A 288,358-nucleotide genomic window follows, 5' to 3' on the forward strand; every position below is an offset into this window, starting at 1 on the left:
ATGCTTGTAGGATGTAGGTTCCAAAGAAACAATATAAGCGTTTAGTACAACATGCTAAATTACGAAAGATGACGAAACACAAGCGAAAATCGGTATGTCGAGATGATAATAAACTCTACACAATGTACAAAATAGTTTATGATGGTCAAGGTAAAACTCAGGGATTCAATGCTCCATAAAATTGCACTATTGGTCAAAGAAATATAGTCAAATGAAGTCAAATGAAGACACCCGAGCGAGGCATCATTGAGAATAAGAACAGATATATCAAAATGGTCACAGCAAGTAACTATACATAAGATTGTAAAAAATTGGCTTTTAGATTTTGCTTAAAGGAACTTAGAGAACTTGATTGCAGCCGAACAGAATCTAACTCATTCCAGAAAGAAGGACCGGTAGAAGTAATTGTCTTAAGGGCTAGAACTGTACGAACGGGAGAAAAGTGATATGATCCACTTTGTCTTGTAGGGTAATTATGAATTTCACTGTTTTTAACAAACATTGAGGAAAATAAACTAGGAAGATCGCCAATGCTCAACTTATACATAAAAATTCCAACGTGATACAAATACAAATCAGAAACTTTTAGTAATTTACTGGAAACAAACAATTCATCTGTATGATCCAAAAAATGTGCACGATTTATAATCCGCAAGGCCTTTTTCTGAATAAAAAATAACGAATCTATTTTAGTCTTAGAGCAATTACCCCAGGCCAATATTCCGTAATTTAAGTAAGGTAATAATAGAGTTGAATAGAGGGAATGCAATATTGGCTTGGGGAAGAGGTACTTCAATTTGTGAACAACTCCAACGTTTTTACACAACAACTTACATAAATAATCAACATGAACCTTCCAAGAAAGATTACTATCAATATAAATACCTAAAAATTTTGTTGAATCTATTTGATTTAACTGCAAACCATTCACTAATACTGAACCTGGAAGAAACTTTATTGTATTACTAAAAACCATATAATTAGTCTCGTTTATATTGAGCGATAATATATTCGCCTGTATCCATTCAAATACCAGTTGCAGTTCGTTATTCACAGAATCAAGCAACACATAAGGATCTGAGTGAGAATAAAAAAGACTTGTGTCATCCGCAAACAGAAGAAAAGACAGCAGAGAGGATGAGTTGCGGAAGTCATTAATATAAAGAATAAATAAAAGAGGACCTAAGAGGGAGCCCTGTGGAACGCCACAGCAAATCGAACCTATTTCTGAGTCGTGGTTATTCACAGTAACAAACTGAGTTCTTTCGGTAAGATAACTTCTGAACCACTCCAAGGCCTTTCCACGAATGCCGTAATGATTTAATTTGTACAAAAGTATTTCGTGGTCTATTGTGTCAAAGGCCTTGGAGTAGTCCAGAAACAAGCCGACTGTATGCGACTTTGAGTCTATAGCTTTCGCAACTTTCTCTACAAATAATAATATAGCATGAGTGGTTGCATGTTTTTTCCGGAATCCGAATTGATTATCAGCTAAAATATCACATTCATTTAAGAATTTAAGTAAACGATTATAAACCACCTTCTCAAGTATTTTAGAAAAAGAAGACAGTAATGATATTGGTCGATAATTTCCCAACTCATCCTCTCTACCCTTCTTATAGATTGGTAAAACTTTGGCAATTTTCATTTGAGCGGGCACAATGCCGGTAAGTAAAGACAAATTCAAAATGTGGACTAATGGTGAAAGAATTTCATTTATAATACATTTTATGAGATGATTAGAAAATCCATCGTGACCTGCACTCTTCTTGGGGGAAAGAGAATTGATAATGTCTAAGACCTCTGCTTCAAATACAGGGAGAAAAAATAAAGACTGAGGATTGGAATTTAGTAGGTATGAGTGGAAAGGTCTGTGTGCAGACGAAATGTTGCGTGCCAAATTTGGACCAATGTTAACAAAAAAAGAATTAAATGCTTCCGCAATTTCTCCATCATCTGTTATATTATTGCCTTCATAGACAATCTTATCAATTACACTTTTATTTTCATGTTTATGAATTACATTATTAATTATACACCAAGTAGATTTTACATCTGACTTATGCTGTTCAAACAAAGAACAAAAATAATCCTTTTTCGCTTTACGTAACAGGGATGTAAGGGTATTTCGATACTTGATGTACTTTGATTTATTCAAAGCTGTGTTATGTGATTTATATCTGTAAAACAGAGTATTTTTCTTGTTTATGGATCTAAGTAAAGCTTTAGTTATCCAAGGTGATCGTGGAACTGTTTTATAATTTCCTCTTTGATTTCTCAATGGAAAATGTGAGTGAAATAAGGGTAACAAAGTGTTCATAAATCTATCATACGCATCATTCGGGTCAATGGAATCAAAAACTTCATTCCATTCCATTGAGGATAAACTATGTTTAAACAGCTGAATATTATAATCAGAAAATATTCTTGTTTGCGATGAATTATTACACATCTTTTGTTTCTGTGATTCAGGTATAACAGGATTAGTAGAAACTATAACGGGAAAATGATCTGATATGTCTGTTACAATACATTGATCACCATAAGTGTGATTGTTTGAGAATACATTATCAATCAGTGTTGCGGAAGCTCCACATAATCTTGTTGGCTTGGTGATACAAGGAGTGAAAAAGGATGATACCATGGTATTTAGAAAATCACGTGTTTGTGGCTTTTCATAATCGAGTAAGTCTAAATTAAAGTCGCCCATTATATAACTGTGTTTGTTGCGGAGATAGGGCGAATCTAAAATAAATTCAAGGATTGACATAAAATCAGAATGATTACAGTTCGGTGGCTTATAAATTTCTCCTATTAATACATTCTTACCGTCTGGCATACTTATATCAATAAAAATACTTTCAATTGAATCCGACATGTAATTCAACTGGGTTACCATTTCAAATTTTAAATCATTCTTCACATAAAATGCCACACCTCCACCCCTTTTACAAACTCTATTATTTGTGACCAGTGTATAACCGTCTAATTGTACTAGAGAAGTGAAATTTTTGGTCATCCAGGTTTCACACAACCCCAATACTGAGAGTTTTACATTCAAAGTATCAAGAAAAAAGTTTAATTGATCAATGTTTTTAATCAAACTCCTTATGTTATGGTGCAAAACTGAAAAAGTATAATACTCCGTTTTAAAAGACTTCAGCTTTGCTACATGTTGCGGTAATATATAACTAGATGTTCTTGGTTTCTGGTGAGGAAAAATATCATGGTTATCATGAATAAAATCAAAATCAGGCATATCAGCATTAAGAGTTTCGATATCTTCGATTCCATTACATACATTCGCTAACATTTTGTAACCGGCATACCTGAGAAAGATGACAAGATGATATAACATTGGTTGGAATCACCCCCAGAGTTTCTAAAGAATACAACAACATAGGACATTTCAGTTTGGTCAACCAATTCGTAACAATGTGAAATACATGTAAAGCCACACGATCTGTCGCACGGGTGACTTGGCTGCAATAAAGCCATATATAGTATCGTGCAATCGACAATACACGTACCATCAGAGGAGGTATGACATAAATACAATAAACTTTCAATGAACTGTTTGCTTGATTTCAGCAGAAATAGGCTCAGTATAAGGACTAAGAAAGCTGTAAATAAATGTGACATCATAGAGAAGGCGAGGGCAAGAGAATTAAGGAACCATCTGTCTGGTATGACCGATGGAAAGCAATGAAATTGAACTTGGGGGAAAGTGAAAAGGAGTCCCACCTCCATCCAATTCATGAATAACAGGACGACAACAAATATGTGAACGAAAAGCACCTGATTTCTTGAGAGCGGAAGATTCATGGATACATATTGTGTTTCAATGCATAATACATAACAAGATGCATGATGCGTCGCACGGGAGACTAGGGAATACCAAATCTGAAGTACAATGATCTCGACAAGACGTGATACATATAAGAAAGCATGAGAAGAATGTGGCATTTGACTTTTGGTGAACTGAATTCTCGGTTTACATAGAAACAGACTCTGTGATGTGTATGCAATGGCTATGAATAAATGGAACATTAAGATGAGGCGAAAGGCTACAGAATTATGGAACGGTAAACGCACATCTGGTGTGACTGAAATAATGACGTAAAAAGAACTACAGGACTAGAGTTGGGCTGGAATGGAATCCCACCACCACCAAGTTCATTAACATGGCACCAAACAACATGCCAGAGAAATGCACTAGATTCGCTTGTTCTATATAATGCGTATAGGCGTGTTCTCATATGAAGAAAAAAAAAATTGTCGTAATGAGTTTTATATAGAAATTCGGGAGGATTTATCCGAATAAAAACACATCATTCAAACAAGAAATTTCTCTCATAAAGTGCCTATTAGATGCCGGCAGAGAGAGAGAGAGGAAAAAAAGAATGATATCACAAAACAACCAAAATTAATGAGCAAACAGGTTTATGTTATATAAGGCAGCATTACACAATGATCAGGAGAGTTAATCTCTGTATGTTTCCCATTTCCTCGTACCTTTCTCCTTGCAAAACAAGACTACGTCGGTGCCGACGACGGCTATCTTCGTTGACAGGTTTTTATCCTTGCGAAGTTTGAACGCAGTGTTGGCGAGCTTGCTCCGTTTGGCTTTTAGGGCTGGGGGGAGGTCAGATCGGACAGTGATCCTCTTTCCGGTGCTAGGCGCGTTTACACCCGCCTTTACATGTTTCATGTAAATGCTAAGTATACATAGGTATACTAATTTGAGCTCCAATGTGGGAACACATTTCTGAAAGCCATTATGGAGACACTTTGCTCATTTTATGAGCTTCCACATGTGGGGACTATTATTTTCATGATGGTATTCTTTTGTCGGATGAGCTTCCGTGTGGACATATTTTTCATTGGTCTCTCTCAGTGTCTCTATTATGGAGACCATGCATGGATGCATTATGTACTGGTATAGGGATGAATAATGACATTGTTTGACTTGTTAATGATATTGTGTGATCTGATGGTCAGCTGCCACTGACTGGGAAATTTTATTTCCAGTAATACCCAATTCCCTGTTTTGTTTTGTTTTGTTTTGTTTTGTTTTGTTTTGTTTTCTGCCATTAAAACAAATACAACTGAATTTGAGCAACTTTGTCGCATGACAAGCAATACAATATCGGTAAGGCCCGTAACATTCAGTCGTTCATCCAATAACAAAATAGATGGCGTAAATTTACATTACAAAAGGAACACATAACACGGATAAACAACAATTGCTACCTTGACTCGCTATAGTTGTGCTGCAAAATACACAGTTACTTGAAAATTGATGGTGTTTCGTCTGGCGTTTTTGTTTTGGGGTGTTTTTTTTTTTTCTTCTTTTTTTTTTGGGGGGGGGGGAGAGACGACCTTAGGATTTTGGAGAATCATCACGAGGATGTGCACACGTGAGCATACTCTCATAGTTGTGGCCACATACAACTCAGACGGTCTAAAGGGTTTTTATGTCATTTTGGGCTTGTTCCAATGAATACAGTATCTTTAAAAGGATCAAAATCATGCCGAAACATAATTACTGCGGATTACTTTTAATTTACTATGGTTATTTTGTTCATAGTTCATAGTTCATTTTTGGAAAGGAAATCGTAACTCTGTTTGTACAAGTGAATTGCTACTGTTAACTATACTCTTCAATGTATTTAAAATGTTTTGACTCTGATGCCCAAGAATGGGAATCGTTGAGTACGATAGGAAACTTTCAAACTTTAAAATTTTCAAATTTCCAGGAGGATTTGAGGATATCATAATCACGAGTCCTTGGAATATAGTAAGCCTATAGGTGCCTGGAAAAACCAGGCAGATAAAGTTGTGCGGGACTTAAAGAGACCGCTCAATAATGCATGAATGGTACCAAACCCGCCAGACAGCGCAAGGGGTGTGTAAGACCAAGGCGGTATTTCCTTTGTTAGGCCCCACTCACATAATGCTCTGCGTCCGGCGTTACGTCCAAAAAAAGTCATTTTTTCTGCGGACTCCCGCGGATCCTTTGCCGTCACCAGAAAATTTGTACAAAACATACGGGGAAAAATGCGGGCGATACGGACAGATACGACCAGATGCGAATACTTGCGTCCACTTGCGGATATTCTTACGAATTGGCACATAATAGTTCTGAACACTTGCGGAGAGTTGCGGATATTTTCGGATAGTTACGGATAGTTACAGATTGTTATAAATAATTATGAACAATATGGTTTTCTCTGACGATCCCTGCTAAGTCAGTGTATTATGACAGCAAGGTTATCACATATTGGGCTGTCTTATATTATACACTGTGGAAAACTGAAATTGAATTACGTACAAGTTGTGAAAAAAAATCGTATTCCTTTAATTTGCTTTACAGTAATAAAAGATATGTGAAATTTTGAACTTGAAGATTGAATTTTATTTGTGCAACTCAAATATGAATAAACATCATAAATGTAAAGAATACATAACATAATTATACCACAAATAGAATACAGTAAAGATCGATAAGTTAAACATTAGAGTAAGAAAATATTACTTGCAGTCATGGAATAGACAAACTGTGGTTACGCTGTCGTTGTGCAGCGATATTCATGACTTACTGGGTTATGCTAAGGAGATTTTTATAATAAAGCAATGCTTAATAAATTTCCAGAAAAGAAAGAAATTAGGACTTTCAAACACCCCTCCCACACCCAAATACAATATATATATATATATATATATATATATATTATATATATGCAATACATATTCAATGGAGCGTAAAGTGGGTAAGATTATAGAGAAATACTAAATTCGTTCTCATTTTATATAGTTTTTCGCTGTCCCACACCTTCCCCGGCAAGAAAAGTGAATAAAATGTTGTCACCCCATCCCCTACTCAAAATATTGCCTTTTTCGAAAAATATACATTCAAAGAGTGCAAGAAAAAAAGTTCAGCACCAAGGGTCAACCGATGTCATGTGTATATGGGTGCCACCTAAAATGACCATTTGTGGGAGAAATTTCAAAATTAATTTTGACCATGCGGTTCTGCCTCTCCACCACTCCGACTATCCTTCCTTACTATGCATAATTTACATATGTTTCTTAGCATTTCATGACAAATGCGATGACGATCGCGATCAAAGCTGCAAACATTAACCATTTGAGGTAGAACGAACTCTGGGAGGATTTTAATGTCGTCACAGCGTCAGGACGCACTGTCGACAGGGTCAAAGAGTGGTAGCTGTCATTTTCCAGTCGCAGAAGCTCTTCCCTAGCCTTGGGTGTGGCCCCGGGACCTACCAGTCGGTAGCTTGGGGGATAGACCCAGCCGATGTAGTAGTGGTAGGCGAGTTTAGGATCCGTCAACAAGAGTTTGAGCAGGCTGGGACGAGTTCCAATCATCCCGGCGATTTCGTCCATGTACTTAGGTGGATCGGGCTTGGAGGAGGAAGAAAGACGGAACAAAAATGACGACAAAGTGGTAAAAATATTATGTTGCAAACCGTGATTGACCCTTTTACACTACCATCATAACAGAATTCAAGCATACCTTCCTTTAAAAAAATAAAGAATAAAAGATACTGTAATGAACGCAAAAAGAATCATAATTAAGTATAAGAAAGAAAGATTGAAACATAGAAAACTAATACAAGTGGTGTTGAAGCTTTTTCTTTTTAAGATGGCAAACTCAGTTGACTCTGATCAGAAATTGACTTCAAGTGTTCAAGCGGTGGGGTGACGAAAATTTGCTCTCGAATATTCATTATGTCGAAATGTTAGTACGATAGGAACGTTTTACCACTGGATGCGCAAGGGTCTAATCCTTGCTGATTTCAAGTGATATAAAAGGGCTCTCCTCGCAAAATCGCGAGGATTATGACAGCGTTCATTCAGGGAGGTGAGAGCTGGTTCATTCAAGCGCATGACACAATGTGCAGGGTTGATATCGTTTATTGACTACTACCAGTCACCTGCATGGGGCGAACCACAAGGGGTCGTCAGCATCATTCGCCCGTTTTCTTGTGTGGGTAGGTAAAGGGACAACTTCATCGGGTTATAGCACCCTGCTCTTTGCGATGCATTAATGCAGTGGGAACTTTAACGTGCGTGAGTCGTGGCCAACTAACACGCGGGACCTCCATAGAATGTCCTATCCGACGGACAGTTTTTTTTTTTTTTTTTTTGCCTGAGGGGACTTAGTTCTTTTCACAATGTCATTGCTCAGTGAGACCCTGGAATCGAACCTGATACCCCTGGATCTGGAAGCAGATACGCTACCGACTGAGCCATATTATCGCCCTATTATGACAGCAAAACGACATACAATTAGATAGGAACTTCGCGACTGCGCGATAACCCTTCACAAAGTTTGTTTGTTTGTTTGTTTATTTTCCATCTGAGAAGATGGCTGGATAGCCCATATTCAGCTATACGTTAAGCTGGTCTTCCGTGGGGTCCAGTTGAATGTGAGGTGGGACCACTTCACCGGGTTAAACACCTTTCTCTTTGCGATGAATAAATGAAGCGGGATCTTTTACGTGCATGAGTTGTTACTCTCTCATACACGGGATCTCCGTTTTATGCTATCCGAGGGACAGAGTGTTTTGCCTCTTGATAGAGGGGACGGTATGGTTACACACAACATTGCTCAGTCCAGATTCGGGTTCGAACCCGGGCTGCGTGATCGTAAGGTAGACGCGCTACCGACTGAGCCAACTCACCGCCCTAACAAAGTATTTTTTTCTAAAGATAATCATCTTGACAGCCAGAAGAAAGAGACCCAAGATCTAACGAAAAAAAAGTAGAATATGATGGACTTAGGCTTCACCAAGAAAAAAAAAACAACACGCCTCCAATCGTAAAAGCAATTAGAAGCAATATCTTGACATCCAAACTCAACTGGATTTGTTCGCTCTTCAGGTAGGGGTTATGACCCATGGCTGGTTCCTCTGCCCGGTCATTTGTAGGGATGGCTGGGGGGGGGGGGGGAGGGGGACGTCGGACACCCCTCCCCCCTAAAAACGCACACACCAACACACACACACACACTCACTCGCACCGTCTGCAGTAATGAAGGACCAGTGACAACGAAAGCAGCTACCCAAGTACCATGGGCAGAGCCAAGACTATAAGAGGGGAAATAGACCTTGCGACTATTTCTCAACAGGTATCGGTGACAAAGGTCGCTTTAGGTTCAGCACAGACTGTTGTCGGAGGTCGTTTCCTGCTTAAGAAAAATATTCCAGTGATTTTTTGCCCAAAGACCATGATGAAACCAAGTGCAGCGAGGACTGATGAGTGATATCTTGACGACCCACTGCTACAGGCCTATAGCTGGAAGCCAAAAAAGTAGACACTCTCAAAGTTCTGCACGCTACTATTGATCTCTTGTCCAGTACATATGGTTTATCATTCATTCTGGATAACAGAAAAAATGGCGCTATCATTGTTTTTTTTTATTTGTTTGATGGGGGGGGGGGCTCCATTTAACAGATCAGAATTTCGACTCACACCGCTAAAAAGGAAAATTGATGACATGGACGCATGGAGGTCCATAATCTGTCAAGCCTTGTATCCGCGACATCAGCTAAAGTTAAAGGGAAGGTGGTATCTGCAGCACCAACATCTCAGTAGGGTCTTTTGCAATACAGGCATTGTATAAGGGGGGAGGGGTTCCTCAGAACACACAAAGGACATGATCGATTACATGAGCCTACCTGATGATAGTGGCAAGGGTTGGGGCTCACAAACTTCCACTCCAGAACGGCAGAGAAGGCGGGATGGTCAAAAAATTTATCATCAAGAGAAGCTAAAAATGAAATAAATTATCTGGAGATGCTAGACGGAGGTCGGGGACTCATAAGCTTCTGTTAGGACCCAGACTAAGCAAATTTCTCAGCTTTCCCAAACTATCTCTCTAATGCCAGGTCCAGGATCCTAGGAAGTAGAGATGCATTCACTTTGATTAGGGCCCTTGAAGTTCTACGCCTTTCCACCTTCTGTCGGAAGAGAAATGCGCTGTGTCAACACACCCTTGGATATATGTCGATACTTTGAGGGCATTATCAACTTCAGATCATCCAATCCACAATACAGTTTCATATAGGTTACAGGGAAAACGTTGACTATTTTCAATGTGTAACCACAGTTCACAAAATGTTATATTGGCAATTGACACACAAATTTTGTTTTTTATTCGCTCTAACCTCTGGTCAGTGAGTGCAAAGATTTTCTTACTTAGCCCTCGGTAAAATGAGAGTATCTAAAACTTATGCGAAAACGATCGCAGTTGCCGATTTGCTAAAACACAGTTTATCTGGGAATACTGGTGTTGAATTAACACTGACAGCCTTTCCCTGACGACAAACCTGTAAACCTACTCTGAAGAAGAGTGAGAAAAGACTACATTATTTGTCACTTATAAGAAGCTCATAGGAGGACATCAACACACACCATCGCTCTATGGCTTAAAGCAGTGTTGAAAGCTACTGGTATATCAACACTGACCTTTAAAAAAGCGCATTCTACGAGGTTAAAGCATCCAGCACAACCTACCTGCCTCCTCCTCCCCCCTTCTCATAAAAGTTTTAAATAGGTCATTGCTCGGCGAGTTACTGTATCTCAATGTAGTCACCAACATGACTAACTTTCATGGAGATAACACGAGTTTTCATAATACAAAATTTCTCTCATCTTCCATAATGACAAATTTTACGTCGAATGATCTTTTTTTTAATTTAGATTTTTATAAAGATGGTGCAGTTGTGCTCTGTGAAGGTGTAGCTGATGGCTATAAGATGCGCCCGGAAGAGTCATGCTATAATGATGACTTCAATTTTGATTACCTAGGAGACATTCTACTTTGAGGAGAGAAAAGACAAAATGAAGGGAAAAAGCTTACCACGAAGCAGTTCCGCGGGCCGAAAGCAGTTACGATGCTTTCTCTTACGCAGTCAATCTCCCTCTTCATGGATTTCATGTCCGGCAAACGGGCCTGCTTCTTGAGCACGCTCACTGCGAGTCTCGCCTGCATCTCGCTCATGATGTTCTGCCCCATGGTGTCGGGGACGGCCATACCAGTGAATTGCAGTGTGCAGGGCGACAGTTCTATCGGAACGACGTGCTTGAATAGGGTAAGCGGTCCCACGTCTGCTGAAAGACCTTTATAGAAGGGTAATGACAAAACAAACTTTGGTGTTGTTGTTTTTTTCTAACCATGAACGTTAGTTCGTCAACGCTAGTACTATGAGAAAATGTTAGCATAATCATGATGATATGGAGAATATGCGGTATTATGGGAAAATATATTTGTTTGATCTAGCTTTCTCCCCCCCCCCCCCCAAAAAAAAAAAAATAAGATGAAATTTGAAAAAACATGAATGCTACAATCACATCCTCCAAAATCGGCCAGTTTGGCCACCGGGCGTCAAATTTTTAGCCAGTTTCGGCCAGGTACCGACCGGCAACCGATCGAGCACCACTGATTTTTAGACATCACCCGGAGTGAAAATTTTTGTGACAACCGCCCTGCCCGAATTCACAAAGGTGGATTAATCTGAAATACGCGTGTAAAAGCGTACTTTTGACATGGGCGTATCAAAACTGGACGCAGAAAAAAAAAAATGAATAAACCATGATCTAATTTCTAAGCCACCTTCGTGAATTCAGGCCATAATGTTTGCTTCTCTCCACTTACCTGGGATGAGGTCAAAGCGGAGAAAGGGATACTTCACATCGTAGCCGGTGGCGAAAATGATGACGTCAATGTCTTCTACTGCCGAACCATCGTTTAGGATGACCGTTGATCCTTCCACTCTTTGAATGCCGCTCCTCACTCTGACGTCGCCGTTCATGATTTTGTCGCTTAAGCCGGCGTTGATCATCGGCAGCTTCAACGCAGCTGGGTTGGGGCACTGGAGGCCCAGTGCCATGTGGTCGGTGGCTTCTTCCAGAACTGACTGCATCCTCTTGGCTCTGTAGCTATCGGGAAGGAGTTCGTGCCATCTTCGGTTGAGTTGGTAATTCCACGGTCGCCTTCGAATGGTCAAGGGCCATAACCAGGCCCCCCGTCGCATGCTGAGGTAAACCTGGAAGGCAATGCATACAAGACATGCAAAATATATACATGTGTGTGTTTGTGTGTGTGTGTGTGTGTGTGTGCGTGTATGTCTGTGTGACTGTGTGTATGTTTGTGGTTGTAATACGAAGGTGCTCGTCCCTTTCTCTTATTGGTTTTTGGTAGTTTTTTTTTTTTTTCAAGTTTGTTAGCCTATGGGGGAACTTGTTGCTCTTGCACCATGGGAATCCTGATGACCTCTCAATAACTATTGACATGGTATGTACGGTTTCTGTTTTCAAGCATTTTACAACATCGTCAAAAATATAATGTGACTGAAAAAAACAACATTCATATCATCTTACCTGAGAGGCATAAGGACTCACGACGGTTGCAAGATCCGCGGCAGAAATACTTCCGCCTGAAAGAAATGAAAGAAATGAAAGCGATAACTGTGACGATCCTAAGGTCACAAAACATGTTATCCAAAGCGGCATCAAAAGCGAATTTTTAAAATGCTTTTTGATACTTACACATTTAGCGATGTTTAGGAAAGAACAGCTTTTCACCAAGCAATGTTTAATGTTATTAATACACCAGCTTAAACCAAGACATTAAACAAAATCATTGGTAGTAGTAAGATTTTTTTTTTTTTGGGGGGGGGGGGTGGGGGGTTCATTTTATTTCTAGCCAAGATTTCATCCTTTTTAATTCGAAGCCAAATATGACTTGTGTGTGTGAGTGGGGGGGGGGGGGGGGGAGTGGGAACTACAGGGCCACAACATCAAATTGTTGTTTGCTCATATCTTTTACTTATTTCAGCGTGACTTGAATTCTATGAATTGTGTTTCTACATGGCTAATCATACTAATGATTATAGAATTATTTGACAAGGACGTCACTAACTGTAGAATTAAAACAAACAGACAAAAATTATTGTCTCAAGAGGCAGACCTACTAGGCAAAGGAATCACTGCGTGGAAGAATGATATCGTCTGGGTTCTCCGGAGTCCAACGCAAGGACCATTATTGAAATTTGCTTATAATTTATCCCTTCTTTTCTCTTGTTTGTACGTTGATAATAGCTAGCTTAATTGGTTTCTATTTCCACGACTCAGTGATCCAGTCTTCGGGATCATTGACCAGTGGTTACGTATTCACTCCAATCAGTGTTGCAAATAATTGTGAATTTTGATGAGAATGCAAATAATTGTGATTTATATATATATATATATATATATATATATATATACTGTAGCATAGGCGTAGCCAGGATTTTTTAGAGGGGGGTGTTTAACCCTATTAAGCCCAAGCTATTTTGACCCCTCGCAGGCCCGCAGGGGGGGGGGGCACATTGTGCCCCCGTGCCCCCCCCCCCCCCGCCCCCGTGCCCCCCCCCCCTTTATAACTTTTTTATTATTTGATGTATCATTGTCATATTTGGCACATGGGTAGAGTAACTCATACTCTACACGACTGTACATTTGAATTTTCTCAAGGTCACCCATGGAGGGCGCTAGTTTCCAAAATATAAAGAAATACATAAGAAATGTGCTAAAAACATGATTTTTCTGCATAATTTCTTTATCCCCATTATATATGTCTTATCATAGACCAATCATTTTCATATTTGTCACAAGTGATAAACAAGTGGAGTCTTATTATTTGTTATGGTTGAAATTTCGCAAGGTCACCACATGGGGGCGCTATTCGTGTCAACATAATAATACATTATGAGACCTGAGATGAAATGTTTGGGATGGGTACATGTACAGTTATGACATTTCATGTTTGTATAATAGTGGAATTTCAAGATTACAAATTGAAAATATGAAGAACTAATGATGTTAGAGGCATAGCTTGGGTGAGGGAATCAAAATATCACAAAATAGAAGGGCAATCTTTAGAAAGTATTATTGTTTTCAATTATCTCTATTATATCTATTGTTTTATGCCTTTGTCACATAAAAACACAGGAAATAATAAGAAAAACTTTCCAGGACCATAATTACTTCAAATTTTACTCGTTCAACAAATTTCAGCCAAGATGCAAAATCTGACTGACATGGTTGTCAGTTTATGGTTGGGGGGGGGGGGCATAGTGTGCCCCCCCCCCCCCCCCCTGGCACCGGGCGTCTTTTATATTTTTTCGTAATAAGACGCACGGTGTCAATTCGTTGTGCGCTCGATGGCTGTAGAGAGCACGCGCATCATCCATTTACGGGGAGTGAATCCGTGGCCCAAACACAGCCCAGACGCAGCAGAAGTTTCTCATGCAGTAGCCTAAAATTGCTACGTCGTGTCTGTGGGCTCCCAAATCCGTATGCTTTTGCCAACGTACGTTGAACAAGAATGTGTGTGTGTCAACGGCGTAAATCCGTGCTGAGGAGTGTGTGTGTGTGTGTGTGGGGGGGGGGTGATCGGCGATAGTCACCATCACCACGATTACAAGCCCATAACCGGACGGGTGCAGCCAGTGACGTACCGTGGCGGGTTGGTCAAGACAGGGGGAGGCACCTCGTGGAAAAGTGATTTTGAGGGTGTGTATGCATGCTTTTGCGTGCGTGCGTGTGTATGTGTGTGTGCGCGTATGTGCGTGTGCTGTCAGTCTGGAAACTGTAATGGGGACTGCAATACATAACGGAATATGATACATTCCACTGCGCAGTCATTTTTTTTTCCCTTATGGATTATGGAATGACGGTGTGAAACGACAAATTACTGGCAGCAACATCAGGAAAATTACATAACAATTGAAATGAATGCGAGCGAGCGGAGCGAGCGAGGTTGAAAATTTTGACATTTTACAGTCCCCAAACTGCCGTTTGTAGCTATATTTTTTCGCTTTGGAAATTAAGTGGGCGCACCGGACGCAACTGCTGGCAATTACTGGCAACGACATCAGGAGAATGACATAACGAGTATAATATGCGAGCGAGCGAAGCGAGCGATCTTGAAAATTTTGACATTTTACAGTCCCCAAACTGCCGGTTGTAGCGATATTTTTGTCGCTTTGGAAATTAAGGGGGCGCACCGGGCGCAACTGCTGGCAATTACTGGCAGCGACATCAGGAGAATGACATAACGATTATATGCGAGCGAGCGAAGCGAGCGAGCTTGAAAATTTCAACATTTTACAGTCCCAAAACTGCCGGTTGTAGCTATATTTTTTCGCTTTGGAAATTAAGGGGGCGCAACGGGCGCAACTGCTGGTAATTACTGAGCTTTACTGGCAGCAACATCGGGAGAATGGCATCACAATTAATGCGAGCGAGCGGAGCGAGCGAGCATGAAAAATTTGACATTTTACTGTCCCAAAACTGCCGTTTGTGTAGCTATATTTTTTCGCTCTGGAAATTAGGGGGCGCTCCGGACGCAACTGCTGGCAATTACTGCCAGCGACATCAGGAGAATGACATAACGATTATTATGCGAGCGAGCGAAGCGAGCGATCTTGAAAATTTTGACGTTTTACATGCAGTCCCAAAACTGCCGGTTGTAGCTATATTTTTTCGCTTTGGAAATTAAGGGGGGGGGGGCACCGGGTGCAACTGCTGGCAATTACTGGCAGCAACATGAGGAGAATAACATAAAGATTATAATATGCGAGCGAGCGCAGCTAGTGAGCCTGCAAATTTTGACATTTTACAGTCCCAAAACTGCCGTTTGTGTAGCTGTATTTTTTCACTTTGGAAATTAAGGGGAGGAGGGCGCACCGGGCGCAACTGCTGGCAATTACTGGTACCAACATCAGCAGAATGGCATAGCGATTAAATGCGAGTGAGCTTGAAAATTTTGATATTTTGCAGTCCCAAAACTGCCGTTTGTAGCTATACTTTTTTGGCTTTGGAAATTAAGGGGGATGCAACGGGCGCAACTGCTGTCAATAACTGGCAGTGACATCAGGAGAATAGCATAACAACTAAATGTGAGCGAGTGGAGCGAGTGAGCTTGAAAATTTTGACATTTTTCAGTCTCAAAACTGCCGTTTGTAGCTATACTTTATAATAAGGGGGCGCACCGGGCGCAACTACTGACAATTTACTGGCAGCAACATCAGGAGAATGGCATAGCGATTAAATGCGATCGAGCGGACCGAGTGAGCTTGAAAATTTTGACATTAATTTTTTGCACTCCAAAAACTGCCTTTTGTAGCTATATTTTTACGCTTTGGAAATTGAGAGGGTAGTCAATGGTGTCGGTTTATGTTCATGATTTGGGGAGGTATGACCAGCGAGGGGACGTCAAAGTGACCAAATGGGGGAAGGATATCCAAAACCTGCACTTTTGAACATCCTCTAATATTATTGTTTGTGTTTGTGTGTGTGTGTGTTTTATATACATGAAAAAGTTAGGAAATAGCCCAGGTCAAGTCTTATTATTGGCAATGCAAGGCATTTTGATATAGACTAGTATGTAAAGCAACACTGCAAAATCATTAATGATCTAGCTTTGATATAATAAACGAAGCGTAAGGTACAAAGGTGTACATTCTACATCAAATTGCGCAACGTTACAGCGACTCGTTTTGCCGTTCGGATGTTCTGAGTACACTGCACACATCCTGCTTATATTCAGAATGCCAACCAGGAATCATGCTGAATCGCAATATTTTGTCGGCTCCGGACTTTTTGCACAATGTTTCACGTTATATACCTCTTAGTAGAGCAGATAAGCTGAAAATTTGTGCAAAATTTGACTAAAGCATGAAACTTTCACCAGTGTTAGTAAATGTTATAAGATTCATTTTAAGATCGGGAGGTAAGTCTGAATTGACCTCTGATGACCTCCAAAGGTCAATGACCTCAAAATTTGATAAAAATTGATATTTTGCGTCATTGATTAATGTTAAATATGGTAATGATGTACTAAAAACTCATTTTTGTTACAGTGGAATTGTATTCATGTTCCATAGAACCCTGACAGGTTTCTACCTTTGACCTCTGATGACCTCAAAATTTGATAAAAAATTGATATTTTGCGTCATTGATTAATGTTAAATATGGTAATGATGTACTAAAAACTCATTTTTGTTACAGTGGAATTGTCTTCATGTTCCATAGATTCTTGAGAGGTTTCTACCTTTGACCTCTAATGATCTCCAGAGGTCAATGACCTCAAATTATCAGAATTTTGATATTTGGTGCAATTTGTGATGATAAACATAAGGATGTCCTAAAAATTCATTTGTGTTACAACTGAATCGTTTTCCTATTCCTCAGATCAAGGGAAATTATTTACACGTCTCTGCCTTTGACCTCTGAGGACTGTGACAGGTCAATGACCTCAAAATATCAAAATATTGATATTTGATATACAGTGTATATTCAATGGTTAACTGTATACCTGGTGTGCAATCATGCATTATGCTATTAGCATTTATGCTACAGTAGAAGTGTCTTCTCATTCCACAGAACATTGGTCATTACCCTCTGTATATCCAACTTTGACCTCTAAGGACAATGTGAGGTCAGACTTTTAGAATATCACTAAAAATTTGTGTAGGATTGCAAATATTGATGTTTGGCTTCAATGGTTCAATCCTAAATGTTTAATCATGTACAAATCACGCCTTGACGTTATAATCAAAGTATGTATCCACATTCCACAAAGCATGGTTCATAGGATTGTGAGCGGTCAATTACTTCAGAAATGAAGCTTACGTGTCTTCAGTGATGGCAGTGACCTCAAATATCATATTTATGTTTTGGTTAGTTATGCAGACTAGCTTGCATGAAATTATGTGCAACATTATCCAGTTTGCACTGCACAAAATTTGTACGCTTAAACATGGAAGGTGGGGAGAGGAGTACCATATTTTGGGTTGATGCTTAATAGTTTGTGAACAGGCATGTGGCAAAGTCCCTTGACCTGGATGAAAGGGTGACAGATGCTAACCAGAAAACAACAGGCCCACCTCATCAGATGTACGTCACGAGTCAAACAACCCGAGTCGTACAGTCCATGAGTTACGCAGCCCACGAGTCATACATCCCGTGACCTAAACACTAGATGAACAAGGTCAATGAGCTCGACATCAAATTTAATATAATAGGCCCACAAGCTGTGCGGTCCGCGAGCTCGACACTCGAGGAAAACAAGGCCACGAAATTAATATACATTGTATGTACTATATTCAGTTGAGGTCTTTGTGAACCTCCCCCTCCCCCGATGTGTCGGACTCTTATGGGCCTGGTTTGCCTAAGTATCAAGCTCATGGGCAATGCTACCTAGTTTCGGGCCTGTGTTGGTCAGTGTCAAGCTCGTGGGCTGTATGGTTTCAGTGAATGACTCATGGTCCTGGAGCATACAGTGACGTCATGGACCATCTGGAAAGCGACATACTGTGAGGCATAACATGCATTCCACATGGAGCAACCCTGTGTCTTGCAACTTGCTATAAGTCATCCAATTAAGTTTGGGTCATTACGTCAGGAAATTTTGGGCATTTTTTCAATGACCTGTTTCGGAACCTCAATTCCAAATAGGAGTGGAACTACTATTTATTCTACTTGTCTTCTTTATGCTCGATACTCCTTAACACTTGGGCCTGGCCAAGAGTTGTGCCCCCATGCCCAAATATTGGTTGTTTCCACTAATGGCCGCCATCCGGTTTGCATCCAATGTGTGAATCAGGGTACGCTGGCAGCGGGTAATATCACCTGCATGATCCGGTTAAGACTCTCTGCCAGCAAGTGATGATTCAGTGTAAGCTGCTGAAATTGGTCTAGATCTATACCCTCGATCTCTTTCAAGACAGGGCAGCATCTGCGTCTTCAGTGAAGCACGCGATTGAGCCTACGTACATTGCACGGATCGGCACACAGATCTCCTCCACGACTAAAATTGATAGACATCCTGAGGTCAGACCAGCGTTCTTATAGGTGCACAGCCACTGTATGCGATCATCAGAGTCTTACAATGGCAATATCTAAACAGTTTGGATGAAGGCAAGCTTGTCTCTATGATGAGTGCATTGCACATAGAGTACAAGATGCACGAGATGATTAGAAAGCTTCTTTTTGACTCGCGGGATAGGCTACAATCCTTTCTCAGGCAGAGGTATGGAAAGACAGAGGCAGAGGCAAAGGCAGAGGCATGGAAAAAATCAAAATACATGTTTACGTATTTTACGTGGAATCAGTTCCTGTCTGTTGTCTTGGAAGAAATGCATTAATCTTGCAATGTTGTTGTTTATTATTTTCCCTCTCCATCACGAGTATATATAGGACGTGTTGATCAAAGTTTTTGTGATGTCGGAAAATGCGAGGCTGTATTGCAGGTGGCCTATTGCAGGTGGCCTTCAATTTGTTTTTCACAGCATATTGGCATGTTTAACAGACTGTAACTCACCAAGATGCCTCTTGAAATGTTTTGAAAAACTTCTGCTTGATTTTACATGAGCGGATGATTATCAGTTGTCTTTCTGCTTTTTCATCTTGTGTGAAACAAAGTATTGTTTCTCTTCAAAAGATAGCGTGCAAATTAATCTGCACTTACTGTTGGTGCTCTATCGGCCCTATAAGACATTCAAACCCACCTTCAGCCTAGATTGCTAGACATCCGTAGGCGTTGTGGTGTCGAGCGGGATCTGAACATCTCCCATGAAGCGAGACTTCTCTTTTTTTTTTCTTTTCCCCACCAACAATGTGAAACAAAGATATCCGTAGGCGTTGTGGTAGGCCTATGCAGACGTGGTAGAGCGAGACTTCTCTTCTCTTTTCTTTTCTTTTCCCCACTAACAAACAAGTTTAGCAGGAAACATAGAAGCATTCGCACATACTGTTTACATTTCCCATCACATGCTTTTAACATCGGAATTTTCATGTACACATTTTGCCTGGAAAAGAATTACCATGATCTTTTCAACACAATACATGTTCAAAAGAAGCCATTTGGTTCATATATAATTTACTCCACAGATCGAGTGATTTATAGGGGCCTACTTATCACTGTCCACGTACTCGAACAGTTTTCGCTAAAGATACAAGTATGTTCACAAGACTGCAAACGGTAGAATGATTTGCCCCTTAACATATCAGACTACTACATCTCTTGAAATGTCTTCAAACGTAAATGAAAGTCATTCCTCTTAAATGATTACTCTCGGTCGACGAATGAGGTCCTCGTCTGCATGTCATTGTTGATCTCGTCAGTGTGACTGGGCCGTCCGTTGAGCGGTCTGCCGTCACGCTGTCAGTATTCCCTTCGTCACCATCACTCTCCACTTTGTATCAGTCTGACAGGGCGCTTCAACATCTCCGATGACACCAGTTGACTATTTGGAGTTTGTAATAGCACTCCAAATTGGCGTAAACCAAAGTTTTGTCTTATCGTGACTCATAGTTTTTCCTAATGTCCTGCTGCTCGCCGGTTCAGTCATGACAGTCAGATCCTCATCACATTCACAGCGTAGGTCGATGGTGCATTCAGCGTCGTTAAAGATTAGTTGGTTGACTTGGGGGGCATGATGTACCAAGAAAGGGGAACTCCTGACTTTATCTCTGTAGTCTCCAACTATTCTCAAAGTTCCTCAAAATTCCAAAATACTCTGCAGCCTTTGCTTCACTACATAGTGTCAAGCCGCTCCCACTGTGCTTGCCACTCTAACTGATTTCTTGGCTGAGACATGCTTTTTTATAACTATAATTTGCTAACAAACTTCCTTTCCCTAAAGCATTTCATTGGCTCAATCTTATATTGGGGTGTGGCGTTCACTAGAAATTAATTCCTTACTGGTCGATTGTTCATTTTGCTCCTCCTATTCGTTTCTGTGAAAACTCAACTTTCTATGATTCATCTCAATTTCTGATTAACTCGCCCACTCTCTTTTAGTTTCTTCATTCACTTGTTCTCTGTTACCACTGGTAAATACTTTATTGTTTCTTGGTTATCAAAATGATAAACCAAATGAATATTAGTGTCCTTAGGCTATGGCAACCAACGTCATCGTTGTTCTGGGTCATTACCCCTGAATTTGTCTTTGGAGTTTCTGTTTGACCCACTCCACTAAACAATAAATGCTAAAATAGAGGGATAAATTCTGGCAGGAGGGCCACCTTCCAGCTCAGAGGGTCATTTATGTTTGGGGATCAGAGGGCAAAAACACGTCATCACGTCATTCCCCGTAATTTGGCGCGGGGCTTTGGGGATGGAGAGTGCTGACCACTAGCGGGGAAAGTAGCCAACATCAAACTCATAAATTCCTATGACCATAGAATTTTCTTGGAAGAGGTGGTTTTGACCAAAGAAAAAAAAAAGAAAGGAAATAGCTGGAAGGAATATAAACGGTTTCGTAAACTCCAAGAAGGGGAAAAGACTGAGTATATAATGACCTCACAGGGTGTCTAGGAAAACGACTGCAGTGTTCTGTTTTCTTTTACTCTCTATCCTATTCTATTCTATTCTATTTTATTCTTTATTATAAACATGTGCTAGTAGCCATCTGGGCTACAATTGTGTTTGTTTTGTACATCCTCTAAAGGTCACCAGAGGTCAAAGGTAGAGACCTATCTGTGCTCTTTGGAATGTGAAGACAATTTCTTGTTAAACAGGTATGCTTGTTTTGTACATCTTAACCATGTTTATCATTAACTAATGACACTACAGATCAAGATTATATTTTGAGGTCATTGACCTCTAAAAGGTCACCAGAGGTCAGAGTTAGAAACCTGTCTTTGCTCTTTGGAATATGAAGACAGTTTCATTGCAAAACAGATATGCTTGTTTTCCACATCTTAACCATGTTTATCATTAACTTATAACATCACAGATCAATATTATGGTATTTTGAGGTCATTGACCTCTAAAGGTCATCAGAGGTCAAAGGTAGACACTTGTCAATGCCCTGTGGAATCAGAAGATTTGTAGTACAAATGCTTATTTAGTGCAGCGTAACCAAGATCTAAGCCTATCATTCACAAATGCCTCCAAACATCAATATTCTGATATTTAAAGTTCATTGACCTCTGGAGGTCATCAGAGGTCAAATCAGACTTACCTCCCGATCTTAAAATGAATCTTATGATATGTACTAACACTGGTGAAAGTTTCATACTTTAGTCAAATTTTGCACAATTCTCATGATTTTGAGGGTTTAACCGCTCTACTATCTTTAATTACGGTTAAAAGAAATCTTAGAAAAATATCTTATTTCTTGATCCCCCTTTCATGTCGATTTCAAAAGCAGTTTAGTAACCCTTGAATTACCATTTTGGTAAGTTTTTTATTCTTTTTTTACGAGCGGATGCGGGGGGGGGGGGGGAAGCTTGGCGCCCCCCCCCCCCACACACACACACTTAACAGGGATCGAATGTACCACTGTTTTGCATGAAATATAAAGTATGAGGGAAGTGGCAGCAAAAATATGAAGACTTTTTGTTTTTGTTTTGTTTTGTTTTTCTTTTGCTTGTCAGCCGACTTTTGGTGGAAAATCAGACCTTGAAAGAACGAGGAGTTTTTGCTGTTGTTTCTCTTATCTTTTGATTTTCTTTCTTCTTGACTGACAAGTGATTTTGACCCCCCCCCCCCTCCCTTTAAAAAAGTAGCATAGCCCTGAATAATGCCCAAATATATTCAATGAAATGGTAATATGGATCTCCATTTCTTTGTATGTAATAACGTACCGGTATTATCTTCCTGTAGGTATTGTATTTTTCTATTTTCTTGATTTAAGTCAATAAAGCAATCATCCCAGAGGCATCGTTCTGTAATGATGGTGGGTGGGGGAGGGACTTGGAGTTGGAATATCTGTGCGAGGGAGCGGAGCGACCGAATGGGGGAGGGTGTGGGAGGGGGATACCCCCCTCTCAGACGAGGAAGATTTTGCATTTTCAGACCTGAAATTAAGCGATTTGGTGCACACTTTTGGTGAAATTTTGGATTTACATGTTTACAATGTAGGCCTATAGGGCTATACTATTTGACGTTGTCAACGTCTGGGTCATACCTTATGTCGATATTACTGTCTTTGCGAGCGAGCGAAGCGAGCGAGCGCTTGAGAAAATTATGTTTACATTATCCTACAAGACTATTCAGCTCTGTTACCTGTCTGGAGGCGGGCGTACGAACATTATGCAATATGCCAAAATTGATGCAATCACATTTCTGCTTCCTCCATTTCTTCCCTCAAATTTCGGGGGGGGGGGGTGATTGTACAGGCCATCCCCCCTCCTCCATTTCAGGGGGGGGGGAATATATCCCCCCCCCCCATCCCCCGGGATTTACGCCCATGGTGTGTGGGGGGGGGGCAATGCACGGTGCAATGTGCGTCCCTCAAGAACATACATGCACCCCCCGGTAATATTGGAGGTGTTCAAAAAGGGGCATTAAATGCAAATAATTTGATATTAAATGATTTTAGACATTAAGTGTAAAACCTTAGTCGCAACCTAGTTGAATCATTACAAAAAAATCTTTCATTGCAACAACTTCCCATTTTCGTCTTGCACAGATGCACTGCGTTGGCGAATAAGATATTCCCACACCAGACACTACAGAATAGAACTAACTTAGGTCTGCTGATACTGGCACGTCATGACAGGGCTATTAGGAGTGTCGATCGTGAAAAAATTAGGAACTTTTAGTTTTGTGCGCCTCCGCCAACAACAAAAAAAGGAAGAAAAGAATAAAACCCGGATATGAATGGGTCTAATAATTATATTATCAAAACTCATTCAAATTATTGCATATCGCTTCAGAATTTGTGGTCAAATCATGAGACAGAGTAATGGTAGCTTAACTTTGGAGGAATAAAAATTATTCACTTTCCGGAAATGGAAGTGGCAGCTAAAGGCTTTTGTTTTTATATTAGTGTTAATAGTCTGGATCCCCCCCCCCCCCACACACACACACAAATTAGCTTAAATTAACTTCAATTATTAAGAACAAAAAATCAAAATTTGAGGCAGTGCATTGTGTAGCGTTTTTTCTCACTTTATTTTGGGAAAATAAGGAAGTTGATAATTTGGCAAAAAGCCGAAAGGTTCAGCTCCCCTCCCCTCCGCCGGGGAAATTGTGCTCGTATAACCAATGTTACTACTAGTAATAAATGTATGAAGCATCAGTATAGTTAAGACTTAAGACCCCAATTTCATGAATTACTTTTACAAAAGATAATGGAGAGGGGAAGACCGGATAGATCGCCGTTTTTGGTGTAACGCCTGCCATGCATAATTATGGAAAAGGGTGCAAAACAGCATTGGATAAGTAACCGACGCATTTTGTGTATAAACAAATGGGAGAACCTGACCCAGATCACACCCGTGTAGCCAGGGGGACGATGGGTGTGGTCGCCCCCAAAACGTAAAAAAAAAAAAGGAAAAGAAAAAACATGAAGAAAAAAAGGAGTAAAAAAGACAAGAAGGTGAGGAAAAGAAAGAAGAGAAGAAGTAGAAACGTCGATGCTTCGATAATACACAAAGCGCGTCACAGAATCGGTATAGCATGCATTGCACACACATAATAATTATGCATCATACACAATTTACGGTACCGCGTACGGTGATACCGGTAAAACGGTGAACATTATGCGCAATGTATCTTCGCGATTCGGCCAGAAAGCAAAGCAGGGAAGAGAGAGAGAGAGAGAAAGAAAATGAACACAAAAGAAAGGAAAGGCGGAATTCAAAACGGAAATAAAAGCGGTAAAGACAGCTTTTGTTTCATTTTTAACATCTAAACATTGTTGAAGAGGGGTGTTGAACAGCTCAAACACCTCCCTTTTGCCCAAGGGAGGTGTTTGAACACCTCAAACACCCCCATTTCGGCAAAGGGGGGTGTTTGAACACCCAAAACACCCCCCCCCCCCCCTCGCTACGCCCTTGTACTGTATACAACGTATGTATTGCGAGTTCGATTTTCTGAGTGGCCCACATGTCTACAAGCTTGTCTGACACGCAGGCCTCTCTTTTCCAATGACACAATTATTTTGAGCATTAGTTTCACAAGTATGTGTATATTTCAACTATTATTGTTGTATACATTGTGTTTTTTCCCCTTGAACTTGTATCAACCAAAATGTGATATTGGAAATAAAATCTCATTTGAATTGAATTGAATTGAATTGAAATTAAATTTTTATTAGAATCTTGCGTCACGTATGCAGGCTCAACTATCGATCCCACCGTCCTCCAAGAGGATATTTATATTAACTAAACCCTAGCTCTTCCAATACACTAGTTACAGTTTAAACCTGCCAGTGCATCGGGTAACTATGCTGCTTAGGAGTCAATTTAGAAAGGTGATGCCTCCGGGGATGATCTCGAGGAAACCTGAGGTTGAATATTTTTTTTCAATCAAAACAGAAAAAAAAAAAAAACTATATCCTACGTTGTTTATATACCGTAATTGCAAAATATAAATAAATAAATGAAAATAACCGAAACAACCACACTGAAAAATGATGTGAAACGTAAAAAATAAAAACATTAAAATTACTTTTTTCGAACTGATCCTGTGCTCTAGCAGACAGGATTAGGGAAGGGGGGTTCAAGGACCCCCATCTCACCCCTTTCTTCTCGTAGTTAGGAGTTTCTTCCTTTGAAAAATGTACCCGATATTCTTTAAAGTGAACTCACATATACAGGGACATTATAGGACCTACTACCTGTTGGAGTGAGCAGGAAAATGTATAGTTTCATTGCAGTGAATGTAGTGTGTGTGAGCATTTGCCTCCAGCAGCCCGGAAGGTTTTTGCCCTATATAGAGCTCTTTGACAATCACATAAACGTGGTAGAAAAGGAAGTCATAATTATAGTAAAAATGCTCAGACATTACTACTATTATCGTTCCAATCATCAACATTTTCATCTTACCTACAACAAGGACCCTCTTGTTTTTAAAGTCTTCTCCTTTAACGAACTGACAACTGTGGATGATTGTGCCGGGGAACCCTTCCACACCCGGTATCTCCGGGGTCCATCCGTTGGAGTAGATCCCTGTTGAAACCACGACTCCATCAAAGGTCTCGGTTGTTTCGGCGCCAGACTCGCTGCGCACAGTGACCAGCCAGCGCCCCGTCTCTGAGAAGTCTTTCGTGGGCTGGACATCAACAACCTCGGTGTTGAAACGTATGTGTTTTCTGAGCTTGAAATGGTCAGCGTAACCACGATAATATGCCAACAAGTCAGGCGCCTGCAACAAAACGCATTTACATGTATAAAGTGCACAAGAGACTGCAAACCTCTTTCAACAAATAGCAAATCACTCTTAATAGATTATTTGCATCGTGGTGAATATCAAGTTTTAACGAAAAGATTCCACGCGCTACTTGAAAAGCAAAGTAGCTAATATCGGAAGTTTTCTTTTTTTTTTTCTTGTTATTAAAAGCGAGTAAACCACTTTTTACTAGTAATCATTATACATTTATATGAGAACACTCTTGTACGTGAAAACTACCCATATCCGTCATGGTCTTTCCTTGAATATGTTTACTTCGGCCGCAGTTCAAAGTTCTCATTACAGGAAGTCAGTTTTTTTTTTTATTATTCAGAAAGCGAAATACAGTTGCATGCACTATCTTGAGTGAAGAAAAACGAACTGATGATTGTAATATAAATGCAGGATTGTAATTCTAGGTGTTACAAAAAACATTTCCCACTTTTGACGCTTAATAGCTCGAAAACTTTATTTGAGATAAAACTGTCATTGATATGAGTAACAGCTGAATAGTGTGCAATTTAGATGAAGGTGGCTTGAATATGAAACCTATATCAGTTCCTTGAAATCCATGATTAATTTCAAAGTTAGGTTCCAGATTTTTATCAAATTTTAACCCTCTGCACAAAATCTGAACTCTACACAGGAACTAATGGTGTGTATGTGAGTGTGTACTTACAATGACCCTGAACAATGCACCTGAATTTCACCTGTTCAGAGCTCTGCTCCAAGGCACGCATGATTGCTTTATAATCATTCATGATGGACTGCCCTGGACACTGCTAGCCTGAATTCCTAGCAAAGAGTGTAATGCATGCACATGAAAAAAGTAAGCACATGTTTCCATGTGCTTGCATATACCACATTTAAGAATGAAAAAAACTAGCTGTGATAGTGGAATTCCTCATGAATGAATAATGGAGCATTCAAATCCTGGCCATTGTCCGGGACCATTGTCTGCATGGGTGTCAACTACACACCTAGTCCCATACACACCAATTGACTTCTGCACAAAGTAAAAGTTTGTACAGAGGGTTAAAAATAGAGCAAAATCTGAAACCTAGCTGAAAAATTTATGTTAATCTAATAAAACTGAATTATGCTGTCATTTTAAAATTGCCTCCAACAAAATTGTACACTATTTAGCGATTGCTCATATTAATGTCAGTGTTATGTTGATAAATAGTTTTTGAACTATTAAGAAGCAAAAGTGGGAAATATTTTTTTAACACCTATAAATGACGGATTATTCAGAAATATGATTTTACCGAGCAGCTAGTCTCGTTTTTCAGAGAGATTATTGTGTTGTGTGATGCTTAAAGACTGGACCATACCCTAATGAATGGAGGCAGTGTGTTGTCGAAGGCATAATCCGAGTACGCCATCATCTCCTTGGAGACATTGGTATGCAAGCCGAAGTACACGGCACCCGGACCCTTTGGGTCTGGGCGAGGCTCCTCGGACTCGGCGAACAGCCAGATTCCACCTAGATATGGACGAAGAGACGGACAAAGGGGATTATAGAAACTGTACGAAATAAACACTTCGGAGTGTTGTCAATTACTGCCTTCTTCAGGTGCAAGTTTCTTCACTTTGTCTCCCTCTACAAATTAAATTTGTTAAGATCGCAACTGTTGTAGATGACAGGTTCGAGTCCAACTGGTTCCTTTTTCCGACATGTTTGTTAATTTACAGATCAGCAGTTGCGATCTTAACAAATTTAATTTGTAGAAGGAGACAAAGTGAAGAAACTTGCACCTGAACCTTCACCCCTCTGAATGATATCTTTCTTTCTTTCATTTAATTATCTTCTTGTTGATTGTGTTCACGTTGTTGGTAGTGGTGTTGCTTCCGTACCTACTACATTTTATCTGAAGAGCTTGCTTCGAAAAGGCGCTAAATCCATCATTTTTCAATGGGTTTAGCGACTTTTGGAATCAAGCTCTTCATTTGAGTTTGTAAAACGAGAGAGGCGATCACAATACATCTGTATATTCAACTGTAATTATTTGTATATTTGGCGCCATGTGCGTTGCTTTCCATCGCACGGAAAATCCCTGCTTGGTTATTATTCTTTAATATAACAATAATGTCCTTTCAGAATCATACTGTGGTTTTCGCGCAAAAAAAAAAAAAATAACTACTGACATGGTCTTTGCTCTGAGACAGCTCCAGAAGAAGTGCGAAGAACAAGACAAAGAACTCTGCATTGCAACCGTTGACCCTTCCAGAGAATTTGACACCATGAGCGGGAGAGGTCATCGGCAAATTCTGTAACGCCTTGGTTCACCCCCCCCCCCCAAAAAAAAAGAGAGTACTGTACCTCAATGTGGTTATCCAACTGCGTGAAACCAACAAGGCCGGGTCATGTGATTTCGGAAATGATCTCTCCGAACCTTCCCAATTGACAATGCCGTAAAGGAAGGCTGCTTTCTTGTTCAAACCCTCTTCACACTCTTCGGCAGTATGGTACTCAAACAAGCCTTGGTAGATCTAAACGACAAAGATGCCGTTTACATCCGGTACTGCAGGGCTTGCAGTCTATCCAATCTGAGGCGTCTGCGAGCTCACATCTAAATAAGTGGGTATCTTTTTTTGTGAGCTACTCTATGCAGAAGATACCAACCACTCTTGTTGATCGCTCAGAGGCAGCTCTCCAGCGCATAACGCCTGCTTCGCAGTTGCTGTCAGAACATTCATTCTTGAAGTCAACAGGAAGGCATCGAAAATTCTCTATCAGCCAGCTCCTCACCTGGAACTCCACCCCCCCCCCCCCCCACCACCACCACCACCACTACATCACCGTCGCGCACATTTACGAACTCAAAACATTTGATCACTTTGTCTACCTCGGCAGCACCATTACGTCCGATGCAAGGCTAGACAAGGAAATAGACAACAGATTTGTCAAGGCAAACAACGCCTTTGGTAGATTATGCAAAAGAGTGTTGAACGACTACCTGAAGAAAGAGACCAATATCAGCTTGTACAGAGTAGTTGTCATACCCACTCTTTTGTACGACTCCGAGTGATGGGCCTCTGCTAGCATCAGTCCTGTGTCGACTCTTTGAACGCTTAATCCACAAGTGTTGTCTTTGCTATGTCTCAGGAATAGAGGACCATCCCCTTCCTAAAGTATTGATGAATGGTACTCCAGTACCGGTACATAAGCTCTCTACTGGACACCGAGACAGAGGTGTAGGTCACCTACCTGGGTAGAGACACATGGAATGCTTTAAGAAATACCTTTGTCTGCTACATTAACCGTCGACAATGGGCTGCAATCACCTCTGACCGTTCCTGGTATGGCGTCTCAACAGGGAACGTTCCCTACACGACGGGAAGACCGATGGGACACGGAAGCCATCAGCTGTGACGGTCCGCGCACTCGGACTCCCGTCCTCATCAGTTTCGCTTTTCTGTGTGGACGCAATCGCTGATAGACCAGTTCGGAATTCCACTTTGCGCATGAGCAGAAAAAGGTCATTTGTGACAACATGCATTTTGGAGGACTCCTAGAATATGAATTCCATAAATCGTTACGTCGGGCAAGCTTATACATTATGTCGCTTTGAAAACGAGTGAAGTGCCTAGCCAACTGAGAAAAAAAAAAGAAAGGTCATTTGTACCAATGTGTACATGAGCTAATTACGAACTGGCTTATTGGCTGGCTGCAGAAAGGCAGCTCAATCGTGCCCAACATCGGGACCGGCCGGCGGACCGTTTTCGTTTTCCCTAAGACTACGACCTCTTGTACCCAAAGATGTTCTTTTGCGAAGCCATGTCAACCACCATGGCCATACCATGCAATGCTGTGCTAGTTTCAAGTTCAAGTGTCAATTTATTTCATGTTTCTCATATAGGGTTATTACATCAAAAGTAATAGTGCAAATTCAGACCTATGCTGCATAATACTACACTATTTATAGTCAATTCTATTCAATAAATAAACTTGAATACAAGGTAATGACTGAAAACATACGTCATGTTTTCACTGAAACAAACTAAATGAAACTAGTGATGCAGCAAGATTAACAGAGAATTAACAGAAAATTGAAGTACAATTGCATATTTTTTTATGAAACTTGCAATCACAATCAGTTAATTCTTATGTAAACATACATGTGTGTGTGTGTGTGTGTGTGTGTGTGTGTGTGTGTGTGTAGTAAACCTGCCCAACAACTTAAAGACCTAATAAAATGCGTGCAAAATGTTTTAATATGCAAAAGAAATGTAAATATATGTCATGATTATCAATGTAAATATGTTTTCAGTGTCGTTCCGGTTTTTATCGCTTCTAGAAACTCCCCCAAATATCACATAATTTTGGAGGACCTCGTTGCAGTTTTTGCGAAAAAAGTACGTCACGTGACCAACACCCCTGAACCGATTGATGACGTATAAGCACGAAGTTGTGCTCAGTTAGCAGACGCCGCTCAGCACTAGCACACCGTACTAGCTTGGTACACGCGCGTACACGTAGCTAGCCCCGCCAAATGCGCCAGGCCCGGGCCCGGGATGTGCGTTCCCCCGGTCGACCCACTGACTGTCGACATGTACGCATACTAGTAGTATAGTAAGGGTACTAGGTCTCGCGCAGGGACCTAATGATCGCGCATAGCGTAACTGCGTATAGCAAGCGATATTACGCGTAGGACTAAGCGCAAAATTTGCCGATACGCCCATGGAATAAACATACCTGACTTACCGCTCAACATGAGAAGGGAGCAGGTAAGAAATTTTGATTTCCAACAAATTTTCCACTAAATTTCCAATTTTTTACCTTGTACAAACCTGTTCTAAGGATGTTGTAGCCACAGAACTCTTTAGCAAGTCCTTTTTTTTTCATCAAAACACGTATACTGTGTTGAGAATATATCTCTCTTATAAAATCCGGAGGCATATGGACAAATATTGATTTTCCTTAAAATTAGAATGATTTTTCCAGCCCAACCCCATCTTCGAAACTGTACTTTACGTGTATTACTATAGGCACTTCCGGGTTCAGTCTTCTGGTAGTCGACCTCTTTGAAAATGGCGGCGGGTCGCTCAATTGGCCCCGCTTCTGTATGCGAGCGCGCGCTCTAATACATATATACAACCTCTTTGGCCTAGGCCTATAAACAGGCGAGTCGCGGTAGTATTTAGTAGTTAGTATGGTAGCCCTAAAAATATCGACCACCCTTCTTGAAACCGACCGCGTATACATTGGCGCACAGAACGCTTAGTAGGGCCTACGCACTTCACTGCGCGCAGAGCACATAAATGGATTGGCTTTGACCGTTGATGAGGATGGTGTGGGAAAACGCGAAAATTCACTGTTCTTTAATGGTTTTAATCAAGGACAAAATTTCGAATGATAATATAATATGATAACATAATATACGTCACTTAGAAACATCAGACACACAACACACACTCCCACACACACCCACAACAAACACACACACACTCACAACAAACACACACATACGCACACACGTACACACCAAACCACTTTTTTTTTTCAATTCCAACACACATACACACACACAACACACACAGCGTGTTTTGTGTGTGCGTGTGCGTGTGTTGGAATTTGAAAAAAAAAAGTGGTTTGGTGTGTACATGTGTGTGCATGTGTGTGGGTGTGTGTTTGCTGTGGGTGTGTGTGGGAATGTGCGTTGTATGTGTGTGGTAGTGTGTGTTGTATGTGTGTCTGATGTTTCTAAGTGACATATTAATATTATATTGTGTGAAATCAGTACTCCCATACCAAAGAGTATACACTGTACCTTTCTGCAATCTTTTATGTAGTATGAATGCATGAATGCCTGTTTGGCAATTTTGGCTTCATGTTTAAGGCACATATTTGACACATTAGAGCAAGTCCTTTTTTCATCAAAACACGTATACTGTGTTGAGAATATATCTCTCTTATAAAATCCGGAGGCATATTGACAAATATTGATTTTCCTTAAAATTAGAATGATTTTTTTCCAACCCAACCCCATCTTTGAAATTGTACTTTACGTTTACCATCCTATAGGCACTTCCGGGTTCAGGCTTCTGGTAGTCGACCTCTTTGAAAATGGCGGCGGGTCGTTCAATAATAAATTGGCCCCGCTTCTGTATGCGAGCGCGCGCTCTATTACATATAGAACCTCTTTGAGTAGGCCCCACTCATAGAGCTCTATACAGCTCTATGGCCCCACCGCAGTGCGCGTGCACCCGTGCGTTTATAGCAAGCAAGGGTAGTCCTAGGCAGTGCCAACTCATAACTAGTTGAACGCCATGTCGTTACCCAGCGTATAGTGCGCTTATGGTTTTAGCGTGTGCGCTTTGATGGGGTTAGCGCAGGCGTCCCAAAGGCGCAAGGCACTGTGTTGCTTGACTTTTTTTTTTTTTTTATAGAGAGAGAGAGAGAGAAAGGGTGTAGGTTGGGGGAGGGACATTCATTCATTCCATCCATGTTGAACAAAGTCAACAATCAATCATTTTTAAACATTCAAATAGACACAAGCACACAGGTATATAAACAATAGGGAAGCTGTTTAAAGGACATAATTCCTGAATATAAAATAATAAAAGAAGAATTCACAGTATGTCGTGTCGTAAACTTTCACTAGACTGTATAGGCCCCTATGCTATATTGTATATTTAGCAAGTTGTCCAGGGAACAAGAATATTGTATAACAAAATAATACAATGTATATATATATATATATATATATATATATATATTTACAATTCTAGCTGTGGACTGTGCACAGACGATAGACGAATTTCACAGTTTTACTGTTTCGCACATAAATAACCATCAATTACGATCTTATTTAGTACCATAAACTGACATGAAGGCCTACTAGTATAAGTAGGCCCTAATTCAAGAGGAATACACCTATATGTACAATGTATATACAACATGAAACGTCATCGACAAGTGCATAATGGTATGTAAAATGATCTCAAATTGTTTAAAAATAATTTCATAAAAAGACCTGTAATTGAACAATGAACAAGCACAAGTACCTGGATAAATCATGAGGGATATTCTCAGTGACATCCGTACCAAACATAAACTATGATCAGGACCATTGAATGGATATGAAATGAGTTTTTAAAAATGAAAATATCCAAATGGCGACCGGTATACCTCCGTCATATTACATTGTTCTTAGCAGATGTAGAGTACGCCTTGACGTGACAGTTTCACACAATGATCTATATAGGCAGAACAATTTGTCACAAAATTTAATGCGTCGAGTGTTTGCTTTCCTTGAACTAGGTTTAAATGGATGAGTTTTATTTAAAAGAGTAAGTATTAAGGAATTTGAGCATTTTTTACTCGTAAGTTGACCAATCTATTTTCATGGCAATACTTTAAGCGGTTATTTTACAAATCTGCGGAAATTACTGGCATTTTAGTATTTTCACTTGACCTTTGACCATCATGGCCAAAATCTTTCCCTATGCATCATTGTGTAGTAATGGCGGCATGCAAATACCGCGTTTGGTTTTAAGTTTGTGCATTGGGTATAATCTCCAAAGTACGGATGAACTGGGTAATAATATTTCAACAATAGATAGAATTTTAATATGTCCTGACATCGATCCTTGACCTTTGCCACCTCCCATGACCCCCAACCCCACCCCCCCCCCCCAAAAAAAAAAGAAAAAAAAATCACAACTTGAGAGAATCACGCTCGGGCAGTAAGTTTCGTCTGGAAATACATGTACTCACCTTCAGAAATTATTGTATACAGATATGGGGGAAATGGCAGTATTTTAAGATTTTAACCATTATGATTTTGACCGTTCACTTTGAGCATGTTTACACAAATGTTATATGCTAAAAAAAAAAAAAAAAAAAAACTTCGTCCACTCCCACATGCACACACCAAATCAATCATGTCAAGTTTCATGGCCAACGGTTTCAATAAAATTGATTACGAATGAAGGACAGACAAATGCCTCAGGCGATACTTCGTACGTTTATATAAGTATAGCGGTGACACTCTACAATCTTAATGTGAATCAAAACTTGGATAGTCTGAAAGACACCGCGAGGAATCCAAAGAAAAAGAAATCATATAGTTTTCCCGTCACACTCTAATTTCCCACTTCTTTCCTTCGTTTTGGATCTGTCGGAAAGCGGAGCATCATTACACTTGAGCCAGGTCGGTTTAATAGCGCAACGCCATGCTGCGCACGAAAGGCATGACGAATTTTCAGTTTATCGCAGTAAGATATCAAAATATCTTTCGTATACTTCAATAAAATAGACAACGGCAACTTCTTGGGCCCGTTGCATAAAACTCCAACCGGATTTTTTTCCGATTGAAATCACAAAATTCTGGTTGGAAACTCCCAACCAGAGTTTTTATGCAACGGATTTTACATTCTTATGTTAGCAACCTTAAAAAATTCAGGTTGGGCAAATCCTAACCTGAATTTTTTAAGGTTGCTAAAAAAGTTTTATGCAACGGGACCAAGGACACTGCACCGTTACTGATATTGGGGATGTTCAAAAGGCAAGCAATATTAACGCGTAGCTGCGCATGTTGAACAATGGGCACTGCGTATGAACTCTGCTCACGCCCGCGTGATTGACTTTGGTAACGACATGGCGCCTGTAGATCACGGGACCAGCTTTTGACCAATCACAGGCTTCAAAACACATAAGCCGAAAACCGAGTTGGCCAGACTCTCTTAATATACGGCACTGGTCCTAGGGTTAGGGTTAAGGGTAGGTTTAGGTAGGGTTGTATTTATGGTTAAATTGGCCGTTAAAGTAGTCGAGGGACATAATTATTATTAGGAAGTCCTTTTCGCCGCATTCACGATCGAGTATTATATACTGTGGAAGGAAGCCCCACCGCCGTGCTTATCTACCGATGAACGCCACACGGTGGGGCTGAATTCACGAGTATACATAAACAGGCGAGTCGCCGTAGTATTAGTACAGACACGCAGCGGTGGGGCCTATTTCACGAGCTTGCCTACAAATCTGTGTAAGCTTAGCGTTGTCCGAGTGCGAAGTATCCTTTTCTCGCCACAGTCTTCATGGTCTTACAGTGAAAATAATGGATATTCAAGCGTACCACAGTTGCAATCTGTATTATTGGCAGTAGGAAATCCGATACAATTCATTAAATATTCATTTGTCCAAAGGCTTAGCCAATGACAATAGTGCAGCGCAGCGCTCGCTATGCGCTCGCTAGCTCGCTCCCCCGCCAGCGCTAGCCGCCGGCCGGTACCGGTGCTGTCAATTTCAATTTTCAATTTCAACTTTATTTTCACCTCCATCAAAATGAACAAAGAAATTTATTTACATTGCATATACACGGGATATTTGTGATATAGAACAAAATTTGAAAAGGTACATAAGAAAATTATGAAAATGAAAAGTAGATGTGATTACATCTTTGTTAAATACATAAAGCGTATAATACAAGTCAACTAAGGATGAGGATGGAAGTGGAGGGTCCCACTAAGAAGCAAAGCTTGTACGATATGGGACCCTCAGAAAAATACACAAAACATCAATATAAAACACAATAAACGAACCGATGTCAACTGACATCAAAATGATTGGGAAGAGGAAAAAGAGAGAAAAGGAAAGGAAAACAAGAGGAAAAAAGAGGAAAAAAAGGGAGAAAAAAGAGGGAACTACAGCATGTGCCATCGTGGACGCAAGCAATCTGGATTTCATAATGTAAAATAAGTGATAAAATACAAGCTGGATTGAATGTAATGCAAAACATTTTTTATACGTAGTTATGTTGGTAAGAATGCAGGAGAAAAAAAAAACACATCGTTATATTTAGAACACAAACAGGGACATAGTTTAATAGAAGGACTTATGTAAAAAAGAATGATGACTTGACTGAGATGATAAAGGGAAACTAAATCTGTTGGATGTTATAAAGTTTCAATAAAAATGATTTTAATTTATTCTTAAAGGAATTCAGAGATTGAGCTGTAGTAATGTTACTGGGAAGTGAATTCCAGTACTTTGGCCCGTCGTAAATAAATGTGTTTTGAGCCAACAAAGTTCTCAGAAATGGCAAATGGAAATCATTTGATCGCCGTGTTGGATAATTATGAATGGATTGATTTCTTTGAAACATTGTTTCAAATATATTTGGGAGATTATTTTTATTATAATTATACATAAATTGTCCTAGATTGAACAAATACAAATCATTAATTTTCAATATTTTATGCTCATAAAATAGTGGGTCAGTATGGGACAAAAATGCAGTATGACATATAACACGGAGTGATTTCTTTTGCAATAAAAGTAATTTATCTAAGAATGTTTTATATGTATTTCCCCACGCGAGAATACCGTAACTTAAATATGGCAATATTAAGGATGAATATAATACGAGCAGGGACGACAAAGGAAAACAAAACTTAAGCTTATTAATTATACCAATATTACGTGAAATAATTTTACATATACTGTCAATATGAAATTTCCAGGACAGCTTATTGTCAACTGTTACTCCAAGAAATTTTATATGGGAAACATTTTCGAGTGGAGTACCATCTAAAACAATATCAACAGGTAATGCCTCAGTAGAATTGCTAAAAAGCATATATTTAGTTTTTTGAAGATTAAGAGATAACTTATTTGCTTTTATCCACTGGGCAACATTTTCTAATTCTAAATCTATTGTATTAACAAGGATAAAAAGATTATTGTGTGAAAAAAATAGATTTGAGTCGTCTGCAAAAAGAATAAAAGAAAGAACATCTGATGATCTACAAAAATCATTTATGTAAACAGTAAACAACAGTGGACCTAATAAACTTCCCTGTGGCACCCCACATTTAATATTTAATATTTGTGAATTACAACCATTTAAAGAAACATATTGTTTCCTGTTCATGAGGTAGCTCCTGAACCACTCCAAGGCCTTCCCACGCACTCCATAATGGTGTAATTTGTTAAGTAAAATATCATGATTGATGGTGCCGAAGGCCTTGGAGAAGTCCAGGAACAAACCTATCAAATGAGAAGATTCATCGATAGCATGTGCCACTTTTTCTATAAAACTCAATAATGCATGTGTGGTGCTATGTTTCTCCCTAAATCCAAACTGAGAATTCGTAAATATATTATTAAATTTAAAGAAATTAATAGTTCTTTTATAAATAATTTTTTCAAGAATTTTTGACAATGCACTTAACAAAGAAATTGGTCGGTAATTATTTACATCTAATTTGTCACCTTTTTTAAACAAGGGGATGACTTTTGCTATTTTCATACTTTCGGGGAAGGTGCCATTAAAAAGGGATAGATTAAATATATGAGCTAAGGGATCCGCAATTGACGATATTACCCCCTTTAAAAGAAAATTGCTGATGTCATCGTGTCCAGCACTTTTTTTGGAACTGAAATCAGAGACAATATTAATTATCTCCTGAGTGTATGTTGGATTAAAAAATATTGAACTAGAATTTGGGGGACCCAAAAATTCGGAAAAATGTTTTGTGGAGGGAGGAATATTACTTGCCAGGCTTTCCCCAATTGAAGAAAAATGGTTATTCAAAATATCACAAATTTGTTGAGAATCTTCAACAATTTCACCATCAAATCTAATTTTTGTAATATTTGACTTAACATTAATATATTCATGGCTTGCTTTAAAACTTTCCATGTATTTTGCATATCATGCCTGTAAAATTGTAACTGATTAGTATAATATTTTTTCTTTTCTATTCGTATAATTTTCGTCAAAGTATTTTTGTAACTAGTGTATTTCAACTTTGATTGCTCAGTACGTTTCATTTTAAATCTGTAATATAAATTATTCTTTCTATTTATTGAACGCAGGAGTGATTTTGAAATCCATGGGAGCCTGGGTATTTTTTTGTAATTAGCTGATTTTTCTCTACGTTTTGGAATACAAATGTCCAAATGTTGGATAAAAATCTTCATAAAATATTCATAAGACAAATTAACATCATCTGTATCAAAGATACAGGACCAGTCTGCGGTGTCTAAGCTAGCACCTAGCCTAGCTATACTTTCATGAGTAATTCTTCGTTTAAATATATTGTTGTTTTTATTATTAACTGTTTCATTTAAAGAAAAACCAGTCGAGATGGGGAAATGATCGGTGATATCTGAGAGTACTACAAAAGAATCAGGAGGAGGAAGAATGTTACAAAAAATGTTATCAATTAAAGAAACAGATTCATTAACTATACGTGTGGGTTTAGATATTAAGGGTAAAAAAGAGGCAGACAAAAATATTTCCAAAAAATCTTGCGACATATTGTTCTGTTTTAGTAAATCTATATTGAAATCACCCATTATAAAACAATTTTTATTGATAAAAAGTGGGTTTTTAACCAGATCCGAAAAATAATCTAAAAATGATTTAGTATTCGCGTTTGGTGGTCTATATACTACACCTATGATTATATTTTTGCTGCCTGGAACTGTGATTTCAATAAATAAAGACTCAAAAAAATCAGTCATACTGGTGAACTCATCGCGGACTACATAATCATAATTTTGTTTAACATATATGGCAACGCCTCCACCTACCCTATTTTGTCTGTTATTAACCACTAAATCGTACCCGTCGAGAGCGAAGGGAAGACTGGAGTCATGAGAGAGCCAGGTTTCGGTTAAACCTACCGCCGAGATATTATGCATGATGGGACTATTTAAAAATAACCTCAATTCTTCAAAATGCTTATTAATACTTCTAATATTAAAATGTAAAAGAGAAAAAGTAGTACTATCATATTCCTTGACAACATTGGTAAATTGGGATTGAGTAAGATATTCAGAAGACGGACTTTGCAATTGGTTCTCTGTGTCAAAATCATAATCTAATTCTTGCGGCGATGAATTAAAACTGTCAGAAACATAATTATCAAAAAATTGTCATTTTGATTGATATTTGATTCGTTTTGTTCAAAAGAAGGTCCTGCCAAATCAAAAAAGTCATCATCATTAATTGAATTGAATGCTGTGTCTATAGAATTGCGTATTAAAGGGTGAGCGTGTTGTCCGTTGCTCGAGTCCACGAGGGCACCTGTAGAGGGCAGTAGAGAACAATTTGACTGTGGAGATTGTTGCAATATTGCAGTTACACATTTTATCGTTGTCTCTTAATATAACGTTGTCTACAAAGGAAAATAGGATCGTCCTATACATAACATTAATACAATCTAAGTAGGCACAAACATAAAGAGAACAGTTTGTCATAAGCATGAATACTAATATTCAAAATAAGTTATAATAAAACTGCGTTAATTGTTCTTTATCCGATCAATAGAAGGAACACATGTATGTAATACGTATTGTGTTATGACAGAAGAGAAGACATCTCAAGTCTCATAGGAACCGCCAACCGCCACTATATAGGGCAAATACTAGGTTGCCAAGGGCAACTCTAGGAAGGAAATCCTTACCCGAAGAATCAATTTTACAAGAAATGAGAAAAAAAAATAACCGTTTTTATCATTAATTCTATACGGATTCCTCCTCTCCCATAACTGCAGCGCAAAAGATCACCCATCCCTATGCCCCAAAAAGACCAACACGCTGGGACCGCCGACGGCCAGTATATTATATAGGGCAAATACATGGTTGCCAAGGGCAACTCTGTAGCGAACAAGGCACACACCAAATTCGAGCAAGTTACAAGTTGACATAAATTGTAATGAACTGTATTAAACTGTGCAGCCGGTCCACTGCGTGAGTGGAGAAGAATACAATACTCGGCTGATACTGTCAGTTCTGATGGCACCCGTTGGCAGATGCCATCCTGGACAAAAAGAACATGTAGGGCAAGTACACGGTTGCCAAGGGCAACTCTATAGCGAACAAAGCACACACCAAATTCGAACAAGTTACAAATTGACATAGTATGTTGTAATAAATTGTATTAAACTGTGCAGCCGGTCCACTGCGTGAGTGGAGAAGAATACAATACTCGGCTGATACTGTCGGCACCCGTTGGCAGATGCCACCCTGAACAAGAAGAACAAACTCAACAATTCACCCTGGATAACTACACAACCTGTATAAGATGCTTAAGCGTGTTTCAATATTGATAATGAAATTTAGCTTGTGTACGTTGACTGCTAAAAGGTTGAGTAATTTGGGAGCATACCTAGAAATTCAAAACATCAGCTGATTGAGTTCTGAATTGGTATGCCAATTAATCAGAAAAATATTTCGACCAAGAGAGAGTGAGAGAGAAAAAAAACACCCAAACACATTTTATTAAGTTATTGTCGTTATCGTAAAGGGTATATATCAACAACAACAACAAAGTATTAATTGCAGTCAGTTTTAGTCAATATTGAAAAAAAAAAATTGCATAAGTTATGGCATAGACGTGGATTTAGTTGCGATGGATCATAACCCCGTGCAGGCTCTAAACGCAATAAAATGCCGAAAATCATAACAACATATTTATCACATGGATTATGAGACAAACATAGATTTGGTTACAACGAACCCTTACCCCGTGCAGGCTCTAGATTACAATAAAGTGACCTGACAACCATCATGCCTGCCGGGTACAGATCTCAAACAGCTACAATCTAAAGGAGCCCATGCCCGAGGAATCCATTTGGAGAGAACAGGGGAGAGAACCAGCAATGGGCTTGAAAACAAGGAATGTCTACGAATAAACCGTGTTTATCATTCATTCTTATACAGATTTCTCCTCTCCCACAGCTGCAAAGCAATAGATCTCCTCATCCCTATGCCAAAACAAGATCCACACGCTGGGACCGCCATTGTATTATATAGGACAAGTAACAGTTGCAAAGCGCAAGGCACACATCGAATTCGAACAAGAGACAGGTTAACATAATCATTGTACTGTAATACACTGTATATACGGCCGGTCCACTGCGTGAGTGGAGAAGAGTATAACATTCGGCTGTTACTGTATGCAGTTCAGATGGCACCCGTTTGTAGATGCCATCCTGAACAAAAAACAAAAAACAAAAAAAAAAGAAAAAAAAGAAAGAAAGAAAAAAAAAGGAACAGACTGTACAAGTCACCCTGGGTAACCATACACCACCTGCATCAAATGCTTAAGCGTGTTGCATTAATGATAATGAAATGTAACTTGCATACGTTTACTAATAAATAAATTTGAGTAATTTGGGAGCATACCTCTCATTTAAAAAAAAAAAAAAAAAAAAAAAAAAAAAAAAACATCAGTTGTTGGAGTTCTGACTGAGAATGCTAATTAATCAGAAAAAATATATCGACCAAAAGAGAGAGAGAAAAAAAAAATCCCAAACTCATTTTTTATTTATTATTATTACATCATGAAGGTATTTATCAACAACAACAACAAAACATTGATTGCAGGTAGGTTTAGTAAATATTTAGAATCATAACAACTCGCATGTATTGTGATGTGAACGTGGATTTGGTTGCATGGACCATAACCCCTTGCAGACTCAAATCACAATAAAATACCGAAAATCATAACAGCGTATTTATCACATAAATTATGGTATGAACACAGATTTGGTTACAATAAACCATTACCCTGTGCAGGCTCTTGATTACAAAAAGTGACCTGACAATCATCATGCCTGCCGGGTACAGATCTCAAACAGCTACTCCCAGTCTAAGGGAGCCCATGCCCGAGGAATCAATTTGGAGAGAGCCAGCAATGGGCTTGAACACAAGGAATATCTATAAATAAACCATTTTTGTCATTCAATATTTTACGGATTTCTCTTCTCCCATAGCTGCAGCGCAAACGATGACCCCGTCCCTAGTATGCCCCAACAAGATCCACACGCTGGGCAAGTACACGGTTGCCAGGGGCAACTCTAAAGCGCAAGGCACACGCCAAATTCGAACAAGATGAGGGTTAACATAGGGCCTACTGAATTGTAATACACTGTACAGCCGGTCCAATGCGTAAGTGGAGAAGAATATAGCATTCGGCTGATGCTGTATGCAGTTCAGATGGCACCCGTTGCAGATGCCATCCTGAACAATAAAGAGGACACTGTACAATTCACCCTGGGTAACCATACACAACCTGCATCAAATGCTTAAGCGTGTTGCATTAATGATAATGGAATGTAACTTGCATACGTTTACTGCTAAAAAAATGAGTAATTTGGGAGCATACCTCTAATTTTAAAAAACATCAGTTGTTGGAGTTTTGACTGAGAATGCCAATTAATCAGAAAAATATTTCGACCAGAAGAGAAAGAGAAAAAAAAAAATCCCAAAACTCATGTTTTATTTGTTATTATTACATCATAAAGGGTATTTATCAACAACAACAACAAAACATTGATTGCAGGTAGGTTTAGTAAATATTTAAAATCATAACAACTCGCATGTATTGTAATGTGTACGTGGATTAGGTTGCATGGACCATAACCCCTTGCAGACTCAAATCACAATAAAATACCGAAAATCATAACAGCGTATTTATCACATAAATTATGGTATGAACACAGATTTGGTTACAATAAACCATTACCCTGTGCAGGCTCTTGATTACAAAAAGTGACCTGACAATCATCATGCCTGCCGGGTACAGATCTCAAACAGCTACAGTCTAGGGGAGCCCATACCCGAGGAATCAATTTGGAGAGAACCAGCAATGGGCTTGAACACAAGGGATATCTATAAATAAACCATTTTTATCATTTATTATTTTACGGATTTCTCTTCTCCCATAGCTGCAGGGCAAAAGATCACCCCGTCCCTAGTATGCCCCAACAAGATCCACACGCTGGGACCGCCAATAGTTACTACATAGGGCAAGTACACGGTTGCCAAGGGCACCTCTAAAGCGCAAGGCACACGCCAAATTCGAACGAAATGCAGGTTAACAGAATTATGTAGGGCCTATTGTCACACCAATTGTATTATAATACACTGTGCAGCCTGTCCACTGCGTGAGTGGAGAAAAATATAACATTTGGCTGATGTCAATTAATCAGAAAAAAAAAACTATATCTCAACAAAAGGATATAACTTACTATCATTATATCATAAGGGTATTTATCAACAACAACAAAAAAAAAAAAACTGTAATTGCAGGTGGGTTTGATGAATATTGAGAATCATAACAAATATCTCTCACATGGATAATGCGGTAGGCGTGGATTTGGTTGTCACGGACCATATCCCGTGCTGGATCTAATCGCAATAAAATTCCGGCAATCATATCAATATATTTATCACATACACTATGATATAACCATAAATTTGACTACAATGAATCCTAATCCCGTGCAGGCTCTAGATTACAATAAATTGATCTGACAACCATCATGCCTGCAGGGTACAGATCTCAGGCAGCTACAGCGTAAGGGAATCCTTGCCCGAGGAATCAATTTGGAAAGAACCAGCAACGGGCTTGTTCACAAGGAACATCTATGAATAAACCATTTTTATCATTTATACGGATTTCTCCTGTTCCATAACTACGGAGCAAAAGATCACCCCATCCCTATGCCCCAAGAAGGCCAACACCCTGGGACCGCCAACCATCACTATATGGTGCAAGTACACGGTTGCCAAGGAAAACTCTATAGCGAACAAAGCACACACCAAATTCCAACAAAATACAGGTTAACATATTATAAATACATTGTACAGACAGCCGGTCCACTGCATGAGTGGAGAAGAATATAACACTCGGCTGATACTGTATTCAGTTCAGATGGCACCCTTTGTAGATGCCATTCTGAATAGAAAAAAAAAAAAAAAAAAAAAAAACAGACTGGACAATTCACCCTAGTTGACTAAACAATCTGCGTAAAATGCTTAAGCGTTTTGCATTAATGATAATGAAGTGTGTATAGCTTGCGTACGTTGACTGCTAAAAGGTTGGGTAATTTGGGAGCATACTAATAGCTCTATTTTCAAAACATCGGCTGTTAAGGTTCTGAATTGAGCTACCAATTGATTGAAATATATATGTGTATACATATATATATATATATGTATTTATCACTTCATACATTTAGATTTGGTTGGGATGGATCATGACATCGTGCAGACTCTAATCACAATGAAGTGACTTGACAACCGTCGCTGCGCTGCGCTAGGCTGGTCGGACAATCGATATCGACGACTCCGATCTTTGACGTCATCACAATTTAGAAGTGATAGTGCGCCGCATGCGGCGAAAGTATAGAAAGTTTTCCAAAACCGAGGAAATTGCATCCATTATGTTAACAAAATCATATACAACAAAATTCAGAACAGTAAAAGACCCCGCACGACCACAAAATTGTCATGTTTAACAATAAACGCTAACAGTATGTTTGAACACATAAATTGAACCAAACAATATGCTCACTAAACAATGTTTGAGCACTCTTCAAACCATGCTCATTGCTCACTCAATAATATGCTGTAATGATCAACATTAATTTTATCTTTGGCTCAACTGCTGATAACACGGCCAGTTAGATTTAAAACGTCATCTACGGAAGAGCATTTCAAGCTCAGCACTAATATAACCATTTTGCACTTCTCATCAATGTTCTCAAAACTACCATTAAAGGTAGAGATTGAATCATTTGGAGCATTTTAATCAATGAATCACTGTTAACAACCATGGTAAAACATTTTGTCTCGGGTTTGGGTTGGGTAGTCACTTGCTGGGCGATCGTAACTCGTCCCAGCATGCAATGTGCCTTTGATGTGTATTTGATGCCTTTGATGCGCCCGAGCATCCACCGACTCAGGTGATGGTCAATGCTGCTATCGGCGCACTGAAGGAGCGGAATGGATCATCGATTCAGGCCATTAAGAAATACATCGCAGCCAACAACTATTTATGTCGTATCACTATACTTAAAGTGTGTTGTTAAACTTAGATTATCCAGACGAGATAAGTGATTTTAATTCAAAGAGATTATTTGCGTTACCTTTTGCCCTATCTATGACAGTGTTAGTGCTATCTTGGGTTGAGTTATTGATATTTGCTTTCCGTATAAACGGGGTTTTTCACTCAATTGTAGTTGTTTTATAGTCTTGGGAGACAAGAAGAGTTGTAAAAATTTATTGATGAATAAACATTTGAATTAAATTCCTTCAAGAACTTGCCATCTGTGTGCCAGTTTGCATGAACTTACAATACTTTTTTAAAAAGGGAAAGAAATTATAATTTTCCTTTCTTCTGTCCTATCTCTTCTTATACACCGTTGTTTTGTAATGTCGTTGTGCTTTCTTCCTTGTATGATGTCGCGTCTTTTGTGATGTCTGAATGCATCTTTGTGGTTTTTCTTTTCTCCTTTTTACTTGGTGGGCAAGTGTCATAATGATGTACGCGTGTATGTATGTACCATTGTTCGGGGGGTCACCATAATAAGGTACACAGGGTTTAGCAAGTTGTAAAATTGTTAGCTTAATCTGAATGTGTATTTCTTGTACTTCAAGATTACTGTTTGAAGTGAATAGGAACAATACATGGAATGAGAGGAGATTAAGAGACAAGGGTATAAGATAAATATGCATGTACATAACGTATAGAAACGTACGAACATACCCTTGCACCAATGACAATGTTGCTCAGATAAATCAAAGTGACTACTTATTTGAATACAAAATTGTTGAATGTGAAACATAAAAGCTGATATATATATATATATAAACATATTGCAGCCAATGATAAATAATCGCCATGGAATTCAATGAAGAAACTGAAAGCTTCAACTCGACCCCAAACCCCAGCCTCTTAACCCAATGGCATACAAGTCTTCAAAACACCACCAACTGACATTGCGATTCATGCTCATGACAACGCTCTGAATATACTGCACTATTTACAAACGCACGGGAAAATACATTATAATTGGGGGGTTTTTTTCCCCTTGCGGCTCCGACCCCATGGCCAAAGTCCCTCCCCACACCCAGTTTGAGTGAATTCATATACCTAACAATCTCCAAAGCTTTAAAAAAAAAATTGATCTGACTCCTAACATTGAACCCAGATCCCATGACCCCCTCTCCAAAAAAAAAAAACACACACACACATACACACTATCGAGCAAACTATTGAAACTCCATTAAAAAAAATATGCCGAGCTACCGCAGAAGAATAAAGAAGAAAACACACGAAATGTCATCATCTCTAAACAAATACTCGAAACTCAACCTTTGACCCCATGCTCCATACGAAAATACTCATATACACCAGATTAAAGAAAAAAATCCGTCACACAATACAAATAAAAAAAATAGAAAAACTTACAAAAACAAACACAACCTCAACCCTTAGCTGCAAACTTGGGCCTATATGCACCAGAAATTTGTATACGTTATACCATTTTTCTTTTAGATATCTCAAACTGTTAAAAATCATACTGTCTATAAAGTTGATTATGGGAAGCATTTTACAGGCGGATATAAATACATCATATGCAAATATACATGAATATATCTACCGTAACTCAATTTCGTACACAAGATCAAGATGAAAACGCCAACAAAATATAATGAATGTCGCTTTAAAAATAATATCATGTACATGGATTCAGTGGCATATACGACACCGACATTTCAGGTGCATCCAGTGGCGTATCTAGGGGGGGGGGGGCAAGGGGGCACGTGCCCCGGGCGCCACTCCTTGGGGGCGCAAAAAACGAAAAAAAAAAAAAACGAAGAAGAAAAAAAAAAGAAAAAAGAAAAGAAGAAGAAGAAGAAGAAGGAAAAAAAAAAAAACTCGCCCGGAAAAAAAGGGGGGGGGGAGGGGAGGAGGGAGAATGGTGGGGGCGGGGCAGAAAACCAAATCAAACAAGATAAAAACAAAACATGATGATGACGCGGACAAAATGACAATGTCTATTGTGTTCACACATGTCATTTTATATTTAGCAGGCAAAGTGTTTCACAGAGCAGCGGCTGCAATTTATTTCGTTCTGAAGCGATGGCCAATTGGATCAATAGAAGGCGCCAACGGTTTCGAACATACGGGGGGGGGCGCACAAAAAATCAAACAAGTTAAGAACAAAACGTAGTGATGACGCGGAAATACAGGTGTATACAAATTTCTGCTCACTCTATAAGGCCGTAACTATATCTTGATTAGAATTGTAAGATTTAATAAGCAAAAAATGACAAGAATTCCATGTTTTGTAAGCTGAAATACAAACAATTTCGGCTCGCTCGCTGCGGTCGCTTGCCAAAATTTATCCAAAAAAGAAAGAAAAAAGATTAGAACAAAACGTGACGATGACGCGGACAAAATGACAATGTCTTTTTTGTTCACACATGTTATTTTATACTCAGCAGGAAAAATGTTACACGGAGCAGTGGCTGCAATTTCATTCGTTCTGAAGCGATCGCCGATTGGATCAAAAGAGGACGCCAACGGCTTCGAACGGGGGGGGGGCGCAAATAAAATCAAACAATATAAGAACAAAACGTAATGATGACGCGGAAATACACAAATTTCGGCTCATGTGCTTTCTCGTACTAATTTAGAGTATTGTTATCTATAAGGTCGTCACTATATCTTGATTAGAATTGTAAGATTTGATAAGCAAAAAATGATAAGAATTCCATGTTTTGTAAGCTGAAATACAAACAATTTCGGCTCGCTCGCTGCGCTCGCTCGCCAAAGTTTATCCAAAAAAAAAAAGAAAAAAAAGAAGAACAAAACGTGATAATGATGCGGAAATAAACAAATTTCGGCTCACTCGCGTGTACTAATTTAGAGTATTTTTTTCATGTCCTCAGTTTGTTGGTATAAATCGTTATCTATCAGGCAGTCACGATCTTGATTATAATGCATGCAAATCCATAATACATTTTACACGCTTGAAGACGAGTTACTGTATTTCTCTTTCCAGAAAAAAAAAAAGTAAGATTTGATAGGCAAAAAATGACAAGAATTTGCATTTCTTGTAAGCTGAAATACAAAAATTTTCGGCTCGCTCGCTACGCTCGCTCGCCAAAATTCATCAAAATTCATTACATTTAAATCACCCTCAATAAGACCCCTTTTAAGTGCTTGAAAAAGCATATCATGTGGACTTTGTTTAAAGTAGCTGCCGGGATGGAGTTGGGGTTGAACACTTTTTCAGAAATTAGGGGAGCAATTTTCGCGCTTGCCCCGGGCGCCGTTTTCCCTAGATACGCCACTGGGTGCATCGGCAAGATGGGAATGCAAAAGTGCAGTAAAGTGACTGCACCATGTTGAAGGAGACATACATAGTCAGGACTGAGTTTCTGAGGTCAAAAGGTAGAGTATACCACAGCCCTGGGGAACTCGTGTCTCGCACTAAAATGCAGACCATCTTTACATGCAAAGAGATGCTTGAACCTCGGGTCATCCAAACGACATGGGTTCACCGCCACAAGGGGGCCCACGACAGTCCACTGTTGTGAATATACCCTTTATAGCAATGAAAACCAGGGTAAAATAATTCCATCTTGACTTGAGAGATTTCAGACTTTGAAGACGTTGCTCGTATGACAATTTGACCTCGACTATAATTCAACGCAAGACGCTCGTTGAATCCAAATATTCATTCATTCATTCATTCATTCATTCATTCATTCATTATTCATTCATTTTGTATGAATATCTGTTTAACAAAGTCTGTTTCAATAATGAAAAAGAGAAAATAAAAGTATGAAAAGTGTAAACCAAGGCTCGCACGGGTATATGAATAGTTACTCAAGAGGGCATCAGACCATATCTTACCGATATCATGCTTCTTCTCGTAACATACCGCCTCAAGCCCTTCTTCCAGGCATATCTTCAGAGAAACAAGGCCCGAGGCCCCAGCTCCAATTACAGCGACCCGTCGCATTCTGATAAACTTCGACAAATGTTCCCAAGTCACAAACTGCGAAGGTTTTAGACGCGAGCCTTATCACTTTACGCACTCATGAACGTATTCATGCGCATTATCAGCCCGCGTCTGTCTCACCGAGACAAAAAGTGCAATTAAGTTAGTGAATAAATGTATTTTGAATATTTCTCTTGGGGGTACAGGGATTTGAGTAACAGACACGAAGTTGTGGATTTAACCCGGTAATCCGAGCTAAAGATATTGATCAGTTGGTGGAACTACTTTTTTATGAGAGGATCGATGAATGAACACGCAGCTTGGTGCGTGACTCGGGATTGTGCATGATCACTTCGTGCTCTGCGCAGTGATGCAAACTCAGATGGGATTTAGTGCGAAGTGTTCATGTCGGCATGTCGTGTGAGAGAGAAACTAATGTCTGACGTCACATATTCCTTGGTCTCCTTGTTGTTGTTTTTTTTTTCGTGATTGACTGAAGGTAAAATTTGAAAAGACTGAGAAAATGAGTAAAGTCAAGTAGCGCACTGCGGAGTCTAGCTGGTTGAAATTGAAGCTGAAATATTTAGATCCAAACCTTTCTTTAAAGAAAAAGTGGGGAAAAGGTTATGCATCGTGCCCTTTAAAAAAAAAATAATTTGCCCCAGACAATTGTTATAAATATATATATATATATATATATATATATATATATATATATATCTGTAGTTTTTACAGAAAAAAAATATGCAGATTTGTTCTGTTTTAACTAAATACAGCAATTTTGATGTGGTCTTTACACTTACATCGCAAAAATACTTCATCTTTGCTTGTAAAACTGAGTAAAACCAGAAACCTGTGATTTTAAGTCAAAATTTACTTCGACGTGACAATGCAGAAACTGATGTTTTTTTACCAACTTTGGTTTTTTATATCTTGTTTTTGATTGAATAGAAACTAACATTTTTTATGCTCATAATTGCACATGATCAATAAGTAGCATTTTTACAGAATTCCGTTTTCCAGCGTTGCTGTCTTAATTGATTTGAATTGAAATAGTGTAGAAATGCTCTATTTTATGTGAGTCATTTTGGACGCATTTCTGCAGTCTTATACTCTTTTACTATTAATAATCGTGCATAATATCTCACACAGGTTTTATGTGAACTGTATAATTAAGACTAAAAAAGGACTTGTAAAATATTGTGGTTTAAGCCTTTGGTGGTCGGGGTTGATTATTTTTATTACTAAGTGTGGAGCGGTAGGAACTGCCAATGGAGAAAGAGAAAAGGGGGATAGGGAGAGAGAGAAAAGGACGCGATTTTGCAGGAAATATTCACGGTATACCTCCAATACATCTTCATTTTTTTTTTTTTGTTCCTCTTCAGTTTATTCGAGCAATTCAACCACCCAACTGATGGTGGATGGTGGTGTCCTGGGGTCCTACATTGGCTCTTTTATAATAACAAGGTAAAACATAAATAAGCTCTTTTACAATAACAACGTAAAACATGAATAATGTTTTACCTTTCAACATGATGTGAAACGCTTTCCAGTATATTACTGCTGCTAGTCCGGGTTACATAGCGACGTGTAATAATAATCTTATGAATAACAGTTCCTAAATGTATGTTCATGCAGTCTGCATGCAGTCTTTCTAAAGTAGATTTTTTAGAGACTGTCCTTCAATCAGATTTCGTTTAATTTTACATTACTTTTTTTTTCACAGTGCAATGTCTCCGTAGAGGAGCTTGTATGATGATAATAATAATAAAAAAAAGGAAATAAGATGAAGTAAAGGATGGGTCTCTTGCCATTGTCCACCATCAGGATGCAACGTACCGCTCATGAGCTATAGACACTAAATAAAACAAAAGTGTATATATAGCTCATGGGACGAATAATGTTCAAGACTGTTCCATAACATTCTACACGATTACAATCATGTACAATTCTTTTCTCGATGTTTTTCAAGTCAAGGGCAAATACTCTTCCTGATGCAGGATACCACTTTTGTGAAGGTCAGTGAGGGTGAACCCTGATCATCCTGTTTCTGATACGGCATTAGCTATGGCCTTTTGCAAAGGCAGCTTACAATGGACTCGCACACAGCGATCGAATCGGACCTCGCGCGTATGGCAAGCCAATTTGATTTGTGAGAAGATTTTCTGATATCACGAATTCCATTTCGTGATATCAAAAATTCGAATTTCTGATGTCACAAATTCAATTTTTGATATCACAAATACCCATTGGTTTATCACGTAAAACAAATTTTTGATATCACGAAATCGAATTAGTGATATCACAAATTCAGTTCGAGACATGACGAATTCACATTTTTGATATCAAGAAATACATTTTGTGATATCACTAATTCCTATTTGTGATATCATTAATTAACATGGAATTTCAGCACTTATCTTTCGCAAAAAAAAAAAATCATTTGATTTCGAGCGTTAGTTTTGCGTAGGAAACAACTGTGAATTCGCACGTTAGTTGAGCGCAGAAATACACAGGGAATTTGAGCATTAGTTTTGCGCTAAATTTCAACAGAGAATTCGAGCGTTAGTTGAGCGCAGAAATACTCGGGGAATTCGAGCGTTAGTTTTGTGCAGAAAAGCAACTATGATTTCGAGCGTTAGTTGAGCGCAGAAATACAAAGGGAATTCGAGCTTTAGTTCAGTGCAGAAAACCAATAGGAATTCGAGCTTTAGTACAGTGCAAAACACCAATGTGACTTCGAGCGTTAGTTGAATGCAGAAATACACGGGGAATTCGAGCGTTAGTTTTGCGCTAGAATTCAATTGTGAATTAAAGAGTTAGTTTAGCGCAGAAGTACAAAGGGAATTCGAGCATTAGTTTTGCGCTGAAATTCAACTGTGAATTCGAGCGTTAGTTGAACGCAGAAATACACAGCTAGGGAATTCGAGCGTTAGTTTCGCGCAGAAATTCCGATGGAATTTCAGGTTTTATCTTTACATAGAATATAACGATAGTTCAAGAAAAAAAAAAACCAAAATGAAGAGTTTTGGCAACCCGTGTTTCATGTTATAAATTCCGTTATTGATGTGTTGTCAATTACTTCAAAGTCCCATGAATAGCTTGCTTCCAAAAGGCGCTAAATCCATTGAAAAGTGATGGATTTAGCGCCTTTAAAAGCAAGCTCTTCATATTCTCCTTTTTTTTTTTCCTCTCATTTCTCGCCACTGATTTGGAAGAGACTTGTTGACTTACAACTTTTGTTTGCGTTTCTCTGAACTCTGTGAAAGATACTCTCTTTTATCCCGGCCTCCCCTGTAACTCCTCCAAGTTAATAACAGAAATTTCTCATTGCGCATGACAAAATTGAAGTCCTTTGTACCACTACTTTCTTCTCACTACAAATTCTAACTGTTTGTTTACCATGCATACTGCTGCACCAAACTACTCAGAAGATCTGGATATCTTCACTCCTCTTGCTCTGGTCTGAAGACTTTTGGACTTGTGCATTCCAGATTTGTTCTCCCCGGTTTTGGTTCTTGGATAAACTTGCCTATAACAGACTTTAAATTATTATACACTTTAAATTATTTTACAAAATCATAAACATATTGAGGCAGGCAAACTGTATACTCAACCTTATTGGTCTTAATGGATACACCCCTTCGTTCTTGAGGAGTGATTTTTGAGGAGTGAGAAAATGTATTTAGGAGAAACACGTTGCGTTATCACATCAGCCGACACACCTGGTGGACATTTGGCAGGTTCACGACTCCCTCACCGCACCCTGCATGAGTCACAGTCTCGCTATCTTGTTCTCCGCTGCTCACATACACCAGGGAGGTGGAAAGAGACCTCCCTGGATACACAGACCAGAGGGGTGATTGCCCTCGGTCGGTCCTCCGCATTAAAAACGCGTGGTATACTTTTATAAAACACATACACATACAACCGCACATTATCATCGATTTGGTGGAAGAGTCTTACTGTAAGGGGGACTACCACATGAAAAATGTATCATAATTAACAATAACGAAGTAATAGACGACAATTTGAGGACCAGAACGATGAATTAAAATGTAGGCCCTGTGAACATAGTATCATTGAATTCATATGTAGCAAAACAATTGATTTGTATCAATAATTCATCGAATATATAATATACCTTGATGATCATTCAGGGAATGGTGGATGTGTAAGTCTCTCATATATCTATTTGTATTTTGAACATTGTTTTACAAAAGTTAGCAGTAGTATACATTCCATCTGAATATAATCTCAAAACTAATGTACCAATTCCCTGTGTATTTCTGCGCTAAACAAACGCTCCAATTCACAGTTGAATTCCAGCGCAAAACTAACGCTCGAATCCCCTTTGCAATTCTGCGCTAAACTACTAGTAATGCTCGAATTCACAGCGATACTCTGCACTGAACTGACGCTCGAACTCCCTGTGTATTTCAGCGCTCAACTAACGCTCGAATTCACAGTTGAATTTCAACGCAAAACTATAACGCTCGAATTCACTTTGTATTTCTGCGCTAAACTAATGCTCGAATTCACAGCGATTTTCTGCACTGAACTGACGCTCGAACTCCCTCTGCATTTCAGCGCTCAACTAACGCTCGAATTCACTTTGTATTTCTGCGCTAAACTAATGCTCGAATTCACAGCGATTTTCTGCACTGAACTAAACGCTCGAATTCACAGTTGAATTTCAGCGCAAAACTAACGCCCGAATTCCGTGTGAATTACTGATATCACATATTCGAATTTGTGATATCAATAATTCAATTTGTGATATCACAAAATGGAATTTGTGATATCAGAAATTCGCATTTTTTGATATCTCAAATAAGAATTCTTGATATCACAAATTTATTTCGTGATATCACAAATTCGAATTTGTGATATCAAAAATTCACTTTGCGATATCACGAATTACCATTGGTTTTTCACTTGAAACCTATTTTGATAACAAGAATTCGAATTTCTGATATCACAAATTCATTCAGTGATATCACTAATTGAATTTTTGATATCACTAATTGAATTTTTGATATCACGAATTCGAATTTCTGATATCACAAATTGAATTTGTGATATCAAGAATGGATTTTGTGATATCACAAATTCGATTTCTTGATATCACAAATTAAGTTCATGTGCTACTAACCTGGAATTTGTGATATCACAAATTTAATTCTTGATATCACAAATTGAATTCTTGATATCACAAATTGAATTCTTGATATCACAAATTTGATTTTTGATATCACAAAATGGAATTCGTGATATCAGAAAATAACTTTAAATGTGAAAAAGGCTTGCCATACGCGCGCTGTGTGCGAGTCCACTGCTCTCTGTGTGCGTGTCCTCAAATTATAGCGAGCTGCCTTTGCAAAAGGCTACATTTATATAATATTGACTGGCCTCGAGGGAGATACCAGAAAATATTCTTTCAGTGCGGACAATATTTATCTGGTATCTCCCTCAAGGCCAGTCAATATCATAATTATTACCTATCCCCTAGGTAAATTAAGAAAATATGTGAATACGGCTATACACTATGATATAGATCAAGCCACATTTGACTACCTGTAGATTATCAACACGTCGAATAATTGAAATATTGTTCATCAATGTATATCATTCAACTCCAACTTCAAAGATACATATGTAGTTGTAACAGGCGAACTTCAAACATCTGAACGTTTTTACACTTTATTTTTACTTCTGTTTAAATTTGGAGAGTTGTAAAACTGATGGTCACTCTGCAATTATTGAGCACAAATGGACTAGTCATTGTTTGACGCGTAGTGCTGCTGTAAGTGGTCGACCTTTAATGAGTTGATTTATCAGCGTTCTTCTGCGGTGCGTGTAACCGACACCCAGCGACGGAATGTTTACATTTAAAACAGGGAGGTGCATTGGGTGGGGAGAGAGATCCCACTCTTTCTCTTCCCACCTCCTGTGTAAAGTGAATGGCGAATACCGGAAGATTGCACTGTTTGCTCACATTGTTTTGTGTACGGTACGGTGTGTGTAACCGACACGCAGCGACGTGGCGAATATCGGCAGAGGCGAACGTAAAGGGGAAGACTACTAACTGATCAGTGGGAATGCTAGATGTTCCAGTCCTTTTGGGATTCATTTAAGAGTACATTATATATCTATCGTTATGTGAAAATTATTGGCTTCAGTATGGTCTCATATTCAAGTAATGTGCAGTTCAATGTTTTTAGGTGAGTGTCCCTGGTCAGCGACGGGATGATTGTTAACGGCCAAAATTTCGAAACACACACCACTACCATAGCTTACCGCACAGCAGCGAGTCCACGTAAAAGTATAGTGTACTTGCGCGTCTTCTGTACCTCAACTCTTGGACTGTATTTTGCTCGACTCGCTGGCAGGCGGCTCAGTGGTCGCTATAGTATATCCGCTTCGGCATGTGACAATGCCCGACAATGTGACAATACAGAGCTGTACTATACAGTGTCTTTAGATGGACTGTCGGGCGGCTTATAGCTATACTACTGCAATACTTGCGTGATTTTAATCACGTAGTACAGAGCTACCAAGTCTCACGCATTCTGCGTGAGACTCAAGCATTTAGGGTCCGTCTCACGATCTCACGCATGGCACCCATTTTTCTCACGCATTGGGTGAAATCTGCAACTTGGGCCTATTAACAATAAGCATAGCTCAAAGGATTAAAGTGATAGTTGCAACTGAAGGTGTATTTCCCTTAAATGTCTTTCAAAATAAGTAAAAAATAGTCACTTAAATTGCTCCTGTAAAAAGCTCCGTACTAACCCCTCCCACACCCTTGCTCGTGAGCACATGCGCGCGCCGAGACATTGAGTCGTGAAAATCTCACTCATAAAAATTTTTCGAACTTGGCATCCCTGGTAGTATAGCAGATGTCTAAAGTGCTAGTGCCTCGCGAGCGAACGGTACGAGGGTCTCGGGCGGTCTCGTGTTCCTACGCTCGTACCTGCCGCTGTGCGATGAAAGTCCTTACCCCGTTTACCGTAATCATGTACAAATGCACACCATGCACACCCAGTGGCGGATCCAGAGGGGGGCGCAACCGGCGCACGCCCCCCCCCCCCCTTTATTTTTCGTAAAAAACAAAAGAAATAAAAAGAAAAACAATGAAATGAAACCCGGAAGTGGCACCAGAAACATTAGTCACGCCCCCCCTTTACAGAATTCCTGGATCCGCCCCTGACACCTACCATTTCCTTCCTTAATTTGTCAATGAAAACTTCTTGTGGCTATCAGAAATGTCAAGATGGACCATATCTGACGGTTTCATGAAATTTCATTGTCAATTACAGAAGAAAAGTAGCTACTGATTTTGACTCAAAAGTACGCCGATCGACGGCTGTGTCACGTCAGTGTAGCATGATGGATGATCGATTATGTGGAAGAGCGATATAACGATGATAATCGATTGTTGTAGTCTGTGATACAGCCGCTTCTACTACGTCGGCTCGACAGTAAAATGTGGAAGAAAGTAAGTGATCTTGATGCGTCTGCTTTTTATCGTTTTAGTTAATTTTCTCCTGCGTGTGACTGTGTATCTGTCAACATTGTTTGCTGTACAAAACAGTAAAAGACATATGAAAAAATGGGAATTATCCATCATGAATATTGCACAACAAATGGATTTTTACTACAAAACAAAAGCAAATACTGGGGTTGCAGTTTTTGTATATATATATATGATTAAAAAATGAAATGGAAAAATAAATACTATCATGAAAACAATTACTTTCTAATTTCCCTAAGATGAAGTTATCAATTAAAAACATATTACCATTTTAATTTCAATATTCTGTTTCCATAGGAAATGTACACAAAATCACAAAATTGTGCCCGTTTTGGGGTGACATACCGTTACAATAATGGGCGTGACTTCGCAAAAGTATACGCGGATGTTGCAAATTTGGTCTCAAAAGTTGTGCGAGACTTGACCAAACAAAGTCAAGAAGCCTCGCGACAGATTTATAGCGCGAAACTTTGGGGGGGGGGTGGCGGATCGCCCCCCCCCCCCCCCCGTCCTTATGTCTGTATGTAATATACATGTGCTTACATGTAGGGCCTACATAGTAGGGTACCTAAGGGGGGGGGGTCACCATGCACCCCTCAGGACTCCTCAAAACTTACTTGACTTTGTTTTGTTCAAGTCTCACGCAACTTTTGAGACCAAATTTGCAACTTCCCCGCATACTTTTGCGAAGTCACGCCCATTTTTGTAACGGAATGTCGTCCCAAAACGGGCACAATTTTGTGCTTTTGTGTACATTTCCTATGGAAAACAGGTGCTCTGTCATGAAAGTCATGAAAACCTGATTATTTTTACAATTAATCACTTTCATTGATTAGTTTTGTGCTAATTATGGTAGAAAAGTGATCAGTGACAATTTCCAATAGAAAAACAAAGAAAAAACAAAAGTTGAAAAACAAGGAAATACATAAGAAATTATGAAAAACAATAGAATACATTAAATTTCACCTAGAACAGCCACTTTTCGTTCCTGTTAACATCTTGATTATGTTTTGGTATGTCATGAGGATCCTGAAAATGTAATTTTCGAGGAGTCCTGGGGGGGGGGGGGGGTGCACGGTGACCCCCCCGTAGGTACCCGACTAAGAGTAGGATAATAGTGCTCCTTGATATAATGATGTGTACATAGGCCGTGAGGTAAAAGAAATTTCATTTCAATTCAATTCAATTCGATTTTATTGTCCATTTCTGGAAATTTGTTTTGTTAGCATGATACAAGTTACATCGATACACAGAGCACACGTTTAACATGGATACATAGACATGATAAACACACAAGAGATATACAGCAATACAATGTCAATGTCATTGTCAGAAATACATAACATTAAAGAAATATTAATCTGTATAAATCAACGTTGTGTTGGGTGTGGTGTGCGTTAACATACACAAGTGTGTAGATATGTATCAGATTTATAATAACTATATAAAACTTTTAAACAATATAAATTGATACATCTTTACGTCTAAATAAGTGATTGTATATATAAAAATCTCGAAGGCTATTTACGTGCGTGTGTGTGCGAGTATGTGTATACGTGTGTGAACGTACAAAAATATAAGTCTATGTTTTTTGACAAAACCGTATAAATTACATCCATACGATTGTTCTTTTGTTTTTGTTTTACAACATGCAGCTAAGGTACTGTATAACATAGTAATTTGCTAGTCAACTGTTAGGATGGCGTTAACACTGTCTGTGAAGGATTAGCGTATAGGATCGCATTTGTATAACATCAAACATCTACGGTTTAAAGATGTTAAAAGCAATGACAGTATTCAGTGAAACATTGTGCCAACATCCATGTGACGTTTACATGAATGGTTAGTCCAGCGTGGCACGACATAATTATGTGCATGTATAAGGTTGAGCCAACATTGGTTCGAAACCAAGATGTTGACTCCACTAGGAATTAATGACCTACACATCAGTGTTCAAAAATTCATTCTGCCCCCTCCCCCGCAGAAAAGTGGTGTTTTGATGTGCTTGTCACTTAATTTATGAAGAGTATTTTGATAATTTTCTCCTTCGTAGGCATTTGTAAAGATATCATTGAGAAATTTATTTGAAATGTATTTTCCATGATGTTTTGATGAAGTAATAGAACTGATGTCACAGAGGTTATTTGTAAAATATTTGGAGTGATTACTATAGAGGGTGAATTTAAAATGTAATACAAACATGTATTTTAAAGGTCCTGTTTACCGTTGAGAACAGTGATTTAAAAAATGTTCAAGATATCACTTTTGATGCATATTATGTGCTGGTCATTTCGTTGTATCACAAAACATCCCACCATATAAAACGTTTTCAATGAAGCATGAAATATAAGGAGATATCACTATTTTTCTCACTAAACCATAACTGTAGACGGTTTAATCTGGAAAATTTTTTTATTATAACTATTGTACACATTTTGTATATCTAAAAATACACAACATCGATGATAATGGTTCAAGTTTGTTTCTATCCCTAACGCACATTTAAGAACTATTTTGAAGCACCAATGCTGGGTTTTTGTTTCATATACAAAAGGTAAATGATGCCTTTACGTTAGAATATGAAATTTTGCATACATATACTTTCTTTTCTATTCTCTTGTATAGGAAGTCGCTGGAAACGTCATAGATTGCCTGAGTTTCTTGATCGATTATAATTTGTTGAAAATTAGAATGATACCTTTCTTAAGAAAGTTTTCCTCAAACTTTAACCAATATTATTTTCTTATTTGCCAAGATTTTTTTTTATTTTTTTTTTTAAGAAGTTGTCTTTAGTTTGGACTTCCCCTTACTTTAGGTTTCAAACATAGACCTGTAAATTCATCTATTTCAAGGTTTGACGTTATATCTCAGATCAGCAAAAGTTGTCGATTTCTGCAGCCTGGATGCATTAGGATGCGTGCAGAAAGTGCACAGAAATTGATTAGGAAAAACATATAGCACTAATACTAAAGTAGTCATATGAGCGGTTGAATTGGCAGAAAGGGATGGAACAAACTTTATGAACATCCCAGCTAGCAGACGGAGGTCAAAAAGACGTCTCAATTTGGTCGCAACTACATGGTCAAAGTTGTCGCAAGTCTGAAAATGACCAGAAAATGACGTGATTTCAACGTCTCTTTGAAACGAATTTATCACGTCATGTTATGGACCTCCTGATGTGTAAACGTCAGTTTTCCGACATATATATTACCCAATATTGGCGACATATTGATGACGTAACATTTTACGTCAATTTTGCGACGTAATTTTTACGTCATACACACGTATTAATGACGCAATCTACGTTGGTTTGCAACGTATTCATAACGTTATCTAAATGACGTCTTAATACCGTAATATATACTTTGTTTTACAACACATTTATGACGTCATATGCGCGACGTATTAACGTGAAACTTTCTTCAGTTTTGCGATGTATTTATGACGTCATATTAGCGACGAACTAAAGACGTAAAATTCAAGTCAATCTTGTGACGTATTATTCACGTCGTATTTACGACGCATAAGTGAAGTAAAATTTACGTTGCTTTGCAACGTATTTATCACGTCATATTAATGACGTATTATAACGTGAAATTTAGGCTACATTGTTTTGGGACGTATTTATAACGTTATATTAGCGACATATGAACGTTATGTTCACGTCAGTTTTGCGACGTCTTTGTGACGTCATATAGTTAAGACTACAAATTATAGAGTTTTATAGTTATATCAGTTTGCTTTGCAACGTGTTTATCACGTCATATCAATGACGTATTATAACGTTAAATTTACGTTGTTTTGCGACATATCTATAACGTTGCATTAGCGACATATCAACGTTATGTTCACGTCAATTTTGCGACGTCTTTATGATGTCATTTTATTAGGCCTACGAATAGAGTTTTATAGAGTTATATCGGTTTGCTTTGCAACGTATTTATCACGTCATAGTAATGACGTATTATAACGTTAAACTTACGTTGTTTTGCGACGTATGTATGACGTTATATTAACGACATATGAACGTTATGTTCACGTCAGTTTTGCGACGTCTTTAAGACGTCATATAATTAGGCCTACGAATTATAGTTTTGTAGAGTTATATCAGTTTGTTTTGCAACGTATTCATCACGTCATATTAATGACGTATTATGACGTTAAATTGACGTTGTTTTGCGACGTATTTATGACGTTATATTAGCGACATATTAACGTTATGTTTACGTAAGTTTTTCGACGTCTTTATGACGTCATATAATTAGGCCTACGAATTATAGTTTTGTAGAGTTATATCAGTTTGTTTTGCAACATATTTATCACGTCATATTAATGACGTATTATGACGTTAAATTTACGTTGTTTTGCGACTTATTTATGACGTTATATTAGCGACATATTAACGTTATGTTTACGTAAGTTTTTCGACGTCTTTATGACGTCATATAATTAGGCCTACTAATTATAGAGTTTTATAGAGTTACAGCAGTTTGCTTTGCGACATACTGTCGTCAGAATGATGACATTTTCTCGTCATTACTGTCGTCAGAAAGACGTCGAAACTGTCAACAATAAGACGAATTTTTGTTCAAATGGAAGATATAAAAATGACGTCATTATTTAGACTTCAGAAAGGCGCAATAATTGTCGTTTGTTTAACGTAAATAAGCAAAGAAAGCAGACATCATTTAGACGTCTTAAACTGACGCCAGAAAGTCGTATTTCTGCTCAAATGGATGACGTCTAAAAGACGACATATTTGTGACGTCTTTTAGACGTCTGGGTTGTTATACGAAGACGTCATAAAGACGTGTAAATTACTAATTTAAAGACGAGACTGACGTCAAAAAAGTCTTTTAGATGAAAATAAACAAAAATACTGGACGTCATATAAACGTTTCAAACTGACGTCAATATGTCGTATTTTTGCTCTATGGAAGTTGTCCAAAAGACGTCATTGGTGGTCATATAAGAGTCGTCTTAATGACGTGTAAATCACAATTCTAAAGACAAGATGTACGTCAGAACGTCATGAGCACGTCGTTTACACGTCAATTCATGACTTTTTAACGTATATTGGAAAAGAAAACAAGGAGTACATCTGAAAGACGCCTTTTCTTCAAGAACAAGGGAAATGGACGTGATTTTGACGTCATTTTGAAGTCGTGGCCAGTTGGTTTATCAGTATATCAGTTTAAGATCTAATAAAGCGCTTGTGAGCACCTCAAGGTACAATCATGATAAAAATCTAACCTACCCTACTCCTGCAAATGTCCTAAGCTTTATATCTACGTCTACCACCTATTCATAAATAGTTGCTAGCACTGTTGTATCACGTTTAAGGGGGAAAATTTGTAATGCTTTATGACATGGTTACTAAACTAGGTCACAGCAGGCTCAATCTTGAAGTATATGAATATGTGTTCATAAAACACGCTGAAGTTTGAATAACAAACATTTTTAAACAATAGAGTGCACAATTTCTGACACTTTTATGATTATGACCAGAATGTTTACCTTTTCAGACGTGAACAACGACCAGCTGTGACCTCGCTTTCATTTTCTCTCAGAATAACTCTTGCTTACGTTTTTTACGTTAGCATACACGAAACTTTGCAAGTAACGATATACTGCACACCTACCACACCCACACAAACACATAAACACACAAACACACAACACACATTGCACGCACTCGCACATACACACAAAGACACACACACAAAGTGCATGGCAGGTGCAATCATTGCACTTTCAGGCGCCCGCCCTCGAGTTTTCGGTGCAAAGAAAACACACACACACACATTGCAACATTGCTGATAGATTCCGTACTTTTGTCCAGGCTTGGTATGGAGCTATATAGGACACCATAATATGATGGCTATCATCGTTTAAACGTATAGTGATATATCAGTTTCCTATAAATGCATATTATAAAAACGCGTAAGTAGCGTCTGTGACTCAGAACAGATGCTTGATGTTCCAACTTAATGAAAAGACCCTAAATTTGGCTAATATCGGGTAGATTAATTTTCTTTTGGTTATCCTTCACCATTAGAATAAATGAAATTAATTTGTGCCAAATAACAACACATTATAAAACGATCGTTTCGAGTCGCTTCCACAAATGTGTATTACTCATAAACTCATGAACCCACCTGGGAATCTAATACCAGTTAATGCCAGGTGATTGTTTATATCGATCATGAAGTTTCATAAAAAGTTACGAGTATAACAAGAACTCGAGTTTTGGAGCTCGCTCGGTAACCAGCTAACACGTGTGAATGCGGCTAGTGCTCTTACAAACAAACAAATCAGTGTTTTAATATTCAATCATTTATCTTCATCATTTAATTGAATCGACTTACAATAAGGGTGCTAGGCCATGTGGGCATTGAAGGGAGGGATCGAGTAGGAATATATTGATAGTCGCAATGCTTATTTAGACCAGGGAGGTAGACTGATGATAATGATGAAGCTGAAAATATACAAGAGATTTCGTGAAGTTGTTGATGGATTGGTGACATGAAAAAAAAAAGTATTGATAGTGCAATATGGTGGAGGATAGATTGCTTGTGGTAATATTGAATTATGTATACGATGGTAATACGAGTAGCAATCATGGTGATGATGATGATAAGATGATATCCAGTTGTGAAATGATAGTAATGATGTTTATGGTCGATCCCACAGAACTCTTTTCTGTGATCGATCCCTCAGTTTTATAATCTGATTGAAGCAATGATGGTAGTGATAACCCAAAAGAGCAATCCGTATGGATTGAGTGAACGCAGCAACATTAGTGAAAGTTTGAGGAAAATCCTACAATCGATGCAAAAATGATTCATTTTTATAGTTTTGGTGTTGTAATCACTGGATAAGGAGACTACTAGAGTCCATGACGTCATGTGTGGACAACAATGTAAAGAAAACATGAAGAGAATTCCACAAAGAAATCATTTTTCATGAAAATTACACATTCCATTAACTTAATTGATACTGACATAAGTTACGTTAAAGGCGTAATCATTCCCCCTACTTTCTCAGGGGCGGATCCAGGGAGGACCGCAACCGGCGCACGCCCCCCCCCTTTATTTTTTGTTGAAACAAAAGAAATAAAAAGAAAAAAATGGGGGGAGGGGTGCGTGCGCCCCCCCCCCCCCTTTAATTTTGTAAACACGCCCCCTCTTTACGGAATTCCTGGATCCGCCCCTGTTTCTGAAAGCGGTTTTTATAGTCAAATGTTCTCTCATTACGCAAGAAAAGTGAAAACATGCTTTTATGATTTTCTTTATATTTTCTTTATGTTGTTGTCCACACATGATTTCATGAACTCAAGTATCCCCTTATCCAGTTGTACCAACATCAAAGCGTTAAAAATGCATAACTTTTGCATCTTTTACAATTGTGCGATTTTCCTTTAACTGTCACTGATGTGCTTTACTAATGTTGCTGCTTTCACTCAATCCACATTTCTCTTTGGGTTTGGGTTTCCTTCACTGATGGTCGTTTTGATAGAGGTAACGAGGTATTTGATGAGGAGAACTATAGGGTTTGCAATGATAAAGTGAACATCAAAAAATATAGACCTATATAATAATATTTATATTGAGATCAATTTAAACCGTACGTGATATTAGAATTTTAAATGAAAATGAGTTGCTGTTTGCTTTATAAATGCTGTTTCAAAATGCCTTTATAAAGCTGATTGAATTAATATAATATAGAGATTTTATTGCTCGAAATCGATGATTACTCTCCCCCAGCTTCTCTTCCCTCCACCATCTTCGTCTTGGATGTTAGTGCATGAGAATTTAATCATATAATAATAATTGATCTACATGAACCTGAACTAAAAAGGAGCCTACTACGCCTTTCTGAATCATTTTTTTTTTTTCAAAGCGCAATCATCGTGAGGTTGGAGAAGTATAAATCCAAATTAACCAAGTAGTGTATTCATGTTACCCAATTAGACATAATGCCCCCTTCGAATCTGATTCTGCGTGGCTTAATAGCAATTGCTGCAGTTGTACGCCTATATTTATAGGCCTATATAATACTTATATCATAATTCATTCCAAGCTTAGATTTCCAATTTACTTTTGCAAGATATTGATGAAAACCCTGAGTTTGCATCTTAACAACAATTATTGTACTCCATGACTGAATTTCTCTTTTCTAATGTTTTCATCGAAACGCTCAGCGCTTAGAAACATTGTAATAAGCGCTTTATAATTATATTTCTTGCGAGACAAAGGAAAAGTGTCAGCAGACGGCGAACAAAACCACAGGAATACCAGGTAGTGTAAGCAGACGGCAAAGTAGCCTTTTGTCAAGGCCCTCTCGCTGTATGGTGAAGAGAGCCCAGCTGAGTGGGGTTGCGCGAGGGCCTTTTGAGATCTGCTTCGCATCCTTTTGTTAGCCCTTTGAATTACCGACTTTTGCTCCCCGATTTCGGGAGCAAAAGTCGACCGACCAATCAGCGTGTCTGTCTGCTCGAACCCGATTTGAATAGAGCGAATGCACGCCGCTGCCGCAGACCTCACAGAACTCTACACACAGAGTGTGTAGAGTTCCGTGGCAGACCTCCTCGGGTGGTCAGTGATGCATGCGAACAGGCATGACAACACCAAGGCTGCATGAGGATGCGGGGAGCGCGCCATTCCATTGGTTGACCGGAAGCCATTAGAATGAGTATTCAGAAGGGTTCACGTGTCATGAATAATAATGTGTGAAGCAGATCTCAAAAGGCCCTCGCGCTGGCGCGCTCGGCTGGGCTCGCTTCGCTCGCCCATTACAGCGAGAGGACCTTGACAAAAGGCTAACGGCAAAGCAGAACGCAATGCCGATGGCGAAGTGGAAACACGCACACACACACACAACACACACACAACACACACACACACACACACACACACGCACCTTCTCACATTCTAATCTGATTCTGTAGTTAGCAGACGACCATGGTACTGTATACAAGAAAGCAACACAATTATCGCAACCATTACCAACTAGTACACTGATAGTCTTTGCTCAAGTGCCACAATTGGCAATTTCGACGCGTTAGGGTTACGGAAAAAAAAAATCGCCAGCGGGTTGCTCTAAAAATCGAAGAATTTAGCCGATCGGAAGGCCTCACATTTTTCTTCCGCAGAATTAATAATTAGCAGTTTTCCTGGTCAAAATTTTCAGGAGAGTTAGCTTACAATACCTCTAACATAATTACAGTCCTAGGCATGGTTTTCGAGATGATTTGAAACAACCTGATGCACCTTTCCACTTGGTATTTTTCCCCTGCAAAATATCAACTGCAATTGCCTCGCAAAACTACCTCGTATAGGTAATAATAGCTGTTGTAGTTTGCCTCATTGTTGCGAAGAGGAAGGACTGTATGTTAAAGAACTATTTTAACCGCATTCTGTCAAACTTTGATAAAGTTTAAAAGGGTTCGTATCAGTGAATATTCTTATTTGCATAATATTATTTGATTTAGATGTATAGATGACTTATTTCCCTGTCAAGCGTTTTTTGTCTCTGTTTGACTCTCCTTTCTATTCTTTTTCTCTCTGAGCTTATAATCCTTGTTTTTTTAATTCTCAATATTTCCTTTCATTTCTTCCTTCTATTTTATACCGAATTCCATAACAGAGCTGAACTTATCCACTGGGAAGTAAATCCTTACAAGACAAGTGCAATCAAGTGACAACAGAACTGTTCACTGGAATTAATGATGTCGAGGACGTAAGCACTGGACTTGATTTGAACTCGGGTCCTCCGATCGAAAGGCTGGAGTCATATCCATTGCGCCTTCACAAATAACGATCATGAATACCATTACTAAACGGACCATCTATATCAGAAAAGTGGGATCATTCACGGCATGGTGTGTTGGCTTAGTGAGTAGAGCGGCTGCCCTCACAATCGGGAGGTCGTGGGTTCAAACCCCGGCCGCGTCATACCAAAAGACGTTAAAAGATGGGAGTTGCTGCTACCTTGTTTGCCGTTCAACAGTTGAAAAGGTTAGAGCAACGTCGATCTGGCGCTGCTCAGTGGCTGCCGGGCCCACGATCAATTGGGCAAAAAGAATTTTCATTCTTGGACAATAAAATTTGGAGTTTATGGTATTGAAGTCCACAACCCTTTAACGACTCTTTCAATAACAACATACAGTTTTATTGGCATGTAGTTTAAAGTTCATGTACCCCATTTATACCCATGAAGATAAGATTACTTTCATAAACCAGTATACTGTATATAGAGAGAGTATGGTAATTCAAATCTCTCTTTAGAATAATAAAACTGATAAAAACTTATAAAACGTCTCTATGATAGACGAAAAATAAATACTATAGATTTATGTTGAACCCCTGCGGTTAAAATAAAAAAAGAAAAAAAAAACTCAACCGTTATTCTCGGTTCAAAAAGGGAGTGTATTCTTGAGTGACATGGGGTTAGGTTTTCATTTCTCATGAAAAAGAAAACTCAGAGGGTGTATTACTGTATAATTTCATACACGATGTTGGGAGATGTTTTCGTCAATTGTCCAAAATTTTGTGAAGTTTGCAAAAAGGGATATTCGACCTTTTATGTGCTTTGTGAAAGTCCACTTTCGACCAGTTGACGTTGAAGGTCCCTTTCGTCTAAACTTGTTGTGCAAGTCTAGCTTTGGATTAGCAAGTATTTAGCACACGTGTATATATATATAATATATATCTATATATATATATATATATATATATATATATACACATATATCTTTTTTTTTTTTATCGAGACTCTTGTCGTTTAGTTCTTGCGATCACCGTGATAGGTTCCAAGAACTTCTTGAGTTAACCTCAAACGAGGGTAAAACACTTACTGAACCTGAGTTTTGTCTGCTCCTACTTCTTCTTCTACTGTTAATGAATAAGTTGTTAGCGTCCCTCTTGCGAAGTGTTACTATAGCTCCATGGTCTTATCCAAAAATGAGACCTTCCTTTGTAGATGTAAGCCATTGGCTCTTCATCACCCATAGCATGGGGCACCTACGCTGTGGTAATAGATGCTGTCATCGAAACTATTGGAGCATTCAATGCAATACAGTTCTGTTATACAGCACAGCATGGTTACAGTGTAGCATCATGGTGCGTGTGATATACCTTTATGGTGAGCATTCGGTGCCTTCCATTTTTGATGAATGAGCTCCCAGGCAAAGACCGACCGGTGAAGTTCTCAAAAGAAATGGCTAAATGTTACCGCCATGGCATGCATGGTCTTCAACGGACTGAATTAGACATCAGCCCATTCCCCGCTTTTGATAGATATTCTGACGGACGAGAAGGGGGATCTTAATGTTCAACAGGATGGGATAATGTGACAGTTAAAATTACTTTTTTAAGGTAATTTGGAAATTTCTTATCTTACCAGCTATCATTTCCTTTTTAGTCCTGGAAAATGTTAAAGAATTGAACAAGCACGGGACCAATCGTTGTGATTTGAATTACTGCTTTTAAAGACAGACCATGATGGAGAACTGAAATGGAATGCCACACGTTCACGACAACGAAATTAGAAAAGTCGACAAAGTGCCATTATGAGCTGAGGTTCTTTTGTTTGTATACTGGAAAATTACCGTTTGAACTGAATGACTTCTTATATAGAACGATTGACTAAGAGTCAGAAACTACTGTGTATTAGCATTGTTATCGAATTAGGAAATCAGCCGCATTGGTCCTTCTTCTCTTTAATCTATTTGAAAGAATAATTAAACGCAACTTACCGCGAAGTCAAACGACTTAGTGGTTAAAATGAGCAAGCCGACTATATGCACATACTTACAAGTTTGTTCATGTCAATTGCTGTGATAAGTATGTTGCTCAGCATCTAAAGGCCCTTTCACACCTTTCCGGGCTAGCCTTTCGTGTGATTTGAGGAGAACAAATCCTTTTTACCCGCAGTCATGTTTACCTAGGCCCTGTCACACCTTTCCGGGCAAATTACGCGGGCTTGCTACATGTGGGCATACCGGGCAATTTCTGAGGGCGGACAAGGATTTGAAGGAGTTTTGCTTGTGCCTTACTTGCTGGACGCGTGCTACTTAAGTTCTACTTGCGGGTATTCTGTGTGACCTGCTTGTCAGGCGCGTGGGGGCTATCAACTCAGTGAAGGAATTCCTCTGAAGGAATATCTAATTGGCAGAGGTCCCAGAGAATGTAATAATCCTCGCCGCAGCTGGCTCTCAACTAACCAGCAGAAAGGTAGTAACTGACCCTCAACATGCACGCTGGTTAACTGCCTGTGACTTGCGGCAGCTACGGGCCTCCTACTGGTGCTCTGCGTGGACCTCTGCTGGCAATCCCCGCGAGTCACCCGGAAAAAGTTTTGAGCTTGCCCAAAACTTGGCTGGTAAATCGGACATGCGTGCACAATTACGGGCACCTACGTGCTAGGTACTGTCACTGTGCAGGTCATCTGCGGGGACCACTGGACAGCAAAAATTGTTCCCCACAAGGCTTGCCCGGAAAGGTGTGACGGGCCCTTGAGCAAACTCAAACTTGTTCCAGGTGAGTCGCGGGGATTGCCCGTAGATGTCCATGCGGAACACCAGTAGAAGGACCGAAGCAATAGCATCTCACAGGCAACTCCCACTCAACTAGTCCATAACTAGAACGTGAGTAGCACACGTTCAGCAGGCAATACGCAAGTGAAACTTGCCCAAATCCTTTTCCGCCCGCAAAAAAAAAAAAATAAATAAATAAATAAATAAATAAAAATACCCTGCGTGCTGGAAGATCTATACACGCAACAAGCCCGCGTAGCTTGCCGGAAAGGTGTGACAGAGCCCTAAACATGTTATGCATATTTCTAATTTTAAACAATACATGTAATGACATCCTTTTTAGAGATGATTATTCAAATTGCTTGACTATGTTATTTTGGGGCAGACGTTCCTGTTGAAACACATACAAGCATACATAGCCCGCTAGGCCTACTTTTGACATTCTGCAACATAGGATCATCTTATTTGAAGTAGAGCTAACAGACTCACAACGCACTGTGCTAGTGGGGGGGGGGGGGGGTTGTGTGTCCTAGCAACCGTTGTTTAGGAATGCAATGTATTTACAAGTATTTGTATTTTGTATGGTGGCTATTTACTGGGGTTAGGTGGAAATCAGTGTAGTGTGTACACATAATATTTAGGAATAGGTCCTCGTACGAGGTCACCCTGAGTCTTTTTGTACGCAAGCTGCATTGGGTTCAAAGCACTTGTTTCCATACAGTTGTGATGGCTAGAACTTTTCCATGATCGGTTTTGAATGTGGAATGTTCCGCTAGAGGGCTTCAAAATGACATTGTGATCGGAGTCCTCACGAAGACTTTTGGGAACTGAAGATGACAGACGGGTGGAAAGTTGAGAAGAAGGATATCCCTCCGCGTCACCTGTTGACAGGTTAAAAGATCACTACAATAATTTTATGTACCGCGTTATACGGAGAGCTGTATTGGAGAGCTGTATCGAAAATGTTGTTTTTTCATTTTCGAAGCAGGAGCACGAATATGTCATTACCAGAGTTCCATCACGGAATTATTTAAATAAAATCTGACTATACACAAACAACTGTAGGTCTCAAGACACGCTGTCACTGCTGTAAACGGTAAAGGGAGCTCTTATAGGAGAATACATTCGAATAGCTTCTGGTCCTTTTGAAAAATTTTTGTATGCCGTAATGCGGTGCGAAGAATACAACAACTATTGGCTGCCATTATGTGTGTCAAAAAGTATTCAAGAAGAAAATGTGCGAATTAGCTCTGAATTGAAAGGCAGAATGGTCTCAGTGCAAATACACACGGTCACAGGGAGTATTTGGGGAGATAAGTCGAGCATTCTGAATATATACTCAAGAGAACAGAGCAATTACATAGTACAAAGTACGCCAGATAGCAGCGGGTATAGGAAAACATACACAGATCAGTACCCAGGGGACGAATTTTCATTGGAAGTGACCAGAAAATATAAAGAAAATTAGACATGATTTCATTTTTCTACCATAATGAGCACTTGACCGCTTTCAGAAAGTTGGGGGAATAATTACTGCCCTTAACATAATGTCAGTATCAGGTTCATGGAATGTGTAATCATAGCGAGCTGCCTTTGCAAAAGGTTATCACTTTCCTGTTTGCTTTTAAGCATTCAATGCCTCTAATCTAACAAAGTTGAGTACCTATGTAAGATCAACGAAAGAGTAATGGTAAACACTATATTAGATAAGAGTATATAGGCAAGGAAACATATACAGACAATACCAGAGGAAGGATTTCCATGAGAAGAGACCAAAAAACTATAGTGCATGTTACGTAAGTTTAAGAAAAAGAAAATAAACAGCTGCGGTGAGCACTAATGTACAAAAAAAAAATAAGAATGGCATCAATTGCGTAAGGGAATTTTGTTGTTCAACATTCTTTATTGTATCAATGTTGTATCAATAAACAATGTAACATGAAAGGCCTAGGTTGTCTCCTGGGTTAAACAGGAGGCACAAGGCAAAGACAAAGGACAAAAATACATCTTACATTGTAAAAAACACACTCAACAAGTACAATTACATACTTACAAACAAATTGACCAAAAATACATTTATACACAAACAAATTAAAATATACAATACTATATTCTCTATATAATAATCATGATTCATACGAGGTTTGTCATAAAAGTTCCTGGACTGGTGTCATAACAGACTTATTTCAAACCCAAACTTCAAACTAAGAGGTTTCACCTTCAAAGTAATCTATCTGGAGTATGTTACTGTGATCTAAGCTCTCTACAGCTATCAGATTTTTTTTCTACATAATCTTATATACACATCCTCTGTTTCAGATCGTTCAGCAATGAGCACAGAGCAACGAGCACACTTGAAGTCTCTGGTGCGGTTGGAAAAACTCCGTCAGAAGCACTGAGATTGCTTCAGCAAGAGTACGGAGATGAGACGATGTCACACAAAAGTTTTTGAGTGATGCAAGAGGTTTTAAGACGGACGAGAGGGTGTGGAAGATGACCCCGGGAGCAGAAGGCCCTCAACGACCAGGACTGAGGTGATGACTGGTAATGACTCTCCCCAGCAAGTCTGGCTTGATTTCAAGTTTCAAGGCGCTCGATGATGTCCTGGCAAAGCTGCATGCGTCGATTCTTCTGGTCATCACTCGGGAGTTTTGGCACCATCTTTGCGCAGATTTTCCGCATGTCTAGATCTTCATGCCAAGCTCATTTGCCGTCATTCAAACAGTCAACTGACGATCACTATCTGCCTGACGCCCTCAATGTTGACCTCAGTCCTGGTCGTTGAGGGCCTTCCACTCCTGTGGGGGTCATCTTCCACGTTTTCTAATCCTTCTTTAAACCTCTTGCAACACTCAAAAGCACTGTGTGCATGACTTCATATCACCTCCGTAGACTTGCTGCAGCACTTTCAGTGCTTCTGACAGAGTTCCCCAACCCTACTCGAAACTTCAAGTTTGTTCACTGCTCTGTGCTCATTGCTGAACGACGTGAAACAGAGGATGTGTATATGAAATTGTGTAGAAAAAAAAAATCTGATGGCTGTAGAGAGCTAAGATCACAGTTACATACTCAAGATAGATTACTTTGAATGTGAAACTTTTCTGACACACCTCGTACCAATAACTTTATGCACATTTTCATTGTAAAAGGGTTTAAGCGCCATTTATTATATAAAAGTGAGTCCGTCATCAGACAGACCAAAATAAAACCTTTCTCGTGATACCTTGACTTGATACTAAATGAGGAATATTCTTGAAGTTATGATTAAAAACATCCAATATTTTCTTATTATTTTCTTTGTTTTAGAAGCTTTAATCTCACATATCTCATTCCTACATGAACGGAGGTAACTCGTTTTGTTATCAAACTCTTCATTATCATGATATAATTATATACATATACATAATATACATATTACAAAAACAAAAACAGAAACAAACAAAAACAGAGGAGAGAAATCAGAGTGCACCATCTACAGAGGAATCACGCTGCTTTCCATCGCGGGCAAAATCCTTTCTCGAATTCTTCTCAATAGACTAACGCCTAGTGTCGCAGAAAGTGTTCTCCCAGAATCACAGTGTGGTTTTCGCGCAAACAGAGGAACTGTTGACATGGTCTTTGCCCTCAGACAGCTTCAGAAAAAGTGCAGGGAACAAAACAAGGGACTTTCAATTACCTTTGTCTAACTAAAGCCTTTGACACAGTGAGTAGGAAAGGACTCTGGCAAATTCTGGAGCGCCTTGGTTGTCTCCCGAAATTCCTCAATAATATGATTATCCAACTGCATGAAAACCAGCAAGGCCGGGTTAGATATAACAGTGATTTCTCCGAACCCTTCCCAATTGACAGCGGCGTAAAGCAAGGCTGCGTTCTTGCACCAACCCTGTTTACCATCTTCAGTATGATGCTCAAACAAGCCATGGAAGAGTTCAATAACGGAGATGCTGTTTACATCCGGTACCGCACAGATGGCTATTCAATCTGAGACGTCTGCAAGCTCCCACCAAGACGCATGAGCTACTCGTCCGTGAGCTACTCTTCGCAGATGATGGCGCTCTTGTTGCTCATTCAGAGTCTGCTCTCCAGCGCTTAACGTCCTGCTTCGCAGTTACTGCTAAAGCATTTGGCCTCGAAGTAAGCCTAAAGAAAACCGAGGTTCTTCATCAGCTCCTCGACAGGACTACCAGTCTCCCCACATCAGCATATAGGGCAAACAGAACTCAAAACAGTTGATCAACTTACTTACCTCGGCAGCACCATCACTTCCAGCGCAAGGGTCGACAAAGAAATAGATAACAGACTTGCTAAGGCAAGCAACGCCTTTGGTAGACTGCACGACAGAGTCTGGAAAAACAAACACCTGAAGAAACAGACAAAGATCAACGTGTATACAGCCGTTGTCATTCCAACTCTCCTGTACGGCTCCAAGTCATGGGCCCTCTACCGGCACCACATACGCCTTCTTGAGCGCTTCCACCAGCGATGCCTCCGCTTCATCTTAAACATCCACTGGAGTGACTTTGTCACCAACATCAAAGTTCTTGAGCTGGCAGAGACTACTAGCATCGAAGCCACACTGATGAAAACTCAACTGCGCTGGGCTGGCCATGTGTCGAGAATGGAAGACCATCGCCTTCCGAAGGTTATGCTGTACGGTGAGCTCTCTTCTGGACACCGAGGCAGAGGTGGACCCAGGAAGAGATACAAGGACTGCTTGAAGAGCATCTTGAGCACCTGCAACATCGATCACCCACGGTGGGCTGCTATCGCCTCTGATCGCACATCTTGGCGCCTTACTGTTCGACGAGCAACAGCCGCCTTTGAGGATGATCGCAGGGCCCACCTCAATAGAAAAAGACAACAGAGGAAAAACCCAACGCCCAACACCAACCAACCAATTTTCCCGTGCAACCGCTGCAACCGTGCCTGTCTGTCCCGCATCGGACTCATCAGTCACTATCGAGCCTGCAGCAGACGTGGACTTCTTAAATCTTCGTTCGCGAAGCTAAGCCATACATATATATATATATATATATATATATATATATATATATGACACAATAGAAGCGCCTAGACAAAACCCTACAGACCATGGAGTCACTGTATAGTAGCTCGATGAATAGACATATGGGTCATAAGTTCGCTGTTATCATTCAATGGCATGTTTGGTTCATTTCACGGTATGCAGTACATGTGCACTAAGTTTGTAATTTGGTACATTTACGCTCAGGCAAGTCTAATGCATTCTATGCAAAACCTTACATTGCCCCTTGAAATGGTTTGCCTTTCAAACTTCAATATTTATGAATTAGGACCATTTACACTGATCTTTTTTTCAGCCTATCATTTCTTTGTTCAATATGTACCCGGTAGGCCAATATCTTTTGATATCCTGTTTTTCGTGGAAATCTATTTCCAAAAGTTTTTTTGTTCTTTTTAAGTGTTCTTCATCACTGCTTTCTCACTCTTAATTTATAGATGAGGAATCATTTGATTTTTCACATTGTGAACGCCAGGATTCGTTCAAACCAGAAGCGAATGTTTTCGAAAATGGGAGAGGGGAGCGAAAAAAGAAAGAAAGCATATCCATAATTGAATCTTCGGGTCTTGCCTATAGCGGGGAAGTGCGGGTAGAAGGCGCGGCGTCGGGGTGGTTTTGTGTGTGTGTGTGTGTGTGTGTGTGTTTTATATATATATATATTTTTATATATATATATATATATATATATATATATATATATATATATATATATATTTAAGATTATACATATATATATTTGTATATGATTATCATAAAAAATGAAAGAGAGTAAGTAGATGATCCAGGTGTATACATACAAGATGGAAATGATCGAAGTAAGAAAATGGAAACACAATGGCGCTTCAAGAGAAACATAATTCAATATCTTTATAAGTATACTTTGTGACAGTTTGTGGAGAACAAAAAGAATGAATTACCATTGCAGCTTTCAAGAAATTTGTAATTCCATTCAACTTGGAGCTGTTATACAGTTCAGTGGACCACAAATTATATCAACCACGATCCCTTTGGTTCGAGGCTCCTTGGTTACAACGGTCTCGGTTGTGCCACCAGGCATGAGACACGGTGATATCCCCATGGCCTACATAGTCATTCGAAACGGATTCATCCCGGTCGGTTTCCCATTATTTGGATTACGTACAGGCATTCCAAGCTTAGCTTAGCTTAATAAGTCTGCTTGCATTCAGAGAATGCAGATGAGTTTCTTATCTCCTTTTTCTAACTTTTTTTTTCTGCCTTTCTTGAGCGTATGCAAACATCTCGATTCCTCCCCCCTCCCCCTTCAACTTCAATGCGACAATGATATTTTCTCTATTCATATTTTGTATCTGCGTGATAAATGTATATTGTTTCATTCACTGTATTTTATAACTTGTTTTGTGTACTCATGTACGTAGTCCATTCCACGTGCTCCGCGTGTGATGTTTAAGAAAGTATAACATAGCCATATTAAAATGCAGGACCCCCTGAAAATCAGTTTGTACAACTGAATAGGCTAACTCTGCATTACGAAGGAATTATCGGTAAACCATTTTATGCACCTATATGAGAAGCACCGCAGGTATCGGCAGAGAGTAGGCATTATTATTATCATCAGAGCGGTATGATGGCACTACCGTTAAAGAGATGATATAGTTTTGCTTGAGATAGGGATTCAGATTTCAACATTTTGTGAGATGATTAGAAACCACTTATATGAAATATTAAAGAGCATACAATTCTACGAGGAGATAAAAGTTGATTCCATGAAAATCGGTTTTGAAATGGCTGAGTCATCCAAAATCAACGGAAAACAAAGATTACGAGGTCCTAGTTAAAGATGGGACCTACCTTTTGTTGAACCTTTGGTTTTTGTTTTTCTTTCTACTAGAATATCTCAGCGATTTTAAAACCGATTTTCATCGAATTTTATGCTCTTTCATATTTCATATGAGCGGTTTCTAATTATCTCGCAAAAAGCTGAAATCTGAATCTCCATTTCAACCAAAAATATACCATCCCTTTAATGTGCTACGATGACACAATAGAGGCGCCTAGACAAAACCCTACAGACCATGGAGCCACTGTATAGTAGCTCGATGAATAGACACTGGGTCATAAGTTCGCTGTTATCATTCAATGGCATGCTGTTTGGTTCATTTCACGGTATGCAGTACATGTGCACTAAGTTTGTAATTTGGTACATTTACGCTCAGGCAAGTCTAATGCATTCTATGCAAAACCTTACATTGCCCCTTGAAATGGTTTGCCTTTCAAACTTCAATATTTATGAATTAGGACCATTTACACTGATCTTTTTTTCAGCCTATCATTTCTTTGTTCAATATGTACCCGGTAGGCCAATATCTTTTTGATATCCTGTTTTTCGTGGAAATCTATTTCCAATTTTTTTTTTTGTTCTTTTTAAGTGGTCTTCATCACTGCTTTCTCACTCTTAATTTATAGATGAGGAATCATTTTGATTTTTCACATTGTGAACGCCAGGATTCGTTCAAACCAGAAGCGAATGTTTTCGAAAATGGGAGAGGGGAGCGAAAAAAGAAAGAAAGCATATCCATAATTGAATCTTCGCGTCTTGCCTATAGCGGGGAAGTGCGGGTAGAAGGCGCGGCGTCGGGGTGGTTTTGTGTGTGTGTGTGTGTTTGTGTGTTTATTTGTTTGTTGTTGGTTTGTTTGTTTGTTTGTTGTTGTTTTTTTTTTGGGGGGGGGGGAGGGTGGGGACTCTACGTATAAGTTGTTTCGGGCCATTTTGTGCAAAATGTACACGGAACCTGAAAATCGGATTCTAGGACAACTACCCCTTGTAAATGGGAAGTTTTTGTTTGTTTTTTGTCCGTCGGCCAGTGGGACCGGGCCTTGAGGATTAGAACTTCGCGCGTTTGGCTTCATGCTCCCAAATATCCTACAATCTTGCACAAATTGTGTACGTGCCCATTACGAGCAGGTTACGAACGTCTTATGAAGGCTATGAGTCGCTCGTATGAACGCCGTACAGATCTTTTCTTACGAATGCCGTAAGAGTCTTCTGTGAACAACTTAAGGCGTTCATACGACAAGCTCAAGAATTTAAGGTTTCTAGAATGGTCTCGCATCCCTACGAAATCTACAAAAAAATGCGTGGTTCCTACGTTATTCTCACGACGTTCGTTCGGCGCCCTTTTCGTACGATGTGGAAAGAAAACTTGGACAAGACCATTGACCAAAATGCTAACTTACGAACATTTAAGAGAGGTCTACGAACGCTGGTTTCGCGCGGCCTTCAGAAGAAGATCTTATGAAATGGTCTAAAAATCGTTCTGACGGCGTTCGCGCAGTTCTTAAAGGGTTTCGTGACCGAGCCTTTAGCAATACAAAACTGATCTCTTCATTGCACGCTTTGTGTACTAGAACCAACACATGAACTACAATCATCATCATTATTATAAACAATACTGTACGACGAAATGATAACATTTTGTCGACGAAATGATCAATTTGTTAACGAAATGACAGATTTCTTAACGAAATAGTAAGCCATGGAACACTTGGCGCCCCATATAAAACTACGGTCTTAGTCCATGGTTTAAACCATAGACAATAATAATGCCTTTTTGGCACGAATTCACCAAGGTGGTACAATATTATTGTACCACCTTCGTGAATTCGTGCCAAAAAGGCACATCGTACGCACGCTTGCAAAGCACAAGGCTCTCGTGGTTCTCATCGCGCTCATGTCATACCCTCATCCCTTGTACTCAAACAATCTTTTGTTATCGTATCAATGCAACGACAGAATAATGGATAACCTAGCTTACCTTTCGCTTTGTTCATTATACAATACACGCTTATACATTTTTAGCTTTTCTTCAAGCTGTCGTCATCTCGGGCTGGTTGCTTATTTCATGACAGCCATTGATCTAGCTGCATTTAAATCCCATCAATACATTCCATCATAACTCACTAATATCACCGGTTATTCCCCCATCCTGAAAAGATCTAATTCACATTCTGTTATTAGATTGTTAATAATGATTAATCTTATCTATGTTTGAAACCAGCTTTTGTTTTCAGAGAAAAACAAGAAACTGTACACAATAGGAGTGTTTTGGTAATCACGGAAACAGGTTGTGTAACTTTCCTTCCAATAGCCTGATTTTAATGAAACTTCTGTAATCGTGTGACTTGGGTGCACAATAGTCAACACCGCGTGACTCAATCAAGACTAGCCTCGTTGTGGTGGAGAATTGCAAGGGCAGGGTTGAACCACTGACCTGTAGGATGAACGCTCTGTAGAACAATGTCAAACAAAAGAGTTGGGTAGTGTCAAACGCAAATTCCTTCGCGCTTGCGCCGGAACTACTGTCAGAACACTAACATGAGGTGCTCTGTTGCCTCGCTGTTAGTGTAAGATAAGGAGCACGGTGTGGAACAAACATAATCCACATGATATATACTTAAAGGCTAACTTGTACGTGGAGTTTTCCTGTAAAAAATGCTTTCTAATTACATCTCTTTAACGTGTACGCTAGATGTCTCATTTTGAGACTAAAATGACAAACAACAGGGAGCGGTGGAAGACCTTATTTCGCAGCTTTAGATTTTCACGACGCAGACATTCAGAGAAAAAAAAATGTTCTGCGCATACGCAAATTTGCTTCTGAAAATCGACCTCGCGTCGTCTGAGTTTGCACAGTCAGTTCTGGGCCCTTTTTACGTCCGCTCAATTCACGACGCAGAGAGCTGCTTGATGCAATGATCTTATGGGGCGTCATTTTATTTTGTGTAGCTTGCGTCCTCGCGTAATCTGAAGACACTTTGCAACACGACGTAGGGAGAGAGGAGAATGGCCTACGCAATCGTCGTCTGAAACGTCCGAGCCGCAAATCGGAGGCTCCCTTTTCATTCATCCCTGACGCGCTTCCCAGGAAAATTGAACTTTAGAGTGTGTTCAAGTCTTCCTCCCTAACGCTGCAGTGGCCTCCGGGGCATTAAAATAATTTTCAAGTCGGTTCATCGGCCCTGGTTTGGCCACCGTGAGGGGCGGATTACACCTCTTTTAAAGAAACAGATATTTACAATTATAGACACACGATCATCGCATGATAATTATATGAATAATGGGTTGCAGTCGCAGTGCAACGTTGCGATATGACGAGCGGGTGTATGAACAAACAATAAAGGATGTGGCAGTACATGCACTGTGGTACAGTGAGGAGGCTTTGGACGTAACAAGCATGATGCCGATAATTGATGACGATATACAGTTGACTCTTTAACAGACTAGGTTACCTTTGTGTGGGTGAATGAGTCTATGATTAGTTACACCATCGACTCTGCTACAGGTGCCATGTACACCCTGATTTAGGAGGGTTGATTTGGTTTGGGATGATAACAGGGATTGTACAATAAGGGCTGGAACATTCTGTTTTCTTTTTCTTTAAATGATTACACTTGTGAATGATTAACATAAGATCGAGTAGATTTGTACATTGCACCACTGGAATGATATGTCTATCCTTGATGGTAATTGTTTCGGATAAAAGCGTTCAGATATACAAAAACGCATAATAATATTGCAGGTAGTGCGTCGAATTAAAAATCTACCACGCCAGCTAACCCTTACTTGAAGAGCGCCATCTGTCGTTTTAACACGCAATGCGATGCTAAAATGTATTTGAGTTTGATGTGCCAAATTCTTAGCTTCTTTCCACTTGCGTAGTAAAGCTGCTGTCGGGAAGTGTAATACATACCCATGTCATCTTGGCATCTTGATCTACAGCATGCACTATTTACCCTTCTAATGATCACAAACCTCATTCTCTTCTCATCATTCTCTTCTCATCAACGACCTGGCGGAATGCCTTAATGAGTGTAAGGTGTCTCTGTGTGCTGACGACACCTGTATATACATTGCACATAAGAATGCTGAATCTGTGGCCGATACTCTCAACAAGGATTTGGACGCAGTAAATCGCTGGCTTAAAGAGAATAAACTTGTACTCAATGTAGATAAATGTGAATGTTTATTGCTTGGTACCAAAAAACGACTAAAAAGTATAAAGCATTTTAATGTGCATATTGAATCATGAAATTAAGCGAGTAACACATATTACATAATTATCTTGGTGTTATCATTGATGAACATCTAAATTGGGAACAGCATATTGGAAAAATATCAAAGAAAATAATAAGTAGAATATAGTTATTGAAACGGATACGACCTTATATAACACAACAGACAGCATTGATATATTATAAGAGTATTGTACAAGGAATATTTGACTACTGTGATGTAGTGTGGTCAAATTGCAGTAAAATGATGATTTATAAATTGCAAAGATTACAAAATCGGGCACTGCGCAACGGCGTAGCCAGGATTTGATCTTAGGGGGGGGGGGGGGGCGGTTAGTCTGCAAGGGAGCGAAGCGACGGAGCCCGAGCGAGCGGAGCGGGGGGGGGGGGTGGGAGGGGGATGTCCCCCCCCCCCCTCCCACAAGAAGAACTTTTTGCATTTTGATGTTGTAAATGGTGCGATTTGATGCATGTTTTTGCGCGTGTTATCGAATATATTGAAACAGTCCCACTTGTTTAAGGTACCAATATAATTTCATGTCGATTATCATTGAACAATATGGTATCATTTAATTAAATGTCTTGTATTAATTCTTACACTGAATATCATGAACGCGACTGAACCCGAGCGAGCGGAGCGAGCGAGGGAAGGGGGGGGGGGAGGGTGTGGAAGGGGGGTGTCCCCCTCCAACGGTGAGAACTTTTTGCATTTTGATGTTGTAAATGGTGCAATTTGATGCATGTTTTTGCGTACTTTATCGACTTGAAACAGTCCCATTTGTTTAAGGTAGCAATATATTTTGATATAGATTATTATTGAACAATTTCCCTATTAATGGTATGATTTAAATACACTTCTTGTATTAATTCTTTTCACTGAATATCATGAAAGCGACTGAACCCGAGAGAGCGGAGCGAGCGAGGGGGAGGGGAGGGTGTGGGAGGGGGTGTCCCCCTCCCACGGTGAGATCTTTTTGCATTTTGATGTTGCAAATGGTGCAAATTGATGCGTGTTTTCGCATGTTTTAACGAGTCGAAACAGTCCCACTTGTTTAAGGTGGCAGTATATTCTAGTGTAGATTATTATTGCACAATTTGCCAATTAAAATGGTATCATTAAAATAAACTTTTTGTATTAATTCTTGCTCTTAATATCATGAACGCGACTGAGCCCGAGCGAGCGGAGCGAGCGAGGGGGAAGGGGAGGGTGTGGGAGGGAGGTGTCCCCCCTCCAACGGTGAGAACTTTTTGCATTTTGATGTTGCAAATGGTGCAATTTGATGCATGTTTTTGCGTGTTTTATCGACTTGAAACAGTCCCATTTGTTTAAGGTAGCAATATATTTTCATGTCGATTATTATTGAACATTATGGCTATGAAATCGTTTTATTTAAATAAACGTCTTGTATTAATTCTTGCACTGAATGTCATGAACGCTGTCTGTTCAGCAATCAAACAGAAAAAGCATGCACACGAGGGGCATTTCCCTCCTAAACGAAGGTGATTTTGCATTTTCAGACCTTAAATTCAGCGATCTGGTGCAAATTTTTGGTGCAATACTTTTTCATCGAAGTGTTAAAATCACGGAATTTAGCTCTTATTCCGAATGTGCATCATCTGTGTGTATTATGTACAAAGTCTAGTGAGGAAGAGCTTAGGGGAAGGGGGATTCCCCCTCCCGCTCGGCGGAGCTTTTGGGTTTTAAGAATTGAAATAAAGCGATCTAGAGCACACTTTTTGTGGAAAATTCGGAAATTGTCATTCCCAAAAATGTACTAGTTCTAAAGTGGGTAACAAGCAATGGAATGGTGGCAAGATACCTCTCCCATATTCAAGGGAGCCTTTTTTTTTTCAGTTTTAAGCTTTTAGAACTGAAATTCAACAATCTGGCGTACACTTTTGTTGGAATATCTGGAAATTTTTCAATCAGAAGAGAAGTGTAGCAAGTCTGTGGAAGGAGATTCTATATAATTTTCAGATTGCAGTTAAACGTTTTGGTGCACACATTTTGTGTTATATTCGGAAAACTGTTTATGTTCAAAGTGTAGCCACACTCTACATGCATGGGGGAGGGAGGGGCGGGCGAGCAGGAAGAAGGCGTGGGCGAGTGTTATCTCCACCCTTCCCGTACGATGGAGCTTTTGCCTTTTTATGCCTCCGCCACGAAGTGGTGCCGGAGGCATTATGTTTTCGGGTTGTCCGTCCGTCCGTACGTACGTCCGTACGTACGTCCGTACGTACGTCCGTACGTCCGTACGTCTGTACGTCCGTACGTCCGTACGTCCGTCCGCTTTCGTTTACGCGATAACTTGAGTAATATTTACTGGAATTTTACCAAACTTGGTCCAAGTATGAAGTATGATGGGGCAACGATTTGATAAGATTTTGGGTGAAATCGGCTAAAGGTCAAAGGTCAAAGGTCAAGGTCAAATCATGAAATTGTATCCGTTTACGCGATAACTCAAGACTGTATGGAGCAAATTTCACCAAACTTTGTTGGAGGATGATGTATGATGGGACAATTACTTGATTAGTTTTTCAGTGAAATCGGACAGAGGTCAAAGGTCAAAGATCAAGGTCAAATCCTAAAATTTATCTGTTTATGTGATAACTCAAAACTGGATGAAGCAACTTTCACCAAACTTGGTCCAAGGATGATGTATGATGGGACAATTAGTTGAGTAGATTCTAGTGACATTGACAAGAGGTCAAAGGTCAAAAGGTCAAGGTCAAATGCTAAAAATGTTGCTATTTCCCCCATATCTATGCAATGCCCGCAGTTATTTTCTTGAAACTTAGTGTAGACATGTACTACTGCGTAAGGATTCTCCAGAGAGAGTTTCATGTCATAAGGTCAAAGGTCAAAAGGTCAAAGGTTAGGTGAAAATGTTGCAATATCACTTTTCTCGCAGATGGTTCAATGTATCTTCATGGAACATGGTACATATGCATGTACTGACTGGCAGGGATTATCTAGGGAATTTAGGGGTCATGGGTCAATAGTCAGGGGTTCAAAGGTCAAGGTCAACTCCTCAAAATGTTACTACTGTATTTCCCTCATACATGTATACTAGTATATGCAATGATTGCATTATTAGTTTTAAAAGTGTTTAATATATGTACATGTATTACTTGATGGAGATTCTCTTGGAAATTTCCAGCCAGAAGGTCAAAGGTTAAGGGTCAAAGGTCAGGTTTAAATGAAAAAAAAAATATTTTGTACTGTAATTACACTCTTTCTTCATACCTTGAAAATTATACTCAATGCATTATAAACTTATAATAAGGTCAGTCAGAAGTCAAGTAAAAATTTTCAATTCCCCAAATATGTGTACCTGCACTCTTTAATAGACAATTATAGCAAACCCAGTTCGTGGAAAGTGAACATTCAAGATATTTCTGACAAACCTGTTATTTCGATATTTTGCCAGTTATGTGAAACTGTCATCACACATTGTCAAGACATTGTACTATACACCTATTGGGAGAATCATGCATTATGGCGGAGGCATCAGTCGCTGTAGCGACATTTCTAGTTTAAGGTTGAAATAGAGATATCTCGTATACGCATATTTGATGAAATATATGGGAAATCATTAAAAAATGATGTGGGGGGGGGGGGGCTTAGGGAGGAAAGGGTCGATAAAAAGGGGAAATTCCCCTTGTACACGAGGGAACATTGAGTTTTCGGAATATAAGTGATAAGTCATGTGCACTCAGAATTTTTCATAATTTTTTGTAAATCTAAAAAGTGTACTAAGGCTAGGGAAAGAGGCACAGAGGGGGAGGGTCTGGGAGGGGGGTATCCCCCTCCCAAGCACGAGAGATTTTGCATATTTTGAACTGAAATTCAACGATCTGGTGCACACTTTGAGTGAAATATTCAAAAAATTATGATCTTATTTGATGAAAGGTTGAAAAGGAGACCCGCTTCATGTGCATGCATACAGTATACACGCATTTTTTTTTTCCGCCTCGCAAATCCCCGGTCCAAATCTTAGGGGGGGGGGGGGCGACCGCCCCCATCGCCCCCCCCCCCCCCCCCCCCCCCGGCTACGCCAGTGGCACTGCGTACCGTTCTGAAAGTTAATTGGAGGTTTTCAACACAATTGATTTATGATCAGTTAAGTATTTCTACTATTAGAATAAGACAGAAACACAGAATGTTACATGCAATGCAGAAAATTGCTCATGGGGTTTACCCCCAAAGTCTGTGTGAGTTGTTTTCATTTAAATATACAAATTATATTTTCAGATGCAATATGTTAAAATTTGAGTTATGTAGATTTTCAACTAATTTCAAACGTAGGAGTTTACAGTACAGGGGATGTAAAGTGTGGAATGATCTCCCAGATAATATCAAGATTATGAGTTTTAATAATTTCAGGTCTCATTTGAAACAGCAGCAGTTGTAGTTTGATATCCAGTGCATTATATATCATATTACATCATATCAATTATCATAACGTATCCTATTATGTTACGCGATGAGTACTATTGACATTTGTTTTATATCAATCTCTTGTCAATGTCTGTATTTTTTTTTATTCATATGCTGTTATATGTAGATATACTTTTCTTTTTCTTCGTGATTTTTTTTCTCTCTTTTTTTGTTCTTATTTCAATCATTGCTATACGCTGTTACTGAATCTATGTTTCATTCTGTTATATTGTATACATGCACGGACTTGCAGAATAACATGGCTCAGCAAGTTTCCTTCTTATTACCGCGGTGCTGAAATAAAATGAAAATGAAATGAACAATGAACCTGTAAATAAAGTGCACAGGCTCGAGCAAGATCACAACGTGGTACCAAATGTAACACAGATCTGTTAATAGTAGTTCCCTCACTGCAGTTCATCAGACTGTCTGTAAGAATGTATATTATATGTTGAAGTTTGTGGAGAAAGATATGTATGGCCATATACAGTATATATACACACACACACATTCACATTACATATATATATATATATATATATATATATATATATATATATATATATATATATATATATATATATATATATTACCAGGTGTCCCAAAAAAAGCGGAACGGTGGATTTTCAGTACCTTGCGTTCTAAAAGTGATATATTTTTTGACTTTATTAGAAAGAGCATCTTCCGCAGACCATGATACCAACATCATTAAATTTGGTTCAGTACTCTTTATTCTACGCCAATTTCTGTAAATGCAGTCATTTTCAATTTTTTGCGACTTATGAGATAATAATTTGGGCGCGACACGCGTTCCATACGGTGAATTGTGTAAGCTCGTTGATCCATGTCAACAAAAGATAACGCTTTCATATTGGGAGCGTGCACACAGACACACACACACATTGTTTTTTTCCTGGCCCGTGACTAATGTGAAAGCTGTATCTTTTGTTGACATGGATCACCGAGCTTACACAATATTCACCGTATGGATCGCGTGTCGCACTCAAATTATTATGTCATAAGTCGCAAAAATCCGGCGAAATTTGGCAATGACTGCATTTTCAGAAATTGACGTAGAATAAAAAGTACTGAACCAAATTTGATGATTTTGGTATCATAGTCTTTTGCTGAAGATGCTCTTTCTAATGATGTCAAAAGATATATAACTTTTAGACCGCAAGGTACTGAAAATCCACCGTTCCGCTTTTTTTGGGACACCCGGTATATATATATATATATATATATATATATATATATATATATATATGTGTTTATATATATATATATATATATACATATATATATATGTCACACATACAACACGTATGATCGCACTCAGCTGCAACAGAGTAAGTTTCGTCTTTTATTGTATTTAGTAATATTATGTTTGTTTGTTACTTGGTATTTGTTAAAAATATTTTGTATTATATTATTGTATAAGTTATTATTATGTTTAAGTATATTTTTTGAATTTACAGAATTTGTATGATTAAGGTTAGTTGAGTTTAGTTTGATTTTACATCGTGATTACTTTGGGTTGAATTGTCATTGCAGATTCTGATGAAGGGCAATCAGCCTGAAAGCTTAATAAAAGGGGTTGCAACTATATACATTGCAGCTACGTCTCCCATGCAAGATCTGTTGGCATATATATATATATATATATATATATATATATATATATATATATATATATCATTATTATTATTAACATACATATTTACACAGATGTGTTTACATTTGAATATACATTGTATTACAGTATTAAGTTTTGCATAATCTTTTGCTCCCTTTGTGGTAAAAGTATTCTGACAATGCCATCAGGTTCTTTGGTAGGAATAGAGAACTTTTTTCATTCTTCATGTCTCAATTTTTATGTTTTATAAACATTTTCAAACTTTTCTGAAAATAGAAACATCTATAAAATGAATGTGTACACAAAATTAGTGAATTGTTATTGATATCTGCGCCAAGTTACTAATAAGGAAGTTAAAAGTACTTTGTGTCAACTCGCTTTTAATACTTGATGCATTCTTGATACTTGCACTTCTGTCTGTGCAGCTTCAAAGTCATTATTGATCTCACTTTCACTTTCTTGACTTTCTCTGTCTCACCATTCTCTTCATTAGTTATTATTTGACATAATTCTAATCAAGTTTTAGCCTCTTTACATACTCAGAGACACAGACACACAGACGGCACAAATTCAAGTAGATACAATACTATATATTTCTTACATTGTATATACGTTATACAAGCATAAGCAATCAAATACTTGTTTATCAATATTTATTGAGCACAGCAAGTAACTTAGAACCTATAGGTAGCATCTCCTGTAGTCAGAAATAAACGAGTCATGCACAACACACAATCATCTCATTAATATAAAAAATATAGATATATTTAAGCAAAGATGCTTGTTTTATCTAATTTTCAAGCATAAATGTAGTAAATGCAAGATGTGGGCAGTGAAGGTAGCTATTATATCATCTTATCGGTTTACTCCTCCAATATAGTCATGAAATTATAAAGGAGCTGGAAGAAAATATACTAAAACACTGAGCTTTTTTTTGTTGCAAATATTGGGACTGCTCATTTGTTGAATCTTAACTTGCTATAAATGACAACATTCTGGCACTTTTACATCGATATTAAACGTTCTGAAAGACGAGCATGCACATTGCATTTTCCCTCATATTCTTAAATAGATACAAAAATAAATGTATGTTAGTAACATGTATTTGTCTCTATAAATTCAAACTTGCAATAACTGGCAATATGCTGGCACTTTACTTTCAGTTCACACTAAAAGTTATGAAAGACATACATGTTACACCTTTTTTTCCCTCATCTTAAAAAGCGAACAAACAAATGCACATCAATATTTGTCATTTCAGTCAATTTGATCAAGTCATCAGAAAACGAGTACAGTGCACTTCCGTTATAACATGTGATTATAACGAAATTCCGGTTACAACGAAGTAAAAAAATTCAGGCTGCAACATTATCCACTCTATGTATTTTTATTGTTTATTTGTTTGGTTATAATGAAATTTTGATGTAACGAAAGAAAACCAACAGTCCCGAGGACTTCGTTATGACAGAAGTCCACTGTATGATTATACTGAAAAATTGCACATACAGAGTAACACACATGCAAGAAATGCAAACATAATGTGACATTCACATTCTTCTTGATTGATATGCAATGGGATTCAAAGTAGAGAATTTGACTAATGGTACATATAAAAAGATATATCCTAAGTATATGTATTACAAAGTAGTACGCACGGTAACAATGACATGTTTCATCCAATTTGCATACAATATACCCGTCATATAGTTGCAACCATATGCCCTGCATGATCTACATTGTATGAAGACATTACAGAACTTTGACATTTCTTATCAACCTTCCTATTCCATGTTCCCTCCTCTTTTTAATGAAACTTCCACAATTCTGTTTATTTGATTTTACTCTGCTCAGCTAGGTAACCTTCAGCACCAAGTGGCATTGCATCTGATACCTACTATGGTCAGTGGCAAGACTAAAATGTAAAAGAAGTTTCAGACAATTAATGGTCCAAGGAGATGAGATTCTAGCTGGTATGATTAGAATGCTATTGACATATGCTTGTGCATATAACATAATATTCCTGGTATAATTTCTTCTACTTCATGTATTACAATCATTTTTTTTTCTGTCACAAATGAAGTCAGATGATAAAAATCATTGGCAAATTTGTAGAATATCTTGAATTCACCACTCAAATTAAGCACATTCTGTCTACACATGCATGCATCTCTGATTATGATGATGATCTAGCAAGCTGCATCCAACTCAGAAGGTATTTGGTCATGTATGCAAGACTCTGGGCTCCCAAAGGAAGCACTCTAACACTGAGCTGTTAATCCTGAAACATTTGAGGGGTGCTCCAAGAAATGGGTGCATCTTTTCTGGAGTCGTTTGGGTACATGAAGATTGATGGAAAAGATTTAGATTGGGTACATCACGAATGACAGAAACGGTTTAGATTGGGTACATCAAGAATGATGGAAACAGTACAAATTGGGTACATCAAGAATGACGGAAACGGTCAAGATTGTGTAACAGGCAGAAATGTCCATTCTTTGTTGCATTTAACCTTTTTCCCTTTTCCCCTTTTCCAATTTATGTGGAATAGGCCACCCCAGATTATTTAGATTAGTTTCTCACAGTCCACAGCATACAGGAGGAACTACTGTTCCACCCCACTATGCTGGCCTTTTCCCTTACTCTTCCCTTAATACTCTACCCTTCCCTTACTCATGAATTTTGTTTGTTCCTCCTTCCCCCATTTCCTGTACAGGCAATCTGTAAACCTTAGCCCTTGTCTCTCTACCACTCAGCCTCTCTCTCTCTCCCTCTGCGCTTCATAATTCCCCTCCCATTGGTCAGTTGGTCAAAGGCAGTCCCCATGAAGTGGACACATTGCAGTTTTGCACTCCACATCTTTTGGGCAGAGGAGCAAGCTCTTTCTCTCCCTGTCATGATAATACTTAAAGTTTGTCATCAGAAAATCATTGTGTTCCAAAGTTCTGTGAATTCTGCAGAGAGGATTCAGTTCATGGATCAGTGAAAGTCTTTGCTAGCTGTTTGAGAGCCTTCCCATGAGGGTTTGGCAAAGTTGGGAAGTATGATGGCTGTTTAGCCACGGTTCTAATACTAGGATTAAAAGAACATCTCAATGCAACTTATCGACTCAAGAGTCCTTTTTCTGTTTCACTTTTCTCTTTCATAGCCACTTCCATCAAAATCCCTTTCTACGAAAGAGACATAAAGACCATGGACCTGGAGATGAATAATTCCTTAATTGACGACTTAAGTGACATATGTGTATCTTACCTGCCTGCCAGTTACACAAAGAAGTGTACACGAGTGGGGAAAAATTACAGTCTACAGTTCCTTTAAAAAAAGTGATATTCCTGTAAAGACCTCTGTCTTGACTTAATCTTTGCATGTAAATTCAACTATCTAACTACCAATACAGGTCCTATCCTGTAAATTTTCTGAAAATTCATTCGTAACTTCTCACCTTACAATGTAGATTGCTAACAGATCCCCTCACCCCCCCCCCCCCGAAAAAAACAAACAAATGCAACAACAAAACAACAACAAAACAAAACAAAAATGCTGACAAGAATGCAACCTCCTAGGTGGAGGTAATAATAATTATGATACTCTACACTTCGGAAGCGTCATCCTTCTCGGTCTCCCACGCTCCAGTAAAGGCTGGAAAAGAGTGCCACGCCCTCCACCAGACTGAGATGCATCTGTTTCTACACCTGTCGGATGCACCTGAGGGGTGGATGTTTCGTCATCTGATGACAAGGACTCATGTTCTTCAGGTGGCAAGAGTTTCTGTTGAGTTTAAGAAAGTGATTTTGTTTCTCATCAGTAGGCCTCCATTGTTTCATCTGGTTTCAGAAGTGTACTAATATGATACATTCTATTTTATTCATTTTTATCTATTCATTCTCCACTCATGGGAAGAATTGCCCTTTCAGTCACAATTAAGGCTGATTTTCCAAGGGGTCCTTGTAATTTTTACTTTGACTATGTCAGTCTATCATTCTTTAGCAGAGTTAAATTGTAATTATAATGACTATGATGAAAGTAGTTATAATACCAATGACAATAATAGCGTGGTGATCATGACAATAATAAACAATAAGAAGAAAAAGAAGACAAAGATTTAAAAAAAAGTAGACAAAGAAGTAAAGAAAATAAGAAACTTTAAACATAATATACTGGTATTAACATTACATGAGGCCAGGCTCAGTTACGTCGCTCATAAAGCAGTTGACCTTTCAACCTATGCCAAGCCATGTCAAGTTACATGTCCTCTAAACTTCATGCAAGCCTATATCTGAAGCCTGGACAAAGTGTGTGGGTTGATATTGGTTCATCAGAGTTCAATCAAATTTGTGGGCCTAACCATACAAAGGCATAACTTTAACACACTTACACATACACACAAACCTCACTGTTAGAACAGGCAGACATTCAACCCAAGAAATCTCAAGTTAAACTATAATACTGTTGATGAATATCCACCTGCAAATTAAAAAACAGGAAGTGAATTCACATTGTCAGTGGCGGATCCAGGGAAGACCGCACCGGGCGCACGCCCCCCCCCCCCTTTATTTTTTGTTGAAACAAAAGAAATAAAAGGGAAAAAATGGGGGACGGGTGCATGCGCCCCCCTTTAATTTTGTAAACGCGGCCCCTCTTTATGGAATTCCTGGATCAGCTCCTGATTGTGGCAATGATGCAAAAGCAATGACAATTTAAAATACTCGCCTGCAACAAAACCTGTGTTTCCTGATCATATCTGTGTTGAAAGGGTCGTCCATTGATGGTGATGTCTGTAAGCTGCAGAAATGTTACCACAGACAATTAATTCTTTGAGTTCATGAGAACACATCTGCAAATAATTTGTTATTATCACAGAATTCAACTTTACTATAACAGCAATGTAACTGCTCCCAAGTACAGCATCACTCTAGGCCTATATACTGTACAGCAGGAAAAATATGGAAATAGCAATCAGCGTGATTATGAATGAACTATTTCAAAACTTAAGTATTTTATTTAACCAATCTAAATTCTGTGAACAAATTTTGATTGAATGTCTCCTAATTTCAGTTGTTTAATGCAGCTTAACCCTAATCCCACTGGGTTTTTTGAGGGACTTGAAACCACCGGGGGTACTAAAGTAGAGGCCAATGTAATCTACACGACTGTATAGTTAGATTTTTCCAGTTTTAACTTATGTACGTATTTTACACTAATTAATTTATGATAATTTATGCAAAAATAATTTTTTGTTTATAAATAAAAAAAATAAAGCTCCAAGACTTCTAATTTTTGGTGAACATATTCTTTTCAATATCCTCAACAATAATATTGAAGCAAAAATTCGGCTTCATAATTACTTCTTGTGTATTTATTGTTTATTGAATTTCTTATGTATTGACGGGTTTTTTTCCTCAAAATTTGTCGCAGAAACTTTTTAAAACATAATCAGGCTAAAATAAATCACTATAAGCCATTGAAAGTAAAAATATCTATTTTTATATGAATTAACTGCAAGAACACAAAAGTGTTCCAAACTTTTTTCAACTAAATACACACCTATTACTGAAAACAGTTGATGTATACATGTTTTGTTTGCATAAGACAACACAACATATGTATTTTACAAAAAATAATGCCTCCGGCACCACTTCGTGGCGGAGGCATAAAAAAAAAAAAGAATACAGAAAAGCAACCTACCTGTGGTGACGGTGGCATAGACACTGCAGCTGCATAGAAGACTTTGGGTAAGTTATTGCACTTCAGGTTCAACTGTGTTAGACGAGGCATCTCGAAGATCAACCTTGCCAGGGCGCTCATCGCAGCCTCCATATCAGCGCTGATGGTCACTGTGCCAATATCTAAATGCAGTTCCTTGATCTTTCAACAAAAAATAGTAAATTTGACAGCTGTTCATGTATGAAATGAACCTCAATTGGATGACAGAACAATGAAAAGAAACAAAAGATGTGATATGGAAGAATTGTTTCAGCTTATTTCTTATGTTCAACATACACAGAAAAGTGTGCCAAGCTCACAATAAATGAATATATGAAAATTTTAGGAAATTAAGTAGCAAGGTAAAGCTACAGACACGTGCATGTACAAATAGGTCGATATGTACCCCAAGTGTAAATTATACGGGAAATGAAGGTCAATTCCACATTTATGTAAATCATTCTGACAGAAGTGATGTCACAGATGTAACAGATGTAACAGAATCTGTTGAAAATAATTGCCATATTTGGTGAAACATGATTTCATAATCTGTTGGCGTATTCAAAGCACTCATGTGCTCAGTTCCTGGATCCGGCCACCCCTGACATGTGAACCACACCTCATATGGTAAGGTTGTTCCCATCCGGATAAAAATAAATGAATAATTTGAGAGAGAAGCAGAAACTTTAATCTGATACAGTGGGTTGCCAATTTAAGAATTGATTATAAAACTATTTATTTAGAGGCTACTGAAAACTCTACAAACCAAAACAAGCAATAGGAACAACAAGTGCTCAAATACCCCTTTAAACTATACAAAGAATTGTAAAAAAAGAAAGAGTAATAATTATCATAAATGAATAAAATAATTTAAAAATTAAAGATCAAGCACCAACCAGAAATATGTTGTTTCTGTTACTTGGGTGAAAGATGCTTCAACATCTACCTTAGATGATGGTGAAACATGATTTCATAATCTGTTGGCGTATTCAAAGCACTCGTGCTCAGTTCCTGGATCCACCCCTGACATGTGAACCACACCTCATATGGTAAGGTTGTTCCCATCCGCATAAAAATAAAAATGCAGCCTATACATCAGAAAATAAGGCACTTCACAATACAGCCTGTATTGATTTACCTGAGATGATGGGGCAAGTGAGGCGGCTGCTGCGTAGAAGTTGTCTGGCAAGTTCTCGCACTTAAGCTTCAAACTGGACAGATGGGGCATCTGGAACAAATATCTGGCAGCATTCCGACCGAACCTCGGATGACCACGAGTCCTCCATATAGCGATGTCTAAAGTAAGTTCTTGCAACTACAGGAAAACAAAATCAAAGAACGCAAATAACATTGTGGTAGGATGGTATTCACAGATTTAGATTCTTTGGTAGTTTTGAAGAGTTTCTTTACAAAAGAATTTGAACATTATAATGTTTAATGATAGAAGCAATCATCGCTGTTGTGGGTAATAAAAAAAAAAAGAAAAGAAAAGCACTCGGAGAGCACAGACCTCCACCAAGCCAATTACTCATTTTCACCTATACATGCATGAAATTTCCCAATACAGAAACCTCTTGTTACGTCCTCAGCTTCCAGCTGCGCGGCAGCTTGCCCGAGCAGAGCACATGCTTATAGTGCACATATATGTAAACCTTCAGTGCGCACAGCTAGAACTCCAAAGTTTTTTGACCTTATAGTGAAAAGATAAAAAATCCTTCAAACATCCATAAAAAATTCCTGGATCACTACCAAATTTTAATCATTGGTTCCTTGTGTCATTACCAGCTTTTCCTGCAAGTTTCATTCAAATCCACTCACAACTTTTTGAGTTATTTTGCAAACAGACAAACCAATGCTGATGATCACTTAACCTCCTCCGTCCTTGGAGGAGGTAAATACCCACCTTGGAAGATTGGGCCAGAGGGGCAGCTGCAGCAAAGAACATGTCAGGCAAGTTGTCACATTCCACTACCAGACGAGTGAGACGCGGCATCTGGGACAGCATTCTGGCAAAGTCTTCTGCTGCCTTCTCCACCCTTGGAAGGGAGTCCCACGGCCGTATGGAGATACGCAAGAAGAGTTCTTCCACCTGCAGAAATACCAGCAAGGTGAGTGATGACGATCAACAAATTAAAATTGCTTGAGAAGGGGAGACTCATCAAATGACTCATCCCTACACCAGAGAAAGGTTAGAATGGTGGAACACTGGTCAAATTCATCACATCTGCTCAAACTTAAAAATTTAAAAATAAAAACATACATAAATGAATAAATTGAGAGAGAAGCAGAAACTTTAATCTGCTACAGTGAGTTGCCATTTTAATAATTTATTATAAAACTATTTATTTAGAGGCTATTGAAAACTCTACAAACCAAAACAAGCAATAGGAACAACAAGTGCTCAAATACCCCTTTAAACTATACAAAGAATTGAAAAAAAAAAAAAAAGTAATAACAATCATAAATAAATAAAACAAGAAAATATTAAAGATCAAGCACCGACCAGAAATATGTTGTTTCTGTTACTGAGTGAAAGATGCTTCAACATCTACCTTAGATGATGTTACTTCTGATATCGCAGTCTCAAAGAAGATGTCGGGAAGACAAAGACAATGAAATTTTAGGCGCGTCAGGAGCGGCATCTGGAACAGGAATTGAGGTAAATCCTTTGCTATCTTGTCAGACCAGGCTGTGTTGTCTTCTGTCAGTTGTTTCATGTCAAAGTCCAGATCTTGTATCTTTGGCAAAAAACAACAACAACCAAACAAATGATTAAAGATCTATCAGGTTCTCGTGTCAAAATGTCTTGCAAATATTATACGATTAGTGCATGCTGTATCATGTGCTATACTGGATTACAGAGAGACAAATACTAAATTATCCCGAGTGCTGTTTTGTTTCACTGATGCTGCAAGCCAAGGTGAAATACAAGGCCGGTGGGGAGGGGCACTTTTGTGCATAATACATAGGAATACATAGGGTGTAACCACTTTCGGCCCCCTCCCCACTTTTTTACCCGAGAAGTGGCAAAACCGATGAAACCTTGAAGTGGGTGTGCGGGTAAGGCTTCTTCTTTTTTGTACTTGTCAGCTGAAGAAACCCTAAAGCAGAAATTGCGCTGATCGAAGACCCTTTTTTTTTTTTTTTTTTTTTCTTAGCTGATGAAACCCGGAAGTGGCACCAGAAATATAAATTGGGCCCCCCACTTTTAAAAACATGGCGCAGGCCGTGAAATAGAACCACATGAGGGATGATTTAGTATTTGGAGTCCTACAGTCCAGTACAGTTGATGTATAGGTCTAAGCCATACTAGACCTACTGATATCTTGCACACATAGCGTAACAATTATCTTGTTTACAAAAGCCATGTAGTGCTAACTTGTGTAACTTACTTGTGTAAAAAGTGCTTACTTCCTGCGTCCCGTCTTCTACTCATATGCCAAAAGTAAGCTTTAACCCGTTGAGGATGAGTCCTGAGCATGCTCGGGCAAGCGTCTATGGGAAATGCGTGTTGTAGCAAAATCAAACCGGCCCTCAGCAGGTTAATTGCTGAGTAATTTCTCACCCGTAATGTCATAGCTCCCGCTACGAGCGCTGCTGAGAAGGCGGGTGGGAATTCCCGAAAGGTTATCTTCAAGCGAGAGAGATTTGGCAACCTGAGAAGAAATTTGGCAAGGTAGATTGATGCCTTCTCCTTAGGAGTCTTGATTTCATACACTGAAATTCCCAGATCAAGATCCTGCAGCTGAAAATTGAACAAATGACATTCAAAGTCAACGGAAGCACACTGACAATAGCTGTCTCCCTTGGCCTTAAATACTGGAAAAAAGAAAAGTGGTGCTCCATCAGTAATTTACTTCTGCATCCCAATGGCATTACACTTTAGTAAAACAACTCAAAATCCAAGCAATCAAGCACAGTACAATTACATCATCATTAAATCTATGAGGTAAGAGTGACATTTGGCAATTTGATTGTATATATTTACTGGGAATTCCACTGACAGTGCATGCAGAAATATCAGTACAACTTATCAATGAAGCTTCAGAAAAATAAGACAATCCAATAATGTAAGCGACATGAATTTTATAATTTTGGTCACATCCATACACCATTCCCTGTTACATATGGGAAGGCTACAGTAGGTGTTGTACCAACAGTATAATAATGCATAGAAATTATAAAGAGAATTCCACATAATTTGATTTCTTTTACCATAATGAAGGAGTATCTGGTATTTGACTTAGAAGTTACCTGCTGTCAAAGGAAGGAAGAATAGTACTTTGATATTTCAATGACAAGTTCAAGGAATGCATCAAGTTTTAAGTTTGTTTCACATCTATAGAAAAATACAGCAACAGCAAAAATACATTATATCAATATATAACTGTAAAAGATGTACCATACAAAATATCTTAATAACATATCATATTCAAGTTATAGTAGAGTCATAACCAAAGTTAAATAATTATTTAACAATCAATTAAATGATTTAATTTCATTAATATCTTAACCTATAGTAATATACATGGAAACAAGGTCAGATGACAGTATATAATCTGACACAAGAAATGTGTACATTGGTTGAAAAAAAAAAAAAATAAAATGAACAGGACTCCAATTAATCAACGGCCTTTGATGGCCATGGCCGTCAATGCCTCTTTTGTTGGCTGTGATACCCCCATAAAAATTATATTCTCAAGGTCATAAATTTACCTATCTATAAAATCAGAAACAAAGAATTTGTAAAAAGACATTTCTGCATGCTTACCTGTGACAAGGGAGCTAACTCAGAAGCTGTTGACCAAAAGGCTTCCGACACTTCACATTCCCTGGAGTAAATTTCCAGGTGGGTGAGATTCGGCATCTGGAACAGGAATCTGGCGTAATCCCGAATCGGCTTGTCACTCTTGAGAGGGGGGTACCAGTGTAGTCCTCGGTAGTCCACTTTCACGCGTTGTATCTGTGATTCCCATGTTAAGGTTATGGCAATTATAACTATCAAAGATAAGATATGTTTCGCTGGTATGCATAAAACATGTAATAAATCACAATATTATTATCATGAATTTCACTCAGGTGTAAGTATGACTTGATTGACATGGCACATGTGCATTCAAATACCACTTACAGGCTTTCAAGCAGGCCCCTGGAGAAATACAATATACAGTACTAGCACTGAGTAGGGTACAGTTCACATGTCATGCAGTTCCCCATGTCGACAAAACAGATGTGGTATGGGTGCCGGAAGCGGGTTCCCAGTTAATTTGTCTCTTTGGTACAGTCTATGTGTTTTTGTACATCATAAGTAGTTGCGGGGTTTCAGATTTCAAATTATTTTAGGTACATGTGTTCATAAAATGAATAAAAAATTAAGTGGATAATAGAGTGTATGCAGGAAGCAGTTGCGTCACAAACGATGATGTGATGCAGTGTAAAGCGCTGTAAAACAACTGAACAGTTTGTAAGAGCACCATACAAATGTAATTATTGTATTGTATTGCACTGCATTGCATTGCATTGCATTGTATTGTATTGTATTGTATTGTATTGTATTGCATTGCATTGCATTGCATTGTATTGTATTGTATTGTATTGTATTGTATTGTATTGTATTGTATTGCATTGCATTGCATTGCATTGCATTGCATTGTATTGTATTGTATTGCATTGTATTGTAGCTTATTTATACTGCAACTTCTCCTCCTCTTCTTTCTCCTTCTTCTGATCAGAATCATATTATTATTATTGTCATAATTATTATCATCATCATCATTATCTCCATAAATCATATCATCATTCTTAATGATCGTTAGTGATGCTCACTACAATCATCATAACTGCAGGCATGTGGTAGAAGTTGAGCCAAAGCAGTACTTGCCTGTGATAATGGAGCGAAAGAAGCCAAGGTGGACATGAACACCTCATGAGACTGAGAAGCTGTCAGCTGGAGGTATGTCAGGCAAGGCAGGCTCATGAGGAACGTGGCCAGATGCTGGGATGAAGACTCACTTCTCGGAAAGTTAGCTCTCCTATAACCCACCAGGAAGGTGTCAATATCCAGGTCTTCCAGCTATTCATCCAAAATAAAAAAGAACTAGAAATGTCGCTATGGCGACTTGTATGCCTCCGCCATAATGCATGATTCTCGTAATAGGTCTAGATAGTACATGTGGACAATGTGTGATTACATTTTCACAAAATTGGCAAAATATTAAAATGACAAGTTTGTCACAAATGTGTTGAATGTTCACCTTCCTTGACCTAGGTTTAATTGGATGAATAGGAGAGCATGTATTTGGGATTTAAGGACTGTAACTTGACTTTGACCCATTCATACATTTAGGCATTGAGTAATTTTCAAGGTACAGGTGTGGAGAAAAAGTGCAATTTCTGAATTGAATAGTAAATTGTTACCATTTTCATCTGGCCTTTGACCCTAAAATTCATTAGATAATCACTGTCAGGCAGAACATGCATAAATATGTAGTACGTTTCAAGATAACCTGAGCCACTTCCGAGATATGGAGGAAAAACTTTCCCTTGATCTTTGACCTTTTGACCTTTGAGGCAAAAACAAAAGAAAACAAAAAACTTTCCAGAGAATCTCTATTAGGTTATACATGCATACACCAAGTGTAAAAAAAAAAATAATCCTGCTGGCATTGCATAAACAAGAGGGCAATAGTAAAATTTTGAAGTGTTGCCCTTGACCTTTGACCCCTGACCTTTGACCCCATGAACCCTAAATTCTCTAGATAATCACTGCCAGTCAGTACATGTAAATATACTATGTTCCATGAAGATACCTTGAACAATTTCCAAGGTAAAAAGAAAAAAGGTGAAGTTTTGATGTTTTTACTTGACCTTTTGACCTTTGACCTTTGACCTCATGACCCAAACTTTCACCACAGAATCTTAATTGGGTAATACATGTATACACTAAGTTTCAAGAAAATATCTTCTGGCATTGCATAGATATGATGGAAATAGTGAAATTTTATGTATTTGACCTTGACCTTTTGACCTTTGACCTTGAGCATGTGCACCCAAAAGTTGATAGGCACAACTTCACCCCCTAATACACATACATGCCAAGTTTCATTAGGATACCTCAAAAGGTTTCGATAGTTACCCTGTCCACAAAATTCATTACGGACGGACGGAAGGACGGACGGACGGACAACCCGAAAACATAATGCCTCCGGCACCACTTCGTGGCGGAGGCATAACAAAATATACATATACGTATAACAGCAAGACTAAGGGGATTAAAGGTAAAACATTGGTTATTTCCACATGACTAAAGTGGAGACATATGAATAAGCGCATAAGAAATGTATGAAATAACGCAGTGTCTGCGATAACACAATTTCATTTGGGTGATGATGAAAATGTGAAATATAACCCAACTAGAAATGTCGCTTTGGCGACTGGTATGCCTCCGCCATAATGCATGATTTTCCCAATAGGTCTAGATAGTACATGTGGACAATGTGTGATTACATTTTCACAAAATTGGCAAAATATTGAAATGACAAGTTTGTCACAAATGTGTTGAATGTTCACCTTCCTTGACCTAGGTTTAATTGGATGAATAGGAGAGCATGTATCTAGGGATTTAAGGACTTTAACTTGACTTTGACCCATTCATACATTTAGGCATTGAGTAATTTTCAAGGTACAGGTGTGGAGAAAAAGTGCAATTTCTGAATTGAATAGTAAATTGTTACCATTTTCATCTGGCCCTTGACCCTAAAATTCATAAGATAATCACTTTTAGGTAGAACATGCATAATATGTACTATGTTTCAAGATAACTTGAGCCACTTCGAGATATGGAGGAAAAAGTTAGTTCAGCACTTTCACTTGATCTTTGACCTTTTGACCTTTGAGGCAAAAAAAGAAGAAAAAAAAAAAAACTTCCCAGAGAATTTCTATTAGGCTACACATGCATACACCAAGTGTAAAAAAATAATAACCCTGCTGGCATTGCATAAATATGAGGGAAACAGTAAAATTTTGAAGTGTTGCACTTGACCTTTGACCCCTGACCTTTGACCCCATGAACCCTACATTCTCTAGATAATCACTTCCAGTCAGTAGGGCCTATATGTATATACTATGTTCCATGAAGATACCTTGAACAATTTTCCAAGGCACGGAGAAAAAAAAAAAGTTTTGATATTTTTACTTGACCTTTTGACCTTTGACCTTTGACCTCATGACCCAAACTTTCACCAGAGAATCTTAATTGGGTAATACATGTATACACTAAGTTTCAAGAAAATATCTTCCTGAAGGCATTCAATAGATATGGCAAAAATAGTGAAATTTCATGTATTTGACCCTGACCTTTTGACCTTTGACCTTTGACCTCATGATGCAAACTTTCACCAGAGAATCTTAATTGGGTAATACATGTATACACTAAGTTTCAAGAAAATATCTTCAGGCATTCAATAGATATGGTAGAAATAGTGAAATTTTATGTATTTGACCTTGACCTTTTGACCTTTGACCTAGAGCATGTGCACCCAAAAGTTGATAGGCACAACTTCACCCCCTAATACACATACATGCCAAGTTTCATTAGGATACCTCAACAGGTTTTGATAGTTACCTTGTCCACAAAATTCATTACGGACGGACGGAAGGACGGACGGACGGACGGACGGATGGACGGAAGGACGGAAGGACGGACGGACGGACGGACGGACGGACGGACAACCCGAAAACATAATGCCTCCGGCACCACTTCGTGGTGGAGGCATAAAAAGGTACGCATGAAGTATTGCAATCTCAAGGCATTCCCGATCGTAGTTGCGCAATGTGATGTTTGGAAAAGATTAGATTGATTACAATATATCAGAACATTGCAGTCTTGAACAAAGTAAATAGTATTTGCAGCTTGTTAGCTGCATGCGATTCAAAACTCCTGCCAGGAAACATTTTTATCATCATGTATAAGTAACGCTTTTACCTACCCCATACTGAATGGGGAGGGCGATTCAGGAGAGTTGAGGATACCAAATTATCTTTTCAGTCACCAGGAGCATATCACACAAAGCCTTGTGATTTGACTTACTTTAGAAGATGATGCCAAGGACACAGCCATTGGGAGGAACTCGTCATGAAGAAAATTGCTTCGGAACTTCAGACAGGTAAGGCGGGGCAGCTGAAGCAAGCATTTGGCCAGGTTTTGGTTGGCCCACTCAGTCCTCACTAGATCTTTCTTCATGACCAGTATGTCAAGGTGAAGGTCGAGCTCTTCTATCTAGGTCAGAATAAAGAAATAAAAAAGAGATATTGAAAATTATCTTGTCGACAACTTTCAGGACAAAAAGGAAGGAAAACATAGGGATTATGTGCGACTTCAAGACAGGGTTGTAATAAATTTATAAAGTAGAAGCTTTGGTTTGTTCTTCAATGTCCAGAAAAAAACACACTTGATGTCATAATATTTTCATTATAATCTTTACAATTCATGAGTTGTATTTCGTAAGGTAAAATAAACACTTTTGAATACCTACTTCATTCATATACACAGAACCATGATTGTTATCCTAACTGAAGAAAATGCAAAATCCCTAAATTGCTCATTTTATACCCAATTCTCAAAGTGGTTACATATCTTTAGAAAATGAAAGTTGAAGTCTTTAAGTTAAAGGACAAGTCCACCTTCATATACATAAGGATTGAGAAAATGCAGCAATATTAGTAGAACACATCAGTGAAGGTTTGAGGAAAATTGGACAATCCGTTCAAAAGTTCTGAATTTTTAAAGTATCTGCGCAGTCACTGCTGGATAAGAAGACTACTACAGTGTATGATGTCACATGCGTACGATATAAGGAAAATAAAAAGAGAATTTCACAAAACTTTACTTTTTGAATAAAGTGCAAATTTCTTTGACTTGTTGCTGATGTATGTTAAGGGTAATATCATTCCCCCTGCCTTCTGAAAGAGAGAAGTCGAGTGTTCTTTTGTTATGCGAGAAAAATGGAAATATGTTGATTTTTTTTAATTCTTTCTTTATAACGTTGTACACATGTGACATCACAAGCTATGGTAGTCTTTTCATCCAGCCGTGACTGAGCAGAAACTTCAAAAATTCATAACTTTGGAACGGATTGTCCTATTTTCCTCAAACTCTCACTGATGTGTTCTACTAATATTGCTGCATTCACTCAACCCACATGTCTATGAAGGTGAACCTGTCCTTTAACAAATGTGTGTATCTTTTCTAATTATGAACAGAGTTGACCAGTTACAATGTACATTAACCATTTTTTAAGGAGTTGGAGATGAAGACCCAAAGTTGCCATTTTAATGCAAAGATGACAATTTCTGCATGAAAAATTACTAAATGATTTGATGGGTTTAACATAGAGAAGTTGGTAAATTTGATCAGCACCTGTGATGAGGTGGCATACGTGGCAGCTGTGCCAAAGAAGACATCCACAAATATGCAGCAGTGCAGCTTTAAGCGTCTCAGGCTTCGCATCTGAAAGAGGGCCTTGGCGAGGTCTCTTACACCGGCCTCAGTCTCTGGACAGTGGTCCATCTTCCAGCGATCAAAATCCAGATCCATCTCTTGAATCTAGGCAGTCACAAGTGACCAAAAAAACAAACAAAACAAAACATAACAAAACAGAAATGAACACGGCTGGCTATCAACTCCTCATGGTCAACATGAAGAGTTATTTTGAAAAACAAATTATATTCAATTGCAACTGCATCCATATAGGTGGGCTAGCTACTCTCTAATCACACTCGCATCATATCATCAGTAACTCAAATACTGCATGTCAGGCCTATTACCCTCTAGATGTCAAACAAGCTAACTGGCTTGTGAAAGATGTCTATTTCAGACTGTGAGGCTTACTTGAAAGTATGAGAGAGTATCTCATTCAACATAATATTCAAAATTCCTTACATTGGTTACTTGCAGAAGGTACAGTTGGCATGCATGATAGGAATTATAAATTCATTCATGCATGAACTGATTTTCAAACGGTTCAACAGGCATAAGAATCAACATTATCACAATCTTGAATGTTCATTAACTTATAGGAATGAACTGTATGTGATACCCACACATGAAAAAAAAAAAAAGTGAAGTATGAAATGTTGTTCTCTAGGTGCTCATTAGTCAGTTTAAAACCACTGTGAATGTCTGTTACAACTACTACTAATGCTGCTGCTTGTACAAAAACTCTAAGATCTAGGTCCTGGCTCTCTACCTGAGAAGATGTGGAAAATTGAAAGAGCGCTGAATAGAAGGCATTAGCCACTGAATGGCAACGTATTTTCAGCTTAGTGAGACTCAAGCTGTGCAACACAAATCTAGCAAGATCCTGCGCTGCTGTGTCTGAGCTTGGAGAAGTCTTCAGCCGCTTTTTGCCCAGGTCCAGGTCTAGCTCTTTCACCTGAAAAGATTAAGTCATAACAGTGAACAATTTGAATTTCATGGAGAGATGAGTTCTGCTAGTGACAAGGATATGATAATGGAAGAGATTTGAACAAGAGTTCTTATGTAAAGTTCTTATCTAAAAAGTAACAAATTATATACAAAATCAAAAGCTTAAACTGATTAACAGATAGTAGATTTGTCAGTACTGGTAAATCATCGAACAGGGCTTTCCATGGATCATTAAATCCAGACTTTTTTGGTGTGTGAATATGACAATGCACGATAGTTCAACATAGTAGACCTACTAAAAAAGAAAAAATGCTTTGTAGGTGAGAATACATATACTTTAGAACTGAGTTAATGAATCAAGAAAACCAAAGGAGTCAAAGAAAAGTATACTTGCTCTGGATCAGAAGTTAAGAAATAGAGATAACCATCCAGTGAAAATATGGACTGATTTTACAGCTGAATGAGAAGAAATTCATAAGGTACCTCATATGAGATATTGTTCTGCCTCTGTCACTCTGATGTCACTTTGGCAGTGCTCTGTGCATCTCATTTTCATCTGAAATATGTCCCCTCTATCAAACGCTCTTTAAGTCTCTGCATGCAAGTGTGGTAATTCCTCATAGAATTAATTTGTGGAAAGTCCAGTTCCATAAAAACAACTTGAAAATCCTCAGAGAGCAAATGTTAATTCTATGGGAAGATACTAAAACATTGCAGCAGTGGGTGAAATATATTTCTTCTCCCCCCCCCCCATTAAAAAAAATGTAAACAACTGCTAAATGAAAAAAAAAAAAAAAAAATCAATGCACATTGCATGTCTGGGTTCGTGTGTGTGTGCATACACACCATACACCATCATACAAATGATGATAACACAAATCCGCACTCATTGACAGGTTTCTTGTGACCAGTACTGGCACAGACAGACCGAAAGACAAAGATGCATATTGTGTACAGCAAGGGTTTGAGGGAAACTTTTGCTAACACATTTGTGGATTTAGTGAATGCAGACAGATCAGTTTTAATTATGAAAGCTTGAGCAAACTGGGACAATCCGTTTAAAAGTTAGGAATTTTTACAATTTTGATATGACAGCTGAAAAAAAAAATGGTAGGAAAGCATACATGGAATTTAAATCGAAATATTTTTTTCTCAGATATTAAAAGAGTATTTAGCCTAGCTCCTCCAGAAGTGATGAAATATATTTGCCTTACCATATCTCAGTAACACGCCAAGGATTTGTAAACCTTTCAAAAAAGAAGAAAAAAAAACAACAACAACTTGAGATCTTTAAAATCTATCATTTTTAAATGGATTGACCAATTTTCCTCAACCATTCACTGAGTGTTTAACTTTTTTTCTCTGCTTTCACTGAATCCATATAAACGTTTGGGGAAACTTTCCCTTTAAGGCAATAAATCTACCGGACTAGATGCAGCCACTGAGTCAGCTTTGGCGAAGAAGGCGTCAGGCATTTCATAGCACTGTAGCTTAAGGGTCTTGAGACATGGCAACCGGAGCAAGAATGTGGCAATGTCTTCTGCAATAGTGGTGGAGTGAGAGAACGTGCTGATGTCTATCTCCAAGGTCTGAATCTGGAGAAGGAAGAGAATTTCATTTTTATAAAGATTGCAACTCTTCATGACTGGCCCTGTAAAGTGCTGATACTTGAATAAAATATACGAAAGGTAAACAGCTTCAAGGTACAGTTCACCTTTGGGAGCAGTGATTTTAAAAATGTTTGAGTTATCACATTTGATGCATATATGTGTAGGTCAATTGTATCACAAAACATCCTATCATATATAACAAATTTGCAATAAAGCCTAAAATATAAAGACATATCACCATTTTTCTCAATAAATCATAACTGTAGACAGTTAAGTCTGGAAACAGTTTTATCATAACTATTGTTCACTTTGTATAACAGTACTTAACACTGATTATACAGATTCAAATTTTTACATTGGTTGTTTCTATTCTAAACTCACATCTTACGTTGTAGAACTATTTTGAAGCACTAAGCTGTGATTTTTTTTTTTCATCTGCAAATGGTAAATAGCACATGTCGTATAACACATGACTTTGAGATATGAGGTCTTTTCACCCAAAGGGATAACAAGCAATTTCAACCATGCACACTAAAGGGTTCTTTACATGATCATTTATCCCATGCACCTAAACTGACATTCCAGCAAGGGCTCTTCAGCTTATACAGTGCATTTGGGTTGCCCTACATGAGCGGGCAAGTTGGTCTGGAGTACCAGGCTCTGTGAGAACAAGAATTTTAATTTTTTCACCTCCTCTCACATCTTGCACTTACAAGTATCTGCCATGAAGAGGAAATGTAGGATACATATGCATGGTTTATTATTATTTGTTACAAAAATGCGGTAAAAAATGTAATATTCAATACTTTTCATATCTTTTAACTATGTAGAGACTGTTATTCTGAAACTTCATACAACAGTAAATAGATCTTGAATCACAGTGGTGGTAAATGTAACAAAATGAATCATAGCAAATTGGGCCTTTAACAGCTGTAGTGGTAATGTGAACATATGGAGGGGAAAAGAACTTGTTAATACCTTTCCCTCAGCCCTTTCAGTTCTTCTCAAGATTGAACAGAAGTCTGCGTCCAAACCTGTACAACGAATACTGGCAGTACGAAGAGTTGGACTGGAATATACAGCATCCCCCATGAAACAAGATGTTGTTCTTCCACATGAGATGTCCATCACTGACAATGACTCCTGATACAATAAATTAAAGATATATTATGGAATGTGCAATTCACACTTGAAACATAATCAAATTAGCTGTTCATTTGTTAGATTGAGTTTGTGTCAAGTGTGAAAGAGGTGACTGACATCTCCGAAGTAGATGCCAAATATGAAACTGGTCCAGGGCCTTATTCATAAGCATGCCTTCTTCGAAGAAAATGAAAAAGTACTAAGTGAAACTTATCATTTATGTTTTCGAAGATCAACACTGCAATTACATGCCTTTGTTCTTCAAAGCATAAGCAGCTGTTAGAATCAGTTTCAAGTCAGCATATTTATCAATGCTTGTGAAACTGACAGTAATATTGAAAGTTTTTTATAGCCATATCTCCAGTGTAAGAGGTACATTTACTAACATGCTTTAGCAAGGAGACAATATTATGGGAGATAATATGCATGATTTGACTTTAATCTTTGATTCCTCTTTTTGTCTCTCATCTAAAAATGCAAATGGACTTACACTACAGAAAAACGATAAAAAGTATGCTGAGTACCAAAGAAAATCCTAATCCTTTTCCCTCTCCCTTTATAGAAATATATTCAAAACGGCTCATGATTTTCCATTTGTCTGAAAGCATATATATGCTAACTACATCATTGTTATAACCATACTGGGGCAGATGCTACATGATGTCCACTATAATTGCAATGTTTCAAAAGGAGAGTTAAACTGTGATGTCATCTTTCAGTGGTTTCATCAAACTTTTGATGGACTCCAGTTCATGTTTAGCTTACCAGAGGACACCACTTGAGCAAGAAGAGCTGACTGACCACCGAATGTGCAGGTGTCTCCTGGTTCACTTCAACCATCATCACGTTACTACCAACCACTCTTCCCGCATCCTCTGCATGGCACTCAAAGGCAACATCTGCACATATGTCAAGTGAGGCATGTTGATCCACCAGTTTCTCGGCGATGTCCAAGCCGATGTCTCGCCCAAAGGATGCTGTGAACATCAGGAGAAGCCGGAACTCTTCGTGGTGAAGTACAACTCTCATCACAAGCTCTTTGTACTTCTCACGGTTGCTGCCGAAAAGGGATGCAAGATATATGGAAGACAAATATTCTTGGAATATCCTGTGTGGGAATGTGACTGATGATTTTGAAGAATTTGTGTCCTTGGGATTTTTGTTAATCCTGGATATTGCCTCCTCCGCTTCTGCCAAGATTCCAATTTCACAACACATGTCCACAGCATCCTGCCACTGAGTGCGCATGTTTTCTGGGAAGGCAGGTGTGTTGCCAAGCAACCCTTGGAGTGCCATCTCACCAACTCGAAGAATCCTCTTGTCCACATCCCGCGACAGCTGACTTGCTTTCTCTTCTGTTAGACCTTTGTGCATCTTGAAAATGTAATCTGCTTTGATAGAGCACATAAACTCTTTCAGGAGTTGAGAAAGCGTTTGTAACTTCAGCATATCCCTACACTCCTTGCTGCTTACAAGATCCCATAAAGTGCACAAAACTGCAGAATAAAAGGGCAGGGGAGCAGTGATTTCAGCAAATACATCATTCTTTTTCAGGGTAATCATCAACTCCTCTCCAAGGCCTTCTTCCCCTCTTGTACGGAAGAAACTCTTTATAAAGGCAGTCTGGGTCTCCACGCCAAACTCTAGAATGTTCACCAATCTCATTTTCTCTGTATGAAAATCATTGCGGATGATCTCGGCTGCTTTCCACGGCCTTGTTGTGGCAATCACTCTGCAGGAAGGCAATCGATTTGAGCGCACGACGCTTGCGATGTATGTCATGTGCTTCTCTGCAGAGAGGCTTCCTTTGTACTCATCTAATCCATCAAGGATAATAAGTACTTTGTCTGGGTTTTCTTGGATGAATCTTTCTATTTGTGCCGCGGTTGATGTGTTGGATTTGGACAAATACGTCTTTGTCACCTCCCCTATGCTCTGCCTGGCATCGATGCTGCCTAGTGGAATGAAGATGACCATGTCCAGTTCTTTGAGAACTTTTCCCTGACACCAATCCCAAGCTATCTTCGAGCATAGCATCGTCTTGCCGACACCAGCTCCGCCTTCTACCAAGATGCGAGGTGCGTAACTCATCTCCACAAGATGGTCAAACGTGATGGGTCGTAGCTGCTCCTCTGCATATTTTTGAAACAACGTCATGTTCACCTCAAGAAGATCATCCATTGGTACGATGTCAAATTTTCCAAACCTGGCTCCATTTCTTGTGATGCGATAATGGTCCCTGAGATCGAAACTGCACTGAAGAATCTGCTTCTCTGTGAGGGCAGAGCCAACAGGGGATGGTCCTATTACACACATAAAGGGAAAGAGTCCCTCAGTCAGAAATTATTCACTCCCCAACATTTCACTTAATCTTCAACAAGAATATCAATGTACACAACACATAATGCTTAAAAAAAAAAAGAAATACATGTACATTCTTCATACTTACAATGAATAGTACAGTATATATAGAAATATGATATAAACAAAATATATTGTGAAGCAAAGATGCATGATGTGTTCAAAATGGAGGGGAAGCTAAAAAGCAGAGCTTGTAAGACAATCCCCTCAAAACTGATATTAATATCATGTACCGGTACTGATAATAATATTAATAACATTAATTTCTTCACGGTGGTGAAATCCAAAGATTATAGACTGAGTAAATGCAGCAATATTACTTAGTACCGGTACAACATATCATGGAAGTTTGAAAAAAATCATACAATCCATTCTGACTACTGCCATCACTGGATGGCAAGACTACAACAGTTTGTGAGTTTGTGATGTTATGCATGGAAAACTACTTTAAAGATGAAATAGAGACAATTCAAACAAATTTCCTCTTGATATCAACATACATTAAGGCAATTCTGAAAGAGGTAACTACAGAAAAGTGTTTTTTTTTCCTTATGCTAGAAAAATGAAAATATGTTGAATTCTCACAATATTTTCTTTAAATAGTTGCCCATGTGTGATGTCACAAAATGTCGTAGCCTTCTCATCAAGCAACGAAGGCACCAAAACACTAAAAACTCATAACATTTGAATGGATAGTCCAATCTGCCTCAAACTTCATTGATGTGTTCTACTAATGTTGACCCATTCACCCATCCACACATATACAGTATTTTAGTTTCATTCTCCTTTAATCAATTAGAAAACACTGATGGGGAAAAAAAACAGTTGGGATTTTAGTTTGTACTCAGATCACTACATTCTGAAATGCACTCTCCAAACTATCAACCATAACAACATTGTGACAACTACCTGGAAAGGATGCTTTGGTGAATCAGTGACATGCAAATAAAAACTTAAACTCACCACTAGACGGCCCTGTGAAATTCCCCAAGATTCTCTCTGCAAGATCATGCAAGTTTGCTTCCCATAGCTTCTTGACGAATACCGCCCTCACATTGGTGTCATGCGGCAGATTCTGACTCCAAATATGGAAGATATCCTGAAGTGGCCTGTAAAAAAATCTCCCTTGGGGACTGTGCTTGACAACAACACTGTGTAACTCCTCTGGTGTGAAGCCCAACATCTGTCCAAGAAGAATGTACTGTGATACATCAATGCGGGACGATGTCACCAGTTTCTGCAGCTCAGTATCATCTAAGGTGCTGTAAAATTGATTTAAAAAAAAATAAGATAGAGTCATAATCCCTTCCTGCAAACTGATATCCTACAGAACCCTTTAACATCAACATGTCGGGTGTGTTTGTAGGAATTCTTGTTTGCTTTTAAGTTTCTTTGTATTTTGTTTGTTTAAGTTTTTACTAGTCTGGCATCAATCTTGTGTCCTTCTAATTCCAAGATGGTTTGTTTAGAGATCAGGGATCCAGAGATTTTAAAATCATTACCTCATGGCACCTTGACAAAATTAAAGGGGTGCACGCAACCCCCCCCCCCACCCCCACACACATTTGTTGTTGATGTTGTTGTTGTTGATGATGTTGTTGTTGTTGTTGTTGTTGTTGTTGTTGCTGTTGTTGTTGTTAATGCTGCTGCTGCCGCTGCCGCTGCTGCTGCTGTTGTTAGGTTTTTTTCCTGGCATTCAGAGACAAGGATTCATAGAATGTTGCATGATAGTGCATTCTTAGAATACAGCCAACCCATTGGGCACACACTTTATGAAATCAACAGTATTTGTTGCTGTTGCTGTTCTTCCTCCTGAACTATTGCAATATAAAGGGATCCTAAATTGAAAGCGTGTGCTTGATGGCAATCCTTCTGTAGGGAAAAACAGTTAGCATGAGACACAGAAAGTTTTTGTTTACCTGTTTGTGTTTGGCCCTGGATTCATTTCAGTATCTCCTGCCCTGAGAAGAGGACTGGCCATGATGCTCAGAAGATGAGACTGTATGACTCATTAATCATGACGAAAACTGGAGACTGGTGGGCAAATATATGTATTCAATTCTGTTGAGAAGCAAGCAATATAAATAGCAGATGAAACATTGCATTGATGTATACAATATATGCAGACCCTTTGTGCATAGTCAAGAGTTACATTGTAAATAAAAAAAAAAAAGTTCCATGAAAATGTTTGCTTTTAAGAGTGAAATCCTAGCTCTTATGCATGACTGTTAAATGTCATTTCACACAAACTTAACAAAAATCTCTAAACAGTCTAATTATCTAATTACATCAATGAAACAATTTACAATAATATTTCTTTTGTTACAGGTCAGTCATTTTTTTTTTCTTAAATTAACATTTTCATAGCGAATAAGGCAATCTATCAAGGCATCTTGTTCCAGTACTTTTAACCAGAATTGTTACACTTACAATGTACTGTTTCTAACTGTAATGTTCATACATTCCAGACCAAATAACTAAAAGAATAAACCATCATGTGCAATAATGATACCAAATTAACACAATTTTGAGAATGAAACTGTAAGAAAAAAAAAAAGAAGAGCATAAAAAGTACTTTGGAATGTTGTCCATTATTTTGCAATATAAACAAACCATTCAATGGATGGTGTGAGTGAAAGTCATCTTGATACAAAGATGAGATATCTTTGATGGTAGTGAGGGCAGATGGCAGGAAAGTCTGCCATAATGTTTTGGCTTCGATGGAGTTGTACCTCAGATGTATCACAGATGGAGAATAATATAGTGCCTATAAATAATGTTAAAAAACAAACTTATTAAACAAACAATCAAACAAACTAGGGTTTATCTTCTACCAGAGCTAAAATATATATGTAAATATATTTGCAAATTTCATCCTACCATCATTAAAAAGTTTTATGGCAACTTTGTCATGAGTGTTCTTCCCTGCTATTAATGGTTATCTTTCACCGCTGCCTGGCCTTTTTATAGACAGGAAGTGAAGTTTCCCGTGGTAAGAACCTTGTATAGGATGACTTTTCCATGTCATGCTGCATAATCTTGCTTTGCATTCTGCATAAATGCTACACCCTTTTACCTGTCATCAGCATTATCTCCAGAAAACTCAGTATAGCTTAAAGGTAGGGAATCCCATTTGCATGCCTTAAATGAATAGTTGTATAAATACAGTGGTATGTTGAAGAGAGTATCATTTTAGAAACTCCCATAAAGCATTGAAAGTGGAAGGTAACATTTAGTACATTTTTATTGACCGTTAGATTTTGAATTGAATTTTTTTCGGGGCTCACCGTAAATTCCAGTGCATTACTAGGCTACCTTTGCAGACCCATGCACTGCATGTGTGTCCATCATGTATATTTTGTGAAGAAAGTTCATCAAAACTTACAAACATTTCTATATACATTCTTGCCACACACTTTATATGTTATTACATCAGCTCTTATACTTTTAGATTTGTGTTTATAGATAAAAAAAAAAAAATACAGAAGACTGCAACAAAAAGGCTTAAGTGTGGCTGACACACAGAACTACTGAGTAGTTGAGTTTTGTGCATTATTAAAATTGTAGATAACTGTTGACTTTCAAATTTCTCAGCAGTGGCCTAAACAAGTCCCCTGAGGTTCATATTTAATGTTTTTCTGCATTTTTGGAGGTCTGTAAAAGGTATCCCCTACCTTTAATCAAAAGTGAATCCAAACTAAATCCAGCAAAATCCTGGCAATCCCATGTGGGTTTTCCACAAAACATACACCAAAAGATTCACAAAAGCTGACTTTATGTCAGTCAGCAAAAATGGCTCCAAAATAAAAGGGGAAAAAAAGCTGAAATTTAAGCACAAATTTTCCCTAAAACAGAGACAGGTCAAGCAGGCCACAGGCAGGTCATGCAGTCCAGCACCTCCTCGCGGTCCAGCACCTAGACTACTACTAGTATAATAGAGTCACGGTACGAGTAACCCTGTTTGCGGCGGGGTGCCTATTCATAACATGTGAAGAGTTTGTTTGCAAAAACCGATAAGTCCATATTTGCCAAATGGAGATATTTGCAATTAAAGGTCAAGAAAAATAAAGAGAATACGTACGAAAATTTTTGCTTCTTTTGACCATAACTTCAAAAATGTACCTTTATATGTAGTGACCAATATATCATTTAAAAGGTATTATTTTGTACTTTATGACAGAGACCGTACTTCAAAATCTTCAAAAATGGACTTATCGGTTTTTGCGAACAAACTCTTCATGTGTATCATGCAGAAATTTGGAAATTTGTAGCATAGCAGCAATCCAGTTCAAATGGAGCCCATCCCACCACATGGCATGAGGATCACTTCACTGGGATGTTGCCATAATTATCTGAACACCTCCCTTTCTTGGCCTCAGGAGCTCAAGTAATAAGTAGCTGGCGCTGGAACACGCATCCGATCACTCTCGCTCCCTCGCTGCATGCCCGACAAGCCGGGATAGCGACACGACAGGGCTGTGTGCAGTCAGATGCTGAGGTGTGTCTGTAAACGTGCGTTATCTAACCGTTAGAATCTACACTACAGGAAGTTACCGAGAAAAGTGATTTTCCGTGAAAACTCTCATTTAAAACGAAACACTCACCTGATGAAGCGTTCTGCGTAGCAGAATTGAGACAAAACATTTTTTTTTCCCCACCGATCTCCTCCTAGCTCTTCAAGACGTGTCGATGAGCGATGTAAATATTGCGCAAGCTTAGTGCATAGTCTTACTTTCAGCCAGGATGAGTACGGGTGATGCGGATGTGAATATGTGATGATGGAAAGAAAAGCGATTCGAGGTTGGTAGCATATGGCAAGCCAAATGTCCAATAATTTTTAATGGTAACCCTGTGGGATGTGCAAAAAAATAGCCACCCTCACGGCAATATATAAAACATATAAAATCATATAATGCGAATATGTTCCAAACGAATATGTCTTCAAAATGCCATCGTGCCGTATAGCAAAGGCACTTTTGTTTCCAAGAAATACAACTTGGCATAGAGGAGACATTGCTCTACAATAACTATATTGTCAAAAGAGTGAACATTCAAAATTAATCCCTTGGGAAGTGTCCAAATTCACACCTAAGCTCACGCCCTCTTGTTACAAAACACAGATATTAGCAACGCAAATACCGTTGTTCTAGCGTGAATGGTTGTAAAAGTAGTCCCGGCAATACAGCAAATACAATTTTCATCGATGACAAGTAATGGAAATGATAGAAGAGACTTAACTTTACAAGATCTATGCAGTGAACAGGGTGCGCATTAATTAAATGGCAACCCTGTGGGATGTGCCAAAAATACTCCACCCTCACGGCAATATAATAGAAAACATATATGATATCATAAAACGCGAATTATGTTCCAAACGTACATGTTTTCGAAATTCCATCATGCCGTATAGCAAAGGCACTTTTGTATCCAAAAATGAAACCAATTACTAGAGGAAGCATTGCTCTACAATAACTACATTGTCAAAAAGGTGAACATTCAAAGGTAATCTTTGGGGAGGTGTCTAAATTTACACCTACGCTCACGGCCTTTATTACAAAATACGGATATTAGCAACGCAAATATAGTTGTTCTAGCGTGAATGGTTTTGAAAGTAGGTCCAACAATGCAGCAAATACACTCTTACATCAATGAAAAGTCATGGAAATGATAGAAGAAGATTTACCTTACAAGATCTACATAATAAAGAGGGTGCTTATTGAAGGGCGATCCTGTGCCGTGTGCCCCCAAATGCCCTTTATCCTCTTGGCAATATAACGCGAATATGTTCCTACACTCTTAGAAAAAAAGGTTCTTTCGAGCACCATTAAATGGTTCTCAGCACTGTCACAATAGCGACACCCTTTTAGGTGCTCGTGAGAACCTTTTTTAAATGGTGCTTGTCGGCACCTTTTGCAAAAGGTGCCCATTAGAACCTTTTTCCCGATGAAATGGTGCTCGTGAGTACCATTTAAAAGGTGCCCATGGGCACCTTTTTGACTAAAGACGGGCACCTTTTTGACTCTTTTCAAAAGGTGCTCATGGGAACCATTTCATTGGAAAAGGTTCTAATGGGCACTAATGTTAAAAGGTGCTGACAGGCACCATTTAAAAAAGGTTCTCACAGGCTCCAAAAAAGGTGTCGCTATTGTGACAGTGCTGAGAACCATTTAATGGTGCTCAAAAGAACCTTTTTCTTTTTTCTTAGAATGTGGTATGTGAATTGATGTCTGTGTATTTTTGGTGTGTTTCACATGTAGTGCTGGTAAGGTGCTTCATTGGCACCATTCTTAAAGGTACATTACCTATCTGCATTGAAAATGTGCATCACAAACTCATTTGAAATGAAATGAATTCATCTGAGTTTCATCTCATCAGTCAAACATACGTTCAAAACATGTATATTAGCAATACATTAGCATGTCACACATTATCATTGACACTGGAAAAAAAAAAAGAGCAAGGATAACACACCCATGCACACAGAGTTTCACAAGCACGAATACATGTACATGACATTCACCAATATTTTTTCATGAAACATTACTCAATAACTGAAAACCATAGAAATTTGCTGTTTCACAAATTCGCAAAAATGTATTTATTCACCTTCACTTTTACAATCTAAAGGTGAGGTTTGTATTTGTCATGTTATAATCAGTCAAATATTCTTAACAAAATATTTTCATTTGTTCACTATTAAAATTCTTTTTCCACAATATTTGTTATTTGTGTACCGAGCAGTTCTTGAAATACCATCACACATCTCTGTACAGATGATATGAAATAGCAAGAGGTGCATCAGGCTTTTGAAATACATAACAAAAATTCTAATTCTCTGTGAAATAATTCCTGCATGGATGAGATACAGTAATTGTGTCAGTCTCAAGAAAGGCAGAGGTCAAGTACATTACTTAAGTAGTATGAGGAACTTATTCCACATATTTGCTAGTTTGTTCGGTGTTGTTTTTTTTTTTCTTTTAAAGCATATTTGTCCTAAAAGCAACTACAAATGGCAGGAAAACAATTCCATTAAACAGGACCTTTGGTATTGTCACAGAAAACATACATTATATTGCAGGTATGATACTTGGGATAGGATAAGCTTTACACTTCTTCACTTCAATTCACATTCATAACGTCGAGTACTTGAATTAACTTATCTTTGTTTGTATACGAGTGATATATTTTTTTTTTTGTTGTTCTGCAAATTTGAAAGCACCATAGACACATCTATACAACTGCAAATACAAGAAGAGTATCAATTCAGGTTAATCATGACTTCTGACAATTTACAGCATGTCCTACGAAAACACACACAAAAAAAAGAAAAAAAAAGAAAAGAACACATTGTTTTATAATGTGAAGGATAATAAGAATCCCAAGGGGAAAAGAGCTAGGATACGACAACCCACACAGTTTCACAAGCATGAATGAACAAAATTCCTCAACCATGATCTAAAATATGTAACATTGGGAATCAATAAAAATTTACACTTTTTTTTTAAAGCAGAGCAACAAATTCATTAGAGTAAACTATATATGATGCAGGCCTAAAGGTGAGGTTTGAATTTGCTGTCCTATAACCTGCCTATGACAATAATATGTTGTTCGCATTTTTCATTTTGTTCACCAAATTTGCCAACAGTCTTTTAAACCCACCTCCACGTACATGCACATTTTGTATTTCTGCAAAAGCAATATAAACTGGTGACAAGAGGTGCATCAGTGCTTTGAAATAAATTAGATAATCTTCAATTGTCTACCCAATACGTAATTCCTGCGTGGGTATAAATGCAATAAGTGTTACCAGTCTAGGTGCAAACTTTAAAAGTGTGCAGAAATCGACCACACAATGACAGGAGAAGTATAAAGAGCATTTTCCGTTTGTGCTTTTCAAGTTTAGAACTATGAATGACTCCACTTCTCAGATTGGCATGTGGTCTGATCTCAGTACGTCTACCCCCCCCCCCCGCACCCCCACCCCCAATACAGTTGATTCAAAGCTGTTAAATGCAAAGTATAGTGAAACATTATCACTGGTACATTGTAAGTTGCAAATACTGTATTGGAATCATAACAAAACATATGTGACCCTCCATCACACAAACCAACAAAAAGTCGCCTGACATGAATATTTGGTTGACGGCAGATTCTGAAAGAGCAGCTATAAAATACACTATAAGTCAATGCAAACGGACTTACCTACCCTATCTACATATTTCTCAAAGGTTTTCTCTGGCAGCATCAGTGTTTTTTCTTTGACTCAGCTCATTCTTGGCTAGCGTAGGTTTCTGGTCGATGCTGTCAATGGGCTATCGGGCTAAAATTGTCATTCTGATCGATGTATTCTGTTGGTCACCCAGATCATTCTTGACTAGCCCAGGGTTCTGGCTGATGCTGTAAATGGGCTATCCCGGGCTCTTATTCTGATCGATGAATTCTTGTGGCCGCCCAGCTCATTCTTGGCTAGTGTTAAGCCTGCGACGATTCTGGCCGATGTTGTCAACGGTCTGTCACGGGCTGTCTCTCTGATCAATGTAGAGTCTACCTTTTTTCCCTAACCGCACCAGCGACCCAAACACGTACGTTCTGCTTCATCGTCCCGGCCGGAGTTACTTGTTCCCTGGTTTCTGTGCATGTTGGTGTGTCCACTTCCCTGACATATGAATTGAAAGAAACAATAGACCTACACCGCGTTAATAAAACAAAGTCATTGCTATAATTCGATAAACAAAACACGGCATTACATGACGTGACTCCTTACTTAGAACAAGCCTGAAAACACACTGAAGAGATTTTGACCTACCAAGTTAGGCCTACTGGGCTGTAGACAGACCTCTATTTATGGCTCTATTAAACGTTAACAATGACAGTTATAACTTACAGTACCGGTAGTTAGAACAAAATTTATTGCATGTACCGGTAGACCTTACCCCGGGGCGATCCTTGTACACAGTTATCTTTGCGTTCGGCGTTCGGGCTGTGTTTCGGAGTTAGTAGACTCTATTTTTAATAGGCATAAACGTACATGCAGGCCTAGCTAAGACACTTAGCCCGGCCCAGTCGCTGTAAAAACGTGACAGCCATGCTCCGGCCCCGCACGGCGTCTGTTCGGGCTAGCCCATGGGCCATTGCTATGCCAAATTTCTAATTGTAAAGTGTTAGGCCTAACATGTTATTGTTAGATCTGGATCTACTGTACCTGGTAAACATTACACAAGATAGCAGCTTCGATCAAATTAGATCTAACAATAACGTTAGGATCTAACCGTTAACCGTTCACTGACTGAAAACGGAAACTGAGTGATGAATCTAACTTGATTTTGTACCAACGAATGTCATCTAAAAATGAGATAAAATCACATTAAAACTAAAAATCTTACCTATATTCTCCTAAATTGTGATGACTGCCATGGCGAAAATGGAATTGACAGTGACACGTTTCCAGTCCACTTCAGACAAAATTAATGTCTAACGTAGCCGGGTGCCGTATGGGTGTGATATGGTGATATGCATAGACCTATTAAATACAGTACAGCCGTCTGCTGCTGCGCTGCATGCATGGTATTGCATTGGTACTCTCCTGCCGCTAGCGCTGTGGTCGTAGGTTTGCATAGGCGCGCAGCAGGCAGGCAACACAGGGCTACGATAGCCGCGGCGCGTGCCGCGGCGGTTACGTCCTACAGTGCAGTACTAGTATGTGTACGTTTACGCGTACGCATATCTGATCGAGCGCTAAAATTGGATCGTGGCAGCTGTCTTGGCACGCAGCCAAGAGAAGTCATTAGTCTACGATAAAAACAATATGTACTTTTTATTATCAAAGCAGTAGAAACACATACAATATTTTTGTACCAATACCACAGTTTTGGTGATTCTTACATCTGGCATTCGAATACACAGCAAGGGGAAAAATGAAAGTGGACCTAAAGATATTGTTTGACCTGCAAGAGTACCACAAATAACACTCGGGGACTGGGTCGCATACTAGCAAATGGTGACGAACGGAACCATTTCGATTGGGAACCATTTATAGGTGCTCATCGGAACCACTTTGCGAGAACCATCTGATGAGAACCATTTTGGAGCCGACGAGAACCATTTGAGAACCTTTTTTTCTTAGAGTGTAACGTACATGCTGTCGTGCCTTAGCAAGGGCACGTTTGTTTCCAAGAAATGCAATGTAATCAATACAGGAGACATTGCTTTACAATACTTATGTAGTAAAAAGGGGTGTACATTTAAAGCGACCCCCGGAGGCGCCCAAAGTTATCCCCTCAACCCCGCGTCCCCATCTGCAAAACGTGCATTATGCCAACGTGAGTACTGTTGTTATGAATATACTCTTACATTTACCACTAATTTGCATTTCATGTAAATTATTTTTGTATGACCAATTCGAAAAGGCATCCATCGTGTTCATTGACCGACAAAATATAAGTTCATACATTTAAATCTTTAAGATTGGATAACGGGAAGCGACAATTACTCTAGCAAAATTGCAGTCCTTAAGACGCCATTTTGATGACGTCATTTGAGCATATTCCCGATTAGATTTTCTGGGTAAATTTCATGTGGGATATTGTGAGGACGTATACTTTTTTAAAAAGTTAATATTTGCTTGTTATACGATAGTTGCCATGCAGTTGAGCCTTTTTTAAGCCACTTTTTGGCCATCGTCTGCGGGCCTATAAGGTTGAAAGAGCTAAACAAACCGATTTAGGCGAGTGTCATCAACTGTTCATCTCATATATCACAATTAGGACCAGCAGTGCTCATTACTCTGAAATTAGTAAGGAAATGAAGAAAGAACTCCTCCGGTGCGGTCAGCCGGTAATGAATGTCTTCCCTCCTATCGTCATTTTGTTTTTTTTTGTTTTTGATTGATTGATTGTTTGTTTGTTTGTTTTTCTGTATACCAAGAATTCGGGTTGGGGATAATTGCAGGGATAGGGTATACATTTCTACAGCAGTGGACGCCATTATCCATGTAAGCTGACTGGTATCCGTGTAGGCTGATCTAAAACCCTCAGTACGACAATCTTTGATATGCAAATGAATCGTCACAACAAAGAGAATTCAGCGGGATACGATTCGGTTACCAAGGGGACGAGGAAGGCAAAGTTCGGTAAGTTGCTTGGGTTAGTGTATGTTGCCATGGAATATATGGGATTACTCTGGGCAGCAACACAATATATACCTATACGAGCTGTAGTCACTGTAATGGCTGCAACATCAAGAAGTTATACAGATTGGGGAAAAGGAATCTTCACCAGGTCAGACAATCATTTTTGCGGATTATGAATACCCTGAGAGAAAGGCCCGCGAGAAGCTCTCCTTTATCGCAGTTGCAGTGGAATTCTATTATACTATCGTGAAATATTTGTCTATAGTGCAAGGTATAATGGAAAAGAGCTATTGTTGCTGATGTTGCTGTTCTTTTACTAGCATGCTTACTTCGAATTGTATTGGATCAATCATCTTCATTACGTTTTATAGAATATTATATACCTTCATTTGCTCGGAAAAATTGAGGGGCAGCTGCATGGTTGTCATTATCTAAGTTCTTCTCACTCTTTTTCCCATCTTGTTTAGCTAAATGATCACTTTCTTACATCATACACAATTATAATATTAAACTGACCCGCGACCAAAGGACGACACTGTAAAATCCCAAGTATAGGCTTACCCGATATTTCTACGTGTTATTCCTCTCTTAGATTGTTACCCATAAGGACCTACTTATACATAGGCCTTTTCACCTGTACACAATAACGTGCGCCATTGGTTTTAACTGATGCTGGTTGGGGTTCAGCGGCGTTCATCATACACAGTATACTAGAACGGCGAATTTATACATTTTACTCTAGTTCGCAACGTCGAGAAAAAGCTCTCAAATTATGACTTTGATTGATTGTGCGTTTCGGAGTTTTATTTTGGTGTTTTGTATATTTAGTCACTTTTAAGCCAATTTATGCACTTTTGGCTCTTCAAGTGACTTTTGTGTTAGCTTGGAATTGAGGGCTGCCTGATTACTATGTATTAAGGTCTGCTTATATCTGATAGTCCTGAAATGATGTTATGTCTCTGTAGTCAAAGTGTTCTCTCTCCTATTTTTAATACTAGTAACACAATGAGCGTCTTTGTTTGACTAAATTGAAGGTGCGAACGTTCGGTCAATATCATTATCCTTATTATCGTTTTTTTTTTTTTGTTTTTTTTTTTGTTTTTTTTTTTTGGTAGGCCTGTAGCTTCTGGTCAGATCCGTCTCGATTTTACATGCTATCTTATTCAAATTAACGCGATATTCCTGTTATATACTTAGCAGAAAATTAGTCTTTCGTGACCAGTCGCTTTAAGATGTTTATTTCCTTTGATAGCTTTATACGTCGCTTTCATTTCATTGTACATGTACCAGATCTGGTGGCCTGTGTGAGAGTCTACGCAATCCAAAGTCACTCAAGCAGAACTTTCAGAAATTCAGTGAAATTAAGCTACTTTTATTGTCAGAAACTTAGTCTTTTATGACCAGTCGCTTTAAGATATTCATTATTCCGTTAATATGCTGTATACGCCGCTTTCATTTCATTGTATCAGAGCAGGCACGACTTGCGTGAGAGTCTACGCAATCCAAAATCACTCAAGCAGAACTCTGAACTTGAACCGTGTCAATAAAAGAAAAGGCACACCCCGGATGGTGTACCTAAACTCGTGAATTTATATAAGAATATGCATATTGTGGGAAAATTATCACTAGATAGATCTCCATTCAAAACAAAGAAAGAAATAAAGAAAGATGGTTGGACGGATTTCTCCCCGTTCGCCGCAATGAGCGGACGTGCATGAACAGCCCGCTCCAGCGCCACACACCAAAAGCACACACACCCAGGAACCAGACATCACCGACAACGCCAGCACTCAACTCTCCACAACACCAGCAAGCACCAACTGATATCCAACACACAAACATTCACAGACATTCCAAGAGCAAACCCAATCAGTCAGAAAGATGAATGAAATGTAATGAAACATGTATTGTACCCATGATTAGAATAAAAAATGAATCAGTCAGAAAGATGACATCTGATACAACATGCACCATGCAAATGAAAGTTACATGTGACATTACTGCTTGAAAGAACAAAAAACTAATTTCTACATGGTGAAATCAGATCAAAGGAATGATAAAATGCTAACAAGTCTTAACATTAACCTTTTAAAGCAACAACCATGATATCCGGCCTCGTGTTGCTATATACTCTTTTACAAATCCCACTGAAAAATACAAAAATACAGCAAACTTAATATTCACAGTAAGAATGGAAATAAATATCCTCTTTACAAATCATATTGAACAACATGAAAAGGTACCATGATATCCTTCGTGTTGCTATACTCTTTTACAAATCTCACTGAAAAACATGAAAAGGTACCACTCATAATGACCAACATGCATCATTATGAAAAGAAAAAAAAAAATGAAAATGACGCTAACAGATCACGTGAGCAGTCCCTTTACAAGCCTATGCAAGAAAATTGGATTGAAAAAGAGAATTGAATAGAAAACTGTTGATAAAGCTAAAAAAAAAAAAAACTGCCTCCTCATAATTCCTGAGATATTAAGATTTTCTTTCTTCTTGATAGAAAATTGTCCAAATATTTCACCATGTCATGAGGAATAAACTGTTTAGTACACTAGTCACTACCATTATCAAAGTACATGTATGAGAATAATACGAGAAACTTCATAACATTGCAAGCCTAAGCAAGAAAGAGAGAATATAATATAAACTGTTGATAAAGCTATAAAAAAATACAAATAAAATGGAGAAAATTAAAGGAAGGAAGACTTTGACAGGCTACGTATGCTCGCTTTAATCCAGCGGTTTGCTTCCTAAAATGGCCGCTGTTGGGTTCCATGCAAAGAGAGAACCTCTTTGGTTCCATGGCAAACTACACCTGTTTACGTGTTACTCGCGATCTGAGAGTAGACCCTCTTGGGTGATGGCGCACTTGTACTACTGTCTTGTGCGCCATACAGTTATCGATAGTATGTGTTCGGAGATGTGATCGTGAGCGCTGAGGGTGTGGGTTTACCAGATTTTTGCGGCTAAAGGTAGCTATAGAAGTTCATACATCTATCAACAACATGGCAACGACTGAAAATACCCCACATTTACTCAAAGTGAGTACATACAGAGTAGATAAGGTCAAGGCATGGGCAATGGTCAATAGTGTCATTGACTAACCATTTATAGCTAAATTATACAGCCCTGTCGCTGTACTCCCGGCGCTGTATTTTACATAACATAAGTTCGCACGGAGTCTGGTCGGGCTAGTCATGGACATCCTTACCGGCGCCTACCGGGCGGGGCGGCGTGGTGCTGACACTGCCGACTGCAGCTGCATGAGGATATGTCATCGATGCGTAGAATTTAGAAACTGTAGTGCATAGGCCTAGCTTCTAGGTTCTGTAACTATACACAGCCCAGTCGCTGTGCTTCTCACAGCGTCTGGTCGGGCTAACGTTTAGACAGAAAGATCCGTCTGTCCGGAGGAGTCTTTTATTTTTTGTTGTTGTTGATGTTATCGCTCTCCTCCGTGTAATGAAGGAGGGGGGTAAGGTCGCTTTGGAGGTGAAGCCAGACGCAGTCTCCGCGGAACGTTTCCCCGACGACCAGATACAGACCGATCTTTCGGTCAAGCTAACGTCATGCTTCTTATGCTTCTGCATGTTTGATATAGCCTTGCCCTTAACATTTGATCATATTTAGACTTAGTGCATGCATAGATCTATATTCTACTACATCTCTAACGAGTTAGGCCTCCCTAAGTTGTCCCCCTTCAACAGGAACATAGTATAGAACTAGATCTATGTCACTTCTGCAGTGCAGGTGATAAAACTTCATTCTTCATCATCACTTCTTCAGGTCAGGTGATAAAACTTCATCTGACCATGAAACAGCAGAGTCACTGAATAGTTATTTTTGCAGTAGGCCTAACAATCGTTAGGCCTATATTTACAGGAGAAGACACTCAAGAGCTTCCTGTACTAGTGGTTGATGTTTTACTGATCACAGAAATTTTGTCTGACCTCGACATCACTACTATTAATTACACGTTAAAGTAATTGCAGAGAAACTTGGCAATCTCAGAGGGTAAAGCCCAAGGCCCTGACGGTCTTCATCCTACATTCCTGAAAGAAGCTAGGAGGGAAATTGCAGATAACTGGTTTTTCGACCTGGGTTATTTTCTCGCAGTCACTGAAAACTGGTAGGGGTTCTATAGTGCTAACTGACTGGAAGAATGCTAATGAATGTCATACCAATCTAGAGCCTATAACTAGTATAAGAAAGGGAGTACATCTGATCTTGGTAACAACAGACCAGTCAGTCTGACATCATGTGTTTGTATTAAGACTATGGAATCCATTGTTTGTGATCATATTATGAGTAGTGTACAGTATGGTTTTCGTTCCAAACGCTCATGTTCTCTTCAACTCCTCGATTGTGACAATGTGACATATGAGGGATTAAAGTCAATGGAATATAAAGAGAAGAGGACTTGAAAAGACCTTTGACTTGGGTGATTATTCAACTTACGTGAGGTCGACTTAAGCAAGGTTGCCGTAAGTGAATGTTTGATTGGACTGTTGCTTCTCTATCACAGTTGTTGTTTTTTCTTTTTCTTTGTTTTGCAGATCCTGTGCATCCATGGTTATAGGTAAGTGTCATATATATATGCTGCATGAGCACATAAGCATCTCCCTTGTGTTCTTTATAGACTTTCTGTAGAAAAAACAAGTGGTTGTTCAAATCATGGGCCCTGGCATTCTGTATATGTATTTCTTGTGGTCAGTTGAATTTTTCATAGTGTCAAAATGGGATGCTGTAGAAATAACACGTAAATGTGTATTCTACTTGTCAAAATTGGTGCTTTATGTAATGAGAAAAATTCATTCCAAAGTAGCTTTGTGGTGCTTACTTGCTGTGCTTTTCTTTGATAATATGGTCATGAGTCATTCGGTTATCTTTCAATCGTACAGACAGACAGGACAGACATTCAGAGAGAAAACTGGATCCCTGCGTAAGGTTTTGAAGAAACATGCACAATTTGGTAAGAAGTGCAGAAGCTAAGGGGCATGTGATCTATAAATGAAGGGTTTGTTTGCTAAAACCGATAAGTCCATTTTTGGAGATTTTGAGTACGATCTCTGTCATAAAGTACAAAATAATACCTTTTAAATGATATATTGGCCACTACATATAAAGGTATATTTTTGAGGTTATGGTCAAAAGAAGCAAAATTTTTCTTATTATTCTCTTTATTTTTCTTGACCTTTAATCGCAAATATCTCCATTTGGCAAATATGGACTTATCGGTTTTTGCAAACAAACTCTTCAAATGATGATAAAATTTATGTGATACTGCATATGTATGTGAATGGTAAGAAAAAAGAAGTGTATGAAATGACTCACAAAACCTATGGAGGTTCCTTCGCTTCACACCATTAGCCAAATTCTGGAGGGGGGTGGGGGGCTGACTAGCATACTGCCAAATAGAAATTTGGTTTGATATCAACTTCAATTTTGCTATAACTTTGAAGTGATTTAATGTTGGCAAAATGTGTCCAGTTGGTACAGGTGTGAATCTTGTTTGGTAACTGTTGTTGTGTTGTGTTTTAAAGAAGAAGAAGAGAGAGAAAAAGCGGGTCCCTATACAGCAAATAATTTGTCCAAGACAATACTGACATAAATCAAAACGTCTTAAGTCTTAAAGGGGCATTCCAGATGATTTTCATAATTTCACATCATGTATTACATAAATCAACAGCTCCATGTATAGATTTGTAGAATTTATTGTGGTTCTTGAGCAGAGAAACAATACTTTGAAAAACCTTAAACAAATCACATTGAACAAGGATGATGACATAGAGGCTCACATATCTTAGAAATGTAGCAGTGTAATTCCATTACAATACGACTTCCTTGTGAGTTCACCTGTGTATAATCTATGCATGCCGCCTTCTTTATTTCTGCTTCCTTTAGCCCCAACTCATGCATTCTTATGGTGATCCTGCCACATCATCATCTTTGTTCATTGCAATTTGTTACAAATTTTGAAAATATGCTTTTTCTTCATCCCAATTGTCATAAATTCTGAATCTCTGTCCCCAGTATAACCTATAGTTGTTTAAATGTAAAAATCTGAAAATCATCTGGAGGTCTCCTTTAAAGATATCAAACAAGAATATCAGGTATACCATATGATATCTCCACAAGGGAGCTCATAACGTCTCCATGAGGGAGCTTATATTGGAAGTCTCCACAAGGGAGCTCATAAGGTCTCCACGAGGGAGCTCATATTGGAATTCTCCGCAGGGGAGTTCATTGCACAAAAATCAAATGACAATATTGAGTGCTATATGAGTGAATGGATAAGACTGCATATTTGTTTCTTGTGCAATAATGAATATAATGTTTTAAAAAAAAATCTTCGAAAAGATACAACTCATAGAAATGGTTATTACACTTTAAGAGAGCAACATCTTGATATAATTGCAGTCATTGACATGACTGATACAGTGCATTAGATGAGCAAATAATTGTCATGTTGATGCTCATTTTTTTCTTCTTTCTTTTCAGTCTACATTGATGCACCAAATATTGTGAAGAGCCATAAAGAGGATGGCAGTCAAAATGGCGAGGAGAGAGGCTGGTGGTTTTCCGACAAAGAGGGCGGCTTTCTTGCGTCGCAGCTCACCGATGTGAACCCGGGCTACGAGGAGTCCCTTGACACTATTGCCACTGCTCTCAGGGAACAAGGGCCATTCGATGGTGAGAGAACAGACCTCTGAATGTCAGGGACCTCTTCAGTTAGCTCCTTCAATTTCTGAAGAAGTTGTCCACAAGGACAAAAATGATATAAAAAAACAAACACGCACCAAACTTTTATCTGCACCTACTTGTATATTTGATTTCCAAGAAACATACATGCGTTCCAAGGATTTTATAGTTCATGATACATGTACTTAAATTTCACAATTCTTTTGCCAATAGATATTGCTATTTTGCTGTAAAGAAAAAAGATGGTATGTTTTCTCTGTCTTGAGTTGGATCGTAAGGAAGAGGAATTATCTTACTTTTTCATATTTAACCCTACTTTAACTGGGCTATTTGAGACCAAGTTTTTACGGGGGGGTCAATTTGACCCCCACCTTCAGATCTCGGCTGCCGATTGCACGATCGCCGCAAAATCTTGCCTAAAGATAGAGTCGGATGTCAACTACAAGATTACAGGGTCATAGAATGGAAAAATATTGGCTTTCTATTTTTAATAAATTAATTATGCAAATTTATGCATGAAATCATATTTTCACCTATAACTCCATTAAAAAGACTGAAGGATTGCTAAATTTTTGTGTCAGAGTTCCTCAAGACACATCAAACAATTAAAAAAAAAAAAATAGCACAATGAAAATCAATTTCTTTTCTTTTATTGTTTTGTTAATTTCTTATGTATTTTACTGTTTTTTCTACCTTTTGTTTTCTATTGTTTTTTTGCCAAAATTTGTTGCAGGCACTTTTTCAAGCTTATCTACTCTAAAATCAATTCATTTCAATGGTTAAAAGTTGAAATAATCTAATTTGTGTCAATTTTAAAACCAAAAAACACAATTTGCATTGGATTTGCACATGATATCATGAATTTGAGCTGTTTTCTGGTTGACATGCGTATGCAAAACATTACGTAACTTCAGAACGGTGTACCCGGACATCGCAAATTTGGTCTCAAAATATGCGGGAGACTTCAATGAAAAATGTCATGAAACGACGCGGCAAAATCTTTGCGCGTTGCGGAATCTTGGCGCGAAATGTCGAAGGGGGGGTCAATTTGGACCCCCCCCCCAATTTAAAATAGGGTTAATGTCTATGATATGATTCTCCTGAAGTTCCAAAGACCAGTGCATAGACAAAACATGTAAGGCACATTTATGCCTGATTTTTTTTTTTCCTTTTTTTAAAATTATTCTTCTTCTACAGGTATCCTGGCCTTCAGCCAGGGAGCAGCCCTGTTGGCTCTGATCTGTGGTTTAAAAGAGCAAGGAGGTATGAGTCTACATTGTATTTACCAGCCATCTACACGAAGTGAATCTTTGTCTATATTGATGCTGTACATCTGCAAATTTCATGGGCTGTGTGCAGAACTCAAATAAATAATGGAAGTCCAGTTATCACAGTACAAAATGATAAGTGTTCACAGTAAATTAGGACTGCACAAGTTATGTAATTGAAGAAGGAACAATATTCCTTAAAAAGACTTAGTAAATATCTGGTACCGGTACTTTGAAATGACTGAGGGGAGATATTTCAGACTTGGGAACATCTCTGGTTTCTGCTCATCTTTTTATTGCTATGTTGTATTAAGGAAATCCTTCTATCAATACTAGATGTCACATTCTTTAATCAGATTGAGTACATAAAAAAAAAAGTAGTTAGCCTGATTTTTTTGTTTTTGTTTTGTTTTGTGTAATGGCTTTCATGTAAGCTCATTTGTTGTCAACAATGTTTTATATGCCCTGGGAATACACAAAGAATAAAACAAAAAAATTATGTCAGTATTCATAAATTTATGCCAATAATAGCAACAACAGCAATATAACAATGCAGATAATTATAGAAGTAATAATATTACATAAAGATTATGATACTGATGATGTTGTTAAGGTGTCAAAATGAAAAGGAGGATTAAGAGATTTCTGTTCAATCTTTGAAGATTTCCATTTACTTCTTTGTTCACCTGACAGATTCCAGATTCATATTCAACTTTGCCATTCTGGTGGCTGGATTCAGAAGCCTAAGCTCAGGTCACGACAGCTGCTTTACACAGAAGGTCACCTGCCCAACACTGCATGTTTTTGGCAACACAGACCAGGTTATACCAAAAGGTATGTAGAAATATGCTCCATTCTGGTGTAGTATTTTCATTGAATTCTTTTGCCTCTGCCCTGAAGGGTGCCAGAGGCAATGTGTTTTCAGATTGTTCTTCTGATTGTCTGTCTGTCTAAGCATTACTCTTATCACTAGGCGTGTCTTCATCAGCCCGAAGTTTCAAAATAGCGCGCTATCTTGCGGTTACCAAACTAGTCCGATGTCAAAATAGCGTGCTATATGTGTAGTGAAGACGCAAATAGCGCGCTATTTGATCGGGAAAATTTCCCCCAAAATCTTGGTCTAGTTCGTAAACTAGAGCGGCTAATTCGTGAAATAGCGCGCTATTTTGGGTGCGTCTTCATCAGCCCGAAATTTTCTCGATCCCTCCACGCTTCTGGTTAGCCAGCTGGCAATGGAAGGCGCATGTACAAGCTAGTATAGTATGTTACACGCACGGTGTATTCAAGGATCACATGTGTGTACTATAGGCCTACTGTTGTTGTCATCTTTAAAACCAGGGAGGTGATTTCTCTCACCTCCCTATTAAAACTCAGTGCCGTGCATGCTAGCTGTTTTTTGGTAAACTTCTTCTTCTGGTCCACTCTACCTTAGCTGAAGATTCTTGCAGATTGTGTGCATTTTGGATTTGTTTAAACATTGCAATTCGTTAATTTCATATAAGATGCCTCACTGGACAGAAGAAAGAGTAGCGTTATTAATATCCCTTTGGAGAGAATTTGCTGTACTGCTCACCTCCCTGGTTGTAGAATCGTACATACGGTGATATAGGAGATTTTGAGCGGGGAAACCCACTTTCGAACCGCGAGCCAGGCAGAGTAATATTGCAAAGTGCGCATGCGTCAATTTTCGGATTAATTTCCCGAAGCAGGCTGTTCGAGCTGATGAATACGCACATTCGCTGTATCGGGCTATTTTCTAAGACCGCAAAATGTCCCGCTAGTTTGAACTTCGGGCTGATGAAGACACGCCTATTGTCTTGTTTGAAGAAAAAAAATCTCTCATTAGTCTTTCATCTATTTAATAATTGATTGCCTGAAATGACATATAGAATGTCCAAGATCAAAGTCAATGACCAACAAATTTACTGGGTAGATAAAGATGTCACTTTCTTCTCATAAAGTGCACTAGATATGAACAGTGATAATGTTATTTGGCATCATGGATAGAAGTAGATGTGAGACCTATATTAGATACATTTATTCATCTTGCTTATCTTCTGAATCTTTCTTCCTGTTTTCTTACAAAGAATCCAGTGAAGATATGCTGCAGTACTTTGTGGACCCGACTATCATAAATCACAGTGGAGGTAAGAGACTTGAGTTTGCCCTGATCCACTCTGTCAGCCTTGTTTCATATACCAGTTTTAATTTGTTTCATTGTACATTTTCTGTTGTTTGTGCTTATGTGTCAAACCTGTTCTGTAGGATTATCAAAAAGAAAAATGTTGATGATGATGATAATGATTTGTTGTGGTAGAGACTTTGATCTCATGCTACTGATGTAATCAAATACACAATATTTTTGTAGTTGACAAATTTCCCTTTATATACACATTCTGATGCAATGTACAACATGTAGGTCACTTTGCATGCACTTGCAAGCAATTTGGCACAACTTAAATGTCCATAGACTTGATGAACAACAAGATGACAGCACACAGCCAAAAGGCTACATTGCCTGAATTGTATAGCTTTCTGCTTTCACACACACCCAGTAGTGAAGAATTTTGCCACTTTCAGATATTCTAGAATCCTTGAGATGTCTCATGAATGAGTTTAGATCATGTACTACCATTCAGGTTCAATGCAGTGATTAATAACATGAAACTAGGCAGCTGTTGTGTTATAGAAGAAGCATAGGCCTACCACTGTGTTCAAGCTTTGATAAGCATGTAGAACAATTTTTCTGATCATTAGCATTTTTATATCATTTTCATTCCAGGTCATTATGTTCCTGCTACATCAGCAGAAAAGAAAGTCTACATATCTTTTCTGGAAGCGCAGAAGGAAAAGAAGCGGGAGATGGGAGAATCAACCTCATGACAGTGACCAAATTCCTTGATAGTTCGCTTATTTTGAATAAACATTCTGACCTTTGCATTTGCAGTGGGGCAGTAACTGACCAGTGTGGTAACTGGTCTGCCAAGTTTTTCATATTTTTAATTACCGTATTCTGGAAATCTTTACTTTTCTTTTGTGCTTGAGATGATCTCCAAATTGTCTTTTTACCATTAGGTGACTTTTGCAAAGTTCTTCTGACTGCCTTCCAACCCAGTTGAGGTCCTGGGCCCTGTTTCATAGAGCTGTTCGTAAAGTTACGAACAACTAACGAGCGACTGGTGATCAGTTCCGATGTGCTATACTTATCAGAATTTCCATAATTCAGCACAAGAACTGATCACCAGTCGCTCGTAAGTTGTTTGTAACTTTACAAACAGCTTTATGAAACACCCCCCTGGTCTATGTATGGGGGTGATGGAATTACTGAGAGGTTGATGGCACTGGCAATTTATTATTCTTTTTTTTTTTCCAGTTTAGGTGACATCTCACTATTGACATAAAATGATACACTGTATCCACTGATCAACAGGACCAGCTAGTGTATGTGCGTTACTTACTGTATACATCAGGGTGTACACACACCATATATGTAGAAATTGTGGGGGTTTTGTTTTCGCAAATTCATGAGGAAAGTGCTATTTGTGAATTTAGATATACAAGTACTTGAAGATATTGATTCTGATCCAGACACAAATGTGATGTCCACAGGTACATGTATGTACTGTAATTGAACACAATACACAGTACATGAACGAGGTGTGTGATAGTGTGTAATATAATTTATTTCCAATGCAGGGTTGCTAATTTTGCTTCCTGGAAATAAGTTAGAGAATGATACATACTGATTTCTCTGTCTATTGCTGTACTCCACAACTGTGAGTTTAACCACTTACAAAATCATTGTCCGATTGGGGTCCTGATTGGCGACAAGTTAGACCCTCTCAATATATTATATTGTAGGCCCTGATATGATATACTGTACCATTTGTTGTCTGCAAAGTTCCCCCAAAACATCTAAAGGATAAACATATGGAGGTGATTATTTTAACAAATGCATTACATGACTGTGGACTGAGATACAACAACCTCATTTCAAAAAGCACAAGCTGTACTGCTCCATACAAATTGGTGTGAACTAGGGTTGATGGGTCTAATAGTGGGATCGGGCTTGCAGCAATAAATAAACTGTAAGGATTTGTGTACAGTTTGCATGTGTACACGTGTTATTAGTCTTCATGCTTCCACTACATTTGAAATTTCAATATTATCTCCTCCGAGCACAATCATTCAATTTTCTCATCTGAAGACAACTATCAAAATCCATTCGTACTGCAAGGTTGATTACACAAATAACACAGAAATAGTATTCAAGCACCGACATTTCTAATCTAGAAATAGCTGCTGAATGTTTCAATTGGATTTGATAACTTTTAGGATTTCAATGTACAATGTATTATGCCTTGATACCTGTGAAAAACATTGTTACTTTTTTTTTTTAAAGGACAAATTAAGTTATCCATTTACACACACTCTGCTCAAATGAAGTTAATGATAGCTACATTTGTATCAATTTTATTACAGTGCACTCCCATTATAATGAACACAGTTATAAAATTCCAGTTACAACAATATAATAATTCGGAGTATAACATTATTCTTTCTATGTTTTTTATTGCTTCTTTGGTTCTAATGAAAAAAAAAAAAAAAAAACTGCTGGTCCCGTGGACTTCGGAGTCCACACTATACATTTGCATCATGTTCAGTATACGTTATGTGCCATATATAGTGTAATATATTTTTCTTAGCCAGCTATGTGTGACTCTTGGGTGAAATAAATTGTAAATACAATGTTTCACTTTGAAATACAAGTGTTTGAATGTTTCCTGTTTGTGTGCAACGTGGTGGAGCTTTGAAGTACATTAATTTTGTATTCTCTTACATGCATGGCCTACTTGCTAATGGGTCATACAGTACAGTAGTTCATTTCACTCCATGTTCATGTGGAAGGTTACAGATAAAGCCAATTCACTTTAACAGAGTTGTACAATCTTAATTAGAATTGGCCTTAACATCATGGATTTATGATTACGTGTATAATACAGGTATCACCTCATCCAATTTGCATGTATGGCTAATCATATATTACATATATACACACACGTGTATATATATTTCCCCTGTATCGTTAAAACTCCTATAATTGCCTTACTCTATGTCCAAATTCTGATAAACTTCTCTACTATTCTACTTGTTTCATTTCACTCTAGTTATTTGTTCATGTATAATGAACATGGTTACAATGTATTGCATAAATCTTGGTACAACAAAGTAACATGACTTAACACATTTTACTTTTGTGTAACTCAGTTTTGTTCGTTATGCGAGTTCTAGATTCCATGGAACATGTGCATCTTGGACATTGTACTCCGACTCAGATTTGATGGCTTTAAAGGGGATGGCTAGTAACCGATCAGTGGGAATCAGTGGGAATGCTGAGAGATGATTGTTCCAATCCTTGTGGGATTCATTTAAGAGTACATTATATATCTATTGTTGTGTGAAAATTATTTGCTTCAGAATGGTCTCATATTCAAGAAATGTGCAGTTTAATGTTTCCAGGTTAGCGTGCCTGGTCAGTGACGGGGCATTAATCTGCACATTACTTGAATATGAGACCAAGCATGATCTCTGTAGTGAATGGGTCGCATCATGGACAATTTGCAATTGTGTTGCATGAAGCGAGACCATGTTGAATTAGTAGGAGCACTTTTGCATGAGGTATACATGGAATATGAACAGCTGTTCAGTTATTGCAATCACAAACAGCCAGACAAAGAAAAACATATGCTGGGGAAGACATGGTGATTTGGGTCTTGTTTGAATATTTATAAGCATCTCTTTATTTCAATCCTGAAATCACACATCACAACATGCTTGGCATGATCACAATTACAAAGCACTTACCAAATACAAATGCACGTGGATCACATTTACCAGTTTAACCCTGGTAGCTATTTGGCCTTGACATCGTCTAAATGCACACCAGTCTAACTTGAATCTCATCTGTTCACACTTAATGATTCCACCGGCCACTGCAGAATGAGAAGGCATTGTCATTGTCATATATGAAAGCCAAATAGAAAATGAAGCTTAGCTATCTATATCAAAGATACATGTACATAGAAACATTTCAACTTGTCATACCAGTGATGGGGTAATCATGCATTTGGACCATGATAATCCCTTTGAGAACTCTTACAGGCCTGCAAAGATGTCACATGTGCAACATACACATACATCAATCCTGCATAAAACTCATTTGTATCACCAAACTGAAATACAATGTACTATAATTTAATCTTGGTGTAGTTAGCAGTGGTAATGACAGTTGAAACAGTTTATTTTTAATATATATATATTTTTTAAAGTAATAATGTGTCTTCTTTTTTCTTTTCTTTTGTCATCAACATGATATATTTTGTGCAGTTCAATGATACATATGACATCCACTAACTGGTGGATATAAAATAGTATAGGTCCCTGAGGTAAAAGATAAGTATCCATCTTACTTCATATGACTGAAAGGTATGTTATGTCATTATCTAATCTGTCATTCAAAGAAATAAAGTGCCTTAAATGACCACTTTATACATGTAGTACAATCATGTGTTCTTACTTCTAGGGCAATTTTGAAACTAAACATAGGTGATTGCAGTTATACAGTACATTGTAATTTTATCACTTGCATTAAGCCTAATTCATTGGTTATATGATTGTATGATTGTACAAGTATTGCTAGCACCTACACTTTTATCAGTATGTGCTCTCTGGAAAAAAAGAAAGAAAAAAAAAAGTTTACCGAGAGTTACACACAATGTTACATTTTCGTCTCGCACAGCTGAAAACCAATATTTGTTTGCATACTTTTGGTAATTAAACCAAATTTTTGACGTTGCTTTGTGGTGGTTTAGATGACCTTTTTGGACCAAAATCACATCACTTTACACTGTAATGATACTAGCTAAATCAGGGCATCTGGGACAGTAAAATACAAATAAGAAACTTTGAACCTGTGGCAAGAAAGTTAAGGGGTTTTATGATTAGAGTCCACTGTATTTCAACAAATGACTTTGTAATGCAATTGACAGTGTACAGCTGTACACTAGTAATAATAGTTATGATCAGAAGCAAAACAAGTAAAATCAGTGCCAGTAATGAAAATGATAATCATATCATGAATATAATGCTTCCAATCGATGTACAAGTCCAATTACTTCAAAGCTGAAATATGCATGCCACAATAACAGTGATGCATTAAAATGTCATAATTGGATGATAGATGAAGATTTCCATTTTTCTTCCCCACTGGTTCTTTGGTTAGAGTACTCTAAATTCATTTACATAGTTACCTCTCACTTGCTCTATTGGTATTCAAGCTTTGTTCAGTTTTCCTTTTTATTAGGGTACTAAATAATACACACATTAATCCATCATTGAAAAGGTAGTGTATACAAAGAAGCAAAAGAACCCTTGCATCCCAGAGGAACTCTCAAAACAAATGTTAGCATATTCCCACAACAGCGAGGAGTTACAGAAGCTTCTTCAAGGCAGTGCTTCAGTATCAGCGTGCACATAGAACATGTCTGCCACCGTCGATGGACAGTGTTTCTCCCGTGATGAAAGAAGCAGCGTCCGATGCCAGGAACTTGATGACAGGAGCGACTTCATTTGATTCTCCTGGTCGGCCAAGAGGATGGACTTTTCTTGCCCTCTGATTGTGTTGGGAGAAATTTGAGGAAGGGTGAAAGCTTCGATGGTAATGTTAACATGAAGGTGGATAGGCCATTACAAAAATTAACTTTATTTCCATCTCTGGTCTTACGGAATGACCTGCACTGAAATGTGTCAGTATAGCTATCATTACGTATAAGTAAAATAATTCCTTACAGATAATCTCTTGTTTCTTCTTCATATCATTATCATTCAAATTAATGATACTTCAGTAGTTTTTGTTGCAAGTGATTGAGTAGTTGTCCTAATTGATGTACTTGGACACTGACAGTACTTGAAAGTGGATATTTACAGCTGTATTGTGAATTTTACACACACGGAAACCAGTGCAAAAATACAAACGTGAATATTTTTGCCCATCAAATGCTCCATTAACTAATGTCCAGTTTCCGTGGAATGAAAACACAAGAAATTCATCTTACCTGGCCAAGTGCAAAACAATAAAATAAAAAAAAAATACTTGCCTGAAAATTTGTATCCACTTTTACAGTATTTAGTGTTTTAGAGTAAAAGCCATGATAAAAATTGATGGTCGACAAGTGCTACACTGTTTAACACCTTGTTATCTCATTAATAACCTACATGTGTGATGCATGAAAGCATTAGAAAGGCAGACTAGGTACAAACTAATGGGTTATGGCAATATGGGGATATCAAGGCACATATGTAGTTATGTTGCTATTCAAATGATAATCATGGAACTTGACACAATAAGCAATTCTTAATGAAAGCAGTGATACAATAGCAGCAAAATAGCGTCACTTTGCAAATTACAATGTATGTCCAAACTCCCAAGTCTATTTCTCTTTAAACATTCAAGATTTTTTTTTTCCTGTTGCAACTTGATGTTAAAAAAGAATGGCATTCCAGTCACCTACAAAAATGTGATGTTACACAAGCCATTTTAAAATTTATTTCTTTAATAATACAAAAGTCATACCATTGATATGGAACTATGCGGAAGGCATGACGATATTCGGCTAACACAGCCATCTTTGTCCTTGGCATACAAATAAGGTTTGCCATTTTTGATAATTCTCTATCCATCACATTTAAAACTTCATCACCTTTTGGCCTGCATTTGCAGAAAACAAATTAACAGTAAGCAGTGTCTTGATGCTGCCTTTTGATATTAAATAAGGCCCTCAGTGGTGCAATTTTCTTCATGTATATGCTTTCAACATCCTTATACCCCTGTGAGTTATGATAACAGGAACCACAACCTACCACCTCACATTTCCTCCCCATCACCTTTTCTCAGGACTCACCTCACGTATCTGTTCCTCGCTCATTCCGTAGGCTAACTGTATTGGAGTCATAATTGTGCCAGGGCTGTTGGCAACAGAAGAAACAAGTGAACAATCACTACAAATTGAATAAATGGTGACATATATGAATCCCCCACACATTGTGTTAAATTTACTTGATTTTTTTTTTTCATAAAATGAATCCTAGCAAAATAAGGAATCTGACTGCCATCACAGTAACTCACAAGTCCCTGGAACCAACACACAATTTGTTACATACTGTAAGTGTGCAAAAAGTACAATATGATAATTACAACAAAATTTTAACCCATCAGACATTAATATTGCTGTATGACTAGTTTTATTTCCTTTTAAATTCCTTACATCATAACATTGTGCATTCCTTATACTCAGAATTTGTTGCATTCATACAACTTTCTGGCATGGAAATCAAGCATAATTAGGTCATTTCAGTCACTATGAGCTTGATGTGTGAAGAGTTTGAAAATTAACAACACAATGTGTTTATGTGTTCCTTTAAAGTTAGCATGGTGGAGACATGAGGTTGACATATGGGGAGGTTTGAAGTATGCCATGTGGGAAGTCCTAAAAAGGACTGCATAGAAAGTGAGAGGAAAAGTGTAGCACAATGTGTTAATTCTACTTCTATGATACTCACTTGACTGCATTGACACGGACACCTTTGGGGGCCAATTCTGTGTGTAAAATTCAGTTAAAGAAAAGGCATGAGTCACTACTAAAGAAAAGAAATACATAGTTTTATGGAAACTGAGTTGCTAAAACAGTTTGTCATAAAATAATTTGAAGTGACAAATCCTTTCCAGTCTTAAAGGGAAGGTAAACCCAAAGAGCAATGTGGATTGAGTGAAAGCAGCAATATTAGTAGAACACATCAGTGAAAGTTTGAGAAAAATCGGACAATCGATGCAAAAGTTATGAATTTTTAAAGTTCTGGTGTTGGAACCGCTGGATGAGGAGACTACTAGAGGATATGACGTATGAGTGGACAACAATACAAAGAAAATATAAAGGATATTCAACAAAAATTCACTTTTCTAGAATTATGAAAGAGCAGTGGACCAACCGCTTTCAGAAAGCAGGTGGAATAATTGCTACCCTTAACATATGTCAATATCAAGTTGATGGAATTTGTAATTTTCATGAAAAATGGATTTTTGTAGTATTTTCTTTATATTTTCTTGATATTGTAGTCCACTCATACGTCATAACCTCTAGTAGTCTCCTCATCCAGCAGTTCCAACATCAAAACTTTAAAAATTCATAACTTTTGCATCGATTGTCCGATTTTCTTCAAACTTTCACTGATGTGTTCTACTAATGTTGCTGCTTTCACTCAATCCACATTGTTCTTGGGGTTTATCTTCCCTTTAAAGTTAATCATAGCCTCCTTCAGTCTCTTTTTATAATGTAATGACATAGTCTTGTTAGCACAAGGTAGCCTCTTCCAAGTATGCACCGTTCTCCCACAAAGCCCTGCCATTATAATCACCCAAGCAGTGCTGATCGGGCTTTTTCATATATGGGCCCAAAACTATGGAATGGCCTACCAAAATCTCTTAGAGAAGCACCTTCCATTGATAGTTTCAAAAAGAATCTCAAGACGTATATTTTTAATTTGAATTGACAATATTGTATGCCTGTATGTAATGTATGTGTACGTATATATTGTTTGTTGGTTTATTGTCTTATTATTTTCTGTGATACTGTTGTAACGTGACACAATATGTACTCTGTTCTATAGCGCCTTGAGTATCTTTTTTAGGTAGAAATGTGCGCTCTACAAGAGTCTCACTATTATTATTATTATTATTAATTAAGAGGGCCATTACAATATACACTTATATGATTGAGTTTCACAATAACCTATAATAAAACCACTGTGTGTGTATGTACTGTATTTGTGGAATCACTGTCATACAATCTGGGGATTACAGCCATCAGTACTGTTATTGCTTGCTTACCCAGTACAACCATTCATCTCTCCCTTTGTGGCTGCATAAAACAATCAAAAATTCAAATCATCTATCCTTTGTAACTTCAATTTATCTTGAAAGGATGATATTCTCACTAAAGTGGACTCCCGCTATAACGAAGTCGTCGGGACCGACAGTTTTCTTTCGTTGTATTGAAATTTCATATAACCAAAACAAAAAACAATAAAAATACATAGAGTGGATAATTTTCACTTCATTGAAACCGGAATTTCATTATTACAGAGTTTGTTATAACAAGAGTGCACTGTATTATCTGCACTATGTTAACTGTCATCGAAACTATAAGACTGCTTCACACACGGACTTACCAACGGCAGTCACTCTGGTGAATTGATCTATCGTTGCTTTAGCCATGTTATATACAGTCATGTTTGCCATCTGTTGTCATTCAAACGGAAGATAAAGAGAGAAAGAAAAGATGACTGTCACTTACAATCATCAGTGATATTATGCCATACTTTTCATGGCACAACATACAAAGCATGCACAAAGAAAATGTACAATCACACAACAATATAGCCTAGATAAATACTAGTCTTTAAAAAAAAAAAAAAAAATGGTAATCATGCCAGTCCACCAGCAAGTATTTCAGGGCACAGAGTCACAAGCATATTGACTTGAAGTACAGAAATGGTGAGGAAAATTACCTGATTGATGACAGTAACCCAAAATCGTGCCAACAATCAGTTTCACCATGTAACAGCTACTAAAGAAGGATCATAAACATGACCAGTCTCATGTAACAACAAAATATAAAGATTACTTAACAGTGTCAGATTTATTTCATCACAGGTCAACTTTTGCACTTCCTTCATCAAAAACTAATATGAATGAATGGTGACAATGAGAGAAATACAATGTAAGCAGAAGTCAGAAGACCTTTGTCTGAAGATGACAATGCAATTGACAGAAAGGCCTGGTTTTCTACACAGATCAGAAAAATTATTGAAAATTCTGATTTGATTTTATGAGGCAAGATTCCTTTTGGTCAGTCTCTGTAAGCTTGCATGTTTAGGGATTGATTTTCACTGACTTATTACGCACAAATGAAATATTTGAATTTATCATACAAACATTGAAAACAAGGAAAAGTAGAAATTACGCGGTGCGTAAATTATGTCCCCGCCGGAAGTAGCATTTTGTAGCAAATGTACAATACAGGTCAAAAATCAAGGTCAAAGGTCAAATAAGTCAAAGGTCAAAATTCTGTGTAGAAGTTCTGAAGCCCTCACCTGGTGCCACCACATACAGCAAACGGAATTGAAATCGGGTTAGAAATGGCGAAGGAGTAGCATTTTGTAGCAAAATGTACAATACAGGTAAAAAATCAAGGTCAAAGGTAAAAGAAGTCAAAGGTCAAAATTCTGTGTAGAAGTTTTGAAGCCCTCACCTAATGCCATCACATAAAGCAAACGGAATCGAAATCGGGTTAGAAATGGCGAAGGAGTAGCATTTTGTAGCAAAATGTACAATACAGGTAAAAAATCAAGGTCAAAGGTCAAAGAAGTCAAAGGTCAAAATTCTATGTAGAAGTTTTGAAGCCCTCACCTAGTGCCATCACATAAAGCAAACGGAATCGAAATCGGGTTAGAAATGGCGAAGGAGTAGCATTTTGTAGCAAAATGTACAATACAGGTCAAAAATCAAGGTCAAAGGTCAAAGGTCAAAATTCTGTGTAGAAGTTTTGAAGCCCTCACCTAGTGCCATCACATAAAGCAAACAGAATTGAAATTGGGTTAGAAATGGCGACGGAGTAGCATTTTGTAGCAAAATGTACAATACAGGTCAAAAATCAAGGTCAAAGTTCAAAGAAGTCAAAGGTCAAAATTCTGTGTAGAAGTTTTGAAGCCCTCACCTAGTGCCATCATATAAAGCAAACAGAATCGGAATCGGGTTAGAAATGGCGAAGGAGTAGCATTTTGTAGCAAAATGTACAATATAGGTCAAAGGTCAAGGTCAAAGGTCACGACTGAAATTCTGTGTAGAAGTTTCAAAGCTCCCATGTAGTGCTATCATATAAAGCAAACAGAATCAAAATTGGCTCATAAATGACAGAGAAGTAGCAAATTGAAGATTTTGATCACACACGGACGCACACACGGACACACGGACGGACGGACGGACACACGGACACACGGACACACACACGTACGGAGCCCGTTTCATAGTCCCCTGCTCGAACTCGTTCGGCGGGGACAAAAAATTGTTTCCTTTATCAGATTCATTCATCACTTACCACTCTCTTGCCACAAACACTTGACACATTCACAATGGCACCTGAGGTGTAAACAAAGCAAGAAACCAAATTTGCTTTAATACAAATGGCTGAACATAAAGGAAATATGAAATATCTTAATCATAATTTATGTTTTACTCATCACTCTGAATGTGGTCTTAAGACTTTTTTTTTTTTCATCAAATAAATAAATTCTTGTGTCAAGTTGTTTTTCTTTAAACTGACTGACACATTGCTCTCCATCAACATACACCGTACATAGGTTGATATGTTATTTACGTTGATAAAGGGCAACTGACTGACATTGATAAAGGTGAACTAATCAATCAGTTGCAACGTAAACAATTTTGTGTGTGTGTGCCACATTTTGTGAGATCAAAAGATCTCCTTTCTTGAACAGAAACATGTGGTAACAATCACTGCATGAAACTGCACAGCGGTCTACTTGAAAATGGAAACAAATAACGTAAAGTTTCTTTAAATCACCTTTAGTCGCTATGAGATGGGGAACTGCTAGGTTGCTGAGCTGGAGAACTGATCTGACATTGAGCTTCATGGTCCAGTCAAATGTCTTCATCAAGTCTTCACTGAGTAAGTTACAGGGAGCGCCACCACCAGCATTATTTACCTAGGTATAAAGCAATGTGATAAAAAAATTGAATTGTGAATATGAGTTGACACCCTTTATAGTATTGATGTCACAAAAAGTCTGTAAAATGGAATTCGTTGATTACTGGATTACTGCTTTCAAAAGTTGATAACATATGGACCAGGAAGCTCCTATTCAAGTGCATATCTTTGTAGAATTTTCACTTAGCAATTGTACATCTCCTGACAGCATGTGAAATAATGACTGCCTTGAGATATCTGTAACAAATAGTTCAAGGGGATGCATGCTTTTCATTAATTAAAACTCATAAAATTCCTTTCATATTTCTTATCAGCATTTAAAAACTCATATAAACAATGAATTGTTGTAAATTTTCAATACAGAATGGGAAGTAAACTGGAATAAACCAAAACATCAGACATTCCTAGATTATTAACAGTATGTCCTCCTTTTTCTAACTTTCACTGAGTGTATCAATTATCCCTCTGCATTTGCTAAATTCATACAAATTGCATACAGTGTATACTTAGAGGAAGTTCCCCTTTCTAAAAAACTACATTCAACATGGCGCAACATCAACGAAAGTCAGGGAGAATTGTAGTTTCAAGGGACACTATTGGAAACAGCATAATATGCCACTTAGGTGAAGTGATGTCATGGTCTGACAGGTTTCTCACTCATGATGTACATAAAAATCTTCACTGAATTTCCTTTATCTTACATGTAATTCAGAAGAACTTGTATCATTGTGATCTAACTTGATGTATTGTGATAAGCTAGAAGTGGTGACTTTACAGGGGAAGAGTTGTAGTTGATATCAACATAATATTCATGATATCCTTGTACACCAACCAACAACAGAATTGTGAGCTGATGACTACCAGTAACATTACCTCAGATAGTTTGCAAACTGTATGTGGTCATGACCAAAATGATGACTTTATAAGAATATACCAATTCCTTACTTCTTAATTTAAAGTCTAATATTGATGATTTTTGTTTAAAATTTTGTTCATCCGATTTTGATAATAATTTTAGTTGCGCTGCATATAGTGCCCCCCCCCCCAAAAAAAAGAAGATAGCAACTCACCAGTACATCCAGCTTTCCAAAGTGATGTATGGTGACATCCATGATACGCTTCACATCCTCCTCCTCACACACATCAGCCTTGATGGTCAGAACCTGCCTTGCCAAACGACCAAAAAATAGCATTAATCACATTAATATGAATAAGTAGCACCTTCACATCATTATTTCCTAATTACTAGTATCCAGCCACCACAAAGGAACATTCATGTACACTGTAAGATGCCTCTGTCACAATGTCAAAGCAACAATGCCATAGCAAAAATAATCATGGTAATCATGATGATCAAAATTGTAATTATTGTGGAAACAAACCCTGTTACCACCACTGCCAATATCTGCATAAAAAACAATGACAATGATTGCCATCTGAATGCTTTCAAATCCTTGGCCCAATCATACTACATGCTTCATTATTGTCCCATTTCCAATCCTTCAGGAGTGTGTCTAACCAAGTGGTCCAAGTTTGGCATATCATTTCAAAGAGACCATTTGTTTCCACCTGGTACCCACCTTCTCTCTGCGCAGGGCAATAATGTACGCCTTATGGGAACTATCTGATCAGTGAGAAGATCAAAAGTGTCATAGTTAGAAAGCAAACAAAAAGGTGATATCTTTCAAGAAGTCTTTGTAGGTCTGCTTGCAGTTCATGTCTGGTTCCTGTCAGCTGGCTGTCCAGTTTTGATATGAACAAATAAAACAAAAAGTTTTAAACAATACCACCACTCGGGAAAAGAGGAAAATCTGCATTCGCACCTTGTCCTTGGACAGGCCTTTTCCAAAGCACTCTTTGGCAGTATTTTCCAGCCGTTCTTCATTGCGTCCCACCAGGGCCAAGCTTGCTCCATCCTCAGCAAACTGAATGGCAGTCTCTGCCCCAATGCCTGAACTGGCCCCTGTTTAGATGCAAGAACAGCATTCAATCAGCTATGGCTTTGGGTGTTCGATAGCCTACACATCAATACGCATCCACAAATGTCATCCCTATATCATATACCACAAACAGTTTCAGTTTGTTTAATTTTGCTATTGAATTGTTGCTGGGTGTGCGTGCGTAAACTACTGCTGGTACGTAGGCCTACTGGCTAATTTGAGTCAAATGAGCCGAGTATGAATCACAGTCATAGACTACAACGCAACGTACTATCAGCAGCAAATGAGGCTCAAATTTTGTATTTTATGGTAAACAGTAGACTCTACTAGACTTTAAAACCCCGTCGCGGGGCGCTGTAACACAGTAGCGGTATGTATTTGTCCGTATGTTGGGGTCGCTGCTGCGGTTATACTAGACTATACTTTACTACACTAGCTAGGCCTACCTACTGTAATTACTAACGTTAGATTTCTAACTACCTAGCAAGAGCCTACTGCCTGGTACTAGTAGTAGTACTAGTAAACTACTAACTGTAATTTACTCTTATCTTATTCTTAACTTGGACATTTCGAACAGTTCAGAGTTATAAATTTAGTTCACGCCATTCAGTTAAATTTAATTTAGCCTAAAAGTAAACCTTCTCTTGTGATCATGTGATAATAAATCGACATCTTCTTCAACAAATTTCTCAGCATTTTCACATTTTTATGTCGCGTTTTTTTGCGATTTCGGCCCGGGATTTCGGGTGGAAAGTCACATCGACGTCGGGTCGCAGGTCCCCCACCCCAGCATCGACAGCACACACGCACGGGGTGGGTTGCACACCACTGACTCGCTATCTCAGCCAGCAGACGAGACAAACAAAACAGATCCGATGGCGATGCAACATGAACATGAACATATGGGGCTAAGTCAAAACTTCAAGGGTTCTAAGACTGCAGCGGGTCAAATACATGTACAACGGAAATTACACATGTTATGAAACACTTCAGATTCACACTGACATAGATAATAAAACGCTCCAGTCAAAAAGCAATTTAAACTACCCTTGTAGTAATCGGATTACCTGTAATGAGCACAACTTTTCCATCAAATAGCCCCATCTTTCCACCTTTCTCCATCAGTACCGATACCGATCAGAAATCTGAACCAAAAAGCGTACGTACGCGCGCGGGTGCGCTCGCGTTGATTGCATGTTGATTGCATGCTTTCTATACTTTTTTGTTATCTGAACCTAGCGTCCAAAATCAGCAGGGAAAGCGCACCTACCATGCCTTGCTGGCACCTTGAACTTTGTGCTTCACATCCTCTTTTTTTTTTTTTTTACCAGTAATTGATTTTGATTGTTTAGAAATCATTAATCAAATCTATTTTTCAAAGTACTTTAAACATCACTTAAATTATTCAAATGATGAATCTTTACGTTAAACTCTAAATAATATGTTGGTTGCCTTACAAAAAAAAAGACTTATTAATTAGATCACCTACAGCATTATTACAAGCGCTAAGTTCAGCTTTAGGTGGCTGATACACATGTGTGGTATCGCGAGTGCGTCCACGGCGTACAACCTCTTTAAATCGCATGCATGATATCCATGCATGCGTAGCTAGCATTCAGCATGTGTATGAAGCAGCGCTTTAAAATTACAGTAGGGCCTACGGTACGTAGTGGTAGAAAAGCGACTCGGCCAAGAAGCAGGTGTAAGTACACACTTCATATATTTCTCTTTCTTTTTGTGTTATGATTGCATACGAATTGTGATAAATGTGTTTTTCGACGTTTAGACATCAAATATGATTTCCCCAAACTTTGTTGTGAGAGAAATAATGGCGAAAGCAGGGCGCTCTGGACTACGTACCGGTATCGGTAGCCTATATAGGACTCTCATAGGTAGTAACTCCGGATACAGTCGATCAGCCCGACGAACGCGAAACTCCCACAGTGAATTTAGGGATGGTACAGTATTGGTGGTGCATGGAGATGAGAATTGGGCTTTTAACTTTTTGCGAGATATCAAGAAAACACTTATGATAGAGTACAGAGCATACCATTTTAAGAAGAATTCTAAGTTTATTTGATGAAAATCGGGTTTGGAATGACTGAAACATCAAAAAACAAAGTAAAACAAGTCAAAGCGATCGTAATTGATAAACTAAGTGTGGCGGGTAACCAAAGAAAGTGTGGGTCCCACGCACTTTATTAGAATCGCTCTTTTTTGGATATCTCAGCCATTTCAAAACCAATTTTCATCAAATAAATTGTCTTCATATTTCATAAGAGGTTTCTCATTGTCTCACCAAAAAATGTTAGAAACCTGAAATTAGGTCTCGACCAAAACTACAATGTATACGATCCCTTTAATCCTGTGTAGGATCTTTGGTAAATTTTTACCTAAGTTAGGCCTATAACTTAAACGGTGTACAAAAAAGAGCGCCCAGGGGTTAAATCTGCCTCTTGTTCGGTGGCCTCTTGTCTTGATAACTGTAATTGACGGTCGGTAATACGGTAACTACAAGGTCAACATGGTCAAGGATCTGTATGTTCTGTATAGTAGAATTCCACACTTGTCTATAAATTTACTGCATGAAATTTGACTTTTGCGTTTGAAGACTCGAATGAATCAGCAACACACTCACACAGTTTACGCAGTGGACTGGAATCTAGAGACTAGAGACTAGATTCTATTTACTTGACGAGTAAACAGTCACATCTACTTACATGTCCAATATAACCTGGGCGAGGGGCGCTGTAACTAGGCCTACACATTGTATGTATAGGGTCTAAACACGGCCGGTAGCAAAGGACAAACTAGCATACGTCTATGGCCTAATCATTCTCCCAAATGCAATGTGCCTCTTGACACCACTATGAGCCTATTGCCTATACAACCAGTGATTCTTTTAATGTTTTACTCTGTTATTTGATACACAAGTCTTGTTTAGTCAAGTGTGGACTCCTTCAGAATTCAACCAAGATGCATCCAAGGCAGCTCTTCATCATGGCCATCGTCATGGGACTGGTCTCCCTGACCGTTGCTGCCAGGGGCTCGCCGCACAAGGCCGAGATCGAGGACAACGAGTTTGCAGAGTTTGAAGACCTGGATGATGATGAGGAGGAAGAGTTCATGGCCGTGGAGACGGAAGAGGAGGAGGAGGATGGAGAGTTTGACGATATGGCCAGAGAAGATGGAGACGCCATGGACAGAGATGAGTTCTTGGAAGATGGAGATGAGATGATGGAGGTACATGTAGGCATCGATCATACTGTAAAAGTGGAAACTTTTGCAGCGTGGAAATTGTCTTGCATTTCGCACAACTTACTTACAGCTAGCGCAAAATAAAATCACACACACTTTTGTCTTTTCTACATGTACAGTGTATGTCATAGTAATACTATTTTGTACTTTGCCATGGCGGATTAAAAATATGCAGAATTCATCTAACCAAGCTGAGCACAAAAAATTTCTCGTGCAAAAATTTCCACTTTTGTATTACAGATATTTTACAGACCGGTCTACAAATGTTCTACAGAAAGAAAAAGATAAATGAATAAATACAGGGTATATGGTTAAACTTATACCAAGGTTTCAAGATACAGAACAAAATAGAAGAGATATTACATGTAAGTCTGCAGTCTAGTACATCATCTGATCGAAGTTTATTTCTCAGTGCAGTCTTTTGATAAGTGTCACATTTTAGATTTTTAGCTCGACTGACTTGAATCGGTCTCGGGTTTTTGTGATAATGTGTACTGAGTTCACATAAACATACCGTATCTCTTAGAGTTCATGGTACAATGGGCTGTAGTATATTCAGTGGAAATGTACTGTAGGTGCATGTGTGAATCTCTGAGAAACCTGTATGTCTTGACAGTCATACTCAAAACAGCTGAAAATGTTTTCACTTCTCTTGTGCTCTTGTATCATTCTCTGATGAAACATGTTTGCAGTGGAAAAGGGAAGGTTTTTTTTTTTTTTTATACGTCATACATTTGGGAGTCAGTCACTTTGATGGGATAAAAACAGTTACCGAAGTGTGCATTCAGAGTACAAATGCGACATCTGATGTCATTGTTAGTGCTAATCTGTGCTTGACATGAGTTCAAATGTCTCATAATAATTGTAGCATGTATATTTTATTGCAGTAGTGACAAAAATAATTACCAGACCAACTTGTAAGTTGTGTGTAAAAGGTAATTGCATTGATGTACATGTAGTCATGGTGTCACCATGGTCCTTCCCTCTCTGTAGGATGAAGATGAATTTGACCACTTCCAGGACACAGAGGAGTTTGAAAACTTCGAAGAGCGTCCAGCCAAAGGAAAGGGCAAGGAATCTCCAGATCTGGAAATCACCAAGGTATGTATAAATGTTCTCAACATTGCTTTTAGTTGAATACACTCCAGTTTCAAAGGCTGCAAAAGCAGAAGAGAGAGAAAAAAATTCTCAAAATCCATGAAACATGATGTTCCTTCTTCTGCATAAGAGGCAAACATCAAGGTATATGTAGTCAAAAGTGGAGATTTGCCCATTCATATTTACCTCCCAATCTCTGATTACTTAAAATCACTTGAGGTAGACTTAATGTTTATCATATCAAAAAAAAAAAATACAATCAAACATGTGACAGACAGCTATCACAAACATGAATTAATGCAAGAAAATATGTGCCTTTCTCCAAAATGATATGCTATAAATTCTGTTGGAGAGAATAGACATGAAACATAAGATATTTCTTTGATGCATCATTAACTGCACCCAATCATTACATGAGTAGGTCATAACAGTAAACGGTTGCATCACCCAAGATACTAATTGAAATGTGTTGCCCACAAATTGCAACTTGTGGCATGTCACTTTTTCCCTACTGCTACTGCTACTGCTATTTACAACTAAGGAAGTAGTGCAGATACTTCTTTATTATGTACCATGTGTGTCATTGTATATGTGGAAGATGTCATTCTGCTCCTCTTTGGTGTACCCTAGGTACCGCTGCACCTGCGCAACAGCTGGGACAGCTACTACCTTGAGCTGCTGATGCTGGCTGGTGTGGCAGCCTACCTTCTCAACTACATGAATGGCAAGGCGAAGAACCAGCGCCTGGCCACAGCGTGGCTCAACTGCCATAAGGAACTCTTGGAGACAAACTTTTCCCTTGTGGGTGAGTATGCATACTGAGTCTTCTGTCAAACCAACTGTTGTTGGTATTTTTGATTTCTTGAAAGGGATGACGGAGACTTTAATGTAGTTTTATGACATCACACCGACACTGTGAAAATGGAATATCTGAACAAAAACAACAAATGCTGCAAATGAATGCAGGATTAGAAAAACCTGTCAAAACCATCTCTGTATACAAATTTTGCTCTAGCATATACATAATAGGGTAAGTATTCGTAGTAGTTCCAGGTGTGTTCTTCTGTCTACTTTTTTAGAGACAAACATGGTCTTCAAGAAATACTCAAGATTTTGTATCTTACTAGTATTCATCCACTCAGTTTGATTTGGAGTCCATAATATATTCCATAGTGTAGATGAAAAGATTTTGAAGACAATCCAACAGTGGACTTACACTTGCAAATCTGTAGTTCGGCTGTCAGGCCCAGTCATGTTTTGGAGCCATTTGCAGCAAAACTATTGTGAACTTTTTTTCCCACAATCTCATAATTAAGTCATTTTTAACACAGAACACTTTGTTAAGATCCATGACTTATAGTTGTGCCTTCCCTTTTATGCTTATGTGATCTGTTGCAAATGCTTACAAATTCAAGTTTTTGTTATGGTGCTCTGTGCTTGATATTGCCAGTCTAGGATTGAAGGTGTACACACCATAGAAATTTTTGCACTTTGCCCACATTCTGTTGTTTCTTTGGTGCTTCTCAATATGAGTTCTTGTCATCAAGACTGTAAGTCAGGTTCAACAAATTAAGTATTTTCCTCATATTAAAGTGTCTAACTAAATTAATTCAATTCAAGTGTAAAATTGATAAAAACTAAAAGGAAAAGGTGAAGCAGTAAACTTGAAGAGTATAATCAGCCTGCATGGTATTATACACTCAAAAAGAAAATATAGAAATGTATTTTGAGTATGATTGTAGTAAAGTTACGCAAGTTTGAGCTCACTTCCTCTTTTATCTCCTCCCTCTCATCTTCCTTCTCTCTCCCCAACCTTGACCATCCAGGAGATGATGGTCAGAAGGAGATGCCGACCACGGTCAATCTCCTGAAGCAGAGCGAGAACAGATATTGTCTCTGGTGCTCTGGCCGTGTCTTCTGTGAAGGCATGCTGGTAGAACTGAAGGTAAGCCCATCCCTAGATGCAAGCTCAGTTGGGGCAAAGGTCACGTCAGGACAAATTACACGCTAACAATTACTGCTACTCCCAGGACAATAGCTGGTATGACAATCTTTAGTGTGTAATAGAGAAAAGATATTCGTGATTGCTTCGCTACAGATTATTCCTAGGATAGTCTACACCTAAGTGGTTGTACCTTTTAATGTTTTGGGGAAGGGATGAAAAACATGTTTGGCAGTGATGATAAGTAGTGGCATTAACTTTTAGTAGCATTAAGTTTCCTTTCAAAATTACATATTGCATTATTAATGAACTATTTTTTTTTTTAAATGCAGGAAATGTTTGACTACGTGTATTTTCATTTAGAACTTGTGACACTGATGTTTTCCAGACAGTACTGAATTATGTTGTCATATTTAGGTGATACGCTATCAGCGTATCACCTATTGTGATTGTCAAAATCTCTCTTTATTTCTTTTTATTCTTCTTTCTTTCTGGACAATTTTGTGTCATCAATATCTCAAGAATGACATTACGGAATAACATGACATTTTCAGGGAACATGTCTCATGACAAAATCTAGCCACAATAAGGTTTTCATGACAGTAACATATCTATGACGTCATCTAGGCGCCATTTTGTGATTTTCGGACCATGTTACATGATCGATCATAACTTCATAACTAAAGGTCATTTCTGTATCATTTTCGGTGGACATTAAGTTCAGGTCACGCTCTATCTTACATTTTAATGCTAATTACCTAGGACATTATTACGGGCGCGTACGCGCGCGTCAAACTTTTAAAAGGCTCAAAACAACTTACCAATGGGAAATCTCGAAGTTTCAGACAATTTTAAGCGTTTCGCGCGTTCGCGTCCGTCCGCACATTTTCGCGCGTAGTGCGCGTAGACAAAATGAAAATGCACATTTTTTGACAGATTTGGATTCCTGATACATTAAGCAATAATATCATTTGATTTCCGATCAATTTTGACCTATAACAAAGGAATGCGTTGGCGTCAAAGTTGAAATTTCGTGTGCGCGTCTATGTGCAAATATAGCGAAAAACATGTCTTTGTTTATTTCGCCATAGCTCTTTAAAACGTCTGGTTACCCTATGTTTTTATTGCATATTACAAAAACATATGAATTGGAAATAACGTTTCAAGTATCAATATCTCCATGAATACATTATGACGTCATCATATCATCATCTGAAATCAAAAAAGTGGAATTGATTTTTTTAAGGTACTGTTTCTGACATTCATTTGCTCGTATCTCTGTTGTTTAAGCTCAATATTATCCCAAATTCAGATATGTTGTACTTTGAACATTTACCTTTCAAGTCCATGTCATAGATTTGAAACTTGATGACGTCATCATGCTTTAAATTGTGTTTAAATGTAAAGACGCAAAATCGGACAAGTTTACGTGTTATGTCTATGGGAGGTGATTTTTTTAGAAACCATGCATTGACTTGACAACGTTTAAGCACCTTTATCTCAGCTGATTTCGCTTCATTTCCTCTGAAACTTAAGTATGTTGTAGCTGTGACAATAAGCTGCAGTAATCATGCATTTTATTCTTTGAAATCTCCTCATGAGGTTGACAATTTTGCAATTTAAAACTGAAAATGAGAATGGAATGCGGACGAAATGATTCCTGATTCGTCTTTCACGTACATAAGTTTACGTTCCTCTAATTTTCTCGTCGAGACATATGGCCGAGTGGTTAGAGGCGTCGTCTCAGAAACGTGAGGTTGCACACGTACGGGTTCGATCCTCACAAGAGCACGAAAGAAAATAATTATTATTTTTTTTTACTTTTTTTTTCTTCAATGGAGTACTACACCTTCGTCCATGTAGAAATCACATTTGCATGTAAACACACCTATACGCACACACTCACACAGTATACCTTTGTTTTGCGTTGGAGACTGCATTACTTCGACTGCTGCAAAATTTTGCAGGCTGGGCTTTTCGTCCATGTACAAATCACATTTGCATGTAAACACACCTATACGCACACACTCACACAGTATACCTTTGTTTTGCGTTGGAGACTGCATTACTTCGACTGCTGCAAAATTTTGGAGGCTGGGCTTTTCAAACTGATATAGTATATTGTAACAAAATGAAATTTGTTCATACCAATTCAGTAACACAATGTAGTCGTGGTTACTTTGTGCTGATTTATACATGTAACAAGCTATACATTGTAAAAAAGGTATTTGCATTGTTCCTTTAAGTCAGTCTTCTGTATTGATGATTATTTGTCAATTAGTGGTTTTTGTGGAGTTTCAGATAGTGATAAAAAGTATGGATGATAAGTGCAGCGATAATTCCTACAGTTAGTTCAAAGTTGTGTTACAGATGTTTGATACATGCATTTAGCATTGTGTGTGTATATACGTGTGTATACAGGTTGGCCATATGACACATTCTAGACAAATAATCTTAATTAATTAGCAAACGTGATCAGCTATGGAACTGAATATGGTACTGATGTATGATATTAATGATTCTAATTAAACTGTGACGAGTTTAAAGGGATAGCATAACTGTGTGTAAAAATAAGGCAATTATAAGGAAATTTTAGGGGAATTTGATAACCATGCCTATAATAATTTCATACAGGTACTAATATCTGCCTCATATTCGTGCGATAGATCGTCATGTCAATAGCAAACTGACAACGTACGATGAATGTGTTATATATTGAACAACTGTCTTTCAAGTCCATAACGTTCCCCATATTTTCTCGTCGAGACGTATGGCCGAGTGGTTAAAGGCGACGTCTCAGAGACGTGAGGTTGCGGGTTCGAACCTCACAAGATCACGAAACAATATACTTAGCTATTTTACTGTTTTTTTTTTCTTCAATTTTGTATTACATATTCGTCTATGTAAAAATCACGTTCGTATATAAACGCACCTATACACACACACAGACACACACACACACGCCATATCCCTCTTTTTTGTGTTGAGTGGGCATTGACTTTCCCCATGTTATATCTATACATTGTTGTTGTTTTTTGTCTTACCATTTCCGTGGATGACCCGTGGCCGAGTGGTTACAGAAACAGTTTCGCATGCACGCTCAATATAACTTCAAGGTGCCTATATCACATTCGTTTCTTGTCGATCACAGATGACCGCCATCTGATGACCACAAGCGTATCACCTAACTCGTCCTCAATGTGACGAGTTTTCATGTCTCGTTATATTTTTATTCTGCTTACAGTTTCTGAAGCGACAGGATCTTCTGAGTGTTGTGTCTCGTACTCTGCACCCGGCATCGGATGAAATAGTAAGGTCTTAGATGTTAATGTGGGAATATGTATTGCTGATGGCTTCTCTATGTTATTGTTACCATAAGGGGCATGGGTGACAGAAGAGGTTATCAATAGCTCTGTTTCTTTTTCTGTCCTGTGGTCACATTTTCTCTCTTTTACTTTGTGTTGTTGTTGAGCATTGATAGCTTTTATTCCATTGTACCATCATATCATTAAACACCGAACACATGAGACATCTCGTTGTGGGACATATTGATATCTCTTTTATTTTAATTGTGTCTTTAAGAGGGGATTACTGGTAACATTGAAATGATCCGTGAGATAATTTTGCAAAATGCATAACTATCTGCCTGCATGGATTTATGGTTATCATATTCTTCTTGAACTTTATCTCTCAATCCATCTATCTCTCTTCCAACCTTACCACACATCTGCTGTTGATACATCTTTCTATCCCCCCATACCCATTATCTGTCTGTCTGACTTATCTTATCTCCCAAATATTTATCTGCTTATGTGTATCTGTATAGGACCTATCTATTTTCCACATATATCTCTTTCTTCAACCTTATTTACATATCTGCTGATGATACACCTGTCTATCTATCCATCCATACCCATTAGCCTATCTTATCTGAAATATGTATCTGTTTTTTTGTATCTTTCTATCACTCTTTCTTTGACACACTCCATTTATGTTCCAGAAAGTGACAGTGACTCTTGATGTCGATGCCATGGACAGCTTTATTCTCTTCCTTGGAAGCAAGAAGGTGGCTAACCGCATGCAGAAGGACATGCAAGATCTGGTGAGGATTGCTTGATGTGTGGGGGGAGAAAAAACTATGGCCATTACACTTTGTTCTTTGTAGCAGAAAGAGACATCCTATAATTGTATGGCTTCTGTTACACCAGTCACAAGCAAAAATATATGCAACACTGTTTCATAAGTTATAACAATGTGGAGTTACAATCTTGTGCAGCTAGGAGAAAAATATTCCTCTTCTATATAAGCACTTGTCATATTACCTTTTTTTTCTGCTTATACCTTTCTGTCAGATTAGAAATGAAGTTTTGTTGCAGTTTGTTATGTTTTTTAAACTCATGACCTGTTTTCAGAGACACCTTGTCGAATGTTCATCACTAACATATGCACAGGTCTGTATATGCACATTTATAACAGTGAAACATTTATCCTGGACAAGTTATTACATGAGGCATCTGGTGTTCTTAAAAATGTGATAAATGAAGATATTAGATATGAATGACATTCATAAAATATCCTTCAAGAAAGCATTTTTACTTGAGCCCACATTTGTGTTTCTCCTTTTTTTGAGTCAGCATTTATGCTACATTTACTTGTGTCTGATTCCTAGCTGTTTTCTCTAAATCATACTTTTTTTTTTAATGTTTTCATCACAGAGTCAGTATTGTGGTGATAAGAGAGGAGGAGAAAAGTACGGGTTACCGCCATCCACTGTAGTACTAGCTGAATTAGGGGAGGTGGTCAACGGAGTCTTGGACACTAAGGTCAGTGAATATCTCTGTATTTCTTTTTGTAATGAGTAAAAAAAGTTTTTTAAATGTTACTGTATTTTCTCCCTTTTGTATCATTTTGTGTGTCTCTTAAGCATGCAGTTGTATGATGAATAAATTGTGTTTGTATGCCTGAAACTGCTTCTTATCTTCATCTTCATCTTGATTTGTTTTCCAACAGGTTCTGAACTGCCTAAACAGCCACCCTGAAATGTTTGATTATATGCATATCTCGGACCAATTCTCTGGCCCAAAGCCTTCAGCTGAGTAAGTAATGATCTGAACATAGTCATGCACTGGGGAACTTAGTTATAAGAGGCTGATTTGGACCACTGGAATTTCCTTGCTTTACTGTATACGCCAAATATTTCGCGAGGTTTTTATTTTCACGAATTTTGCGAGTCAGGTGCTATTTGCGAAATTAAAGGCACGCAAAAATATTGACTCTGATCCCAATGTGAATGTGACGTACGCGTGTACACTTTTCCGTTCAGTACAGGACTTCACGATCACAAGTTTAGCCACTCGCAAAATCATCAGGAATTCCAGATTTGCAGAAATTTAGACTTGCGAAATATATGGCATATACAGTATCATGTATCATGAAACATCAAGGACAAAAAGAATTTATTGTAAAAAGAATGTATTGTAAAAAAAGAATTGGACCTGCAGAATTACCTTAGTTCTTATGTCAGGTATCTTGCTGTATCTGCCCTCATTTTATCAATTGAATGTTTCACTGTAGTACTTACTTGTAGAACTTCAGTTTCATCTTTATACTCTGTGTTTGTCATGACACTTTGTGTTTTATTTGTGTACAAGAGACATTTGCTTCATTATTTTGCTGCACATACACCTAGGACTTGCTCATTAGACATGACACAAGGGGTCATATTCATATTGTAAACATTGCTTCTGTGGGTTTTTTATTTATTTTTTTTTTATTTTTTTATAAAAAGAAACATATAACAACTGTTTAAAAACCCCAATCCACTCCTGTTCAGGACTTATTTTGTATGCAATTTGAGTAGGATACCATTCTGGGTAATTTCTCTGTTTTAATGCAGCCCTTTTCCCAAATCTTCTTTTTCTACATTTCTGCATAAAGATGGTTATAAGGCTAATTCGCCAGCGTAATAAGAAGAGAAAGTGATGGAAAAGATGGATCTATAAATCATTTGTTAAAATCGTCAAGCAAAGACAAAAATAAGTTTGTAATTGTCCTCTTTTTTTCCTCTTCACATTTTGTCATTTCCAGAGAGGAACAGCCTACCAAAATGCCTGAAACTCAAAAGGTGCTTATTTGTAATTTCAAAGGTGAGTATAGAAAGATACAGATGGCATATTGTCCTCAAGATCCATTTGGACTGTTTTTCAAATAGATTTGCCCTATCTTTTCTTCTTTTTTCCTCATTGCACAGGAAAACTTCTTGCAAACAACAGAAAGAAATTGAAAATTATGCATTGTGATTTGTTTTAATAGGGGAAACTACATCAAGCTCTTTCTTTGTATTTTTGTAGCATTATTTCAAGTTTTGATTTTTCCCCCATTGGAGGGAACTAATGGGGAGGGAGATGCAAACTAGCAGTGTAGTACTAGATAAATGTATGTTGTTTGGAAATGTTAGTTTTATTAGTCGTCATGTTACTCCTATTTGATCTCTACCATCAGTCCCTGGAAATGGGCGTTGCTCCAAGAGTGACATCGAAGACATGCTTCCCATGATGAAGATGGTCATCTACCTTGTGGACAAGATCAAGCGCTACCGCCTCTCCAAGGAGGTAAGGGTCAAAGGTCACAAGTCTTCAACACACCTCACAAGGGAATTACTGAGGAACGTAGAGTGCTGAGGACTCTAGTTCAAGAGGTTGTTGATTACAGCCTACCAGGCGCATTCTTTTCTGGTCAATGTATCATACTCTCAGTGGTCCCCCTAACCATGGGGTAGAGTGAGCTCTTGGCAATGCTGGTGTGATAATGGTAACAGGTCCTCCAAGAAGAGTGTTCAAAACAATAAAGAGGATACCCGTTGGGATTGCAACCATATCGTTTACACACCAAGCAGGGGGCTAAATTAAGTCATGTGTGGAGAGTAACTAACAGAACTTTGTTGGGGAATTTTGCCATCATTGTACTTTGAAATGTAATATCAAGGCAGTTACCAATCCACTAAACTAGAATGATATGCCATCAAGGCTGTATATCTCAGACATAACATAGAGGGCTTTGCTGATAGAGAGCGTGTGATGTAAACTTTCTTGCAGGGCAAGATGAAGGCGGAGAGAAGCCGCGCCAAGGTGGCGGAGTCCTTCGTCAAACTGGCCCACGCCCAACGCCAGGAGCTCGCCCAGCAGCGCCGTGAGGACAAGCGCCGCGCTGAGAAGGACCGCCTGCTAAATGAGGAGGATCCGGACAAGGCGCGTCGCCTTGAGGTAAGGAGGACCAAGCAGCTCGTCCACATTAAAGGGATTGTATAGTTTTGGTTAAGAGCTAACTTCAGGTTTCTAACATTTTTGGGAAAGATAATAAGAAACCCCTTAAGAAATGTGAAGGTGCGTGTAATTTCAAGAGGAATGCAACGTTTATTTGATGAAAATAAAAGGTGGGACCCACTTTTTATTACGATTGCTTATTAGGTGATCCGAGTATCCTCTCGGATCACCTTCTGTATCTGTACTGATTCTTTGTTCTTCTTCTTCTTCTTTTTCTTCTTCTTTCTCCTCAAAAGTTGTGTATCGGTTAGCTCAGAAAGTGCTCTTCCTATCAATTTCAAACTTATACCATATATGTATCATGTCCCAAAGACGACAGGTCTAATAAAATCATAGTGATCAGTCGACCATGACGTCACTATGACGTCATTATATGAAAACACATTCTCAATCATATCTCATCAATGGAATGGAATTTTTCAATAAAATTTACGTCACATATATTTCAAGTTATGCGCATTCTACTCATATTCTCAAAATTCATATTTTCTCTTAAAACGCGCACATACGCGCGCGTTGAAATATTTGTATGCTCAAATCGAGCTCAAATTTTTTTTTGCACACGTTTCAGACCATTTGGAGCATTTTTTGAAAAATTGAAGAAATCGGACGGACGCGTACGCGTGCACACATATACGCACGCACAGCTCATATGCAATAGAAATTTCCCGTTTTTTTACAATTATCGGATGCCTGAAATGTCAAGGAATATTTCTACCAAGTTTCAAGTCAATCCGACTCAATATAACGTCATACTGGCCCGTCAAAGTTGAAATTCCGCGCGCGCGTCAATGACGATATACAGTGCAACAATGCAAAAAAAAAAAATGCCAATTTTAAATCCGAATTTACTCATCAGGATGGACGGTGATCCCCCATTTTCTTTACATATTCTGAAAGCTGATGTCATTTCATGGGTTGGCGATACTGAAAAAATGTTTAAAAGATATCAAATTTCTTAATAAAGTTTAAAAAGTAAATTTTCAAAATGACGTCATCAAATTTCAAGTTCACTCAAGCGTATCTCACTTATTCTTTTGTTGATTTTCGTCCAAATTTCAATATGTTGTAGCTTATTAAATGGTCTTTTAGTCATATAATAACAACATTTTGATTGGATGACGGCATCACCTCGTAAAAAGGGATTTAAAGTAACATTGTCAAATTTGACCAGTTTACGTGTTATCTCTATGGGAGTGCAGTTTTTCTGGAAATGAAAACTGACATGACTATCTTTATCGAGCACTAGCTCACTTATGCTTCTGTTAATTTCTCCCAGATTTTAGTATGTTGTAGCTGAGACTTTGGGCTATCGTCAGTGTACCCTTCGTTTTTTCAAATGGAGTCGGCATCACGTTCAAAAACTTGGTTGAAATTAAAGCTTATCTTCGATGTATTGAAATATTTCTTTTTTTCTGCAACTTCCTTTGCAATAACTCAAGAAAAACATACCCTATCACCACCATATCTTGCACGTGTTTAGTTCATGTCACGTACATTATTTCACAAAATAACAACTACTTGGTCAGACACCATCTTGGGTATGTAAATTAGGGTCAAAGGTCATAAATGTTTCAACCTGTATCTTGGTAAATACATGTCCTATCTTTCCCATATTTTGCACACGTAAAGACCATGTTACAAGGATCATTTCACAAAATAATCATTTTTGGCTCAGAGGCCATCTTGTCTGTGCAAAGTGGGGTCAAAGGTCATATGTACTTCTTCCTGTATCTTCGTTATGACGTGTTATCTCTAAGGGAGGGAATTTTTCTAGATGTGAAAATTGACATGATTGTCTTTATCGACGACTAGCTCACTTACCCTTCGGTGAATTTCTTCCAGATTTTAGTATGTTGTAGCCAATTTAATACTCTTTAAGTTTTGTTCAATCAAAGTTTTAATCGGATGATAAATTTTCAAAATGACGTCATCAAATTTCAAGTTCACTCGAGCGTATCTCACTTATTCTTTTCTCGATTTTCGTCCAAATTTCAATATGTTGTAGCTTATTAAATGGTCTTTCAGTCATATAATAACAACATTTTGATTGGATGACGGCATCACCTCGTGAAAATGGATATAATGTAACCTTGTCAAATTTAACCAGTTTACGTTTTATCTCTATGAGAGGGAATTTTTCTGGAAATGAAAATTGACATGATGGTCTTTATTGAGCACTAGCTCACTTACTCTTCGGTGAATTTCTCCCATATTTTAATATGTTGTAGCTGAGACTTTGGGCTATCATCTTTGTCTCTCCATTTTTTCATACGACGCCGAGATCACTTCAAAAAACTTGGTTGAAATCAAACTTATCTTCGATGTATTGAGATATTTCTTTCTTTCTGCAACTTTCTTTGCAATAACTCAAGAAAAACAGCCCCTGTCATCCCCATATTTTGCACATGTTTAGTTCATGTCACGTACATTATTTCATAAAATAACAACTACTTGATCAGACACCATCTTGGGTATGTAAATTAGGGTCAAAGGTCATAAATGTTTCAACCTGTATCTTGGTGAATACATGTCCTATCTTTCCCATATTTTGCACACGTAAAGACCATGTTACTGTAGACTTCAACAGCTGTACTTTTTATGCCTCCGCCACGAAGTGGTGCCGGAGGCATTATGTTTTCGGGTTGTCCGTCCGTCCGTCCGTAATGAATTTTGTGGACAAGGTAACTATCGAAACCTGTTGAGGTATCCTAATGAAACTTGGCATGTCTGTGTATTAGGGGGTGAAGTTGTGCCTATCAACTCTTGGGTGCACATGCTCAAGGTCAAAGGTCAAAAGGTCAAGGTCAAATACATAAAATTTCACTATTTCCACCATATCTATTGAGTGCCTGAAGATATTTTCTTGAAACTTAGTGTATACATTTATTACCCAATTAAGATTCTCTGGTGAAAGTTTGGGTCATGAGGTCAAAGGTCAAAAGGTCAGGGTCAAATACATAAAATTTATTTATTTCCACCATATCTATTGAATGCCTGAAGATATTTTCTTGAAACTCAGTGTATGCATGTATTACCCAATTAAGATTCTCTGGTGAAAGTTTGGGTCATGAGGTCAAAGGTCAAAGGTCAAAAGGTCAGGGTCAAATACATAAAATTTCACTATTTCCACCATATCTATTGAATGCCTGAAGATATTTTCTTGGAACTTAGTGTATACCTGTATTACCCAATTAAGATTCTCTGGTAAAAGTTTGGGTCATGAGGTCAAAGGTCAAAGGTCAAAAGGTCAAGTAGAAATATTAAAACTTCTTTTTTTTCTCTGTACCTCGGAAAATTGTTCAAGGTATCTTCATGGCACATAGTATATACATGTACTGACTGGAAGTGATTATCTAGAGAATGTAGGGTTCATGGGGTCAAAGGTCAGGGGTCAAAGGTCAAGTGCAAGACTTCAAAATTTTACTATTACCCTCATATTTATGCAATGCCAGCAGGGTTATGTTTTACACTTGGTGTATGCGTGTGTAACCTAATAGAAATTCTCTGGAAAGTTTTTTTTTTCTCTTTTTGCCTCAAAGGTCAAAAGGTCAACGATCAATTGAAAGTGCTGAACTAACTTTTTCCTCCATATCTCGGAAGTGGCTCAAGTTACCTTGAAACTTAGTACATATTATGCATGTTCTACCTGAAAGTAATTATCTCATGAATTTTAGGGTCAAGGGCCAGATGAAAATGGTAACAATTTACTATTCAATTCAGAAATTGCACTTTTTCTCCACACCTGTACCTTGAAAATTACTCAATGCCTAAATGTATGAATGGTTCAAAGTCAAGTTAAAGTCCTTAAATCCCTAGATACATGCTCTCCTATTCATCCAATTAAACCTACGTCAAGGAAGGTGAACATTCAACACATTTGTGACAAACTTGTTATTCCAATATTTTGCCAGTTTTTTGAAAATGTAATCACACAGTGTCCACATGTACTATCTAGACCTATTGGGAAAATCATGCATTATGGCGGAGGCATACCAGTCGCCAAAGCGACATTTCTAGTTCTTCTTTATCTTCGTTTCTTCACCCTCTTACCAATCTCTTGCATTGCATTTTTTACTGAGTGTATGCTTGCGTATGTCTATGTGTATATTGTAACGTAATTCTGTATTTTCTAATTTACTACTTATGACAGAAATTTCGATATATGCTTAATTGCATTTTTGTTATTGATTGTTTGATTGCTGCAAAGGGGCCCCATAACAAGCACTAGTTGCTCACAAGGGGTCCCGGCCTTTGAATGTTATGTCTTTTATAATGTGCACTTTTTTATGTTGTATCATACAGTTGCCGAATAAATTGAAATTGAAATTACAAGAATCATTTCACAAAATAACCACTTTTTGCTCAGATGCCATCTTGGCTGTGCAAAGTTGGGTCAATGGTCAAATATACTTCATTCTGTATCTTCGTTATAGTGTATACCGAATTTGGTACCAAAGATGGCAGACCTGACTCTCTTTTCTAAATGAGAATCCAAATATCACACGGCCAAAGTCTCTGAACACAGATGAAACCTATATGGTCATGCCTATTGCGATCAGGACTCGAATCATTGATTAAAAAAAAATTGGATCACCTAATTTGTCAGTCTTGACAAATTCCGAGTCTAGTTTTTACTTTCTCTATCAACTCCACAGTTGAAACACCCTCTGCAATAACGATATATAAAATATATTTTCTTTGTATTGAAAATACTGCTATGGGCTGTTTGGACAAATAGTCAGAATTGTACACCAAACCAATAAAAGATGAGTTTAAATATACAAAGTGGATGTAAGGCCAGTAGAATTATGGATTTAGAGGCTCTGCAGTCATTACATTTTTATTGTCTCAGTTTTTGACTGCAGTGGCCAATCATGTAGGTAGCAATACACAAAAAAAATCAAGTTTGTCTTCATATACCTCAGTGTGATTCCTTGTTATCTCATCCACACACCACACCAGGACAAGCAGTACAAGAAGGAGATGCGCAAGCGTATGAACCCCAACATGAAACAGATCAAGGTCCGCGGGACATAGACGTGTGAGGGCGCTCCATCCTCAGCCGGCCTCAACAGCCCTTTTAGGGTGATCAGCAACCCTTGAGTAGATTTCTGTGATGTGCCCTCTAAGTTTCCACTAAAAATATTCATACTTTGTATTAAGCTGATATTTTGGTATTGCAATGAAGCAAACTAAGTTTATTTGTGAATTGCTTGCATATCACTTTTTGTTTTGCTACCTAGTACACGTATGTGTAAAAAAAAAATTGTGTCGCCAATGGAGAAGAAGACTCTGATTAATCATGTGAAATTGTACATTGCATCTCAAAAGTTAGTGGAATTAAAAGCACAGTATAAAAATGTTATCAACGTACAGTACCTTACCAGTGTAGGCCTGATACTAATGGTTTACACCTACATAAAACTATATTGAAAGGCATAGAATCTTGTTATATCAAATACTACCGGTTGTAAATACGGGATGACTCTACGTATAAAAGTAATCATATAGCCACTCTTATACTATGCATTACCCTTCTGTTGTTCTTCTTGCATGCTTGCTCATACGCTTTTGAAATCCACAAACATGGAGGAAGCGTACAACTCTACAGGTTGCAACGCTAGCTGTACAAAGCCACCTAGGAGGGCATGAGAAAATAACTAAGCAATCATGAAGGTCCAGCTTGTTTTGAGCTTTTTAGAGGGAAAACACATCTTGATCAGCATGTTCAACCTCAGTTTGCAATATTTCAGAAATTTAAAATGAAAAAAAAAAATTGTCTACTTTATCATGTAGTAAGCAGTAGATTTTTTTTTTTTTTTTTTTTTTTACATTTCATACTTGAACAGCGAAATTACATTATATCTTGCTTTCTATTCTGCATCTACAATTCTTTCTTCTCCATTGACCTTTTCTTTGCTGATTGAGGTGGGTTTGGAGCTTCAATCTCAACCCATTGATAGTCTTCTTGTACTGCAAGTCACCTCTTCAGATACTGTGCAAAGACAGAACTATATAACTTTGGCCTCATTGCTGAGTTGCTATTATTTTTTTTTCTTCAGAGTTATGTTAACTTTCCCACACTCTTAACTTATTCCAAATCATATGAATTTTCATGAAATCCTTGTGTAGATATATGTAGTGCTGATGCCACCATGGCAAAGTTTCATAAGGCTTCCCTGGTAACATGGAAGTCACAAAGTCCAAATTTTGCACAGAAATGATTGTAGGTACCTGGGTATTTATTGTCTTAATTATTCAAAAATAGAATCTACAATAACTTAAACTAATGTATCATGGAGTGAAAATATTATGTTTCAAGGCATTTATATACCATTTCCTTTTCTGTTGAATTTAGTTAGCCCTTTGTACTCCCTTCAAGACACATGTTTACTTTTGGCGGTAAGTCAGTGTTTGCATGGCATAGTTATGTCAAAATTGAGTTGCCAAATATCTTTAGTGTCCCTCTACAAAATCATAAATGTATGCTTATGTCCACTGCTGTGAATTTTTCATCCAGCTTGCACTGAAATTTATTCATAAGTGATGACAGCCAGTGTGTCATTGACAGGGAGTGGAGCCTAGAGGGTGTTTTTGTTTCCTCTTTGTTTTTGTTTTCTATCTCCAATATTCAAAATGTGTGAGTTTAATACAAATGACATTGCATGTCTTGGCTTTTGATTGGAAAAAAAAAAAGCTATATCTTGGTAATTGAGTCTGAAAAGCAGCATATGATTGACATTAATAGCATGTACATCATTTTGTCAATGACTGCAAACATAGCTGTGAAATTATATCATATCATCACAGGTAGGAAACAACATTGCATACCTATATCAGGGTGCTCAAATATACATTAAATGTGTCATATTGCTTTCTGTAATATTTTTTCATTGTAATTGAATTATATAGTTTTAAGTGGCAAGCTACGACAGTTCTTATCTTCTTGACTTCTCATTGTGAAGGAATACATCGTATATGTCAGTATGATTTAATGTTTGTAGTTCTATGAGCATTCCTTTCAGTTTTGTTGTAAGTTTGTCAGTCAGTTATTGAATTGTTTCATTTCTTAATTTTTTAGCTCACCTGAGCCAAAGGCTCAAGTGAGCTATTGCGATCGCCCTTCGTCCGGCGTCCGTCGTGCGTCGTGCGTCGTCCGTCGTGCGTCGTCCGTCGTCCGTCGTGCGTCGTCCGTCGTGCGTAAACTTTTACATTTTTATCTTCTTCTTGAAAACCCCAAGACCGATTTTCATCAAACTTGGCAGGTAGCATCCCTAGGGGGTTAGGAACTCAATTTGTTAAAATGGGCACCATGCCCCACCCAGGGGGCCCCCAGGGGGGCCCAAACCCCCCAAAATTAAGGAATCTGTAAAAATCATCTTCTCTAGAACCAGAAGTGATAGAGCTAAGTTAATACTGTGAGTTAGTACATTGATGACTGTAGTTTCAAGTTTGTTCATGGCAGAATCAGGGGTGCCCCCCTTGGGACCCAGGGGAGGGGGGTGGGGAGGGGTCCTAATGGGGCCTAAATTATACATTTTCATCTTCTTCTTGAGAACCCCATGACCAATTTTCACCAAACTTGGCAGGTAGTATCCCTAGGGGGTTAGGATCTCAATTTGTTAAAATGGGCACCATGCCCCACCCAGGGGCCCCAGCGGGGCCAAACCCCCCAAAATGAAGGAATCTTTAAAAATCTTCTCTAGAATCAGAAGTTATAGAGCTAAGATAATACTATGAGTGAGTACATTAATGACTGTAGTTTCAAGTTTGTTCATGGCAAATCCAGGGGTGCCCCTCTTGGGGGCAGGGGGGGGGGGGGGTTGGGAAGGTCCAAATGGGGGCCTGAATTGTACATTTTCATCTTCTTCCTGAAAACCTCATGATGGATTTTCGTCAAACTTGGCAGGTAGCATCCCTAGGGGGTCAGGATCTCAATTTATCAAAATGGGCACCATGCCCCACCCAGAGGCCCCCAGGGGGCCCCCAATCCCCCCAAATGAAGGAATCTTTAAAAATTTCGGCCCTTATTGTACATTTTCATCTTCTACTTGAGAAGCCTGGTCAAATTTTAGTAGAGCTGTGAATAATTTAGATTAGTGACTGCGTGAAAGGTGAACTTGCGATACTCAGGTGAGCGCTAGACCCGCGGGTCTCTTGTTTTTCATGGCTGTACCAGTCTTTCCTTAAAACGTTTACACACTGTTCTAGATCATATGCAGAGTTTACACAACTGCTGGCCTGCAAAACCCAGTTATACTTTAGTGGTCATTTCATACTTGTACTTCTGCTATAGATAAATGAAGAAGAAAGAAATGAAATGCTAAGTTTTATATTTGCAATTGAAAGAGCCTTGACAGATCATTTATGAGCTTTCTTGTGTAAAGTAGGTAGTTTTGGACTGGACAGAAAAATCTTGCATTGTTGAGGCATTATACAGAGCTCCCATTTACAGTACATGATTTAATTGTCACTGGTGCAATCAATGTATTTGTGCTGTTGGGTGGGGCAGGTAAATTCTGCATGAAACAAACAATATTGCATAAACTGATGTCATTATTGCATTTCCTACTCATCAGTTTAGCTGTTGGAATAAACCTCTGTTATTACATATATTTTAATTTTGTGTTAGTGATTTATTTGTCTTGTACCACATATTTTATTGTTTGTTTATTTTCATTCTTTATGATCTGGCAAAGTGATGAGGAAAATGTATTATCACATAGTTTCAAGATTTATGTCAAGGCAAGGCTACAGTGAATGAAAATTTCCTTGATTGATGTGCTGTGGATGCTTTGAGTCAATCAGCAATCTATCAACCTCTTTTTCTAGTAAGGTGCATGTGTCTGCCATGGAGAAGCTAGGATAAGCTTGTTACTGTATTGTTTCCACATGGATGCTTTGAGTCAATCAGCAATCTATCAAAAAGATGTGGATTGAGAGGGTAGAAGAAGAAGAGGGGAGGGGGCATCTAGTGTACATGACAATACAATGTATATTAACCACAATATTACATTCACAAGCGTTTACTCCAAAACGCGTTAAAGCATTGTCAATCACCACGTATCAAAGTGTACTGTTAAATGGAAGCCGCCATAGACATTACGATACATCTTCAAATTGTCTACTTTATCTTTTAACCAGTGTTTCCAGCAAGTTTGTACATAACATGTTACACATAATTATAGGCCTATAATCCTCCAAAATCACCATGAAAAATAGCCCATCATGTCCTCATGAATAGCCTATACGGTAACTCCAATCTGTGCTATTAGTCACATTACTCGTGACTAATTTACAACTCCAAAGATATGGAAAGGTAAAAAAAGTAGAAAAGCACTTTGAGAGCGCAGACCTCTGCCAAGCAGCTACATGTACTTTCCACCAATGATCTTGGTCTTCCATAGAGATCAATGATTTCATCCACTCATACGTAGGCCTACAGATTATCATTTTATGCAAGCTGAAAAATCGCCCAATTTCCCAATCTGTCAAAGCCTTTGTTACATAATAAACCCTCAGTTGTGTGGCGCATTTGCGCGCCTCATCTACCAGACACTAGAGCACACACTTTAAAACCAAAGATCACATTGTAGAGGTAACAAGATAGGAAGGTGCGTGTAAAAATGGAACCAAAACAAAATGGCTACCCATACCTTACATGACGATACAAAAGAGAGCTAAGTACAAACTCAGTACACCCAGAAACGTCATTCATTTCCAAAGATAGTGGTATTTTTATTATCTTCAAAAGATTGAAATATAGTCCTAGCTTTTTTTCGATTAAGGGGATTATATTGAAGAAAGAGATATTAAAGTCATATGGATTATATTTCACGGAGGTAAAAATCTGGCAACACAACATTGTCTAAAAACAATCAAAGACACTCGATAAACAACAACGTCAAAGACGGCGCGTCTCAGGTGATTGATGTGTGAAATATGCTTGAGAACCGAGTGCTGTCCATTTGTTTTGTACAGGATTAGCACCCACTTTCCTGTCAGTTAAAGGACACGTTCACCTTCATAGCATGTGGGTTGAGAGAATGCAGCAATATTAGTAGAACACATCAGTGAGAGTCAGACAATCTGTTAAAAAAGTTATGAATTTTTGAAGTTTCTGCTCAGTCACAGCTGGATGAGAAGACTGCTATACTAAAAAGCTTGTGATGTCACATGAGTATAGCGGTATAAAAAAGTATAAAGAAAATTCAACTTTCACTTTTCTCGCATAAAAGAACACTCGACTTCTCTCTTTCAGAAGGAAAGGGGAATAATAATATTATCCGTAACATACATCAGTTACAAGTCCAAGAATATGCACTTTATTAAAAAAGTAACATTTTGTGAAATTATCTTTTTATTTTCTTTACATCGTTGTACGTATGTGACATCACACACGGTAGTAGTCTTCTCTTCCAGCAGTGATTGCGCAGATACTTTGAAAATTCATAACTTTTGAACGGCTTGACGGATTTTCCTCAAACTTTCACTAATGTGTTCTACTAATATTGTTGCATTCAGTCAGTCCACATGTATATGAAGGTGAACTTGTCCTTTAAGCGTCTTTGGTTATAATTGCATCGCTCGCACTTGAGAGGCAAGCACTGTTTGGGCACCATTCCTGCTTCATCATGAATATTCATCAGGCTGGGGGGCATTTCATGAAGGAACTTGTCGGATAAAATATCTGACGAGTCAATTATATCCGACAAGTTTTGAGAAATTCTTTAGTCTGATTGGCTGATTTCTCTGAACTTGTTGGATATAATTGACTTGTCAGATATTTTATCCGACAAGTTCCTTCATGAAATGCCCCCAGGCAGTACCAGGTAAGATACTAGTAAGCCAAGTGCCATGGAAAAAATTTTCAGTTTTGCCAGGAAATGTAAAAATCATCATGTAGATGATAAATATTCATGATGAAGCGGGATGGGTGTCCCAACAGTGCTTACCACACTTCTTTATAAAGGGACTGTATAAGTACCGGTACTGGTTGATGTGGTGATTCAGGTTTAACATTCCTAAGGAAGATAATGAGAAATATCTTATGAAATATGAAAGCGCATGTACTTCTAATGATTCAACATTTATTTGATGAAAATTAGTTATCAAAAGATATCCCAAAAAAAAGTGATAATAATAAAAGGCGACAGGCCACGCCTTTTATTAGGATCTCTTTGTTTCACCTGTTTTTGGATATCTCAGCCATTTCAAAACCGAATTCCATCAAATAAACTTTTGATACCCCCTGGTGTTAGAATATATGCTCTGACATCTCTCATACTGTTTTCTGAATATAACAATCTCGCAAAACATTAAAAGCTAAATCCTCACCTCAACCAGTACCGTTTCATGAAAGTTATTAGCGCTGACAAGTTGTCAGTCTCGGACAATTACCATAGTAACAGTCAGTAACCAAAGCTTCTCAGCCAATCAAAACCAAGTATGGTTGGGTGTTCATAATATCGGACACCTAACGTTTTTCTATCAATAGAAACGTGAAAAATCTCACAATTTGCCTGAAATTTTACTCACGTGTGGAGAAAATACTCCGGATTCACAAGCGCGCACTGAAAATGCGATCTGAGGTACGCGCTCTAGATGGCGGCTTCGAACGCGTGGGGTGTCATTTTTTCCGCACTCAGTTGCCGGGCTCATATCGACCGACCACCCCGCCCTCTATTGACAATACGTATAAAGCGTACTTAAACGCGTTTTTTGACAAGCTGCTGTTTTTTTCTAGTCGTAATTTTTTTCCCCAATAATATTTGAATATATTTTGAATCCTTCGATATTACTTTGAAGGACTGTTTGATGAATTTGACTTGATTTTCATTAGGAAACTTTTCATCGTAATTGAAATAAATTAGATGAGTCGGTTTGTTTTTTCACATTCATTTCTCGTTTCTGCATCAACTCGTACGGTCGTATAGTAGCGGGCGACAAAATGTTTATGTCATGTGTATGTGTAACGTGTGTGCACGATCGTACAAGCGGCGGTGACAATTTTGCGGTCAAAATCGTCAAATTTATTACGGAAGGATACTCTACATCTAACAACGAGTCAGCAAAGGTAGGCCTATAGTTATATGTAGTTACACGATAAACCTTATTCGATTTTGCTAAATTTCGGTAATTTAGAGGGAATACTTAGTTGTTTTCGCCACATTTTACTCGGTAGCGTAGCCCAGTGAAGAATCGAACACCGTTGCGCGTAGTCCCATGCGTACATTTTCTTTCTGTACGCGCAATGCCATTATAATGCGCGGTCGGTCGTTATGGACCCGGCCGGTGGGTTGGACCCCTACCATACTTCACTGAAATTGCCAGAGACTGGCAACTTGTCAGCGCTGACTATAGATGAAACACCCCCAGGGGTGAGCTTACGTGAGCTAGCTATGAGAATAGTGAACACAAGAGGGCGACATGTAAATCCAATACGGACATTCGAACATACCGTACATACATGCACACCTGTCCATCTGTCAACCTCACTCCATGCGCGCGACCAATAAGCTGTGTTTTCATTGCTACATTCATGCTGACTGACATGCTGCGACTGAAGACGGCCGTTGTCGAGTCGCCGCGCTAGCCCGACACCAGACGCTGTACAATAATGTGCGAAGCACTGTTGCTATTTATGCAGCGACTGCATGCATACCATGCTTGCGCTTTGATGTGTAGTTAGTCGTCGTCGTGAGCGGTACACACATGCATGAATCACGGAATCACGAAATCAAGATATGAATAAAACAAGCTTTAGTTCTGAATAGACCTTATGCATATGACGTCACACGGTCTTACTAACTGAAGGGCGCCCTCCCTCAGAGGGCAAGCGATGCGTTGCTAGAGCGTGCTTTTACACGCGAGGCAATGGGCATTTACACACAACATCGGTGTTTCTTTTACTGTCTTTTCTATTGCATGTAATCTACAGCCCTAGATCGGGAAATTCAAGCTTGTATAGCAAAATCGACATTTGAGGTATGCATTGCACTCACCAGGTCAATGATATATCCAACATTTTGGCACAATTTTCATGAAAAAAGATGCAACTACCAGCGGTCGTAACAGCTCATCAACCTACGAATCCGTTAGCCAATCACATGTGAGGTAGATTTCTACGTGTTTTTAACTAAAACACGTACCTCGCATGTGATTGGCTAATGAAATTCAAAATGGCGACATACATTCAGCGAACGGCGATGTTGCGCTATGGATACAAATTTCTGCGATATAACCTAGGAATTCTGTAGTTACTGTGAGTATTTCGATTGCACAATGTGAGAAAATTACCCAAATATTGCTGCATAATGTGTCATGTCATGTCAAACTTGTTTGATGGTAAAAAAAAACCTGCCACTAGCCTGGGGACTGGCGGCGAGTGAGGCGATCGCCGCTAGCGCGCATAGGAAAAGCACATAACTAGCTGACGCCTCTGCGGTGTCAAGGACTTCGCTTGCCCTCTAAGATGGCGTCGCGAGAGGTTGTCAAGCGAGTGATGACGTCAATGCATAAGGTCTATTTCAAGAATGGATGAAGGCGGAGGAAAGCACGGGCAAGAAGAGGAAGCCCCGTGTCCCGTCATTACAACAGAGAATAAAATCGAAAGAAAGGCAGAAGAGATATCGAGCAAGAAGTTCGGTAATTTCTGTTTCTCGGGAGATTGTGCAAGAACTGCAGGCTATCGGTCAAGAAAATGGCATATCAAGCAACGGAGATGTCATAGCCCTGCTTATTTCGACGTGAGTAGCAAGATACTTTATTACATTTATGCTGTCGTGGCCAGACTCTAGAGAGTAAGAGCATCCAAAATCCGGACACTTAGGCCTACCACTTATCACAAGCCAGCAGTAAATTCTACTGTCACAACACACGCATACTAACCCATATCACATCGTTTCACATAACACTGGCACACTCGTTCACCACAGGAAAGTGCCCGAGTCACCTCCAAAAATTCCATTTAAAATCCCAAATTTTGCCGTCAAAAACGCAGAATCGCCGCAACTTTTCCAAAGCGCGCGCGAATTAGGTCCCGTGTAAAAAATCGGGGTCGCCGAAAAAGCGCTAAAAATTGAAAAATTACGCCGTTCTGTTGCGAGATTTGTCATTTATCGCAAGCTTAGAGTGTGATGGTATCCTCAAAACACACAAGAAAAACAAAATCTCCGTACGTGCCAATGCAGTGAATAAATGCAGGGGCTGAATGCAAGTGCAGAGTCCCCAAAATTCGGACACGAACGGGCGCCGCAACATCCGCGATGCAACCTTGCGCAAACAAGGTATGATGCGCGCGGATTTTTTTCAGCGGCCTTATGCGTAGTGACATTGCGCGCGTGTCCGAATTTTGGAGAGGCTGTCCGAATTTTGGGGAATTGACAAGGTGATAATATTTGGGGATTCTGTGAAATTTTATGATCTTTTTCCCAATCAATATTGGGAAAAAGCAGGTTGATATATTCAACATACATTGTTGTTGTAAGCCGGGGTAATGATGACACCGACAGTCTCCAATTCATATGAATTGACGTTGCATGGATTTATTGCAGAAATCAAACAGTCCTCTGCAGTCAGCAGTCTGCCGATACAATATTAGTCAAACTCTGTATTATCCTCATGCGTACATGTCGTACTGCGTCTATGCAGAATAAAAATTCTATTTTGATTATTCGACATCAAGTTCGCAGAGACTATGTCCGTGTCCATTTGTCTCACAAGTAACTAAAGTCAAAGTCAAGAATCAATTAAATCTGCGTCATCTTATCCCATGAAAATAAAAGTTGCGTTGTGCCCATGCCAACCAACCACACGCACACTGACCATTGGCATGGACACAACGCGCCTCACCGCTTAGACTCAACAATAACAGACCGCATTTCCATTTACCACATTATTATAGATATACATGTAATTTTGTAGAGTATTAATTTTGAGTTGAGCAAATATTGCAAAACAGCTTTTCTAGTGTCCGAAAATTGGGACTTTTACTCTAACGTTATATCTTTTATTTCTGAATAGACCGTTCTATAGGACCTATGTCAATAAATGAAATCATCAACTTCACCAATACTCCCATTGCGTCCATTTTGTTGTAGCATCAGCTATCTACTGACAATAGATGCCAAGTTCAAAACATTTTCATGAGTGAAATTTTCATGACTTTTTCATGAGAGAGAGCGAAGCGACTGAGCGAGGGCCGAGAGGAGGGTGTGGGAGGGGATGTCTGCCCGCCCTCCCACCATGCTGACGGTAGGGAGGTTTTTCAATTTTTAGCTCTTAAAGGGACTATTAACGTTTATGGGATATCTATAGCGTATCATAGGCCTACAGTAGGCATACTGGTTGAGGTGGGGATTCATGTTTTGAACATTCCGAAGTGAGAAACCTTGATTGAAATATGAAAGAGCATGTAATTTCAAGAAGGATTCAATGTTTATTTGATGAAAATTGGTTTTCAAATGGCTGAGATAGGTACATGCTATCCAAAAAAGTGATAATAATAAAAGACGACAGGCCACGCCTTTTATTAGGATCTCTTTGTTTATTCTTGTTTTTGGATATCTCAGCCATTTCAAAACTGATTTTCATGAAATAGACTTTTGATACCCCTTAGTTAGAATTGCATGCCTGCGCTTTGACATCTCATACGAGAGTCATAGAGAGTGGTATCTGCATGAATATCTTGCAAAACATTAAAAGCTAGTTAAATCCTCACCACAACCAAAACTGTACACACCCTCTAATGGTGCAAGCTGGTGCATACGTAAGTGACTATTTTTTACTTATTTTGAAAAACAAAAGGGAAATATGCCTTCAATTGCAACTCTCACTTTAATCCTTTAAGCTATGCTCCTATCCCAATGCGTGAGAAAAATGGGTGTCATGCGTGAGATCGTGAGACAGACCCTAAATGCTTGAGTCTCACTCACAATGCATGAGACTTCGGTAGCTCTGTACTGGTCGACTACTGTATTAAAGGGAAGGTAAACCCAAAGAACAATGTGGATTGAGTGAAAGCAGCAACGTTAGTAGAACACATCAGTGAAAGTTTGAGGAAAATCGGACAATCGATGCAAAAGTTATGAATTTTTAAAGTTTTGGTGTAGGAACCGCTGGATGAGGAGACTACTAGAGGATATGACGTATGAGTGGACAACAATACGAAGAAAATATAAAGGAAATTCAACAAAAATTCACTTTTCTAGAATTATGAAAAAACAATGGACCAACCGCTTTCAGAAAGCAGGGGGAATAATTGCTACCCTTAACATATATATCAATATCAAGTTGATGGAATTTGTAATTTTCATGAAAAATGGATTTTTGCAGAATTTTCTTTATATTTTCTTGGTATTGTTGTCCACTCATACGTCATAACCTCTAGTAGTCTCCTCATCCAGCGGTTCCAACATCAAAACTTTAAAAATTCATAACTTTTGCATCGATTGTCCGATTTTCTTCAAACTTTCACTGATGTGTTCTACTAATGTTGCTGCTTTCACTCAATCCACATTGTTCTTGGGGTTTATCTTCCCTTTAAAAACCAACCGCACCAGCGACGACCCAAACATGTACTAGTTACAGCGCCAAGCGCTGGGGTTCTACTGTAAAACATTAAGATAAATTAGCGGCTTAAAAATTTTGTGAATTGGAGCCAACGGCCTTTTACGTAGCATGAAGTTTTGTGACTTGCCACTGTGGCAGCCTTGAAGTGGGGTGGCTTGATATGAGGCCAAGGTAGTGATCAAATCACTTTTTTCCAGATGATTTTTCACATAAAATATACAAAATTTCATCCTCTCTCGTACATAATCGGAGTGCTGCAGAACATTATTTAACCACTTGCCTGTTCGAGCAAGCAGACTTTCACATGGCCAAATATTAATTTTACTTGCCCGAAAATAAAGTCCAAAAATATAACTTATGGGGAAATGAGAAAGAAACTGTAAGCCAAGGGCTTATTGAAACACAATCATTTCAATAAATAGCACACATTAATTTGCATGCTTTATAACACAATGGAGTTGCGTAAACTCTTTGTTCGATCAAGTGTTGCCATTACATTGCATTGGGGCTTATTCATGTAGCGAACAAAAAAAAAAAAAAAAATGTAGGTCTAAGTGTTGGGAAGTTGTGAAAAAGTGTGTTGCATTGATCACTAAACAGCCATTAACTTCAAATGGGCTTCTGTATGGTTGAATCTGCTACATGGGTTTGTTGGGGGAATAAGTAAAAAAAAAAGGTGGCATCAAAACTTTTTGCTTGCCCAATTCGAGCAAGCATTTTTCGACCTGTGATTAGTTTAATATTATGCACCACGTTTAAAAGGGATTTGCCATGAATGCAACACAGATGATCCATCAAGGACTCCTTTTCTCCTTCGTTTTATGTTACATGTAGATACCGACAGGTGTCAGCGTCCACACCAGGAGGGGCACGACAACAGAATGAGTGAGTACTTGACTGTCCCGTTGTAAACATTCAAAGCCGATATTCTAGAATCTACTTTGGTTTGTGAAGCTGTTGCAGTTGTTTGTGTATAAAAGTATTTACTAAGCAAGAACCTTGGTTATTCAAGTTGGTATCTGGTATCATGTGATATCTCTTTCACTATGAAAGGTACCGGTAATGGTGAAATCTGGTTGATTCAGCATTGATATTTTTATCATGTATCAACTCAAACTGTTAGAATGTCTAAAATAGTTGCTTTTACAGCCAAAGGCAGTCATCAGTCTATAGAATTAGCTACTTTTTTTTTCTCTCTCTCTCTTTTCACTTATGATAAGATTAATAGAGCAAGAATTCCGTCCTGATGCCCCCTCCCCCATACTTGCCAAATTTATGTTGCGTGCATGCATCCATGACAAGAATAGGGTACATGTCTCGAGAGTGATACTACATCACCAAAAATTACTGGGGCTCGGGGAGGGGGCCGCCCTTGAGCTGGCAAATTTTGTATTGTAAGTCCAAGCTCATTTCCAGTAAAGCAAATTTGAAGTTTCACAAACCTACAGCTCTTCTTTTTTTTTTTCCCCGTTCAACACTTCATATGTATCTTAATACCATAGAAGGACCAACACTATCAGTAATACAGAGCATGCAAATTGATCTCACTAAACCTTTTGGCCCGAATTCACGAAGGTGGTACAAATGAAACCTTGGTTCAAACCATAGACAAAAACCATGGAGCGCCAAGTGCCACCTAGAATATTTTGTTATGAAATTGGTCATTTCGTCTACAAAATGACCATTTCGTTAATGAAATTATCATTTCGTTGAAGAAATGTTCATTTAATTACAAAATGTTGTCATTTCCTCACAAAATAACAATTTCATCGACGAAATGACTGATTTCGTAACAAATATTTCTTGTGACACTTGGCGCTCCAAGGTTTTTGTCCACGCGTATGATGTATTATGTAGGGCGCAGTCTATTACTGTGTAAACACGGAGATGGCAAAACAATGTATCGCATGTACATGTATATCATTGGTTTGCCAAGTCCATACCTGTCGTGTGTTGAGCAGGAGCATGCATATCGCCGCTCACATTGTTTTGCCAGCAAAATTTTGAAAATTTCCAGTAGAAGGGAGCACCATACAAAAATGTATCTCAGTAACGGAATGGGTTCTGATTTCAAGATTTGGTCAAGAGGTAGATTATTCTAAAATAAGGTGAAATGTGTGACTAAGTTAATTTTCATGACTCTTAGACATACAGCTACACATTGTTTTGCCATCTCAAGGCCGGGAGGTGGGGGGAATTATAATTCCAATGCATTCTTGAATAATAATTTTAAGAGTGTGCAATCACTCTTCATGCTTTTTCAGCTGTATTGTTTTATTCTGTATTTGCAAGCACATTGTATTATAAATGACATACATGAAGAGACACAAGAGAGAGAATGGGGTAGATTCAAAGAGCAGAGAACTCTCATTTGTGACATTTGTTTTTCACATCATTCTTTCAGAGCACACTCAGAGCGATGTCAGCTTAATTTAGCATCTGACTGGGGTGACAGGACAGTCGCCATATTTCATCCTGTTGAATTGGCAGATATTCCTACAGACGGACAAGAACGAAGACAAGAAAAGCACAAAAGATGGAAGCCAACACGCATCAAAGGAAAACGAGCAAGGGTAACACCTCAAAATGATTTGGCAGACACACTCACACACCCAGGCAACAAAAATAGGAAGCGAGATGCATCCACATTAATCCGCAAACGCATTACCCTCGCCATAAGATTTGAATCAGGGCCTGATGTGACAGTTAGGGGTGCCAGTATCTGTGAGGTGAGAGCTGAAGCTGATGAGGAAAGGTCAGGATGCAAGAAAATGGAGATTGAGAAGCAAGAGGAGAAAAAGCAAAAAGAGGAGGAGGAGGAAGAGAAGGAGGAGGAGTGGTTGGAGTCAGAACCAGAAGAGCAATATGATTCCAAAGACCTTGATTACCTTTCATCTCCAGCTGCTGAAAAGGATACTAATGAAGGTGAAGAACCTTTCAAGAGGAAGAAGGCACTCAGGTGAACATACATTATTTATATCTCTGATCTTTGTGTGATGGTATGTATTATGTAACATGAAGTAATTATATGTTTTGACATCTGAGATCTCAACACTAAATTTATTCTATACTTCTGACTTTTCATGGTTTTACATGCCAGAAAGAAAACCTACTCGCCTGAAGGAAAAAAAAAGAAAAAAAAGAGGAAAGGAGGAAATGTTAAAAAAGTGTTTTATCTTGTTCTGATATCAACCAGTTAGGCCTCTCTTGATTTAAAACCCTAAATCTGAAGAGTTTTGATTTCTTATTATACCCCAGCCCACACATAGTGTGTATGAGGGTATAGGAATCACTCTGAGGTCGGCTGGTTGATCGGTCAGTCAGTGGGTTTCCTGTCTCAAAATCTTGTGGCTCGAACTGCTCTCATTTTTTAGCTGTTTACCTAACATTTGGCTGATGTATCTGCTATCATAGATGTGCAAGATAACCTCTTTCGTTTGTATAGAGTTATGCATTGCCATGGTAACAGCAAATTTTATAAAAATCATGCAAAATGTCATGGCTCAACTTGAGCAATTGATCTCAAATTCTACATAATATGTGACTGCTATCATAGGTAGATGTTCTAGACCAGCGCAGCACACTAACACTGGTCTGACAGTCCCTGACCAGTAAAAATCACTGTCAGACTATCAGACTAATAACCTTTTCAGGAATGGACCACTAAAACATGAAAAACTGGGTACATACTGGTTCGAGACAGGTCAGACCAGTAGAAAAAATGGGTTAGTGTGCACAGATACCATTTTCTTCGCATTGCCTTGACAACAACAAAGTTTCATAACAATCACAAAATGTTCTGGATCGAACTACATGTACTCTCAGTTTTAAAGCAGTGGAGCTGAAATTTTGCACATTCGTATGTGCAGTCAATCAATGTTACGTGTAATTGTGCAGGACTCCTTTTTCTTGAGTGTTAAGAAATCTGTTGTCATAGCAAGAGCTGTTTTTATACCAGTCATACAAAATATTTGGATTAATCTAACTTCCTCCATTTTTGAGCAATTGACCCCAAATTTAGCATACATGGCCAGCATCATAGGTGGATATGAAAAACACCTTTTTTCATATCACGTTAGTGTATAATGCATTGCTGGCCCAGGCCATGGCAATGCATATTTTCATAAAAATCGCATAAAATGTTGTGGATGGACCACTCTCTCAGTTCCGTTGGCACATATGCAGTGATCATTGTAATATTTAGTTTAAGAAATTGTTGAGAAATTACAAATAGTTGCATAGCAACACCTCATTTTGAATATAAATTAAAAGTACTATCAGTTCACCTAACTTTATCAGGCTGAGCATTTGGGCTAAAAGTTGGCACATGTGACCGCTTTAGTACATAGATGTGCAAGCTTCATCTTCTGTCATTGTTGAACGATGTGTTGCCATGGCAACAGCACATTTTAAATGAAAATAGTACAAAAATACTATGGATTCAGGTTAGCCTTTTGCTTGAGACATGGCTCATGTGACTGCTTTATTACATAGATGTGCAAACTTGACCTTGGCATATTAAAAATATATATTTTGTGTTTTCATGTGGTTTTTATGTACCCCTGCATACAAGGTACACAAAGTGTATAGGAATCAGTGTATGGGCAGTCGGGGGGGGGGGGGGGGGGGTCGGTCAGGCGGTCGGGCTGTCCGTTGCAAATCGTGCATCACAAACTTCTACAGTTTTAAAGCAATTTTGATGAAACTTAGGCTATGATACATTGACTTTGAGGTGTAGATGTGCAACACATTTTTTGTGTTTGTCGGAGAAAGCATTGCCATTGTAACCACAATTTTCCCAAAACCTTGTGGAGTGAAAACACATACAGCTGTATGTACTTCCACAATATTTGAGCAATTTATTTCAAATTTGGTATGTATGATGATGATTCTTGATCTATAAGTGTAGTTATGCAATACACACATTGGCCCGAATTCACGAAGGTGGTACAAACAAAACCATGGTTTAAACAGTGGACAAAAACCATGGAGCGCCAAGTGTCGCACGGAATATTTCGTTATGAAATTGGTCATTTCGTCGATAAAATGACAGGTTTCGTTAACGAAATTATCATTCCGTGGACGAAATGTTCATTTAGTTACAAAATGTTGTCATTTTGTTACAAAATAATAATTTCATCGACGAAATTACTGATTTCGTGATGAAATATTCCATGCGACACTTGGCACTCCATGGTTTTTGTCCATGGTTTAAACCATGGTTTTGTTTGTACCACCTTCGTGAATTCGGGCCATTATGTTTGTACCCAACAAGGCGTTGCCATGGTAACGGCATTTTTTCTTGAATCTTGTGGAGTGAATTGCTTCCTTGATTTCGAAGCACTTGAACTCAAATTTAGTGTACATGATGTCATTGAGGTGTAGATGTGCAAAACATATTTTTCATGTTTGTCATAAGAAAACGTTGCCATGGTAACCACAATTTCCCCCAAAACCTTGTGGAGTGACCTACTTCCAGAGTATTTAAGCAATTTATTTCAAATTTGGTATGTATCATGATCTGTAGGTGTATTTTGTTCAAGACACATTTTATGTTGTGTACCCGACAAGGCATTGCTATCGTGATTATCTAGGGAATTTGGGGGTCATGGGTCAAAGGTCATGGGTTAAAGGTCAAATTCAACTCCTCAAAATTTCACTATTTCCCTCATATTGATGCAATGCCTGCAGGATTTTTCTTGAAACTTAAAGCAGATGCATGTACATGTTTTCCCTTTGAGAACAGAGATCCTCAGGGAAGGTTCTTGCCAGGATACCAGTCAGAAGGTCAAAGGTAGATTAAAAGTGAAAGTGCTAAATTCCACTTCTTCATATCTCGAAAGTGACTCAAGGTATCACCATTGAATTTAGTACATATTCATGCAAGTTCTACCTGACGGTGACTCTCTTGGGAATTTTAGGGTCATAGGGTCAAAGATCAAGGGTCAAAAGCTTGGTTAAAATTCTAAAACTTTACTACAGTATCAAGAATACTGAACTTATACCTTTTCTCCATACCTTGAAAATTACTCAATGCATAAACTTATAAAAGGGTCAAAAGTCAAGTAGTCAAATCCCCAAATACCAGCACTCTTGGACAAAGCCATTCATCCAATTTAAATCTAGTTCAAGGAAAGTGCAAAGTCAACACATTTGTGACAAACCTGTCATTTTAATATTTTGCCATTTATGTGAAACTGCTATCACACATTGTCAAGACGTTGTACTATAGACCTATTAGGAGAACCGTGCATTATGGCGGAGGCATACCAGCCACCACAGCAAAATTTCTAGTCTTCACCTACATAGTGCAAATGATTTGTACTTTCCATTTTTTATGCCTCCGCCACGAAGTGGTGCTGGAGGCATTATGTTTTCGGGTTGTCCGTCCGTCCGTCCGTACGTCTGTGTCCGTCAGCATTCGTTTATCATGCGATAACTTGAGTAATATTCACTGGAATTTTACCAAACTTGGTCCAAGTATTAAGTATGATGGGCAATTACTTGATTAGATTTTGGGTGAAATTGACCAAAGGTCAAAGGTCAAGGTCAAATCATGAAATTGTATCTGTTTACGCGATAACTCGAGACTGGATCACGCACATTTCACCAAAGTTTGTCCGAGGATAATGTATGGTGGGACAATTACTTGATTGATTTTTTAGTGAAATCGGACAGAGGTCAAAGGTCAAAGATCAAGGTCAAATCCTAAAATTTATCTGTTTATGTGATAACTCAAAACTGGATGGAGCAGCTTTCCCCAAACTTGGTCCAAGGATGATGTATGATGGGGCGATTAGTTGAGTAGATTATAGTGACAGTGGCAAGAGGTCAAATGTCAAAAGGTCAAGGTCAAATGCTAAAAATGTTGCTATTTCCCCCCATATCCATACCATGCCCAAAGGTATTTTCTTGAAACTTAGTGTAGACCATGTACTACTGCATAAAGATTCTCCAGAGAGAGTTTCATGTCATAAGGTCAAAGGTCAAAAGGTCAAAGGCTAGGTGAAAATTTACAATTTCACTTTTCTCACAAATGGTTCAATGTATCTTCATGGAACTTGGTACATACGCATGTACTGACTGGCAGGGATTATCTAGGGAATATAGGGGTCATGGGTCAATAGTCAGGGGGTCAAAGGTCAAGGTCAACTCCTCAATATTTACTATTTCCTTCATATACTAGTATATATGCAATGATTGCATTATTATTTTTAAAATTCAATATACAATATGTACATGTATTACCTAATGGAGATTCTCTTGGAAATTTCCTGCCAGAAGGTCAAAGGTTAAGGGTCAAAGCAAGGTTTTAATGCAAAAAAAAAAAAAAATCTACTTTGCACTGTTATTACACTCTTTCTTCATACCTTTGAAATTACTCAATGCATAAACTTATAAAAGGGTCACTCAGAAGTTAAGTAAAAATCCTCAATTCCCCAAATACATGTACCTGAACTCTTTCATAGACAATAATGCAAACCTGGTTCAAGGAAAGTGAACATTCAAGATATTTCTGACAAACCTGTGGTGTCACTTCAATATTTTGCCAGTTATGTGTAACTGTCATCACACATTGTGAAGACATTGTACTATACACCTATTGGGAGAACCATGCATTATGGCGGAGGCATCAGTCGCCATAGCGACATTTCTAGTTTTTTTCTGGATTCATCTGTGATTGTGTTGTTTTCTTCTCTGTTGTTAATTCTTTGTGCAGGGGACAAGGATGGCTGAAGAACTACCTGAAGGAGTGTATGAATCTGCCAAAGTGTTTTAGGTGTACCATTTGTCAGGCGTTGTTCTCATCTGTACAGAAATTTGACAAACACATGGGCCGTAATCATGAGGCAGAAGGGAAGGTGTTCAGGAGTGAGCTGCTGCAGCTGCTAGAGAAGAAGAAGACACCACAGGTCCTGGAGAGGTACAAGGAAGAGCTCCGGAAGAGAAGGTACAACCCGAAAGCAGAGCTGAAGAGACGTAAGTGCCTGGAGAAGCCAAAAGATTTCAGTGAATGTCAGCAGTCACCTGTAGCAATTGAAAGGAGCACAAGAATGCCAACAAGGGTATCAGAAAAGAGGACTGAACAGGGAAGGATGATGACAAGAATGGACGAAGGGGAAGGAGACTGTAGTCATCTTTCTTGGGAGGGTCAACCTGACAACATCCATCCTGCAGAAGTGGGCACCGTAGGGACTATCCATAGAGAACAAAGTCAGAGGAAAGATGATGGAAGAGTCCAAAAAGGTTGCCATAAAGACAGTGGATCTTCACTGAACAAGAATTGCTCATGTGAGGCAACAACTGTCTCGAGTGGGTCAATCGATGAACATTGTGGTGCGATAAGTGAAGCAGTGTTGTGGAGCATAGAGGAAGAAATGGAAGCCAGTGACAGAGAGAGAAAACAAGGATATCCAGAGAGGAAACTGATTGACCAGGAGGACGATGAAGAGAGAAGGACAGATGTTCGGATGCATGACAAGGAGGAAGGTTTAGGAACAGGAAATGGGAGCAAAAATGTGGCAAATGTAGAGTCTCAAGTGAAGGATGAGCCCAAGAGTTTTTATCTGGACCAGAACATTGACATCATTTGCTGGATGGACGGCTGGAGTGACATATTTTGTGAGTGTGGGATCTGCAAGATATACTTCCCTGTCACTCTGATGTGCGCACATGCAAAAACACATGGAACAGGTGTACATTGTGAGTATTGCAATCACAGGTTTTCGACTTTCAAACAGTTTAGGAATCATCTTGCCAATTGTGAAGCTAAAGGCATGGATGAGTTGAAACCAAGATATTGTCTCTGTGAGATTTGTGGAAAGTCCTATAAAGATGTGGCTAGGCACGTCAGAGTATCACATAGTCAGTTACATTCAGAGTTTCCCATGAAAGCTCTGTGACCAGAACTTTTCTCCTTCAGCAAAGCTTAATTGATCAGCAGCACATGAGGTCCTAGTACAGCTTGTGAAGAGTATTGTTGCAAGGTGTGTGGACAAGGATTCAGCCAGACTGGTAACTTTAAAGGCAACATGGGACAGCGCACAAGGGATGAACCGTTTCAGTGTTAGATGCTCAGCACTGCCTGATGAACGAGGTTGTCCTTTAAAACCACATCTGTCATCGACTTGTGATTTTTGAATCCAAATAATTCTACGGGAAGAACAAAGAGAGCTGGGAAAGAGGAAAAAGAGGTGGTCACAGAGTCAGCCCAAAGAAAAATCAAAGGCAAAGAGTAGTATGACTACACTCCCCCTCTCAGCCCTAAGTTTGCAATATTCTCAGGTATTAAGGTACTGTAATAGTCTGCAAGAATTTGTGGAAGGTGGACTTGCAATACCCTGGTGAGCGCAATGTTGACCCTCAGGTCTCTTGTTCAATTGATCTCAGAAATGGCTCAGGGTAGCTCTATGAAGTTTTATAGCATGATTATTATGCCAGTATTGCCTGATGATGGCCGTCTTGGGAGTTCTTATGGTCATTTTGTAAAAGGTCAGGTTAGAACGCTTAAATTCTATTTAATGCTGACACGACAATATACACTACATGTAATGTACTTTCTCGCTGCCTTGGTGATTTCAACTCATTGCATACACTTATTCAAACTGGTTACATCGACATGTACATTTGTATTACTGTACTTCACAATTTATCTTGTTGGGAAAATTTGGGCCATACGGTCAGAGGTCAAGTGAAAATCTTTAACGGTCACAACTTTTGTCTGTATTTTGCAAATAGCTCATAAGTATTGACTAAAAAAACAGATACATGTATTACCAGTTATTTTTTAATTTTCGGTCATGGGGGCTAAGGGTAAGGCTCAGTGATCAAGTGAAAATGCTAAAATTCCTAAATGCTTGGTCTCGGAGCAATTTAGCCATCGAAACACAACCTGGTTTAAGGAATGTTAACACTCATCACCTTTGTGGTTGTGCCAAACTTTCAAACAAGTCATTTCATTTTTGTTTTGTTTTGTTTACCATTCATGTATTGTTAAGAACTGTCATGTCACATTGTCAAGACATACAATGCACTGCAAGTGCACTCCCATAATAGCGAACATGGTTATAATGAAGTTCCGGTTACAACAAAGTAAAATTTCAGGCCGCAGCATTATCTGCTTCTTTTTTTTTTTTTTTATTCATTATAACGGAAGTCAACTGTTTTGACCTACTGGGAAAACCACATGTAATGGCTGAGACATGCTAGCAAGTTGCCATAGCAGCACTTCCACTTTGCGTTTGCCTTTCTCCCCAATGGTAACATAGGTAGGCCTGTGGTGGTTTTGGCTTGTATCGTAATATGTCCATGTAAAAGTTCATACCATATCTTGTCTTTGTGCTTAAAGAACAACAATGACCAATACTCAGTGGACTTAATTATATCCCCACCCACACATAGTGATTATGGAGGTGTATAGAAATCAGACTGAGGTTGGTCTGGCAGTCTGGCGGCTGGGCTGTTGGGGCAGTCAGATGGTTGAGTAGTTGATATGTTAATTGCAACATCTTGTTGATTGAACTACAATGTATTCTCATATATTGAGCAATTGACCCCATACTTGGCATGCATGGCTGCTATCAAAGGCAGATATGCAAGACAACTTTTTGTTATCATCATTTAATGCATTGTCATGGCACCAGCATATTTTTTTATAAAATCACACAAAATGTTGCCATATCCAATTACATTGTACACCCAGTTTAAGAGCAATTCAATTGCAGTTCGGTACATGTGATCACAGCAGGTTTGATACAAATCATACAAAAAGTGTGGATTTACCCTACTCCCCCAGTTTTTGAGTGTTTGACTTAAATTTTGCCACACTTGACCACATTAAAAAGTAAACGTGCAAACTTCATTATTCCTCATTGTTGAACAGTGTGTTGCCATGGTAACAAATTTTGTAATGAAAAGCATACAAATTACGGTTCTCTGAGCTTCCTCAATTTTTGAGCAATCAACTTGAAATTTGCACATGTGACTGTTACAGTATATAGATATGAAAAACGTCTTCCATCAATGTTGAATAATGCGATGCCATGGTGACGGTATTTTGCCAATAGAAGTGTGCAAAGATATTGTGGGCAGAGCTTACTCCTTCAGTCTGAGTATGTGGCTTGAAATTGAGCACATGCAACCATGATACATGTAGTACATAGCTGTGCAAACTTCACTTTTTGTCAGGGTGTGTTGTCATGGTAACAGCATATTCCGAATAAAGGTCACACAAATATACAGTGGATTCAGCTAAATCCTCAGCATTTTGCTTGAAATTTGACAGGTGACCACTGCAGTATTGATATGTGTTAACTACATCTTTCGTCATTACTGAACATGTTGCCATTGTAACAGCATTTTTTGAATGAATACCATATGAAAATACAGATTAAGCTGACTCCCTCAGTTTGTGACCATTTGGCTTGAAACCGGGCATATTTGACCACTCTTTACACAGTAGGGCACACTACATCTTTTGTCATTAGTGAACGTGTTGCCATGGTAACAGCATACTTTGAATGGAAATCTACAAAAATATTGTGGATTCAGCTTACTCCCTCAGTCTGAGTATTGACTTGAAATTACAATGTACACACATGTGACTGCTATTTGTATTTAGATATAGAAACTTAATTTCTTGTGTTTGTAGAACAATGCAATGCCATGATGACACCTTATTTTTAAATGAAAACCATACAAAAAATTGCAGATTCAGCTAACTCCCTTTGTTTGCAAGAATTTGGCTCTGAATTTGGCTTATGTGTCATGTGCTCACAAATAGCTCCAATAACATAATTATGAATAATTGTATTCCCCGAACAGAGTTCGGAGGATACTATAGATTTGGCCTCGTCGCGCCGGCTGCCGGCTACTGGCTGCATTTCTTCTCCAATCATCTTCAAATTTGGCATGAAGGTCCATTATGGTAAAGCAAGGCCGCCTATTGTTTTTGGTGTGGGCGGAGACATTGTTGCCATGGTAACAAGAATTTTTGTGGAAATAGCATAATTTCCTTGTGAGCACTCTACTGGCTGCATTTCTTCTATGATCATCTTCAAATTTGGCATGAAGATCCTTTATTGTAAAACAAAGCCACCTATTGTTTTTGGTGTTGGTGGAGACATGGTTACCCGTGGTATTATTGGGTGTTAGGTTCAGGGCAGACTAAAGATTTAGATTGGGGTGAGCGTTTAGCTTTATGTGCGCTTCAACACTAGGATTCCTTGCCGGAGCATATGTCATCACAACATTTGTCATGGAACCCGCTTTGTCATTTAACAAAACAATAAAATATTAGAAGTGGAAACAAAACCCCCCAAAATTGTCTGCATTGATACCTGTTGTCACCTATTGCCATATTACACATTTTTATCCAAAATTCATCCAAATCAGAGATCGGAAGAGGGTTAGGTTTACAATGCATCCAGATACTCTATAATTGTATTCCCTCACAGGTACTACCAGAGGATACTTTAGATTCTGCAAAGTTACACCGCTGCATCATATTATTGTCATCAAATTTGGTACCCAGAGGCAAAATGTAGACAGGATCATTGTTGCCATGAGAACTGTATCTATTTATGGAATTTCTGTGTGAGCTCTATATATTGCGATGATGTATGATGCTGTGGGTTCGGGGAATACATGTGCACGACCCTCCGAGCACCAATCTCTAGTTGGTCTTTTACAATTGCGAGGAGTGTTAATCCAATGTCAATCATTCTGACATACACAGTAGCCTACATGTACATTATGTACCCCAGATTTAAGATGAAGATTACCATCACTGTATTAGAATTCATTCCACTTGATCGGAAATTATGAATGGTATCAGTCAATTATATTTCATCAACAACAACAAAAAAGAGGAACAAAAGAAAGTAGCGATGTTTTGTGCGCTTTCTTCCTATACTGTAGACTAGCAAGCAAAGAGTGTCACATACTCTGGGAACAGTATACCTACAGTACATTGTATGTAAGAATATGCTTGCTTGAATAATCATTGTGGGACCATCTCTTATCTTGGATATTTCTTCAACATTGCAAACACAGAGTGTTCCTTTTGTGTATCAGTAAAATGATTAAAAGGATGGAATCTCTTTGCAATTTGTGCAAAGTTATGCATTCTATAGCAGTGGATGGAAGGGAAAGATTCTGCCTTCTGGTTTTTCCTCCATGTACATGTATAATAATAATAATAATAATGAAGTCTTGTATAGCGCCGGTATCCGCCAAGTCAGGCGCTCATGGCGCTTGCTCCAAAATAAATACATAATCCAGCATAAATTTCATGGGTGCACTGCTTGTGATATGACAGTTAAAATAAAAAGAAATAGTTCCTGGAAGTAATTGTCTCCAAATGTGTAAACATACATTCTTACACATTGGCTAGTTTTTCAATTTGAAGAGATGGGTCTTGAGGGCTGTTTTAAAAGATGTATGACAGCTTTTTTAGCTGTATGTAAGCACAGCCATGATATACTGTAGTTCATTTCATTTTTCATTTTGCTTACTTCATCTTCAACAAGATATAATCACACAGTAGAATGAAACATCAGGACAACAGTGTAATAAAAAACAACACGTGAATTGAGATACATGTATATGTGTAAGAATATTGTGACTATAATGACACAATACTTAAACGCAGTTGGAGGAAGTGAAAGTACCCAGTATGTGTATTGAGGGTACCTGTAATTGTTGTCGTTACCCTTTGACGTTACAATGTACCGTCAAGTCAGTGTTTGAGAGACAAGATAATAATTGTACTTACCAGAAGTGTAAGATGTCTCCCACATTTATTTGTGTACTTGTGTATGAATGGGTGTGTGTATATGTTCACATATAGTACATTGTGTTGCAGAGAGGGAGCGAGAGCATGGAGCTACATCTGTGTACAAGCTCCATGACGAGATAGAGAGGGAGCATCATACGAGAGAGAGAGGGGGTGAATTTTAGAAGTTTGGTTTTTTAACAACTTGGCTCTCCTACAGTTTAATGTATGCATATTGAAAATGTTACAATAACACTCCACACAAGCTACATGTAGATGGGGTACAATTAGTGATGGTTGCTGTTCGTTAGACCAAAGGCTGTTATTGAGAAGGTCTGTTAATCCGAAAATGAAGCAAGGTTCATTATTACAAAGGTTTTTAATTCCCAAGATGAAAGTCGTTCATACGATGGTATATTTGCAAATCTGAAATTGAAAAGATTTGTAATTCCAGAAATGACAAATTATGGTTTGTTATTGTGATGGTTCATTAATTCGAAAGTGAAATACATATATGGTATACAAAATTAATTGCTACCGCAGGTTTGTCAGTTTGCATCGTCTTCATATTTCCGGATTACTCTAGCACTGTACAGCTGTATTTCATTTTCTGACTTGAATACGAACTTTTAGAATAAATTTTTTTTAATATGAAATTACGGATTAACGAGCCTTCGGAATAACAAATCATTACTTTTATTTCATTTCTGGAATTACAAACCTGAAGAACGCCCTAAATATTGGGATTAACAAACCCCTTTTCATTTTCAAATTTATGAACCTCAATTCAGGCATACAGAATTTGTGTGTGCTGTGGAATAACAAACTGTATTTCATATGTTTTGATTAGTGCATGTTTAGATCTAAATAAGATTGTGTATTACAACTATACATGTAGAAAGTGGTTACCAATCATGGCATACAAATGCAAGGCATGTATGTCAGTGGCAAACATCACATGTGTGATATACAATATACGTGTACATACATATAAATGAAGAGTTTATTTGCAAAAACCGGTAAGTCCATTTTTGAAGATTTTGAAGTTCGGTCTCTGTCATAAAGTACAAAATGATACCTTTTAAATGATATATTGGTCACTACATATAAAAGTACATTTTTGAAGTTATGCTCAAAAGAAGCAAAAATTTTCTTATTATTTTCTTTATTTTTCTTGACCTTTAATTGCAAATATCTCCATTTGGCAAATATGAACTTATCGGTTTTTGCGAACAAACACTTCAAATATATATACACGTATACATATTATACACAATATGTAGATATATATATATATATATATATATATATATATATATATACTGTATAATGTGTGTGTCTTTACAAAGTGTAAAAACATCCCTGAGTCATGATTATAGAATTACATGTGTATGTAATTCTTTAAATAATTTAAATGATGCAAACATCACCAATTAGCGCATGTTAACATTCAAATAAGATTGTGTTGTTAGGCCTATACAGCTGTAAATGTAGAAAGTGGTTAACAATCATTTCATACAAATACACGGCATGTATGTCGGTGGCAAACGTCATACAGTATTATGTGTGTGTGTGTGTGCGTATTGTATAAATAAATGTTTGTGTATGTGTGCGTATTGTATAAATAAATGTTTGTGTATGTGTGTGTGTGTTCCTTTACAAAATGTAAAACATCCCAGGAGTTTTGACTGGAAATTATGTAAATCCTTAAATAATTTTTAGTTTATCGAAATTTTAGTATGGATTGCTTGAATTTCTCATGAAGATTATTATGAATGGGCGATTCCGCGATAAATGTTACTTTTCCTAGAAATCCTAAATCTGCAATAATTTGACAAATATATGACCTACAGGGTCAAATTTAGTATAAAATGCTAGAACTTGTCAAGTTTTTTTCATTTGAGTGGTATATTGATAACATTGAATTGCATTTAGGCATTCTTTTCTTCAAAGAACCCGTTTTGGGGCAAATTTTTTGATGATTTTTGTAAAAAGCACAGTTTTTTACTCTCATTCCATATTCAGCAACACACACATCATTTGTTTCAAAGTATTTTCTGGTGAAGAATGAACTACAAAATAATAATAATAATAATAATAGTAATAATAATAATAATAATAATAATAATAATAATAATAATAATAATAATAATATCCTTATCTAGGAAAGGAACTGTGTTAAAGTATGAATATTGGGACTTGAAAAGTGGACAAAGTTGTAATGTCCGTAACGCTAAAAATATTATGTCCGTAATGCCGTTCAGTTGTAATGTATTTGTGAACCTGTAGAGTAAAATGCTGAATGTGTTGTACACAATTATCAATCTACAACTTAAACAAGACCTGAGCATTCGTTTCAGAAGAAAATTCCTTTTACTTAATGCTCTGATTCATAAATTTCTCAACATATCCACATGGAGGTAAATAAGCATGTCAAAAAAATGTAATGTCTATATAACGGTAAGCATTGCGTGTAATATCTACTTGTCTACCAAATGATTTATTGTAACACTGATCAAAACTCGGACTGTTAAACATTTCAGGATGACTGGGTTAGAATAAACCATGAATGGTTTCAGAATGATTAAATATAATGCTGATTTCTTGAATTTAGCAAGCCCACAAAGTCACACACAAAAAAACTCTAAATGTAATGTCCGTAACGCTGGAATTGCCCGATTGAATCAGGAAATGCAATGCCGTATGTTGTATCAAAAATAGTATTTAAAAAAAAATGTGCTTTAACTTCATGTCCTTGACTTAATGTTCCATATGGGCCTTCTGTAAAATTCATGTGAGTAATTTCCATCACGCTAGCTGGGCCGGTTGTAAGATGAATCTCGCGCGTTCGTAATTTCTGCGGAATCAAGACAATAATCCAAGACTACCTGGACATTAAACTTGGCAACAAGCTAATTTTTCAGGATAGCTCCAGGAATATGTCTATACAATAACATACATGATGGCCTACTAAAAATCCACATAAATCCTCTTTGAGCGTTTCCCGTAATCCAACATGCATGGCGTCCGAATTCAATGGCCGCCATTTTCTGAAATTCTTATAGGGCCCTATTTCTTTTTAACGAGGCAACCCAAATACAGAATTTAAATGTCTGAATAATGTTTTGAAGCAGGAATGGCTCAATAAGATTTATATTGAGAGTTGTTAAAAGCATGCACGCACACCAATCCGAGATGACGTCCAAAATTGCCACCATTTCCTGTATGTTGTTTATTATAACTTAAATCACAAGTAGATTTCACCTGTACACACTTTAAATGTCGACATTTACGTTTTAAGTCACAAGGAACCAAATAAAATACTTAATCTGAACTTCTGCAATACAAATAAAGCACTCAATTTAAATTAAGGAAATGGTGGCAACTTTGGACACCATCTTGGAATACGGTATTAGTGTGCATCTCATAGGTATTATTGAGTTTTTCATGCTTAAAAACATAATATTAGACATTTGAATTTTTTATTGTGGTTACCTGGTTGAAAAGTTATATGAATTTCAAGAAATTGCGGCCATTTTGGACGCCATCTTGGATTGCAGAAAAACGCTTATAAAGAGGATTTGTGAGAACTTTTTGTATGTTATTCTATATTTAGACATATTTCTTGACCTATCCTGGTTCCAGCATATTTTGACCCATCCCTGTTGGGTGATATACAAGGCATTAGTATACACGGTACGCAGGATCTACAACATGCAAAAAATATAAATATTAACTTGATTTATTCTTATACACTATAAGTTTCTGCATGGTCACGCGAAAAAGAAAATGCGATTTCCATTTTTAGAGTCGCAGTAATCACATTTCGATTACTTTAGTCGCATCAGGGTGAGCATATAGGGACTGCTTGATCACCAAACTGAAAATTTCTTTCTAAATTTCCAAATGCAACAAAGGAGTTTCTGATTTTGTTAAAATAAGTATAGGCCTATATACATGTATGCCGTTAGGAGGAATTCCCCCCCCCCCCCACCCTCCTTTCAACTTTCAAGACTCGTATCATGGCCGCCGTCATGTTTTAAAAGTGTGTGTGTGGGGGGGGGGGGCGCAGTTTATATTTCTGGTTCCACTTCCGGGATTCATCAGCTGACAAAAAAAAAGAAAAAAAGAAAAAAAAGGCCTTTGAGCGCAACTTCTGCTGCCACTTCCGGGTTCCATTGGCTGACAAGCACACACATACATACATACACACACACACACACACACACACCAAAGAACTAACTGCCACTTTCGGGGTCAAGCGAAGCGGGAGGGGGGGGGGGGCGAAAGTGGTTTTACCCTACATTATAGGTCTATACATGACTGTACTCCTACAGGTCTATAACTAAGGTCTTGTGCAAAAAAGAGTGGGAGCCCGAAAGCCCTCCCCCTTCCCCGTTTCCGTCGTCCCTGCATAATCCATGATAGATTTTTTAATAATTCTGATCAGTGGATAAGAAAATCACGAAAAATACAGATTTGATTGTCTTTTTGCTACAGATATGGTTACATTCCTCGTTATCCTAGATTATGTTTTATACTCGTTATCCTATTGTGAAAATACACATGCGATATCGTATACCATTTCAATGAAACTGCTGTCGTTTTTAAATGGCCGGTGCCTGAGCGCTATCCAACCTCATAAATACTGATACAGTGTAGTATAAAGACGCACACAAAGCGGGCAAGGGATGTGAGAGGTAGGCCCTAGGCTTATACAACGACTTACCTTCTCATAGTTTCTCTAAAGATTAACGTTTCACTTAATTGATGATATTATTGATCGAATATTCCACCAAAGGTGTGCACCCCGATCGTTCATGTTGATAAAAAATGATGCAAATTAAGCTTCCTCGTGTTAGAGGGGTATCCCATCCCACATACGCCACCTTCTCCCGTCTCGACCAATGTACATGCTTTCAATTCATTTTTTTTCCAATTTATTTATTTTCATATACTTCTCATCTTTATGAACATTACAACAGAAATCAGACAAGTTCTTTTGCCTTGTGAACAATGTGCAGAAAACAAACGATATAAAAATATACATGGTGATAACGCAGTAATTACGTGGTAATGATAACTGGTCAAAATCGAAATCGAAATGGGGTTGATCAAAGAGAAGTATGACGGGACCTACATGAAAGCAAGCTTGTTTGGCTGTAAGCCCCGAGTATAATCCGTGTTTGTGAAAAAGAAACTGGGAACGGATAGAAGATAAGACCAGATGATGTAATGGTGCCAAATAAGAGCGGGTATATGCCTATGTGATAAAAAGAAGAAAAAAACAACAACAATCGTATACTAAAATGTGAACCATTATACTGTTACCGAGCTATCATTGGTTTCCTGAGTAAAACATGATTTGCGTAATTATGAAGCCTACTTCGGTATATATCAACTGTTGTTGCATTAAAACTTTCGGCGATATATACTTTCAAATGATAGACCGATAGATGATAATATCACGCAATTGTTACAGGATACAGTTTATTTTGGGGCTCTTACAAGCCCTATGATAAAATTCCTTCAATATCGTGATGCTGAAAGTCCTTTTTAATGTCAAATTTCAAAGAGAGAAAGAGAGAGAGATGTGAACTAGTGATAGTTAAAATTTAGATTCTACTACATGTACTACGTACAAAAACGTCCTCGTGCGGATTTACACATTACACATTTTCGAATAATTGGATTGGTACACAAACATGAAGAAAAAACCCAAATTGTTACACAATTGGACACTAAACAAACATGTGTGCACGGTCGTCAATCTTCAATAGGCGCAAAAGCTCCATGGCGTTTAAAGAGGGAGATGATCATCCCCCCTCCCACATCCTCCCCTAATAATAGCTCCTATACGTACGTGTTTTGCCAAAAATACTAAACATAACTCTTGTACCCCTGAGAAATCGAGAATAGCATTGATTATACACCTTGCAGTATAGTAATGATGAAAGGGCTGATGTCATCACTTGAAGCATAATTAACAGAGATAGAAAACTAACATGCAGAAATGTGCCCATCATAGAAAAATATTAGGTTTTTAAGAGGGTCTAATTTTCATTTCATTTCGATTTGCGCATTATAAAACGAAGAAACTATAAATATACATGTATGTTTATGGTATTGAATTCTCTCCTAAACTACTCCAGTATCTCAATTGAAATTTTACGGGGAAATAGAGCTTGTAATTCAACGAAAGGTGAAATGCGTTCTTCGTCTCCGAACTTCGCCTTGCAACTAGAGCGGTGCAGAGCATGACTTCAAAGCGTATAGTGGAATGCTAGACGTATCCCATTTATAGCGCTTTGAACCCAAACATGTGTTTGCATGAATTGCGAAGAATTGTCTCTCCTTTATACACCTCCATGTATATATATTATATATATATAATTGACAAGTATCCAAAGAGCAAATTCTAGCAGTTTGACAGAAATGCTACCGATATCGATGTGCAACAATGTCATGAATACATCTTTATATACTACTAGTATGCATCTATGCCCCCTACGCCCCCCCCCCCAAAAAAAAAAGGGGGAGGGAGAGAGAGAGAGAGGGAGAGAGAGAGTGTGTGAGTGTGTGTGTGGGTGATGATGAAACAGCGCATTTATCTGTAGAAATATTCAAGCATTTTTATCTGAATAGAAAGCATTTTTACTGCAGTAATTAAGTCTTTATACCCCCAGAGAGTCGTGGTGTACTGTATAGTACAGAGATCCCCCCCCCCCCCCCCCCCCCTCCCTCCCGCCCCCGAAAACAACATGCGCTGCACGTGTTACACACAGTACCGTTCGCTCTATACTGTAAACACGGGACTCGCACGGTACGCGGTGCAAGAACGGCTCGTGCGCTAAAAAAAAAAAAAAAGCGCTTCTTGGGGCTTTACACAGCAGTGTTACCACAACCAGTGGGTATGGGCTTTACATCCCGGCGCCCCCGTCCCACTCTACATACAATATAAACGTACGTATACCGTAATGTACACGTGCATGTAAATAAGATGCTATGCGTATAAAACGTACACTGTCTATGTTGCTGTCAGGAGTGGAAAGTCGAGTGGAAAACGTTTCATCCCCTCCTTAAATCCCAAGAAAAGCGAGGAACTTGTACTTGTAGCGTCCGGTCCGGATGAGTTTGGAGAAGCTGGGCGGCAAGGCGGCGATCATCGCTAGCGCTGATGCTGTCTGTTGTTCCGCTGTCGAGCTGTCTCACCACACTCACTGTCTGATACAGACCTCGTCCAACAACTGAAGCTGCAATACAGCTGCAACTGCATCTCAACCTGTCGCAGATCCCGACACTCTGAAAACACTCACTCAGACTCAGTCACTGGTTCATACCGTAAACTTGTAAGTGCAGCTCAGTAATTAGACATCTACATGTTAGATCTAACTTTTTAGATCATATGTGAGAATTATTTTGTAAACATTTAGTTTTTCAACATGTTAAAAGCAGAGACTCCAACCCAAAGGCAAAGTACCTCAGTTCGGGAAACCCACTCACAAGGGGGGCCCCTCCTTATAAGTAACCCGTCCCCCTTATAAGTAACCCCGTCCCCCTTATAAGTAACCCCCGGGGCACCCCTTATAAGGAGTCTCCACGCTTTTTTGCAATGCCATGCGAAAATGAAAGGACTGCGGCAATTGGCTTGATTACGTCCATAAAGCTTCACAAGTTTCCTAGTTACTCACGAAATTTGAGCAAGATCGGTTCGAGGCATCATATCTAAAATCATGGATTTAAATGCGATGTCAAACGACCCATGCGAATGCTGAAATGCGAGCGATTACTGGCGTGAGTGTCGCCAGGCGCGGCGGCGCGGCAATGCTTGAGTGCAGACGTGGCGACCGAGTACGTACTCAGTCGCCACGTCTGCACCAAAGTAAAGAGTATAGAAGCGCACGCATCGTGCGCTCCATACTCTTTGGTCTGCACTCAAGCATTGCCGCGCCGCCGCGCCTGGCGACACTCACGCTAGTAATCGCTCGCATTTCAGCATTCGCATGGGTCGTTTGACATCGCATTTAAATCCATGATTTTAGATATGATGCCTCGAACCGATTTTGCTCAAATTTCGTGAGTAACTAGGAAACTTGTGAAGCTTTATGGACATAATCAAGCGAATTGCCGCAGTCCTTTCATTTTCGCGTTGCATTGCAAAAAAGCGTGGAGACTCCTTATAAGGGGTGCCCCGGGGGTTACTTATAAGGGGGACGGGGTTACTTATAAGGGGGACGGGTTACTTATAAGGAGGGGCCCCCCTTGTGAGTGGGTTTCCCGAACTGACCTGGGGGGTAGGCTGGGCTTCTGATCTGGAGATTCTCCCGCCTGAAACCCCTAGCAAACGGGAGACTCAAAGTTGATGTGTGCGAAGCGCGAAATTCCCAGGGTTCTAACGTTACTTCTAGATGCTCTCAGACTCTGGTGCTATCTAGCCGTCAAGGCTTGTTTTTTCAACATACGATAGAAATATGTAAGAAATCCTTTCCAACGGGAGACCGGGAGACCGGGGGAACGGGAGACAGAGCCAGAGCGGGAGAAATCAAATCTCAAAAGGGAGAACGGGAGATTTTGCAAAAATGGGTTTTTGGCGGGAGATCTCCCGTCAAAAACGGGAGAGTTGGAGTCTCTGTAAAAGGGCAATTGTGCACTATGATGAAGTAAATAGACATTTGAATAAACTTAAATTTAAAACAATTCAATAAAAATACATTCTATACTAACGTTAATAGGTTTGTTAAGAGTAAGACTATTAGGTTAAACGTTTAGCAGTCTACCCGTATCCGTGGAGCGGTACACGCTCAAACAAAAAAGAGAAAGTTAAAGAATGTACTAAAGATGGCCTCTAATGTTATAGGCATCTATTGACAAGATCTAAAAAGCTATGAAGTAAATAGACATTTGAATAAACTTAAATTTAAAACAATTCCATAAAAATATATTCTATAGGTCTAAGACTAAGTAAGGTTAAACGTTTAGCAGTCTACCCGTATCCGTGGAGCGGTACACGCTCAAACAAAAAAGAGAAAGTTAAAGAATGTACTAAAGATGGCCTCTAACGTTATATTGACAAGATCTAAAAAGCCATAAAGGCTATTAACCAACCGTTGAAGCAGATTGTCCAAAATCAGGTTCGACCTCCCTTGCCAAAAATTCTACCACATGTAAATGGTACGAAATGCGGCATCTCAGATAGGGACTAGTAACTCTATGATCGAGATGTAGATTCTAGCTAGAACTGCTCTAACATTAGTGCAGTGGCCAGATATTTATCTTTCTTTTGCGCACACAGATATCTTATCTGGTCAATGGATTTGAAATTTGTAGAGATGTAACTTCTAGAACTGCTCTGCTGCAGCCTCTACAGTGCAGTTGGCAGATATTTATCTTTCTTTTGCGCACACAGATATCTTATCTGGTCAGTGGATATGAAATTTGTGTGCATGTGATGTGTGCGCATGCGCTGGCCGTCAATTCAGTGTAGCTCTCTCAGGTTCCTCTCGACCGAGTCATCAATTTGAATAGAAAGGGACTATTGGCAGAACCAAACGTTGCACGTTACCTGTTGTCAACACCTAAACTTCACCTGTAAGTCCCCAAATTGAAGAAATCTTTTGATTTTAAGTTGATATTTATCCACGATACTACCCCTGTCATGATCCTCAATGCTATACAGTCCGCAGCCCCATTACACTACGCATTTGGGGCTGCTGGTCGCAGTTACTGTTTCCCATACAGGTACTGTGTACAATGTCTTTTTCCATATGTATTATCTGCAGTGGCATGCCTGGTGTGGAATCTCTGAACTCTGATGAAACCATCATCCAACACGGGACCAGTTCAATTTTTGGAGAGCCTCTGCTCATCACCAGATTCCTTACCCGATGATCTTATGACCTATCCTCAAAGATGAGTGATTTTCTTTCAATTGGGGAGGGCTTTCAACCAAAGTCTGATGCAGTAACAATGGCAGGAGATGAAAAGGGCACAGTGGCAGCCTTTACGGGGATATCTGAGAGTGTGACTGAGTCAGGTCTACTGCAGGACTTCCCAACAGTGGACTTCATAGTAGTGAAATCTGAATCCGCATGCTCGCCAGAAAAGGAGGTAAGGAACGGTACTGCATGCTTTTACCTAAACCCACACACTAATGATGTGGAACCAGTAAGTGCAACATTTTCTTCATCGGAAAGAGTGCATTAGGTTCTTTCGCAAAGCACAGCTGGCTCTGGTCAAGCCAAGTTGGATACTGCAGGGCAGCAGCTATCTAGTACTCATCAAAAGCTAATGGCACGTCATCTGAGCATATCGAGGAGTTTATGCCACACCTTTTATGAACCACAATTACTGCATTAGATCAGACAAGGTTCATGAAGAGAGGACAGCAGGCAGCAGAAGAAAAGAGAAGAGTTTATAATGAAGGAGGTGTGTGTAGGATGACTTTAAGGATCCAAACTTTGCAATGATAGCACCAATTAGCTTTCAAAGCTTCTGCAATTTATCTATATTGTCACTAGTGTGATGTTTATATAGTGCACTACCATTATAATGAAATGCAATCGATGCAGAAGTTATGAATTTTAAAACTTTTGGAGTTGGAACCGCTGAATGAGGAGACTTCTAGAGGTTATGACATCATGTGTGGACAAAAATTTAAAGAAAATTTGAAGGGAATTCCACAAAAATGCATTTTTCATGAAAATTACACATTCCATCATCTTGTTATTGTTCCCCCTGCTTTCTGAAAGCGGTTAGTCAAGTGCTATTTCATTATGCTGGAAAAGTGAAAGCATGTTTAATTTTCTTTATATTTTCTTTACAATTGTTGTCCATACATGATGTCATGAACTCAAAGTAATCTCCTTATTCAGCAGTTCCAACATCAAAACCTTAATAATTCATAACTTTTTCATAGATTGTCCAATTTTCCTCAAACTTTAACTAATGTGTTCTACTAATGTTGCTGCTTTCACTCAATTCACAGTTCTCATTGGGCCTTGGTTTCCTTTGAGTAATCATTCTGGTGAATACATCTATTTATCATAGCAATACCTTTGGAATTTGAAAGTTAAAATTTTTGAAAACAAGGAAACCTTCAATGCCTCCATTTTTTCTTTTTTCATCACATTCAAGTTTTCACCAAGCAACGTAATGTGGACGATGTGATGTCAGTGTCATGTGTATCCAAGCATACAAATTCACACAGTTTAGATTTGTAACATTTAAAGTTACTGTGTACACAAGGAAGAAGTAGCATGATGCTGTTCCTATAGTGTGTTCACTGATAGCTTATGTTTCCATCTGCAGTGGAATACTGGGCTTGGATCGTCTCTGCGTACACCGTCATCCAACACCACACCAGCTCAAGTTTTGGAGAGGCTGGACTCACCACCAAATTCCACACCCGATGACCTGTCCTCAAAGATGAATGATTTCTCGTCGATTGGGGAGGACTTTCAACCAAACTCTGATCCAGGAACAGTGGCAGAAGATGAAACCGGCACAGTGGCAGCCTTTACGGGGATATCTGAGAGCATGTCTGAGTCAGGTCTACCACAGGACTACCCAGCAGCTGACCTCATAGTATTGAAATCTGAACCTGCATGTTCACCAGAAAAAGATACAAGGGACAGTACTGCATGCTTTGACCAAAACCCACACACTAATGATGTGGAACCAGTAAGTGCAACTGTTCCTCCATCGGAAAGAGTGCGTGAGGTTCTTTCACAAATCACAACTAGCTCTGGTCAAGTCAAGTCGGATACTGCAGAGCAGCTGTGTTGTGCTCATCAAAAGATTGATGTAGTGGGCAGTTGGAATGATGGCAGATCATCTGAGCATCACAGCGAGGTAAATGAATTACCTTCTTTGGACCATGATTACTGCATTACATCAGACATGTTTAAAAAAGGGAGATCAAGGTGCTACAGAAGAAAATCACCACTACTACCACGAGTTGAATTGCCAGATATCCCTATAGACAGACAAGAACGAATACAAGAACGAATACAAGAAAAGCGCAAGAAATGGCTGCCAAGAGGCATCACTGGAAAATCGAGGGTGATACCTCGAGTTGATTTGGCAAACCGCTTCACCCAGCCACGCAACGGAAATAGGAAGCTAATAGAGGCACCCACATTAGTACACAAGCGCATTACCCTGGCTATTAAATTTGATCCAGGGCCTGATGTAACAGTTCGGGGTACCAGTGTCTGCGAGGTGAAAGATGAAGCTAATGAAGAAAGCTCAGGATTGAAGGAAGTGGAGATGGAGGAGAAGCAAGAGGAGAAAAAGGAAAAGGAGGAGAAAGAGAAGGAGGAGAAAGAGGAGGAGGAGGAGGAGTGGTTGGAGTCATCAGAATCAGAATCAGAAGAGCAATATGATTCCAGGGATCCAGATTACCTTCCATATCCAGCTGATAGAAAGGATACTGTGAAAGTTGAAAGACCTTTCAAGAGGAAGGTTACAGGAAAGAAAGCACTAAGGTGAGGTTCAATATTTGCTCCTGCAACAATTCCTCCCATGAGGTATCTACATGCTAAGCCCAACATAAATTCTACTCCAAAACATAACCCGTCCCTAATCTTCATGCTCACTTCAAGCCTATGTAAACCCTATCACTACTGTTACCCCTACCCTAACTTGTTGGAGAAAATAAGACGGGAGCAAATGCCATGTGAGCAAATGTTGGGTCACCCTCAGGTGAACATACATTAGTCATATCAGTCATACGTATGATTATGTCAAGAATTTGTCCGCAAAAACCGACAAGTCCATTTTTGAAGATTTTGAAGTACGGTCTCTGTCATAAAGTACAAAATAATACCTTTTAAATGATTATTGGTCACTACATATAAAGGTACATTTTTGAAGTTATGGTCAAAAGAAGCAAATATTTTTCTTATTATTTTCTTTATTTTTCTTGACCTTTAATCGCAAAAATCTCCATTTGGCAAGTATGGATTTATCGGTTTTTGCGAACAAACTCTTCATGTGTACAATTGAACATGAAATAGATAGATGTTGGTTTGTTTCGTAACAGAACTCAATGTTAACTTCAGTGCATGTTTGCTCCTTAGTCAAGTGGATATTCACCTTTCCTGCAAAGATGAGAAAACATTCCTCCAAGTTTTGTAAAGAGACATGTCCGTTCTGTTCACACTTTACAAATACCAAAATGTTCAGTGATCTGTGACAGAAATCTTGTTTGAAAAAGTGACTTCTCGTTTGTTTGTTTGTTGATGTTTTTTAACATTTTCAACAATACAAGTTGAAAACAAATTGCAGCAACTAGAATGTAGTACTACCAGTAGTAGTTGCTTAAGGGTTTTTAATGCCTCTGCCCGAAGCATGCCAGAGGCATTATGTTTGCGGGTGGTCCGTCCGTTAGTTCATCCCCCTTCGTGTATGCGATAACTTGAGTATACTGTGGAATTTTACCAAACTTGGTCCAAGTATTAGTGTAATGGGGCAGTTACTTGATTAGATTTTGAGTGAAATCAGCCATAGGTCAAAAGGCAAGATCAAATTTATGAAATTGTACTGTACCTGTTCACAGATAAGATAGTTTTGGAATGAAATTGGCAAGAGGTTAAAGGTCAAAAGGTCAAGGTCAAATGCTAACAGTTTTATCATTTCCCCCATATCTATGCAATGCCTGAAGGTACTTTCTTGAAACTTAGTGTAGACATACATGTACTACTGAATAAAAATTCTCCAGAGAGAGTTTCAGGGCATGAGGTTGGAGGTCAAAAGATCAAAGGTCAGGTGAAAATGCCAAAATTTCATTTTTTCCATATCTCAAAAATAGTTCAGGGTACATGTATCTTCATGGAGCTTGGTACATATGAGCCGGGTTCACACGTACACCAATTAGCGGGATACAAATCTCGAGATTTGCATTGCGATCGTCATCCCGAGTTTTTTTGCACGTGTGGACAGAAAAAACCTGAAAAAAAAAAAAACATCGCGATGCTAATCCCAAGAAATCTTGCGCTGGTTCGTCAATTAGCGGGATAATTGGCCCTGTACTGGTACGTGTGAACGGTCGGGATTAGAATCTTGAGTTTTTATATCCCATCATGCAATGCGCACATCACAACAGCGAGGCCTCTGCGAAGAGGTCATTCACCTCTTTGCCGCACCAAAACAACAGCTCGCGAACCACACCACTGACGCGTAAAAGACAATGGACAAAGGAAAGTGCACACAGGCAGGTGATAGAGAAGGGTGCTGCGTGACCCAGTTTGCAGGCTTTGCTGTTATCTCTATCGGCAATTAGCAGGATAATTCGGTACATGTACGTGTGGACGCTCGCCAAATTAGCGGGATACCAACCGCGATCGCTATCCCGCTAATTTGGTACGTGTGGATGCTCGTAAAAAAACTTGGGATATGGATTGCCATCGTCATCCCGCTATTTTGTACGTGTGAACCCGGCTATGCATGCACTGACTGGCCGGGATTATCCAGGGGATTTTAGGGGTCAAAGGTCAAGGCCAACCCCTCAGACTTTCACTATTTTCCTCATACTATTGTTAAAAGTGGATATTTTTGCACTACTATTTTTTCGCGCTCGGCCGAATGAGAAGAGTTTTGCGTGTTTTTGATTCCGCGGAATCAAGCCATCAGCTACTGGATTACATGGCAAGCAAAAATTTTTCTTTTTTTTCTTTTTTTTGCGCTAGTTTCTGTTTGCGTGAAATGCGTGAAAATTTCAACACTGTAAAAATTTCCACTTTTACAGTATGCAATGCTTGCAGTATTTTTCTTGAAGCTTATTAAATACATGTATTACCTAATGGAGATTCTCCTGGGAATTTCGTGCCAAAAGGTTGAAAGGTCAAAGGTTATGGGTCAAATGCCAGGCTAAGTTGCAAAACATTTTCTATTTTCTACTAAGATTACACTTTTTCTTCATACCTGGAAATTTACTCAAACTTATAGAAGGGTAAAAAATCAAGTAAAAGTCCTCAAATATACCCAAATACAAGTACAGTGCACTCCCGTTATAACGAAATGCATGGGACCGGCAGTTTTCTTTCGTTATAACGAAATTTCGTTATTCATTATAACCGAACAAATACAATATATAACAAAAACAAGGAAACCATGTATAAATCATATTCTGTTTGCTGAATACTCATCATACACTGGAAAGCTATGTGAAATGTGATGGGATAACTGTATTACAATAATAAACGCAAGTTCCCCTCCGAAACTGTGCATGACACAAGGAGCGAACACACAGTGGTGTGAAGCGTTCACCCATGCAGAGACGCTATAAATGCTTGTTCCGCTACGTATTTTCGAAAGCAATTCGCATTTCGTTATAACAGAGCACACTTCTTTTGTTTTTCTTTGTCTGTGGCGCTCAGAAAAGACTTCGTTTTAACGGAAATTTCGCTATAACCGTGTTCGTTATAAGCGAATTTTGTACCATAGACTTTAATGGTGATAATTTTGGGACCAGAAGATTTACTTCGTTATAACGAAATTGCGTTATAACCGTGTTCGTTGTATCGGGAGTGCACTGTGTACAAGTACCTGCACTCTTAGACAATATAGCAAACCTGGTTCAAGGAAAGTGAATATTCAACACATTTGTGACAAATCTGCCATTTCAGTATATTGCCAGTTAGGTATGTTAAAGGGAACATACAGTTTTGGTTGAGACTTCAGGTTTCTAGCATTTTTAGGTGAGATAATGAGAAACCTCTTATGAAATATGAAATAGAGAGTAATTCTATGAGAAATTCAACGTTTATTTGATGAAAACTGGTTTTGAAATGGCTGAGATACCCAAAAAAGAGCGAAAGTAATAGAGTGTGGGACCCACACTTTATTAAGATTGCTTTGTTTTACTTTGTTTTTGGATGTTTCAGTTATTCCAAACCCGATTTTCATCAAATAAGCTTTGAATTCCTCTTAAAATGGTATGCTCTGTGCTATATCATAAGTGTTTTCTTGATATCTCGCAAAAAGTTAAAAGCCAAATTCTCATCTCCACCAATACTGTACCATCCCTTTAAACTGTCATCACACATTGTGAAGACATTGTGCTATATGCCTATAAGGAGAATCATGCATTATGGCGGAGGCATACCAATCACCATAGCGACATTTCTAGTTCTGTACATATTGTAAACGTAAGTAAGATGTGAAAATGAATGCAAAAGAAATGTATGATATTATTAACTTATTGGGCTTTCATTTTTTAGTATTCTTTTTCTTTTTCTGTCTTTGTTTATTCCTGTGCCACAAAGTGTCGCCATAGGCATTACGTTCATGGGTTGTCCATCCGTCCCTCCTTCCATTCGTCCGTCCTTTCGTCCGTCTTTCCATCCGTAATCAATTTTGTTGATAGCATAACTAAAAAATAGTTTGAGGTACAGTGCACTCCCATTACAACGAACACGGTTATAACGAAAATTTGTTAAAACGAAGTAAACCTTTTGGTCCCAAAATTATCGCCATTAAAGTCTATGGTACAAAATCCGCTTATAACGAACACTGTTATAGCGAAATTTTCGTTTTAACGAAGTCTTTTCCGAGCACCACTGACAAAGAACAACAAAAGAAATGTGTTCTGTTATAACGAAATGCGGATCGCTTTCGAAAATACGTAGCGGAACAAGCATTTACATAGAGCATCTCTGCATGGGTGAACACTTCATATACAGTAACTGTGTGTTCGCTCTGTGTGTCACACACATTTTTCGAGGAGAACTTGCATTATTGTAATACAATAATCTGAAATCAAATAAAATTCGTTTAATTGTTTTGAAGAAATATATTACAAAACACACAGATTCTGATACACCTAAATGTCCGTTAGTTCGGAAATGAAATAGGGCTTGTTATTTGTTCCCTTGTTTCCTTGTTTTTATTATATATATCAAATATTTGTTCGGTTTTAATGAAATTTCGTTATAATGAAAGAAAACTGCCGGTCCTGAGCATTTCGTTTATAATGGGAGTGCACTGTATCCTAATGAAACTTGGCATGTAATTTTATATGAGCAGTTGAACTTGACTGGACATGCTCGAGGTCGAAGGTCAAAGATGAAAGTTAAATGCCTAAAATTTCACTACAATTACGCTGAACTGTCATTTCACATTGCCAAGACGTACTATAGACCTACTAGGAGAACCATGCATTGTGGCAGAGGCATACCAGTTGCCATAGCGACATTTCTAGTTATTTTTTAAATGTTCATAACACCAATATTTTACAAGTTTGTAGTAATCCATATTAATATGCACATTTAAAGGGATGGTAAAGTATCTGTTGAGGTGAGGATTCAGCCTTTAATTTTTTGCAAGAGACTAAGAAACCACTTTATGAAATGTTAAAGAGCGTACCATTCTAAAAAGAATTCCAAGCTGCTTTGATGAAAATTGTACTTTGCATTTTGATATATTTCTGATAATGTTGATTTTATGTTCTGTTTTCATTTCTTTGTGCAGCCGACTTGAAAGGCAGAGGTACTACATGATACAGTTTATGATTCTGCCAAAGCGTTTTAGGTGTACCATTTGTCGGGCATTATTCTCATCTGTACATGGATTTGACAAACACATGGACAGCAATCATGACGTGCAGGGGAAGATGTTCAGGAGTGAGCTGCTGCAGCTGCTAGAGGAGAAGAAAACACCAGAGGTCCTGGAGAGGTACAAGGAAGAGCTCCGGAAGAGAGGGTACAACCCAGAAGCAGAGCTGAAGAGACGTAAGTGCCTAGAGAAGCCAAAAGATTTAAGTGAATGTCAGCAGTCACCGGTAACAACTGAAAGGGGCACAATGCAAACACGAGCATCAGAAAAGAGAACTGATCAGGAAGGGATGATGATGATGAGAATGGATGAAGGGGAAGGAGACTGGAGTCATCTTTCTGGAGAGGGTCAACCTGAGAACATCAATCCTGCAGATGTGGGCACCGTAGGGACTATCTGGGGAAAAGAAGGCCAGAGGAAAGATGATGGAGGAGTCCAAAATCATGGTTGCTGTAATGACAGTGAATCTTTGATAAGCAAGAATCACTCATGTGATACAACAGATTTAGAAAATCTTCAAGAGCTATGCATCGAGGAAGGAGAGAAAAAAGAAAAGTCCATCTCCAGGGAAAGAACAGTTTTGGAAGAATCACTAGAAGATCATTGTCGATTGTCACATGATACCGTAATAGACCAGGGAAAAGTCATTGATCAAACACCTCTCTCTGTAGAAGAAAGTACCGCTGGAGTTGTTTCAGTGGTTGTGTCTAGCCCAGCAGAAGAAAATTCATCAAGATTTGAGAACCAAGAAATTGGTGGTAAAGAAACCATCAGTGTTGAGGGTACAGATGCTGTAAACATCCCTGTCTCAAATGAGTCTGCAGAAATGGCTCTAGATGATATCAGTGATGTATTTACCAACATGCCAGAGGGAGAGAAAAATTTGTCAAGTGAGTTGTTTGATGCTCATTATGGTACAACTTTTGAAGGATGGGTGTTGAATATGGAGGGAGAATTGGATTCTGGTGACAATGAGAGGAGGGAAGAATCTCCGGATAGAACTCTGATGGACCAGGAGGAGGATGCAGAACAAAGTACAGACACTGGGATGCATGATGAGCAGGAAGGTTTGAGAACATGCAGTGCAGCTTGTAGGAGTGAACATGTGGCAAATGTCGAGTCTGAATTAAAGGATGAGCCCAAGAGTTTTTCTTTTGACCAGGACATTGATATCATTTGGTGGATGAATAGCTGGAGTCACATTAGTTTTGAGTGTGATGTATGCAAGAGAGATGTCTCTTTCTCTCATATGAGGAGCCATATGCTGAGGCATGAAAAAGTGAGACATTGTATGGTTTGCAATAACTGGTTCGTGAGCGAAACCCAGTATGAGAGTCACCTGCCAGGTTGTGAATGGAAGAAACCTTGTGCCTGTGAGTACTGTGGAAAGTCCTTCAAAAATCTACCCTTGCACATCAGTCTGATGCACAGCACACCTTCCAAGGAGAAAGTTCAAAAGAAGAAAGAAAACTGGTGAGCATACCATCTTAATATCTCTCATCTTTGACAATAGGCAGGGGTCGCACTTAACTTTTTTTTTAACTGGCCAGGCGGACTACTTAGAATCAATTTTGATACTGAAGCGATATTTTGGCTAGCCAGACAGACTAGTAGCTTCAGAATTTTATGATTTTTAGCTAGTTCGACGTGATTTTGGGTGGCCAATGGCCAGCGGACCATCGCCAATTTCGAACCCTGATAGGGGGCCTGTATATGTATTCTGAGTAATATGCATTTGAACGTAATGAATTCCATTTGGTAGCCACTTATGTGCTTTTCTATACCATTGTGCTGCTTATCTGTATCCCCCCCCCCCCCCCGATATAATTGAAATCAGATGTAGTTTGATAAAAAGATCACAATGGGGACATTGATCATTTTTGCACTCATCATAATAAAACTAACCCACTCGCTCACCTGGTTAACTTTGAACCTGTTCCTCCCACAATTCTCTGAGTACCTTTAATGCCCCAAAACAAGATTCTTTATGCAAGTGGACAGAGAACGTACAATTTGATAACCCACTTGTGCAAAAACAGTCAAACGGTGCATAGAACCTTCTTTCCACGGTCAACTACATGTATCATCAAGCAATAGAAGTATAGATCAGGCGCAAGGTGTGAATAGAGTGTGCGCTGATGGGCTCACAAACTGTTATGATATACACAAAAGATGCACCTGAATGGGGTCAGCAAAATTAAATGTCTACTGAGCTCGACCTTGATTGCTACATGTATGTACATCCTTATATATGAGTTTCACAGCAAAACAAGTGCACTGCATTGAAGAAAAGACAAATCATACTGTGATACCCACAGCTTTCATACAGAAAGAAAACAGATTTATATTTATAGGAGAAACTCTTATCTTTCCATTAAAGCAATTTTTTGTGGGCATCCTAACACAAATTGACATGAAATGCAGTCACTTCTGTCTACATTTTGGGAACCTGGTATACCAGGTTCCCGTCAGTTGATGCCATGGGAACCAGGGCCCCGTCTCATACAATTTGTGATAGAAATCAATCAATCACAAATCTCTTGAGAGTTGCAATCAATCGCAACCTGTGATTGATTGATTGCCATTCTCCTCTTAATTTCAATCATAACTTTTTTTATAAGATGGATTTGCATTCAGTCGTAAAGTTGTGATTGATTTAGATCAATCACAAGTCTTTAATGAGACAGGGCCCTGGTATACCAGGTTCTCGTAAGGATCGAGTTAAATGGATGGATACTAGCCTGTTGATAAACATGGGGGCCCTTGTATTTAAATGCCCATTTGACCATGTTAGGGAAATACCACCACCAGCCATCGGCAATATGATACAATACCTCTCTCACTGGCTGGAATGCCCTTTTCAAAATCAAACCATTCACAGCTACTTGTAATATGTATATAATAGTTGTGGGTCAATCCACGTCAAATCAACCAATGCTGTTAACCCGCCCCTCTTTGATTTTCTTTAAACTCACACCAAATGTTCCCCCACTTGTCTGACGGAAGATTCTGAAATATTTTGCCCCAAGGTCAAACGGTTGCTAAGATACAGCCTCCCTTAGCAACCAATGCGTGGTCAAACAATCAAGTTTAAATAGAATTTGCTATTTTTGATTGACTGCTGCAGCCAAGTTAGATGAGTTACATTGCTCATTTTCTGTAAACTGGAAGAACTTTATGACCCTAACATGCACATAATATTATGGCGTGGATATGACTATCCGTTATTGCGCACGAGGTCACCGAAAATGGTGTTAAGCGTCAAAGCTAATGTTTTTGGGTGCATGTTTGGAAGCTGATAACTTCAAAATTCAATTAGCTTAGAACCCAATATTATGCATATTTAAAGACTCTCACTTGCTCTACAGACCTACCAAAAATCGGCCAAAAAGTATGCGTCGTTTTCTTGTAGGGCGCCCTCACAGTTGGATTTTTGCAAAAAGTTGCCAAGTTCAAGGTCACAAATCAACACTAGTTCCATCGAGGAGCGACACCAATTTTTGTGTATTGATAGACATTTGCCTATATTTTCATGGGTTATGAAAAAAATTTTGTTACCGAAATGTTTAATAGCTGGTTAATGCATTCGAAAATGGTCATAAACATCCAAAAATTCATGTAAAATGACATGAGAGATTTTAAGCACATTTCAAACTGTGATAAATCAGAGATGAAGTGCCAAGACACGATGGTATCTTCTGGGATGATAGTCTGTAATTAGTACCAAAAGGGTATACATCACAAATTATTTAGTCTTATTGGCAATGACCTTGAAAATGCAGCTGAAAATCACAAAAAAACAATAAATCGGTCCATTTTCTGTAACCATAATGGTGTTAAAGTGTGTTTACATTGATTTTTAGTTGTGTACCCTTTCTTAATTAATGGTGACTTTGAGCTGAAAACTGCAAATCATGTTCCATTTTAATTCTGTTTTAAGCTACAAAATAATATTTCAAGTCATCTCCAAATCTTTTGACCTTGACATTGTTCTGAAAATAGCTGTAAATTCTATAATATTAGCATATTCCCAACACACAAGATTTACACCATATTTCAAAATCAGTTTTCTCTCAGACAGAATGCCTGATCAGGGTTATATTTGCAGTATTGGTAGTCTGTAACAAGTGTTTGGAGGATCTGGTATGAATTGATTTGTGGAACATGACAGTGACCTTGAAAATACAGCTGAAAAACATAAAATCTATAATCATTCAAATTTCCAATAATTATATGGTGTTTATACTGACTTTGAAATGTGTGACATTTTGATATTAATAATGACTAAATAGCTGATAATTGCAATCATCTTCCATTTTTGTTCTATTTTATGCTCCAAATAGTATCAAAAGTCATATCCATATCATTTGACCTTGACATTATTCTAAAAATAGCCATAATGCCTTAAAATGAGCATATTCGCAATGCATATATATGAACTTTACCGCATATTTTCTTATTGATTTTCTCACAGACAGAATGCCTAATCATGTTGATATTTGGAGTATTGGTAGTCTGTAATGGGTACTTGGAGGATCTGTGATGATCCATGCACACGTGCAGTTAAATTAATCCAGGTTGTAGGCCTACAGTGTGTAGATAATGATGCGCTCAGTCATTATCATCACCATTAACATTTTAGCCATAAACCTATAATGATCATAACACTAACAAATTTCAAGACTACTTCCATCCTCTAATGTCATTTACTTAGAATTTCTTGTTCTGAATTTTACACACTAGGCATTCTGTCTGTGAGAAATTCAATTCTATAAGTATCCTGTAAAGCTCATGTGTGTTGTGAATATGCTCATTTGAAGGCATTATGGCTACTTCTAGAATCATGCCAAGGTCAAACGATGTGGATATGATTTTAGATACTATTTGGAGCTTAAAATAAAACAAAAATAGAATGTGATTTGCAACAATCAGCCATAAGTCATTATTAATATGAAAATGTCACCTAATTCAAAGTCGGTATAAACACCATAAATATTTGAAATTTGAATGATTATTAATTTTACATTTTTCAGTTGTATTTTCAAGGTCATTGTCATGTTCCACAAATCAGTTCACACCAGATCCTCTAAATACTTGTTACAGACTACCAATACTGCAAATAAAATCATGATCAGGCATTCTGTCTGAGAGAAAATTGATTTTGAAATATGGTGTAAATCTTGTGTGTTGGGAATATGCTAATATTATAGAATTTACAGCTATTTTCAGAACAATGTCAAGGTCAAAAGATCTAGAGATGACTTGAAATATTATTTGTAGCTTAAAATAGAATAAAAATAGAACACAATTTGCAGTTTTCAGCTTATGTTTAAAGTCATCATTAATAAAGAAAGGGTACACAACTAAAAATCAATGTAAATACACTTTAACACCATTATGGTTACGGAAAATTGACCGATTTATTGTTTTTTGTGATTTTCAGCTGCATTTTCAAGGTCATTGCCAATAAGACTAAATGATTTGTGATGTATACCCTTTTGGTACTAATTACAGACTATCATCCCAGAAGATACCATCGTGTCTTGGCACTTCATCTCTGATTTATCACAGTTTGAAAATGTGCTTTAAATCTCACATGTCATTTTACGTGAATTTTTGGATGTTTTATGACCATTTTCGAATGCATTAACCAGCTATTTAACATTTCGGTAACAAAATTTTTTTCATAACCCATGAAAATATAGGTAAATGTCTATCAATACACAAAAATTGGTGTAGGTACTAGTGTTGATTTGTGACCTTGAACTTGGCAACTGTTTGCAAAAATCCAACTGTGAGGGCGCCCTACGAGAAAACAACGCATACTTTTTGGCGGATTTTTGGTAGGTCTGTAGAACAAGTGAGAGTCTTTAAATATGCATAATAGTGGGTTCTAAGCTAATTGAATTTTGAAGCTTCCAAACATGCACCCAAAAACATTAGCTTTGACGCTTAACACCATTTTCGGTGACCTCGTGCGCAAAATAACGGATAGTCATAGCCGCGCCATAATATTATGTGCATGTTAGGGTCATAAAGTTCTTCCAGTTTACAGAAAATGAGCAATGTAATTCATCTAACTTGGCTGCAGCAGTCTATAAAAAATAGCAAATTTTATTTAAACTCGATTGTTTGACCACGCGTTGGTTGCTAAGGGAGGCTGTATCTTAGCAACCGTTTGACCTTGGGGCGAAATATTTCAGAATCTTCCGTCAGACACTTGGGGGAACATTTGGTGCTAGTTTAAAGAAAATCGAAGGGGGTTGGGTTACAAATTGTCTGAAAATCAGTTGATTTGACGTGGATTGACCCATATATTATATATGTACATGTCAAATGTCAAATCAAATCAATTTTCAGATTATATACATGTATAACCCGACCTCCTTCAATTTTCTTTAAACTCGAACCAAATGTTCCCCCAAGGTCAAATGGTTGCTAAGATTTTGCCTCCCTTAGCAACCAATGCATTGTCGAACAGCAAGTTTAAATAGAATTCGCTATTTGTGATTGACTCATATACATTGAATAATATATGATAATATAAAAAATACTTCAGAATCTTACGTCAGGCAGGGGGAACATTTGGCTCGAGTTAAAAGAAATTTGAAGGGGGTAGGGTTAACAGCATTGGTTGATTTGACGTGGATTGACCCATATACTGTATACACTGTTATTTATGCGTACAGATATTTTCGCGAATGAGGATAGATGATTTTTTCCCTTCCCCCCCCCCCCCCCCCAAGTCACTTTCTTTGCCTGTGATGGGAATAAAAACGGCCTTTTTTTGTTCTGATACCCCTTACAATATATCTTTCATCCTTTGTTTTTGTTTTATATTTCTGTGTGCAGGGATGGACATAAGTGGCGAAAGAATAAGCTGAAAAAACATCTGAGACTGGCAAGGCGTTACAGGTGCAGAATTTGTGTGGAGTCGTTTTTGTCCATACTTGAATTTGGAAACCACATGAACAGCAGTCATGTAGTGCAGGGCGAGGTATTCAGGAGTGAGCTGCTGCAGCTGCTAGAGGAGAAGAAGACACCAGAGGTCCTGGAGAGGTACAAGGAAGAGCTCCAGAAGAGAGGGTACAACCCAGAAGCAGAGCTGAAGAGACGTAAGTGCCTAGAGAAGCCAAAAGATTTAAGTGAATGTCAGCTGTCACCCGTAGTGATTGAAAGGAGAACATTTATGCAAACAAGGGCATCAAAAAGGAGAACTGACCAGGAAGGGATGGTAGTAAAGAGAAAGGATGAAGGGGAAGGAGACTGTAGTCATCTCTCTGGAGAGGGTCAACCTGACAACATCCATCCTGCAGAAGTAGGGACTATCTACAAAGAGAAAACTTTGTCAAGTGGGATGATTGATGAGCAGTTTGGTACAACATGTGATGCAGGGTTGTTGGACATCGGAGAATTGGAAGCTGGAGACAGTGAGGGGAGGGAAGGATCTCCAGATAGGACTCTGGTGGATCAGGAGCATGATGCAGAGCAAAGTATGGACGTCGGAATGCATGACGAGGAGAAGAGTTTAGAAACAGGCAGTGGAAGTAAAAATGTAGTAAGTGCAGAGTCTGAATTGAAGGATGAGCCCAAGAGTTTTTCTCCTGACCAGGACATTGACATCGTTTACTGGATGGATGGCTGGAGTGACATCTTTTTTGAGTGTAATTTTTGCAAGACACATGTCACTCTCTCTTCAATAAACAGGCACTTGAACATGCATACAAAAGTGAGGCGTTGCAAGTATTGTTATCACTGGTATGCAGATTATGATGTATACAGAGATCATCTCGCATATTGTAGAGCTAAAAACATGGATAAGTTGAAACCAGAAAACATGTCGTATGTCTGTGAGATTTGTGGAAAGTCCTTTCAAAATATTGCCCGGCACATCAGACACATGCATAGTCAGTTACGGACGTCCTTTCCCTGCAAGCTGTGTGACCAGAGCTTTGCCACGTTCCCGGGGCTGCGGAGGCACATGGAGTCTCACAGCTTGGTGAAGAGCTATTCCTGCACAGTGTGCGGACGTGGATTCAGCCAGAAGAATAACTTGAAAGGCCACATGCGACAGCACACAAAGGAGAAGCCGTTTCAGTGTGAGATGTGCGCTGAGGCCTTTACACACAAGGTGAGCCTTAAAAACCACATCTGGCGCCAGCATGGCATCAACATGTGGATGTTGAATCCAAGCAGTTCTACAGGAAGACCAAGGAAAGCTGGGAAGAAGAGAAAAAAGGGACACACAGAATCAACCCCAAAGAAAAGGCAGAGGCAAAAAGTGAAGTGACTGCATGCACAGTTACATGTAAGTAATTTGAGTTGTTATGTACTGTATCAGTGATCCACACATGGAAATCCTGTTGTAACAAGATCGTCAATTCCGGACGATTTTTATGCCTCCGCCACGAAGTGGTGCCGGAGGCATTATGTTTTCGGGTTGTCCGTCCGTCCGTACGTACGTCCGTCCACATTCGTTTACGCGATAACTTGAGTAATATTGACTGGAATTTTACCAAACTTGGTCCAAGTATAAAGTATGATGGGGCAATTAATTGATTAGATTTTGGGTGAAATCGGCCAAAGGTCAAAGGTCAAGGTCAAATCATTAAATTGTATCTGTTTACGCGATAACTCAAGACTGGATTCAGCAAATTTCACCAAAATTTGTCTGAGGATGATGTATGATGGGACAATTACTTGATTAGGTTTTGAGTGAAATTGGACAGAGGTCAAAGGTCAAAGATCAAGGTCAAATCCTAAAATTTATCTGTTTACGTGATAACTCTAAACTGGATGAAGCAGCTTTCACCAAACTTGGTCCAAGGATGATGTATGATGGGGCAATTAGTTGAGTAGATTTTAGTGACATTGGCAAGAGGTCAAAGGTCATAAGGTCAAGGTCAAATGCTAAAAACGCTGCTATTTCCCCCATATCCATGCAATGCCCGAAGGTATTTTCTTGAAACTTATTGTAGACATGTACTACTGCATAAAGATTCTCCAGAGAGAGTTTCATGTCATAAGGTCAAAGGTCAAAAGGTCAAAGGTTAGGTGAATATGTTACAATTTGCTTTTCTTGCAAATGGTTCAATGTATCTTCATGGTTCAACTTGGTACATTACACATGTACCGTACTTGCCAACTAGTAAGATTTTATCAGATTCAGTAAGATTTTTTACATTAAAAATAGCAAAATCAGATTTTCTGTCTGGGAAATCAGATTTTTAAAAAATATTTAGATATACCTTTCATGTGTATTTTCTGAAGATTTGACCGAAAGTAAGATTTTTAACTTCAGTTTACATATAAAATAAGATTTTTGCAATCCACGAGTAAGATATTTCATCTTGAAATGTTGGCAGGTATGATGTACTGACTGGCAGGGATTTTCTAGGGAATGTAGGGGTCATGGGTCACTAGTCAGGGGGTCAAAGGTCAAAGTCAACTCCTCAAAATTTTACTATTTCCCTCATATACTAGTATATGCAATGCTTACATTATTATTTTTAAAACTAAAACTTGATACAGTCAAACCTGTCTATAGCGGCCACCCAAGGGAGACGGAAAAGGTGGCCGTTATAGACAGGTAATCCAACTTTGTGTGCATTGCTTACATGTACATTGTACATGTATCATCGTTGTATCCTTACATGTACATGTACAGTGTATGTGTGTACGTATGCATACACCGTGTTTCATGCATTTAACCATGCCGGTGTATATGATATTGTTGCACAGTAGCATGTTTATTGTCGTGAAGAATCGTGCATTATTATGACTGAATGAGGGATGAATGCAGCAGTGGCGATCACTGAACGTTGCTCGCACGGCTACCAAACAGAAAAATACGCTGAATTATCGGCTTGGCTACGGCTCCATTGGGTTTTTGGCCGCTATAGACAGGTTAATATCTCCCGCGGGAAACAAAATTTGTGGCCGCTGGCCGCGTTAGAGAGGTGGCCGCTATACACAGGGTCTTTAACAGGGCTTTTCTCTCGGGGGGATTTTGCAGTGGCCGCTATAGACAGGTGGCCGCTAAGGCAGGTTTGACTGTATATACATGTATTCCCTAATGGAGATTCTCTGAGAAATTTCCAGCCAGAAGGTCAAAGGTTAAGGGTCAAAGGTCAGGTTTAAATGCAAATATATTTTATACTGTAATTACACTCTTTCTTCATACCTTGAAAATTACTCAATGCATAAGCTTATAAAAGGGTAGGTCAGAAGTCAAGTAAAAGTTCTCAATTCCCCAAATACAGGTACCTGCACTCTTAGACAATTATAGCAAACCTAGTTCAAGGAAAGTGAACATTCAAGATATTTCTGACAAACCTGTCATTTCAATATTGTCAGTTTTGTGAAACTGTCATAACACATTGTGAAGACATTGTACCATACACCTATTGGGAGAATCATGCATTATGGCGGAGGCATCAGTCGCCATAGCGACATTTCTAGTTTACATTATATCCAGTCTCTTCTTGTATCTGAACACTTGGAAGAAACCTAGAAATAATGTACGCTGTACATATATAGATAAACAGTTTTCCACAAACTTGTATGGATGGACAGATGAAAGGACAAAAGGACAATCCAAAAACATGTTTCAGGGGACATTTCGCAGAAGAAAAATAAATCACTTTCCAATAATGTTCTTTCTCTGTACCTACCCCAGGTACTGTAAAACGGGTTGAATAGGGACAATTTTAATGTTCTCATAATTCTATTTTTTTTTTTAAAGAAGCCAAAAGACTCAATCTTACGTGGGGATTTTAATTTATGTCCACCTAAAATACCTTTAATTTGGTAGTGTGGGGGGGGGGGGGGAGATATTAGGGGGATAAGTACCTTGTTTTTAAGAAAATGGCACTGTCCCAGTTGACCCGAATTTGGGGTTTATAGGTACAACACTAGTTTTGGTCAAATAAAAAAAATAAAAAAAAGAGGCAGTTTTTCCAATCCATCCAATAGATTGGATTAAGGGAACACCAAGAGTTTAAAAATACACTGTAATATGCAAACTTAAAGAGCAATCTATTCCATCGTTAAATCAAACTAAAAAAAAAAAAAAAAAAAAAAAAGGCAAAAATTGGAAAGTAAGTCAAAACTTTACTAGTCCATTGAATTGCACTCAAATATCAACCCACTTCTTCTTCAAGTGGCAAATCATGATGTGCAATGTTAATCATACAGTCAGTGATTCTAACGATGCCGGGGTATTTTGGGAGTTCTTATAGTAATTGTTATCTGGCACCTGAAGTATGGGTCTGACCCAAACAGATGTGTTAATGGTATCAGAACATGTACAGGAGACAGAGAAAAAGGTCATGAAACACAAGGCAGTGAATAAGTATTCCTGGAGAGTGAGTGAGGGTGGGGCTCCCAAACCCTTCCTGCCCTAGTAAGGGTTAAGGCAGCATAGTTCACTCTCGTCTTCATACAAAACTGAAGTCACATTACCCAGTATTGCACAGGTCATATAAAACTGCTAAAATTTGACCTTTTTTCTCCATATCTTGGAAATTACTCAAGATGCAGTGCACTCTTGTTACGACAAATACAGTTTTCATATAAGAAAATTCCAGTTACAAGAAAGTAAGAATGCAGGCCATAGCATTATCCATTCTATATATTTTCATTTGTTATCTGTTCGATTCCAATGAAATTTCAAGATAACGAAGAAAACTGCCAGTCCCGAGGACTCTGTTATAATGGGAATCCACTGTACTGTATCCAGAAGTGTGCCTCTGGGGTATGTTATGCATGGCATTGTATTTTGTCTTTTAGTACATTCCTCATAACAGTGAGATGATGAAATGTTGAATCTCCATTACACAGCTCATTTATTTTGCAATGATATCACGAAAATCCTTTCCTGTCAAAACAGAAACAAAGAATGCTGTGGCCAGGAGACTACTGTACTACTCCTAGCTGATCAACAAAGTATGTCCACCATTGAAAGTGAAGTCTGCCATCTGAAGAAGAAGCATGCGCTTGAGCCGCCATCAGATGGCTACTTTCCACCGAACCAGTCACACCGTCTTCAGTTTACGCCAAGATCATTTCTGGTCAGTCTTCCAGTACCTGAATTTCCATGCAGACGTGTCAGATACAGCCAGTGTACAGTCACAGTTCTTGGGCCTAGGGGGACCAGACCTGATTCAGATTGTGTTCAAACATTTCAGACACTTTCATTGCTCTTTAAGAATAATATGTGTGCACAAAGGATGCAATGTGTGTTGGCAAATCTCCCTCTGAGCAGAGAAGTGTTAAGAGAGGGCGATGGCTGGTTGAGCTTTCCTTTTTCATTTTGATTTGTTTTTAAGTACAGTTATTTGTTTATGTTAGTGTTTTTTTTTTCTCATTTTTGTTCTGTTTACCCATATATGTATTTGAGCTATAGGCCTACATAAATGCCAAATACGTGTAGGTCCTGTAGCAGAGGAAGTTGATTGCAATTTCCATGAATCAAGACAATGTGTTGGCTTCAAGTTCTGTTTCATAGTGAGGGTTTACATAGAGAGAGACCTTTGTGACGCCAGTAAGTATCGAAGTTGCAACAGTAACATCAAACTTTTACCCACGAGGCATATTTACTTTTTAAGTTTATGTGTGGTATTGATATGTGCGTATGCTGCATGATGTGTATATATATGTACATGTGTCACACAGACTTTGCTAACTCCTTGCTTTTTAGTAATGATACATGTATTTACCTTTGATAGAACTCATACACACTGATGCTTTGCGGTCTCTTTCCTTATTATCCTATGTTTTATATGACACAATTGAAAATGGATAAAAATTCATTTTTGTTATGCTGTACTGAAGCCTATCTTGGGAGTTGAATATTTCAACTACATGTACACTGTATGTTTACTAGTGAAACTTAATTGCTACTGAGCTATGCACAGAAAACCATTAATTGTTCATAATGAAATTGCATGGAATCTTCATAATTCTTGTGGCCATCACAAACTTGTTTTCAAACTGCACACTTACAATGTGCATACAAATTCTTTTTGACAATGTAGAACAGAGGCTGTTTGAGGCTGACTGAAAAACAGATAGAAAATGGAGTGGTGGCTAGTTTTCTTTCCCATGCTTCATATTTGTTAGTTCTATTCACATACACATGCATGGGACCTACCACTTAATATAATGCTAGATATTTTATGTCCTGTTCTTATGTTTGATGTACATTTATTTATTTTTTATTATTTATTATTATTGTTATTATTATCATCATTATTATTGTTATTATTATTATTATCATTATTATTATTATTATCCCACTCATTGCTGATTGATGACTCAATTAATCTATTGTTCTTGTGCATCACAGTGGTGTGCACACAGCTATGATGTTTGGTTTGAATGATGGGATATAAAATCTCGACATCAAAGTTGATGCCTTATTCTCTTGAATCAGTTGAAACTATAAGTCTGTGATTATTATTTTTGCCTGAACAGTATTATTATGAACTGTATTAATGTAGTTGCTCTCTTATCCATTTTAGAAGATACTGCCAAATTGGTTTTGGTATCCTTTTTTAAATCAACTCCTATCACATGTTCCCTGTATTGACTTGTAGGACTGTGCATACCTCTCCCCTCCTCTTTCTCTCGTAAAGCTTGGACATGTAGTTGGGTTTTCCTAAACTATACCTTTTGACTTGACATCTTGTGAATGAAATGGGCAGTTGTCAGTCAAGTGTCAGCTTTTTTTTTTTTCTCTCAATCAAGTGAAAATTTAAGGGGAAAAAAGATAACATGTTTGTTTAATCTGATTGCTTGCACTTGTTTAAATTGAAGTTTCCATATATTTTTTCAGATTCGTATTCAATTATTAGAGAAAATGAAAAGGTTGATGAATTTGATGCCCGACTAAAGAGCTATTTTTCAGTCTCATCTAGTAAAGAGGTTTTCCTGTTTGATTTTACTCAAGTCAAAGAAAGTACAAAACAGAGCAGTTGACATATCATTGGAAACACATTTTATACAAAGAGGTGAAAGTTTTGGAAGTGTTTGATTTTACCCTGTTTTTACCAAACAGTTAGATCAGTCACTGTCACATAGAGTATTATAGTCATGTATTCAATTATAAGAGTATAATTTCATCGCATAATAACTCTCATAATGTTTTGTAACCTAATTATCACATGTAGTGTGTGTGTTTTTTCTTTTAGTTTAGTGCTACATATTTGATAAATGATGCATCACGCATTACCCCGGGGTACCACGTTGTGTAGCGCCACCTCACTTCAACTCGAGGACAGCCGCAGAGAAATGCATGCACTCTGTGTGCTTGTACATAGTCATTCCCATGCCACTGCATGTTATACTATGCATGCATGGTACGCTGTGCTAGCAATAGCGTGTGCTTCAGTGCAGTGCAGTGTAGTGCAGTGCAGTGGCTAGCGTGCGCTACATTGTAGCTCCAGCACCAAAATAATTTCCCACTTTTTGGCACCCAGGGTACAACCTTTTACAAAAAAATTCAACAACATGGCTGATTTTTATTTGGTACCCTGGGATACCATTTATGTCATAAATATCAATTACTTCAGTACCTTTTTCAAAACTTTTGGAACAAAAGTGGTAAATCTTGAGAATGATGAGGATATCTTCTTTTGACTTTCTCCAAATGAATGAAAGCTAGTGAAGATATTAGTGTATAAGCCCATGTGTAAAGTACCAACATGATAAGTTAGTCGAGGTTTGGTTGATCCATTGAAGACTAGTCCCAAGTATACTTGGGCAGATGATCATGGGAAATGTGTGTTATAGGAAAGTCAGCTAGTTCTCAGCGGGTTGATACTGCATTTGTATGTGCATGTGTAGCATTTCTTCTAACAGGAAAAGCAGTGGTCTGTTCAGAGTTGCTGTTACAGTCACTTAACCAGTGTTTTTTACAAAGAAACTTTGTCATCACCAGCTAACTTGCAATGCAATATCACTAGTTACAAAGGGAATTTGGCGGTCCCAATTTTCCATAAAACTATTGTAGTTGGTCTCTTCAATTGTAATATGTTTTGCAATAGAGGACCTTGCTCAAGTCGACCTCAAAGCTGAAGTCGAATAATCACCAAAGTCAAAGAAACCTTGTCTTAACCAGCTAACATGCAATGTAGTACATATTGCTTGTAACAAAGGGAAATTGGCAGTCCCAATTTTATATAAAACTATTGTAGTTGGTCTCTTCAATTGTAATATGTTTTGCAATGAAGTACTTGTACAATGTATAGAGAACCTTGCTCAAGTCGACCTCAAAAAAGTCAAATAATCACCAAAGTCAAAGAAACCTTGTCTTAACCAGCTAACATGCAATGTAGTATCACTTGTAACAAATAAGTTGAAGCTATTTCTTCAGTCCAAATAGATTTGACTAAGGAGAGGTTGACTCTAGCTCTTATAACATTGTAGCTCTTATTACGAGGTAGAATTGACAGTCCTGGGCCCTGTTTTATGAAGAGTTAAAATTGATTATATAGTTGATTTCAACTGTAAGTCTATGGCAGCCTGTGTGGTAAGGAAATTTAAAATCGATTTTATCTTTTGATAAAACGGGGCCCATGGAAACCTCATACCATGTAACTGGGTTCCTGTACTTTTCTTGTGTCATGTACATACAAATACACAGATATAATTCCCATAGGCTCTGATGATATGTCATAAGTGGTCTTTAAATAGGTGCCAAAATAATTTATCATTTCAGGTTTGTTTCTGCTGGTTAATGTGACATTTGTGCATCCAGGGTTCGGTTGAATGAAAGACAGTTATCTCTCTATTTCAACCCACTTTTTCGGAAACTCAAATGAATGTTATAAGATGCAGTCTTCTGCCTGGGAAAACAAAAAATAAACAAAACAAAGCGAACAACAAAAATTACTAAGTGTTACTCAAATACAGCACATTTTACAGTGTATGTAAGAATGTGCCAGCATCAATCACTGTTCATGGGACTGAATTACATTCATATCTCTATTGTCCATATCATTATGTCAACATTGCAAATACACATGTATAGAGTGTGCAAAGCTGTATCCTGGAAATTCTGTTAGGAGCGGAATATGCAATTTGTGCAAATTTATGCATAGCTTCTATAGAAGCATGGGAGCACAGATGATACAAAGGAAACATTTTGTTATGTACTTTTTTTTTCTCTCTCTCTCTCACTACTTCCTTGGCTTTAGGCCTATATGTATTTTATTTTTGTGTTGCTAACATTTCATTGTTTGAGATAAAGATGGAAAATCTTGCCAGAAACAAAGCACTGTAACATGTCTGCTGCATTTATTAATGTGTATAAATGTGTCATGAAGTGTTAACCCGTTCCATACTGAATTCCAGATTCCCCATAGACTAAATACATAAGCCACCAGGTTCCTGTATGGAGTAAATGTGTGTGTATGTGCAAATACATGTGTTGAAGAGAGAGCGCGAAGCTGGGAGAGCATGTGCACAAGACGGGGGGATTTGTAGAAGAGAAGTTTGAGGGGTTTTACATGAAACTAAATGATTGAGTGAAAGCAGCAATATAAGAAGAAAACATCAGTGAAAATGTGAGGGTAATCGGGCAATTGATTGAAAAGTTATAAATCTTTAAAGTATAAGTGTTATGGATGTCTCTTCTCTTTCCATCCTTTTCTTTCATGTTGCTAACATGTCATTGTTTGAAAGACAAGATGGATGATCTTGCCAGAAATGGAACATTTCTGCTGTACATGTACATGTATTTGTTTCAAGGTGTGTATTTGTGTTGCTGATTATGAATGGGTGTGTGTAGGTCCTACAGTGAACTTGTGATGGAGAGAGAGGGGTTGGGGAAGAATGTAGAAATTTTGGTGTATAGTTTGAACAACTGGCCCTGTTGCATTAAAGTTGAGATCAAACATACAGCTGTAAGTTAGAAAATCAAACATACGACGTATGTCTCTAAATACTCAATGCTAATTGGCTGATACCTGACTTATGTTACTGCATGTTTTATGCATCAGTGACAGAGCCCTGGTTCTCATAGTTCGTACATTGCCATGAGCAAATTTTATGTAAGAAAGTACACTTTTTTTGGGGGGGGGGGGGAGCATAAGAATCACAAACATTGTCACAAACACAGATAGAGGATATGTAGGCAGACATAAATGCAGAAATAGGCATTGACTGTGTTTAACACATACAGTGTATTTATTATTCTCAATACACAAGGCTTTATTTGCTTCCCACAAAATTTCATTAGAAATCGCATGTTTGCATCTCGATGGGAAGCGTCAAGATATACATTCTTGTAATCATATTCAAATACACTACAGTATATGGCAGTGGCAAACTTCAGTGTGCAGTAAAGGGGACTCGTGTTATGACAAAATTCTTGGGCTAGGCAGTTTTATTTCTTTATGTTGAAATTTTGTTACAAGCCAAACAATCGGGTACAATTTGTAGGTGCCAATAGAAAGATTATATGATTTTAAGACATAACTTTTTGCTTCGTTGTAATGAGAATTTCATTTAAATCATGTTCATGTGTCTTTTTTTCTTTCTTTTTTTTTAACAAACTTCTCATCATTTTACAAACTGTGGTTCAATTTTCTGGAAAATCATATAGATATGGATATAAATACAATACATACTTGTACACAACATGGGTTAAAAATGTAAAAGATTATGTCCATGACAAATGTATAAGTAATCACATTTGCCTGCCATTCCTGATGGCCATGCCAGATGGCTTTTTTGAAGTTATCAAATTCAGTGATGAAGAACTCACTCGACAAGCAATATGTCTTCAAGGAAAGCTACTTGTCAAGAATTCATGAAAATGAAACATTGCTTTGTTACCAACTTTCAGAAAGAACATACTGTAGTGCGCAACACTGACCTAGTATAAAGAAAGTTTAAGGATAATTTTTGTTCAATTGACTTTGTGTTATGTATGGATGCAGAAATAAAATCAAATCAGAAGTGTTCACGTCCAACTCCTTTTGTATTCCTATTATATTTATCCCTGACATGTACATGTATGGCGAGGGAACCGACATAAGAAGGATACCTGATACATTGTAATGGTAATTACTTATTTACTTGATCAACCACATATTATCGTTGATAGTTCACTGTATTTAAACCCCTCGAAGACTGGAGGTCCTGAGGATACTTGGGCAGGTGTAAATGGAAAACATCAAAACCATCTTGTCCTTGATGGGTTGCATTGTTACTACTTGCAACTTTTGTACAAGACTGAAACCTGAACATGACCTTGTTCATGAATGTACAGGTGTACCTAGAAAGAACAATACACTGATAACTTTTGTCTACAGGAAAGAAAGGATAGTGTGGACCCCCCCCCCCCCAAAAAAAAAAAAAAAAAAAAATAATAATAATAAATAAAAAAAAATAATCAGGGGTATTTTCTTTCACATTTTTTTTTAAAAATGGAGTCTTTTACTTAGCACCACATTACAATTTACTGCAGCCTGTGCAAAAAGTACTTGTGTGTTTCACTGGTTGACAACTTACAGATTCACATCAAGAATTTCACTCTCAAGGCAAGTCAAGAGCACAAAAGATCAATACAATGTATTCCTAAACTAAAGATATTTGTGCAAGCATTGTAACATGCCCTTTCTTTAATTCCTGTACTGGCAGAGACACAAAGGTTACAACAAAAAAAATCATTCAGGTGTCAGAAAACTACATCTAAATACAAATAAACACATAACAATTTGTGGTTTCTATATCAGCCCACATAAAGGTTTGAAAATGTCAGATATTTGCCAACAACTAAAATGTCATTAAACAGTAGGGTACATAATCAATTCCATTTGTTCGCATAATTTTTAAGCACTTTCCTCATGCACAAATTCACTGAGTTTTTTCTCATTCATGGTGCAATACTGTTGGAAGAGGAAATTCCACAAGTGACTCCAAAAGTGTAATTCTTGTAAAGAGTGGAGCACTCACTTTCACTACAGTTCGATCAGTATTCCTTTCTCTCTAATTCTTCTTTTCACTACAGAGATAATGCAACCTTAGGTATAGAGTGTCCATTGCCAAATCTGACCGTGCCTTCAATTTTTGAAGTGTCCCAAGACTTCCATATTGACTTTTGAATCTGCCTTCCGTAATACAGGTTTCATTTCACCATCCTAAAAAAAAACCCTCTCCTGCAACTCTCAAACTGTGGACCCGTATAAACCAATCTCTAATACTCCCTGAATCCGAGGCTGTGTTTTTTGTACCTTCAACTCTACTCTTGTAATCCTGACACACCATCCCAAACCTTTAATCTGCCTTCCCCACACTCTGACTTTACCCCTATTTTCTGTTTCTGGCTCCTGAACCTTCCCAAGACTTGCACCTGCCACCTCCCTACCTAGAGTGCCTTCCCCAAGTCAGATCTGGTCTTCTCCAACTAAGATTGGGCTTTCACTATCAATGGTATATCCTCCCTGATGTTGAGTCATCCTTCCCCAGTACCGTTACTGATGTCACCTTTCTCTATTCCCAATCTGTCTTCCCATGCTCTCACCACTATACCCCTTCTCCATTTCCAGCTCCTGAGCCCCTTCCCAAAGACTTGCACCTACACTGTACCTTCTCCTTACCTTCCCAAAGTCACACTTGGTATCCCCCAACTCAGATTTGGCTTTCACCAATGATACCAATGATGACTGAAACTTCCCTGATGTTGAAACCTTCCCCAGTACTGATTCCATTTTCCCTATTCCTGACTTCACTGTCTCAAACTCCCGCTTAGTCCACTGCCTGGACTGTCTTCATCCTGCTTATGAGAGAGCATACCAATATTTTGTAGTTGATGGCGTTGAAGGAATGCGAGCCCAGAAGAGGCACCAGTTCGTCAAGTGGCGATGTGTGGACTATCACGATTGAAAGGGTTTGCGCTACCGGCCAATGAGGGCGCAATCGGGGGAAATGGAAAAAAAAAGAAGAAAAGAATCCCGATTGGGACTGACTCCGACTCTGCCTTCCCTGATCCCTCTAACCCTGTCTTCATCTTTCTGCTATGAAGGCACTGGCTTGTCTGCCTTTCTCAAGTGAGACTCTGCCTTCATCTGGAGTTTGTTTAGGAGGCCGCCAGTGATCTGGTTGAGGCGGGAGCGCCTCATTTGATTAGGCACCTTGAACGCTGCTGAGCTATTATCTTCAATGAGTGGCAGATTATCCTCTGTTGAATGTCCAGTGTCATCTGATCTCAAGAACATGCTAACGTTGTCTCCAGACTGCTTTGATTGTGCATTCACCTTGACCTGTATGGTTACAGAAAGAAAAGTAGTAGGTTAAGAAAAAAGGTGAGAACCACTGAAATACAATGAATTAGCATTTAGGAAATGATATTGATCTGATTTGCTTGCAGGTTTCACTTGAGGCCAGTTGATAAGCATCGAACTATCAAAGTAGAAAATGACTGAAAAGGAGATTTCATTCACAGGGTACCCACATCATGCTACATTGTAGTTTGCACATTGGCACAGATGTCCAGAAATAACAATGTAAGTGAGTTGATGATGTCATACCCTCACAATTTTTCATGTATGTTATATATGCAAATCAGAAAAATTGTTTTTAGCTAATACAATTTAAAACATGTTCCCATATTAATAGGTCCTATATATCAGAGTTAACATTTGTTCTTTTTATTTTGGGCAATTTAAATACAGGTTTTGTATTCATACAGCTGAAATACACATTTTTTTTTTGTCATTACTGTACATGAAATGAATAAGAAATTGTGAAAGTGAAAGTGAACATAAGTCTGAAGACGGTCCACTCAAAGGTTATCAATGTTGTTATAGATACATGTGCATTGTACTATCATTTCTGGGCATTTTATTGTTCCGCGGAAGAATATGTAAATAAAAGAGTTCGAAAAGATGACCGAGATCGACCAAACACCTTCTTTGAGAGTCTGGGTATTTTTGGTGGTTATGATGGTTCGTTAGGCCAAGTTAACCTCCATAACAAACTGGGGGTATTTTTGGTGGTTATGATGGTTCGTTAGGCCAAGTTAACCTCCGCGTAACAATGTTAAAAAGTTTTGGTGCCATCATCACTGGATAGGGAGACTACTACACTTCATGATGTTGTTGTGGACAATAATATGAAGAAAACAAAGAAAATTAACATATTTTCATTTGCTTGCATTATGAAAGAGTACTTGACTAACTACTTTCAGAAAGCAGGGGGAAATAACACTACAATGTACATGTGCCCTTAACAAATGCCAGAAACAAGTCAATGGAATCTGTACTTTAAAAAAAAAGTTTTGTGGAATTCTCCTTATATTTTGAGATTTGACTACCAAAACTCACACTACAGGTATGTAGTAACCTAAATATACCAGTCAAATTCAAATATGGATGAAGTGAAACACATTCAAAGGTCAAATGGTCAAATGGTCAATGAACTTTACCTGATAAGCACTGTAGAAATAGTATTGTGGTTTACTCTCTGACAAATTTCCACAGCTTTGAGCTGTGACCATCAAAGTCACATCTTTTGTACCTTACATCACCTAAAGATATACCATTCACATTGGAAAACTGGAGAGTTCTGACAAGGTCAAACGTCAAAATGTCAACTCCCCTGATTTAAGCACCATTTTGTGTGCTCTCAATATACTTTCCAACAACTGAGCTATGACCACCAAACTAACATCACATCTACATAGATCACCTAAAGATGCCGGTTAAATTAAAATATGTCAGACAAGATCAAAGGCCAAAAGGCCAAAGAAACCTTCAAAGATTTCGTCAAAGGGCCAATGAACTGACAATAAAAAATTCTATAATCACAAATTGCGATATGTGGGTTAGATATCTCTTGGCTTTTTCCTTGTCAAATTGGTGAACAAAGTACAGTGAAGGTTAAATAACCATAAATTCTCCAATACAGTGTACACTGTACTTTGTCTGATTTCACCCAGAATCTTAACCTATCTTATCCTTGTGCTTCACAGCTTTCATTTAATTAAACATCAGTCCCTTTATAAAGTAAACTGTGTTCCTAATGGAACACATTTTAATGTGCATCATCAGTAGAAATTCCTAAGTATATTCTGAACCTATAGGCTTGGAAGCCCTTAATTTATATTTGAAGGGAACATGTCATTTACTTTGCCATATTTTTTTTTATAAGTCAGTGCTGAAAATACATTGAATGTATAACTACTAAAAAAGCAGAGCATTATTATGGGAATTCTAATTAATGTAACATACAGTTGTGATTTTTGCATACATGGGACACTCTTTGGAATATTTCTCTGCTCTGCTGCTGTTGTGCATGGTTTAGCAGTGGATATGATCTGCAATGTCACAGTACATGTACACATTGAATATACATTTCCTGATGGAGTGTTTCCTCTTAGCCTGCTGGAGAAATCTATTTACTTACACTATTTGCCACTTCACTGCTCTCTTGAATGCTGGGTGGAAAAGACTCATAACTCTCACAGGGGCTGTCTTGGAATATGTCCTTTTCAGATCTGCCATTTTGTGATTGGTCATAAACAGTCTGGCCAACTGATTGGGGCAAGGCATCAAATGATGGGTCTGTCTCTGTTGAGACTATGGCAGGAATGACATCAATATGGTCCTCGCCTACACCAGCAACACTCATGGCTGGTACCAGCAGGACTTCATTCTGGTGTCCCGTGCCATCGTTCGGTTGCTGGACTATGCCCACCAGATGCGTTGTAGCCTGGCCCTCGCTTCCATCTTGGTAGCTTGTAACAAACATGGCCCCGCTGTCCCCGCCCACAGTGCTGGTGTGGCTGATTACGGAGGGCTGCACCGACAAATCTCGAGCCCCCTGGATGGCCTGGCAAGACTGCTGGAGAACTCTGGAAAAAGTAAGACGAGCAGACTGAACGGAGGGCAGGCCCCCAACCACTGAGGGACTCTCTGCTGGGAGGCTGTCACCTGCACCAGCCATCCATGCATCTGGATGGGTCAGTCTTTGGTCAAAGCTAGAGACTATGCTGGGAAGGCCAACATCCTCTGGCCTTTTGTGCTTCCTTGGACGGCCTCTCTGAAATGCAATCAAAAAAGGGACTTCAATTTTCCTCCAACACTCCAGTTGCAAATGTGGATGAAAGCAACTCTGTGACAATATCACTATACCGTGGCATCTCCTTGTACTTAAAATATCCACTTGTAGGGGCAGATCCAGGAATTCCTTAAAGAGGGGGTGCCTTTACAAAATTAAAGGGGGAGCATGCACCCCCCCCCCCCATTTTTTTCTTTTTCTTTTTTATGTTTTAACAAAAATCAAAGGGGTGCGTGCCTGGTGCACTCCCCCTAGATCTGCCACTGCATCATAACTTTGGTGTTTCTTACTGCAGAGGCAATGCAACATTATCTGGTCTATATGGCTCATGCTTCAAGCAAAATTGTAGTTAGCTGCTCATATTGCATCTCTCAAGCATGGGTCTAGGGCAATTACCTCATGGGCAATTACCCCGGACCCTTCCCCTGGCCCTAATCCTGATCCTAATCCATGAGTATCTTTTCAGGTAGAATGAGCACTTTATAAGAGTCTCTATTATTATTATCATTATTAATTCTGAACCTAATCCTAACCCTTTTATAACCCTAACCCTAATCTTTACCCTAACTTAACCACTAACCAGTATTTAGCCGGGAAAGGGGGGGGGGGGGGATAAGCTCATGCATTTCTTTGACAGTTTACCTACAGATGCCATTCAGTGACAGAGTTCAAGAGTCATATTTTGTATATTACTGCCTGCAGACGGTATAGATGTATCAAAAGATATAGCTATGGATCAAGCTTTAGGGAGACAATGTGTCTAGATAAGCAATGTCAGTAGTAAAATATGCTATTGAATGCAATAATAACATACAGCAGTTTAAAAATAAAATTTTGAGGAGACACAAATTCTCTCAAGTTTGATCCATAGTTACATAGAAAAAAAAATATATATATGAATATATGAAGAGTTTGTTTGCAAAAACCGATAAGTCCATTTTTGAAGATTTTGAAGTACGGTCTGTGTCATAAAGTACAAAATGATACCTTTTAAATGATATATTGGTCACTACATATAAAGGTGCATTTTTGAAGTTATGGTCAAAAGAAGCAAAAAAATTCTTATTATTCTCTTTATTTTTCTTGACCTTTAATCGCAAATATCTCCGTTTGACAAATATGGACTTATCGGTTTTTGCAAACAAACTCTTCATATATATATATACATGTGTATATAATATACATACATACATAAGTACATATTATTCCTTCATTATTCTCTTCATTCCATGACGAAAGAATAAAATGAGAATAAGATGAGAAAGAGGATGAAGATTCATAAAAAAAGAAAAAGAAATGGAAGTTCTCATGATAGACACTGGGATTAAAAACTGAACACAAAGGAAGATTGAAATATATTCAGCATGTCAAAAGATACCTTTTTCTTCTTTGGTACCTCTGGGAAATTGGCTGGAATGAAAGTGACAGGTAACTGGTCCTCAGGGACTCCCTGAGTAGGCACTCTTGGGACTGCTTTCCTGTGATAAAAAGAGACATACATACCACTTAGAGAGAACTGCAACTCTATCTTAAAGTTTAAATATCTATTTTAGAGTTAAGTTACAGAAAAAGAAATGACATAGATTCTTACTGAGCTGTAGATTTACTAGCCTTACTTATATACATATACACATTGAATAATCCTGATTAAATTTCTTCATTTTTCATTTGTATTCAAGAAAGTTATGATTAGTAACTAATAATTGATTTTTTAATTACATCCTTCTCATCAAATTCTGTTAAAGTCTGAAGAATTACTGATTAGGATGTGAAGCTAAGGAGGATTATATATGTATATGATGAATTATTATAAATAGAATAAATTTCTCATTTTCAGGTAACCAATATGGTGTTGTGGGAGAATTGTGACATCATGTGGCTTATTATGGTCAAGCACATTGGAGGTTGAGAGCTAATGATAAACATTGGCCATGCTGGGTACCAAGGAAATTTATCATTCTTATCACAATTACCACGGTTCTGGAGCTGGAGCAATGCTCTCTTCTTTAGTAAGAGTTGCAGGTGCCTCCTGTGGGAATTCTTTGCTGTAAGAGATAACATATGAAACATTTCCTAGACTCTGTATCTTTTTTCTTTGAACTTTTATACAGATTGGTGATTTTTAAGGATATTTGAGGATTGGTTGATGTGTCAAGAAATTATTTCAGTACATAATGTATAAGTGAGTTGAAGGTGTGATTTCACTGACAATGAAGTACCATGCAATCATTATTGTTCCTTCAATCAGGGCCCCGTTTCATAAAATTTGCCATCAGTGACAAGTTGTCATAGATGTGACAAGCTACTGAAATCCTTGCATCTGATTGGCTGAGAGCAAATTTGTCATAGAAATGTGGCAGTTGTCACTGATAACAAGTTTTACGAAAGGGGCCCCAGGACATTACCATTATATACCTTGAAACAATAAATCTGTAAGTTAATGAAATCATGATAAATGCAAACCAAGGGAAATTGACCAGAAATAAAGTATGCAATACAGGGGCGGATCCAGGAATTCTGTAAGGGGGGGGGGGGGGGGCGCAACTAATATTTCTGGTGCCTCTTCCGGGTTTCATTTCATTTTTTCCTTTTTATTTCTTTTGTTTTTAACGAAAAATAAAGGGGGGGGGGGGAGTGCGCCAGTAATGAGCAAAGGAAACTGAATTTCTGATATTAATCCAATTTTTCTTTTCTTTTTTCCCCATTTATATTAATTAAAATTATCTCACTATATTTGTAGGAGCTCCATACGATTAGGTTCTGTTATAAAAGTTGTTTTCTCCTTTTTTGTTTAGGAATCTGTAAATCTCTGAAAAGATTACATTTTTCCATATCATAGACAGAGAAGAAAAAAGAAAAAATAATGATTAGCATCTGAATTATCTGGTGAATTTCTTATCTGCTGTGTAAAAGCATAAATATTGAAATATGATTATGAGTGGAAACTCATCCTAGTGAGGAGGTGACTTCATTTGCATAAACCAAAGAGGTACCAGCTAAGCTGGCTTAGTACCTCCTTGCCTAAACTGTTTATGATATATCTTGAGCAGAAAATATGAAGAAAATAAATTATGTTTTTGGTGTCAAGATAAGCAACAATGTAGTACACTCCATATGAGTCTAACAACATGCAGCACAGTTAAGCACATGAACAAGACAATCACTTATTTGTACCCGAATACCACCATCTTCTATCACTTGCTAACATTCTCTGTTAATATCTGTCCAAATCTATTATAAAAAAATTTAAGAAAAGAAGAAAAATCCAGTTATAATTAATTTGAAGTCTCTATTCCACAAATGATCTTCTTTTCATTTTTTTAAATTTAATTTCTTGTCGTATATCTCATGGAAGATACATCATCATAACAAAATTGATACAACACAGCTGCATTCTATAATCTTGAGCAGAAACAAAAAATGGGCAAAGTTTTCAGTGATATAGTAATGTTGAGTACCGAGGGAAGTTAAAGAAATATGATGGGGCTCAAAGAAAAGCAAACCAGTTCAATCAGTTGCAGGTCCAATTAAATCCTTGGTGTTTTGAAATCGAGCAGAAACAAAAAATGGGCAAAGTTTTCAGTGCTACAGTACTGTTGAGTACTAAGGGAAGTTAAAGAAATATGATGGGGCTCAAAGGAAAGCAAACCAGTTCAAACAGTTGCAAGTCCCATTAAATCCTTGGTGTTTTGAAATCAAGCAGAAACAAAAAATGGGCAAAGTTTTCAGTGATACAGTAATGTTGAGTACCAAGTGAAGTTAAAGAATATGATGGGGCTCAAAGAAAAGCAAACCAGTTCAATCAGTTGCAGGTCCCATTATATCCTTGGTGTTTTGAAATCAAGGAGAACAGACAGACAAGATTATTACCGATAGTAAAAGAAACCAAAGAGAAGATAGTTTAAGCTAGCAGTTCCCTCTTGCGTACTTTCAAGTTTTACCAAGAGTATATGTGCTTACCTTGAAGTTGTTGATGAACGTTGCTTCCTTGAATTCTCTGCTTCCTTTCTGGGTGGTACCTTTCCACCTTCTTTCCTTTATGATACACAAAAGTGAAAGTTTGGAATAACTTTTATAGTTAATAAGCTCTCACTCTACACATACTATACCAAAGTATAACAAAGCAACCCTGTGATATCACCCATTCCACAGAGCCATCAAAACCATACACTCTGTCCCCAAACTGTCTATCAATATGTAGCTTACATTAATAGGATTCCTAGCAATGCCAGCACATAATCACAACCTGTACAGAATACATGCTTTGAACAAAACAATAAAATAGGCAGTACATTCCTGTGTACATGCCAAAACGATTTGACAATTGACATTACAGTATGGATGACAGTTGGCACAATTACATAGCACAGGAACTGGGTACAAGATCAGGTGGTATGATAATTGGAGGCTTTTGCATAAAAACAACAACAAAACAAAAACAAAAACTGTTGATATACTTCTCCCAAGGCATGTGAGGCCCACCAGTGAAAGGGAAATAAAACCCAAATGTATATGTACAGGTACAGGTACAATGTAAGTTTCCATGCTGCCATCATTGGATGAGAAGACTACAACATTTTTGGATGTCATGTATGGACGACAATATAAAGAAAATATAATGAGGATCGATTCCACAAAATTCTATTTTTAAAGGTAAAGTAAACATGTACTCTCTTGATATATGAATTACATTTGTTGAGTGTAATATGATTTAATTCCCCATTTGGTGGAATAATAAATCAAGTGCTTTTTCATTATGCTATAAAGATGAATTCTATGTTGAATTCTCTTTATATTTTCTTTATATCTTTGTCCAAGCATATCATCACAAAATGTTATGGTCTTCCCATCCAGCGATTTGGTGGCACAAAAGATTTAAAGAATTAAGAACTATTGAATAGATTTACAATTGTCCAATTTTCCTCATACTTCACTTATTGTATATTGTATGTGTTCTATATTGCTGCATATTTACTCAATCCACATGAGTAGGCCTATTTGGGATTCAATGATAAAAGGTCTATATTTCAATATATTACATATTTCCTGTATTTCCATATATTTGAGTGTCATTCTCCTGTAGTCATTAAGTTGAAAAGATGTAGACTAGAAGACTTCCAAAATATTAATAATGACTGATCTAATGCTAAGTACTGCAGTGGGTATTATTGATGCCTATACTGTTGTTTAAGACTAGATGAAGCTAATCTTAAAATGCATTGAATGCGCTAAGAATCAGAATTCAAACAAAATATCAGAATGCCAATCAGATACAAAATTGCAAATTTTCATCATCATGAATGTCTTGCCAATTTGAGGATCTGTCATTAAAGGACAAGTTCACCTTCTTATGTTGTTTGAGTGAATGCAGCAATATTAGTAGAGCACATCACTGAGAGTTTGAGGAAAATTGGACAATCCATTCAAAAGTTATGAATTTTTGAAGTTTCTGCTCAGTCACGGCTGGATGAGAAGACTACTATAGCTTGTGATGTCACATGAGTACAACGATATAAAGAAAGTATAACGAAAATTCAACATATTTTCACTTTTCTCGCATAACAAAATAACACTCGACTTCTCTCTTTCAGAAGGCAAGGGGAATAATATTTCCCTTAACATACGTCAGTAACGAGTCAAAGAAATGCACACTTTATTCAAAAAACAAAGTTTTGTGAAATTCTCTTTTCATTTTCCATATACCGTTGTACGCACGTGACATCATACACTGTAGTAGTCTCCTCATTCAGCAGTGATTGCGCAGATGCTTTAAAAATACATAACTTCTGAACGGATTGTCGGATTTTCCCCAAACTTTCACTAGTGTGTTCTACTAATATTGTTGCTTTCACTCAATCCATATGTATATGAAGTGGACTTGTCCTTTAATTCAGCAACTTCGATGTTTTTCATATCTGCAACTGACGACCTAAAAAAGGGCTTAATTTAAACAAAATATTAATTCTAAATCTACCTTATATAGAATATTAACAATGAATAGCAATTCACAGGCTTACAATGTTAAGTATCGCACTATATAGATGATGACTGGCGGGGGAGGGAACATACTGAATATGTTCCACCCGAAGGGTTTGAAATGCTGTTGAGGGACTTATACCCCCCCCCCCCCCCCCAAATAGCATTTCAAATCCCGAGGCTGGAACATTATTTTGGTGTTCCCGACAACAAAAGTCATCATCTGTTTTATCATTATGGGTTAGACAAATCTGCTTTTTCACATTGTGTGGAATAGGCAAATTTATCCTATCGATTGCGAGAAAAATATGATCGTTCAATCGTTTGGTAGGCCTATCGTTTGTCATTTGTTACGTAAAAATGTTTTCCTATGGGAGAACATTACAAGAATGTTCTGCCCATGGGCGAACATATATGTGCCTCCATCACGTGACTGTGTTTAGCCAATCACTAACCAGTATTTGACTAACCCCTATTTAGGCCTAATATGGTATGGGAACTGATGGGACGAAACCAATTCAACCACGACATCAGAAATCTACATAAGAACAAATCTAAATCTACACCCTGACCCACTCCTGCTGACCCTGTACATGAAACTCTTCACCTTTTCACCCCCTCCCCAAACAAAACCACAAAACACACACACACACACACACACAAAGGGTACCTACATAATCAATGATGTATGACACACAGCACACTGCTATCCTATAATAGGATTTTTGTTCGCTGAGTTTATCTGTCCTTTAGTATGTACTTAGCTTTGAAAACAGTTTTATCTGAAAATTTGACATTAATCTTGATAAAATTCATATTGTGCACACTTTCTGGTTTAACTGGTTCCCATTGCACTTCCCTGCGTGGTTGGAGTGTGGTGTTGATAATAAAGTAGGTCAAACTACAGGGGGTCACTGACACGCACTCAGTTTACGAACTTTACAGCTAGTCTCTTCCCCTGTCGCTGTCGTGTGAGCAATAATAACATAATTATCTCGTCATCCTTCGTTAGCCAATTAACTGAACAATACGGAGGCCCAATACGTATATCCGTCAAATGTTCTCCCTGAAAGTGCAAGAAGAAACACTTTAAGGTGCAGTAAAATGAATGCATGTTTGCCTTTAACCATAGCGGACACGGGATTCCCTCCTAGCTCCGCCGTCCTACAGCTATCAGCTAGTGTACTATCAAAGCTGCTGCTAGAAAGCCACAACGACCTGCGTGAAATGATTTTGTGATGCACAAAAACCCAGGTTGAATGTAGGCACGTAACCTGTGTATACCTCCAGAATTGGGAGTTATTCGTCATCTAATGATATAATATCATTCAGACCCCCTATACCCCGAGTCAGAAACAGGTCCACAAAGTCGTCTGTACTGCAATCCCCCTGAATAAATGTACTCACGACGGCTGGGTAGCGTCGAAGTGGTCCAGTAGCACCCCAGCCAGCTCCCGTGGTGTTACATCTAACTCTGCCGATACCTCTTGCCAGCGCTTCCACACGTCTTTGTCAATGGGTAGTCTATGAACGGTGCTCTGGTATCTTGCATCGCGAGATTTCTTATTGCTCTTGATGATGATGTCTGTTACGCGTCGCTTTCTTTTCCGTTTTACTCTCGCTGCAGGAAAATCGTCTTCCATTTCCGTACGTTGTATGCAGTATCCAGCCTGCACTGTAATTGTGAAAACAATAGCTTTCAACTTCAGTTGATCGCTTTGAAAGAATCATATATTTTATGACATGAATGGCTGTGTTCCCAAGCAGCAAATGTAACGTGTGTTGTCGTTCTCTCTCTCGCCGTTACGTGTGTTGCGAGTACGTGGTATATTCGGCGATATAGTATTATGTGGACGCGTCGACCACGCGGATATACAAGCCACTTGCGGGTCATCAAAAGGGCAATCTACGATGCAGTAGCATATGACTCACCAAAGCTGACATAAATGCACGAAATGTGACGATCTAGGTGCTTGAGCGACCAGTCTCCCTTTGTGAATCATCAGTTTGAATGGCGATCGAAAACATTAGTGGCAAAATTATCCATTTCCATATACAAATGTAATATCTCGCAGTTAGTGCATTCAATGCACTCACTGCACACTCAGGATATGTACATGCATGATTCTATTTGTATGAAACAATACCGTGTATAGTTGCAATCGTGCGTGAATACTTGTTTTGCAATCAAGAACCCAGCATATCGACGGTGCGCGGGGGTGTATATTATAAAAAAAAAGAAGAAGAGGCGTTTAGGCCTATGATTATGGTCTTGTAAGAATTATCAGCGTACGATATAGGTTCGTTGGAAAAAAAAAGTGGCTTTGGAAAAGGTATATATTAATATCCAAAGCCATTAATATCCAAAGCCATTGGAATACTTCGGAGATTAAAATATTTTGTAACGGAAAAAGTACTCATTATGTTATACAATGCATTAATCTTACCGTACATTAATTATTGTAATGTTGTCTGGGGAAACTGTAATAAAACCAAAGTAAATGTTATTTTTCTTTTACAGAAAAAGGCAATAAGAATATGTACCAACTCACATTATCTAGAACATACTGATCCATTATTCCTTAGACTAAAAGTTCTTAAAGTTGACGATATACACAAATTTCAAACAGCAATACATGTATTTATGTTCAAATACACGCAAAATCTACTCCCACTCTTCCACAACGCATTTTCCCTTAACAGGGATGTCCATGCTTATCCCACGCGCCATCGTAATGATTTCCACTTGAATAACCCTAAACTCCTATTAGCTCAAAAATCAATTCGGCATAACGGGCCTGATATTTGGAATTCACTCCCTCTCCACATAAAACAGTGCACATCTCTCTATTCCTTTAAGGCAAATACAAAGAAATATTTCTTGGCACAATATCATACGGTACAGTAATCATTAAACATGTACCTCTTATACTCAACAACAAGGCAATATTTGGTCCACCCCCTTTTCCTTTTCTTTTACTTTGCTGCTTGACCCTTCGCCCATATTATAACATATCCAATCATTTTCTTAGAAGTGCTGACCATCAACACTTTCGCGCTTCATCACCTGCACACGCACTCACAGGCACCACTCCTGTTTACCAAGTAATTGTATAAAACTGGATTTACACGCACTTTAACATGGCCCATCTGTATTAGTGTTCAAGTACTACAATAAAAAATGGTAATTTAACTCTGGCTGTCCGTCTGCTCAAGCACGGCTTATAACGGCGGCCCTCTGCATCATATGTATATATTATATATTGTACTGTGAATTAAGTCATTATTGGCCATATAAACATTTTGTATGTTATTTAACGTTTCATTTGTCTTTACATACAAAATATGACATACTATGTAATATGTCAATAATTTTCAGAATTGTATTTGTGTAATTGAACCTGCCTTTGTTATTTTTGTTATTCTGAAAGAAAATATGAAATGCAGAAAATAAAATCTTTTCAAACAAATATAGGACTAAAACCCGTTACATGGATACTATACATGTATTCTCGAAAAAAAAAACCAAACAAACAAACATGAAACACCAGGGCAAACAAACAAAAAAAAAAGGAAAAGAAAAAAATAAACAAATCCATCGATTAATTTTAACACAACTTAAAGGGAGTGTATAGTTTTGGTTGAGATTAACTTCAGGTTTCTAATATTTTTGGAGAGATAATGAAAAACCTCTCATGAAACATGAAAGTGCATGTAATTCCAAGAGGGATTGAATGTGATGTTTATTTGTTTAAAAAAAATCAATTTTAAAAATGGCTGAGATATCAAAAAAAAAAAAAGAACATTCTTAATAAAAAGCGGGACCCACCTTTTATTAGGATCGCTTTGTTTTACTTTGTTTTTGGATGTCTCGGCAATTCCAGAACTGATTTTCATCTAATAAACTTTGAATTCCTCTTAAAATGATATGCTCTGTGCTATTTCATAAGTGGTTTCTTGGTATCTCACAAAAAGGGCAAGCCCATCTCATCTACCACCAATACTATACAATCCCTTTAAGATAGTTTTATATATCTCAATTTTGGGATGAGAAGCAAATGAATCTAGTGTGCTGAGAACTACAAAGGCTGGCATATCCTATAGTGACACCGAAAGTTACAGTTTAATTGCGTTCCATTTAAAGTTTTATTTTAGTAAGGGCATAATCTCGGGTAAAAGCTTTGTAAGTATATAGATAGGTTTACTTTATGATCGACGAAAAATGGACATCATTATGTGACTGGCAATTTTGCAATGATGGTTAAAAAAATCTTAGACTAACTGATCACCATCATATTAATAGAAAAGATAATTTAACACAATAACTGTCTATATGATATGATGCAAACTTATACGAATACATGTACTCAATAGCTGCTAAATTGTCGACGTGCCTGATTGATGTAAACTAACGTTCACTTCTCTCTTTCCACCTCCCTGCTTCTTCCATGCCCAGGCCCAACAAACAGTTAATGCAACAGGTGCACAGCACTGTCAATTGATGAACTAATCAGATGTGTTAATTTTGAAATACATTACAAAGTAGTTTGTTTATGGACTGAGGGAAAATACCACAGCTACATAATAGGCCTATGATAGTTATCAATCCTTATTTGTTCTGCCAGTTTAGTTGTTATCTGCATACGGCGCAAACACGGATTGAACATTATTATTGCGGTGGCGAAGTTTTTTTTTTTTTTTTTAATGTTGAAAAATGTAAAGCGAGTGTAAAAGTGATTTTTTTTTTTCCTTGCAAGGCTCAAAAGAGCCTGATGGCTATAATAAGTTCAGAATGCGAACAGGCCTACTATATGAGTATTTACTGATGGCGCAACTTGAAATGTTCCATATTTAGAGGGGATAAGCCTTGGTGTAAAGTTTCTTTTTACTATCAAAAGTTTCTTTTCTGAACATGTTTTCACCACATGGTTTTAGTTTGATGCCCGTCAACTGCTGGCATCAGGTAAAACCTGCAAGCAAATCACTTCTACATTACTTCGATCCTATACATATACATGCTCATGCAGTATTTTTCAGTGGTGATCACTTTCTTTCGACCTGCTACATTAAATCAGATCAAGATGAACGCACATTGCAATCATCAGTCTGAAGACAAGGCTAGCACGTACTCGGGAGCGAATGATACGGATCCTGCAGTCAATATACCAATATTACAAGGAAACCAACACCCCAAGAGCAACGTGGATTGAGTGAAAGCAGCAACATTAGTAGAACACATCAGTGAAAGTTTGAGGAAGATCAGACAATCGATGCAAAAGTTATTCATTTTTAAAGCGTTGGTGTTGGAGCCACTGGATCAGGAGACTACTATAGAGAGTATATGATGTCATTTGTTGACAACAAAATGAAGAAATAAAGAGAATTCCACAAAAATTCTTTTTTCATTAAAATTACACATTCCATCAACTTGACACTGACATTATGTTAACATGGTTAAAGCTAGTAATAATTCCCCTGCTTTCTGAAAGCGGTTAGTCAAGTGCTCTTTCATTACGCTAGAAAAGCAAAAACATGTTGAATTTCAGCCGAGTTGGATCTCGGCTGGGCTCGCTTCGCTCGCCCCATTTCAGTGTTAAGAAAAGGAGATTGTGTGAGAATCGGGGCGGATCTAGGAATTCTGTAAAGGGGGGCGCAAAAAAGAAAAACAAGACGCGTGGCCGGTGCAACAACCCCCCCCCCCCCCCCCCCCGGACCCACCACCGAGGATGGTTAAGTAGAACCTCTTATTAGGGAAGACATATCCAGAAATCAGTTCGGGAGTCTTACGCAGACTTCGGAAATTGGAGGCAGGGAAAGTTTTGAGCAAAAGGACACTCAAGATCTAAGGTTACATAGCCTCTGTTTTACAAAGATAGAAAGACAGGAAGGTTCACTGGTCTTTACAAGAAATACGGCACATTCGGAGTCGCCTGTGGAATTTGTTCTTCCAAAAGAATCATTGGACGATGAATGGGAAAAAACACGGCATAGTGTGAAAGGAATATGATACATTTCAGTATTTTGTGAGCAAATTAAGTTGATCATCAACCCTTGTCGTTTCTTGCGTGGTGCTTTCATCGCTCTCAACACTTTTGTATCAATTTGTTGGCAAGCATTCAACATATCTCAAACCTTTTGAAGGTTAATGAAAGCCACAATCAAGATATCTTGTGTGTTTGAAATAAGGTTTTGAGAACTTGGTAGTATTCTTTCCTTTTTTTTTACGTTTTCATGTCTTTACCAGTACAGGAAATCAAAGAAATTAGCTTCTTTCAAAGGGGAAAATCCAGTCCAAATACATAAGTTAATGTGATAAGAAAGAGTAAAAAGTTCAACGGTATGATTTTAATCGAAATTGGATAAAAAATAAGGAACATTTTGAAGTTTTGCTATTTTTTTTTTTTGAGGGGGGGGGGGGGTGAACTGTTCTTGAACAGTACATATGCAAATGGCAAAGTGAGCATGTCATTCCCTCACAACTTACTACTTATGTATAATAATTTGTACATGAATTTTGAAATTTCCAGTTTTTCATTCAAATGCAATTATGCAGAGGCTTAAATCTTTGTATATCTAACTGATCACTATTCTGCCGTAATTCAATCAGGAATAACATCATGTTTCAGACTTAAATGACAGAAACATTGAATTTTCATCTTTTTTTTTTTTACGCGATCAATAGGAATTGTGAGGTTATGACATGGTTAGCTCACTCATTTGCATATTCATATCCCAATGTACAACTGTTTTCTAGAAATTAACAGAACTTTAAAATTTCATAACTTCCTTATTTTTCATTTCATTTCAAATTATTACTGTTGAACTTGTAAGATTTTACTCTTTTTTATTGGACTAACCTATATTTGGACTGGATTTCCCTTGAAAGGCACTACACTTACTGTAAGTGTAACGTTAGAAGGTATTGGTCTTTTGTGTCCTTGACTTTCCTTGCAAGTGAGTGATTCTGTTACTCTTGACAACCAATGAAACACACTGTAGGTACTTTGAACTGTCTGCACTGAAGTGCTTGGTGTAAAGTCAAATTTCCCTTAGACTCATAATAGAATATAGACAATGTATATGTATGTATGTATATATATATATATATATATATATATATATATATATATATAAACATATATGTACAAATGAAGAAATAAACTGGTAATACATTTTTCGTGCCAATAAAGAATGAGTTTATTCGACTCAAATTTTCAGCGGCCTCTGCCTTCTTCAGGAGTCTCGTAATTACCAGTTTATTTCTTCATTTCTTCATGGAGCCAATACGTGAATTCTCAACATATATATATGTGTATATGTATATATAAATGTTTATGTATATGTATATATATAATTATACACTTATATATAATAATATATAAATATATATATATATTTATATCATATATTCATACCTGTACCTGTATACTACATGAATTACAATACAGCTATACTAGTAGACATCATAAAAATATGTATCATAATATTGCACTACACATGTACTACACATTGTCCTGTGTATTTCATGTCGTAAATGTCTTCACAATTGCTCTTTCTGCCTGTATACATTGTCTACATTTGTTATGATGTACTGTAAAACCACAAAATGTCACATGCATGAAACTTTCATGAGAAGCCAAGATTCACAATTTTATTCCACCCCCTCTTTCTCTTCAGTGCACACACCCTCCCTCTTGCCCCCCCCCCACTCTTCAATGCATGTACATGTGTATGTGCATACCTCCACACCCATTAATACTAAATGACACAAATACATAAATAAATTCAGCAGACATGTTACTTTTTTGGCAAGATTGTCCATCTTGTCTCTCAAACAATGTCATGTAAACAACAAAAAGAAAAAATTATCAACAGGAAGAGACAACAATCAGGCCTACCCAATACATCATGGAAGTACTTATGTACAGCCAGGAAGGTGTTACACATGTAGGAGAAAAAAACAGAACAAACTTTCCTTTGTATCCACGTCTCTTGCTGCTACAGTATAGAACTTACACATCAATTTGCGTAAACTGTAAACAAGATTTTAAAAATAAATACATGTAAGCTGTATGTGTGTACTACAGCATTTCCTGGGAACAGCTATGAATGCTGTACAGTGTATTTGTGATGTCGCAGGAATTTGAACCAAAATATAGAGGCTTGAATTTGTCCAACCTGTGGTCCCATGACAGTGCTTAATGCTGGCACATTCTAATGTACAGGTGCTGTTCGTTATTCCGAAGGTTCGTTAATCCAAAACACACAAATTCCCTATACCTGGAGGTTTGTTAATCCGAAAATGAAAAAGGGTTCGTTAATCCGAATATTTGTGACGTTAATCCGAATATTTGTGACGTTATTCCGAAGGTTCATTATTCCGAAGATTTGTTCATCCGAAAATGAAATTCGGAAAAACGAACCTTCGGAATAACGAATCTTTGGACTGAAGAGCCTTCAGAATAGCGAACCTTCGGAATAACGAGCTGTAACCCTAACGTACACATACCTGTTCAGTTTACAATGAACTACAGTGTATAATGTACTGTGTCAGAGTTTAAACTAACGCTGCGCATTTCATTCCAGAAGGAAGGCCTGTACAGAACATTATGCTAGCCCCCCTCTTTTTTTTTTTCTTTTTTTTTTCCATTTAATGGTTCAATGTGCCCTGAAAGACATAATTTACATGTATAGATACAAGTACAAGGTAATTTCTGGTCAAGTGGGTTGAGTTAGGTATCTTTGACACAACTCAACTCTACATGTCATATCAACTGACAGAATATAAAGGGTACAGCACATGATTAACACTCCAGACACCTTTGTAAAGGCCAATTATCTAAATGTTATCCAAGCCTGTGTGAGCATGTGACACATACAGCCTGTAAGACATACATGGTACAGTGTACAGGGAAACCCCTTAATAACAGGTTGGCAGATTCATCAATTTTACCCCATTGTAATTGTGGGCTACCTACTAATGCACTAAATAGAGACCAGCTAAAAGCATTACATATACAATGTATATACTAATGTAATGGTAAGTCGCAACTACCAAATCCACATTGTTTGAAATTGGTACCTCATCGTAAGCAAGCTTATGAGAGCGTCTCCCTGTACTGTGTGAGAGATGCTGGTCATGTGACTATGACAACCACTCTTAACAGACCACTGTGTACTATTGGGAGAAAACTCATCCAGTACTGAAATGCAAATACAAACGTAGAACACTTGACATCAAAAACAGGTCCTCCAATGGCTTGCTTATAATATACTAAGTACAGTACTTCACAAACTTTTGTTTTGGAATAAATTCAAACAGAGTATATCCTCAGCATCCAATTATCCCAATGTTGTAGGTGATATTCATTAATAAAACAAGAAAAACATGTGGCACATAAAACACTATTTACAAACCACTGGGAGAGTTGTGATGTAATGGCACATTCTTCTTAAATTGAAAACACAACTGTCATACATGACTGCAACTGAACTGTTTGGTAAAAACAACTTTTAACTCTTACAATTTAAAAACACTTTGTCCTACATACATTTCCATGATATGTCCACTGTTCTGTTTTACTTTCTTTTCATTGAGTCATTTATTCAGAAGAAATCCCTTTAATCACGAGAATAACTATGAACAGCATTTTAGTGGTGCATTAAATATGTCAGCCTTTTCATTTCTAATACAATATGTACCATGTACATGAATACCAATCTGAATAATTTATGTAGGAGGTAACTTATTTGAAATTAGTATGAGCAATTACATCATGAATATAGCAAATCATTATTTTTTTAAAATCATTGTTCAATTTAAGAGCTGACACTCTGACCAACTGTCAGTGCAGTTTATGAAATGTCAAATCAAACGTATTCATCTTGAAAACCCCAAAACAAATTTTACTTGGGAAGAGTAGAAGATGGGGCAAAATCCAGTGAGTTAATATGACAGATTTGTGATGAGTGTTGATTAACAAACCACAGAAACCATCAATTTGGCCATATCTTGAGAGTAAACTTCACATACTATACCGTAGTTTACTGCACATGTGTGCTTCCTTGTATTGGACATGCATAAAAAATATGATCACAGAATTCATGAACAATATAAACACAGAATTACTTTCAAATGATTCAAGTAACAAGGCATTAACTGTAATGTTAACTACATGTACAACAACAACAAGACATAAAAACAAAGCTTTATTTGGCATACTCTTCACTGAGTAATCAATGTTCTTGAATGTCCATAATTATATACATGGGAGTCAGGAAAAGAGGAACTTACAGGCAGAAGATGAAAAGTTTCATTGCGAAACAGGTTAAGCATCAACTTTAAAACATCTTAAAGTCCATCAGCAAAGACAGCAAAATAAAACTTTTTTAGTGATTCCTCACTTGTTATATAACAAGGAATATTCTTGAAAGTATGGATAAAAACATTACATACTATATCATTTTCATTCTTTTGCAGCAGCTTTGTTGCATAATACATTGTAATATTTCAAATAAAAAAGAATGGATTGAAGTTAACAAATTTTGTGATCAAACACATTACTGTTCACATACATCTTGTCTTTCTCTGAAATGCAATGCCACATCATGATCAAAATGGCTTTATACACAAGACAGGTGAGACCAAACACACTAACGACAAGAGTTTTTCAACAAAATCTGACCTAGAATGATACAATTGTGGAAAATCAAACTTCCATGTGTTCTCACAAAATATGCAAGTAAGGTATCGTGATGATGTCATGACCTCAAAAGTTTCCTTTTCTGATATGAAATCAAAACAAGGAACTTGCACCAACTATATCAATTCTTTGTTTTGTTTGAATACTCAAGCAATAATGATTTTCGGGTGGAAAAAGCTGTGAAATCATCCTGTAAAGAATTATATTTTAGAGTAGCTTCATGCACAGACCAGCTGAGTGAGATGTGAGGTAATGACATCATCACTGTAATGATCACAGTTTGGCATAGCACAAAACCTTCAGGGTCAATGCAGTTGGACTGAGGTCAGTGGCAGGATTAAATGCAACAAGAATCCTGAAATTCCATGGTATTGGTATTAAACCATTGGCCCGAATTCACAAAGGTGGTACAATCTTGTTCATGGTTTAAACCATGGACAAAGATCATGGAGCGCCAAGTGTCGCACGGAATATTTTGTTATGAATAGTCATTTCGTCGACGAAATGATTATTTTGCAACGAAATGACAACATTTCGTAATGAAATTGACATTTCGTCGACGAAATGATAATTTTGTTGACGAAATGGTCATTTCGTCAACAAAATGACTGATTTCGTAACAAAATATTACATACGACACTTGGCGCCCCATGGTCTTTGTCCATGGTTTAGATTGTACCACCTTCGAGAATGTGGGCCATTGTGTTGAGGAGTTTTGAATACTGCCAACAATATGTATTTACATTGTAGTCATATGTCAAGAGCAAGAATAGGACATATTAGACTATCAAACATACATGGTACAAATATGCGTATCAATGAATAAAATCAACAAAGAACCAGAAAGCTAGTCACCATTACATTTTCTATACATGTTGTGTTACTATTGTTTAGTCAGCACCAGGAAACCACTTTTCTCTGAATTGTAGTATTTGTAGCTGTCAGAAAAAAAAAAAGTAATAATGTAAAGTTTGCAGCACAGAAACAAAATTTGTGATGGACATATGATTCCAAGCAATATGAAAAGTTTACAGGTTTTCTGTGCACGGCGCAATAGCAACAAATCTCCACTAATAGCACAGTTAGAATACTCAAGTCTCTTTGATGAACATTTCTGCATCATACAGAAGATGTGATATATTTTCATTCATTAATGTGTACAAAACAGTCAAGATCACTGGAAGGCATCAAGGTACATGAGTTCTGTACAATAAAAATGATACATTCACAAAATAGTATACAGCAAGAAACTACCAAGTTTGTATAATGCATACACTGCATCATATGTACATATCCATGTAATACAGCATATTTATTTTTACGACAAAACAGGCAGCAATAACTTTGACTACACAATATCCAAGGTGGGTAAAAGTTTGATGTTGTTGTTAAAAATTTGTTGTTGTAGCTTTGATTCTTATTGCCATCAAGAAGGCCTCAAGATACATCTTCACTTTTAAACAGAACTTTTATCCAGTATATTGTCACAATTCAAAGTAGTATTCACCTCCCTGCATTATGGGAACTCATCAGCATTTATAGCCTTATGTGAAACGACACAGACCAAAAAAAAAAAAAAAAAGAGAAACAAAAAGAAATCCCTCCAATCTATCGCCCTCGCTTGGCACTTCTCTGCTCAGATCATATGGGGGGGGGGGGGATCTGACGGCACACATTGTGTCCTTTGTGCATACATATTATTCTTAAAGAGCCGTGAAAGTGTCTGAAATGTTTGAAGACAATCTGAATCAGGTCTGGTCCCTATACCCAAGAACTGTGACTGTACACTGGCTGTATCTGACACGTCTGCATGGAAATTCAGGTACTGGATGACTGACCAGAAATGATCTTGGCGTAAACTGAAGACGGTGTGACTGGTTAAGTGGAAAGCAGTCATCTGATGACAGCTCAAGCACATGCGTCTTCTTCAGATGGCAGACTTAACTTTCATTGGTGGATGTACTTCTTTCTTGTTCAGTCAGAGGAGCAAGCTCCTGGCTACAGCATTTGTTGTCTCTGTTTTGATTGGAAAGGATTTTATTAAATTCATTTCATCATGAAATGGGGATCTGTGTGATAGAGAGTCAAGATTTCCTCATCTTCTTAATGTTAAAAAGAAAACACTAATACTGGACTCTTTGGCCAGAAAGAGACTGTTTAGCTCATCCTGGTAATCTTTGAACTCATGCAGTGACCCTTCATCCTTGTCAATTTAGGCAACTAATTTTCACCTTCTTGAAAGAAATTAGTACAACTCTATATCCTAGCTGAAAGCTTGCAGAGAAAATGAGATTTCATAAAAAAAAAAAAAAAAACATTTAAAATGTTGAAATGGGCAACATGTATGCCTCTGCTATATATCAACACTCTCCCCATAGGTCTGCACTACATTGTGACATTGTGAGACAGTTTCTCTACTTCAAAAGAAAACTGCCAGTCCTGAAGACTTTGTTATACAGGGAGTTGCCTGTTTACATTCCTTGAACCAAGTCTCATTTAAATGGCACATTGTTTCGAAGAGAAATTAAGGTGGAATTTTGGCAAGTTTTGTGATTTAACTTGCTGTAAACCAGCTATAATGCAAGTCACATTTGGTGAAATTTTGACCATGCATTTTCAAAAAGAGGAAAATGTAAAATTTGACAACCACCCCAAAGGAAGGGGGGGGGGGCACCCAAAATCTGCCATGAATAAACTTAAAACTGCAATTATCAATGCATTTACTACAAGTATAGTCAAACCTGCCTTAGCGGCCACCTGTCTATAGCGGTCACCTGTATAGAGCGGCCACTGGAAAATCCCCCTGACAGAAAAGCCCTGTTAAAGACCCTGTGTATAGCGGCCACCTGTCTAAGGGGGCCAGCGGCCATAAATTTTGTTTCCCGCGGTAGATTTTAACCTGTCTATAGCGGCCACAGACCCGATGGAGCCGTAGCCGAGCCAGTAATTCAGCGAGGTTTTTCTGCTTTGTATAGCCCTGCCAGTCACTCCTGGGCAACGTTCAGTGATAGCCACTGTTGCATTTATCACTCATTAAGTCATAATACTGCACTAGTTTGAAGCTTTCTTTATGACTGTATACACTTGCTACTGTGCAATAATTTCATAAACACCAGCATTGTTCAGTGCATGAAACACACGTGTGCATACATACACACATACACGTAAGTACAAACAGATATATACGATAAAACATGTTCATGCAGGCAATGCACACAAAGTTGGATAACCTGTCTATAGAGGCCACCTGTCTATAACGGCCACTTTTTTCGTCTCCCTTGGGTGGCCGCTATATGTTGTGGAGAGGAAGATTGTTTTCTTGAACAGTCGCAGCGGACGACTATAATTAACTCCTCCGAAACCCACAAAACGTTTTGAATTTTCAATCGTCATCAAGGCAGTCCGAATCGGGCGTCCTCATTTGCACCAAAATTTCACCTTCTCATATCTCCACTATACATTGACCAAAATCGCTCAATCTTTCAGTATCAATGCAAAATGATGATTTCTATCCACATACGAAAAATCACGAGAAACGATCTAAGTATTTTTTAAGTTATTCAACATTTCATGTCTTGCTGTCTCAGAAAACTACCCTCCAATTATTTCCAGACACATCTCATCGCTGAATCCATGAACCGGCACAATCCCCGAAAATTGCGAAAACAATCAAATTTGAGTTTAATTCATTTTTATATCTATAAGCAAAAGTCTTTCATTTACATGAGTTTCAGAATGTATTTTTGCTTAATTAATGAAATATTTCATGTCACTACAGCGACATTAACCCCCAAAGTCCGAAAAACATTTTCACAAACCAGCACACAGGCGTGTGACACTTCGTGAAGTTGTAATTTCGAGGGAAAGGAAATCCACGAACCGGCACAATTGCGCGCGTGCACGCACTGACACACAACGAACAGGTCTAGCCACGTAGACGCATCGCTGAGCTACTTCAGCTAGTCCACTGGCCTACATGCTGAGTATCAACCAAGCGCTTCCGTGCTCACGTTATTGCCCCACCCATCTCTTTCTACGTACCCTTCGTAAGTTACGGTCTCCAAAAACCCAAAACCGTTTATTGATGAAACAATCCAGAAATAATAGTCTAGGTGTAGCTGATTTGTACAGTAAGTTAACGAGGCAATTTGTATAGGCTAATGTAGGGGTTTGCGTATCTTGTCTATTTTTTTGGAGCATTTTACCTCACTTGACTCCTACTGTCACACCACTGATGTATCTTAATGACTCATCCTGTAAATTGATGCTTCAAGCAGTTCATGTCATAAACAAATAAACAAATTTTGTCATAGTGTGGGTATGTTTATCTACTGACTGCATGTAGCTTAATTGCTAAGTTTTCATTGTTTCTATTTATTTGAATAATTATAGTCGTGTTACTACTGTTACTAAGGTGTTTATTTCTTAAAATATTTTGTGATCTTGCTCTTTTCTTCTTCTTCATCTTCTTTTTCTTTTTTTCTTCTTCTTCTTCCTCTTCTTCTTCCTTGCATAAATATTAGGAATGGATTAATTGGACTTGGTTCAGATCTATGACAAACATTAACATCCACATTAACAATTTAACTCTTAACATGCCAAGAAAACTTAGGTCCATATGGACTTTATGTGTAATATGAGGTGCAAATTTGCGACTTGGAAATATTAAGAGTTAATTGTTTCACATCCACCATTTTAATTTTATGCTTTCATTTGTATTAGCTTATTTTCCACGATACAGTAAAATTGATTTAATTCAAAATGTTTATGTGTAATCTATTCAATTTGATGATAGCTTCAACAACTAAATGAATATCAACTACATTTCTTTCTTTATGGTACACTGGAAAGGACTGAGCAACCCTTTAGCAGACGACTCAAACTTGGGCCACGAGTATGCAACAGATGATCATATTCGGGAATGTGACAGCTTCTTGTGCAAGGAAGAGATCTGGGCTGCCTGTCACCGATGCAGCTGCCTGCTTTGTTTTACACACTTTGAACAGAGTAAAGAATGCACAAGTCATAATATGGCATTTTGTTCCAATAACATTGACATTAGTTTATTTGATATGGATGTATGCTCTTCATCTACCTCTAATACAACAGGTAAAATCACAACAAATCATGTCCAAACCCAGCAGAAATGCAACAGACCTATAAAGCAGCACATGATTGATTCACATTTGCAGCTTTCATTACAGTGTAGTAGCGAAATCATTGCAGATGACTCTGGCCGGAGCAGTGTAGCAGATCAGATACAGGCAAGTGATGAGGTAGGGTGTATCCCAAATGCAACTCGCAACCTCAGTGGTGAAGATGTACCGGAGGCAAGAAAAGTAGAACTTATCCCAGATACCCCTGACCACAGCAACGTTCCAGATCTACCACAGGCAAGAGAAGTGGTAGAGCTGATATCAAAAGCCCCAGATGCCCCTGACCACAGCAACGTTCCAGATCAACCACAGGCAAGAGGAGTAGAACTTATCCTAGATGCCCCTGACAAGAGCAATGTTGCAGATCTACCACAGGTGAGAGAAGTTGAACTTATCTCAGATATCCCTGACCACAGCAACGTTGCAGATCTACCACATGCAAGAGAAGTAGAACTTGTCCCAGATGCCCCTGACCACAGCAATGTTCCAGATCTACCACATGCAAGAGAAGTAGAACTTGTCCCACATGCCCCTGACCACAGCAACGTTGCAGATCTACCACAGGCAAGAGAAGTGGTAGAGCTGATATTAGAGGCCCCAGATGCCCCTGACCACAACAACATTGCAGATCTACCACAGGCAAGAGAAGTAGAACTTATCCCAGATGCCCCTGACCACAGCAACGTTCCAGATCTACCACAGGCAAGAGAAGTGGTAGAGCTGGTATCAGAGGCCCCAGATGCCCCTGACCACAACAACATTCCACATCTACCACAAGCAAGAGAAGTAGAACTTATCCCAGATGCCCCTGACCACAGCAACGTTCCAGATCTACCACAGGCAAGAGAAGTAGAACTTATCCCAGATGCCCCTGACCAGAGCAACGTTCCAGATCTACCACAGGCAAGAGAAGTAGAACTTATCCCACATGCCCCTGACCAGAGCAACGTTCCAGATCTACCACAGGCAAGAGAAGTGGTAGAGCTGATATTAGAGGCCCCAGATGCCCCTGACCACAACAACATTCCACATCTACCACAGGCAAGAGAAGTAGAACTTATCCCAGATGCCCCTGACCACAGCAACGTTCCAGATCTACCACAGGCAAGAGAAGTGGTAGAGCTGGTATCAGAGGCCCCAGATGCCCCTGACCACAACAACATTCCACATCTACCACAAGCAAGAGAAGTAGAACTTATCCCAGATGCCCCTGACCACAGCAACGTTCCAGATCTACCACAGGCAAGAGAAGTGGTAGAGCTGGTATCAGAGGCCCCAGATGCCCCTGACCACAACAACATTCCACATCTACCACAAGCAAGAGAAGTAGAACTTATCCCAGATGCCCCTGACCACAGCAACATTCCAGATCTACCACAGGTAAGAGAAGTGGTAGAGCTGGTATCAGAGGCCCCAGATGCCCCTGACCACAACAACATTCCACATCTACCACAAGCAAGAGAAGTAGAACTTATCCCAGATGCCCCTAACCACAGCAACATTCCAGATCTACCACAGGCAAGATGAGTTGAACTTCTCCCAGAGGCCCCTGACCACAGCAACATTCCAGATCTACCACAGGCGAGAAAAGCAGAACTTATCCCAGATGCCCCTGACCACAGCAACATTGCAGATCTACCACAGGCAAGAGAAGAACTTATCCCAGATGACCCTGACCACAGCAACGTTCAAGATCTACCACAGGCAAGAGAAGTGGTAGAGCTGATATTAGAGGCCCCAGATGCCCCTGACCACAGCAACGTTCCAGATTTACCACAGGCAAGATGAGTTGAACTTATCCCAGATGCCCCTGACCACAGCAACATCCAGATCTACCACAGGCGAGAAAAGCAGAACTTATCCCAGATGCCTCTGACCACAGCAACGTTCCAGACCTACCACAGGCAAATGAACTTGAACTTATCCCAGATGCCCCTGACCACAGCAACGTTCCAGATCTACCACATGCAAGAGAAGTAGAACTTGTCCCACATGCCCCTGATCACAGCGTTATATGTTAATAACGTTAAGATTTCTTTCCTGACGGGAAATACAGTTACAGTGTACTTTAAATTATGATTGAATGAACTACTGTCCGTCCTCGAGTTGATATGAAATCTCATTTTAATAGCTTATTTAACAGCAATTTTGCTCATATATTTATCGTTATGGAATACCATAGTAATGAAGTTTGAATTTGGCTGAAAATGAAATGTGGAAATCCATTTAATATAATGTACAACTTATACTTGGAAAAAATACAATTATAGTAATGTACGTATACATTCAAACCATCATTTTTACTTCAATTTTGTTTGCAGTTCGGCATGAATTAAATGTTGAATATAATCTGATAAAAAATAAATGTCATTTGTTAAAAAAAGGAATGTGTACTTCCTTTAATGAATGATTGAATAAAATACAGGACTTGAGAGAGCATTTGAAATGTCACTATGTTATTTGTCGAAAAAGACAAGAGTAAAGGGTGATGATGATGACGACGATTAAAAGACAGGGAGTGATGGGTGTGTGAATCCTAATTTGATATTAATGTATGTCTGTATACCCATTAAAAATGAGTCGTGAATTTGTTCATTTTCCTAAACAAGCCAGTGCATGAAGAACACAAAATATAAAAAGGCTGCCTTTCTGGTTTAATGAATAGTCAATACTGAAAATATGTAATGAAAAGTACAATAAAGAAGTAAAGATCTAAACATGAAGCTCCATGATCTAAATATGAACTAATCTAAAATACTTTTATCCATGAATATTATATTTACAATGCCAAGAGCAGAGTGCTAGGCTTACTAGAAGAGCTAATTATTAATTACACTTTTCTTAGTAAAATAACCTTAGCCAGAAATAAATTTGAAAGCCGTTTCGTGAATTTATTTTGCGGAGAATCCTGAACGTTATGTGATGCACAAGCGTCGTGTGCCATTTCGTGAATTTTTTCAAGTCTGGAGTTTTCACAAAACGACACACAACTTCATAGCCTTACTGTGTGTATATTTTACATCACTGGGAGTATTTTTAAGTATAGCAGGAAAGAGCAGATTCTAATCTATACTAATAGTTTGAAAAGACAGAAATCTTTAAATGCGATTTATTTGAAATGTATTTCGTGTACCAGCAGTGCACATGCTGGACTGCGAATTCAGCGACGATCTGGGAGCACCCTAAATATTCATGAAACTTAACATACATATTCATAAGACATGTGCGGACGTTAGCAGAGTGCTGTTTGCTTTGCCGAAGATATATTTTTTAAGTTACAAGCGAAAATAAATGAGGGGTCTTGTCAGAAATTTCAAATTGTGCGGGAGCAGCAAACGAGAATAATGACATCATATTCTACGAAAAACTAATTTGCACTTGCACAATGAATGGACTTTCCTAGCGGTTTTCGTGCGAAACATGTTCATTCAAGAGGAAAACGAGGCTACGTCAAAATGAAAACAGCGAGTTAATTGCACCCGTCCACTGCGACTGTGAATTCCTAAATTTGATGGGTGGGGTTCAGGGTCCCTTTGGGAGGTCCCCCCCCCCCCCCCCACCCTCCTGGGGAAAAAAAAAATGAAATTGTATTCCAGAAGGGATGCTACCTGCAAAGTTTGGTGAAAATTGGTCATGGCATTTTTGTGAATATGAACATGTAAGCATTTTATGTATGACGGAGGACGCAAGATGGACACTGAGTGATCCCTGTAGCTTTGGCAGAAGGGAACTAAAACCCAGCAATTAAAATTTGCTAGTTTTTTTTTAAGACAATGTATTTACGTAGATCACTGACACATTTAATCATAGTGCCATACTCACACATAGCTGTGCACGCAGTCACTTCACTTTTCGCCTCTGCCTTTTCTTTGGGGTTGATTCTGTGTGTCCCTCTTTTCTCTTCTTCCCAGCTTTCCTTGGTCTTCCTGTAGAACTACTTGGATTCAAGACCCACATGTCGATGCCATGATGGCGCCAGATGTGGTTTTTAAGGCTCACCTTGTGTGTAAAGGCCTTGTCGCACATTGAACACTTGAACGGTTTCTCCTTTGTGTGCTGTCGCATGTGGCCTTGCAAGTTATTCTTCTGGCTGAATCCACGCCCACACACTGTGCAGGAATAGCTCTTCACCAAGCTGTGAGACTCCATGTGCCTCCGCAGCTTCGAGGACGAAGAAAAGCTCCGGTCACACAACTTGCAGGGGAAGGACGTCCCTACCTGACTATGCATGCATCGGATGTGTTTGGTGATAGATGTATAGGACTTTCCACAGTACTCACAGACATAACGTTCTTTCACTTTTTTAGAACTACAATATGCAACGTGATCTTTGAGCAGATCCTCATTTTCATATAAGCGATAGCAATACTTACAATGCATTACTTTACTATGCGTGTTCAAGTGCCTGCCCATCTGAGTGAAAATGACATATGTCTTGCAAACATCACACTCCATTAAAATATCACTCCAGCCTTCCATCCAGTAAATGATGTCAATATCCTGATCAGGAGAAAAACCTATGGGCTCATCCATTAATACAGTCTCTGTACAAGCATTTGCGATGTTTCTGCTCTCATTGCTACTTGCTAAAGTCTCCTGTTCATCAATAATCCCAAGGTCCGTAGTTGCCACATTTTTGTTCTCATTGTCAGTTTCTACTCCATTCTGTTCATCATGTATCCCACCATCTATACTTTGCTCTGCATTTTCCTCCTGGTCCACCAGAGTCCTATCTGGAGAATCTTCCCTGCTCTCACTGTCGCCAGCTTCCAACTCTCCTATGTTCAACAACCCTGCTTCACATGTTGTACCAAACTGCTCATCAGTCAATGCACTTAACAAAGTTTTCTCTCCCCCAAGCATGCTGGTTAATACATCACTGATATCTTCTTCTGCAGACTCATTTGAGACAGGGATGTTTGCGGCATCTGTCCCGTCAGCACTGATGGTTCCTTTATCACAACTTCCTTCCTTCTCGAATCTTGAGGAATTCTCCTCTGCTGGGCTAGTAGCTATGGCCGGAATGATTCCTGTGATAGTTTTCTCTGAGAAAGAAAGGGCTGTCTGATCTTCCATGACGTTGTTCAAGGCCATCATTGTATCACGCGACAATGATTCTTCCACAGTCATCCCCTCGCAAGAGATGGACCTTTTTTCTCTCTCTCCTTCGAGGACACACAGCTCTCCAGGATTCTCTAAGGCTGTTGCCTCAAATGAGCATTTCTTGCTCAGTGAAGATTCATAGTCACCATGGTAGCCATTCTGGAGTCCTCCATCATCTTTCCCCTGACCATCGTCTCCTTGGACAGTCCCTGGAGTCTCCTCGTCTGCAGGATGGATGTTCTCAGGTTTCCCCTCCCCAGAAAGATGACTACAGTCTCCTTCTCCGTCATCCTTTCTCTTCACCATCACCCCTTCCTGCTCAGTTCTCCTATTTGATACCCTTGTTTGCACTCCTGTGCTCCCGTCATGCACTCTGGATGGCTGCAGGCATTCACTCAAATTTCCTAACTTCTCAAGGCCTTGAAGTTTCCTCAGCTTTGTCTCCTCCTTGCGCCTTATCGTCTGGAGCTCTTTTTGGCGCTTCTGCACGGCCTGCAACGTTTTTTCTTCTAGTATCTCCAGCAGCCCACTCCTGAACGCTTCCCCCTGCACGTCATGATTGCTGTCCATGTGTTTGTCAAATCCATGTATGGATGAGAACAACTCTCTGCAAATTGTACACCTGTAACGCCTTGCTAGATTCACATACCTGTTCAGAATGCCTTTCCGTGCTGTATGTCCACTGCAAACAGAAATTACAAACAGATAAGGACAAAATGAGGGATGTACAGAAATGTTGGATACAATTCATTTACAGGATAGGTAAACAAAATGAAATTGTAATTGGGGGTGGGGACACAAATTTGTGATCTAGTACATTTCATGCCTAAGAATAAAAATACATGAAAATGAATATTTCTTTCATAAATTCATAAACCACATTCATTTTTATAGAATAAGATAGGAAGGTTCTGTAATCTCATTATGGGGGGAGTTGTGTTGAATTTTCTCAACAGCATGTTGCCTTACTGACTTACCAAAATGTCTAAAAGCAATAAATCATGTTCAAGTGCACAAGCATATATTTGCGAGAAATAAACATGACATCTTTACCTGGCTGCTGTCTTCTTTTTGGATGCCTTTGTTTTAGCTTTCTTTTTGCCATATGTGTATGTATGCTCGAGTCTCATGTGCAGAAGGACATCTTTGTAGGACTCTCCACATAACTCACAGACACTACTTTCCTTCTCTTGACAACTTTGCAGGTGGGCCTTGAACAGACTCTCGCTCACATGCCAGAAATTACAATTCATACAATGCATCACTTCTCTGTGTGTACTCAAGTGTCTGTATATCCTGTACAGATAAATGTGTGCCTTGCAAATCTCACACTCCAAAAAGATGTCACTCCAACCTCCCATCCAGCAAACAATGTCTACGTCCTGGTCCAGAGAAAAACTCTTGAGCTCATCCTTTGATTTGGACTCTGCATTTGCCACATTTTTACTTCCATTGCCTGTTTCTGAACTCTTCCGCTCGTCATGCATTCCGACGTCCGTACTTTGCTTTGCATCATCCTCCTGATCCACCAGAGTCCTATCTGGAGATTCTTCCCTCCTCTCACTGTCATCAGGTCCCACTTTTCCCTCTATGTCCACCGACCCTGCTTCACAATGATCTTTCGTCAACTCATCTGATAAATCTTCCTTTCCCCCTAGCATGCTGGCTAAAGCATTAACGATATCATCTCCTGTCATTTCTGTCAAGTTGTGTGAGACAGGGATGCTTCCAGCATCTTTCTCCTCAACACCGATGGTTCCTTCAACACCGATGGTTCCTTCAACATTACTCCCTTGTTTCTCATTTCTTGAGGGACTCTCTTCTGTTGGCTTGACTCCTGCGGTTCGCTTTTCTACAGAGACTTCTGCAGGATGGATGTTCTCAGGCTGACCATCCCCAGAGAGATGACTATGGTCTCCTTCCCCTTCATCATTTGTCTTTCCTACCATCCCTTCCTGCTCAGTTCTCCTTTTTGATGCCCTTGTCTGCATTCTTGTTCTCCTTTGAAATTGTATAGACGGTGGACGTCTCCTCCCCACTGCTTCCGGGTTGAGCCCTCTCTTCTGGAGCTCTTCCTTGTACCTCTCCAGGACCTCTGGTGTCTTCTTCTCCTCCAGCAGCTGCAGCAGCTCACTCCTGAACACCTCCCCCTGCACATCATGATTGCTGTCCATGTGTTTATCAAAGTCAAGTATGGAGAGGAATGACTCCACACAAATTGAACATCTGTAACGCTTTGCCAGAATCATATACTTTTCCACGTGGTACCTCCTTGGATTGTACTCCCTGCACAAAGAAATTACAAAAGAAATCAGAAATGGAAAAAAAAAAACTTTCAAAAAAGAAAAAGTTCACATCTTTCAAGCTAAGCCATATACATTGCACACATACACACAATGTGCAGAAAGAAATAATGTCAGGAAAAAACATAATGCGTCCGGCACCCTTCGGGCAGAGGCATAAAAAAAATGTTATATTCCCCATGACATAGGTAGAATAAAAACACAAGGCAATTCCCTAAATGTCTCTCACCCACAAATGTACCACAACACATAAAAATCTAACTTTGACTGTTATAAAGTGGAATCAAGGCAGAGTGTTAGTATAAAAAGAGTTTTGTAAAACAAGAATTATTTGCAAAGAAAATGGCCAAAAAAAGACATGGAATAGTATATTTCAATAATAGTGAAAGTGTCATATCATTCACAAAAAAGGGTGTACATACATTTGATTGTGAGAAAGAACATGATCGGAGAAAGAAGAAAAACACAGTCAAGCTTTAATGGACCCATGAAAGTCTATTGGCCCCTGTGTGCGATCTTTTACTTGTGGTGATCTTTAACTCCCCAAGAGACATCTACCACAAAGTATGGTCGCAAACAGTCTTACCAAGCAAAAGTTATAAGCGCTGTAAAAACTTAGCATTGGCCCCTAAAACTTTGTTGACCGAATACTGTGACCTTTGACCTTTTGGTGACCTTCAACTCATCAAGGGACACCTACCACCTAAGTTTGGTTAGAAATGGACATACCAATCAAAAGTTATGAGCCATAATCAAAATGCGCCACAAAAATTTAACTTTGGCCCCTTGTAGTTCATTGACCCATGCCTATGACCTTTAAAATTACAGTGACCTTCCTGTTTAGTTACATGTGTAACTTTGCATAAACACTCTTCACTTCAAGTTTGATTGACATTGAAGCACTAAGTACAAAGTAATTGAAGTTTTTGTAGTGTTATGGGCCGACGAACAGACACCACAGGCAATCCCTTAAGTCTCACCTCACCTCCGATGGGCTCAACAAAAATCACAGCCAAACTAAAGACGACATCCATGAACATTTGACAATGCTTCCGAACCCCTGCACATTTTTGGCCATCTTTGCAGACTAAAATTTGAATGTTGAACTTTGCCATTTTTGTTTTTGTGTGTGTTTTTTTTTTTACATTCACATCCTTTGCAAATTGTATGTGTGCACCATGTAATCAGCCCACAATGTTCAACTGCACACGTTAATCATCTAACTTGTCATAGAACAGTGATATAAGGAATATATTGCAACCTCGAGGCTGTCTTCTCTTTAACTTACTTCTCCTCTTCCACATCATTGGATGGCAGGTAATCAGGATCATTGGAGTCATATCCCTCTTCTGATTCTGGCTCTGATGACTCCAACCACTCCTCCTCCTCTTCCTCTTCCTCTTCCTCCTCCTCTTTCTCCTCCTCCTCCTCCTCCTCTTGCTTCTCCTCTATCTCAATTTCATTACATCCTGAATCCTCCTCATCTGCTCCATCCTTGCCCTTGGTAACCCCACCTGTCTCAGACCCTGGATCACTTTTTTTGACCACCTGAGTAGTGCGCTTGCATACTCTCTTTCCTCTCTTGCACTGTTTTGTTGTTTGACCTTGCTGGTCTGTGGGGATATCTGCTAATTCACTTCGTGGCGTCAGTGGCGATTTTCTTTTGCTGCCCTTTGTCCTTCCTTCTTTAATCATGTCTGATGTAATGCAGTAATCATGGTCCGAAGAAGGTAGTGCATAAACCTCCTTGAGATGCTTAGACGATTTTCCATCGTTTCTCTTTCCTATCATGATGGTCTTTCGAGGGGTGCTAGACAGCTGACCTGCAGTGACCAACTTGTCTTGGTCCACAGAAGGTGAGACATTAACCTCTTTAAGATGCTTAGACGATTTCCCATCATTTCTCCTTCCTATCACGATGGTCTTTCGATGAGTACTAGACAGGTGACCTGCAGTAGAGCTAGCTGTGATTTGTGAGGAAGGCACAGTTTCACTTACTGGTTCTACATCATCGCTGAGTGGGTTGTAGTCAAAACATGCAGTAGTGTTGCTTATTTCTCTTTCTGGCAAACATGCAGGTTTAAATTTCAATACTATGACATCAGCTGCTGGGTAGTCATGTGGTAGACCTGACTTGGATACATTCTCAGATATTCCCGTAGAGGCTGCCACTGTGCCCGTATCATCTTCTGCTATTGTACAGGGATCAGTGCTTGGTTGGATGTATTCCCCAATGGACAGGAAATTATTAATCTTTGGAGATAGGTCATTAGGTATTACACCTGGAGCTACACCGAGGCACATCAAAGTTTGAGCTGGCATGATGTTGTATGATGGCGTCAATACAGACACTCCAGGCCTGATATTCTGCTGCAGATGAAAACACACATTGTCAGTGAACATGGTATGGAAATGGCATCATGCAACCACTTTCTTGGTGTGGCGATCTCACATTTAATATATACCTACAATGTGTGAATACTTGGAAACACAAAACACTGACTGTCATCATATCATCCACATCACTAGTGGAAAACCAGAATGGGCAAATCAGAAAATAAAGACAAGAAATGTGACTGAGGTAACTGGCATGCCTCCTTCAAAATTAGGCTCCATGACGATATAGTTCCTTCAACCATTTCCTAGATGTGCAATCTTGGCACTTTTACTTAACCAATGACCTCAGGGTCCAAAACTTTCTTTAGAGAATTTTTATGGGGTAATACAATATGTATATATCAAATTTCAAGAAAATACCTCCAGGCATTGCATTTATAAGGGAAATAGTAAAACTTTGAGCATTTGACCTTGACCTTTGACAATGAGCATGCGCACCCAAACGTTCAAAGGAAAAACTTAACCCACTCATTCATATACATGCCGAGTTTCATTACGACACCTCAAACGGTTTTGGAATTACACTGTCCATAAAATTAATTATGGATGGATGGACGGACGGACGGACGGACGGACGGACGGAAGGAAAACCTGAAAACATTATGCCTCTGGTGACACTTGGTGGCAGAGGCCTAAAAATCATCACTTGCAAAAGGATACTTGGTCCACTCTAACTTGACTATGATGCTTCTTGTTCAATCAAATGCCAGAGGAATGAAAACTTTGATGAAGAAAAAGCACTTCATGCAACGTATCTTATTTGGGAGTCTGATTTAGCCTTTGCTGGCTGAAGTTACAGTCTACTGTGATAGTTGGGATATGTCCCATCTATGTTTGTTTTGAGTGAGATTTGGTATGGAAAATATTTGAAAACACTTATCAAAATGTCATCCAATTGACGTCGGGATAACATAGAATCCAGAAAATTGATGGTTGGATAATTAAGGTCCTACTGTATTCATGCATCTAGTTCAAAAATCTAACATAAACAAGGAAAACTAGAAATGTCGCTATAAAGACGACTGGTATGCCTCCGCCATAATGCATGATTCTCCTAAAAGGTGCATAGTACAATGTCATTCCAATGTGTGATGACAGTTTCACATAACTGGCAAAATATTGAAATGACAGGCTTGTAAGAAATGTCTTGAATTTTCACTTTCCTTGAACTAGGTTTGCTATAATTGTCCAAGAGTGAAGGTACATGTATTTGGGAAATTGAGGATTTTTACTTGACTTTAGGACGACCCTTTTATAAGTTTATGCATTGAGTAATCTTCAAGGTATGAAGGAAGTGTAATTACAGTATAAAATAGATTCTTTTTTTTTTTGCATTTTAGCCTGGCTTTTGACCCCGAACCTCTGACCTTCTGGCATGAAATTTCCCAGATAATCTCCATTAGGTAATAAATGTATATATTAAGTTTTAACTAGATATATCGCTACGGCGACTGATATGCCTCCGCCATAATGCATGGTTCTCCTAATAGGTCTATAGTACAATGTCTTGACAATGTGTGATGACAGTTTCACACAACTGGCAAAATATTAAAATGACAGGTTTGCCACAAATGTGCTGAATGTTCACTTTCTTAGAACTAGGTTCAACTGGATGAATGATTAAAATGTCAGAGTGCAGGTATTTGGGGGAACTGATGATTTTTACTTGACTTTTGACCCTTTTATAAGTTTATGCATTGAGTAATTTTCAAGGTATTGAGAAAAAGTATAATTTCAGTATCAAATGGGATAATAGCATTATCTAAACCTGGCCTTTGACCTTTGACATCACAGTTCCAAACAGAATCACTGTTAGGTTGAACATGCATAAATATGTAAGTTTCATAATGATACCTTGAGTTACTTTTGAGATATGGAGGAAAAAGTGCAATTCAACACTTTCACTTGACCTTTGACCTTTTGACCATTGACCTCTTGCCAATTTCATTAAAAGACTATTCAACTAATGTGCCCCATCGTACATCATCCTCCGACAAAAATTGGTGAAATTTGCTTGATCCAGTCTTGAGTTATCGTGTATACGAATACAATTTTATTTGATCTTGACCTCTGGCCTTTGGCAGATTTCACCCAAAATTTTATCAAGTACTTGCCTCACCATACTTGCTACTTGGACCAAGTTTGGTTTTATTCCAGTCAATATTACTCAAGTCATCACGTAAACGAATGCGGACGGACGGACAACCCAAAAACATAATTCCTCCAGCACCACTTCGTGGCGGATACATAAAAAAAAAACATTGATGAAATGAGAAGCTCTTTGGAGGGAGAGAAGAAATCTTGAAAGCATCTCACATCATGATATCCCAGAGAGCCAGTCAAGATGATCTGCTGGGTAGGAGGCTGGACCTGGGTGGGTGGTTGTCCAGCCAACTGGGCTGGCCGGGGTACTCTGGTGGCGACGTCTATATTTGCTCCCTGCAAAGGCAATCAATCAATCAACATCTTTGACAATTTCTGCACTGGCAACTTTGAACAATGTGTACAAAGCTAAAGGGTTTCTGTGCAAATCTGCACCCAAAGCAAGCAAAAGGGTTACAATTGAATGTAGCATACTGTATAAACAACATATCATAAGAGAGTTTTTTTTTTTTTTTTTTTTTTTTTTAAGAATCCGCAAGTAGATGATTTTTTGCAAAATTAATGTGCAAAAATATTGCCTCCTGCAACACACATAATATGCCCTGCATATCATCTACAATCTGACTTTTCTCTCAAAGAGGGATGGCATGTTTTTCACAATCCACTAAGGTGGTTCTTGATTGTGAATCTAAACACTCACAAAATTGTCTACAAAGTCCCAGCCTGCGAGATACTATGCACGTGAAATGCATGGCGCACGCATCACTGACAGCAAACACTGAATTTGGGGTGGTCCTACTACCTCATACCATAGACAGGGCTCGACACTAACGGTGGCCCGGTGGCCCGGGGCCACCAAAAACACACGTCGGGCCACCAAAAAAGGTCGGATGTATGCTTTTGGGCCACCAAAAATAAAAGTTAGTGTGGAGCCCTGCCATAGAGGTATCTTGGAGTCACACAGAAAGGTTGGAAAGCATCATTCAGAATTACCCTGGGTGCTTGAGGTCAGTCTGTTATGTGAATTTTTATACCTCACTAATAGAGTGAATGCAAATTTCTATATGAATATATATGAATTTGTTCTCTATATTGGACACTTTAAAATGGAAACTAAATTTACATCTAGCATGCAATTATAAGTACCTAATTTCCAGTTAGCAAAAGTAATTCCAAAATGTCTCCCTACACTACCATTTCTGTACCCTTCAGTACTGGATCCTTTTTGGGTGCTACTCATATCTATTAATGTTTTTCTTAATAACTACAGAGTTAGTTCTTATCACTTACAGAGACTCCAACTCTCCCCTTTTCGATGGGAGATCTCCTGCCGAAAGCCCATTTTTGCAAAATCTCCTGTTCTCCCGTTTGAGATTTGATTTCTCTCGCCCTGTGTCTGTGTCTCCCGATGGAAAGGATTTCTTACTTATTGCTATCGTATGTTGAAAAAATAAGCCTTAGATAGCACCAGAGAACATCTGGAACCCTAGGTACTTCGCGTTTCGCACACATCAACTTGGAGTCTCCCGTTTGCTGGGGGTTTTGGGTGGGAGAATCTCTAGATTAGAAGGTGCTTGGGGTTGGAGTCTCTGCACTTACCGCCTGCTGCTGCTGGGGATGCAGAGGCTGAGCAGACATCATGCCAGCAGACTGTGGGATCTGCAGAGGCAGGCCCTGCTGGTCGAAGCTGACAGGTATGGGTATCCCTGGGGTGCTACCCTTCTGGGCAGGGTTGCTCTCCGGCGGAGCCACAGAGCCCAGCTGCTGGGGAAACTGGTTCATGCCTTGAAACTGTATGTACTGACCGACTGAGGGCATTTGAATGAGGGAAATGAGATGATATAAATGATTTTTGTCCCCACAAGCATTCAGCAACTATCCAAAGTTAATGCAGTTGTTCAAAAAATGTGTAGCAAGTTTACACAAATATACTCTTTGGATAAGGCCTCATGGTTAAGGAATGAGACTAACTTGCTATATCGAGCACTGCGAGAAATGGGTGAACGCGAGACTGAGTGGTGCAGCAACAAGGCATTTTCAAATTTTCAAACCTGGGCTCTTTTTTTTTTTTCCTTCCACCTCGCGACTTATGCAAGCAGGAATTATTCATGTATTCACGAGTCAAATCGCAGCTGGTACGCTAATGATGACTTCTTGACAATGGCAATGCAGGCAGCTACCGTAGGCAGTCGCTGACTGGATATGGATGAGCAAGCCCTGACATGCAACGTCATTTTGAGCAATGCAGTTGCTGATTGGTTGCTACCTACCTTCTTGGTGGCAGAATCGGCAAGAAACAATGTTTACGATAAGAAATTCATGTCAGGCTTTGAAAAGGCCTCCTGGCTGCGCTAACCAGCCTCACGTTCACTCGTTCCCTCACAGTTGGTCTCTTTATCAGCTACACGGTCTTGTAAAGAAGCTAACACAAGTGCAGCAATGAGCCTCAATTCAGTGAATCACAATACGGATTGCAGTTAATGAGGTAAACTCTATGCACTCCCAATAACTCCTATACCCTTGTGCCGATCAGAAAATTAGGCACTCCAATGTGTATGCCACTTGGTAAAGGACACACAGTTTACATAAAAATTAAAACAACCGGGTTTACATTTCTTAGATACGAATACCCTACTTTCTAGATTTTGTGGAAGAAAAAATGTGAAAAAAAAAGACATACAAAGCAGCCTTACCATCGATTTCGTTAGTGTATATTACAGAATGTACAAAGTCAACCCCTAAAATTAGGCCTCTTCTTCTCCACACATACATTTGTGACTAGGACAATGTGGGTTTAAAGTTTGCACGTCCTTTTTGCAATGCACCAAATTAGACTACTCTCATAAGATAGAATGAAATAAAGGTACACAATTCAGACCTTTCCTCAGAATAATAAAACCTGAAACTTCTTTATGATGGAGGGGGAAACAATACTACTGATTTCGAACGCCCAGATTTTTTTTTGGATTAAAAAACAAAACAAAACAAAACAAAAACCCTGCTATTCTCGGTACATAAAGGGAGCGTACTTAGCAAAGACGCTTAACTAGTAAGACAGGAAAGTGCGCGCTAATCCTGTACAAAACAAATGGACAGCGCGCGGTCCTCAAGCGTATTACGCACATCACCTGAGACCATTCAGTTAACTTCAAAGACAGCGCGTCTCAGGTGATGTGCGTCTTTGCCTGAGACGCGCTGTCTTTCAAGATGTTGTTGTTTACCAAGCGTCTTTGATTGTGAGATCATGTTGTTGCCAAATTTTTACCTCCACAAAATAATCCTTATTACTTTAAAATCTCGTTCTTCAAAATAATCCCCTTAATCGAAAAAAGGTACGACTATAATTTTAAAATCTTTTTAAGATAATAAAAATGCCACTACCTTTGGAAATGAAGGTTTCTAGGTATACTGAGTTTGTACTTAGCTCTCTTTTGTATTGTCATGTAGGGTAGCCATTTTGTGTCCATTGTTATCGCGCGCCTTCATATCTTGTTATCTCTACTATCTCTGGTACAGTTGAACCTCTCGTATCCGCACAAGTCGGGACCAGGGCTCATCCGGAAAAGGAATTTGGCCGGATACGGGAGACTCGATGCTTTATACATGTACATAATATACATACACATGTACAGTAGCCCATTGTAGTACCACATGTAGTAATGTGTATACTGCAAACTTTTCATTGTTACACTCAGTAACAGACCCAAAAATAGAGGTTCGCGTTTGCAAGAATGAAATCATTTTCTTTTATAAATTTTTGGTATTATTTACCTAAATAAACCTATATAACTATTAAGAAATGTATCAAGTATATGTAATTCATGTGTGTTTGTGTAGGAGTTCTCAAAGAGTTGGGAATCCCCCTTTCCTCCGCTAATTATTTAAAAAAAATCACGGCGAGATTGCGTCCGTATAATAGAGAGATCCGGATAAAGGGAGGTCGGATAAGAGAGGTTCAACTGTACTTAAGTTTTGAGTGACATGGGTTTATTTTTTTATATTTCTTTATAAAAAAACACCTGTGTATTACTATAAGATTTCATGGACATTTTAGCCATGTAAAATGTCACTCCTATTTCTCATACGTGCAGATATTCGACATACCCTGAGGCTGTGCTTGATGCTTCTCTGACTCCTTCAAGAACTCTTGCGCCGTGGCCAGGGTAGTAGTGGGTGTGCTGGGCAACGACGATGTGGTTGCCTGGGCAACAAAAAAGATTTGTGTTTTCTAAATGGAGTCATTGCATTGATTTGCAAAAATAAATTTCATTTCTGCGTAAAGCACAAACTATTTCATTAGTCACCACCATTCCAAAAAAAAAAAAAATATATATATATATATACAAACTATATAATAAAAGGGAGATATGGTGGTACGCACAATCAGGGTGTGCAATTATACTTCTCTCACTTAAAACTGTTTTCAAGAAGAATCTGATGAAAACTTACAATTACGTCTCCCATTTGGACCCCTCCCAGAGCAGAAGGCTCAAGTGAGCCAAGAACTGAGGCATTTAAGTGCTCCCTTGTTTTTATAAAAAAAAAAATCTGATAGGTATTGTTGCTCGGAAAGATACAGGTACTACAGGACAAGTCCAAGATAAGGTCCCCTCAGAAGGCAAAATTTCATCTTTGCTCAATATTGACATTTTTGGTATCATTTTGAAGCTTATGAGTTGAAGTTTTGATTTCCATGGAGGAAAAAATGATATTATGCAAGTTTATGCAAATTTCAAGGGCTTCATTTGCATAAATGTGAAACACAGCGTTACGTATGGGACATTTATAAAAATTAATTCAAAGGAAAGCAAATGATATTTGATTAGTATGTGGACATAAGAAGTTCATCAAATAGTTTAACTTGGTATAAAAATTTAGGGATTATGCAAATGATTATGCAAATTAGCTCGTGTCCTATCATGAGATGTCCCATACGTAACAAATTGAGGTCATTTTTTTAGGTTTTTCCTGAAATTGCTGAGGATATTTTAATGCCCTTTTGGAAAGTTCTAATTTATTGTTTAGAGAAATTAAATACCATATAAAAAAGAAAAAACAGTAAAAGAAATACATTCTATTAGGCATTGAAATAATGTTACGTATGGGACAAATGTGTTATGTATGGGACATCCTCATACATATTGCATGTGAATACATGTAGCTAGCTGGGAAGGTCTCGCAGTACACAAATGGTCAATCATCCTGAAGAAAGCATCCCAACATTGTAGCTACTTTTTGAGTTTTAGACACTTGAAACAATGCATGTACTTGACTGAACAATTTTCAGAAAGGGGGAGGGGAAAATGATAAAATACACAATGAAAAATCAGCATTAAAGGGATGGTATAGTTTTTGTAGAAATGGGGATTCAGTTTTCAACATTTAATGAGATGATTGGAAACCAATTATATGAATTACTAAAGAGCATACAATCCTTAGACTAGAGGAATTCAAAGTTTATGTGACGGAGATCCAATTTGAAATGGTTGTGATATATACAAAAAATATATAAAGTAAAATGATTCCTTTTTATTGCAAGTGATACACAAATTGTCCTTATTCAGTTTCAATAGTAGCCACGACAAAATTCATGGGTATACATACTGAGGTGTGACTCGAATCAATGACCTGACTGCTAGACAGACATCATCTACTCGATCACTGGGGTTCCACGCAGCAGGTATTGCTTATTTATTGAAATTAATATTTCTTGTGTCAAGTCATTTTTTATTGAAACTAAATGGCAAACTGCCCTTCATCAATGGAAGTAAACACTTTAAACTATTCAGTTTTTCAGTAGTAACTATCCTGATAAAAATAGGGCATACACGTTGTACATACTCAGGTTGGTCATAAAATTTATAGTATATGATTAAATATGATTATGATGGTAAATATATGGGGAATATTGTTCCCTTGTCAATCTGGAACAGTATTTGAGTAATTTCAACTGATTCTACCTCAATGATTATGCAAAAATTTGTTTATGGGTATTTTGCAAAATTATTTTGCAAAATACCCATATAAACTTGGTTTTCCACACACTAAACGAATGGGGGACAAAGGGCATGCATACTCCTTGTTAGTTTCCTTGACAATCTGGATCAGTATTTGAGTAGTTTCAACTGATTTTACTACAATAATTATGCAAAATACCCATAAACATGGTTCTTCACACACTAAATGAATGGGGGACAAACTGTCCCATACGTAACACGTCATGTCTGTCTTTAATTAGAACCTGTAATTAGAGCTTTTTGCCTCATGACATGAAACTTACCTCTAATAATCTTGAGTGTTGTGACTTTCATCACAGTGACTTTCATCACAGCGAGTTACAAGTTGTAGAATGAAATACTTTCAGAGTTTTGAGGTTGAAAATAATGTTCAAAAAAACAAGTTTTCTGGTCCATACATAACGGCACATATTTTCTCTTCTAGAATATAATTGTCAAGGTCATTTTTCTCAATTTTTTACGTGTTTATACTTCTCCTAGATATCAATCACCATGATGAAGTTCAATATGATCAAAGGCCATTAACACTATTTTTCAGGTCATAAAAGTCTCTGAATGTCCCATACGTAACGCGCGCATTATCTTGGACTTGCCCTACAACTATACATTTTTTAAATGCATATGGCTGTGAAGCTCTTCACAAGAGATGAGATATAGTTCTGTAAGCTAAACTGTAATTGAAGTAGCTAGGTCAAGTGCTCTTCGTGGTGCTGAATCCAATTAGAAATTTGGGGAACCTTCTCCTTTAAGCAGATCTAGCTGTTCTTATTGGTCATGTACATTGTAATTCAACATTCTACTGTCTCCTATATGAAAATATCAAGCAACCTCAGCAAAAAGATTATGGTACAGATACACATTAATGCCTGTGGAAGTTAATTGTAGATTGATAAACTGACGTTGAGGGGTTTCTGAAAAGGTAGAAACCTGTTCTAGAAAGTCTTTCCTGTACTCTTCTACTTCTTGTTTGTTGACAGAATCTCTTTAAATATGTAACTGGCAAAGTCAGCAGGGATTACAACCTGAATCAGTGCAGGTGACTCCCATGTTTGGTTGACCTGTGTTGCTACCTGGTGAAGGAGATCCCGTTGGAAAGGCAACCGTGCTTCCTGAACAGTTGGGATGGCATTTTCCTTCAATCGCGGCGGTACTGTTCGAAAGCCCCGGCGGTACATCTCAATCTGTGTTTGCTCGTAATCCTCTGCTTTAAAGTGACCACTGCAGACAAAAACCTTCTTGCCATCTTTAAGCCTGCGAGAAGAGAGAGCAAATAATATCTCAGCTGACACTTGTCATATTGATACAAACTGTAGATCAACCTTGCAACCTTCAAGGTGTTTTAATGATAACATGCAGTACTAAATTCAGGTGCTTGCCTTTATCATTGCACCTACATAAGAATGGGAAGGATCGCAAATCAAAGCTCAGCTTACTGTACCAACTAAAGACTTAAATTATGAGGTCATCTAAGCCAGATTCTCACTTACAACTATCTACAGATTTGTACTGCTTGTCATTAGGTGAATGGATAGCATGGTAGTAAACTGTAACAGCATGGAAAGAAGCCATCATCCAAACCAACAGTACTGTTCAATATTTTGATTCAAGCTACATATCAGCTGTTATCAAATGCCAAACATAGTTATAGATGCACTAAGCTGTGAGACAGGTGATTTTGTACAAGACAATATGTGACCCGCTACAACAAAAGGATCCTAAAGTGTCTGATGGGTGAGCCGAGAAAATCAAGTTTGAAGTCAGATCACCAAAATCTGTCAAAACGTTCGGGTTCTGTTTTTACATAATTTTGTAGTCTAATTTATCTTCTATCATCTGCTGAAATTTTGAAGCTAAATGATCAAAGGAAAGGCCTGAAAATAGCATTTTTCTGGGCCATGCTTGGCTTGCCCGTCAGCGACTTTAGGATCCTTTTGTTGTAGCGGGTCACATATTAATGAATGGGCTAAAATATACACATTTGGATAATATGTTTGAAGTCAAGTATGTTTGTGCTCAGCAAGCCTGCAGTTGTCAGTCTACATGTACCTTGGTCCACCTGAGGAGTACTATGTGACGCAAATTTATAAATGTTGACTCATTTTATTCATGATTCATGATGCTCTGTTCATCCCTACGATCATTGTTTAGACGAAGTTTGTTTGTTTCTTTGTTTTTTTTAGTGTTTTTTTTTTTGGTGTGTATGTGTGTTTTCCATAGGATTTGAAGAAAAATAGCAGAAAACTAGATATATCGCTACGGCGACTGATATGCCTCCGCCGGAATGCATGGTTCTCCTAATAGGTCTAGTACAATGTCTTGACAATGTGTGATGACAGTTTCACACAATTGGCAAAATATTAAAATGACAGGTTTGCCACAACTGTGCTGAATGTTCACTTTCCTAGAACTAGGTTCAATTGGATGAATGATTAAAATGTCAGCATGCAGGTATTCGGGGAACTGATGATTTTTACTTGACTTTTGACCCTTTTATAAGTTTATGCATTGAGTAATTTTCACGGTATTGAGAAAAAGTATAATTTCAGTATCAAATGGGAAAATAGCATTATCTAAACCTGGCCTTTGACCTTTGACCTCACAGTTTCATAGAGAATCACTGTTAGGTTGAACATGCATAAATATGTAAGTTTCATGATGATACCTTGAGTTACTTTTGAGATATGGAGAAAAAAGTGCAATTCAAAACACTTTCACTTGACCTTTGACCTTTTGGCAAGAAACTTCCCACAGAATATATATCGGGTAATACATGCATACATCAAGTTAAAAAAAAAAAACCTTCAGGCATTGCATAAATATAAGGAAAGTAGTGATATTTTGAGGAGTTGACCTTGACCTTTGACCCCCCTGACCTTTGAACCATGACCCCCAACTTCCCTAAATAATCACTGCCCATTGGAACAAGCATATATACTATTACTAAGTTCCATGAAGATACCTTGAACCATTTGCGAGATATGGAGAAAAACATGAATTTTCAACCTTTTTTTCACAAAATAACCTGTGACCTTTGACCTTTGACCCTGTGACCCTAAAATCCAAACAAAGTATTATCCCCCAGGATATACCCTCATACCAAGTTTGATCTTTAATAAAATCTGAAAACGTAAACTTACTATTTATGATTTTCCAAAAGGATTCTGACTTACACTCTTCCCATCTAGCCAGAGGGGGTTACTGTTGACCCCCCGACTACCCGCTCACAGGCCTGTGGCCCTTGCCTTCGACCGTAACTCACCTCTACTGATCACACTGCTCACCTTGAATCGCCACGACTTGCACGAGTGCTTTGAACAAATTTCAGCCATCTTCGCTGCACGAGAGCTGAGTGCTCGGGCAGACAATAGATGATGAAACCATTGATATCAAAGTTGCCGCAACCACCAACAACACACTGCCTTCCCCTGTGCATCCGTTTGGGCCTGCTACAGCCCGATTTTTTTGTCTCCTCTGTTACTGTGGTCGTCTCCATGTTAGCACCAACCTGGAATTATTGCAAAAATTACAAATTTGTATGTTTAGAATAGATTAATAAGATTGCACAATATACAGTACATCCATATATACAATTTTATCTATGGCTCAGCCAGCAGCAATTCTGCCTCCCCAGATCCATTTAAGGACCTAGGTTTGATTCCCCAAGTCTTACTGGGCAATGTAGTGTGTAATTGAAGGGGTCGGTGCATTATAGTGCTAACCCACACAATGTTCATTTTGAGATAATCGCTTTTGAAAGTTTGAAAAAATCCATAAATCAGGTTAATGACTCGAAAAGGCCAATTTTTTCGTATATGAACCTTTACATACTCAAGATTGAATAGTGTCTTGGGGAAATTTACTACACTGATATTTTGTTGGATTCAAGAGGATTTTTCAAGTCATATTTTGAATTTGTGGCTTAGCACTTTATTGCAGCCAAATCCGTAGTGTATACAAATACTCTTTATTTTTTGAAAACTCACAAAATATCAATATCTCTTCGCTAAAAATGGAAAATTAATGTAATATTTGGGTTTCCCTCCTTTCTGACGTGAAATTAAAGTAAGATATACTTGTTTTTAACTGTCTGTATTGTATAATCTGTGTGAATTATGAAGACAAACTTTGCATATATTTCAGACGCACACACGCGCACATAATCATATACGCATAAAGACATCTTCAAATGTGGATATTAAACAATTTCAACAATTCAAGTTTTAAATGACAAAGCATTCAGTGTCATACAAAATAATAATATGATTTGTGAGGGGGGGGGGGGGGGGAGGGGTTATATCTCATTGGGGATTTTACATCTTCCGTGTACTTAAAAGCAGGGAAAGAGTCCCTTCTTCAGCATTATGCATAAAACGCATTTTAGATTTAGAGTATAGATCAGAGAAAATAAAGTAAAATGGTACATATCAACATTATTCCAGAGATTATCATGTCTTTTGTTAAAGGGCATAAAATACCATAAAATAGACATTAAGGCCTAGTTTAGCTGGATTGGTATTCTTGTTTAGGGTATCAAAATCACCAATGTACTCTAAAATCCTTCCTTGTATGACAACGAATTTACCAAAAAATAGTGTTGCATGAGAATTATGACTGTACATGCCTCAATGAATCCTCCTCCTCCATGTTCGTTGGTAAATGCAGGCTGTTTGAAATTACGCAGGAAAGTTCTTATTGCAAAATGAATGACTAACTCTTAATGGCCCAAAATCCATGAAAAGAACATTTTTAAAAATTGGGAAAAAACCTCTTTGGAAGTCTGAACACTTATAGATTTCGTATATTCGCACAGACCATACATGCTGAAATACAATGTGCCGAATAAGACCAAAATAGTCTACGTATTATACCAAGTTGGTGTGTTTATACACATACATCATTACCCCATATGCACGTTTTCAGACTATGCATTTGGATCATGAAGATCATTTAGGAACAAGAAAAAAATGTTCTCATGTCAAAGCTGTTACGGTGACAAAAACATACACGAAAAAGTGAAAAATCTATATGCTTTCAATAGTTTTATCGATCACAAATCTCCAAATTGATTTGAAGGAAACTTTCTTTTTTGTAAATTAATCTTGAAAACAACCCTGTGAAAAAAAAAAAACTCTGAAATTTGTAACAGAATACAGCGAATACATTTTCTTTCCAACATGGAGACTTCTTCATAAAAATGCATGATAAATACCGAGTTTAAAGGGTAAATTCAGTAGTGGAAAAAAAGGGAGCTATTCACTCACAAAACTAAATTACGTTAAAAAACACTATACTATCAGCATTGATGCTTTAAAGTCCGCTTTGATTGCTTTCACCTATTGATTTAAATTGAGAAACCGTATAGAGGTATCAACAACATGGAAGTATGAATTTTATACGTCAGCGTTAGATTTGGAAAATAATGTTTGCAGCTATATCATAAATGTAACATCCTTTCAAAGGATGTTAAACATGTAAGTATCGTGTCTCAGTTATGTAAGAAACTACAGGCAAGCACAACTGCCAACATTGACAGCGGCAGGAATTTTTTTTGGAAAATTTGAGGTGAATTAATCGATATTTAGAATGCATTTGGTTTTCATCTATTTTCTACTGTCTATGGCTAATCTCCCTAAATATGGCTGTGAAAGCATAGCAAAATTGCATTTTATTCAAAAGAAGTTACAAATTAATCAATGACAATTTCAAATGTTGTTTCACTAGTGATCTAACTCTGTAAGAATTACAAACAGATAAGGCACATGTCCAAACATCCAGCTATCCGTACATTTTTTTTTTTTTTTGTACCCATATGAACGTTTTCAGATCACACGTTTTCAGATCACACTTGCATCGGGAAAAAAAAAAAATCATAAATTTAGAGACAATACACTTATTACAATAAGCCATTTCGATGAAAAAACACACATAACAAATAAAGATTTATATTTTGAATATATTTCATCAGTTATTTGACGACTGATTAATTTTGAGGAAGCTTTCCTTTTGAAGCGAAATGTCAGCATGAATAAAGTGCTAACCCACTAATGAAACTTTATGGTGCTGGGACAGACCATGAATGTTGATTAATTTTCTTATAGGTCATAATGCACAATGCTAAAATACTCCTAAAACCAGTGATTGTGGTATTTTCCTGATAAGTTTAACAAAAACAAAAAACTGGCGAAAAATGTCATGATAAGCAGAATTAGCATGAAAATAGTGCTAACCCCAACAGTACAAAAATGAACAAAAAATACTCATTAAATGCTTAAAATTTCATTGTTTATCTCATCTCCATTTTCATAACTGGCAGAAGAGTACAAGTTATGTTATGAATCAGAAACACTTATTTTTGTGGATGAAAAAGTTTCCTCGCTGTTCAGATTTAGATATTTTTGTGACACCCTTCTGTCTGCTACCATGGAGGTCGCCATCTTGAAAAGTGTGGCTTAGCATTATATTCCTACCTATAAGATGTGATTAATTTTCGGGGCAAAAAGATGCCTGCATTAAAAACCCATTTATTGCTTAAATTTCAAGATGACTTTTTTAGGGATTATAGAGCAGTGATTCAGGATGGTGTAAATGCATGTAACTCATTTTTCACCAAAGTGTGGGTTAACACTATAATGCACCGACCCCTTCAATTATCCCATTCCCTCTCTATTAAGAGGCAATAAACTCTTTCCCTCGGAGAGGGCATAAAATGGAGGTTCTGTACGCGAGAAAACCACAACCCACACACATTTACCCGTTGAAAAGATCAAGCTTCATTCTACGAGCGTCTAGATCTAGAGCCTACTTGTAAGACGATGCTCACGCTCTTCCTTCACTTGCACAGATAACTGCAACATTTCATGTCAGTCCTGGAAATCCATTCATGAGGGAGGCTTCGTCTCACAAGGCACTCTCCCCCTCACGAGCACCTCTGCAGAGCTACCAAGTCTCACGCAGAATGCGTGAGACTCAAGCATTTAGGGGCCGTCTCACGATCTCACGAAGGGCACCCATTTTTCTCACGCATCGCGCGAAGTCTGCAACTTGGGCCTAACGAGCATAGCAGCTATGTAGCTCAAAAGATTAAAGTGATAGCTGCAATTGTAGGTATATTTTCCTTTTGTCTTTAAAAATAAGTAAAAAATAGTCACTTAAGTACAATATGCACCTTATCGCACCACTAAGAGCTAAAATTTAAAAAGCTCCCTATCGTGGGAGGTCACGGGGGGGAAAACCCCTTCCACACCCTCGCTCGCGCGAACAGTCGCTCGCCGAGATGCCGAGTCATGAAAATCTCACTCATAAATTGTTTTGAACTTGGCATCCTAGCCCGACCAGACCCCGTGCGCTAAGCTAGCGCGACTTACACTTGTGTACAGCGACAGGGCTGTGTATAGTTATTGGCATCCCTGCCTCTGTCCTGGGGTTTTACTGCGACCAGCCTGAACTTGGTTCACATTCATGACATTCGGGCAGTGTTTACTGTGTACAGTGTACTCAAGAAGCTCCTTCCCTGTATAGCCTCAGATCAGCTCATAGTTATGAGGCCTTCTCTTCACTTCTCATCCATCTTACATCTGATTAAATGGTCACAAGTTCACGGTCTCTCCATGACCATTCACATGATGACATGCCCACTCTCCAAGATGAACTGTTTTGATTAAAACTCAATTTAAAATGCAAATAAAGACGTGGACATGTATTCAATTTAAACATAGCTTCCTAGATCATGAACTTGATAAAGATCTAATGTTAGGCGTACTGCTGGCTCTAACTTTTAATATATTCTAACGACAGTAACGACTATGTAACGTTAGTGACAGTGTGTCGTTACTCAAAACGGTCGGGTTAGTCTCAATTTGTTAAGTTTTTAAAACATTGAAATTGTTAACTTTACTCATTGACCGAAAGATCGGTCTGTATCTGTCCGTCAGGGAATGTTCCGCGGAGACTGCGTCTGGCTTCACGGATCCCCTCCCTCTACGCAGGACAGCGTTAATGACAAAATATAAAAAGAGTCCTCCGGGCAGACGGATCTTTCTGTCTACTTTACTCACCAAACTCTGCTCTTTTCTCTTCAAGGCTGTTTTGGCAGTTTGTTGCAGTGTAACGTTAGGTCTAACGTTAACGTTAGACTTGGCTTTACCCTTAAGCTTCTTAGCATTCTTCTTTTCCTTCTTCAAGTTCTTGGTGGTCTTTTTACTCTTACTCTTATAAGTTTCACTTTTCGATTCTTCATAGTCATACACCACTGGAGTGGTAGGGGTAGGCCTAGGGATAAAGTTTCCTGCATGTGGCTCTGCTTGAGTTGAAGCTGATGGCGCCTTTATTATGGCGACCGGCACTGCATCGGCTTTGCGACGGAATTCAGTATTAAAACCCGTCTTGGCCTTCATCAACGACGTCTCCTCCCTGCACCCGTCTCCGAAATGAGAGCTGCAAATCATGCTTCACTGACTGTGATTCTGTGAAGAGGCGACGAAGTCGGGCCTGGTCAGCATAACACTATTAACAACAGTGTCAGTGGTATTCTGTGAGAAGGGAACCCACTCACGACACTCGTCGACAGGTATTTTGACTCTTTGAGCTTTTCAAGTTTTGGAAATTTAAAAAAACTTGATTTTGGACTATTCGCGATTGTGCGATGACATCCTCCAACGACACAGTTCACTGGCATGATGATGGTATACGTTGACTAAAGAATAACAATCAAATAATTCTGAAATCTATGATACTTTACGAAACTTCTAACGTTATAGTATGGCATGCCTGATAGCATACACCTGAGAAGGTGCTGACTGCGCCCCCCTCGACTGCTTCTTCCCGCGATCCCAATCCCGTCGTACATACCTGCGCGCGTATGCGTAGGACAGAACAGCAACTTGTTATGGTTGATGCGATCGATCCATTCACACACCGTACCTGGGGATCTCGACCATTCTTCCATACCATGTTGTGAGCACAGAACATAGAGCTGTATTTACGTATAATAGAGCTCTATGGCACTGATCTGTGGTTGTGAGCACAGAAGAGTTCTGTGGTTGTGAGTGGGCCTTAACACTGCGTATATGGCAAGCCAAATGAAACAATGACCCTTTCTGATGGTACATTTACAGTTTCGGTTGAGATGGTGCTTGAAGTTTCCAACGTTTTTTGATGATGGTTTGTTGACATGATGAAAAGAAAAACTCTTATGAAATAAGAATAAAAGAGCAAAATAATCATTAGGGCAATTCAAAATTCATTTGATGACAATTTTTTTTTTTTTTTTTTAAATGGCCGAGACATCCAAAAAGAAGCAATGCTAATCAAAGGTGGAAACCACTGGTAATGGCACTGGTATACGTCCCTTTTATATAAGGATCTCTTTGTTTTACTTTGTTTTTGGACATTTGAACCACTTTAGAACCAATTTTCATCAAATAAACTGTGAATTCCTCTAAGAATTGTATGTTTTTCAATATTTCATGAAGTGGTTTCTAAGTATATCACAAAAGTTAACAGCTGAATTTTCACCTTAGATACCATATGCCAGTGATACCATCCATTTTTACTATTAATACAGCGCTCTTGCTTGTTAGTGATCATTTCCATCCACTTCTTTTAGCTCGCTTTCTCTTACTGTGGTCTGTTTCTCCTCCACTTATCTCTTTCATTCTTCTTTACTTCTTGCTTCCTTCTTAATTACAACTGAACAGTCCCTTTAAGAACCATCTCGCTATCAAACAGGTAGCAGGTTATTCCACAGAGCCTTCTCTTTCTCTCAGGACCTTTCACTTTTATATTCTTTCGTTTTTCCCGTCCCCCGCAGGAACCTTTATTTTCTCCTCCACAATTATACACCCTCCCATGATCCACTCAACCAACTCACTCTTGCACTTTTTTAGCTTTCGTTCCCTTTATTTCTAGTATCACTGTCTCTTGATGATTTAGGCTACTTCTTTAAAAGCCCCAGTCACACTGAAAAGCATGGATCCTCAAGGATCTACACGATGATCCGGGGAGTTCCGGGATAGTTTCACCCTGGATGAAGCGTCGACGAGCGTCGATGACTGTAGTAAACACGGTATCAACACGGCAGTTACTAGTACACGGTTTAAAGGCGGGAACAGCACGGCATCAGCCAAGGCGCGGTCAGACTGGCAAAAGATCGAGAATTTTAACATTTTGCCAGTAGGCGTGGTCAGACTGGTAAAATATCGAGATCTTAAAGATCACCTGCTTACACGGGTAGTGTCTCCGCGAAGCGCGAGGTCATTGTCATGTACATGTGCATTGTTACGTCACAATAACTAGCCATCGGACTTTCTTCTTTCTTGCGAGCGCGCGCCGATGACCCAAACTTCTCGATCCAAAGATCGAGAAGTTTGGCTGCCAGTGTGACCGCACGACAAAAGATCGGGAAGACTTCGCGATCTTAAACTTCTCGATCTTTTGCCAGTCTGACCGCGCCTTATAGGTCACCGGATGAGTCACGGGAGTTTGCCCTCAGAGTTACACGCAGAACATCAGTATAGGAGCACTTAGCGGCAGCACTTCGAAGGCAACTCCCACGCAGGTACTTCGCAGTCCCCGTATGTCACTTGTAACTGAAAACGGATCAGTGCAGAAATTCTCACGCATGTCACACGGATACACGCAAGGTAGCGGGCAAGTAGCACGCATCTAGCAGTAAGACACAAGTAGGCCTATACCGTGTACGGAACTCGATTTTGTCCGCCTGCAGAAAATTCTCAAGCCTGCTGAAAAATCCCTACTCGCAACAAGCCTGCGTAGCTTACCCGGAAAGGTGTGACAGGGCCTTTAAGGCTGCAGGAAATATGTTGAATGATTCATCAGTATAAGTTTGGGGTGCATCGGACATCGACAGTATCGTTAAGAGGTGTATGAAGAATGTGTATTAGCCACCAATATGTTGCATGTGTTGAACTGAGTACTCCCTTGCCATTATATCGCCTCTCTTGATATGAAGAAGACAAGGAAACATTATGTATCAATCTATACAAGGTGATTGTCCATTATTTTGTCCGGTTTCCATTGAACATTGTCATGAAATTCTAGCATCTAATGACAAATGCACCGTGTCACCTGACAGACAGCACTGGTCTCTAGCTGTTCACAGGTCATTTAAATTGACAATGAGCTGATATCCTCTTCCCCATCACGTCAGACTGAAAATTTTCTCCATCGTCACCTCGACCATCTTTTGTATAATATGCCACCATGTCTGCATAATTGCCTTTCCTTCTCTTTCATTCAATTCATTTATTTTTATTTTTTCCAACAAAATATGACACAGTGTATATCACAGACATACATTCGACTGTGCATAGGATAAAGGATAACTAGCAAATAAAGATATACATGCATATCGGCAAACTACAAAGCTATATTTAGAGCCAAAAAAAAAGAAGAAAAAGAATTAAGAGGCCCACAAAAAAAAGCGTGTTTGTGTATTGTGAACCACTTAAAAGATTCTTATGAAACTGATACTTATTAGCAAATACATTAGTGTAAAAATAATGTAAGACAGGACGGAACATGATTAAAACAGGAAAACATAACAACATGACAAGACTTGACTGAAGGTACCTGAAAGGAATGAAGCAAGACAGCATATGGACAGAAAGGAAAGAAACAAAGAGAAAGCAATGATAATAGGGCCTATACACGTTGATCAAGGAATTGAGGTGCTCCGAAAGCTGGTGGGCGCGCTGCACGTAGCTGAGCATGGCATATTATGGCATTATGCAGTGATGAATTCAGTAATAATTGATAGATGTAAAACCTTGAGGCTGCTTTGAACCTATAGCGACTCCGCGAGAATTTGAAGGAATGGTACAGTATTTGATGAGGTGGAGATTCAGCTTTGAACTATTTGCCTGATACTTAAAAAAACTGTATGAAAATACGGTGTTAAAGAGTATACACCAGGCGGGGCCGATCCAGGGATTTCGTAAAGGGGGGGGGGGGGGTATTTTCTATGCACATTTCATACAATGTCATGTTACAACATAGAATGATAGGCCTTACCTGTGTATTTATGTGTGCGTGTGAGTGTGTGTGTGTGCGTGTGTGTGTGTGTGTGTGTGTGTGTGACTAATCTGTGTGACTTGCATTGTGACCTGACTGTAAGATCAGATGTTGTGACCTTTTTTATCTGTTTGTATTATACTGCAACATGCAAGTGGGCTAGTTCTTAGGGCGATGAGTCTACTCAGTCGGTGTAGCGCGTCTGCCTCATGATCCGAAGGACCCCGGTTCGATTCCCAGGTCCCACTGAGCAATGTGTGTAATCATACAGTCCCTTCTAGCAGGGAGGTGATGTCTCACCTCCCTGCTTCTATTGTAATACGGGGCAAAACACTCTTTCCCTTGGATAGGACATATTAAAAAAAAAAAAAAAAAAAGGTCCCGTGTGTGAGAGAGTCACAACTCATGCATGTAAACGATCTCGCTTCATTGTATTCCTCGCAAAGAGCTGGGTGTTTAACCCGGCGAAGTGGTCCCGTCTTATACATCCAACTTGACCCCATGGAAGACCTACTGCTATTGCAGCTGAATGGACTATCCAGCCATCTTCTCAGATGGAAATGAAACAAACAAAACACGTGTATCTCTGGGTGGTTTCGACTGCAACAATATCGCATATCTTGAGATGAGAAAGACATCCAAGGTCTTTGACGATTATCAATCATTATTGCCAGTTTCCATTGAACATTGTCATGTAATTCTGGTATCTAATGGTAAAATGTACGGTGTCATCTGACAGCCTCGGTCTCTAGCTGTTCAAAGGCCATTTAAACTGACAATGAGGTAGTATCCTTTTCCTCATCAGACTGCAATTTCTTCATCGTCACCTCGACCATCTTTTGTGTAATATGCCACCATGTCTGCATTATAATTGCTTGTCAATTAAGGTTGCAAACTTTTGTCTTTATTTCCTTCTCATAACCCCCTTTGCAGTGGTGAATCCAGAGGGGAGCGCAACCGGCGCACGCCCCCCCCCCCCGTAATTTTTCGTTAAAATAAAAAGAAATAAAAAGAAAAAATGAAATGAAATCCGGAAGTGGCACCAGAAATATTAGTCACGCCCCCCCCCCCCCTTTTACAGAATTCCTGGATCCGCCCCTGCTTTGTAAACTCTGAAGTATATCTCTTTTTGGACATTTCATTTCTGTGACGACCCGTCCTTTAATTGCATTTTCTATGCACCTTTCAGACATGTTACAATGATATCATAGGGATGTGTGCGTGCGTGTGTGTTTGTGTGTGTGTGTGTGGGTAGGTACGTGTACTGATGTAAGGTGAATGTGTAACATCTATTTCTTCCGGGCTTATAATCTTTATTTTCATTTTTCGATGTCTTTTAGTTGTATACTTGTGTACAACCGTTCCATTTTTCGTGTATACGGTTTTTGCGTTCGTATGATTTTGTGTTTGTGCTTCCTCTTCGTTACCATGAATATTGCTTCAGAATGGTCTCATATTCAAGTAATGTGCAGTTTAATGGTTCCAGGCTAGCATGTCTGTACAGTGACAGGGCATTAAACTGCACATTACAAAACGTCAAAAACCTACCATGAGAATGGATCGGAGACATTGCCCACATATAAACCAAAAGAACTCTGTCGTCGCGGTCGACACACACTGATCTGTGGGACATTCATTGTGACCCGACAGTAGCTGCAGCGACGTTGTAACTCTACATTAATTGCCTTCTACTGCTACTGCAAATGGGCTATAGTTTATACACGTATACTTTGGGTGGTTCCAGCATCAAACCGTGGTATTCTTTTATGTAATCTGCACATTATGATAATATTTCAAGGCAACGTTGGTTCAGCTTCTTCTTGAAAGTGCAGAGTCCAATTTTCACCAAACTTGGCAGATACTTTAGCCGGAATGGTTAAACGGTATGGAAATGATGTTCTTAAAGGGACATTCCAGACGATTTTCATAATTTCACATCATGTAGTACATAAATCGACAACTCCATGTATAGATTTGTGGAATTTATTGTGGTTCTTGATCAGAGAAACAATACTTTGAAAAACCTTAAACAAATTACACTGAACAAGGATGATGACATAGGAGGTTCACATATTTCAGAAATGTAGCAGTGCAATTCCATTACAATACCGCTTGCTTGCAAATTCACCTGTGTATAATCTATGCATGCCTTCTTCTTTTGTTCTGCTTCCTTGAGCCCTAACTCATGCATACTTATGGTGACTCCGCCATGTCATCATCCTTGTTCATTGCAATTTGTTCTAAATTTTGAAAATATTCTTATTCTTCATCCCAGTTATCATAAATTCTGAAACTCTGTCCTCAGTATAACTAATTTATAGTTGTTCAAATGCAAAAATCTGAAAATCATCCGGAGGTCTCCTTTAACTTGGGGACACCAGGGGCCTATAGAACCCCTCAAAACTTTCGATTTTTGCTCTAAAGTGCATATACATGAGGAAATGTTAAATAACGCTGTCACAACAAGATTTCAGTTATCTAATGACGAAAGAGCAAAAACAAACAAACTAACTCACTAACAAACAGCAAAAGAGGTCCGCCAGATTTATAAATTCTACAATTTTCATTGCATTTTTTTTTTCATTTATTTCATTCCTTCTTTCCTTTTCGTCAAACATAACACGAAATGAATCAGAAGATAGGCATGTATTCGAATTTACATGGTAGATAATGGTTAACAAATACGAAATTGTACATGCATACCGGCAAAATACAAAGTTATGTTTGGTGGAAAAAAAAGAAAGAACTGAGAGGTTCACTGAAAAGCATGCTTGTAAATTGTGAACCACTCAAAGGATTCTTGTGAATACATTAAACTTTTTTTTTTTACAAAGACAGGAGAGAACAAGACAGGACAGAACAAGACAGTAGAAACACAATGACATTACATCTTTACAGTATAGGGTATACCATGACAGTAATAAAACACAAAAGAATAATGGAAAAAAAGGAGAGAAAGAAAAAGGAAATGAAAGGAAAAGCTAACACAATGAACGTCGGGATCAGAAGAGGGAATTAAGGTGTTTCAGCTCGATCAGCCGAGCAAAGTTTATACAAATAAGATAATGTAAAAAATACACAATGGCGAAATCAACACCGCAAAAAGTCCGGTGTTAAATAGTGAACACCGAGCTGGTGTTAAATTTTCGGTGCTCATTTATGGTGTTAAATTAACACCTCCGGGTGTCATTTCCAAATTTTTAACTGTTTTTTGAAGAGTTTCTTAGTAACTGCACTTCTTGTTGATTTTTAATTTAAACAAGACGATCAAGAATTTTACATTAAAATACTAGATTTTTGAAAAAATGTGAAAGTAAATGTACACCACAATAACACCAGCTGGTGTGGTCTCTTATTGAAGCTGGACGGGTGTTAACCCATTGATATTAACACCAACAATATCAAATCAACACCATGTGGTGTCATTTTTGAATTAACACCAGTACAGTGTCAAAATAACACCAGGTACAGTGCAAATTAACACCACGAAGTGTCAGGTGAACACTTTTCAACACCATCACAGTGCATTTTCAACACCTGTGGGTGTGGTCCTCTATTGAAGTTTGATCGGTGTTAGATTTAACACCCGTGGTGTTAAATCTAACACCGATGTTTTTACAGTGAATGATTGACGATGAACCCTTAGGCTGTAAAGACCAGCTAAGTAATGAATCATATAAATCTTAATATGAGTTCAATAAAAGAAATTTACGCTTAAACGAATTCAAAGATAAAGAACTTTTTATATCACAACTTAAAGAATTCCAAAATATAGGGCCAGTGTAATGTATTTTGAGCCAATAACGTTCTCAGAAGGGGTAAATTAAACTCATTTGAGCGCCTGGTGGGATAATTATGAAAAGATTGATTTCGTGGAAACATTGAATAAAAAATGCTGGGAAGTGCATTGTGTTATAATTAAATATAAACTGACCCATGTTAAACATAAACTGACCCAGCTGACATCAGTAATAAAGTTATACATGCTATACAATAAATTATCTGGGCATTCTTAATGACGTGTATATTTCTCGAATATTGTATCCGACCCGGGTCAGCCTTCCCTCTCCACAGTGCATGCCCCAGGAATCCTATACGCCATCAGCTCTTTAACACTAGTAAACTATAGGGACTAATGGATTGTCAGTGTAGTATTACTTACCACGTAAAATTCTGTCAACGTGATTGCCATGAAGAAGTTTCACTCTCGTTCGAGCAATAATTCATTAGCCGCGTCTGTGGTGAGGATCCGATATCCAACAATGAGCGAAGTATATTCTTCCATTTTACTCCCATTTGGTTTGTGGCCATGTGTTTGTGCTCAAGGAGTTTACCACGATAATTGGAACAGGCACTCGGATTCATGCATGAATAAGAACTATAGTTCCGCTTGTGTCTTGAGTTTAATACCTCTGCATTTAATCAAGCAATGAACAGATTCTTCAGTAGAAAGAACAAAGTAACAGTGACGAATTACTATAAGATAGATCCAGTTCTGATCACAGTCTTCTAGTTAGCAAACCATGCATATTTTCTCGTGACATATCGAGGAATGGAGATCGTTATGTTCATGCCTATAATTGGACATAATGAGGACTGTTTGATTTTAACGCCGTTTAATGTGCGATCATTACCAAAATAAATTGAAAGGGAAATTTGATGAGTTCACCTCTATTTCATTTTTAAGTTAATCAAAATGATGAATCAAAACTTTGTAAATACATAATGCTAGATAAGTCTTTATAAAAGTGGTTACAAGTTTCGTACCATATCTGATATTTGATCAAAGTTATTGTGCCGTGTTACAAGAGTGTCTCTGCTTTATGTTTTTATGTCCATATTGTGTGTGTGTGCGTGTGTGTGTGTGTGTGTGTATGTGTTCAGTGTGTGCGAGCGCGCGCGCGTGTGTGTCTTCATGCCTGTCACATCCCAACCACACGTGTACCCCTATCTATACATCCATCAAAGGTAAGGCTGTAGTTTATCCCTCAAAGTAACGACTGAGTACAATAAAGTGCAAAATCCAAAGCACTATACCGCAGTGGCAGCATTCTTCCGCATTTTTAGCTCACAAGAGATGGTATATGGACATCTTCCTTGGTGCTCTGTGCTTTATGGAAACATCGGTATGGAGGCGGTCTACTTCTGTCACATTGCTGTGGTATTATCGGCCTTAATCAGTCTCCTGCCAGGTTTGCAATAAATAAATTGTCTTTGGTAGGCCTAAATAGGAAAATGTGGCGCACTGCTGGACTTATTCTGCTGTAGTTCACACACCACATATACCCCTTATTGGTAATTAATGATCGATATCGATACGTGATTTACTTATGTTTGCAATCTAGGCCTATAGAGAAGAAATATCAATCAGGGAAAAACCGTAATTTCTACATAAAATAGGGCCTATAGGCCTACATGATGAGGAAAATTACATACCGTGGTAAGGAAAGTTGTAATCAAAGGAGACCTCCAGATGATTTTCAGAATTTTATATTTGAACAACTGTAAATTAGTTGTAGGCCCTACTGAATAGGACCTACAGAGTTTCAGAATCATTTTCAAGCATGTATTATTTTTCTTCTTTGATGTTGGAAATGAATAAACTATTGAATTGAATCGAATCTATAGTGATAGGGATGAGGAATAAGAATGTTTTTAAATTTGTATAAACGCCTTGCAATGAACAAAGATGATAACATAGCATCCTCACCATAGGAATGCATGAGTTGGGGCTCAAGACAGCAGGACAAAAGAAAAAGGCATACATATAGATTCTACACAGCTGAACTTGTTAGGCAGGAGGTATTGTAATGGAATTACACTGCTATATTTTCTTTTCTTTGTGAGCCTCCTATGTCATCGGGGTTGTTCAGTGTAATTTGTTTAAGGTTTTTCAGAGTATTGGTTTCTCTGGTCAATGACCACAATAAATTCCACAAATTTATACATAGGACTGTCGTTTTATGTAATATACATGATGTGAAATTATACAAATCTTCTGGAATGCTCTTTTTAACTCTCGGAAACTCCATCTTGACACCTGTACGGATTTTGAATGGCAAGACACGCACAAAATTTGCACTCACTGGATTTCATTGGATTATTTCATATCAAAACATGACGAGACAATTAAATGGTTCATATTGTTGAAAAAAAAATGTATACGCCTCATAATGTTATCAAAATTACATACATATATATATATATATATATATATATATATATATTAGAAGAAAGAGTCTCAAGTACGCCATGGATCCAACGATTACACAAAAATTTTATTACAAAATTTTCGGTCTGCCTCAGACCTTCGTCAGTGCAAAGACAATGATGGACAATGATAAACATGAATCATAACAACAATGCTATGCGCGTCATGCGCGTAGTGCGTTGCCCTGGAGCTGCGTTGTCAAGGAGAGCGCTGATACGTATGGGGGTATGGTAGAAAGTGAAATCTCAATGAATACTGAACTCAGACTCAACAAAAGTTTCAAGTGCTTGTTTGAATCATACTATGCTATATATACTCTTTATAAAAATACATAGCTTTATATACGTCCTTGTAATAATAGACTTTAGCGACTCTATTTTTTTCGTAGATAAACTTCGAAGAAAAGACGCATATAAAGCATTGATTACAAATGGAGAAGAAATTAAAAGGAATGAGCTAATAATACAACTAGTTATTAGAGCATCTGTTTACTGTAAAAATAAAAATTGTATATATATATATATATATATATATATATATATTATACGGATAATCAAGACATCATATCAAAAAAATAGTGTTCAGTACAAATATAATGAAATCTCAACATTAACTCAATTAAAATCTAACTCAACAGTTCCGAGCGTATGTGTATATTATATGCATGCCAATGTATGCTATATATACTATATATAAATACATTACGCTCGGAACTGTTGAGTTAGATTTTAATTGAGTTAATGTTGAGATTTCATTATATTTGTACTGAACACTATTTTTTTGATATGATGTCTTGATTATCCGTATAATATATATATATATATATATATATATATATATATATACTCCTAGATGGGTCATTTGGAAGACATTGCCGTTTGTTTTATATGCAAATTTATTATATACATGTTCAATGGCAGTTTACGCAATGGAGACACGAAAATTGTCTCCTTAATGACCAGTTGTCTCCCTAATGAAGACACTTCCCCCAATATGTCTCCCTAAGGTGCCAACTAGGGATATATATATATATATATATATATATATATATATATACAATTTTTATTTTTACAGTAAACAGATGCTCTAATAACTAGTTGTATTATTAGCTCATTCCTTTTAATTTCTTCTCCATTTGTAATCAATGCTTTATATGCGTCTTTTCTTCGAAGTTTATCTACGAAAAAAATAGAGTCGCTAAAGTCTATTATTACAAGGACGTATATAAAGCTATGTATTTTTATAAAGAGTATATATAGCATAGTATGATTCAAACAAGCACTTGAAACTTTTGTTGAGTCTGAGTTCAGTATTCATTGAGATTTCACTTTCTACCATACCCCCATATGTATCAGCGCTCTCCTTGACAACGCAGCTCCAGGGCAACGCACTACGCGCATGACGCGCATAGCATTGTTGTTATGATTCATGTTTATCATTGTCCATCATTGTCTTTGCACTGACGAAGGTCTGAGGCAGACCGAAAATTTTGTAATAAAATTTTTGTGTAATCGTTGGATCCATGGCGTACTTGAGACTCTTTCTTCTAATAATTACAACATTCGAAGTCCAACACGTGGAAAATTCCAAGATGAACATATATATATATATATATATATATATATATATATATATATATATATAATATATATATATATATATTTATTTATTTATATTTAGGGGGGCCTCATAACATAACATAACATTTCTTTTGAATTTAATTTCCCTACGATATCTTCTGTATCAGGGTGTTTATGAGAGTGATATAACTTTAGGTAAGTCAAACGTTGTATCGAGCCAAGTTCTAAGTAAAGCAGGTTCTTGTTAGGAAGGCGAGACTCCGAGTCATCTAGGCCTATCATATCCATCAGGAGAGGACGTTCAAGTGCAGAAAACAACGCTACACTGCCAAGCGAATCGAAAAACTGCACAGGATAATAAAATATGCCTAAAATCAGAACGAAGCAAAACAAGTGATGGTGTAGTTCTAAATCTCAGATTGCTTTTAAGTACTTTGCATCCTTCCTGAAGAATTATCACGGCAATGTAACAGTCTGTCGACAGCTTGTCCGACAAAACGTTGAAAAATGCTCCTCATATGATAGGCTATGAAACAGTATTAGAAGAATTTCAGACCTTATGTATAGTTGAGTGAAAATGAAAATTTAGCCGCAAAGTAACAAGCAAGCATTGCATCATTACGAGAATGTGGACATGTTTGAAAAATTAAAAGATATACAAAAAAGTTATTGTACCATCATAATTATAATAGTATTTGTTGCCAGAATTCTTGTATGTATCATGTGCACTATTCGCAAAGCAGGACGCTTTCAGTCTTGAAATCAGTCTTGAAATCAAACGGTATGCTACAAGCAAGCTGGGTTACACACACACACACACACACACACACACACACACAGCACAC

At 38.4% G+C, this 288,358-nt stretch overlaps 10 protein-coding genes across 10 annotated transcripts; 4 read left to right on the plus strand and 6 right to left on the minus strand.

Moving 5' to 3' along the window:
- Positions 1 to 6,766: 6,766 nt before the first annotated feature.
- LOC140243446 (flavin-containing monooxygenase 5-like) lies at positions 6,767 to 48,989 on the minus strand. Its single transcript, XM_072323123.1, has 7 exons — positions 48,880 to 48,989; positions 27,538 to 27,689; positions 25,861 to 26,179; positions 12,412 to 12,467; positions 11,687 to 12,077; positions 10,892 to 11,151; positions 6,767 to 7,428 (listed from the first exon to the last, which is right to left on the minus strand). Exons 1-7 carry the CDS (start codon positions 48,986 to 48,988, stop codon positions 7,093 to 7,095), a joined length of 1,623 nt encoding a protein of 540 aa, XP_072179224.1. The 5' UTR covers position 48,989; the 3' UTR covers positions 6,767 to 7,092.
- Positions 48,990 to 94,433: 45,444 nt separating this feature from the next.
- On the minus strand, positions 94,434 to 103,354 carry LOC140243447 (uncharacterized). The gene is made up of 7 exons (XM_072323124.1): positions 103,158 to 103,354; positions 102,329 to 102,514; positions 101,000 to 101,188; positions 97,793 to 97,984; positions 96,683 to 96,874; positions 95,477 to 95,656; positions 94,434 to 94,649 (listed from the first exon to the last, which is right to left on the minus strand). Exons 2-7 carry the CDS (start codon positions 102,503 to 102,505, stop codon positions 94,434 to 94,436), a joined length of 1,146 nt encoding a protein of 381 aa, XP_072179225.1. The 5' UTR covers positions 102,506 to 102,514; positions 103,158 to 103,354.
- Positions 103,355 to 106,845: 3,491 nt separating this feature from the next.
- LOC140243449 (protein NLRC3-like) lies at positions 106,846 to 109,591 on the minus strand. Its single transcript, XM_072323125.1, has 2 exons — positions 109,414 to 109,591; positions 106,846 to 108,392 (listed from the first exon to the last, which is right to left on the minus strand). Exon 2 carries the CDS (start codon positions 108,268 to 108,270, stop codon positions 106,846 to 106,848), a length of 1,425 nt encoding a protein of 474 aa, XP_072179226.1. The 5' UTR covers positions 108,271 to 108,392; positions 109,414 to 109,591.
- A 12,932-nt stretch (positions 109,592 to 122,523) lies between these two features.
- Positions 122,524 to 130,702, plus strand: LOC140243833 (esterase OVCA2-like). The gene is made up of 8 exons (XM_072323503.1): positions 122,524 to 122,635; positions 124,151 to 124,173; positions 124,496 to 124,566; positions 126,096 to 126,287; positions 127,494 to 127,559; positions 128,258 to 128,398; positions 129,652 to 129,711; positions 130,347 to 130,702. Exons 1-8 carry the CDS (start codon positions 122,600 to 122,602, stop codon positions 130,445 to 130,447), a joined length of 690 nt encoding a protein of 229 aa, XP_072179604.1. The 5' UTR covers positions 122,524 to 122,599; the 3' UTR covers positions 130,448 to 130,702.
- A 2,636-nt stretch (positions 130,703 to 133,338) lies between these two features.
- Positions 133,339 to 144,472, minus strand: LOC140243911 (3-oxoacyl-[acyl-carrier-protein] reductase FabG-like). The gene is made up of 9 exons (XM_072323581.1): positions 144,413 to 144,472; positions 143,229 to 143,368; positions 142,476 to 142,568; positions 141,262 to 141,403; positions 140,776 to 140,816; positions 138,848 to 138,917; positions 137,183 to 137,219; positions 136,525 to 136,588; positions 133,339 to 135,236 (listed from the first exon to the last, which is right to left on the minus strand). The coding sequence occupies exons 1-9, from the start codon at positions 144,465 to 144,467 to the stop codon at positions 135,087 to 135,089; spliced, it is 792 nt and encodes a 263-aa protein (XP_072179682.1). The 5' UTR covers positions 144,468 to 144,472; the 3' UTR covers positions 133,339 to 135,086.
- A 1,813-nt stretch (positions 144,473 to 146,285) lies between these two features.
- Positions 146,286 to 164,777, plus strand: LOC140243374 (PAT complex subunit CCDC47-like). The gene is made up of 12 exons (XM_072323051.1): positions 146,286 to 146,588; positions 147,597 to 147,704; positions 148,332 to 148,506; positions 149,528 to 149,646; positions 152,888 to 152,953; positions 153,644 to 153,745; positions 154,359 to 154,466; positions 154,654 to 154,739; positions 155,731 to 155,789; positions 156,145 to 156,254; positions 156,738 to 156,905; positions 161,931 to 164,777. The coding sequence occupies exons 1-12, from the start codon at positions 146,322 to 146,324 to the stop codon at positions 162,003 to 162,005; spliced, it is 1,443 nt and encodes a 480-aa protein (XP_072179152.1). The 5' UTR covers positions 146,286 to 146,321; the 3' UTR covers positions 162,006 to 164,777.
- A 5,723-nt stretch (positions 164,778 to 170,500) lies between these two features.
- On the plus strand, positions 170,501 to 176,538 carry LOC140243938 (uncharacterized). Its single transcript, XM_072323608.1, has 3 exons — positions 170,501 to 170,716; positions 174,375 to 174,425; positions 175,945 to 176,538. Exons 1-3 carry the CDS (start codon positions 170,508 to 170,510, stop codon positions 176,501 to 176,503), a joined length of 819 nt encoding a protein of 272 aa, XP_072179709.1. The 5' UTR covers positions 170,501 to 170,507; the 3' UTR covers positions 176,504 to 176,538.
- A 20,603-nt stretch (positions 176,539 to 197,141) lies between these two features.
- Positions 197,142 to 217,245, plus strand: LOC140243660 (uncharacterized). The gene is made up of 5 exons (XM_072323325.1): positions 197,142 to 197,421; positions 198,622 to 199,799; positions 204,784 to 206,340; positions 211,720 to 213,175; positions 216,758 to 217,245. The coding sequence occupies exons 1-4, from the start codon at positions 197,224 to 197,226 to the stop codon at positions 213,155 to 213,157; spliced, it is 4,371 nt and encodes a 1,456-aa protein (XP_072179426.1). The 5' UTR covers positions 197,142 to 197,223; the 3' UTR covers positions 213,158 to 213,175; positions 216,758 to 217,245.
- A 7,646-nt stretch (positions 217,246 to 224,891) lies between these two features.
- On the minus strand, positions 224,892 to 235,603 carry LOC140243450 (uncharacterized). The gene is made up of 6 exons (XM_072323126.1): positions 235,318 to 235,603; positions 231,895 to 231,969; positions 229,908 to 229,979; positions 229,313 to 229,412; positions 227,281 to 227,916; positions 224,892 to 225,137 (listed from the first exon to the last, which is right to left on the minus strand). The coding sequence occupies exons 1-6, from the start codon at positions 235,551 to 235,553 to the stop codon at positions 224,892 to 224,894; spliced, it is 1,365 nt and encodes a 454-aa protein (XP_072179227.1). The 5' UTR covers positions 235,554 to 235,603.
- Positions 235,604 to 246,254: 10,651 nt separating this feature from the next.
- LOC140243451 (uncharacterized) lies at positions 246,255 to 276,136 on the minus strand. Its single transcript, XM_072323127.1, has 10 exons — positions 275,747 to 276,136; positions 270,974 to 271,197; positions 268,763 to 268,943; positions 265,780 to 265,876; positions 263,275 to 263,483; positions 261,889 to 262,011; positions 258,464 to 259,545; positions 255,926 to 257,158; positions 253,592 to 255,554; positions 246,255 to 246,629 (listed from the first exon to the last, which is right to left on the minus strand). The coding sequence occupies exons 1-9, from the start codon at positions 276,134 to 276,136 to the stop codon at positions 253,610 to 253,612; spliced, it is 5,484 nt and encodes a 1,827-aa protein (XP_072179228.1). The 3' UTR covers positions 246,255 to 246,629; positions 253,592 to 253,609.
- Between the last annotated feature and the right edge of the window lie 12,222 nt (positions 276,137 to 288,358).

The sequence above is a fragment of the Diadema setosum genome, chromosome 20 (assembly GCF_964275005.1).
Source record: "Diadema setosum chromosome 20, eeDiaSeto1, whole genome shotgun sequence".
Classification (NCBI taxonomy): Eukaryota; Metazoa; Echinodermata; class Echinoidea; order Diadematoida; family Diadematidae; genus Diadema; species Diadema setosum.

Bases quoted from the DNA above. Each gene is read 5' to 3' on its own strand.
- LOC140243449 (XM_072323125.1), bottom strand. From the start codon at position 108,270: ATGGATGATCTTCTTGAGGTGAACATGACGTTGTTTCAAAAATATGCA.
- LOC140243447 (XM_072323124.1), bottom strand. From the start codon at position 102,505: ATGGATCTGGATTTTGATCGCTGGAAGATGGACCACTGTCCAGAGACT. The intron at 96,875-97,792 runs GCAAGTACTGCT...TGGGAATCACAG, and splicing joins CTTTCGCTCCATTATCACAG to ATACAACGCGTGAAAGTGGA. The intron at 95,657-96,682 runs GTAAGCATGCAG...TTCAATTTTCAG, and splicing joins AGTTAGCTCCCTTGTCACAG to CTGCAGGATCTTGATCTGGG.
- LOC140243446 (XM_072323123.1), bottom strand. From the start codon at position 48,988: ATGCGACGGGTCGCTGTAATTGGAGCTGGGGCCTCGGGCCTTGTTTCT. The intron at 27,690-48,879 runs GTAAGATATGGT...GTCCATATCTAG, and splicing joins CGAGAAGAAGCATGATATCG to GTGGAATCTGGCTGTTCGCC. The intron at 26,180-27,537 runs GTATGGTCCAGT...GTTTTGTTGCAG, and splicing joins CACTGCCTCCATTCATTAGG to GCGCCTGACTTGTTGGCATA.
- LOC140243374 (XM_072323051.1), top strand. From the start codon at position 146,322: ATGCATCCAAGGCAGCTCTTCATCATGGCCATCGTCATGGGACTGGTC. The intron at 148,507-149,527 runs GTGAGTATGCAT...TTGACCATCCAG, and splicing joins GACAAACTTTTCCCTTGTGG to GAGATGATGGTCAGAAGGAG. The intron at 156,255-156,737 runs GTAAGGGTCAAA...ACTTTCTTGCAG, and splicing joins GCTACCGCCTCTCCAAGGAG to GGCAAGATGAAGGCGGAGAG.
- LOC140243833 (XM_072323503.1), top strand. From the start codon at position 122,600: ATGGCAACGACTGAAAATACCCCACATTTACTCAAA. The intron at 122,636-124,150 runs GTGAGTACATAC...TTTGTTTTGCAG, and splicing joins ATACCCCACATTTACTCAAA to ATCCTGTGCATCCATGGTTA. The intron at 126,288-127,493 runs GTGAGAGAACAG...CTTCTTCTACAG, and splicing joins GGAACAAGGGCCATTCGATG to GTATCCTGGCCTTCAGCCAG.
- LOC140243451 (XM_072323127.1), bottom strand. From the start codon at position 276,136: ATGATTTGCAGCTCTCATTTCGGAGACGGGTGCAGGGAGGAGACGTCG. The intron at 265,877-268,762 runs GTAGCAACACAG...TTTGTTGCCCAG, and splicing joins AACGGGATCTCCTTCACCAG to GCAACCACATCGTCGTTGCC. The intron at 263,484-265,779 runs GTATGTCGAATA...AAATGCCCTCAG, and splicing joins GCATCAAGCACAGCCTCAGG to TCGGTCAGTACATACAGTTT.
- LOC140243938 (XM_072323608.1), top strand. From the start codon at position 170,508: ATGAAGGCGGAGGAAAGCACGGGCAAGAAGAGGAAGCCCCGTGTCCCG. The intron at 170,717-174,374 runs GTGAGTAGCAAG...TGTTACATGTAG, and splicing joins ATAGCCCTGCTTATTTCGAC to ATACCGACAGGTGTCAGCGT. The intron at 174,426-175,944 runs GTGAGTACTTGA...TCATTCTTTCAG, and splicing joins GGGGCACGACAACAGAATGA to AGCACACTCAGAGCGATGTC.
- LOC140243660 (XM_072323325.1), top strand. From the start codon at position 197,224: ATGAGTGATTTTCTTTCAATTGGGGAGGGCTTTCAACCAAAGTCTGAT. The intron at 197,422-198,621 runs GTAAGGAACGGT...TTCCATCTGCAG, and splicing joins CATGCTCGCCAGAAAAGGAG to TGGAATACTGGGCTTGGATC. The intron at 199,800-204,783 runs GTGAGGTTCAAT...TTCTTTGTGCAG, and splicing joins ACAGGAAAGAAAGCACTAAG to CCGACTTGAAAGGCAGAGGT.
- LOC140243911 (XM_072323581.1), bottom strand. From the start codon at position 144,467: ATGGAGAAAGGTGGAAAGATGGGGCTATTTGATGGAAAAGTTGTGCTC. The intron at 143,369-144,412 runs GTAATCCGATTA...GCATCTAAACAG, and splicing joins AAAAGTTGTGCTCATTACAG to GGGCCAGTTCAGGCATTGGG. The intron at 138,918-140,775 runs GTAAGTGATGAA...GAATGACAACAG, and splicing joins GTGTTTGTGGCAAGAGAGTG to ATGGCAAACATGACTGTATA.
- LOC140243450 (XM_072323126.1), bottom strand. From the start codon at position 235,553: ATGGAAGACGATTTTCCTGCAGCGAGAGTAAAACGGAAAAGAAAGCGA. The intron at 229,980-231,894 runs GTAAGCACATAT...TATCTCTTACAG, and splicing joins CGTTCATCAACAACTTCAAG to CAAAGAATTCCCACAGGAGG. The intron at 229,413-229,907 runs GTAATTGTGATA...TTTTTATCACAG, and splicing joins GCTCCAGCTCCAGAACCGTG to GAAAGCAGTCCCAAGAGTGC.